This window comes from Festucalex cinctus, chromosome 16, assembly GCF_051991245.1.
Source record: "Festucalex cinctus isolate MCC-2025b chromosome 16, RoL_Fcin_1.0, whole genome shotgun sequence".
Classification (NCBI taxonomy): domain Eukaryota; kingdom Metazoa; phylum Chordata; class Actinopteri; order Syngnathiformes; family Syngnathidae; genus Festucalex; species Festucalex cinctus.
In genome coordinates, this window is record NC_135426.1 from 13567092 (window position 1) to 13844579 (window position 277488).

General features: G+C 42.7%; 27 protein-coding genes, 3 long non-coding RNA genes and 1 other non-coding gene across 56 annotated transcripts in view; 22 read left to right on the forward strand and 9 right to left on the reverse strand.

Moving 5' to 3' along the window:
• Positions 1-1154: 1154 nt before the first annotated feature.
• On the forward strand, positions 1155-6463 carry chrnb1 (cholinergic receptor, nicotinic, beta 1 (muscle)). The gene is made up of 11 exons (XM_077498861.1): positions 1155-1426; positions 2194-2327; positions 2606-2650; positions 2714-2823; positions 2974-3082; positions 3170-3314; positions 4109-4294; positions 4386-4609; positions 4932-5110; positions 5767-5914; positions 6006-6463. Exons 1-11 carry the CDS (start codon positions 1366-1368, stop codon positions 6141-6143), a joined length of 1479 nt encoding a protein of 492 aa, XP_077354987.1. The 5' UTR covers positions 1155-1365; the 3' UTR covers positions 6144-6463.
• A 1281-nt stretch (positions 6464-7744) lies between these two features.
• chrnb1l (cholinergic receptor, nicotinic, beta 1 (muscle) like) lies at positions 7745-12410 on the forward strand. Its single transcript, XM_077499654.1, has 11 exons — positions 7745-7882; positions 8680-8813; positions 8919-8963; positions 9235-9344; positions 9421-9529; positions 9605-9752; positions 9822-10007; positions 10092-10315; positions 10713-10891; positions 11644-11782; positions 12270-12410. The coding sequence occupies exons 1-11, from the start codon at positions 7774-7776 to the stop codon at positions 12408-12410; spliced, it is 1524 nt and encodes a 507-aa protein (XP_077355780.1). The 5' UTR covers positions 7745-7773.
• Positions 12411-12819: 409 nt separating this feature from the next.
• On the reverse strand, positions 12820-17092 carry LOC144003067 (uncharacterized). Its single transcript, XR_013278881.1, has 3 exons — positions 17062-17092; positions 13323-13381; positions 12820-13205 (listed from the first exon to the last, which is right to left on the reverse strand). It is a non-coding gene; the product is annotated as an uncharacterized LOC144003067 (long non-coding RNA).
• On the forward strand, positions 14384-18284 carry cldn7a (claudin 7a). Its single transcript, XM_077498862.1, has 4 exons — positions 14384-14778; positions 16262-16426; positions 17513-17597; positions 17668-18284. The coding sequence occupies exons 1-4, from the start codon at positions 14556-14558 to the stop codon at positions 17834-17836; spliced, it is 642 nt and encodes a 213-aa protein (XP_077354988.1). The 5' UTR covers positions 14384-14555; the 3' UTR covers positions 17837-18284.
• A 101-nt stretch (positions 18285-18385) lies between these two features.
• On the reverse strand, positions 18386-20657 carry LOC144003066 (uncharacterized). 2 transcript variants are annotated; one of them, XR_013278880.1, is made up of 3 exons: positions 20424-20657; positions 19870-20164; positions 18386-19452 (listed from the first exon to the last, which is right to left on the reverse strand). It is a non-coding gene; the product is annotated as an uncharacterized LOC144003066 (long non-coding RNA). The 2 variants fall into 2 exon arrangements; XR_013278879.1 differs by having other exon boundaries at positions 20362-20656.
• A 987-nt stretch (positions 20658-21644) lies between these two features.
• On the forward strand, positions 21645-25754 carry LOC144004007 (cornifelin homolog B-like). 2 transcript variants are annotated; one of them, XM_077500853.1, is made up of 5 exons: positions 21645-21741; positions 22182-22304; positions 22373-22527; positions 24447-24649; positions 25614-25754. In XM_077500853.1, the coding sequence occupies exons 2-4, from the start codon at positions 22202-22204 to the stop codon at positions 24621-24623; spliced, it is 435 nt and encodes a 144-aa protein (XP_077356979.1). In that variant the 5' UTR covers positions 21645-21741; positions 22182-22201; the 3' UTR covers positions 24624-24649; positions 25614-25754. The 2 variants fall into 2 exon arrangements, with proteins under 2 accessions (XP_077356979.1, XP_077356978.1); XM_077500852.1 differs by lacking the exon at positions 25614-25754 and having other exon boundaries at positions 24447-25186.
• LOC144004010 (uncharacterized) lies at positions 21729-40017 on the reverse strand. Its single transcript, XR_013279160.1, has 5 exons — positions 39706-40017; positions 36741-36821; positions 30299-31102; positions 24410-24661; positions 21729-22501 (listed from the first exon to the last, which is right to left on the reverse strand). It is a non-coding gene; the product is annotated as an uncharacterized LOC144004010 (long non-coding RNA).
• ponzr4 (plac8 onzin related protein 4) lies at positions 25621-27484 on the forward strand. Its single transcript, XM_077500854.1, has 4 exons — positions 25621-25754; positions 25956-26075; positions 26291-26445; positions 27033-27484. Exons 2-4 carry the CDS (start codon positions 25967-25969, stop codon positions 27150-27152), a joined length of 384 nt encoding a protein of 127 aa, XP_077356980.1. The 5' UTR covers positions 25621-25754; positions 25956-25966; the 3' UTR covers positions 27153-27484.
• Positions 28773-31640, forward strand: ugt5g1 (UDP glucuronosyltransferase 5 family, polypeptide G1). Of its 2 annotated transcripts, none has more exons than XM_077500841.1 (2): positions 28773-29287; positions 29550-31638. In XM_077500841.1, the coding sequence occupies exon 2, from the start codon at positions 29553-29555 to the stop codon at positions 31137-31139; it is 1587 nt and encodes a 528-aa protein (XP_077356967.1). In that variant the 5' UTR covers positions 28773-29287; positions 29550-29552; the 3' UTR covers positions 31140-31638. The 2 variants fall into 2 exon arrangements, with proteins under 2 accessions (XP_077356967.1, XP_077356968.1); XM_077500842.1 differs by lacking the exon at positions 28773-29287 and having other exon boundaries at positions 29599-29740; positions 29836-31640.
• LOC144004005 (G-protein coupled receptor 4) lies at positions 31821-35007 on the forward strand. Its single transcript, XM_077500850.1, has 2 exons — positions 31821-32693; positions 34376-35007. The coding sequence occupies exons 1-2, from the start codon at positions 32113-32115 to the stop codon at positions 34776-34778; spliced, it is 984 nt and encodes a 327-aa protein (XP_077356976.1). The 5' UTR covers positions 31821-32112; the 3' UTR covers positions 34779-35007.
• Positions 35620-39706, forward strand: LOC144004003 (uncharacterized). 2 transcript variants are annotated; one of them, XM_077500847.1, is made up of 6 exons: positions 35620-36249; positions 36333-36656; positions 38660-38983; positions 39063-39191; positions 39259-39308; positions 39379-39706. In XM_077500847.1, exons 1-6 carry the CDS (start codon positions 36207-36209, stop codon positions 39502-39504), a joined length of 996 nt encoding a protein of 331 aa, XP_077356973.1. In that variant the 5' UTR covers positions 35620-36206; the 3' UTR covers positions 39505-39706. The 2 variants fall into 2 exon arrangements, with proteins under 2 accessions (XP_077356973.1, XP_077356972.1); XM_077500846.1 differs by having other exon boundaries at positions 39259-39706.
• A 742-nt stretch (positions 40018-40759) lies between the features above and the next one.
• LOC144004004 (RNA-binding protein 4.1-like) lies at positions 40760-43792 on the reverse strand. The gene is made up of 4 exons (XM_077500849.1): positions 43659-43792; positions 42712-43130; positions 41984-42632; positions 40760-41712 (listed from the first exon to the last, which is right to left on the reverse strand). Exons 2-3 carry the CDS (start codon positions 43118-43120, stop codon positions 42010-42012), a joined length of 1032 nt encoding a protein of 343 aa, XP_077356975.1. The 5' UTR covers positions 43121-43130; positions 43659-43792; the 3' UTR covers positions 40760-41712; positions 41984-42009.
• Positions 43793-44172: 380 nt separating this feature from the next.
• On the forward strand, positions 44173-45200 carry tifa (TRAF interacting protein with forkhead associated domain). The gene is made up of 2 exons (XM_077500851.1): positions 44173-44340; positions 44407-45200. The coding sequence occupies exon 2, from the start codon at positions 44418-44420 to the stop codon at positions 45033-45035; it is 618 nt and encodes a 205-aa protein (XP_077356977.1). The 5' UTR covers positions 44173-44340; positions 44407-44417; the 3' UTR covers positions 45036-45200.
• A 19-nt stretch (positions 45201-45219) lies between these two features.
• LOC144004001 (RNA-binding protein 4.1-like) lies at positions 45220-49193 on the reverse strand. 5 transcript variants are annotated; one of them, XR_013279159.1, is made up of 5 exons: positions 49048-49193; positions 48107-48535; positions 47153-47830; positions 45826-46900; positions 45220-45687 (listed from the first exon to the last, which is right to left on the reverse strand). XR_013279159.1 is itself a non-coding variant. In XM_077500844.1 (4 exons), the coding sequence occupies exons 1-3, from the start codon at positions 49082-49084 to the stop codon at positions 47160-47162; spliced, it is 1137 nt and encodes a 378-aa protein (XP_077356970.1). In that variant the 5' UTR covers positions 49085-49193; the 3' UTR covers positions 45220-45687; positions 47153-47159. The 5 variants fall into 5 exon arrangements, 3 of the variants coding, with proteins under 3 accessions (XP_077356970.1, XP_077356969.1, XP_077356971.1); XR_013279158.1 differs by having other exon boundaries at positions 45774-46900; XM_077500844.1 differs by lacking the exon at positions 45826-46900.
• Positions 49194-49559: 366 nt separating this feature from the next.
• Positions 49560-60435, reverse strand: fxr2 (FMR1 autosomal homolog 2). 2 transcript variants are annotated; one of them, XM_077500100.1, is made up of 17 exons: positions 59771-60435; positions 58154-58206; positions 57383-57476; positions 57189-57260; positions 56233-56381; positions 56044-56137; positions 55780-55896; positions 55530-55700; positions 55365-55443; positions 55161-55270; positions 54688-54774; positions 53347-53566; positions 53055-53234; positions 52103-52297; positions 51908-52015; positions 51749-51837; positions 49560-51642 (listed from the first exon to the last, which is right to left on the reverse strand). In XM_077500100.1, the coding sequence occupies exons 1-17, from the start codon at positions 59819-59821 to the stop codon at positions 51532-51534; spliced, it is 1980 nt and encodes a 659-aa protein (XP_077356226.1). In that variant the 5' UTR covers positions 59822-60435; the 3' UTR covers positions 49560-51531. The 2 variants fall into 2 exon arrangements, with proteins under 2 accessions (XP_077356226.1, XP_077356224.1); XM_077500098.1 differs by having other exon boundaries at positions 55113-55270; positions 59771-60433.
• A 2216-nt stretch (positions 60436-62651) lies between these two features.
• Positions 62652-64815, forward strand: haus4 (HAUS augmin-like complex, subunit 4). Of its 2 annotated transcripts, none has more exons than XM_077500332.1 (9): positions 62652-62818; positions 62899-63038; positions 63118-63273; positions 63369-63509; positions 63604-63700; positions 63791-63936; positions 64033-64163; positions 64285-64353; positions 64456-64815. In XM_077500332.1, exons 1-9 carry the CDS (start codon positions 62752-62754, stop codon positions 64637-64639), a joined length of 1131 nt encoding a protein of 376 aa, XP_077356458.1. In that variant the 5' UTR covers positions 62652-62751; the 3' UTR covers positions 64640-64815. The 2 variants fall into 2 exon arrangements, with proteins under 2 accessions (XP_077356458.1, XP_077356459.1); XM_077500333.1 differs by having other exon boundaries at positions 63142-63273.
• Positions 64816-65452: 637 nt separating this feature from the next.
• Positions 65453-95544, forward strand: dock11 (dedicator of cytokinesis 11). 2 transcript variants are annotated; one of them, XM_077499680.1, is made up of 54 exons: positions 65453-65637; positions 67548-67664; positions 68621-68710; positions 69113-69195; positions 69277-69343; positions 70999-71094; positions 71163-71297; positions 71608-71791; positions 72862-72941; positions 73043-73126; positions 73213-73353; positions 73430-73690; positions 73798-73920; positions 74533-74615; positions 74689-74811; positions 74928-75004; positions 75592-75776; positions 75860-75925; positions 77521-77613; positions 77899-78022; positions 78108-78220; positions 78307-78390; positions 78850-78927; positions 78994-79115; positions 79204-79273; positions 79836-79961; positions 80083-80154; positions 80227-80373; positions 80446-80529; positions 80597-80708; positions 80993-81031; positions 81670-81851; positions 83110-83211; positions 83295-83370; positions 83495-83583; positions 83909-84029; positions 84101-84167; positions 84723-84770; positions 84859-85004; positions 86574-86689; positions 86764-86901; positions 86975-87157; positions 87229-87342; positions 88353-88568; positions 88640-88697; positions 88801-88907; positions 88993-89115; positions 89193-89306; positions 90675-90821; positions 90891-91101; positions 92535-92725; positions 92794-92891; positions 92987-93125; positions 94744-95544. In XM_077499680.1, the coding sequence occupies exons 1-54, from the start codon at positions 65533-65535 to the stop codon at positions 94831-94833; spliced, it is 6240 nt and encodes a 2079-aa protein (XP_077355806.1). In that variant the 5' UTR covers positions 65453-65532; the 3' UTR covers positions 94834-95544. The 2 variants fall into 2 exon arrangements, with proteins under 2 accessions (XP_077355806.1, XP_077355807.1); XM_077499681.1 differs by lacking the exon at positions 80993-81031.
• An 830-nt stretch (positions 95545-96374) lies between these two features.
• LOC144004214 (interleukin-13 receptor subunit alpha-1-like) lies at positions 96375-100556 on the forward strand. The gene is made up of 10 exons (XM_077501239.1): positions 96375-96630; positions 98029-98156; positions 98243-98393; positions 98574-98673; positions 98782-98948; positions 99013-99143; positions 99221-99362; positions 99514-99610; positions 99700-99784; positions 99862-100556. Exons 1-10 carry the CDS (start codon positions 96546-96548, stop codon positions 99988-99990), a joined length of 1215 nt encoding a protein of 404 aa, XP_077357365.1. The 5' UTR covers positions 96375-96545; the 3' UTR covers positions 99991-100556.
• A 70-nt stretch (positions 100557-100626) lies between these two features.
• Positions 100627-103761, forward strand: LOC144004215 (uncharacterized). Of its 2 annotated transcripts, none has more exons than XM_077501241.1 (10): positions 100627-101201; positions 101637-101782; positions 101962-102085; positions 102155-102253; positions 102376-102519; positions 102604-102737; positions 102810-102933; positions 103008-103104; positions 103181-103253; positions 103347-103761. In XM_077501241.1, exons 5-10 carry the CDS (start codon positions 102453-102455, stop codon positions 103452-103454), a joined length of 603 nt encoding a protein of 200 aa, XP_077357367.1. In that variant the 5' UTR covers positions 100627-101201; positions 101637-101782; positions 101962-102085; positions 102155-102253; positions 102376-102452; the 3' UTR covers positions 103455-103761. The 2 variants fall into 2 exon arrangements, with proteins under 2 accessions (XP_077357367.1, XP_077357366.1); XM_077501240.1 differs by having other exon boundaries at positions 100628-101201; positions 102332-102519.
• Positions 103762-103897: 136 nt separating this feature from the next.
• trnar-ucu (transfer RNA arginine (anticodon UCU)) lies at positions 103898-103971 on the forward strand. The gene has a single exon. It is a non-coding gene; the product is annotated as a tRNA-Arg (tRNA).
• Positions 103972-105215: 1244 nt separating this feature from the next.
• kirrel1a (kirre like nephrin family adhesion molecule 1a) lies at positions 105216-132659 on the forward strand. 2 transcript variants are annotated; one of them, XM_077500593.1, is made up of 15 exons: positions 105216-105519; positions 118751-118900; positions 121332-121481; positions 121601-121758; positions 121840-121990; positions 122131-122236; positions 123588-123736; positions 123815-123942; positions 124017-124143; positions 124230-124330; positions 125669-125885; positions 127703-127810; positions 127998-128125; positions 128280-128393; positions 130546-132659. In XM_077500593.1, exons 1-15 carry the CDS (start codon positions 105471-105473, stop codon positions 131212-131214), a joined length of 2505 nt encoding a protein of 834 aa, XP_077356719.1. In that variant the 5' UTR covers positions 105216-105470; the 3' UTR covers positions 131215-132659. The 2 variants fall into 2 exon arrangements, with proteins under 2 accessions (XP_077356719.1, XP_077356720.1); XM_077500594.1 differs by having other exon boundaries at positions 128316-128393.
• A 172-nt stretch (positions 132660-132831) lies between these two features.
• Positions 132832-136556, forward strand: ndufs2 (NADH:ubiquinone oxidoreductase core subunit S2). Its single transcript, XM_077498954.1, has 14 exons — positions 132832-132999; positions 133301-133404; positions 133477-133667; positions 133744-133864; positions 133934-134046; positions 134115-134189; positions 134473-134550; positions 134621-134706; positions 134778-134897; positions 134972-135101; positions 135174-135269; positions 136051-136134; positions 136318-136375; positions 136448-136556. Exons 1-14 carry the CDS (start codon positions 132884-132886, stop codon positions 136483-136485), a joined length of 1410 nt encoding a protein of 469 aa, XP_077355080.1. The 5' UTR covers positions 132832-132883; the 3' UTR covers positions 136486-136556.
• Positions 136557-136558: 2 nt separating this feature from the next.
• fcer1g (Fc epsilon receptor IgFc epsilon receptor Ig) lies at positions 136559-138339 on the forward strand. Its single transcript, XM_077498962.1, has 5 exons — positions 136559-136864; positions 137361-137452; positions 137633-137680; positions 137759-137782; positions 137858-138339. The coding sequence occupies exons 1-5, from the start codon at positions 136648-136650 to the stop codon at positions 137909-137911; spliced, it is 435 nt and encodes a 144-aa protein (XP_077355088.1). The 5' UTR covers positions 136559-136647; the 3' UTR covers positions 137912-138339.
• A 143-nt stretch (positions 138340-138482) lies between these two features.
• Positions 138483-151272, forward strand: LOC144003109 (nectin-4-like). 6 transcript variants are annotated; one of them, XM_077498949.1, is made up of 12 exons: positions 138483-139277; positions 139802-139909; positions 141849-142037; positions 142116-142283; positions 144372-144653; positions 144737-144854; positions 148050-148204; positions 148424-148583; positions 148643-148718; positions 149000-149050; positions 149273-149407; positions 150046-151272. In XM_077498949.1, exons 3-12 carry the CDS (start codon positions 141947-141949, stop codon positions 150400-150402), a joined length of 1593 nt encoding a protein of 530 aa, XP_077355075.1. In that variant the 5' UTR covers positions 138483-139277; positions 139802-139909; positions 141849-141946; the 3' UTR covers positions 150403-151272. The 6 variants fall into 6 exon arrangements, with proteins under 6 accessions (XP_077355075.1, XP_077355078.1, XP_077355076.1 ...); XM_077498952.1 differs by having other exon boundaries at positions 138483-139265; XM_077498950.1 differs by lacking the exon at positions 139802-139909.
• On the forward strand, positions 151192-153215 carry otub1b (OTU deubiquitinase, ubiquitin aldehyde binding 1b). The gene is made up of 7 exons (XM_077498955.1): positions 151192-151333; positions 151768-151829; positions 151929-152027; positions 152094-152212; positions 152279-152363; positions 152436-152630; positions 152707-153215. Exons 1-7 carry the CDS (start codon positions 151291-151293, stop codon positions 152902-152904), a joined length of 801 nt encoding a protein of 266 aa, XP_077355081.1. The 5' UTR covers positions 151192-151290; the 3' UTR covers positions 152905-153215.
• Positions 153216-153345: 130 nt separating this feature from the next.
• On the forward strand, positions 153346-162135 carry cskmt (citrate synthase lysine methyltransferase). Of its 3 annotated transcripts, XM_077498957.1 has the most exons (3): positions 153346-153654; positions 153969-154600; positions 161795-162135. In XM_077498957.1, exons 1-3 carry the CDS (start codon positions 153534-153536, stop codon positions 161813-161815), a joined length of 774 nt encoding a protein of 257 aa, XP_077355083.1. In that variant the 5' UTR covers positions 153346-153533; the 3' UTR covers positions 161816-162135. The 3 variants fall into 3 exon arrangements, with proteins under 3 accessions (XP_077355083.1, XP_077355082.1, XP_077355084.1); XM_077498956.1 differs by lacking the exon at positions 161795-162135 and having other exon boundaries at positions 153969-154807; XM_077498958.1 differs by lacking the exon at positions 161795-162135 and having other exon boundaries at positions 153346-153612; positions 153969-154807.
• Positions 154707-155985, reverse strand: LOC144003113 (ependymin-like). Of its 2 annotated transcripts, XM_077498961.1 has the most exons (6): positions 155870-155983; positions 155760-155794; positions 155554-155688; positions 155297-155483; positions 155121-155208; positions 154707-155047 (listed from the first exon to the last, which is right to left on the reverse strand). In XM_077498961.1, exons 1-6 carry the CDS (start codon positions 155934-155936, stop codon positions 154930-154932), a joined length of 630 nt encoding a protein of 209 aa, XP_077355087.1. In that variant the 5' UTR covers positions 155937-155983; the 3' UTR covers positions 154707-154929. The 2 variants fall into 2 exon arrangements, with proteins under 2 accessions (XP_077355087.1, XP_077355085.1); XM_077498959.1 differs by having other exon boundaries at positions 154707-155208; positions 155870-155985.
• Positions 156499-161579, reverse strand: alpk1 (alpha-kinase 1). Of its 2 annotated transcripts, XM_077498945.1 has the most exons (13): positions 161407-161579; positions 161182-161336; positions 160867-161065; positions 160743-160802; positions 160582-160668; positions 160430-160506; positions 160265-160360; positions 159582-159686; positions 158092-159505; positions 157867-158014; positions 157639-157801; positions 157339-157525; positions 156499-157274 (listed from the first exon to the last, which is right to left on the reverse strand). In XM_077498945.1, exons 1-13 carry the CDS (start codon positions 161546-161548, stop codon positions 157084-157086), a joined length of 3024 nt encoding a protein of 1007 aa, XP_077355071.1. In that variant the 5' UTR covers positions 161549-161579; the 3' UTR covers positions 156499-157083. The 2 variants fall into 2 exon arrangements, with proteins under 2 accessions (XP_077355071.1, XP_077355070.1); XM_077498944.1 differs by having other exon boundaries at positions 156499-157525.
• Positions 162136-162143: 8 nt separating the features above from the next.
• LOC144003107 (RAS guanyl-releasing protein 2) lies at positions 162144-181658 on the forward strand. Its single transcript, XM_077498946.1, has 17 exons — positions 162144-162239; positions 166495-166592; positions 166681-166783; positions 166850-166906; positions 166973-167104; positions 168456-168606; positions 168702-168875; positions 171414-171530; positions 172549-172830; positions 172914-172988; positions 173459-173581; positions 173659-173774; positions 173854-173995; positions 177714-177750; positions 178171-178329; positions 179542-179603; positions 181011-181658. The coding sequence occupies exons 2-16, from the start codon at positions 166523-166525 to the stop codon at positions 179598-179600; spliced, it is 1797 nt and encodes a 598-aa protein (XP_077355072.1). The 5' UTR covers positions 162144-162239; positions 166495-166522; the 3' UTR covers positions 179601-179603; positions 181011-181658.
• Positions 181659-190452: 8794 nt separating this feature from the next.
• LOC144003105 (neurexin-2-like) overlaps positions 190453-277488 on the forward strand; it is a 392228-nt gene continuing 305192 nt past the window's right edge. For 2 of the 4 annotated variants that reach the window (XM_077498935.1, XM_077498938.1), the window contains exons 1-4: positions 190456-190731; positions 190803-190856; positions 233001-233093; positions 237198-237418. The gene's annotated coding sequence lies outside the window, so the exon portion shown is untranslated. Of the gene's footprint in view, positions 190732-190802; positions 190857-233000; positions 233094-237197; positions 237419-242141; positions 242244-277488 lie in introns of all 4 variants that reach the window. The other 2 variants (XM_077498934.1, XM_077498936.1) reach the window with 2 other exon arrangements.
• The window catches only part of LOC144004213 (uncharacterized), a 2065-nt gene continuing 1897 nt past the window's right edge, over positions 277321-277488 (reverse strand). The window contains exon 2 of the mRNA XM_077501238.1: positions 277321-277488. This exon is cut by the window's right edge and continues 301 nt beyond it. The gene's annotated coding sequence lies outside the window, so the exon portion shown is untranslated.

The following is a 277488-nucleotide window of genomic DNA, read 5'->3' on the forward strand; positions in this document are numbered from 1 at the left end:
TCTATAATAACTTACACAAAGTCAAGGATATAATTGAATAAAACAAACTAATATATTTGTATGATTGTAACACTGGTGGTCAGAGTGCTTTTTTATTCTGATAGAAGTGGAGCAATAATAATAGTTCATCAAAATAAAAGACTGTAATACGGTAACTTCTTAATTGAATTAAGTGTGTCTAGTGCCGTCAAATTGATTTTCCACTGATAACGTCAACACTTGTTGCTGATGCGTATGATCCCGAGAAAACAATCCAATTTAACTCCACCGATAAAATGCGAGTGATCTATCGTTGACGCACTCCTCGCCGGTTCGCTGTTAACGCTTTGCTTCTATGCTAATTAAATTGGCTGTAGACCAAATGGCGGCGGGAGCGGATCATAAATGATGCTGGCATGTTGTTGGTTGCTGCTAAGCACCACATCTCTCATTTGTTTTACTAGGCTGTCAACTTGGAGAAGACCCGAACTGGCGTGACCACGTCCTGGTGTAAAAAAAAATGTGCAGACAATCTTGCTCTAATAGCTTGTGGAATATCTTCATGAACTAGACTAAGTGCAATTTCTGGAGAAATTGCGTGGGAATGCTGAAAGCTGAATGCTAAGCTGAATGTTTATGAAGTAAATTGAAAGATAAATTATGTGAAAATTACTAAGTTTTAATTGAAGTTGAAAGATACATGAATAAGAATGCAATCTGTCTTAGGTGGGACGTAATCATTTCAGAGAAATTATAATCCATTTCCTGAAACGATAATCAGTTGTATGTTGTATGATGATGAGTTGTATGTATGGAAAGTGGGACTTAGAAAAGGTTCAACATTAGTCCCAATGAAAATGAATGGGGAAAGTTTATATTTAATGTTAAATTGTGCTGGTACTGTAAGTAATGTGGAATCAGATGATATATACCCCGGTAGGCGTGAATTTTTGAAGCAAGTTGAAATTTGAACGGTGTAAATCAGAAGTATGTGGGAGTTGTTTCTCGGCAAATAAGTGAGGAGAATACAAATCTGAATAACATGTGGGATGTTTTCAGCATTCCCACAATGAGGGGAAAACTGAAGATGTAAGGGAGAAACCAAATGAGGTACACATGCAAGCAACTATGTGCTGGGAATGGGACACACACACACACACACGCACCCTCACGCACCCTGGCCTCCCCCTTGTCCGACGTAATCGGAGCAGTCAGCAGTTGGCCCGTCCGGCCTGACTGACAGACAACAACAGTCCTCACAGACTAGAAGTCACACTAAAGATCTCCACGGGAGTAAAGAGGACAAAAGAAAGACAACAGATTGGTGGTGGGGGAAAAAACAAACAAACATATGCTTTCATTTGGAGTTTTCTTGTTTTTGTCACGATGAAAAGCCCCGATCTGTTCCTGCTGCTGTGTTGCGTATGCAGCCTGAGTTCACTTGGAGGTAAGCAACAGCAACAGTAGTCACGTGTGTGTTTATAAACTGTACTGCATGTATGAGTTGTAGTATGAAGTCAAATGAACCATGCATGAAGAAAATCTATCGTGTTTGGAATCTCAAGCATGATGGTCACAGTGAAATATTAACAACCTCATCAATTTGCCATGATTCTCTTAATGCATTGCCATAAATTATACAGACATGTCCAGCGCTAGAAATTTCCGTTACTTACTCACTGGTTGGATCCAGACCAGTTGTTGGCACCGTTAGGTTACTCTGATCTAGAACCAACCAGAACTGCACGACTGGTTGACTTCAAGTCGGATGATAGCCCAGACTCATCAAGTAGAGGTCTTTCTCGTCACATAAAGGCATTCCTGTCAAGCAGGTAACAGTGTGGAAGTTAGTTATTGCAGTCAAACATGAAGTTACTCATTATATTTCACTGGGATTTGCTTTGACCTCATACAAGTAACCAAGGATTGCCTCATAAAAGTCAAAAATGAAGATAAGTGTGGTCACGGGATTAGATCGCATGCTGATAGAATCACATTTTAACCTGAACAAATACGAGGCTCACCGATTGGCTGGTGAAATCACATGACAACATTTGATTTATATTCATGGAGATTCCAACCTACAGTATCACTTTGACATGACTGGAAAATAAAACCACCACTTGATGCTATATGTAAAAATGGCAGGATTTGGTTTAAATTGTACATTGCAAACAGCATGTATGACCTATTTGTCAACTTTGAATTATTTAGGAGCAGGGGATGTCGAACAGGCACTAACCAAGCAGGTCTTTGCAAACTATAACCTCAAGGTCCGGCCTGCACGCACCCCCACGGAGCGAGTGGTGGTCCGAGTGGGCATGATCCTCTCCTCATTTGTTGGAATGGTGAGTTCAAGTGAATGTATGCAAAGAAGTGTGACATTGGGTCGGATTTTGCCCCTCTTACGTCGCAAAAGAAGTTTTGCTTTTACAGTAAGCGTTCCCCTGCTCAGTGCCCGTCCCAGCTGTCTGCCTGACATTCCTCACTGGGTTTTAAATAGCCAGTCGGGCTCAGTCGAACAGACACACACATGAATACATGCGTGAATACTCGACTCGTGCATCTTGAATCAAGCTTCGCTATCTAATACATTGACTTCCATTTTGTTTTTCATATTCTTCAGAATATGAAAAATGAAGAAATGAGCACCGTCGTTGTCATGAATTTGGTAAGCACTTGTTCAAAACATTCCTTCCTTCTGGACACTTTTTAAAAGGAACTTTGTAAACAGGAGTGGAGAGATTACAACTTGTCATGGGATCCCAAAGAGCATGATGGGATTGAGGTGTTGCGTATTCCCGCTTCAAAAGTGTGGCTGCCGGACATTTATCTGATCAACAAGTAAGGAGACTGCATCTGTGTTGAAAAAAAAAAATGTAACTCATTCATTGCCACTGACGGCTATCGACGTCAAAGATTAAATTTGACTGAACTGGCAGTGAATGAGTTAAAAACACAACACATATGTTGTCCTTTTGCTCTCTTTTGCAGCAATGATGGCGTGTTTGATGTGGCGCTGCATGTTCATGTACAGGTGTATAGCAATGGCAGGGTGACATGGACCCCACCTGCACTCTACTTGAGCTCCTGTGGCGTTAGGGTGAGTATAATGTTCTTTACCAACAACACACCTTTCTACTTTTACATTCCTCGACTGGACTTCAAAGCTTTCATTTTCCCCACCCAGGTGACATATTTCCCCTTCGACTGGCAGAACTGCAGCATGCAGTTCCGCTCATACACGTACGACTCCACCGAGATCGAGCTGCAGTACGCCCTGGATGCAAACGGCAAAGAGATACGCGAGATCCAACTGGACGAGGCCTTCAGCGGTGAGGGAACGTACAACGCTAAGGGGACACTTCCCTCTCAGAGTATCATGGTTTGGGTTGAGTTTTGTTTTTGCTTTTGTCAGGGTTCTAGTTTTGAGTGTTTTTTTTAAGTTTATCATCATGTTCCTATAAGTTTCTGTTATGATCTATTTTGTCCTGCCCACCTCGTGTCAATCTATCACAACCCTCTGCCACTTGTGTCTTGCCCAGCTGTGTCAATTAGTGTGTGTGTGTATTTAGTCTCTTGTCTCCCCTCTGTTTGTGTCGATTCATTGTCATTTTACTCTCGTCATGCTGCCAGTTCTGTTCCACGTCTTGTCTCGTTTTAACCTGTTGGACTTTGTTGTTTTGGTTTCTTAGTTTGTAGCTCCTTTTTGCCTCCTCGTTTTTGTTTAGTAAACATTCTTTTGACCGCATTCTTTGTCTCCTCGCCCTGCTTCCTTGCATTTGGGTCCATCACCACACCCCTGACGTGACACAGAGCATCTTGTTTGAGACATGAAGACGACATATTAAATACCAATTCTAACTTTATTTTGGAGTCAGCCAGCCCTCCCTTAAATAGCTCTAGTTGGTTTTAACTCATTCACTGCCATTGACGGAAAAAGATGTCAAATGATGTATTTTTTTTTCTGGTCTGGCAATGAATGTGTTAAATATGGAACGACCGCCCAATGTACTGTACATCAGACAAGCTCCTTTGCATTTCTCTGCAGTACTTTAAGTTATTCCTAAAGTGCACTATTAATAAAACTCCGATGAGTTGAATTAACATATTGACCGTGTGTCCCCAGAGAGCGGCGAGTGGCACATCAGACACAAGCCATGCAGGAAGAACATGAACAAAGATCTGTACGAGGACATGAGCTTCTACCTGATCATCGAGAGGAAGCCGCTCTACTACGTAGTGAACATCATCATCCCTTGCATCCTCATCACCATCATCGCCATCTTCAACTTCTACCTGCCACCTGATGCAGGTACAGTCTGACGAGTCCAAATGGCATGTGCCAACATGACCTTGCTGAGTTTAATGGACCAACACCTTCGAGTCGTTTCCCTCAACGTCAGGTGAAAAGATGGGACTTTCCATCAACGTTTTGCTCACCCTTACCGTCTTCCTGCTCCTGTTGGCGGACAAAATTCCCGAGACCTCACTGGGCGTTCCCATCATCGTCAAGTACATCATGTTCACCATGATCCTGGTCACGTGCTCCGTCATTCTCAGCGTGGTCGTGCTCAACCTGCACCACCGCTCGCCCAACACCCACATGATGCCCCTGTGGGTCCGCAGGGTGAGAACATGCCACGTGAACAACTGTGGGGAAGCCATTTTCACAACAGCCCTTAAATTTACATCCAAATTCCTACAAAACTGTCTTTCCCATTCATGTTTTTCCACTACGACATTCATTCTTTAATGAGAAGATCCACTAAAGTGTCAATCAAGGTCACCATGAGCGCTAAATGTCAAGGATCACATTATCCAGTACGCTCGTTCTCATGGGTTCTCTCCCTCCCCATAAATTCAGCATTTTGACAAATGTGTCCAGCCTTAACAGGCGAAAGCCATGAATCCTGGTACAAATGAAATTAAACCCTCCTCCTTGTCCACAGATCTTCATCCACATGCTGCCCCAGTACCTCTGCATACTGCGCCCCAAAGTGGAGGTGCCCCTGGCCCTCAAAATGATGCCTGCCCAACGGGAGAAAAAGGTGTTTGCCATCAACAAAGCAGCCGACGAGTACTTCATCCGCAAGCCCGACTCCTCCATCTTGTTCCCAAAACCCAACAGGTGAGGCCACGCCCATTAGTCATGAGGTCAGCGGCATTTCTGCATACCTCTTCATTATTGAAGAAAAAAAGCATTATAATGAGTGTGAAGAGCGAAAGGTCAACCCGGTAAGGGTCTATAAGAGCAATTTGATGAGGCCGCAGTACGTCCAAGACACACACACACTCACACACACTTAATTGGATTTAGTGCATGTCTTGGCACCACACACTTCCAGTTTTAGTTGAATTAGTCTAATGAATTGCAATTTTCTCCTTGCTGAGGTGCTACTTTGAGCATTGATGGGGGAAACCAAAAGAGAAAAAACATCTCTTCTCTTCCTCTCCCCAACAGAGGAGCCCCCTCATACCCTCTCCTCACAGAGGTCAAAGCCTCTTTGCCAGGACCACCACTGCATTGTAAACTCATCTAGTATTTGAAGTGAATGCCAAGCAGGTTGTTCTATGCTCTCGTAGATCAGGCATGCGGAGCCACACTGTCCTCTGGTGGTCATTTGGCAAAAAGAAGAATCTGAGCATGAACTATTCCACTATGACTACACTTTCTGAAATGTACTTATAAGTACAAAAGTAATTATGTGTACACATATATACGTCTTTTCATTCTCTCAACACTAGAAAATGCTCTCACTGTCAGGACTGTTCATTTGTATGCAGATTCCAAGCAGAGGGCAAACCATCCGACCTAAGGAAATTCATCGACGGGCCCAGCAGCTACCTTTCACTGCCCCCCGAGCTCAAGTCCGCCATTGAGGCGATCACGTACATCGCTGAAGCACTGCAGGCCGAGAAGGACTATGAAGCTGTGAGATTTGCGCCATTCACAATTAATTTATCTTAACGCAAATTGGGGTTCTTAATTGTGCTTGTCTGATTCTGCTTCCCATGCACCCCAGCTGAAGGAGGACTGGCAGTACGTGGCCATGGTGGTGGACCGCATGTTCCTCGTGTTATTTGTCATCTTCACCACCGTTGGCACCTTGGCTATTTTTATTAAGGCCAGCCTCAATCGCGCACCCACTGACCCTTTCTAACCCAATGTTTGAAACTTTCAGCTTTGTTTGTTCTACGAACTTCTGTGGAAATGTGAAAGTTGATATTGATGGGAAAACTGTTGCAGGTGGCCCGTCTACAGAACTTGCAAACATACAAACTCCAATTCCACACACGAAAGCCAGATTGAGACTCAGAACCTCCGAACTGTGAGGCAGACGTGCTAACTACTAGTTCATTTCAGTACTAAAAATATTCATGCATTTTCATCTGCGCCAGCGTGTGGATCCAGCGTGGCATAAATATTCCGAAGTGGTGTCAACAAATAAACACAAGGCACAGCAGATGCCATAATGACCCAGCTGTATGCTTTTCATTTCCATGTGTCACAATGTGCCGCAGTGTGTCACATGCTTTATGGATATTCCTGTGCCTAAACTAATCCTCTTTGTATTTAAAGCACTTATGTGTGTTTGTACAGGGAGGCTATTCTTACGTTGCAGCTGTAAATAGCCTGTGGAATTCCCACTGTATAGGCGACCTTTTAGTAAGTTTTGTTTTTTTTTTGTTCTCTTTCTCTCTTCAACTCAGTTTGGATGTCAATACACACTTGCTTAATGTGTTTGTTTTTTTTCACATTACATTCAATAAAGATCTAAGGTAAGATAATGCATAAAGCGTCATCTGTTTCGAGAATGTTTGCAAGCCACATATGCAAGCACCCACAAGCTAGCACCGGTTCATGGTCTTCCCCGACATTCATGTTTAAATACCTTGCCTGGATGCACAAAAGTGTCATATACTCCATAAGCTACACCAGGAACATTATCTTGCTGATCGCGGCCTCCTAAAACAAAGACTGCTGTGTCATTGAAGCATTTATACAGCGGGCAGCCACAAGGCAAGTCGGTCGAGTTGGAGACGTTTTCCCTTTAGCCACCATCAACCTGGGGCTGATTAATGACCCGTTTAGGTTTTCCCTCCGGAGACTCTGACCGTTGCAAGGTAAACGTGAGACTCTGACCCAAGACACAGTAGCTGAACACTGAATGTATTATTATTCTGTGGAACACATTCTACTGAGGCCTCCCGGAGAGAAAATGCAGTGATGCATTGTAATCATTGCACCAGTAAAGGTTCTGTACTTTTTTTGGCCTTGCAAAAGGCACCTTGAAGTCTGATTCACTACATGAGTGTAGAATGCGCGTTAAGTGAGGTCAGGAAATACGAAGATTTGGTGCACCCAACCCACGTGGACTCATCCCCAAAAATATCTCCATTGTCACAGCACATAACACGCTGCTAGTCCTTTATTGCCATCACACCGCTACCGCCCCTCCACTTCCTCTTTGTTCTCCACCCACTGTCCCCACAGTCCCAACATTCTCAGATTGGTGCGCACCAACAGGTGTCTACTCCAAAGGCTTCCCAGTACAAACACATTCCACACTCTCGTCACTCCCAGCACCAGTACCCAATCAGGCCGTGGTTCCCCGGCGTTGAGGTATGATCCGAAGCAGGGAAAGACAGCAGAAAGGGAGATCTTTGTTGGATGACGAGCTGCCGAGAGGTGCCAAATAGATGAGTGGAAGTATCGACTTTCTGAGCTGGAGATACCGGGGAGCAGCATCCATCGGGGTGAAGGTGCAGAGGGGTGACCTCTGGAGGTTCATGGAGTCTTTGGACTACCACGAGAAGATGAGCGGACCAAATAACATGATGAGCATTCGCCTGAAAGTCAACCAACTCGTTATCATATGCCTTTGTCTCTCTTTTACCGGTAAGCACATAACTGCTTCTTAAATCTTCCTTTAGCGTAATTTAGAACAAATTTGGATGCAAGGACGGCAATATCTCCACTCTAGTCCTTCGCAGAGGAGTTTGACGGAGTGCTTTGACCTTACCCAAACTATTCCCTTAATGTTGGAAGCATAGATCAGCTCATCCACCTCCTAATTGATTGACGAAGCTGTAAATTTCTACTCGTGGTGTATGATTGTAATGAGCAAGAAAGGCTTTGTCATTGACACACTCATTGTCAACGGTCAATAGATGGGTGCATTTGACCCAGAACAAACAGCACTGCACACGCCGCTCTGACGTCTTCTCACCACAAGATTAGAAGAAGCACTGTGGTTCTCCGCAATTTTCAAAATCAGTGTTTTTCGCATTCAAAACAACTTCATACTGTCCTCTCCGGTACATTCAATCAAACATATTAACACATCATTGTTTGATAATCAGAGTCTATTTGGAGCCCAGATGACGCTGGTATCCCAGACATCCCTTTGATCCCGCTCCCCTGCTGCATATCAATTACATTAGCTCAGTCACCTTTGCGACTCGCCGCACACCACCAGCACCTGGCCCGCTGACCGCTCGCTCTGCATGTCCTGGCTGTCCTTCGTTGTCCGCCCCTTGTCGCGTTGCAGTACATATTTGGGAGGAAGGTCCTGTATTGTCGCTTGGTGTGTGGAAAACAGTTGTCAACGGTGTGCGACTAGCACCCAAGTCCCACTTTTGACAATCATCATTAATTCGATCAGCATCAGTAATTGGTTGCGTGTGTTGGCCCAGGAGCATCAGAAACGGAGCGGAAACTCCATCAGAAGATATTTAAGAACTACAACTTGAAGGTGAGACCCGCTCAGTACTGGGAGGAGAAAGTGATGGTGCGGGTGGGAATGACTCTGTCCCAGCTCGTCAGCTTGGTAAGCGCACCCACAGAAGGGTACAGGCATGCACACTTAAACATGCAAATGCAGCCATGAATGACTAATGGATGACCTTGGATGCGTGTGACTACCTGACTACAGAATGAGAAGAATGGCGAGATGACGACCAACGTGTTCATGAATCTGGTATGAGGGTACAAACTCGCATTATCACTCCAGCCAAGTTCACTTGTCACTTTTCATGCGCCACAAATAATTTCCCGCTTCAGTTTTACCTTCATTCTCACTCTGTCTTTTGCTTGGCGGTAATGGGAATTCTAAATTGAAAGCCTTGAATTTTAAAGCAGTACGAATGAAGAATCCTGATTGCAATAATAATGGACCGTGGTAAACGAGAGAGCTATTCCGCGTAGCTTTGAAGCTGTACGATGAAGGTCAAAGTATGATATGTCGGCAGGAGTGGAAAGACTACCGCCTGTCGTGGGACCCAAAGGATTACGACAACATAAATGTTTTGAGGATTCCCGCGAACAAGGTGTGGCGGCCTGACGTCTACCTCATAAACAAGTGAGTGTCCGCTCTACTATTTTCAAATAACTTTCCATATGTTGAGAAAACCTCACGTCTTTTGTCATCTCTTCAGCAACGACGGTCAATTTGACGTAGCTTTATATGTCAACGTCTTGGTGTACAATGACGGGAAAGTCAACTGGCTTCCACCGGCCATCTACCGCAGTTCTTGCTCTATCGAGGTGCAGTCTGATTGCATAGGTCACCGCAGTTCCCGCCTCATTCTCGTTCTTTTCACCCACCAAACTGTTCCACAGGTTGCGTACTTCCCCTTCGACTGGCAAAATTGCAGCATGGTTTTCCGTTCGTACACCTACGACGCCTCGGAAGTAGACCTGCAGTATTATCTGGATGACGACGGAAAGGAGATCCGCGAGATAGTCATAGACGAGAACGCGTTCACTGGTGGGTGACGGACTTGCATGTCCTGAGTAATTGTGCTTATCTTTCTCTCCATTTCCTGTCGTACAACAGAGAACGGTGAGTGGAACATATGCCACAAACCCTCAAGAAAGAACATAAGGGAGGATCTGTATGAGGACATCACCTTCTACCTGATCATTGAGAGGAAGCCTCTGTTCTATATCATCAATATCATTGTTCCCTGCATCCTCACGAGTGTCTTGGCTATTTTCGTCTTCTACCTTCCCCCTGGTGCAGGTATGAGACTGAAGGTGTCTTGTCCTTGTTCATAAATTGTTCGTGTGTCAGAGCAACTTGTCATCCATCATATTTGGTCCCTAGGAGAGAAGATGACCCTCTCCATTTCGGTTCTCATTGCCTTAACCGTCTTCATGCTGCTGCTGGCGGACAAGGTCCCCGAGACTTCACTGGCCATCCCCATTATCGTCAACTATGTGATGTTCACCATGATCCTGGTCACCTTCTCCGTCATCCTGAGCGTGGTGGTCCTCAACTTACACCACCGCACACCCAGCTCGCACATCATGCCCAGCTGGGTTCGCAGTGTGAGTCAGATGCTTATTAACATCGTTTTCATCTTATTCAGAGGTGCCCACAGCAAAACACCCTCTTCCATTTCTCGCTGTCCTCTGCATCTTCTGCTGTAAGTCTTTCCTAACAACATCCATAAACCTCCTCTTTGGTTTTCCTCTTTGCCTCCTACCTATCAGCTCTATTTCCAGCATCCGCCTACATCCACGGTGCTCCCTCTACACAACCAAACCATCTCAATCTGTCCTCTCTAGTTTTGCTTCTAAAGCTAATTACCTATACGATGAAAATCCTGAAGGATTTGGGTTGTAGTTTCCAATTTGGAGTATTTCCAAGCTTGCCACTAGAAATTTACCAGAAACTTTCCACCCTCTGAAAGGCACAATGTGATTTCTGACTTTGGCCTTCCAGATCTTCATAAATTTCCTGCCCAAGTACATCGGCATGACTCGGCCCGAGCAAGAGGAGTGTCTTTTAAATGAGGATTCTTGTGACCAAACACCCGCCACAAGCTTCAACGGACGACAGCCAGGAGGGGAGTACTTCTTCCGCAAGATCAATCCTGATCTTGTCATACCTTGGAGAGGCAGGTAAAGTCATAAAAATAGGAAGGTAACATGCTACTCACAGCCTTATTCAGTACCTACAACAGTCCGTGTCAGTCAAACTAAGCCCCACGGCCCAACCACACCCACCAGCTCCTAAACCGCCATTTTGGTTGGGCATCAGGGTCTAATCCTGCTAAAGACGTGTTAAGATTTGGGCGGCGACGATCTGTCACATTCAAGTCTATTCCTTCGTCCTCTTCATCTCGGAGGGCTGTTTAACTCATTCCAACCCAAAAACGTGTAAATACGTTTTTGGGAGTGAAGGGCAAAGTATTAAAAACGTATTTACACGTTTTTGGGTTGGAATGAGTTAAAGTGAGGTGTCAATCTCTGCACACCATTTATTATTTATTTGTAGTAAGGAGGGCTGCATACTTATTCTGTTGTCTTACAGCACATGTCACAACATTCCTAAGCCACCGCACAACTTCGACTGCATTTGGATGTGAAGGTCAAAGGTTCACAATCGACCTTGTGTTTTAGGAGCGCGCTGCTGCAGTCAACTCAGCACTCAGATGAGTGACGAACATGCATTTGTGCCCTCCACCGGATACAGGGGTCAACAACAACACATATTGAAAATGCGTCAACAGTTGAACATTTGCTCGGTTTTTGCTGCCTTTCAAAGCACAAAATATTTGAATGGGGTTGAGTCAGATTGGTGGCAAAATGCTCTAAAAATTCGCTCATTAAGAGTGTTTAGTCCAAATGATCAGAGCGCAAACACCTTTTAGGTGCGAGACTCCGGTGCGGCTCCAAAGGCTCCCGGAGACGGATGGATTCTGTCTGATCCTTCCTCCCAACCTGAAGTCGGCCATCGCCGCCGTCACGTACATGGCCGAACAGTTGAAGCAGCAAGATACCGACGATTCGGTAAGAAACGTGGTGGCCCATCAGGTGCTATTTACAACCTCAATTTTAATATTTGTTTCATGATTTTGTAAGTCTATTCTCCAAATTTCACCCAGTATTTTCTTGTCATTTACTTTTTTTGTCCAATCAGATTTTAGTCTCTGTCATGCCATGTCAATCTAATCTGTCCAAGGCCTTCAGAATCAGTAGTGCTGGGCGATTTAACTCCAACTATACCGTATTAGAAAGTACATGGCAGAATTGCAAGCTGGTTCAGTACGTTATTAGTATTCAGATTTGGTGGAATCCAGGTCCAGAAAATAAAAATCCTACCACAGATTGGAAATTGCCACAACTGCTTCTACTCCACTGGTAAGTAAACAAGCTCGTCTCCACCTGTTGAGTCGAAGCCAAACTGTTTAAGGGTTTTTACTTTCTGGAGCTGGATGACCCATCCCTGGTAGTATTGTACATAGTTTTGATGGTTCTTATGGTGGTGTGTCCGCAGATGACAGAGGACTGGCAGTTCATTGCCCTGGTGGTGGATCGTCTCTTCCTGTGGCTTTTTGTCATCATCACCACTCTGGGCACTTTGGCGATGTTCTTGGACGCCAGTTTCAACTACACGCCCGACAACCCCTTCCCTTAAGAGGGCAACAAATCGCCCTCGTCAAGCCTCCATACGACCACAGCATCCTGAGTCGATTCATTTCAACTTCCAATGCAACTCGAGTAATAATGTAATATGTGACTTTCTGATGACTAGTTAACAGATTTGGTCAACATTATTTAATTGGCAAACTATGCTATTTGTGTAAAAAAAAAAAAAAAAAAAAAAAAAAAGTCTTTGTTTTACACTGAGTTCTGGTGCACAACAACACACTCCATTGACTCACAGAAAGTTTGTGATGTCAGCGACCTATTTTCAGGCTTACTGGTGTGCAGCGAGAGGTCCGAGGCACACTGCGCAGTGCACACACAAATGCGGCAAACGTGTTATTTTCGCCAGAGACAAAAGAAGGCCCCTTGCTATTTCCAGACGGGGACAATGAGCACACAGGACAACACGACAGTCCACTGGTCACTGCCCTGCTGCTACTCTACTCAAGTTGGGCCCTGTTGCATAAGAAGCTTTCAGAAGCAAAACAACGGGCATGAAGGAAAGGGCACCGTCCCCCTCGTTTTTCAGGGAAAAAGCCATGCGTGGGCGCTTTATTGCTAATGCCCGAACTTCCAGGGACACTTGTGGGACTTCAATCGTTGGATTAGCCCTCCTTCTCGTGCACTTCAGACCAGGAGGAGGCCTCAGAAATGTGAGGGGTGGGGGGGGAAGCCCCGTCCATGTGAGAATGCTGTAAGTGCTTGTCTGTGGGCTGATTTAGCTTTTCTTCTCTTGGCCATTGAGCAACGGCTGAACCAGCAAGTCAAATGTGTCTTTACTGCTCTAATAAAGAAGGGAAACGTAGAGTGCAAGAAGAAGTCAGGGAGGGGGCGGCTTTATAGAGCAGTGCACTGTTTTTTTGTTCTGTGCAAGCCAAGATCATCAAATAAATCAGGTTACCAATGGCGACAACATCGGTAGGCCCCAGACTGTCCACAATCCCTCCTCCTCTTCGTCTTCTGTAACATGGAAAAGATACATCAAATGGGGGAGGTCCAGGGTAACAATAAGGTATTTCTTGTCAGAGGTGAAGAAGAAAGCAAGACAAATAGGTCAGGACAAGTCACTGGAAGGCAAAATAAGATGGTGGCAGTCCTAACTTTGCCAAATTTGAATATACTCTATTTTATATATATATATATACGTTGTCTTATGCCTACACATAACTACACGTTTGAAAGTATATCCGTTTACAACCTCCACTAGGCAACAACGAGGCGCTCTAAATAGCTCTCGCGAGCTCAAGCCACATAATGGCTGTCAAGTCGACTTAAAAAAAAAATTCTTCCTTATCAGCCTTTTTGGTTGTGATATGCGTGTACTCACGTCGAACAATGAGGCACTCTAAAGCATCCATGCTATGACAAAGCAACCCCAATTATTCTTTATTAATTCACATGACAGTCTTTAATTGGTCCCAAATTATTATTACTTTTACAACAAATCATGCATCTCCTTAAACTATCCATCTCGGGAAGATATAACTGGAAGAACAATTAAATGTTCTTCCACTAGATGTCAGAAGAAACAAACTATGTATCCACAACTGTACTAAAGAGGCCCACATTTCATATTGAATAATTTGTCGGTAAATTGGAAACAATTATTTGAGACATATTTGTTTAAAATATGTTGCCTTGGTTCACAAGTGCCTGAAATGTGCATTTTCCTAATTGTCTTTCAACATCCTTTTCGCCAAGTTTTCCAGCCCCTCATTAGAATATCACTGCCGGAGATGTGCTGTAAATCAGCTCCGAGCTGTTTAATTGTCTACGAGGGGGTAGCGGAGCCTCCATCTGGGTCAGTACACATTTTACACACTCAAAGAGGGCAAACTATGCAAAAACAAACCCCCTGAAATGCCTCATGAGCATGAGAACGTCTGTGCGGACAAAAAAAAAAAAAAAAAAAGAATCCATCGGGGCAACCTGTTGCTTTGCTTGGAAGTGGAGGGAACATTTCCCAGCAGCCACTGCACACATGACAACACACACACACCCACATCTTGCATGCCCATCCCTGAGAAGACCCCTCTGAACGCACACACAAACTCCCATACAAGAGCTTGCACACAATAACAAGACTTTTCATACTTTCTGGAAAGGAGGCCTTGTTTCCTTTCGGGAAAGACAAATGGCAAACTCCGGGATTCAACTTTTGGGATTCTTCATGTCGCTAACCGGCATCGTGGGCCTGGTCATCGGGACCATTCTGCCCCAGTGGAAGATGTCCGCCTACATCGGGGACAACATCATCACGGCCGTGGCCATGTATCAGGGATTGTGGATGTCCTGCGCCTTCCAGAGCACAGGACAACTCCAGTGCAAGATCTACGATTCCATCCTGCAGCTTGACAGTAAGTAACTACGCTTCCCAGAATTTGATGTTGTGGGACGTATGCGGGGAAATTAATTGTTTATTATCTTTGCAAAGAGTTCAGAGGTCTGGCAAAGAGGGGGTCTTAAAGCAGGATTTCTATATCACCCCATTATTAAATAAAATTGCCATTAATGTCATGCAATATTTGGGCTATGTTAGTCTTTCTTTAAAATTATCTGCCATTGTTTTGGAGGGATTTTTATGTACTAGTGGTGTCAGTATTTTGTATCGGTATCAGTGACTTCTTTAGTAATCGTACTGGTATCTGTACAAAAAATAAAAAACATCCCGAATATATAGAAGATAGTGGTATTAAACACCCTTGTACGGATCCTAGCACTTTTGATTCATAAAATTTCCCCCAAAAAAGCAAAGATGGATAATTTTAAGAAAGACGGTACACCTATGCATCTCAATATAGCCTAATTCCTTAATATTGCATCCAATTAATAAGTCAAATATTCCGTTCTTCTAATTTCGCATTTCCAGTTTTTGATCGGATGGGTATCAGCCCAATACCGATCCCTGGTATCGGTACTCGCCCATCTCAATTCATGGTTCATTGCAAATATTTTAGCATAAAACTATCCTATAGAATAAAATACACTTTAAATTAAATGTTAAAATTGTGGATAATAAATCTGATATTGTGTCTTGTAATACAGATTAAAATATTGCTTTTGTTAAAAAAAAAAAACACACACATTGGAAGAGGACCTTGAAAATAATTGCACAATCGCAATATTGAGCAGGAAAAAATGCAATTAGATCATTTTTCATAATCGTAGAGCTGACACGCAAATTACTCAACTAGGAAATGCCTGCTGTCAGAATTGTTCTTCAGCTACTCAAGTCACTTATTGTGTATTTGAATTAAACCAAGGGTTGCAATTCTAAACTAGTCATACAATATCAAATGTGAACATTTTCACACATCAATCAACTAGTATAATAAAAATATACTTCAATAAATAGCTGTCTGACAGTGACTTCAGCAGGAAGCTGGTGCAGACACACTATAGCGCTTCCTTACTTCTAGAAGTTTCCACAGGACCTTCTCAAACAATAGAGGTCCCGCAACAGCACTATGGCTCCCCTCGCTGCAGGAGGGTGCTTTTTATGCTGGCCTGGCCGGGTCGGACTGGCACAGACTGGTTCTAGGTGGACAGAGACAAAGGAAGGTTCACCATGTGATGGGTTTATAGGAGGTGGAGTGGGAGGAACGCTGACAGATGAGGAGAGCACCGTCGTATTTCAAAGTGTGGCGCCACAGCGTTGTAACCCAGGGTTTCGCTTCCAGGAAGAGTTGACGCTGGGCGACCCAACTGGCATTGAACCTCAATGAGCACACAGATCATAAATCAAAGCAGCTTTTGAATCCAATCTTTTGTGTAGCGTCTATTCGAGAAGTGTTTTGCATTGAGCGCCTCATCATCATAACAGAATCGGATCCTCTCCAGGTTCCCTTCAGGCCACCCGGGCGCTGATGATCGTGGGCATCATCGTGTCAGTAGCAGGCCTGGGCGTGGCTTGCACGGGCATGAAGTGCACCACATGTGGAGGGAGCGACAAGCTGCGCAAGGCCCGCGTCGCCATGACGGGAGGCATCATCCTGTTAGTGGGAGGTGAGTTGGAAGGCTCCAACCTATGAGAGCCGCAAAAATTGCCAAATACCTACACTCAGGATCATACATAGTACAGTGTAGAATGTCAGGATGGCGAAAATAATATGCAAACCTCACAAGCATATTTTGTATTGGTTGTTAAATAATATTCAGTAAACAAATCATAAAATCCTGCGATTGGCTGGCAACCAGTCCAGGGTGTCCCCCGCCTACTGCCCAGAGCCAGCTGAGATAGGCGCCAGCGCCCCCCGCGACCCTTGTGAGGAATAAGCGGTCAAGAAAATGGATGGATGGATGGAATCATAAAATAAATATATGGGCGCTACTTTCCGGATATGTTCTGGAACGTACAGTACAGTAACAAAGTACAGCAATAATCCCTCCATTGTAGGGTTTACTAACTAATATTTGCAATGTATAAACACCCCATTTAAATACTCCCTAGGCTTGTCTTTCTCACATTTGCTAATTATTTTTTTAACATCTTGAAACACACGTTTAACACTATGTAAACACATGTATTAGGGCCAGAGTAATTGATAACATTCCTGTCCATGTTTACAGCAAACAAATTTACTGATCATCTCACAATATAAATCAATAATCATGCCCAAAGACTATAAAAATGTACGTACTTGTGTAGGCGTAAGAAGCAGAATGGGCTCTTTGCACAAATCCACTACTTCCTGAACTCAACACCAGTCCTTCATTTCCTGTCTTTCACGAGTGGACAAACTGATTAATCCAGGTGTGCCTGATCTCAGTAACTACAACAACACTGGCCAGACACACCTGGATTAATCAGTTTGTCCACTAATGAAAGACAGGAAACAAAGGTGTGGTATTCAGTTCAGGAAGTAGTCGAGCTGTGCAAAGAGCCCATTGAAGATCTTCAGCATAAGAAATACTTGTTTTTTATTCTTCTTCCTTTATATTTTTACCGTCAAACAAAATAGGACTCCATCTTGTGGACGGCGGTCGAATTACACCCAAAATAAACGGGAGGCAGAACCAAATAGTTACAACCTGTAGATAGATAGATAGATAGACCTGTGACTAAAAGCTGTTTTTGTTGCCTCTTTTCAGGGCTGTGTGCCATCGTGGCTTGCTCCTGGTTCGCTCACAACGTGATCCGAGCGTTCTACAACCCCTACACTCCTGTCAACACCAAGTAAGCTACGTTTTGTCGTTTTATTTAAATCACTTTGTCATTTTTTGTACCATTCCGGTTATTGCTGCAGGTTTGAGTTTGGCGCCGCCATCTTCATCGCATGGGGCGGTTCCCTCCTGGATGTCCTGGGCGGGGCCATGTTGGCCGCCTCTTGCCCGAGAAAGAAGCAGGTGTCCAAGTACCCGTCCGTGGCCAGTTCCCGCTCCGGGCCTGCCAGCAGCAATAAGGAATATGTCTGAATGGTTGTCGCTCGTCAGTGTGTACAAAGATATCCAAGTGAAAATTTGTGTGGGCCATCACAGAAACACAAAAGTGGGGCTTTATGCATTTAAAAACTGCTTGATAATGACGCAGCATTGTCTTACCCAGTCCTAGTGTTCGACCTGTGTTTACACAAGTGCTATTCACTATTAGATAAGAAACAGGCGAGCCTACAAGATGTTGCTGCCAAAATAGTGAATTATCCACACTTGCACATGTCAGACCTCGCACCTATTTTACACGTCAGCCAATAGGTTGGTAGCTATTTATTTGGCCAAATGTAGGATGACGTATACATTCCATGTTTGTAGATTTTTGTCATATTTTTGAAAGTTGTTGCTGTTGTTTTTTAAATATATATACACAAAACATAAGTACTGCTGGTACATGTAGCTGATAATGTAGAAATAAAGGCATTGCAACATTTTTGTCCGTCATATTGTCCACTTTCCAAAACAGCAAAACCACAAGCTGGTGCTAAGATTTAAAAAAATAAATAAATAAATAAATAAAAATACATCAACTGATTCCATAACAACCTCTACAAAGATGCCTTTATTTCCCTGGATGCACATTTGAAGTTCACTTTCATGCAAACGGCCAAAATAATGCACATCAAATAAAAATATAGATTTTTTTTTTAACCAAAAACAAGTGTTACAATTTCACAGCCCCATAAAAATAAAAGAAACAAAGTCACATTAAACCAGCATATGCATCTTGGGACCATAACGACAGCAATAATAAAGTCAGTTCTTGTCAGGGTGTGATTGACTCAGCAAATCACAAGCTCATTATGTAAATTGTAACCTCCAGTTTTGTTTTGTTACTCTAACGTGGCAAGACATTCACAACTGTACGGGTTCATCCTGCCACTTCCCCCTCAGCATGCAGGCAACAGCGGTGCAGTGTCAAAGTACAACGACGTAGCCCTTTAAAAAAGGTGGCGTACCAAACTTTGGGATATGCTCTCACAGACTCCATGCAAATAACACGCGTGACGTGCATCCCCACAAAGTGCAAACAACTTCATAGTTGACAAAATAGCAACTGGAAATGATTTGTTCATCACATTTTACAAACAACAAAAATCTGTACTTTTTCTGATGTCATAAATAACAAGCTTTCATCCACTGGATTATAGAGTACAGTAAGCACACTACCAGTATCAGCAGTATGGAGGATAGCCGTTAGACAACAAGATGCCGTTAAGCCATCACAAGAGGGGGAGACCCTCTGGGAAGAAAAAAAAAGAAAAAAAAAAAAAGGTGAGCGAGGGTCTCTTCTCATCAAAACCACAATCTTCTCACCAACACTCCTTCAGAAGCTCAGTCACCAGGTCGGCGTGGACTTCCCGCGACATGCGGACCCATCTAAGGTTTGAAATGAGGTGAAATCAACAGCTTGTATTTTACAATGAAGGCATAGGCTCCCGCCGGCGCCCTCTGTGGGCCACATCATGCCATCGCTTGGACACGAGCACAGGCCGAGGTGGAGACAAAAAGGACGTCCCCGGTTCAGGACATTGGGAGAGACACGGGACATTGGCCGTTGTTGTTCATGATGTCATCCAATACTTCGTCATCCAAGTCCACTAAAATAACAAAAAAAATAAGGAGGAAGGTTTACGTGGTTGTTTGAAACTGACAAAAGTGCAATTCGTCTACAGTGTTCCCTCGTTTTCCGCTGGGGTTAGGTTCCAAAAAATACCCGCAATAAATGAAATCCGCAAAGTAGTTAGCTTTATGTTTTACAACTCTTATAATGTTTTAAGGCTCTAAAATCCCCGACCGCACAATTTATACACTTTTCTCATTGAGGCATTTACATGTTCTCACATTTCTCTCTTGTTCAAACATTGACAATGTTCAAACCTTCATAAATTTTATAAAATGGGTATATTACTGTAAAAAAAATATGCAAAATTGCACTTTAAAAAAATCCGCGATACAGCGAGACCGCGAAAAGTGAACCGCGTTATCGCGAGGGAAGACTGTATTTGGAATCTCACCTTTCTTGGAGCGACCAATCTGTCCCAGCTTAGGGGCCCTCTGGCCGAGCCTCTGTGGGTTATGATCGTTGGGCCCGCTGGCTTGGCCGTGTTGGGCCCCGGGTCCAGGCTGCAGTGGCGGCCCCGCGGGCGGGATCAGCTCGGGGACGCCAGAAGCGCCGTACATGTCTGCGAGGAGGCGCGGTGCCTATGTCGACCGCTAGATGTCACCACAGCCAAGGAAGACGAGCCTCGCTGCTGTTGTTACGCTTCACTTCCGGAATGCCTCTCACGGTTCAATAAAGACAATCGTGGGCTGTGAATTTGAAAAAACACGTTTACATAAATGTAGCAGACACTATCCAGCCTATCGTACTAACGGAACATAAAGTTATGAACGCACAGTTTATCAAACCGAAAGCACTCTAGTGTCGACATTACTCTAAATGCTTAGTTCAAATCTCCATCCACACATTTGTCAGTGTACAAAGGTTCAATGGCGAATATTGTTACCTTTTACTCCTCCTCAGCTGAGGCCGCAATGACGAAACGCAGAAAAAGCAAACGAGCCTCACCACAATCGTGTTGTTGTTTACTGACGCTCTCTCCCTCTCTCTCACTTTCTCGCTCTCTCACTCGACGCGCTCCAAAAGGCGAGTGGATTTTATTTAAAGGAGCCTCTCCGCTATCCGCCGTGGGCTTTTCCTGCCGTTTTATCTCCCACCTGCTCCAAATCGTGCGCGTCACTTCAGCAGCCGATGCGAGCCACGATGCACGCTGACGCCTGCTGTCATTCTCCAAACTTTAACTGGAGGAGGTGGTGCTTACGTCATACAGCACCGAGCGTGACTCAGCCTCAGCCAATGAGTGACACACCTCGATAATCCTCATCCATAAATCATGAGATGCTTTTTTTTTTTTTTTTTTTTTTTTTTTTTTGTCACCTGACCTGCAGCACTTCAAGGCCCACCCAAATAAAGTGCCACTCAATCTGCATTAAAATCCACACGGTGGCTGTAAAGCAAAAAAAAAAAAAAAAAGTTCTACTACAATGATGCATTTCACTTGACAATGAATGTTTAACAGGTGGCATATTAACACAACACACAAACTCATTCTCCCGAATGATCCTTTTTTTTCCCCCCCAGTGTTCCATCCAGCATCATGTGAGCAAAGGTCACATCCGAATGTGTGAATAATTTGGTTGGACATTTGCCCGGACAGTCAAAAACACAGATTCCGTAACAGTAAACATTTTTGACTGGTGAGTACGTTTGAACGTACTCGCAAATAGGTCAAACTGCTATCAATCGTCACCAAAATGTGTGCGGATATCTCGACTTATGCCCACTTGAAACTCTGACATGAGAACGAGTGCCTTATAGTTTTGATTTTATGAATATTAAGCCTCTCATTCGATGGCTTAATGTCAGAAAAACGAGAACAAGCATCACCAAAATTGAATTTTGTATTGGGTATAGGACAGAGATGAATTTTGGTCAAGCTTGATTGCCGTTTTCTGACATTGTGACATTTTTCTAAGGAGAGGAAAACAGTGCAAAAATTGGAGCCAACCATTTTGATATTTTAAGAAGTTCAAGTGGGCATGACTAGAGACTTGCATCTGAATTTTAATAAAGATTGGTCGTATAGTTTTCTGACATTCACCAAAAGCTTTTTTACACTAAGCGTATTTTGCTGACTTTTTATCTTTTTCAATCTCACAACAAGAAAGTAGCGATGAAGTCAGCAGAATCACACGGGAATGTGACGTATTTACACCAAAACAGTGTTAGGTTGTGTTGACACCAAAACACTGCGTTGAAAAGAACCGAGCACAAAGAGTTGAAGTGGTCAAAAAGAACACGGACTTCCAAAGATTTTGCACGTCAGGTACGTTTTTTTATTTTTCCATTAATTAAACATCCACTTGCTATTCTCTTCACCAAAAGATCACTGATTGAAGACTCCTGAGCTAAAGACAGACTAAAGTTAATGAAATACTAACAAAAGGCACCCATGCTTTTATGTTAATGAGTAAACATACAAGTTAGCATGTGCGTGGTGTTTTGCTGAGTCATTGGGGACTGAGTGATAGCATCAATTTGTGGAAAAGTATTACATTGATCACATTGTTGGCATTTTAACTCCAGCAATACAGCCATTATCTTGTGAATGAGTCTTCTTTGTTGGTGTATACATAACTGTATTATACTGCCCCCATTGGACAAGGTGGGCACATCAGAAGGGGCAGCATGAACTGTTTTATAAAGTAGTATATTTCCTTATTAAGAAAACATTACATTTGTATTTATTTTTTTGTGTGCGATTAGGCTGGGCATTATGACTTGAGATGTCTCGTCATGTGATCGGGGCCCAGCCGCAAAGGAGGCGCATCCAGGAGGGGGCTCAATGGAGCACGGGCTTGTGTGCTTGCCATCAAGACGTGGGAGACTGTAGGTGTACCTTGGTTGGGGGTGGGGGGGTCATGATGACATCATATGTGATGGATTTGTTTGTGCAGGTTGCTTTGCCCTGTGCTGCCTCCCAGTGTTCACCTGTAAGGTGGCGAGGAAGGCGGGCGTGTGTCCCCTTCTGCCACTGCTGGACTGTCTTGGATGCGTGCCCCCAGCCTCACTTGCAGTGAGGGCCTCTGTCAGGGAAAGATACGGCATACAGGTACGCACATTAGAACAAATAAAGACCCAGTGAAGTGTTGTTTAAAAAAAAAAAAAAAAAAAAAAAGACTGATTTGATCTGTTCTGGGGTTGGATCCCAAACACGCAGACACAAAAAAGATTTTAACTCTTTATTTGCATAACAGAGAGGTGTAAAACAAACTTGACTAGACCAGAAACAACGAGAATCTATCAAGAATCACGAGACACTGAGCTAACTTGGGCCGTGGGGTTGCACAGAGGAACAGGGGTAATAATCCGACAAAAACTCACCTTTCTCAGACAGGCTTATATAGACAGCAAATCGATCTGATTGGTTGTGGCTAGACATGTGGGTAACAGGACTGACATGGTATTATCTGATTGGCTGTTGACCAGATAAAGAGATGAAAGATTCCTGACATCACATAGCTTCTGACATCACATAGCGTCTTGCCAGTTGAAACTAGATGCTGGTTACATCAGTTCAAAATAGACACTTGACCACACGGTCATGTCCCAAACATAAGCCTTGCATGACCCAAATATAACCTTTGCATGACCCTAGTCATGACAGTAAAATAACCCTTGCATGACCTTAGTCATGATAGTAAATGACCCAAACATAACCCTGTCATGCCCTTGCATGACCCAAACACAACCCCGGCATGACCCAGTCATGACAGATTGCAGATGTGGCTTTGGGCTGTCATAGCCCCTTTAGAGTGCCTCGTTGCTGCTGTGAGTGTGTGCGGACATGGCAGGGAGAAAGACGAGCGAGGAGAGGGGGGATACCTTTCGAAAAAGTCCGACTTGACAGCCACTCATGCGCTTACCTGGCTGTTTTAGAGCGCCTCATTGTCTGTTTTTGTTTTTTTTTTAATCATGATTCAACGTCACAGGATTCTCAACAACACTCAAATTTAGAAGACATGTTTCAGGTACTACCTTTCTAGTGTTAATATTACTCACATGAAGCAATATGGTACCCATACCAGCATGTTCCACCCAAGGCAGCACAAATAAATAAATAGTGATTGAAATCTGTGTCATTAGTAACACTAAATGGGCATGAAGGTGATTGGCAGGACCGCATGTAACTTTTGGAGACTGCATGGGTAAGTATTGAGAAACAAAGCTCCAGGTGGGGGCGGCTGTTCCTGTAGTTGGAACACTGCCATGAAAGAAGGAGGTGGTTGGTAATGTTGGCTCCTCCGGAGGCGGAGTGGGCCGCGAAGCAAGCGCTCGCTCAGACTTTGCAGTACTGAGATTTCAAAACATTTTCCAGTGTGAAATGTGTGCATCTTTAACTCATTTACTCCCAAAGACGTATTTATACGTTTTTTTTTGTTTTTTATGCCATCGCATACAGAAGGCTTTGATGCAGCCTCTGAACTGAAGAGAACGCTTAAATCCAAGGTAGTTATTACAAAAACGGCCAGCAGGTGGCAGCAGAGTATAAGAGATCAACTGGGGCCATGTTGCAAAAAGCTCTTTTCCCCACTGTTTTAAACAGATTTGTGAATAATGATTAAACTTAGCTATATTCCAACGCTAATTGCTGCAAAACGGAAACATAAAAATATACCTTTTTTTTTCTAATGAAATAAGAGCTGCTAAACCTTCCTTTGGTAGGTTCCATGTTTTTATAACAAATAGAACACAATATTCGGTGGGCCTTGCAAAATCAGTCAAAATCCAGTAAAACAGCTGGGAGTGAATGAGTTAGTAATGACGATTCAGGCGGTGACTCCATAGTAGAGTTCCATCAACTTGAAGCATGTTACTCCTTTGCATTATAACTCTTCTGTCATCATTGGAGAATCTTCCAAGCAGATATGTGATGATTTAGAACGCTGGCCTGGCAGCATGGTATGGAGCTGTGAGTGCATGGAAATGTTCACCTTTTGGTTGGAGCCACCCACTCGCGCTCTCTTCCAGGGGAGTGTGTGGGGTGACTGCTTGTACGGATGCTGCTGCTACCCGCTATCTTGGCTCCAGATCTCCAGAGAGCTGAAAAGAAGAGCTGCAGCTCACGCCTCCTCCTCGTCGTCCTCCTCCTCTTCCTCGGACGAATACACAGCATTGACACGCCTGCAGGGGGCGCACTTGGTCTGACCCACAGCGCCTGGCTATGGAGTGAGGTCTTTCCCAACCTATATCGACAAATAAGTACCGTAGTTAGTTCTGTTCTAAATTACGAAAAAAAAAGTAAATATTGAAATTATGATAAACTTGTATCACAGAATATTATTAAGTTGAATGCAAATATCTTCTCTCTCAGCTGGTTGTTGGAAGAAAAACATAAGAGTGGTTTTGTTTCTTCAAATCTAAGCAACTCCGTTGGAGCTGGTTGAATCAAGGCTCAGCAGCTTCTTGTTTTGAGTTGGCATGACAGTTTAAATATATTTTTATATTTCTGCGTACGTTTGGTAAGTTATTAACATGGCTGAATAAAACAGGACCCAGTATTGAGCCCTGTGGTACTCCAGCAGAACTAGTGAAGTACGAAGACAGTGAATTACCTATTTGAACTGCCTGTTTTCTGTCCGACAGTTTGGATTTGCTTTAAAAGGCCAATGAAAATGTTCACATATAGTGCAAAAGTATTGTGCCACCATGAGGTTTGTTGTCAAGGAGTATTGTATTTCTTTATAAATACAATTAAAAACACAAATGTTTCCCTTGTTTAATGTTCAATGGAACTGAACCCAAATTAATGTAGATATGTGTCCAGAAGTTCCTGTTTTACCAAGTCAAAAATAATTGTTGTAGGGAAAAAAATGTTATCCATGGATTTTTTTTAAATGAATTTTTCTACCAAAACTAAATTAAAATGTTTTTTGTTTTTTTTTGTATGTAATATTAGTTATTTACTTTTAAAAATAATGTAATGCTTGATTCATCATCACATAGTCAGCACAGGTCTCATCTGATCCTGAACTAAAATACTATAATAAAAACACTGATGCCAACTAAAAAAAAAAAAAAAAAAAAAAACAGAGAGAGAGAGAGAATGCAGTGCATTAGGCATGTGCATACAACAGGACAGCACTGAATATCCTTTTGACGTTTCAATAATGTTCTGCATCACGATGATCTAATCAGGAGAATCAGTCGCTGTCGAATTTCGTTGTCGCACGCCATTGGACCGGCCCGACCAGTTAGTACGTCTATAAAATAAGAACCATCTGGCTGGTGCATCAGTGATTGTCTCTTCTGACCGGACCACGTACGACTTCCACTCATGTAAGTTGTCCTGTTTTTCATCTTTCTGCCAAGGATGAGTTTGAATGTTTGCATATGCCTTTGATGAATGTACAGTAGAGGTGAATGAAATCTTTAAGGTTGACACTAAAATGGTACACTGACTTGGCTTGTTTATTTGCATGATTGTGGAAATCTGTTTGGCCTTTTTCAACTTTTGACTCCTATATCCCCCCACCCCAGAAACCGCAGCTATGTCTCAACAGTTGAACCAACCCAAGCCCTTCACCTTAACCACCATGACCAGCCTGAACAACCAGTGGACCTCGGACATCTGCGACTGCTTTGACGACCTGCCCCAATGTGAGCAAGCCTTCTCCCATGCAGATGAGTGCAAATGATGGCTAGACATGATTTAGTGTCAGTGAAATGCTGCGATAAGCTTCATATTGCAGATGAGGCGTTGCGCAGAGGGTTCAGGCAGGGTTAGTCCTGCTGCACTTGATGCTTTATGGTGATAAAGTCACAACCTGACGTGCACGATGTGGGTTACGGCATTCAAATATTCCTCTTTCCAGGTTGTTTCGCCTGCTGGTGCCTTCCGTGCTTCACGTGTAAAACGTCGCACGACGCCGGCGAGTGCCTTTGTTTGCCGTTGCTGGACGCCTGTGGGGTCATCCCGCCCATGACCACCGCCCTCAGGGTGTCCGTACGCCAGCGCTATGGCATACAGGTACATAAAATGGAAAAATAGACAATTGGATTGTTCAACCTCACTGATAGAGATATGCAGAGGATTTAGAAAAGAAAAAAAAAAAGTCTACACACCCCTGTTCAAAGTTGACTTGCTATTTTGAACAGTTCGTAATTGTTTTCCCCTTGGTCTAAGGACACAGTTCAAGCTGAAAAGAAAAACAGCTCCAAATATGCCATTTCGAATTATGATTTCAAGGTTCTTTTTTTGTCAGCTAGAATTGGAGCCTTCAACAAAGTGGAGAGAATTATGAACAGTTCAAAATAGCAATCTGATTGGTGCACTTTAAATGGCGGCAGGTGTGTGGTGGCTCCCATTTAACACAAGCTTGAATGTGAGTGTGAACACAGTTATAAGAGGGTGTGAACACTTTTGCAACGTTATTCTGATTATTGATTTTTGCTGTACTGGTTATAGATCACTATAATGTTGGGGAAAGCCTCTAAAATGACGGATTTTTGTTTTCATTTTTTTAAAAACCTAGCATTCAAACAGGGGTGTGTAGACTTTTTAAATCCACATGAACAGACCAATAAATGTCCTTCAATTCGAGTTACTCTCCACAGGGCACCGTTTGTCATGACTGCATCTACGCTTGCTGCTGCGGACCGTGCACCTGGTGCCAAATATCTCGCGAGATCCAAGCCCGAAAAAATCCCATCACATTCGTCAACATGGCGCCCTGAAAAAAAAAAACGCCCGACGTTCTTCATCCTTTTACGTAATTGCTGAAGCTGAGAGCACATTCTGGGACTTTGTGTCTTGTTCAGACGTCAAGGTGCTTGATATCTGATCTGATCCGAGGACGTCGCCACTCTTGGAATGTCACCAAACAGCTGATTAACTGCAACGTTCGTCACATCATGTCGTGAAGGTGGAGACGTCACTAAATAGAAAATGACTTCAAATTTATGATGATATGATAACTAAGTTTGTTAAATAATTCCACCTAAACTGCTCCTGTATTATTATGTCGATAGAATAAAACAGCCAATAAAAAAAATATTAATGAAGGTGAGAGGTTCCAATGAATGCAGTTTTTTTTGGGTTTTTTTCTTACAGTGGGTCTACTGTAAACATTAACGCAACTACAGTTTGAATCTTTTCACAGCATGCGCGGAACTTTCCAAAGCTGTCTCCCTTGGTTTATATGAACGCCTCGCATCGTGTGAATTCCCCGCAAAATGACTACACCATAAAACGCCAGTGAGAAGACAAACAAAAGCGGCTGTCGGAGGAGCACGCTGGGAATCAAATGTGCCACGATCATGAGTTCTGGGGACAATTGCAGGAAGGAAGCCTTCGTGGGCCAGCGAGCGTCCCGAGAGTTTTATCCGCGTTTGACTTCCAGATGGACCTTGAGAAGGTGCAAATAAATGTGATTATTATTATTGTTCTTCCTCTATTCGGGTCTTTCGTTACATCACTGGCGCATGTTTATTCTTGCACGCGTTATTTTCCCTGTGCTATGTGTGACCTTGGCGTTCCCGTCACACTCTCTCCTGGTTTGATTAAAGCCTCAAGGAACTGCAAGAAGTTTTCCAGAAACTCAATCTGTCAAGTCTTGCTTCAGTTTTTTTCAGGCTTTTTCTGATACTTTCAGCTGATGGTTACTGCCAAACACGTTTATTTACAGCCCTCGCATAACCTCTGCTACCTTAATGCTAACATACAATGGGGAAACTCCATTAGGGAGGCTAACAATTAGCATCTATGTGGCAAAATCCAGCAGTGTTTATCAATAGAAGGCGGCCATTTTGCTACTTGCTTTCCAGTTAAAATGACATCACAGTTGCTCAGAGCTCAGGTAACAACCAATCACAGCTCAGCTTTAGAAAACAGGTGAGCTGTGATTGGTCGTTGCTTGAGCCCTGAGAAACTGTGATGTCATCTTCAGTTGACAGTCACAGAAATGTAATATTAATCACAATGGTCATGTTTAGCCCTGTGAGATCACATATGACATATTATTGTCAAGACATGTTTAAGGTTGACTTCTTCTTTAAACAATGGATATCTGAACACAAACAATTACCTGACTACCAGGAAAAAATATATATTATCCAATCATGTTTATTTTGATATTCCCCAATTTTTGTGAATTAACTGGAATATTGCAAAAGAAATAAAAAAATAAAAATAAAAAGTTTTTATTTTTAAGCTATGATGTGTCCACTACAGAGGACTTTTTTTTTTTTTTTTACTTAAATGCTAGGCTAAAAAAAAACAGATAAAATAATTCAAACAATACTTTAATGTGTTCTTAAGAGTCTTTTAGAACACATGCTAACAACATTTAAAGCCTAAATTTGTTCAATAAAAAGTGTTATACACTTACTTTTCCTCTTCCCGAAAAAGTGCTTGCACTGAGGGAAGCCATTTTCTTTTCTGATGCAATCAAAGGTAGCAAGCCCTACACATTTGGTGTCATTGGAAAGCTCTGAGTGTCCTCTATGAAGCACAAAAGGAGTTAATTCAATCGTATGCACTTGGTGGGAGATATTCCAGGTTTAAAAAAGGTCCACTACAGAGGACACATTTGAATTGTTGGTAGTCAGGAGGATATAACAACACTCATGAGCATATATTTTGAAGAATAATACTGCCGTACATCAGCATGAGCGCGACAAAAATTTGTCCGACCATGATTTACATTTCAGTCTGTCCTTCATAATACTTACTGGCTGTCACATTTCGCAACAACATGTCACATGATCATGATCTCAAAGTTGGACTCTGACCAGGCAGCGAGTGAGTTTGGTGTTACAGAGAATCACGGAGTTAGGAGGCAAAGTTGTGGATTTTAAAACAACAAACTGAGGTGAGCTAATGAGCAGTTTGCACTATTTATTTAAATATTAGGAAATAACAAAGGGGAGGGTCAAGTGCTCAAAGCTCCATGTGGCCAATGCATGGAAGTTTGAAATGGCGTGAAGGGAATGTATACATGTTCATACATAATAAATAAGCAAACAGATTATGAAGCACATATGCATAGTAGTTGATTTAATGACTTAAAATAAACATAACGCTCGTTCAGTATTTCTTCATGTCTTACCCATGACGCCGATGGTCTCTCCCAGGAAATGTCCAAGGTCCTGGCAGTGCTCCTTGCCGCATTAGGCTTCCTGTCGCTATGGCCGACTGGATGTCACAGCAGCAGGATCCTGGTGGTGCCGGTGGACGGCAGCCACTGGATCAACATGGCGGTGATCCTGAAAGAGCTGCACTCCCGAGGACACCAACTCACGGTGCTGCACTCCCCCAACAGCTGGTACATCCCGACGAATGCCTCCTTTTACACTTCTATCACCGCCACCATGTTGGAGGACGGCACTAAAAAGGACTATTACAATGAAATCCTCTCAGATGTTATCAAGGTCCGCCAGTCCGCCGGTTTCTTGATGACCTTCTACCAGCAGCGCTTGATCACAAACATGTTGGCAACGGGTCACAAGGTTCTCGCCGAAGCAGCCGCGGCAATGTTTGACGACCCGGTTTTCATGAAGAAGTTACGAGAGGCCAAGTTTGAGCTGATGTTAACCGACCCGGGTTTGACGGTGGGGGTGCTTCTAGGGAATTACCTCAAATTGCCGATGGTTTTCAACGTCCGATGGATGAACAATGGCGAGACCCACTTTTCCATAGCCCCCTCCCCACTCTCCTATGTCCCTGTGTCTGGAAGTGAGCTCCATGATCAGATGGATTTTCAGGGAAGGCTTAAGAACACGCTACATTACATTTATAGTCTCATTGAATTGCACTTTTACATAAACCCAGCGTACGCGGATCTCTTCCAGCGCCACTTTCCTCCCAAAACAGACTTGCTCACCTTGGAGCAAGCGGCGGATATCTGGCTGGTCAGGTCAGACTTTGTCTTCGAGCTCCCTCGGCCGACCATGCCAAACGTGGTCTACATCGGTGGCTTCCAGTGCGAGAAGGCCCAGCCGTTGCCTCCTGATCTGGAATCCTTCGTGCAGAGCTCAGGAGAGCACGGGGTGGTGGTGATGTCTTTGGGAACGCTGGTGTCAGCCCTGCCTCGTGATGTCACTGAGGCCATCGCGGCCGCCTTCGCTCAGCTCCCCCAGAAGGTGATCTGGAGAATCAAGGGAGAAAAGCCTTCGTCCTTGGGCAACAACACTCTGCTGGTGGATTGGTTGCCTCAGAACGACCTCTTGGGACACCCCAAAACTCGCGTATTTGTTGCCCACGGAGGCACCAACGGCATGTATGAGGCCATCTACCACGGTGTTCCAGTTCTCGGTCTGCCGTTGCTCTTTGACCAGTTTGACAATCTACTGCGGTTGAAGGTGCGAGGGGCAGCCCGGGTGGTGGAGGCCAAATCACTCACCAAGGAAGGCTTCCTCGAAGCTCTCAAGGATATTCTGGAGACTCCGACCTACCGCGTTAACATGCGTCGACTCTCTCGTCTCCATCACGATCGGCCGACGCCTCCTTTGGAAAGCGCCATCTTCTGGATCGAGTACGTCACCAGGCAGAAGGGAGCGTCGCATCTGCGCCCAGCGGCTTACGGCCTTCCCTGGTACTCCTACTTTTGCATGGATGTGGTTCTTCTCATCACTGGTGTCGTTGGAGTCGTCGTGTGGGCGTCCGTATTTATTTGTAAGGCCGTCTGCTGTTGGAGGTTCGGGAGAAAGATGAAACGGGAATGAAGCGAATTGAGGGTGCTTTTGTTTGTTGATATTTGTTGCTCATATACATGACCACTGAACTCATAATTAGCGTAGCCCGAGAATCAATGGGTACAAATGGTGACCAGGTCAAGCTCGCCTGTGTGTGGAGGGAGTGTCTCAGGTCGGCTCGTTAAGTCATTATGTTGGATTTTTCTTTTAATCAATAAATCAGTCTGGTGCTATTTTCAAGGGAGCAAAATGAGAGATTGGATACGAATAAGCTTTCCCTTTTAAAAAAAATACTTCCTGAAGCCAATTGTCCCCACGCAGCCATTCTTCCCCAAGACAATTCCAATTGTGTTTTCCTTCCCAGTTGGGCTGGAGTAAAGTACATAACACTTAAACACTAACATGGGATCCCTGCAAAATGATTGACAATCTTGGTCTGATTTCTGTGATATTGTGAATTCTGCACGTGAATGTTCATTTTTCTTGTAAGGTGTTTTTGAGCTGTATGTCCAGATCAGGGTCATGTCTTTTATAGTTTTTACTAATTAAAGACATGGTCTGATAAAGACGTTTTTTTTTTAAACAATCAATAAAATACGTACTAAAAATAACAACAAATAACATGATTGGATAATGTATCACAAAACGTATACAGTAAGTTGTAAAAGGCCAGCAATGGCAGATTTGCAGCGTGACCACCCAGTCTGTATGTTTTTGTTCAAGCCTGAAAGGCGTTCTCCTGTCTCAGGAAGTTGCCCTTAAAACCAAGAAGTTGGCTTCCTGTGGAGGAAACGATCAAAGAATGGACAAAAGTCGGTCCAGACGCCACGTTCTCAGCACTTGTTGTGCGCGGGTCACCCAGCAACAAGGTCGAGATGAAGTAGCAGTGTACGCTTTTGTTCTTTCTCTCGATGCTGCTGGTGTTCCCTGGTGGCAACACAAAACCCTGAGCGTGGCCTTGAATGGCTAGCTGCACATCACGCCAAGGCGTCCGGCGTTCGACATGTCCAATGACAGCTGCGGCCTCCCCCTGGACACGGACGTACCGGGTCTGACTTGCATCTACGGCCTGGTCTTCACTGTGGGCCTGCCCTGTAACCTGCTGTCCCTCTGGGGGTTGTACCACCTGGGCCGTTCCGGTAGCGGTGGCTGTCAGCTGGTCTACATCCTCAACCTTCTTCTGTCCGACCTGCTGCAGCTGCTCACCCTGCCCCTGTGGATCCTGTACCTCCAGGGCGCCCACCGCTGGCCCTACGGTCGGCTCGCCTGCGAGCTGGTGGGCTACGTGTTTTACGTCAACGTCTACGCCAGTGTCATGTTCCTGTGTCTCATAGCGCTGGACCGCTGCCTGGCCATCGTGTTCCCGCTGAGCAGCCGCAGGGTGAGGACGGTCCGGGTGGCAGCCGTGTCAGGCTTGGCGGTGTGGACGCTCACCTTCCTCTTCTGCCTTTTCGGACTCTTGCCGTCCGTTTTTGACTCGGAGCGACTGCTGTGTCTGGAAAAGTATCCTGTTAGCCCCCGATATGCCCACTTCAAGATCACCACTGTGGCTCTGGGCTTCCTGTTGCCGTGCGCCATACTCGGGTAAGTTACACCACTAACAATTCACTCCAAAAACAGTTACATAAAAAATAACCCAGTTACGGGTCAAAAATGGACAGGATAGTTAATTTGACCAAAAATTGGTCATATTGTATAAAACAACCCCAAAAGTTGGGTCAGATGGTCTACTTGGAGTTTCAGTTTGACACAACTTTGGGTCAAAATTGGGTCATTTTCTATCAAATAACCCAGAAAGTAGAGGATCAGACCCAAATTTCAGTTTTTGTTGTGAATCTTGGGGTGGTGGGGAGTCGGGGGTCATTTTGTATAAAACAACCCAGAAAGTTGGCTCAGTTTGATCCAAGTTTGGGTTAAAAATATGGTCATTTTGTGTAAAACAACCCAGAAAGTTGGGTCAGCTCCTCTCCTGGGTCACTTTGACCCTACTTTCTGGGTTGTTTTGCAACAAAAAATAAAAGAAAAGAAAAGAAAAGAACAGGAAATTCTGTATAAAACAACCCATAAAGTTGGGTCAGATCCTCTACTTGGGTCAAATTGACCCAACTTTGGGTCAAAAATTGGATAAGTTTGAATAAAACAACACACAAAGTTGGGTCCAATCCTCTTGGGTCAATTTGACCCAACTTTCTGGGGTGTTTTGGGGGAGAAAAAAAACAAAACAAAACAGGATATTCTATATAAAACAACCCAGAAAGTTGGGTCAGATCCTCTACTTGGGTCGAATTGACCCAACTTTCGGCGTTGTTTCGCAGGAAAAAAAAAAGAAGAAAAAAAAAAAGAAATAAAATAAAAAAGGAAATTTTGTACAAAACTGCATAAAATTGGGTCAGATCCTCTACTTGGGTCAATTTGACCCAAATTTATCTGTTGTTTTGGAAAAAAAAAATAAATAAAAGTAAAAAAGGACATTTATAAAACCACATAAAATAGGGTCAGATCCTCCACTTGGGTTCATTTTACCCAACTTTGGGTCAAAAACTGGGTAATTTTGGATAAACACACAAAATTGGGTCAGATCCTCTACTTGGGTCAATTTGACCCAACTTTCTGTTTTGCACAACAACAACAAAAAAGGAAAAAATTGTATAAAACAACCCAGAAAGTTGGGTCAGCTCCTCTACTGGGCCACTTTGATCCTACTTTCTGGTTTGTTTTGCAACAAAAACAAATAAATAAAAGAAAAGAACAGGAAAGTCTGTATAAAACAACCAATACATTTGGGTAAGATCCTCTACTTGAATCAATTTGACCCAACTTTGGGTTTAAAAACGGGGTCATTACAACCCATAAAAGTTGGGTCATCTTCTCTGCTGGGTCAATTTGACCCAACTTTCTGGGTTGTTTTACACAAAATGGCCATATTTTTAACCCAAACTTGGATCAAACTGAGCCAACTTTCTGGGTTGTTTTATACAAAATGACCCCCGACTCCCCACCACCCCAAGAATCACAACAAAAACTGAAATTTGGGTCTGATCCTCTACTTTCTGGGTTATTTGATAGAAAATGACCCAATTTTGACCCAAAGTTGTGTCAAACTGATCCAAGTAGACCATCTGACCCAACTTTTGGGGTTGTTTTATACAATATGACCAATTTAACACAAAAAATAAAACATAAAATGGGTTAAGATCCTCCGCTTCAGTTAATTGGACCCAATTTACATCCCAAAATCCCATATCATTCCTTTTTCATACTTTCAGCTACACTTCAGCCCACATCTCGGTCACACTGCGACACTCTCCCTCCCTGTCGGCCCACGAGCGTCACAAGATCGTGGGCGTCCTCGTGGTCATCACGGTCAACTTCATCGCTGTGTTCGGACCCTACCACCTCGTGGGCGGATATAGATTCGCGTCCTTGCTGCGGGCGGACGAGCCGTGCGCGCTGGAGCGCTCCATCTTCTTGCTCTACCGCCTGTGCTACGGGCTGACCAGCCTCAACACCTTGCTCGATCCCCTCTTCTACATCTTCCTGTGCGCCGACGCCCGGCTGGAGCTGCGAAGGTCGCTGCCATGCTCCGGTCGAGGCCAAAAGGCTGGCAAAGAGACAGCCGCGAGCGCCAGAGCTCACCCGGATGCAGACAAGGAACGTGGACAAAAATGATTCGAAAGGCTTTGAAACGAGGGGGAAAAAAAAAAAAAAAAAAAGATTCCAACGACGACTTACTTCTTGCATTCTCGAAAAAATAAAACTGTACTCTCAGTGGGGGAAAACATTGTAGTACTGCATGAACAAAGTACGTTGTATACAGTACTAATGCTTTTCGATTTGAGATGTCACATTCATTTCAAGGCTTTTAAAGGTAAGATAGAGACGAGCAATGCATTTTTTTTTTAAAAAAGTCAACCACAAAATGTTCTTTACAAACATATTTTATATGCACCCCCACTACACAGTATTCTGATTAATATTGTATTTGTGGGTGATGAATAAAGCAGCAAAATCCAGCCGTTTTAATCCATTTTAGAGGGCGGCCATTTTGCTACTTGCTGTTGACTGAAAATTACATCACAGTTGCTCAAGGCTCAGGTAACGACTGATCACGGCTCACCTGTGTTTGGCCATAATGTTGTTCTGAGCTAATTACTTGAGCCCTGAGCAACTGTGATGTCATTTCCAGTTGGATTTGAATTGTGTTTAAAGGGATACTTCACTTATTTACCCCATTATAGCAATAAAAAGTTAATATTTTTTCTATAATGAATTTGATACTTTCATTATTTTTCACGAACAATTAGTACCTTTAAAAACACATTTTACAACTTGCTGTCGACTGAAAATGACATCACAAGGGCTCAGGTAACCAATCACAGCTCACCTGTTTTCTAGGTTTGGTCATGTGACATTCACAAGCTGAGCTGCGATTGGCTACCTGAGCACTTGTGATGTCACTTTCAGTCGATACCAAGTTGCAAAATGTGTTTTTAAAGGTACTAATTGGACATGAAAAATAATGAAAATATCAAATTTATTATAGGCAAAATATTAATGTTTGACAGCCAAAAATGGCTAAATAAGTAAAGTATCCCTTTAAACTAGAGGGGCTGCATATTGCATGTTCTTGTAAACAACATTTTTTGGTCGACTTTGACTTTAAATCATAATTTATTGTAAATTATTTTGATCCAGATCCCCAGGTGTCACGACAATTACGTAAATACAATTTTGGGAAAAGTAACAACCATCAACAATGCGAAGAGAGATGAACTTTGTTACAAATGGAAACGGACTGCATATCATTCTATGTGTAGTGAAAAATATTTTCGATGAATAAACGGCCTTTGTGTTGCAAGATAACAGCAACTGAGTGTCATCCGGGTCATCAGCGAGGTGAACGAGAACAACACGACACCAAAAAGCACACGCGAGAGAGAATTTAAAACAAACAAGCACATACGACACAAATCTCTTCCGCCTTTGTGAGGACAAGGTGATTTTTTTTTTTTCCACTGGTGGAGGCGTGTGTTTTTGACCTCAACCAACCTTCTTTGCGGAACCGCCATTAAGGTAGAAGCCTCAACGGAGAACGGGATGTTCAAGCTCTGCGTACTCTTGGTTGCTCTTTTCCGAGCCCGTAAGTTATGTCATTCACAACCTTTTTTTTTTCTGCAGAAAATGAAGCAAAGACATTGTAACGTCCTTTTGTATGCATTTCAGATGGTAGTGTTCTTTTTGCCAGCCTGGGAGACAACGTCAGTCTCCCCTGCTACTTTGACCCCGACGTCAAATATCTGTGCTGGTACAAGCAGGTCGCGGGCGACCGACCCCAAATTGTGTCGTCCTTCTACGTCTACGCGCAAACCTCCCACAGCCGCCGGATAACGAAGGAGTTCAGCAAGCGGATGACGCTTCGCCCCGGAGAAAACTTCTTCCATCTGGAAATTTCCAATGTGCAGCTCTCAGATACGGCCATGTACTACTGTGGCCAGAGCAGCCTCAACGTCATGAGCTTTGACAGTGGCATCTTTTTGCTTGTGAAAGGTATACCGCCTCTTTTGTAGATGTAGATCAGTAGTAGTACTTAACTTCAGTATTTATTGCTGTTAACACGGTCAATAAACTTACTTTTTCCTGGCAAATGTCGCTTTTCTCATCCAGGGAAAAGGGGCTGGGGTCAGAGCGCCACTCGCAGTCTATCTGTTCTATCTGTGGAAATAATGACAAAAATAATCAACCAGTCGGGTCAAATAGGACAGTGCATCGGTGTCCATTTTGAAATACCACAAAGTAGTACTTAAAACGCATACAGGTTTAATAATCAATAGCTCATTTCTTATCTACGGAAGCGCATTGCATTAACTTGGAAAGAAAAAAAAACTTTTTCTGACTAATTTTTTGGGGGAGCTTTGTTTTTTTGAGTTTTTTTTCTGTTTTACTGAATTTTTTTCTGACAAAAAAAATATTTAAAAAAAAAAAGCGGGTGGAAAAATTACTCAAAAATATTGTGTAAAGTTTACACAATGTTTCAATGTATTTGTTAGACATGACTCAAAAGTATATTTGTATTCAAGTTAATTTTGCTAACAATTATCGGCTTACTTATCGGTTATCGACATCAGCACCTTATAAATTATTGGTTTATCGGTATCGGTTGAAAATAGCATTATCGTCCGTCCCTAAAAGAAAATGTAAGAAAAGAAAATTGCCAATAATTTGCTAAAATGCTGTTTTATAGCGCTTGCATTAAAACTATCTGACATTTTTGTATTTGGGAAATTTTATGTATCAAAAGTACCAGTGGTATCAGTACTTGGTATTGGTGACTACTAGATCTGTCAAAATTAATCGATTAACCCTATAAAGCCTGAACCATGAGAGAAAATTCTGATTCTTTGTAAATAGAGTATTTGTTGGTCGTTTTGAACAAACAAAAATGTATTTTAAATCAACTTCCACATATTACTTTTGATTTGTATCTTATTTGATACATTTGGTCACAATGCTTTACATTCGTACAGCTATTATAACTGTAAAAAATGCAATAATAAACAGACATATAAAAAATATTAGTATTTCCAAAAATGTGAAAGAACATTTCCCACTACAGTATTAATAAGTACAGGTGTCTGTCCTTTCTCAATTGGGGCGCTCTTGCAAGGTCGAAGGAAAAGCCATCAACTGGGTGATACTGCCCTCTAAAGGATGATCCCTGCAATGCATGTGTCAGATCATATACGTCAGGGTTTTAATGGGGGGGGGGGAATATTATACTCATGAAATAGAAGGCTCAAAATGTCTTGTATTTAATGATACGTTCGGCTTTATAGGGTTTAATCAACAAGTAATCAATTATCAAATTAATCGACATCTATTTTAATATTTGATTAATCATTTGGAGCCACTTTTTATTTAAAATTGTCCAAATTCTCCAATTTCAGCATATCAACAGTCATAGTTAACTGATTTCTGTATATTCTTTATGATAGAAGATATCTTCTGTGTTTATTTCCAAATGAGACAGATGCGATCATGTTGATCATGATCATCAATGACTGAACCGGTAACATAATGCAACATCAACCCCCCTTTTTTAATCTCTATATGAATACAAAGTAAGAAATAAACACCAATCACTGGTTAATAAACAGTAATCAGGGGGGAAAATGAGTTGATTAATCGATTGAATAATTAATAGATTAATCGATTCTAAAAATATTCGATAGTGACAGCACGACTGATTAAAGAGTTGAGCCCTCATACTGACTGTTATTGGTTTATAAATAATAATAAATTAAAAAATGTAAAAAAAAAAAGAAGTGGTATATCCGGAGTAAAAAAACATTTTTAAATTTACCATTTTATTCTTCACTTTTTGACTTTGACCGAAAGGGTGAGTTGTCAGTTGTTTTTGTAATAAACCACCGTACCAGAGGAAGAACAACCGATCAGAAACAAAATGCATGAGCGACAAGATGTCAAAATCCGCCAGCACTCAAACGACCAAATACGGTTTCCTCGCTGAGTTAATTTCAGTTCTGTTTCAGAATCCAGCCGCCTGTCCGTCATCCAGCATCCAACATCGATCACGGTGCCCCCGGGGGGCTCTGCCACCCTGAACTGCACCATGCACCCCGGAAGCAGCCACGGGGGGCACAATGTCTACTGGTTCCGAAAGGCCTCGGGCGACTCCCACTTGTTGTACGTCCACTCGGAGAGCGGCAGCGGCTGCGCGACGGCGTCGGAGGCGGGTTGCGTTTACATGCTGTCCAAACGGGACGCCGCGCTAACTGACGCCGGGACGTACTACTGCGCCGTGGCCTCCTGTGGGGAGATCGTGTTCGGAAAGGGGTCGAGGATGGACGTAGGAGGTGGGCGCTAATTTCGGCCGAGAAAGTTATTCGGCGAAAGAAAGAAAAATAAACACTTATCTTGTGCGTATTCTCACAGATGCGAGGGAACACGTGTATAAAGTGTTAACGCATTGCCTGCTTGCATCTCTGCTTGTGTCCGTCGTCGTCAACGTCTTTCTTACGCGTCTCCTTTGCAAAAAGAAGCAGAGAGATGACCTCCTTTCAGGTGGGACAGTGTACTTTGTTCTATTTATTTGAACAAGGAGAAGAACACATTTGCTTCTGTTAAACAGGGAAAACGCCGCAGCCAAATTCTCCAGAAGACAATGTGGACGACGACGAGGTTGGTGCACGAATTCCGTTCAACGACAATCCCCGCAGACTTTTCATGTCCGAAATGGCGTTTTCTACAGAGCGAGGACGTCGCCGCTTTGCCGTACGTGGCTCTGGACTTCAAAAAGAGGCCGTCCAACAGCAGGAGGCACAGAGGGCCGGAGGACAGCGTTTACTCTGGATTGCGAATCAAACATATGGAATGATCATCGTCGGCGACGTCAAAACCGATTCATCATAAGTTGCACTGGAAAATGTGTATGCAAACGGTTGAAAAATATTTTGGCCTTTATTCACGCTAACAAGAAAAAAATTAATGAGGACATTTGGGTGCCTGTCGACTTTGGATTTGATGTATTTTTAGAGGAGGCATTTTGTTTTGAAATAAACAGAGGTTAATGTCTTACACTGAACCCGTGTGGTGAAGTCTTGGCCCCCTAACAGGATGCCGATGCGGTTTCTGCTTGCTCCATTTTACACTGTTTGCAACTGTAATGTGTCCGAAAGGAAAAAATGAATAAACCAAACCAAACCAACTTAGGGTCAAACAAATAACAGATGTGGCACATTTTTGGTATACGGCAACATGCCATGCAGCGTGCAGGAAGCACATTCATTTCAAAGCTTGCTCAATTGAAGCAGTGGAAAGTTACAACCCAACCTCTGTGGCCAAAAGTGGCACTAGGGTGGTCAGCTCGCAGCCCTGCCTGACATATATTAAAAACCACTTCACGTAACAATTGCTGATTTTAGGCCATGTTGACACAACGCTGCCCTGTGTGGCCTCACATAACGTACATGCAAGAAACCACCTACACGTCACAAAAGGTTAGGGATATTGGCTGAAATTACAGGACGAACCTAAAACACACTTAACCTTGATGTGACCTTAAACGTTTGCATGTCCCACTCCCACTGTTGAATGTTTCAGTATATGCGCAACTTGCTGACCTGTAACATGGTGGAAGGCAAAATTCGCAACTGAAATATTGAACAGAAACGTTCAAGTTCACCTGTTGAGGTTATAGTATATTTTTACATTTCACCAGATTTAAATTCCAAACTTTTTGAGTCACGTTGAGCCGCCATAAATTTCAGTTTAAAAAAAAAAAAAACAAACAAACAAAAAAAAAACAAAACTTTAAACTCCTGACGTCATTTCAGTGTTTTCCAAATGAGGGCGTGTTCTGCCGCCTTGTGGACATATGGCATCATTGCATCAGTGTAATAAATGCATCAGGTTTCCAAAGAGGCACGTCACGTTTCACACATTCATTAAAAATAATTGCTAACAAGAAAATAGCATCTACAATCAAAGTATTTATGGCACAATATTTTCATTTAAATGTATTAGTACACACTACAGTATGTAAATGAGGAATCTAAACTATGCTGTTCATGCATAAAAATGCATTAATGGTAATTATTTGTGGGACAATGACAAAAGACAAGTATTTAACATATTTTTCGTAAAAAACTTTATTCATGCAGGTCATACTACACAGCATTTTTCCTATGAATGAAACATTTCCTAAATGAAAATGAGTGACTAATCCATTGTAGTTTAAAAGTGAGCCCAAGCAAATTCAAAAATGATTACAACAGATACTTCTTAACTGTCATGTATATCTAAATACTGGGGTCCTCCACTAGAAACAGTATGAAAACAATACAAATACTTGTAATGGTTTGAACTCTCAGAAGATGTGGATCCCCCTTCGACTTACCTGTTGATTTTGGAGGTTTTCATTTTGTCCGTGCCCTCCCCAAACTCAGAGGTCAGTGACTGGGCTGCGCAGGAGCTACAAAGGGAGGTGAGGCCTTGTGTTTGACTATTTTTAGTTTGTTTATGACAACAGAGCTCGTACGGCATTTTTATAAGGACATGGTTCGTCGAGATTAGCACATTTTTAAAGGGCTACAAGTGGTGTTTTTTTCTCCCCCACTGGGTTTAGTTTACAAGACTGCACAAAGAAGTCCTTTCTAGACAGGGTATGTTGATACAAGAGCGCCCCGAGCAGCGGTTTAAGCACGTTCAGTTTTCAGAACTCGCGTCAACAGCGTTGTTTTTCTCGAGCGCATCGTGCTGCTCCGCGTTTAAGAAGACCAAGCTGCGTCGACATTTACACTCACAGGTTTGACTACGACCTGCTGACTATCTAAAAGTCACAAATTAGAAGCTAATTTTAAAAAACGCTTTTGACTGCAGAGATTATAATGACTACATCACAATGAAACAAGGAGGGATTTGTGTAAATACTGGACCAAAAAAACAATAAGAACAAGACGAGGACGTCGACATTTCAGTTCCTTTGCATTGCAGGGGAACATTAACGCGCTCCGCCGCAGACAGGAAGTGGAAAGCGTCACGAGCATCCGATGGTGACGAGAGGCGACGAAGGCGAACGACGATCCTGAAAAAGAGCAAATAAGAGTGAAGGGTGTTGTTGGCACGGAGCCCGAAGCGTCGTGTGCTTTGGCTTCACTTCCGCACATACGATCCGGAAACGTGTGGCTTCGTCGTGACGTTTAAACCGGACACACGGACAAGAGCAACTCATTCCAAGAGTTTAGTTTTGTTTAGTTTAGTTTACGCCCTCCACATGCGGCTCTTTCTGCATCTACATCGCGTGGGGACCAAGTACACGTTTACATTCCGGCTTTTATATTCCCGACTATCCTCACCTTAACTTCAAATGCTGGGGCCTCGCTTAATAAGCGTAGCGTGCAGGCTGCGGCGGTGGAGGTGGCAGTCGCGGTGCATAGGGGTCCCTGGGTCGAGGAATTCCGTACGGCGGGACCCGGGTAACGGGAGCGATACGGGAGCGCTCGTAGGCGTAGCCGTTACCGTTTGGAGGGCCGGCCTCGTTTGGCGCTCTGCGGTGAGGGCTGCGATCACGGGCATAGTACGCCGACGGAGGAGGGGGCGGAGGCGGCCGACGCTCGTACGGGTCGAGCGGCGGGTTCATGAGACGGTCTCGCGCAACGCCGGGTGGGGGAGGAGGCGGCGGAGGTGGCGGCGGCGGCGGACCGCCCGGACCCATGCCGTAAGGACGGGCCCTGTACTTTTCGTAGTAATCGACCACGCCGTAACCGCTTCGATCGCCCTCGTAAGGACGCTCAGGGTACACAGCGCGCCTGGGGGGAGGGGGTGGCAAAGGAGGGGCCGGGTACCCTGGGCCCATGGGGCGACCTCTCATGAAGCCAGGTGGGGGGGGCTCAGGCCTGTTCCCTGGGAAAGGCGGGGGCCAAAAGCCACCGTCTGGGGGAGGAGGGTACTCCTCCTGGTCGTCACGTGGACGACTTTTGGAAATCTGCACGTGGATGCGTTTACCTGGATGCAACAGAGGGAGAAAGTGTTAAACACAGGTTCACGATCACTGTGACACAGACACGCCGTGTGGAGCGCTTACCTTGAAATTCAGTATTGTCGATTCCCTCGATGGCATCCATGGCCTCATCAGAATTAGACATATGCACAAAAGCAAAATTCTTGATAATGGCGCATTCCGTGACCCTGCCGTACTCTTCGAACAATGCACGGAGCTCTTCATCCATTCCCCTTTCCACATTGGCCACATGCAGCTTGACCGCGCCATAGTTCTTCCCGTGGCTGGCCTCAACGTTGATCGCCGAGCCGTGGAGTTTGTGGAGGTGTAGGGCCTTGATGGCTTTCGTCGCAGCCCTGCGGTCGTCCATGTGGACGAAAGCGAAGTTTTTGACGATGGAACATTCCGTGACTGTGCCGTGCTCAGTGAAGAGGGCCTGGATTTCCTCCTCGGTTGCCTCTTGGGGAAGGTTCCCCACAAAAATCTTCACCATGTTAAATGATCTGTTTCAAAATTTAAAACAAATGAAAAAAATCGTGCTATGTATGCAGCTTGTGTGTGCCAGTGGACAACATGAACACTTTTAAGAGGCGTCGGATCATTTTCTATGAATGGCGGTGGTAAATGGTGGTAAATGGGCCCTTTGTCTCCGCAAAATGGCTGCCATTCATTCAACCCGGCGCAATTTTTTACATCAATATCCACACTATATAATGGGAAATTTCTGTCATTCACATCGCGATTGTTTACACAATCTATGCGACTTGTAGTGCAACAGTTGAGTAATTTTTGAATCATTCATGTATTTGTTTTTATTTATTTTAGAAATAGCAAGCCACTCTCACGCTAGCCGAAACTGATAACTTCGGCTAATGTGCAAATTGTGCCGTGTCTTTTAAGAAACAAATCACGTACGACCAACCGGAACACAAACTAAAAGCCCCTTTTGTTTGATTAAAAAAAAAGATAAATGCAAAAACCATTGCAAGCAACGTACTTTTTAAAATATAAGAGTAAGTATCCTCGCCTACCTTTTGTTTGGAGTAGCATCCGACGGCCTCGAAGAATGACAGCCCCACTTCCGCTTCTTGCTGAATTATCCTACTTACACTGCCCCCTATTGTTTGGATGATGGAAATGCGTTACTCAATGTAAACTATTACAATCAATATTTAAGTTTTAAATAGGTTAGTGTCGTTTATCTTGGTCATGTCATGTGTATTTTAAATCAAGGTATCTGATGTAGAAAAAAATGGATGCACGCTTTATCGGTGGATTAATGTAAACTGTTACTTCCTTTCAACATATTTGCGCCATCACGGACTTTCCGTTTTTTTTTTATTCTGGGTTCGCATACCTTTTAATCCTGTTATAAACGGAAGAAGTTAAAATTAAAAGGCCCACTTAAACCTCTTTTCAATTCTACTTTCGAAATATATTACTAACAAAAACCTGGTTGCAGTCACCCTCAGTGTAGGTTTTGCGTGATTTGTTTTTCATCCACAAATCGGCTTGGAATGTTTCGTTTTGAACGCATGACACCCCATACCACCCCCACCCATTCCCCCTCCCGTCTCGTGAGGGTGACGACATGTGGAGGAACTGCAACCTCCCCTTAAAAAGGAGGAACAAAATAAAAGTTTACTGTGTAGCAGATTTCCTGCTTCTCGTCACCACCCTGTAGACACTTCGACACATAAGTACAAACATAAGGTAAGAGAAACACACGCAAAGTAGCCTACACATGTTTTATGATTCTTTGCTTGTCTCTTTCCTCAGATTTCTTCACAATGGATGTGTCCCAGACAATGGAGACAGAAGAGGACCTCCTGACATGTCTCCGCATCAGGTTCTACCACCCACAGCAGAGTTGCAAAGGTCTTTACAGTCTTCTTCCACTGGGCAACAGAATCAAATGTCTGGCAGATGAGTCTCTCCGCTTGGGACGGGACGCCCAGTCTTGTACCTTCGCCCTGGTTGACTCTCGAGTGTCTCGCAAACAGCTGACCCTTCAAGCTTACCGCGTACCCGAGGCCCGCGAGATGCTGTTCAGCATCCAGAACTTGTCTCAGACGGTCAAAGTGTCTGTGAACGGCACAGTGCTGGACTTCTTGGAAAGGGCGGATCTCCCGAGTAAGGCCCTGGTCCGGTTCGGCGAGTACGAGATGTTGATCATCAGGGAGGCCGGTGAGGCCAAGCAGAGCTTTGAGGTGGTGCTGGAGATGCTACCTGTGCCTCCTTCCAGGGAAACGTGCACATGCGAGCCCACTACTTTGCCGGTCATGGACACGGGTGCACATTTGGTATCATGCCAACCAAAAGTTCAGGTCCCTCTGGAGAATGATGAGACGCTCATGTCCACCTCACTTGACAACCCCCCATCTTTTGGAGTTTCTGATATGCCGTAGATTCATTTTTTTTTTTTTTTTTTTTAAATCACTTCATCAGTATTAATTTTTACAAACAAAAAATGCTTTGTATTACTCATGTATGTTCATGTTTTGACAACTCATTACTCGTCTGCCATTCCAATCCTGCATTAAAAAAAAGAAAATAAAAATAAAAAGAAGAAAGAAAAACACACCACCGGCATTGAATTTAATATCTTTATCTACACAGAGGACAAAGAGCAGTCATAAAAAAAAACATCTTATCAAAGCTTAAAATGTGAACATTGTCCATCAACCGCCAAGCGATCCAATAAAATACACGTGTCTAATTTGAAAGATCCAAGTTATTCCAGGATGAATACTACTTCATGGTCAAGTATTTCACCTTGTAGGTAAAGCACAGACACTTGTCTATAAAAAAATAAAGTACATAAAAAAAGTCAAGTGGATATTTCCTCATAAAAAGGGCACATCGCTGTGGCAAAACCTATGAATGAACTTGAAATGTGTAGTGTTGGTGTCCCTGAGTGAAGAACGTCTCACATGACAAAAAAAAAAAATAATTCTCTCTCCATGAGCTTCAATTGCGAGGTCATCGGGTCCCCAGGTTTCTTTCAGTGCACGTCCCTCGAAAAACACAATCTGAATGGGCTCCCGGCAGTAGACAGGCCTGCAGACAAAAAGGAAACGGCCATTTTTCTAACAGCTTACCACCACCAAGAAAATAAAGAGCAAACAGTAGAGTTGGGACTAAACTGAAACTGATCTCTCTCCGCCATGTGTGGCTCATCATTCAAGTAGCACCTACCATGAGCTTGAGGACTCTGGGCGAATCTAACAACCTAAAAAGAGCAAAGACTGACAACACCAGGACACAAATTCATAGACTGCTTCATCGATGAATTACTAAGTAATTGAAAGACCTGACTGGCCATGTGAAGAGGACTACTTAAAATAGGCTAATTGGCTATAAATTTCAGCATATTTAATAGACGCCTAAACGTCATAAAAGAGCCTCTTCTAATCGCATGCTTATTTTATAAAGCGCCAAAGCAGGGAGTTTGGATAGCGTGCGATCAGAATTGAGTTGGAACAAAAATGTCATTTCTCAGCACTGGGGCTGACCACACCTACCCACTGTCGAGCTTCAAAACCGGTGAAGATAGTGAAAGCATCTCCACGCAGCGATTAAGATCTCTGCTTGCGACGAGCAATGACTTGACAGTTAAAACTTGTCACGTTCGTTCATCTGTTTATTAAAAATCCTTCAAACGAGAGGGAAGGGGTGAAAAAAAAAAAGGCAATTAACTAGAACCATACACAACGTTGCTCTATCAGCGAGAGAAAACAAAAACACACGGACAAAGCATAAAGAGAAAACTAAAAATTTTGATTTTACATGCGTACAAGTAATCCACTATTTTATACAACGCCACACAAGCGCATGTGTATAAACACTCCGACGCCTTTTTTTTCTTTTTGGGAAACCAAAATCAGTCTACACAAAAGGCTACAATACTTGTTTACAAAGATTGACTATAACATTTTAGTGAATGCTATTAATGACGTAATTCTAGATAACTGAAAATCAGTGTTGTAATGCGTCACACCGAACTAAGCACTGAAACCCAAACACGAAGAATTTGAAGAGTAACACAGAGCAACAGAAAAGGCATTGAACAACTCATATATACGTGTATGCAACAAGGAATCGCATGATTTTTTTTTTTTTTTTTTATATATAAGAACGTCGCTGTCCGCAATCGAGTATCTTCCTGTAAGTCTCCGGCGAACGCAACGCAATCCACCAAAGACGTGCGGGAGCGGGGGGGGCGTATAGCACCATGCGCATCAGCAGACGGCGTTCTTGACATATTCTAAACCTGGAGAGAGAGAGCATATCAACACGTCAAGGAAGGGGTTTCACGCAAGACGGCTTGTTTTTTTTAATGACAGCATAGTTTTACGCTCGCTAGCACTGAATGGATGGCTCGATTAGATCTGAAGGAGATTTTGACGGCCTAAAGCGCCATTCTACTTCATACGAGTCTTATCTGCTAGTTTGGTTCGGTTGATTCTCACATAAACCCCCATTTTGCTCAGAGGAACTTGTGAAGTCAAGGATCCGTACTCACCTCCGTGTTAAACTCCGTGGGCCTGATAGCCACCGTAGCTGGGCTGCGGCGGCGCAGGAATGGGACCGCTTTGTGCATAGTTGTTCCTGGCGTACGGCGGCGCATACGGCTGAGGTTTCATCTGTGGGGTGAAGCGGGTGCGCTCGTAGGAGTACCCGTTCCCGGCCGCCGGAGTGGGCGGGGGAGGAGGGTGGGGGGCTCTCCGAATGGGACTGCGGTCTCGGGGCATGTAGGGCGCCGGGGGATGGGGGATAGGCCGTCGGTCGTAGCCTTCGTGGGAGCCCATCCCGACGCGTTCTCTTGGCATCGCTGAAGGCAGGGGTGGCGGTGGGGGCGGCGGGATGGCCCCGGGGCGCCTATCTTCGTAACCCGGGGCGCCGTAAGGACGGGCGCGGAATTTCTCATAATAATCCACCACGCCACCGCCGCCGCCGTAGCCTTCGCGCTCGCCGTAGTTGCGCTCAGGATACATTGGTCGCCTGGGAGGAGGCGGCGGCGGAGGTGGAGGCGGGTAAGTGGACATGCGACCCCCGTAGGGAGGCTCGGGGTGGAAGCGGGGAGGATGCGGAGGATGAGGGGGGAAAAAGCCTCCTCGGCCAGGAGGTGGTGGGCCATATTCCTCCTCTCCCGAAGCCCAGGCGGGCTTGCTTTTCGACAGCTGAACATGGATGTTTTGTCCTGGAGGAGAGAAAACGTTAACAGTGAGGCATCCCATTTGGATCGTGAATGGGGTTTCGTGCTGCAATGTTTCACTGTATTAAACTTTAACGTGTTCAAACCTGTTACCATCATGTAAAATCTTTAGCTATAACTGCTACTGACCACTAGGTGTCACCGGCCACGTGGAGTTTGAGTCATTCATTTTCACCCCAGCTTCATCCGGCCCTCTCTTCGAGGGAAAACCTATTTCTATGAATTAAAATACATTTTCGTTGCAGAATCGAATTACCTTACCTTGAAACCTTGTGTTATCCAGACCCTTGATGGCATCCATGGCTTCGTCAGAGTTGATCATGTGAACAAACGCAAAATTCTTAACAATAGCGCACTCTGACACTGTGCCATATTCTTCGAACAGCTCCCTCAGCTCTTTCTCATAGCCCCTTTCCACATTGGCGATATGGATCTTCACCGGGCCTTGGTTGTTCGATCGGCTGGGCTCCACGTTCATAGGCCTGCCGTTTAGTTGAAAGAGATTGAGCTCGCGGATGGCTTTCGTGGCTGCCTTGCGGTCATCCATGTGGACAAAGGCGTAATTTTTGTACTTGGCACATTCTGTGACTGTGCCGTACGGTGTGAACAGAGCTTCGATTTCGTCCCTCCCGGTCTCCTCGGTCAGGTTTCCGATGAACAGCTTCACCATTGTTGCATCGAGGTTTGGCCCTACACGTGGTAAAGACGATAAAGGTGAACCTCGACCTCGAAAAATACACGTTGCATACCAATAGGCAATAGAATAAGCATCTTAAATATCCAAACCGAGCGTTTACATATAACTGCCTGCAAAACAATCCACTTCACACAAAGAGGCTAATATGTCGCCACTTCCTGATTAGCATGCTATCAACGGTTGCTATTAGCCAGCTAACATTAGCATCACGCGACACTGGCGTGATATGTGGCTAAACACTAATTTACTCTACAGGATTTACTCCTGTTAAATTAAGCGGGTTGGGATATTATATACTTTAAACGCAAACGACGTGCAAAACGATTAAAAACAAAACAACCGTACTTTCCAGTCGCCTTCGACAGCCCGCGTTACCACCGAGTCGAAACTGCTGTACGTAACTCAATGGCGCACACCGGCGAAGGAATGAAATTCTTAAATCCTATTGGCAGGTCAAACTGTTGCTTAAAGTTTCTCGTACGCGATTGGTCAAGCAGTTTGTCACCTTGGACTTGCGTCATTTCCGATTTTACAGACAGCATAGCACGTTAGCAATAAATGACAGTTGTACTGCAGCGCTACACATTATTCCGACCCATATAATTTCAAAGATGACTTGCAAAGCCTTAATGTACAAAACTTATACGCCTGCGATAATGTTAAACGCATAATTTCTCATAACGTAATCACAGTTAAGACACGTCTCACGTTTGCACGTCAACGGCCTTGACCCTTTGTTGTTGGACGTCTTTAAATTATTTGCGAACGTCTTAAATGTTCTTTATTAATCTTCAGAGATGACATTCGTAATTACGATTTAGAAAACAATTTCCTAGCAACGCACAAGTGATCATTTGAAAATATAAACACCTATGATTTACAGAAATTAAGCGTTGAAAATTGAAATGTCTTGCCTACACATGCCACACATGATCATTGTCTTTCATGCGGATTAAAATCATTAATTGCTACATTAATTAAAACCCCAGGCCGAGGAAGAAAGGGCGCTTGCCAAAGTTATATAGCAAATAATGAAAAGTCCTTTATTGCCATCAGTACACGAATGTAGAGACAAAAATCTGACAAGAGAAGTGAACTGTACAAACAGCACACGCGCGCACAAAGTGCAGCCAGCAGTCTTTCAACAGGACGTGAGGGTTACAGATACATGAGGGAATACAGTACTCACACAATGAGGTATAAATCTACACGAACTCGCACACATGCAACTGAAACAGTAAGTTACAAGTGCTCTCTCACACTCTTAAAAACAGAACACACAGGTGAGCAGTTATGTCTAACAAGCAGCATTGGAGTCGTCTCGATTCAACCCCGCTCCCGTTCATCTGCCTCTTAAAACCTTTGGTCATGTGGATGCTTGCTTTTTATGCCCAAATGTTGCCCGGCGAATGCTGGACGGGAGACTGTGGAAGTTGCGAGCCAAGGAACCAACAACTGCCCTTCTCTCGCTCTATTCGGACATTCAGTGTGCACATTAGCAGCAATTCTATTGGATGAAACCAATGGCTTTGTAAGTCAGATTTACAACACCCTCTCTCTTCATGCACAGGACAGGCGCCACCTACTAATGGTTAGCCTAAGTGTCATGCAAGTTAGAAAAATAGACTGCAAACCCACAAGACAGAGAAATCAAAAGTTCATCTCCAGATTAGGGGTTCATTTCATTTCCATTTTTTATTTCAGTTTTCTAAGATGTGGAAATAGCAAAAAAAAAAAAAAAAAAAAAAATGCGGTAACCTTGACAACATTAACATGAGCAGAGAGCCGCTGAGGGGTCCCCCCTCTCACTCCACTCGCCAACCCAAAACAGACACCTTGTGTTGCGGCCCTCTGCTTTTGTGCCAGGCGGGAAATCGCCTGTTCTCGCGCCTGGTTTGTTGTGTGTTCGCATATGTGGCTCTCATCACATTTGACGCTGTCCCAATCCCACAGTTCTTAGTCCCCCCCCCCCCAACGGCAGCACATACACCCAAGAAGGTGGTCGCCCCACGTGTGCGCCCAAAGCTACGGGCCGCTGTTTGTCGAGATTGTGGCTGGAAGCTAGCGCTATTTCTCTTTTAGTCTACTGTTGAAGTTTGCAGTTTGTCACGTTTAGAAAGGCGTCCCAGTCACCACTTGGAACGTCAAAACAGGTGATGGGGTGACGCGTCACCTCAAACCCCAGTTGTTGATAATTAAGGATGCCTTACAATGCGAAAAGGTCCAGCTGTGTTACATTTTCAGCCCACCAGTTTCTACGCTCGGAACCGCCATGTTGTCCGTTCTATTTGGAATGAGGAAAGTGCCTTGAAATCATGTCGTTCGGCACCTAACTTGTGCCGCCCCCCCCAGCCACTTCCCCTTGTACTGCATCTTCCTCACTCGTGACTAGCCCTCTGTCAGATCTCTCCTTGCAACCAAATTAAAAAAAAACACAACACCGTCTCTCACGATGAAAAAAAAATAATAATTTTTTTCTTCTTCAAATTCAAGGCACAATGTCTATCAATATTTCAGCCTCCAAGTATGAACACTGCGACGCATTGGACTATCTGCTTGTGTCACTCGCCACAGTTTACATCTCTCACGCCTGAACTTCAACGCTGTTAGAGTCCAAACCAGTGATAAACAATGAAGGAAACCAACGTAAGAGAGACAAGAAAATCTAGTCCTTGTTGTTGTGTCTCAGTGTTTTCCTTAAAACTCAAGTCATATCCACCAGATCTTTTTTTGGCAAGCTTTTTTTTTTTTTTTTTTTTTTTTTTTAAATAAGCACTAAGTACTGATAGATAGGATATAGCATACACCGTGTGTTTTTTTAAGTAGATGCGTCGGTTTTTGTTTTTTTTTCCACTCTCATAGTATGGATTCAGGAATTTTGTCAGGTACTTTTCACTCATCTGTTTAAGGTTTACGTTAATGCAAGCAGGGACATTTTGCCATGGAGTCTTGCTCGAGACTTGGGTTCGCGAGGGGTGAGGCGGACTCATTAGGAGACGCCATTGACCAACGTTACAGTCTCACTGGCTGGTGTCATGCCTTTGCTGGGTGAACGCTTAGAAGGCGTTTGCTCGTCCGTTTTGCTGCTGGTCCCGTTCTCCTGTGTGGAGGAAAAAGAAGAAGAAGGAAAAAAAAAAAAGATACCAGGCTGAGTATGGTTGAATAATCCTTTCATACGCTATTTCATAAAACTCATCTGCCTGTACCTTGGACTCGGGACCAGTGTGGTTTTCCTTCAAGGGAAGGTTCTGTCTGCTCTGGGACTCGGGACGGGATATGTAATCAGCGACGGTCACTAAATCATGAAAATAATAGCTTAGAACAAATTGCGCATGTACTGAAAAAGTGAAAAAACGTTAGCTCACCACTATCAGTTGGCTGCCGTTCACGGCTAACTGAGCCTCCCTCGAGGCGGCTGCCACGGTTGCGACGTCGGCGGCTTCGGTTACGGCGCTGGGGTCGAGCCTCTTCATCTAAACGTCCGACGAGGACATACAAATACATAGTTTTTGGACTTGAAGTCTCTGTGGGCTTGACAGAAGGCTTGTAAAGTTTCTCACCCAGCCCGTTCTCACTGGGCCCGGCCTGGCTGTCGGACTCGGTCGCAGCATCCATCACGCTGGGCTCCTGGTCGTTGCGGCGGCGACGGGAGCGTCTCCGGCGCTCTCCGCCCGTGCCTTCGCTGACGTCCGTGTCGGCCAGCTCTCCTTCACCGTCCAGCAGGGAGTAAGGATTACTGTCGGGGTCCCTCAGCACTGGAGATGCCAAAGCACAGAAGTTGCGTTTATGCACAATCCACATTTGAAACAGACTTTGCAGTCGTGTTAATTTTATTCTCCATTTTTTAAATTTAGTCCAGTTTTTATTAGTACATTTTCATCTCGTCTTCATTAGTTGATGAAAATACAGACTGATTTAGTCCCAGTTATTTATCAACTTATTCAAGCCCCAAAACGCGCAAAAACGTTTAATACTTTGTCATTCACTCCCAAAAATGTGTTTACACGTTTTCTTTTGTGTCAGAGTATACAGAAGGCTTTGATGCAGCTTCTGACATGAAGAGGTGGCTTAAAACAATTGTAGTTATTAAAAACATGGCCAGTAGGTGGCATCAGTGAATCAGAGATCAGCCAGGGACATGCTGCAACAAGCTCTGTTTGTCAGTGTTTTCACCAGGAATGTGAAACTTAGCTATATTCTAATGCTAATGGCTTCAAAATGGAAACAGACACAAATACACTTTTTTTTCCCTGATGAAAGAAGAGACTAATCTTTCTTTTTGTAGGTTCCATGTTTTGATAGCAATAGAACAATATTCTGTAGGCTTTGCAAAATCTGTCAAAAGGGGGTTTCTTCAATGAAAATGGCTGGGATTCAATGAGTTAATGAGGGTTTTAGTCTATTCTAGTCTAGGTTTAGTCCGATGAAAAATGTGTTCACTAAATTATTTTTGTTTAGTTTTTGTTGACATAATTAACACTACTTTGCAGCCAACCGTTGCTCTTGGCTAACCTGAGCTGATTGAGTTGGAGGGTTTGGACCCTGGCCCACCACGTCCTCGTCCGGTGTTGGAGCCCCGACCTCGACCGCCCCGTCTGGAGCTTCGCTCCTCTCCACCGATACCGCGGGGCCGCTGGTCGCGCTCGTTTACATCCTCTGACTCTGAGGCATTGGATAGCTCAGAGTTTGTGCCTGCAGAGAAATAGTGCTGTTTACTTCCGCCTCATGGAGCCAGGGCACCAAAAAAGAAGATTGACTGAAGCCATGCTTTTTTTTTTTTTTTTTTCTCCCCTTCCACCCATACCATATCCAGAGTACATGCTGTTGGAGGCCCTGCGTCCCCTTCCGCGACCCCCATAGGTGCGATTATTGTGGAGAGAGTTGCTGCTCTCGTCGGTCAGGTAGCCTTTCTCTCGTTCTCCTCCAGCAGGCCCGGTTCGATTCTGAGCCGTGCGGTAGCCAACCCCAATCTGGCGGAGCTGCTCGTCAATTTGGAGACGCTCGAGGCGCAGCTGCTCCACTTCCTGGAAATGTGAATCGGTAAAAAGGTCAGTTGAGGTGCCCGTTTGTGAGAAGACAGTATTCTCCCCACTGCTTTGTAGAGATTTTCTAAACAATCTTAATGTCGTGTCATAGACCACATATATAAGCCTTCAAATCTGGGCTTCGTTTCCATGGAGGCGAGCCGTGGTCAAAGGCTGTTTCGGAGCACACTTTTTCAGCATACATTGCGCCACTCTTCTTCTATGCTGACACGTTCGTGAATGCCAAATAGCATGGCAGTACGTTCAGGAAAGTCCCTCTCCCGCCTGACATTGGCCATTCGCAAAGACTCCTGTATATGACAGATTATGCATTTACATTTCCGCTCCTAACGGACACACATGCAGCTGATCTCAATTTAACCGAAGGCCTGTCCAAATTGGCCACCACCGTTTATGTGGTTCCCAGAGGTACATGAGGAGGAGCCTTCGAAGTCTGTGAATGGTCCTTCGGAGGACCTAGCCTATAAATTTAGATACAGTTTAAGAGAGTTGGATAGCTAGCTGGAGCGCTTTTGCCAAACAAGTACCGGAATTGTCAAATTATGGTATTCTGTCATTTTTGATGGCTAAAATTCACGGTATGGTACTGGCACCGGTAAAACAAAAATGTAAACGTTAGTACTATGGATGACAGGACGGTCATGACTGCTGCAATATGGCTGCCACTCCGATTCATTGAAGTAGTGGGCGGACGGAGGCAACGTGGCGTCTGGTATATGTCTACGATGACAGCTGCCTGCCAACGACAGCTGTACCTTCAGAGAGGTGGATGAGGGGGCTGTGAAGGGAATGAGGCACAAAGTGGGGCTTGGGAGTGGGGTCAGCTACTAATTTTGGATGCTGAGGGTCCAGATAGGTGTAATCTAAACTCTCAGCATGCCGGTCACCCAATCCCTGAGAGAAGGGCTATTTATAAAATCACATGAGGTAAGGGCAAAACGTGGCGCACTCAGCAGGTTTGGTGTTTGAGGGGTAGTAAAACCAGTGATACTATATAAAATCACACAGTCCACAAATCCCCCTACCATCCAACTTAAAAAAAAAAAAGCCAACCCCCACAGACTGCAGATTAAAATCACCAGTAGAGGGCAGTCACTCACCTGAAGGTAAGACACGTGGTACTCCAGTAGCGCCTGAGCATTGCTGATGTTCTCCTTTGTACCCACAAACACGAAGGGAACCAAGCCCTGATCGAGAGCAAAAGGGAAGACAAAGAGAAGCACTAAGTGTGTGTCTTTTTCCCGATGATGTAAATAACATAAAAAAAATACACAGGGACATTTGGAACAAAACATGAACAACTGTAAACTGAGGTATTAGTTACAGATCAGTGAGAATCATGAGTAATCTACAAAAATGAGCTCACAGCCAAGTGCCAATAGCCAACATAAATTGAAAACATTGCCAGATTCAAAGCAGAAAGCACATGGAACATCTCTACCCTGTTGCACATAAGACATTTGTTATTTCCAAAGTCGACAGGGGCATGACGGTGACGGGGGAACGAGCGCAACGGTCCATTCACCTCTTTGCTGCCGGCAGTGTCGTCCCTGCCTGCCCCCTGCCTGCCTACCTCCTCCCGGGGAAGCTTTTTGTCGTTGTCTCCCTCGATCCTGACGCGGACCACGCCCGACTTGTCCACGATCTCCTGTATGACTTTACCGTTCTTGCCGATGACTTTGCCTGCGCAAGAGATGAGATCAGGGGTCGTCGGGTGTGGCGATGACGAAGATGCCGCCGGGGATACGAGCTCCTATGGGAATGTGCTCTCACTCACCTACAAGGTTCCTGGGTACCTGAAAGTAGTCTTCTTTAAATTCAAGATACTCCCTTGCCTGCTTTACTGCCTCTGGAGTCTGCCAAAACAACACGAACGTTTTATAAAAAGCCAAACTGCAACTCTGAAAAGCAATATTGACCGTAAAACGAAGCATAAGCGTACCTCTCCATATATCCTGAAGGTACAACTCTCTTCTTCCAGCTCGATAGCTGTGACACCGGGTACTTTGCGGGCCTGCTGGATGTTTGCCCCGTGAGAGCCTATGGCAAGACCCATCAGGTCCTCTCGGACACGAACCTCCTCCTGGTATGCTGACGCTAACTGTTTACTTGTCTGAAAGAGAGAGGTTGGAAGAAATAAACAAAATGGTGGACAACTCGCGCAGAGAGCAAGTCTTCAGGTTATCATTTACCTCCAAATGTTTTGTGGCTTCTTCGTTACGGGACATTAGCATAAGCTTTGTACGGATGCTGCGGAAATGCATGTCGCTGAGAAGGGTGGCGCGCTTTACCGTGGTTTCATTTGTAGACTGCAGACAAAAGGATTACAGATTTTCAAGGTGTGTGCGTTGTATCCACTATATGTGACAATATACAGCTTGGGTTTAAGCTAATTAGAATAGTCACAATGTACAAAGGGCATGAGGCTAACATTAGCACGTGGTCCAAATACTAACCAGTACTATGAGCTCATGTGTTTGGGCACTGAAGAAGATGCAGTTGGCGCCGATAGCTTTTCTAAAGTCTTTATGGATGTTTTCACCTGCGCAGCTGTTGATGACAAAAGAACGAGAGGACTGATAAGACATCAGCAACCCTTCCGGCAAAAAAAAAAAAAAAAAAAAAAAGCAGCGAAAGACACTTACATGTCCCTCAGGTCCTCTGGTACAGGGATGGTAACTTTGTGGAAGGAAGTTCGCGAGGAAGGGCTGTTGGGGTTGAGGGGCCTGATGCGTTCGGCTGTGACAATCTCGTTGTAGGTGGCGTCACATGCCGCATATTCAATCACGTAAAACTAAAAAAATTAATCACATTTTGCATTATTGATGACACTTAAACCAGTAACCAGTTTCAAGTGAAAATTCTACAATAGGGAATCGGGATATGTTAATGAGTTAATCATCTTAAGATGAGGGATGATCGATACCACTTTTCTCCCATATACCAGTATGAGTACGCAACTCGAGTAGTCACCGATAGCACAAGCACTTTTAATGCATAAAATCCCCATCATTTTAATTCCATGAAATTAATGTCCAGTTCCTGATCGTAAAACGGCCACCAGTGGCAACATGAGCGCTGGTACCTTGAAATAAGGCCTGGCATTGGCCCCGATACCTTAAAGTAACGTCTGGTTTCTGCCTGTTATGAATGTCTGGTATGGACAAGCAAGTCACAAGTCAAAATGGCGGTCAACTCTGTGAAAGGAAGCTCTCCGCTCATTGAACAGCATTGGCCTTTGGATCCTTCTAATTTGATTTGTGAGGATTATTTTGATGTCAAAATGTAATAAAATGTCATTTGACTACGATAACAACCTGCCTTTTGTTTACACTCTGTGTAAAGGAAGCATTTGCATTGCATTAAAATTAGAAATGCCCATTGGCCCGGTACCTGGTATAGACCTGACCTGGTATCGTATTTGCCCATCCCTACTTAAGAGATAATTAATAAATAAATAAATAAATAAATAAATAAATAAATAAATAAATAAATAAAACAAAAAGCATAAACATTGTGCAGACATTCAAAATAAGATGAAGATGCTAAAGAATTAGTGGGTTTATATTTTTAATAAAAAGGCAATGTTCGCTTGCTTTACCTCGCCTTTCATCATTCGGACCCGGGCCAGCCACCAGCCACATGGCTCCTGTTCATTAGCTCGGGAGTAAACCTGTGAAGAGTGAAAAATATTAACTAATGACATCACATCCATTTGTGAATGTTTATCAAATGTTGACGACGCAAGAGGAAAAAAACTTGAACGGCACAGACTTGAGGCGGTAGAGGACTTACCTCCACCTCCTCGCCTTCCCCAATTTCCTTGTTGTAGTCGGCTGGAGGTGGCAACCGCACGTCGCTGAAGGGTAACTGTCGCTCTGGCTGCCAGCTTTGGTCAGACAAAAATACAAATAAAACACCAATCCACACATTTTCATCCAGGCTCCATAACAAGTCTTATCAAAAATAAAAAATAAAATAAAAATACTGAGCCAAGTTCAAAGACGTGCAACTACACCGTGAGCAATCTTTACTGGATAATCACTTTTACATGAAATTGGATTGTAAACTGCCTGGCCTTGAAGGAGACTGAGCTATGTCTCATTACTTCAAGGCATAATTCCTGAAGAAATAAGCAACAACTGCCACGTGTTTCATTCAAGCCTGGGCCGCCCTAGCATGCTCTCAGAGAAAGTAAAGGAGGGCTCGACAGAGGGAGGGGTGCGTCCCAAAAACAGCACAGGCCTGCCATGCCCCTCTTGCCAACCCTGCATACCTTGGGCGAGCCACTATTTTTAGGGGCACCCTGCGCTGCGCTGCACTCTGAGCCAAGTAGATAAAAAGGGTCCGGGGTGTGCGCTGGTAGGATGTTGGTGACGCGGGAGGGGCAAAGACTGAAGGCAACCACTAAGGGAACGGGAGGTGGTGGCTTAAGGGCTGTTAGAGATGTGTATGGACAGCTGCATTCCAAGCACAGGTGCCCAAGAGGAACATTTTGTAGTGGGTGCGTAAAGAACCAGTAGTGGTAACTCAATCACAACACACACTCCAGAGATTCAAACTTACTTGTTTTCAAAGACAATGGTGAGCGAGTCATCGTGGACATCCTTGATGTATCCCTAAGAGAGGGAAAAACAGATGGAGTGTATTTTTATTGACATTTGCAAAAAGATATATGGTGATGTTGTCATTCTATGTATAAAACATTTCACTTGTAAGAATAAGAGCAAGGGTGGGCGTTTTGTTTTTTTGTTTTTTTTAGAAAGTCAAGACATAGCAGTGACACAACCTCCCTGGCTGTGATTTCTGTCAGCGTGTAAATGTCACGCGCCAAACAACGAACTCTCTTCGTGGGATTGCACGTCGACACTGGGCACAGAAACTGCCATTGTGACATGAGAGTTACGTTTGTGGTGGAAAAACCTCAGCACACACTCCTGCATGCTGAGCAAGGCGAGACAGAAGCAAAGTGGTAGGTGTGGCTGTGGCGTGCCTCTCATTGTTCCCTAAAAGGGACATAAGCGGCGTCCATGTTGGAAAGTCATGGATTCACCTGCTGGAAAATGCGCGTTGATCACTTCCGGAGACAAATTACTTGCCATTTACTGACAGTCTGGAAAGAGTGACAAGGTTAAAACATATATACATTCATTACCCGACAGGTGTACGTGTCAGATTGACTACTTTCAAGATACACCGGACTCAAAAGGTGGGCTATGCCAGGATGACACCTCGTCCTCCAAGTCAGCGGTCACATGGTCAGTACACGTGGTGATCAAGACTGTAAATCAACAAATGGGACAGCTGCTCGACAGCAATTATGTGGAGGCGTGTTCGTTTATTGTCTGACTTGTAAGAAAATATATCTAGATGACATATTAACAGAAATGTAATTGTGACATCAAAAACTGATTCTTCAGCCACAAACTCTCACCAGGGCCAAGCTGTCACTCGGTAAATGCCAATGACAGGTGAGGCTGCAGAAGGAGAGTAAATTTAGGCTCAGGCCTGCAGAACACCCAACAACGCAGAGGTGCTAGAGAACTGAGAACTCAGTTAAGTCTTCACAGTTATGACTCCACAATCAACACTATTCTTGTCTCCAAAAAGATTCTAAATCACTTAGCAAACATGTTTTAAAAGGACCTCCCGCATGGCATGAAGGTGTCCAATTGTGTTTCCACTCAGAAAGCTTCTGTAGCCAAATCAAAACACGTGACCACAGCCATGTGTATTAATCGTGTGGCAGAATTGAAACTGAAAGCTTGTTTCATTTCGTTAGCTTGAAATGTAGCATCACCTCATACATGCTCCACCATCACCGTTGAAACATATAACATGAAATTCCACTTTTGAAAGACATAGGCACACGTAGTGGGAGGTCGTTGTTGACCAGTTTCGGAAGTGGGCAGAAACCACGTTGAAAAGCATGATGAGAATTGCAACTAGCTCAAGCTAGCTGCGCCTAGCTCATGCTAGCTGCCTACCCCACAATGACCAATCGTGCCGGGACGCCAAAGCATCCTCGTCTGACAAAACCCACTCGGCTCGGGTTAATATCGACCAAGTGATGGCGTGATGGGTTTGCCAGCGTTATGGTTCATCGAACAACATGTTAAGTTATTGGAAAGACTAAAAAGTTTGTTTGTGGCGGAGCAATAAGCTACACCGGAGCCAGGTTACCTTATAGAAGGCCCCATTCGAGCCGCGAACTTCCACCGCCAGCCCGTCCATACTCGTCGGTAGCTCCCCACGGCTGTGCTTGTCTGAAGCCGCTACGACTCCGTGCGCCTCGGGTAACGAGAGCACCCCCAGCTTCGCCGGCAGTTCGCCGCTCCCCGGCCGCTTGTGGATGTCCAGTGTTTCGGGTGGAGGGAGGAGGGGCAGGAGGTGAAGGGGTTGGGGGAGATGGGTGTGATGGTGTCAACTAAATCAACGCAGGCGCCGCTAAATTACGGAGCACCGTGCTCTGGTCTGCTCTCGTCAAGATGCCGCCGGCGGCGCAAAGAGCACGGACGAACGGCTGCGTATGTGTCGACTTGCCGTCAGGAAAGCACGGTGACGACGCTCCGGCAGGACGGTTAATTAGCTGCGAGGCTAGCTACTATCAACACCTTGATCCAGTCGGTAGCGAGCTAGCCACGGATAGCCTCCGTGCCTCAAGTGTGGCGCAGTCGTGGTGCTGAATAACCGAGGGAAAGCCAGTCTTTAGCCTGCCGCGTCACATTCACGGACTTCCCCCACCGAAAGAACCGTCTGCGGTGTACTGAGCTGCGGGCGACAGGAGCTAACAGCAGCCCACTCCAACTCACGCCGATAGAGTGAATCAGTGAGGGTCTGAATGACCTCAAACCCCCAACGAAGCCCCGCCCATTACGGAAGTCTGTTCTGTGATTGGTCGAGAGTCTTTGACTCAAATGATTCAAGGATTCAAAGGCTTTATATTGTATTATTAAAGGTAAACGAGGTATCACCATATTTTCCCGATCTACGCTACCAAAAATAGACCATGGATTTAATTCTGGGACTTTTCTCTGAAATGTAACGCACAAATGTAAAACACATTAAAATAAATTGACGATACTGTGTCTCCTCAGATTTATAATGTCAAGTCAATCTTTTATATATATATATATATATATATATATATATATATATATATATATATATATATATATATATATATATATATATATATATATATATATATATTGGCTGGCAACCAGTCCAGGGTGTCCCCTGCCTACTGCCCAGGGCCAGCTGAGATAGGCGCCAGCGACCCTTGTGAGGAATAAGCGGTCAAGAAAATGGATGGATGGATGGATATATATACACATATATATGTATATATATGTATATGTATATATATATATATATATATATATATATGTATAGCCCAGAATCACAAAGTAAGGCAGCTTTATTTACCTCAAATTCCATACATAATGTGCTTCACAAAAGCAGACACAACACCTAAAAGCATTTACAAACACAGTAGCTATTGACATTCAGTAGCAAAGCAGAGGAAAATAAAAGCACATTTAAACACATTAATAGAAGACTTGAAAATCATTTAAAATTAAAGTAAAGAAATAAAGGTATGTTTCTAAAATTACTAAAAGACGATTAAGAAAAAAAAAAAAGTATGAAAGGGCTTCACAGGCCCACCTTTGACACATATTAACATCCCCTGATAACAAAACCTTGAAAATAATTCACATCTCAAGTAGACTTGAGCCAATGCAAGTTGGGCCGCAAATGATGATGGGTATCCACACATTAGCTTGCCAGTTACAGCACCTCTGCTTTTTATTAAAATATGTACATGCGGAGCTTCTCTTAATCCAGTTGCAACAAAGGTCAGGGTTTGCTGTCTCAGACCACCTGAAACATTTCCGAGACCTAACCCTAACCCTTAGCTAACAACAAACAATTAGCTATGCGGGGGGTATTAATCGCAATGATAATAGTCGTGTTTTGTTATAGAAATGTTCCACATTTGTTCACTGGTTTAAACCATATACTTACAGCACAACTGTATATAATTTGAAGTTCGTGTATTGCACTGTTCTGTGCAGATTGCATGCTCAAAGCTGCATTCAGGTGCTCTACCACCTCCTAAAAATGGGCTAGAAACGCCTATGACTCAATATGTTGTTTAGGCAAGGTATGGTTACACATACAGTAGCACCATAAATGCGGCACCAAGCAGACCAGATATGGAAAGAGACTAATGTAAGGAAGCAGCTGTGACGAAACTCATGCCTGAGGGGCAAGACCTCACTGACACTGAAGAACACATGACAGACATGCAGTGGAAAAGATTTCACTGGCGACGGGCCGAAACCTCATAAGTCACAACTTGGAAAAGTTATTTTTCTTTCTTTCTGAAAGATTGAGGGTAAAAGCATTATTACTTGGTTTGCAAACAAATATACAGCTGTTTGTAATAGTCATGGTCTTTTTATTTTATTAGCGAAATTTCATATCCACAAAGCCAAATTTCTCAAATTTAATGCATGCTTTAAAGTATTTTTGGTTGATATTAGTAATTACATAGAGTCCCTTAAATTTGCAAACAATAAGAGGTGGTCAAACGATTTGAAACTATTTTCTAGTTTGTTTAGTTGAAGTCTGTCATTTTTTTCAGTTTATTTTTTATTTTAAGATTATCTGCAATTGCAGTTATGATGTGACATTGCACTGGAATGTCTGAGTGTTACATTAACAAGATTTTTTTCATTTTTATTTTTATGTTTTTACAGAATTGCCAATTTGTATACTGTCAAAAAATATAAAATAAAATAAACCTTTAAAAAAAAATACAGTACACGAACCAAATACCAAACTTTAAACACTGTACGTGACTTATGTACATACCCTGTGGCATGTATTATATGTGCGATGTTGTATACAAGATTTTTTTTCTGTACTTTACTTCTGAATAAAGAATAATAATTAAAAATTGAAAATAAAAACACTTCACACGTGTCAATGTTGTGTTATCGCGTTTTCTCGCGAGAGGCAAGCAGTTTTCACAAGCGGATTGTACCACGTGTCTCTATTTGGCCAATAACATGGCGTCCCTCACGCGCGCTCCTTGAGTCAGGAAGTTATTTCGCTTCACTTCAGACTGGAAGAACATAAATTAATCTCAGCCAAAAATGACTGCTGAACCCGGGTCCATTGGTGGATTGGTGCTTGGAAACGAAGACAGAGTGTATCAGCAGGGTGAGAAACAAGTCGTAGTTGTAAAATGCGATTGTGACGTTTTTACTAACAAAGATGTATGTCGTTGGACTCCCGCACAGTTTTGGCCTCGTTTCCACTATGTGACATGACGGAAGAGGATCTGAGGCAGAACCCCCAATTCTGTAAACTCTTGACCTGTCTGGCTCATCATGTGGACAAAACTGGACTCACTACCTCACTGAAAACTGAATTAGAGACGGTATAAACAATCACTTATAGAGTAAAATACGTTGCAATATCTTCAGCTCATGAAGTGTTAGTTTATGACCTTCTCGTAGTTTGTGTTGTTTTTTTTCCATCAGTCTGAGCAGAAACTACTGAGCCAGCGGCGCATCTGGCTGCAGTCTGAGAGCCTCCACAGAGCGCTGCAGGAGATGATTCAGGAGCACAGGGTCAGGAAGCATCATGCCGCTGTACCACCTGATGAGAACATGGTACAGACATCCTAGATTTGGACAAACTTCTGTGAGTCAATTCCTGCTGGGTTCTTATGTGCAGTTAATTTGTCCACTTTTTGACATGATCCCAGTTTTACGAAACAATGGAGAAATGCCTTCTTGTGGCCAAGTGCGCAAGAAAGCTGGACCCTAGCAACACCACCAAAAAGGATCAGCCCTCCATTCTGGGTTTGACCCCCCAAGATGTCATGGAGCTCATGCCTTCTGAGAATGTATGTGATCACAACACATTTAGTGAACAGTTTTTTTTTTTTTTTTTTTTTAATGTGTCATTTGCCTTGTGCCATTGTTGCTTGTAATTCACAGAATATACAAAAAATGAAACAGATGTTACCTGGAGTGCTGGAGAAACACCTCAAGAAAAAATGCTTTAGTTTGCTCTCCTACTATCAACCTGAATGGGGTTTGCTTCCTTTTCACACACAAATACATTATGTGTTATCATGTTCTTGTGTAGTTGTTAAGTTTGTTTTTCTTTTTTTTTAATAAATAGAGAATGAGAGTGAATCTCTGAAGAGGTGCAAGTTGTCTCATCTGTCTGCACAACTGGATGAAGACAAAAAAAAGGTTGAAGCTCTGAAGGAAAGCTCACGGGAAAAGAAAGTGCTCCTCCAGAGGCAGACACAGCTGTACCTTTCAGTAAGATGCATACAGTACATGTGTGTTATTTACATATTTTCACTCACTGCATGTAGTTTGAAAAGAGCGCAATTGAACCCCCCCACCCCCCTGCAGGAGATGACAAAGTGTGTCCAGCTCCTTCAGTCTTTCATCCTAGACAACCGCTTGACGATCCAGGCTGATTTGGACAAGAAGAAGTTGGACTACTTTGAAGGCAAATGCGAATTAGTCATGCAAAAAATCAAGTGAGGAGTTTATCTCTTAATACATGTATCTGTGTGTTTTCCTATATATATATATTTTTTTTTAAATATTAGTATTTTTTATTTTTTATTTTTTTAAATATTAGTCTGTTTATTCCTTCAGGGCTGAGATGGTGGCGATAAAGCTGGAAACATATACAACCGACTCAATTTCTACCCACAAAGAAATAAGGTAAGAGGAATTTTGTGATGTTTGAGTTTTGCATACAACAGCCTGCTTTTGAAAAACATTTACTTTTCTTTTTTTTGAAATTTATTATTGTCTGAATTGCAGAAAAAATCTGGAGTCAGAGCTGAGAGCCTGCCAGGCAGAGAAACAGTCTGTGGAGTCAAAGTTGTCCTCCTTTGAGATCTTAGGCAAGGAATTTGAGGCCCTGGCTGAGGAGTATGGCAAATTGCGAGAGGAAATTGAAGTAAAAAAATGGGCTCTGAAGGAATTTACCAATTACAATTCCTAGGGATGATCCTATCTGACCTGGGGTTAACATACATTGATTGATACATGATTAAAATCTTTCAGGATGATGGCTTTTTGAATATATTTGTATTGAATTTGATTGCATTTTTGTTAATGCGTTTATACTGCATAGTTGCCCTTTGTTCTCCTTATGTACTAAATAAACAGTGAGCAAGAGTTGATTGCCTTTAAATTCAATGTATCGTGTTACAATCAGACTGTATGTTTGTGTCCCATGAACGATCATCCATCCACCATATAGAGACACATGAATAAAATTCGCAAGATAGCAGAAAATTCAACATCAGTCATACAATTGAACAATTTTAATTAATAGAGAATGTTCAGATTTCACATAAAATACATTAGTGAGTGAATTTTTTAATTTTAGGTAAACTACATGAGTGATTTTTTATTTTTTATTTTATTTTTTTAATACCGCTAACTTTGTCGGGTAGGACAGAGATGGAATTACTTGCAGTGCACAATAACAACCACTAGAGGGCAGCAAGAGAATATCCATGGAAATATTTATTGTTATTGAAAACCCAACATATTTTCGACGCTTTAGAGTCGTCGCTTAGTAAATCTGTTTGTTCATTGTTTTGTCAATCATCTCTTGTATATCGATAGATTTGGCAGTGACGACCAGAAGTGCGTGTCACGAGACCCGGAAGTGAGCGAGAGCAAAGCATCTCGCTTTGTCACTCCCCTTTGGCCTCCTCTCATCAGCATCACGAGAAGCGTCCGCCCCGCCTCGCGACGTCAAACCGCTGGCGCTGGCTGGCTGGTTGGCTGCCCCCCCCCCCCCCCCCCCCCTCCAAACGCGGCCCACATCTGGCCGCCGGGAACGCGTTGTGGATATATACATCTCGAAGTCTTTTTGGGAACGCTATGTCTGAGGTTCGGAAATTCACCAAGCGGCTGAGCAAACCCGGGACGGCGGCCGAAGTCCGACAGAGCGTGTCGGAGGCGGTGAGGAGCTCAGTGGACTCGGTGGTGAGTAAGGACTCGGAGATTTTTTGTTGTTTTTTTTTCTTGCAAAGCTAATATGCTTTATTATACTAAGAGTAAGAAACATCCTCTCGCAGAACCACATGCACGTGTTTTTGTCTGTTCTTGCTGAGGTTGAAATCAAATTTGCTTTCAAGTACCATCAAAATAGACGGAAAAAGGGACTACAGTATTATGTTTGCATTGCTAAAAGTGCGTTGAAAGCACAATGTCCTCAATCTTCCGCAGCTCCTTTTGTCTGTCAGTTGGACAGGGCATTCTCGCCTCGTCATTTCTGATGGACTCAGCCACATGGTGCAGTGAAGCACAGTGCAACCATGCCCTCATTCATTCATGTGTTTTTTTCATGTGTTAATAGCAGCCATAGCTGCCTGCAGTCATGAGGGGATTAGGCGGTCAGTGGTTTGAGGCAATTGTAGAAGAACCCTGCTGACCCAGCACTGTGGTTGTATGTGTGGATTTAGTTCCACTGTGTCAAAAGCACTTGCATCATTTACTTTGAGAAGTGATCAGCTTGAAATTGCTTAATAGGGTGTCATAAGGTATTGCTTATTGTATTGTTAGATTTGATTTGACATGCTGTTTTGAGGAGATTTTGTGGGAATTCCCTCAAGCGGACTTCCTGTGGGTTCGTCAATGTCCACTTTTGGTGCCTCTCAAGGACTTTTTAGTGGCATGTTGCTATACTCAACTCAACTCAACTCAAGTTTATTTATATAGCGCTTTCAAACAGCCTGAACTGTCACAAAGCGCTTTACAGAACACAAAAAAAAAAACACAACATAAAACATTAACACCAATACAATCACAAAAAAATCAACATTCTTCCATCCCTACATCCGCTTTGATGTTTGAAGCAGTTTTTAGATGAAAGAGGACAGAATCAGTCTCCTTTCAGCAGTTGATCAGAGACGTGATCACAGCATGGATGACGTCACACACGTTCGCTAAGTTTGCTTATAAGCTAGCTCATAAACAAGCAGTCGCTGCATTCGCGATGAGCACCATACACACAAAATGAATGGTCCAATTTCCAGTCCCATCCAGAACTGCACACTTAAACATGCCATTTGTATGTTGTTTGTCTATAAACATACAATGTGGCAAAAATAAGATGGAACATTAACAACAATCATTACATTCATTGGATACACATGTACATAATGTGTGCACAATGAGATTCATTGTATGAAGTGTGTTTGAAATATCTCAGGACTTTGTCGCTGCTGCTATTGGGCACACTATTGGACTTGTCGTTGTGGTGGAGGTCTGTTTGGTGTGCTCATCTGCTTGCTTGCATGAACACAGCATGTTGCCGCCCTCCGGAAACCTCACCAGTATCGTTTTCAAACCCTGTGCAAGGAAGGACTGTGTCCTTTAGAAGACAGTTCTTATATTCCGCTTATTTCAAAATATTCAAGTAAAAGTAGAAAAGTCTTTTTTTTGACCGCCTCGCCCTCCCCCCTGTCCGCTTCTTGTGTGTAACATGATCCGGCCTGCTGGTGCTGCTCAAAGCTGGCCCGTGACTTGTGGCTCTGCGGTTGAGCTCATTGCACATGACAGGAAGGAGAACTGCTGCTTTTGGGCCCAAGCGTGTGCGCCGACCTCAGCAGACTCTTGCTGTAAACGTTGCTTACATGTGGCCGGGCTCACATGTGAAAAGGCGTGGAAGCGTTTGGCTTTTTGAGCATGACTGTCTAAACTTTGCAACCAAATGTATGGTGGAAATGTTTTCAGCTGTTAACTTTCAGCCAAGATGGTTAGACTAGCATGGACAATTGAGCCTCACTTACTTCGGAAACTCAAAAAAGTGGAAGTTATAATATCATGGAACATTGTCTGGACTCCAGATAGCAACACAACTGTCTTGCTTGAATCTTCTTTCCCCATCTCAGGAGCAGCCCAAGTTCATCGAGCCTTTGGACTACGAGGCCGTGGTGTTCCAGAGAAAGGCTCAGATCCACAGCGACCCTCAACGAGACCTGCTGCTCTGCCCTGTCGACGATGTTTCGGTGATGTTATGTTTCTCTGAGATTAGATGAGGTGCAATCTTGTAAATCAGATGAAAATGACTGCAGGGGAGAGGACTGGGAGCTGGTTGGCTGATACAAAAGGGGGATGGCAATTGGCAACCAACCGCCTGACTTTGTAGTGATGCACTCCAAAAACTGTCATGAACTGGATAAATGATCATCCTCTGTATGGAAAGTGCATTTCCATTCATAATAAAGTTTTGGATCCACAGTGCACAATTGTGCAAGTATTGAGTCTACCAATGAAGTTTTTTGCTCCAATGCTAACAACAAAAATACAGTTTCCTTTTTGAGGCAAGATTTTTCCAAACTTTCTCTATAATAAGCACTAGGGGTGTTAAAAAAAATCGATTCGGCGATATATCGCGATACTACATCGCGCGATTCTCGAATCGATTCAATAATCGGCAAAATCGTTTTTTTTTTTTTTGTTTTTTTTTTTTTTTTTTTTTTTTTTTTTTTTTTAGGATTCACACCTTAAGCATGGAAGAATGTTATATGAATGGAACATTAAGCCTTAATATTTTATTTCAATGCTGTTCAAACATGAAACAAATTACAACCTCTGTAAGACTGAAATTTCAGATAAATAAATAATACATTTTCATATAAATCTTACACTCTACAAGCTTACTGATTAGTATTTTCTAAATTTGAATGAAAAAAAATCGCAACAATCGACTTATAAATTCGTATCGGGATTAATCGGTATCGAATCGAATCGTGACCTGTGAATCGTGATACGAATCGAATCGTCAGGTACTAGGCAATTCACACCCCTAATAAGCACCGATGCAAACCCAGCCAGACAGCACATGTGTTTTGATTTATTTAGAGAACTGATTTAACCCTGAGACAATCTTGTGACGTTAGTATGTATTCTACCAGTTTTTTTGGCTTCGCTTCTCACCGTGTGTGCGCGTACTCACATGCAGGAGTCCCAGGTATCCCGACAGAGGCGGACCGTGGTCCCCTTAGTGCCCCAGAATGCAGAGCGGGAAGCCAGGAGCCTGTTTGCCAAAAAGGTACTACAATGCTAACTCGTAAAATGTGTGGTAGTTAAAGGTCAGGAAGTAGAAGAACATTGCTTCAGTTTCAAGAATGGGATTTAAGGCCAACATTCAGCATTAGCGACGGTTTATTAGTCATGTGGGGCAGGATTTTAGGAGGTGTGATTTTTGTTTTAGCAGACTTCTGCCAGTTTCTGCTAAACAGATCCATGTTTCCTTGTCATCTGTTTGACTAAAAGTTATTAAGGCTGCCTTAGGTGAGGTTTCCCAACATGTGCAATGGAGCCCTTTTTCAACAATGTCCCAGATACAACTCAAATTTAGTCCAGGCCCGTGAGTCAGAGTCAGAGGACAGAATTTTCCCGCACTGGCGTGCTCTTGTTATTATGTGTGTGTGTTTGTTTGTGTGCCTGGCAGTGCATCAACATGTACAAGACCGACTGGCATGTCATCAACTACAAATACGAGGCCTATTCTGGCGACTTCCGTATGTTACCGAGGTAACATAGTTTGCAGTCAAGTAGAATGAAAGCAGATAGCTCCTTCTCATAAATCTCCCCCTCTCGTCTATCTTCCCATAGCAAAGGCTTGAAGGCAGACAAGCTAGCGGCTCACGTGTTCGAGGTCGATGAAGACGCCAAAGACGAGGTATGAAGGGGTCACCAAGCTTTCAATCCATCACGCACATATTACAAACACGAGCTTTTTCGCTGATGTGTGGTCTTCGAGTCCAGGAAGCAACGCAATCACACAGGGCCATAAAACCAGAAGCCCTCTCGTTAACGTTCTATAAATAGCTCCTCTTATTGATCCTCCTCCTGTTGTCCTCTGGCCAGATGTGCGTGGATTCAAACGGCGAAGGGGTTTAAATTGGAGAAAATAAATGATGCTCTGTCAAGGGGATGCCAAGGTGGATACGCAGATGGCTCTATAAACTATATACTTAAAGCTAGTTTTAAATTTGATTTTTTTTTAATTCATTTTGAATCATTTTTAGAGCAGATTGTATTAGTTTTTCTAATGCTGCAGTTTGACTTTTTTTTTTATTTTAGAGTTAGCTTTATTTTTTTAATATTAAATATAATTTAAATATTTGTTTGTCAGATAAAAAAAAAAAAAGTCACTTAATTCTCAAATGACTATTTGATCTTCCTTCTTCTATACGGACATACAGCAATGCTGGAATAAATACATTTAAAATGATCCCCATAAGATCATTTATGTTATTGAAATAGATGAAAACGAATGATATTTTCGCTGTAATTATAGTGAGTTACTTTTCTAATAATAGGATGTAGTTTCAGATAATTTTAGTTTTTGTAAAAAACATTTTCATTTTAATTTATTTCATTAATGAAAATTAGAGATGTTTGTTACCACATGTTTTTATACCGATGAGAAGTCACCGGTACCAATACCAATACTGTTTTTGATACATAAAAGTTCCCCAAAATAACAAAGACAGATAATAAAAAAAAAAAAAAAAAAAAAAAAAAAAAGATATCCCAATATAGCATAATTCCTTAAAATTGCATGAAATTACTAGCAATTTTCTGATATTCTAATTTCTAGTCTCTAGTTCAGGGGTGTAAAACTCATATTAGCTCAGGGGCCTGCTGGTGGAAAATATATTACTAAGTGGGCCGAATAACTTAAAAACAATTGCCGTCAATTATACGCAGATTTTTGAGATTTTTGCGCCAGCCCTAAATTACGGAGCTCAACTGTAATCTATTGTTTAAAAAAATACCACAAATGCAAATGAAATGCAGCAACACTTTGCCTGTATGAGTTCCGGACGTGTTAAATCTACCTGTTTTGCATATATATAGCTCCCAGAATGCATTGTGTGGCACAGCTATAAAGACATTAATCCCTGTCATATGTATTTGTGTTACCAGTAATCAAATTTGTCGTATTTAACACGTTTATGTTGGTCTATGATTTAAGAAAAAAAATTTTTTTTTGAAACAAACCATAACTTTAAGTTGTGTGTAAAATAATGACTTCCAGGGCGATTCTATGTACAAGTTACATTGCTCATCTGAGGACTACTTGTGAAATTACAAATTTATATATTTGATTGTGGCTGGCTGATTAATTGGTCCGACATTACAATTTATTTTTATTTTTTTTAACTTTACAAGTTGTCTCACGGGCCGGATTAAACCCCTTTGTGGGCCTGATCCGGCCCGCGGGCCGTATGTTTGACACCCTTGCTCTAGCTCCTGATCGTATAAGAAAAACAATATTGAAATTCAACATCAAAGTGTAATGAATGATCGTATGTTTGTTTGCTTCAGGACACATCGTCTCTGTGCTCCCAGAGGGGCGGCATCATGAAGCAGGGCTGGCTTCAGAAAGCCAACATTAACAGCAGCCTGTCTGTCTCCATGAAGGTGAGTCACCGCCACCATTCGCACACAAGATGATAACAGACCTTCCCATGCAATCGTCGTCATTGCAGGTGTTCAAGAGGAGGTACTTCTACCTGTCCCAGCTCCCGGACGGTTCCTACATCCTCAACTCGTACAAGGATGAGAAACACTGCAAGGAAACCAAAGGCTCCATCTATCTGGACTCATGCATTGATGTCATTCAGGTAGATGGAGCATTAAATGAGTCATTGAGATTTAAGACTGCAGTATATGGTAAATTTTCTATTTTAAAACAAGGGCCGTTCAGTTTGCTTCTCATCATGCCACACGTGTTGCCTGCTGCCAGAAAGCTTTTTGTGAGATGAGGCTACTCACAAGATGAATGGGAGGAGACTCATTCCGGCTAATGGCTCTGATGTGAAAGCTTGTAATTTATTCCCACACACGTGGATTAAAACCCCCATCTTTCGTTTTAGCTGTTCATCGATAATATGAGCTTGTGAAAGTCTATAAATCTCTCCCCCCAATCTTCAGAGCCCTAAAATGCGGCGGAACGGTTTTGAGCTGAAGATGCAGGACCGCTACAGCCACTTTCTGGCGGCCGACAGCGAATCAGAGATGGAGGAGTGGGTGGCCACTCTCAAACAGGCCCTGCAGAACAGCACCGAGGCTTGCCAGGAGAGGAGGAACGGAGGGGAGTCCTTGGACGGCTCTTTGGGTGAGACGAATAAAACACAAAAATATTAGTGCTGAGCAGTCTTGAAGCCAATTTATTTTATCTAATTCATTTAAAGTTGTTAAAAGAGGTGTCAACCCAAACAATTTCTTTACAGTAATATGTTCTATGCAGCTCCTCGAGTCTAAACATGGTATTATGATTATTATTGTCTTAATGGAATATGAATAAAGTAGCTATAGCCACCCGTTTTAGCCATCTGATGTGGCGGCCATTTTGACAGCAAGTGGACAAAATGGCTGTCCCCACAGATGGATGAAAAATGGTGGATTTTGCTAGATTATTCATATTCCATAAATGCAATATTTATCAGAATGTCGAGTTTAGACTAGTGGGGGCACATACAACAGACTGTAGGAAAAGCAGTCAATACAACAACTTCACAAAATTTTACCAAACAAGTATCATATCCTCCTGACTACCAGGGAAAAAAATATTGTCCTATCATGTTCATTTTGATATTCCCAAATCTTTGTGAAGTAATTGGAATACTGCAAAAGAACATTTTTGAAAAAAAAAAAACAGTTTTTATTTTTAAGCTATGATGTGTCCACTACAGAGGACATATTTTAAAACGTAAATGCTAGGCTCAAATACAGTTAAAATAATTCCAAAATGACTTTAATGTGTTCTTAAGAGTCTTATAGAAAACATGCTAACAACATTTAAAGCCTAAATTTGTTCAATAAAAAGTGTTATACACTTACTTTTCCTCTTCCCTAAAAAGTTCTTGCACTGAGGGAAGACATTTTCTTTTATGATGCAATCAAAGGTAGCAAAGCCCCACCCCTACACATTTGGTATTATTGGAAAGCTCTGGATGTTTCTATAGAGCACAAAATGAGTTAATTCAATCGTATGCACTGGGTGGGAGATGTTCAGGTTTAAAAAGGTCCACAACAGAGGACAAATTTGGATTGCTGGTAGTCAGGAGGATAGGTCAGATTACAAAAATAATGCAAACAAGCCTTATCAAGGCACTTTTCATGTTTCATGAAATAATGAAATGTTATGTAATCTATGTCATTAATGATTCTGTACTATCCAATCAGATGATGACACAACCAACCAAGGTAAAAGAGAGAGCCAGCCAGAAGGTCTGAGCAGGAACCTACAACCTGAACTCACAAAGGTACAGATATTGTGCTGCTTTAAATGAAACAGATCCCAGAGCTGCTCCATTTTGTTTTACGGCATAAGTAAAGAATAACACCTCTCAACCTTTGTGTGTAGTATGCAAGGGAAACAGACCAACTCAATAAGATGAACCGCAACGAAGGCAGGCAGAAGCTTTTCTCTCTGGACCCTGAGACCCAGGTCGCGAGAATGCTTGTGCCATTTTGTATTCATTTATTCATGTATTGATCGTATGACCATGTGATCTTTTCTCATCCACTCCACAGAGGCTTGACTTCTCCGGCATCGAACCGGACGTGAAGCCATTTGAGGAGCGCTTCGGCCGCCGTATCGTGGTTGGCTGCCACGATCTCACCTTCAGTCTCCAGGGCTGCGTCAGTGAAAAGGGCGACGGCGTCCTTACCAACGTACGCCATCACTCTTATGTTACTAGGCCCCTCATTATAAATGTGTGAATTCATTACGAATTATTATTATTCGCAGGTGGAGCCCTTCTTCATAAGCCTGGCGCTTTTTGACATTTCCAAAAATTGTAAGATCTCTGCCGACTTCCCCGTGGATCTCAACCCGCCCTGCGTGAAGGAGATGCTGACCGACACGGCGGGCCAGCTCTCGCCTTGCTCAGACTCCGAGGGAGGTAGCGGAGGAGGAGGCAGGTCTTTAATGAGCGGCGACTCCGGAAAGGGGGACTGCCTGCCTGTTCTTCAGAGAGTGTCCGAGGCTCTGCTGCATTCCCCTACACAGGTACATACATGCCTGTAATCTTTTATCAGTGACAGTAGTTCAAGATGAACCTGAAACTCGTAACAGTCCACCTCAGATTTCCCATTCAGTCTTCTTTTCTACGGCAGGCAATTTTTTCCGTAACCAACCCCCATGCTGATATCTTTCTGGTGGCCCGCGTGGAGAAGGTGTTGCAAAATGGTATCACCAATTGTGCCGAACCATACATGAAGACTTCTGATATGAACAAGGTCTTTGTACATTTAATTTTATATATGTATACTAGGGATGTAACGATAAGGGCAATATCGTGATATTGTGATATTAAAACTGCCACACTATCGTCGTCGTAGTCATGTTCACAATATTTAAAAGGAACACATTTGTTCAAAAAGTCATGTTTATTTCCATTTGGGCAGTTCTAGCACCCTCTAGTGGGTAGTTTATTAGTGCAATTTAATTTTCATTAGGGATGTTTTGGCCTTCTATGTTTAAAATCTATGCTAATTGTCACATGAAGGGGAACCTAATTTGCTTGTGAAGTGATCAATGTGTGCTTGCATTAGCAAGTAAGTGCCTCAATATTGTTATTAGAGATTGTAGGTGGTTTATATATATATATATATATATATATATATATATATATATATATATATATATATATATATATATATATATATATATATATTTTACAATATAGTGATATATTTTAAATATCACCAACCACCCCCACCCCCACCCCACCACAATATCGTGATAATTATCGTATTGTGATATCGTATTGTTGTGTTTGGATATCGATACATCCCTAACATATACTCACCACTGATTGGCTTGTATGGTTGACCTCCATGTCATCCCAGACCGCTCAGAAGGTCCTCAAGGCGGCTAAACAGACGTGTCAACGTCTGGGCCAGTACAGGATGCCATTTGCTTGGGCTGCTAAGTAAGACCGCAACAAATTCCCAAATTCCAAGAACATGAGGCCCGTCAATGACTTTCACGTGTCACCTCACCAGGCAGGTGTTCAAGGATGCTCAAGGCAGCCTGGATATGGATGGCAAGTTTTCTCCCCTTTACCGCCAAGATAGTGGAAAAATCTCCACGGATGACATCATCAAGCTGCTGGCTGACACCAGGAAGTGAGTCACGGACACTCCCGAACTGTTTTAACTTTTATGCCTCTGAAATTCTTTTTTCCCCCACCATGCATTTGTGTTCTTTTCTTCATTTATTTGAATGCTCATCTTGGTTTCAGACCTGAGAAAAGCAAGATTCAGACCATCCCTGGGCAACTAAATGTCACCATTGAGTGTGTCCCACCTGACTTTTCAAGTATGTTTTGCTTTCTCACATAAATGCTGCATATCTCAGTTTTCTATCCAAGGAACAGGCTTATCGAAAGGTTACGCAGATAAGAGCGTATTGAAGTCAGTAGTGGTTATTGTCACACCCTTGCCCGGAATGGTGCAACACTATCTAAGAATCACACGTTGGGGCACCAGTGCACTGCTGTTGTGTTATTTTCTCTCTTACACAGCAACATTGTGCAATCGCTTGTCTTGAGAGGGAAGTTGTTTAAATTGTTTTCATTATTTAGAATGCATTTTTATTCAACCCTGCTTTGTTTTTTTGAGCCTCAGAACGTGGTTAAATTGGAATGTCTGAACCAAAAAATGTGTCCATCCGTCATGTTGTGGACGACAGTCATGCTAACCAGTAATTATGCGCCGATCTCTTAATGCATTCACACTGAGCTGATCTCATCTGGTAGAGAATATGCGCCAATCTTTGAGATTTAAAAATAGTGACACGTGCCAAGAGTACACGATTCCCGTCGTTGGTATGCAAACAAAAACATATGAGAGATGGAAGAAAGGTTGCTGTAAACTCACAAAACATGTTGTATACGCCCCGACCAGACACGGTGACGTCCGCTTACATTCCTGTGAAGCCCTTCGAAGAAAGCTGCGAGCGTGTATCCGTGGAAGTGGAGGAGTTCCTGCCCGAGGAGGCCAAGTACAACTACCCCTTCACCACCTACAAGAACCAACTCTACGTCTACCCTCTGCAACTCAAATATGACAACCAGAAAAGCTTCACCAAGGTGTTTGCATCTCACAAAGAACATTCCCAGTGAGGATGTATTTGTGTATGTGTTGATGCATGTGAATGCTTTACATCTGCTAGGCTAGGAACATTGCAGTCTGCATACAGTTCCGGGATTCCGATGAAGAAGGTGCAACCCCTTTAAAGGTGAGAGGCACGAAAAACAACTTTGCTGGCTTTGTTGTTGGATTATTAAAGGGGAAGACAAAACAAAAACGTATGTCATATGCACGCCTCCTAATCTAAATACGGCACAATGCATTTGTGGAATATTAATTAAGCAGCAAAATCCACCTGCTTTTAACATATCTCGGGAGGCGGCCATTTTGACACTTGTTGTTATGACTAGATCATGCAGGGGTCATGTTTGGGTCATGACCGTGAGGTCAAGTGTCGGTTTTGAACTGTTGTAATCGGCATCTAGTTTCAACTGTTTTTAAGCTATGTGATGTCAGGAGCTATGTGATGTCAAGAATCTTTCATCTCTTTACTGGGTCAACAGCCAACCAGATAATTCCATGTCAGTACTGTTACCCACATGTCTAGCCACAACCAATGAGATTGATTCACTGTCTATTGAAGCCAAACTGAGAAGTGTGTGTTTTTGTTGGATTATTACCTCTTTTCCTCTGTGCATCTCCACAGTCCAAAGGGAGGGAGCTTGGCGTCTTGTGATTCTCGATACATTCTCTTGTTTTTCGTGTAGTCAAGTTGTGTGAATAAAGAGTTAAATCTTATTTGTGTCTGCGTTTTGGGATCCAACCACAGCACATAACAGTCGTCCACTGAAAATAACATCACAGTTGCTCAGGTCTCACGTAGTGACCAATCACGGGTCATCTTGCTAATGTCACATGATCCAATGCCGAAAAACAGGTGATCTGTGATTGGTTGTTACCCGAGAAACTGTCATTTGTCATTTTCAGCAAGTTTTAAAATGGCCACCCCCTGACATGGATAAAAACGGGTGGATTTTGCTGCTTGGTTTATATTCCACAAATGCAATAGTGGGGCTACATACAACATATGACAAAAAAAATCTTTGGTGTTGAAAAAGGTAAGAATGATACACAATGCCAATCACACTGGGGAACAGTTTTTGTTGAGTTCGGTCTGACAGCTGTTTTTAACGAAGGTTTGGGTACGTAATCCAAAACCAATAGCGTCAAGTTTTTTTTTTTTTTTTTTTTTTTTTTAAGCTATAAGATCCCATTTTCTTAAAAAAAATAATGTATACATGTAAATAAAACACTTAAGACAGGATAGTTACAAGCTTTGAAAAAAAACAACAACAAAAAAAAAAAACAGGTTGTTGTTTGTACTCGTCCCGTCTAGACATTCCTAGATGCTTTTGATCAAGGCCCTCGGGTGGAATGTGTGCGGTGCTCTGACAGAAGACACTGTACTTCCTGTCTTTATCAATCATGGACAATCCGTTTTTCAATGTGCACCTTTTACAAGTTCAAATTTGACCATTGACATCTAATGTTCAAGTTGTTTTTGACCTCATGTTGCACCATGATGGTATGAAAACACTGGCACATAAGATATAAGCCAGCACCTGGAGCCACGCCCCCGCCCTCATACTCAAGCAGGTAATCTGGCCTCCCATCAGACCCCTTATCACCACTCCAGTCTTGCAGTTTTTCTATGATTGTACAAGGCAGCATGTAAGAGTTACATTTTTGTAAATGTAGTTATTTAGTTGTAAGTTCCCTTTCCTATGTATTTCTGTGCTTCAGTGCATTTACGGAAAGCCAGGAGACTCACTCTTCACCAGCAGCGCTTATGCAGCTGTCTTGCACCACAACCAAAGCCCAGAATTCTATGATGAGGTGAGATACTGTTTTATGAATAATTAATAAGGATTTTTGAGCCTCAAATTCCCTTTGGGACTGCCATGCTATCGCTGAGATTATCCAACAAATCTGTTTTAGTGTGAACACGCACGCACGTGCACAGAGTGAAAGAGCTAGTCAGGATAAGGCAGAAGGCCCCCCATATGGCCTAAAAATTAAGTAGATTAGGAATTTAAGACCCAGTACTCACACACCCTGCACCTACTTACACTGATTTATATGTTGTTTTGCTAATTTGCTGCCCCCTTGTGGACCGTACAGGTTAAGATGGAGTTACCTGTCCACTTGCACGAGAGACACCACATCCTCTTCACCTTTTACCATATCAGCTGTGAATCTAGCAGCAAAACCAGCAGTAAGAAGAGAGAGGCTGTGGAGTCTCTGGGTATGTTTTTTTTTTTTAATACATTATTTTGCAGTCAATGCCTATAGTCATTGTTCTTCATTTTTTTTGCTCGGTTTGTTGTCAGTTGGTTACTCCTGGTTGCCTCTGCTGAAAGACGGCAGGATGCACTCAACAGAACTCCAGCTACCTGTCGCTGCAACCCTGCCTTCTGGATATCTGGGCCAGGACACCAAAAAGGTTTGTGGGAAAAAAAATACACCACAATCACCACATTTGGCCTCTTGTTAATTCCTTGTTGCTTAAAAATGTCAACATCTACACAGTCCCAGCCAGATATCAAGTGGGTGGAAAATGCAAAGCCGCTATTCAAAATGAGAAGCCGCGTTGTATCAACGATATATGCTCAGGTGAAAGACTTGCTTCTTCTTCATGCACTCTAAAAACAATTGGGTTGTTTTTGTTGGCTTACTTTTCTGAGAGTAACTCAATTGTTGGGGCAAATTAACCATTTATTGGATAGTATGGCTCAAACGTTAACCCTATTCCTGTATTGTTTACAATAAGTCATTATTTGAGACAAATTTTTATGAGAGTAACCAAATTGTTGGATTTAGTTAACCCATGGTTGAGTAATAGTTATGTGCAGATCTGATAAACTTGTATAATAGGGGGACATAGAAGCCATTGACATGATACATGCCGCACCGTTTGGGTGTTGGGTTACATGAATAACCCAAATATTTGGGTCAGTTTGTACCTTTTTAACCCACTAATTGTGTTAAAATAAACCCAAACTGTTATTTTTTCACCCAACTCTTTTTAGGGTATATTTGATGGTTTACTGTAGTTCGCCGTTTCATCCACAGGACCTTCATCTCCATAAGTTCTTCCTGCACTGCCAACTAATGAGGGACAACCGGGCAGAGTTGATCAGATACCTGAAGGTCAGACTCCGGATAAACATGTTGTGAAACGTGCTCTGGGTTCTATTTTCATCCCTCCATACTCAGTGCCTACACGCCATGGAGACGCACGTCATAGTCCACTTCCTGCCCACTGTGCTCATGCAGCTGTTTGACGTTCTCTCGACAGCCACCAAGGAAGGCCAGGAGATTGCTGTCAACTCGCTCCGGTCAGCTAATCGGTTATTTGGGGGAAATGTGTCTGTCCGTTATTTGCATTTGAATATCATGAGTCGATGCCTTTCTGTGTCCCTGCAGTGTTATCATACATATAGTATCTCGGTGTCATGAGGAAGGGCTAGAAAACTACCTGCGCTCTTTTGTAAAGGTATGGCTGCTATGTGGCTTTTTACACGCTAAAACAGTTGGGTCCACAATAACCCAATTTGGGTCAAAAAGGGACCGACCCAAATGCTTGGGTTAATCATTTAAATCAAAACATTGGGTCAAATGAATAACATACAACACAACCCCAAAAAATGGGTTTTGGGTTCTTCTTTAGACCCAATTTTTTGGTTTACCAACTTGTTTACAAAGGAAATTAATCGCCCAAAACATTGGGTCAATCCCCACAGTTTGGTGGGTTATTTATTTGACCCAACTTTTTGATTTAAAAAGTAAACCAAAACGTTGGTTCTGTCCCTTTTTGACCCGATTTGGGTTATTTTTTACTCAATTTTTTGTTTTTCATGCACAACCTAAAATGTTGGGTCAGTCCCCTCCAAAATTTAGTTGTTTTTTTTTTTTTTTAAAAAAGGGTTGTTTGGTAGGTTTTAACCAACTTGAATCAACAATTATTGGCTCTTTTTGACCCAATTTGGGTTATTTTTGACCCAACCGTTTAGAGTCTGTATGCCACAAAATGTTTATGTTTTCTCCCTTCTTCACAGTATGTGTTTGTATCCAAAAACCCTGCGTCCGGGAACGCGGCAAATACCCACGACGTGCTGGCCACGGCGGTCACAGCCATTTTAAAGCAGACGGCGGATTTTAACACCAGCAATAAACTGCTCAAGGTGCTAGTTGTTGTCGCAACACTGAACAGCAGGTGGCACACTTGCCAATAGAATCACTTTGAAGACGGCCATGAGGAATTCCTTTGTCATATTTAAATCATTTTATCATTTTTATCTGCAGTATTCTTGGTTCTTCTTTGAAACAATGGCCAAATCAATGGCCCAGTACCTGCAAGAGGATCACCGCATGAAGGTTGGTACTTTGTTAATCCCATAAATGATAAATCAACAATCTGATGTAATATATACGACAACGTGCTTTCAGATGCCACGGGCCCAGCGCTTTCCAGACACTTTCCACCAGGCGCTTCAGTCCCTGGTGCTGTCCATCATGCCTCACATCACCATTCGCCACACGGAGATCCCCGAGGAAGCCCGCTGCATCAACCTGAGCTTGGCCGGTTTTATCAAGGTGTGCACGCTAATTCCAACCTTATCCAGAGCGCAGTTTCACATCATGCTCTTGCGCCTGCTTTTCCTGCAGAGGTGTCTGACCTTCATGAACCGGGGATTTACTTTTGGTTTGATCAATCACTACATGTGCCACTTCAGTTTCAAAGATCCCAAGGTACACAGGCACACAATCTGTCGCGGCGAATGCGCGGAGCACTCATGTGCATGCGTGTCTCCTGCAGATCCTGACTGAAATGAAGTTTGACTTTCTGATGGCTGTGTGCAACCACGAGCACTTCATTCCACTCAACCTGCCCATGGCGTTTGGGCGCACCAAGCTGCAGCGAGTGCAAGGTGAGCGAGCCGCACATTCCAATTTAGGGCCACAGGTCTGCTATGTCCCTTTTCTCACCTGCATCCCCACAATCATCCGCTATTAACAGTTTGACTCTCTCTGGACACTTCTTTAAGAACACATGTTTAATATAATGCAAAAAAAAGTGTTAAATTACATCTGATTGGACCACATATTAATGCATTTTATGTAAACGCTGCATGGATTGTGACTAGCTTCCCCGATTTCTTTATTTGTACCCAACACCCTTCCCGTCTGTTTTTTTTTTCTTGCTTGTCGTCAGATTTTATTCCGTATGCGACGGAGCTTTTTGGCCCTGTAGGTAGGTGAAGCTCACCGCGCCGTCCTTGACCTCTGCCCCCCGCCTCGCGCGAACACCGGCACTTCCTCCAGCTTTCTGCACTCTCGCTTCCATTAACCCTCACTCGCCAAGTGCACGGTGCCGATGAGCTTTGCTTCTGCGGGAATCCACTCACACTCTATGAATATATTTCTCTATACATGTTCAACAAGCAGGATATTTGTTGTTAAGTTGAGGTTTTCTCTCTAGCTCTGTCACTATCGTTAGTGCTAATTATATCCACTGGGTATAAACTCAGTTTTTCCGGGATACACTGCTTGTTATGATATTAACACAGCATTATGGCCTTGCACATGATTGCTTTCTTTCTTTTAGATATCTGCTTATCTATGCTGTTTGTGCAGCGCAAACATATGGAATTATACATTTCCTGCATCAGGAAATATATAATCAAGCTGAATTTTTCTTGTTGAATTGTTCATTTTGTGTGAGGATAAAATGTGTACTACATTATGACCACTTGCACTTGGTGATTTATGTAATATTTAGCCTTTTCAAATGTCATAATGTTTTATACTTTTCACCTTGTTTTTCTATTCATTTATTACCAGTTGTGACCTACCACTGACCTACCGCTTGCTCTCTTGGACTAACCACAGAGCAAAGTCTGGAATTCAGTCTGACCGAGGATTACTGCCGCAATCACTTCCTGGTGGGCCTGCTCCTCCGAGATGTGGCCGCGGCCCTGCAGAAGGGGCCCGAGGTACGGCAACTAGCCGTGAGCACGCTCAAGAACCTTCTGATCAAACATGCCATGGACGATCGCTACACGACATTTAAGGTGAGGGTGACAATGTGAAGTAAACGACTGGCAAATATGTTTGAACGTCCAATACAAGCTAAAAGTTTAAACGCACCTTCTCATGCAATGCATTTTCTTTATTGTCATGACTATTTATATTGTAGATTCTCACTTGAAGGCATCAAAACTATGAATGAAGGCATGTGCAGTTATGTACTTAAAAAAAAAAGGTGAAATAATTGAAAGCATGTTTTATATTCTTGCTTCTTCAAAATAGTCACTCTTTTCTCTTTTTTTTTTTTTGTGCACACTCTTGGCATTCCAAGATGACCTTCTAGAGTAGTCACCTGAAATGGTTTTCCAACAGTATTGAAGGAGTTCCCAGAGGTGAGAATGCTAAAAGTGTGCAAAGCAGTCACCAGAGCAAAGGGTGGCTATTTTGAAGAACCTAGAATATAAAACATGTTTTCAGTTATTTCACCTTTTTTTTTTTTTTTTAAATGATATAACTCCACATTGTGTTGATTCTTAGTTTTGATGCCTTCAGTGAGAATCTATAGGACTGTCTCAGAAAATTAGATTATTGTGATAAAGTCCATTATTTTCTGTAATGCAATTGCAATGTAATTGCTGATTATGGCTTACAGCTTAAGAAAACTCAAATATCCTATCTCAAAATATTAGAATATTTCATCAGACCAAGTAAAATAAATAAATAAATAAATAAATAAATAAATAAATAAATAAATAAATAAATAAAAATAATTAGCAATATTAAAACAATAAAAGGCTTGCAATATTTAAGTTGATTTGTAATGAATCCAGAATGTATGGCATTTTTGCTTATTTAACTGAATTACAGAAAATAATGGACTTTACCACAATATTCGAATTTTCTGAGACAGTCCTATACAATGTAAATTGTCATGAGAATAAAGCAATTGACACATTGAATGAGATGTGTGTCCAAACGTTTGGCCTGTACTTGTAGGCTAAAAGCTAAAAAATTTTGCATTTTCTCCCATAATGCATAAGATGTTTGAAAAGTTTCCATTGTTTATTGGTAATTTTTATGATTTATTATTATTTCCGTAAGGCTGGATTTCCGTTTAGCATTTTTTCCCCATAAATGCGGAGGTTGTTCAAACCTCCAAATATGAACATACTTAAATACATTTAAATATATTTGTTTGAATCTATTTGCCAGTCAAAAATGTGTACTCCACAATGGCAGTTCCACACTTTTGTAGTTTTTTTGCACCACTGTGATTGATTTTTTTTCTATTTGTTATTTCAGAACCAGCAAGCCAGGATCTGTTTGCTCTACCTGCCACTGTTTGAGTTGCTTTTCCAGAACTTGAAGCAACTATCTGCCCAGCCATACATTTCCAATCTCATGGTGAGCCCCCTCCAAATGGACCCCTCGCTGTAAATCTGAACCTTTTTTATCTTACATATACACAGTGGACTTGTTGCTTGCAGGGCTCGAGAGACGACCTCGTGTCATGCAGTTCTACAGACAGCAAAAGAATAAGCACAGCAATAGAGAAAGATCACAGTGAGTCGTGTGCCCCAAGACACCTTCAAATTATTCCAGGGAAACCAGTAGAAGGCATACAAGTCAGTCTGTTTTGAGAAGGTGTAGTTTATTATGGTGGTGATAGATGTTTTGTTTTTATCAGGCCTGCCTGCCCTTAATGGCCATGTCGTGAGGAGGGAAGACTCCAGAGGATCTCTTTTTATGGATTCTGGGACACCAGATAGCATTGACGTGAGATTTGTTTAATAGCTGCTGTATATGGCGTTCCCCTGGCAACATCTTACCGAGATTAACTAGTTAATCATCAATGAAACACACATACACACAGTGTTTTGAATATCGTTGTATTTTCATTTGCATCTTAGCTTCTGTTTTGAGCACAGCTTAATGATTTACTTATACAATGTCAAGTTGTGTTCACCTTTCACATTGCAAAGATGCTGGTAGAAATGTAATGTAACATCAACAAGTTTGTCATCTAATGATGGAATATAGGAATAAATTATTATTTATACAAATAAAATAAATTATGCTTGTTGTTTTTGTGCATGTGCAGCTGCAGAGGCGTGGCTCCACCATGAGCAGCAGTCCCGGGCCCCCCAAGAGCAGACTGGGCCCTTACGAGATCAGGGGCCTTCTGCTCACCTTCTTACATGTAGCCAAGACATTGTCAGAGGGTCGGTGACGAGTGACACACAAATGACACACTGAAAATGATCACTAAACTTTTTTTTTTTTTTGGCCACAGACACTCTCATGGCGTACTGGAACAAACTTAATCCTCAAGACGTTAGGAATTTTCTCAGTTTGCTTGAGTAAGTAGCTTTTAAGTGTGTAGATGTCACCACTGGAAACAGAATGAAATTACAATGTTAACTCATTTCATTTTCACTGAAGCAACCACCTTCGCTCCTAGCTGTTTTACTGGGTTATGACTGATTTTGCAACCCCCACAGAATGTAAAACATGGAACCTACCAAAAGAAAGATTAGAGTCTCTCCTTTCATCTTGGAAAAAAATAGTATATTTCTATCTGTTTCCGTTTTGCAGCAATTAGCATTAGAATATAGCTTAGTTTCATCATTGTTCACAAATCTGTTTAAAACTTTGAGGAAATCAGCCTGTTTTAACATGGCCTGGTTGAGCTCTTATACTCTGCTGCCACCTGCTGGCCGTTTTTGTAGTAACTACCATTGCTTCAACCATTCTCTTGGGTTCAGAGACTGCATCAAAACCTTCTGCATGCTCTAGCATGATTTTTTTTAAAAAAGGTATAAATATGTGTTTGGGACACTGGTAATATTTAAAATAGAACGTATTTATACGTTTTTGGGAGCAAATAAGTTGAGCTGCATGCATTTGATTCACAGGACCTGTCTGGTTCAGTTTCGCTACATCGGGAAAAGGAACATCGGCAGGTGAGATGTCCTTGCAGCATTTATCCTCAAAACCAGTTTGTAACTTTGCTGATGTTTTTGGTTTCCCTTTCTTGTGCGTGCTGACAAGAAATCAGGAGGTGTGCGCTTCCAAGTTGTTCTCCCCGGACAGGAAGTCTCAGACAATGCCGGCCATGCGCTGCAACCGAGCCAGCACCATCCAGACCAAAATCAACCAGTTCGGCACCATGGAGGCTTCGCTCACTCTCAACATAGGTAGATTACACAATGTGTCGACTTTTGCTGGATAATTCATGAAGTTACATCTGCACGCTCGACTAAGGTCTGCTACAAAGTACACGCTGACTCATGTTTATCATCCATTCCATGCTCATGACTAATAGTTGCTTCACCCTTATCAGATATGCGTGGCATTTGTGTGGAAGTAAAATGAAATCTGTTACTAAAGCTTTTTAAAACCTTTTAAGTCTGGTTGAAAGATTAAGAAAAATAACCTAAATGTGATTTTTAATTTTATTTTATTGATTAAATCTGTATTAAAATTAGCGGGCGGCACGGTGATTGAGTGGTTAGCACGTCCGCCTCCCAGTACTGAGGACTCGGGTTCGAGTCCAGCATCCGGCCTTCCTGGGTGGAGTTTGCATGTTCTCCCTGTGCCTGCGTGGGTCTTCTCCGGGTACTCCGGTCTCCTCCCACATTCCAAAGACATGCATGGCAGGTTAATTGGGCGCTCCGAATTGTCCCTAGGTGTGCTTGTGAGTGTGGTTGGTTGTTCGTCTCTGTGTGCCCTGCGATTGGCTGGCAACCAGTTCAGGGTGTACCCCGCCTACTGCCCATAGCCAGCTGGGATAGGCTCCAGCACCCCCCGCGACCCTTGTGGGGAGCAAGCGGTTGAGAAAATGGAATGGAATGTATTACAATTACCGATACCAGGAATCAGTATCGGTCCGATACGAGACCTTATTTCAAGGTATAAGTAAAAATAAATACATTAATAAAAAATGAGATTCAGAAAATAAAAATACATGCGCAAATAAATCCAAAAATAAATATATAAATTGAAAAATGAACGCACTTTGCTCTCATATTTATTTATTTCATGTTGCAGACGATGTCAGCAGGAAATACATCATGGAATGTTATTCAAATGAAGGGGCGGTCCTAAGTGTGTCATATCTCTTTTTATTTTCACTTTTATTCATTTATTATATGCAATTAGCTGGCAACCAGTTCTGGGTGTACCCCGCCTACTGTCCGGTGCTGCTGGGATAGGCTCCAGCACCCCCGCAACCTTTGTGAGAAGTAACCAGTGAAGAAAATGGATAGATGGATTATTTATTTTATTTTGGTATTTTTGGTCCTCCATACTCTGCAACCCTCATGTGCTTATTTTACAAGCAGGAACTAGAAATTAGAAAGATAGAAAACTGGCATTCATTTCACGCAATTTTACGTGAAAATGCGATGTTGTGATATAGAGATCTTTCTTTAAAATTAAATTTGGAAATTTTATGTGTCTAAAGCACAAATGGTATCGATATCTGTATCGGTGACTACTCAAGAATCCGAAAAAAAGTGGTATCAAACATCCTTACAATAGACAATCTCCGATTTATTATATACAGTATACATTTGTTCTTATTACTTTGTAGTTAGGCTTACACTTAAACAAAGGCAAATGAACCATGCATTAATATGAAAGATGGTTGATTTGTCTATGTGGATTAATGATTAATATAATGAACACTTTGACTCCCAGCCTTGGGAGTTCCAGTGTTTTAAGCGTGTGTACGTGTGCATGTGCGTGTCTGGTGGGGGGTTCAGGGATGGGGGCATCCGAAGCAGAAATCCATCACCAGGCTCTGCTCGAGGGCAACATTTCCACCGAGGTCTGCTTAAGTGTCCTGGATGTCCTTTCACTTTTCATCCAGTGTTTTAAGGTGAGCACACGCAGTCATATTAATTCACATCATATTGGGAGCTGTTTCTAATATTCCAGTTGTGTTGTTGTCAGACCCAGCTGACGGACAGCGACGGTCACAACCCGCTGATGAGGAAAGTGTTTGACGTTTACCTGACCTTCCTCAAAGTGAGCCAATCGGAAGCCGCCCTCAGGCACGTGTTTGCTGCGCTGCGAGCGTTCATGAGCAAGGTCGGTGCAGCTGCAGAAAAAATAAAAAAATAAAAGCAAAAAAAAATAATAAGACCAAAGCGTTCTCTCTTAGTTCCCATCAGTGCTCTTCAAAGGTCGCGTGACCCTTTGCGAGCTTCTGTGCTGCGAAGTGCTCAAGTGCTGCGTGTCCAAGATGGCCTCCCTGAGGGCCGAAGCATCGGGGCTGCTCTACCTGCTCATGAGGAACAACTACGAGTACACCAAGAGGAAGACCTTCCTGCGCACGCACCTGCAGGTAAATTCCAAGCCCATTTTTTTTTCCTTTTGGCACAGCGATGGTTCCCCTCCTTTCGTCTTTCTCGCCAGATCATCATCGCGGTGAGCCAGCTGATCTCCGACGTGGCACTCAGTGGAAGCTCGCGCTTCCAGGAGTCACTCTCCATTATCAACAATTTTGCAAACAGCGACAAGGCTATGAAGGTATTGTCAAGATAACTCTTTCACTTTTTCACTGAAGCAACCCCCTTCGCTCCCAGCTGTTTTACTGGATTTTGACTGATTTTACAAGGCCCACAGAATATTGTCTTCTAGTGCTATAAAAACATGGAACCTACCAAAAGAAAAATTTGAGTCTCTTCTTTCATCAGGAAAAAAAATCAGTTTCCGTTTTGCAGCAATTAGCATTAGATTATGACCAAGTTTCATCATTAGTCACGAATCTGTTTTAAACTGTAGAAATCAGCTTGTTTGCAACATGGCCCTGGTTGATCTCTTATACTCGGCTGCCACCTGCTGGCCGTTTTTGTAATTACTACCATTTTTTTCCACCCACTCTCTGCAGTTGTGAGGCTACATCAAAGCCTTCTGTATGCTCTAGCATTAAAAAAAACAAACAAAAACTTATAAATACGCCTTTGGGACGCACAATACATTTAAATTAGATTTATATGTTTTGTGGAGCAAATGAGTTAAAGAGAAAAAAAAGTACATTATAAATATATAAATAATAATTTATAAAATATTCCATGCCAATATTATGAGTTAAATGTCAGGCTTTAACAAATATATATTTAAGTGCAGCCAAGAAATACTAAAGCAAGTATCCCATTTCTTTTAAATGTTCATTTTTTTTTTTTTTTTTTTTTTTTTTTTAATTTGCAATTAAAATTAAAGTTTATTCAATAACATTGTTAAAAATGCACTTCCAATTTGGCAAAAACGGGTGTTAAATTTATGGTAAGCTAGCTTGGTAGCATCTGTTGAATGTAACTTATAAGGTAACTTGTAATGTAACTTATTTACTGATTACATGATGTGAAAAACAACGTTACAGATTACTTGATTTTAAAAAGTAACTAGTTAAAAGTTACTTTTAAAGTCAAGTAATCAGTAAAATAAGTAATAAAAAGAATAGGTTACTTTTGAAGGTAACCGTGGCAACACTGATTCATGTCAGCTTCAATTAAAAAAAAAACATCTTTGGTCTCTAGTCAACAGGATTCCCTTCCGAAGTTAAGGGTCTAACCAAGCGCATCCGTACGGTGCTGATGGCCACGGCCCAGATGAGGGAGCATGAGAAAGACCCGGAAATGTTGCTGGACTTGCAGTACAGCCTGGCCCGGTCCTACGCCAGCACTCCCGAGCTGAGGCGGACCTGGCTCGACAGCATGGCTCGCGCGCACCTCAAGAATAACGATCTCTCCGAGGTAGAATTCGGTTTCTGCGAGTGACTGTAGCGTTTTCATTCCTGCTCATGTGATTGTGATTGTCTCCACAGGCAGCCATGTGTCACGTTCATGTGGCTGCGCTGGTTGCTGAGTACCTGCACAGGAAAAGTACGTTGAAAATATCCAAGATACTGTATTTTCAAAACATATCAAATGTGGCATAATGACAACTTTTTTTTTCTAACTTTTACCTTTGCTTCCTAACGGACAGAGTTGTTCCCAAGCGGGCTCGCCGCATTTAAGAAGGTCACGTTTAATATCGAGGAGGAAGCTGCCATGAAGGAAGACACGGGGATGCAAGACGTCTATTACACCGAGGTTTTTTTTGTTTTGTTTTTTAAAGAGTTGGCACAAGTGTTGACTGTCATGAAATCTATCGTTTTGATTTCCCGCTTCTCGTCAGGAGGTCCTGGTGGAGCACCTGGAGGTTTGCGTAGAGGCTCTGTGGAAAGCCGAGCGCTACGAGCTCATCACGCACATCGCCAAACTGGTGATCCCGTGCTACGAGAAGCGCCACGAGTACGAGGTAGCCGAACAGCAACGTGATCGCACGTGGCCACGTACTACTTGTACTCTCCGTACAATGAAATCGCATCTTTGCAGAAACTGAGTCGACTGTACAGCACGCTGCACAGAGCCTACAACAAAGTCATGGAGGTGATCCAATCAGGTCGCAGGCTGCTCGGGACCTACTTCAGAGTCGCCTTCTATGGACAGGTGTGTGTAGAGACTGGGGCTGCTTGATTATGAAGAAAATATTAACTCATTTGCTCCCAAAAACGTATAAATAAGTTCTATTTTAAATATTACCATGCTCCCAAAAACGTATTTATATGTTTTTTATGTTTTTAATGCTAGAGCATACAGAAGGCTATGATGCAGCCTCTGAACTGAAGAGAATGATTGAAGCAATGGTAGTTATTGCAAAAACGGCCAGCAGGTGGCAGCAGAGTATACGAGATCAATTAGGGCCATGTTGCAAAAGGCTCTTTCCACACTGATTTTAAAAAGATTTGTGAATAATGATTAAACTTAGCTATAATCTAATGCCAATTGCTGTAAAACGGAAACAGGTACAAATATAATGTTTTACCTGATGAAAGAAGAGACTTTAATCTTTCTTTTGGTAGGTTCCATGTTTTTATAGCAATAGAACACAATATTATGTGGGCCTTGCACCAAAATCATTCAAAATCCAGTAAAACAGCCGGGAGAGAAGGGGGTTGCTTCAGTGAAAATGGCTGGGAGTGAATGAGTTAATCACGATTATTTTGATAATAATTGAAATCATGATTAGGACGATCATGTATATTTTTTTTGGTACAAAACAAGAAAATCTTTAAACTTAAAAAAATATTAAGACAAATGAAATTCTTTGAAACACTATATTATAATTATGCAAGTTCCTTTTCAATGAACCAAAATGTATTCAATTGGTTATTTTAAAATCTAAAAAAAAGGTGCAAATGTATAAATTTAATCAACTCAAAAATTTGTATTAATTATCTTTTCTTTTTTTTCTTTTTTTTACGTTCATTTTGTAATTGTGGAGTATAATTGAAATTGTCATTGAATTTAGGGACTGGACTGGCTCACGAAGAGTGAACAACACATTTAATTAACGGCAATTGAAAAAAAATTAACCCCAAAAAATCTTCAAAAACAGTAAATATATAACATGTAATGTCTTATTTCGCTGAGCCGATCAATGACGTCATTGATCGACCAGGCAAATTAAGACATTACAGCCTTTACAGTCTATCACCAATTTCGCAATAAAATGCAAAATATCAGATCCTGATCTAGCCAGATCGGTGTGAAGTCTAATATGTATGTAAATACGATCCTCGCAAAAAGTTAGGGGAATTTATTTTAACTTCCTCAAAACTGTCTATGCTGTTGAATGTTTAACCACATTTTACACAACTTCCTGTTCTCTAACAAGAAGCTGGACAGTACAATTTCTTCACATCAACTATTGTGTGTAACAGTGCGGGATATCTTTGTAAAAGTATTTATTTTCTCTTCATTGTCAAGCGCCATTTGATTTCATCACATCTTCAAGTAAGCGTATGTTTTGCGCAGGGTTTCTTCGAGGAGGAGGATGGAAAGGAGTACATCTACAAAGAGCCCAAACTCACCGGCCTTTCCGAAATCTCCCAGCGCCTGCTGTCGCTCTACGGGGAAAAGTTTGGACCCGAAAACGTCAAGATTATTCAAGATTCCAACAAGGTGCGTTCTAGTTTGCCACCAATTCAGTCACGCCCAAAACAAGCCGTACTGAGCTTGCGTCCCCCGCAGGTGAACCCCAAAGATCTGGACCCCAAGTTCGCCTACGTGCAGGTGACCTTCGTCAAGCCCTACTTTGAGGAGAAGGAGGCGCCAGAGAAGAAGACGGATTTTGAAAAGTGCCACAACATTAACCGCTTCGTGTTTGAGACGCCGTACACGCTGTCGGGCAAGAAGCACGGCGGCGTGGAGGAGCAGTGCAAAAGGAAGACTGTGCTCACAAGTAAGAGTACCAACATTCACTTGGAGCATCGACAATCAAAGGATGACCACGCAGAATGCATTTCAGGGCGTATCTGTTTCATTCAAATGCACAAATGGCTGGCCATTAGTCTGTAATTTCAATCTAATTAGCTTTTTCTCAGAGAGACTTCCTGTCTGCCCGTTGAAACAGCATTCAACTATGCCAGGGTTCCTTAAGTACCTCTCCCGTGGCTTCCTGTGGTTCTCTTAAAAAAAAAAAGAAGAGGAGTAGAAATTAATATATTTGTACGTATTTATTTTTATTTTTTTGTAGATAAAGTAATTATTCAAATTAATTAATGATTTAGATTAAAAAAAAAAAAAAAGAATTAAATATTCAAAAAATGTCCAAAATTGATGTAAAAAAAAAAAGGCAGAAAAGAAAATATACAAAACACAAATATAAAATTTCCAAAAACAAAATAAGAAATCCTGAAAATTACCATAAAATGTACACAAAATTTCCCCAAAACTAAGAAATTTTATTTAAAAAGAAAAGGCAGGAAAAAGGTTTAAAACTAACTATAAAATGTCCAAAATCAAAAGAAGAAATCCTGAAAATTACCATACAATTTACACAAAATTGGCCAAAAAGTCAGAAATTGTATTTTTTTTTAAAGGCAGGAAAAAAGTTGTAAAATTAACTACAAAATGTCCGAAAATCAAAAGAAAAAATCCTGAAAATTATCACAGAATTTACACAAAATTGCCAAAAAAAAGTCAGAAAATTGATTTAAGAAAAGGCAAGGAAAAAAATGCCTAAGAAGTAACCATAAAATGTCAAAAAAAAGAAATATCGAAAATCACCATAAAATTTCCACAAAATTGTCTGAAAATTGACAGCAAAAAATGTAGAAAAAAGACAAAAAAATAGCCATAAAATGTCCAAAAAAGGAAGAGAGGCAGAAAATGACCATATGTCCATAAAATTGCCAAAAATGTCAGCAAATTGGCTAAAAGGCAGAAAAGTCTAAAAATGTATGAAAATTAGGAAGAAAAAAATATATATCCAGAAACGGAAGGTGTGAGGTAGAAGAAAATGAATCTCAAAGTATTGGATGCTTTATGTTTTTTGTTATTGTGCAGCTCTAATTCGTTCTTGGGCCCTCAGTACATTAGACTTAACACTAACACACAGTTTCATTCATCAAAATGTTCAAATGTTTTGCGACTGTAGACAGATTTTTTGTTATTTATTTGTCCTAAAATGGCTAGTAGTAAAGGTTGCTGACCCCTGAACTATGCTGTTGTAATCAAGCCTAATAAAGCCATCAGTCCATTTTCTAAATCGCTTATCCTCACGAGGGTCTTGGGCATGCTGGAGCCTATCTCAGCTGACAATGGGTGGGGTGACACCCTGAGCTGGTCGCAGATGTGATATATTGACTCAGAATTTCTCTCGACTTCCCACAGCGGCCAACACCTTCCCCTACGTAAAAAAGCGCGTGGAGGTGGTCGGGGAGAAGCAGGTGGACCTGCGGCCGGTTGACGTGGCCATCGACGAGATGAGGTCCCGCACGGCCGAGCTGCACAAGCTGTGCTCCAGTGCGGAAGTGGACATGATCCAGCTGCAGCTCAAACTTCAGGGCTGCGTCTCCGTGCAGGTCAGACGCCTCCCGATGTCACGTCAAGGCGGCTCGTTTTGAGTTACCGCATGTCGTTGTTGTTACAGGTGAACGCCGGGCCCATGGCCTACGCTCGCGCCTTCCTGGATGATAGCAAGTCCAACCAGTCTGGCAAGAAATTGAAAGAGCTTAAAGAGATTTTCAGGCAAGCTCGAAATGAACTTATTCATTGACGAATATAACCGTCTATGGCAGTGAATGTGTTAAGTGCGGTAAGTTAAATGTTACATCTTCCGGTAGACGTTTTGTGGAGGCGTGCAGCATGGCTTTGGATATCAACGAGCGTCTGATCAAAGAAGACCAGTTTGAGTACCACGAGGGCCTCAAGGCCAATTTCAAAGACATGGTGAAGGAGCTCTCTGACATCATCCATGAGCAGGTAACGGCTGGACCTTGTGTTTTCATTCCAAGCATCACTTAGCCCTAAGCTAAAGTTTGTGGAAGTGGCACTGCTGCTGTTACATAAGTGAAAGATATTTGGCAACAGTGCAGAAGAAACTCAACAGACCATTTCTTTTTTTCCAAACTGGGTTCCCGAAAATGTATCGCAATGTCACAAAAGTCAGACTTGGCAACTTTGCCTGCGCCACTGACCTGAATATATGACTGGATAGCCCAAAAACGCCCGTGCAAGCCGTTGAAGTCACAGGGCGGCCATCTTGTTCCTCCCATCTCGCAAGCAGACTACTGTATAAACGATATGGTGTACATACAGATGAGACATATACAGCTCATAGGCACTTAGTATAAGGCGGGGGGCGGGGTGGGTGGTTTGTGCCAGGATGGTCACTATTTTTTAACAAGTAACAAATAAATAACGTGGACGGTATGTGCTGCTTTGAAGACCCCCTTTTTCCTTTTATCGCTCAGTTCCTTAGACCCCAATATTAGATTTGGCAGAGGCATCTTTTGTTGAATTACAGTTATAATTCTTTAATTTAAAAAAATATACAAGTTTCATCCTGTAAACCTCATTAAGCATATAATTTATACATGTATTTTAAAGGCAAGTTGTAAAATGTCTTAATTCCTCTTGTTTATTTTTAATAAATTTAAAACATCATAAATCATGCTGTTTCTACGAAGTACTGTCTTAAATGTTCTTCAATTTTGATGGTGTAAATGTATAGGATCGTATGCCGAAAAACGTTTCTTGGGAGGAGGAGCAAGATGGCGGCCTTGTGACTTCAAAAGTCTTGGCCTATCGGCTATATTATGCTGCATTCGAGGATGGTCGGAAGTCGGATATATCCGAGTTGTTTTTTCCCAGTACCGATCTGAAAGTGTTTGAGGCGAAAGTAAACAACCAAAATGGCGGATAGTGGTAAATCTTTTTTTATTTTGGTCCTCAAAACTCATTTTGAGCTCCAGCAAACTTACCTGCTCGCAATTTTGCTTCATTTATTGTTTTATCTTATTTCATAAGCATTCCATACAGTTCAGTAGTTCACCGTATAACTTCATGCAGGTGGATAGTGGCATACTGTCACATACGTTATGTTACGTGAAGTTATGTCGAATATTTATGAATGAAAAACGCTGTCTAGTTTTATACTCGAGTAAATTGTGCTTTGCCATTCAGAGTGACGTCACATTGTTGTCCGTCGGTGAAGTCGGAGTCCTTTTTTCTGACTTAATAAGTGGAATTTCCGAGTTCAAGGGGGCGTTCCCGTACACACTACCTGGTTTGAACTCGGAAAAGTCCGACTTCCGACCATCCTCAAATGCAGCATTAGTCAGTGTGTGATTGTGACATCATTGCATCCTCTCTTGCGTTCCGTCTAACTCGACTTTTTCTTTTTCCAACTGTGCTGGCCCTCAGCTTTAAGGAAATCAGGTAATAATAATAATAATAAAAATAGTTCAGCAAAACATTGAATTCATCCTACAGTTGTACAAATTTTTAACTGGAGCTAGCCATACAGTTGACAGATATACACATTGGCAGTGGGTTTTACTCCGTACAGTATCCACATTGTCTTTCTCTTTCGCTGCAGATCTACCAGGAGGGCATGATGCGCTCGCTTCTGCAAAACTCCCTCAACGTGTTCCGCGCCATCAGCGGGACCTGGGCTGACCTCGGCTGACGCTCCTAATAAGAGGGGCACCTCTCTTAGCCCCTGCAAGACAAGAGAAGGACGCCAGGTTGCATCTCGACCGGATGTGAACGTTTGGGGGGTGTAACGGGCGAGTGTCAAGTCGTAAACTAAAGAATGTAAAGCAGCACGTCGGGTTGGAGTCATGCTCAGATGCACTGCTTGTTTTTTTTGGTCTTCGTTTCAAATGACGACACATTGCGGGACTGACTTGTGTTCGCCATTCTGATCTATGCAGCGTACTATTTTATTTCACGGTGACAAAGCTGCAAACACGCCTGATGGCTATTAAAAAGACTCCACCGGTTTGAATTTACCAGCCGGGAACGTAAACACACGGGTCGTGTTTAGAGTGTCAGGTTGCTTCAAATGTCAACAAGAATTCATGCAAGACTAGGCCGGAGGTGCAGCTGTAAAGTTACAGAAGTGCTTGTATTTTTCGCTATTCTTATACAGTATTTCACAAGTGCTACACTGAATTAATTGCCAAGCTGATGTACATATTGGTCATCACTATATGTGTTTTTCATGTGTTCATGCTTGTAAGTACTGGGTTTATTTATATTTGTCACATGTTGGACTTTGGAAGCAGAATGTGTGGTAGTTGACTTTTTTCTTTTCTTTTTTTAAATAATGCATTGCATACAGTAGTTGCTTGTACAGGTTCCTCCCACCCCATTAAAAGCAAGTCATTTTTTTTCAGTTTTTAAAGTGTATCTCAGAAGGCAATTTCACAAGCAAACACCCCATACAAACCAATAATACTAATAAAATCGAAAATGAAATACATTTAAAAGCTAAGGAAACAATGTTGCAGTACATCCACAATCACATATTGTTAGTGTTCGTCGACGCTATCGATTAGCCACTTTTTTTTTTTAACATGACCCTGCTTGCTCGATTTCATAACTGAAAAAAAAAAGACAAATTAAAAACCAAAGTGGTTATATTCTTTTATTCCTCTTCTGAACGGTTCCCTTGACAATAGTTGTCTAATAAAACAATTGTGTTCCAACCACCACAAGAAAAACAAAACAAAACAAAGCCAACATTAATTTAAGACTGGGGGCATCAAAAAATAACTGCACTTAAACAGCCAAAACCACAAAGAATCAGGAATCTCTTCTGTTGCCATCAATTCTCAAGACCCTAAAGACAATACTAATACTGCAGACTAAACGTAAATTATAACAATAAAGACTTGATAGGAATGTAATGGGGTCAAAAGTAAAACGTTCGTCTTTAAAACCTGTAGAATTAAAATAGTTTCTTTATAATGCTGCAAGAATCTTAAGTTGTTTTCAATGTTGTATCATGTTTTTACGAACACGCACTATCGCGCAGGCATTTTGTTGTGTAGTTGCTGTAGTTAGCGACCCAAGAGTGCCGACCTTCTGCGCATGCGCGTCACCGATCGTGCAGGGGTCACCGATAGCGTCTTGACAGTGTTGACAACAAAGTGTGAGTGTGTTTTGTACGTGTGCAGAGTGGGCGGTGATTGTGTGTGCTGGGAATCCGTCACTTTCCACGCCTTCTCCACCCACTTTACTTCCCGGCACACAGTTGGACACAGAGTCCGCACTTTTGTGTACTCCTTTCCCCCACCCCCGGTTGTCCCATGCGCTTTTCCCTCACGTTTTCTTGCTATTGTCCCTCGACAATTTAAAACCGGACAACAGGACCGAAGACGTCGACGCGCAAATATGCGGAAACAAGAGGAGAGTATTTGTTTAATTTTGGTTGTTTTCTTCCACTCGTCCCTGCCGTTTGCACTCCGCGGCGAAGACGGTAAGACCGAATGTGTTATTTGTGTCATGCAAACGCTTTAAAGTTATTATTATTATTATTTTGCTTTTTTTGGTCACTTAATTTTGAAAGAGAGAAACGCAACGGGTTTATGGCACCAACGTACAAACAGACGCCTTACTGACTGCGCACTTGGTCACTGCCCGAAAACAATTTCTCGATCGTTGGCTATCACTGCTATAAAACTATTATATTTTCAATGCATCTGCCAAATGACATTTGAAAGTAGTGCAACACAATCACATTATATATGTTTTCGTGCCGCCGCTGATTCCTAAATAATATTTTGAAGGAACCCACACAAGTTGATCCCACACTACTTCTCGCCATCCCAAATGCATCTTGGATCATACAGCAACATGTCATGTAATTTGGCATTTAACAGTCGACACTTTTTTTTTATTTTAATTTTTATTTATTTATTTTTTTAACAAAGGAACACTTTTGGATAGAAAATCAACAATTAAGTGACGTCACTGTATGACAATGCACGATAAAATCGCCAATACACTTTGCGCTCTGCTGCCAATGATTAGCGGTGGAAAGTCTTAGTCAGCTTCATTTTTGCGAAATCTGCGAAACAGGCAACTAAACACGCTAGATTTTTATCTAGTTTGGTTTGATAATACTGTAAATGCTGCAGGATGGTATGGTGTTCCACAGGGTTCAATTCTGACCCCTCAGTTGTTTTCATTGTATCCGCTCCACCAGGGTTCCATCTTCGACAACAACGGTGGTTATTTTAAAGTGCTCTTAAAATATAGAGTTGAGTTGGAATTTGTGTGTCCTTACTGTATGATTTGCAATGCCAAGTTGAACAATTGTAGTCCAACACAACTAAATGTTATAGTTAAAGTAAACTTCCTTAAGCTGCATGGAGATAGAGAATACAGGTGAAGGGAGCCAGATTTGATGAAAAGGCTACTCGCCCTGTTCATTTTGTTTACCACTAAACCCTATACGTACAGTAGGCTATGTCTTCTTAATTAGAAAAAAACAACACATTTTATTTGTTTATTTTGAAAGGGTTTGGTTAATGCACGTTGGATAATGAGGTTCACTACCTCCAACAAGTTTAAGAACCACTGGAACTACTACCTACAATAATAACAACATATATTGAAAGCATATAAATTGATATAGGCTAAGAAGTGATTGGCTTACTGTAACACATATTTGAGTAGCTCAAAATGCCTTAAGAATCTGACACTTCTTTGCCAAGAACAACATCGGTATAAATCTCCATAAGCCACCCGACCTCATGCCATTTCCTTTCTCTTTCCCAACCATGTTGTTCATCATGAGTCATGTGGTCACAAACGCGGCACTATTGGTCGTTAACAGGTTTCTCTTTTTTTTTTTAATGTTCTTGCCCAAAAGATCGTCTTCCTCCACCGACGGAGCTATCGTACGAGTGGCTCGACCCGTTTACGGTGAACGTGTCTTGGCGGAGGCCCAACGAGCTGCCGGACCGCTGCGCCGTAAAGTACAGATATGGGCCACAGAATGTAGGAGACGCAAACAGATACGGTTAAGACACCTGTGGTTTTTAATGACTCAAATGTAGCTTCTTTTTTTTGTCTTATCATGGCAGTCGAGCACAGTGTGGACAAACTTCATAGAGACTCTTCTGACGGATGACTCATCTGGCTGGACAGTCAAAGTCCGAACCGCGGGACTGCAGAATTGCGGAACGGGCGAGAGTGCGTCTGCTTCCATCGTCATCGACCCCCAGCACCCTCCAGGTACAAGACGCCAGGGCGGTTGTAATTTCAAATTACATTTGAAAGACAAAAGAACAAATGAAACTGAATATTTATTTTCCAAATTCATAGAAGAAGGGTGAAAGACAAGATTTTTTATATTGATGATGTCATTGATATTTTCATTCCTTCCACTCACTGGTCGTTTTTTGGACTTGACAGCTCAGCTGATGACGGACTTCAAATGTTTTCTCCGAGCAAAGAGGATGGAATGTTCCTGGATCCCGAGCGACCGCTCTGTTAACTTGACTCTCTCTTACAGGTGAGGGGAAAAAGACAACATGTAGCCTATGTTAGCTGAGTAAACATGAAGTAAACATTGTATGTGGATCATGTATGCATGCCTGATGCCTTTTTCTGCTCAGCGCAGGATTTGTGACAGCACTGCACAAATCAATCAAAGTTTGGAAGAGTGCGACGAGCCTTTTCGCCACGGGGTCAGGGACGGCTGCCACCTGAGCGCTAATTTTCTCTTCGAAAACATCTGCATGCTCATGAGAAGCAACGCTTCGACGAGAACGTTTCGCCCTGAGAAAGGTCTGTTCTAATGTCAAATGCACACAATGGAAATGTACTGAACTCATGTGCTGTTCTTCCTCAGCGGTTGACCCCCCAAAATTGCATGTTAATGAGGAAGGTGACAAGCTAAACCTGAGATGGACGCCCCCAGAGGTGGCACCAGCCTGCAGGTGGACGTACAAGTTGTGCTACAGCAAATGCAACGATAACGAGGTAGCCTACATTAAAAATAAATAAATCTGCAGGGACGAAATTTATGAGTGAATTTTCTCATCTTGTTGATTTCCTAGACATGCCAGCTCTTCGTTCCACGCGGAGAGCCGATACAGATTGCCTATGATAAAAGTTGCCGTTATGTGTTCCGTTCCCGGGTCACAAGTGGCCGCTACTGCAGTAAAGTAGAGAGTGACTTCAGTGCAGTTGTAGCTTATGGTAAGGAAACGACTGTCAGATTTACAAATTTATCAGCCAAACAGACAACACAAATTTGCCATCAAATGAACAGATATTGAAAATGGTGCTCAGTCCGTGTATTTTTCCACGCATAGAGATTATTATATAGATTGCCTTCTTTCTGCCACAGGAGTTAATGAGGCCAGAGTACCACTGACAGCGGTTGCTGTCGCCGTCGCCATCATCATGTCCGTCGGCATCCTTTTGGCCTGCTATTGCTTCACCAGGTGGGTTGTTTAAGTGTGTGTGCCAAGACCAGTCACCACCACTGCTTCGAGGTCATGTCTAAAACTGTCATGTTGTGGTGTCTTTGTAGTCACAGTGCCGTTCTTTTCCCTGACATACCTGATCCATCAGCAATATTAAAGGACATGATGATGAGTGGAAGCACGGAAATTAAAGTAAATAAAATGATTTGAGTCCATTATTCTCTGATGAACCAAAGCATTAACTTTTTTTTTTTTTTTTTTTTTTTAAGGCCTCCACCAATTTTTACACGCCTGTGCCAGAAACTATACAACCCTGCAAAATTATGGGAGCTCATGAAGTCATCACGCCTGCTGAGCCAACAATAAAACACAACTCACAGGATGAACTACCATGTTGATAAGCAGCTCAAATGGTTCAGTTAGGACAAGGAAATGGACCTTATCATCCACAAAGACTACTGCCAGCCAGGGCATTGAACGATGGCTTTTTTTTTTTTTTTTTTTTTTTCTTCATTCTCCTGCAAGTGGATTTGTTGGCAGCTGCCAGCAATCATTTGTGACTGCTCGAGTAGAAAGAATCAAAAAGCTGCTGGAAGAGTTTACATGGATGAAACAAACAAGATTTTTTTTCCCTGCATCTGTCCAATGTGCACTTTGACTTGACTTGTTCACCTCAGGAAAGCCTTTATCGTCATTACAAACTCTACGTCATTCAAAGCGAACACAGCTGTAGCAAACCTGTTGCCTTTATTATTTACTATACACTACGCGATCAGCTGTTATAGAGGTTCAGAAGTTGAACAATAAAGGAAACATTGTTTAAAGATAGCATTTGAAAACACATATTTTCTTGCATTACTACAGGTGCTTTGGCGTGTAAAGTGCCTTTCAGAGCACCTTATGAAGAAGCTTGTGATCAATAAGACAACCGCAACTGTGAACTAGAAATAAACTTTCATCGGAATATTTTTATTTTTTTTTAATGGGGCTTGTTTTTCAAATTTTCTGTGTTAATAGCACATTCTTTAATGTTTCCCCCCCAAAAAAAATCGGTTGAGAAATGAGCAATTAGCTATGATTTATTTTCAATGTACGCGCATTTCCTTTATGGAACGTTGCCCCCACCAACGTGGCCGCTTCCTTATTTTCCACCAATCACAGCACGCTCGAGTACAAGTTGACTTCAATGACACTCGTAATTCAGAAATATCAACCTTATTATTCCAATGCCGTTAACTCTACATTTACGCACATTGTGATTGTATTTCCTAAACCATTTACTTATCTTTAATGGTAACACGTGATAAATGGTCACCACTGTGCTGAGGGGGTGGGGGTCGGCTTAAACAACAAAAACTCCGCCCATTCTCCTGTACCGATCGCCCTTTCCTTTCTTCGGAAGCCCAAATGGATACATCGGGCGAGTAGCGACATGACAACTCGTTTATTAAAGTTTCATTGTCAACGCGGATAGATAACTGTGTTAAAAAAAAGAAAAAATCAGTGTTGTGAGACTTTAAAAGATAGTTTTTTGTCATGTTTTTGAAAAGTTTGCTTTTATCCGTAGCAGTTTTTTTCTTGGTTGAAGTTGAGCCTCAAACACAAATAGGTAAGAAAGTAAATTTGTACTTTAATATAATAATATATTTCTGTATGCGTGTGTGTACGTACGTGCGTGCGTATAATTATTTTTGCTGACAGCCTTGGTTGCCGTCACTCCAGGTTACCTGAACAGCAGCATGGTTCAACTGTATTTTTGTTTGTTTGTTTGTTTGTTTGTTTGTTTGGTGTTTTTCGTGTCCACATATCGACGCAAACGAGCGCCAACTACCAAGGAAAGGGGGAGAGGAAGTTTCAAAACTATAAAAACTTCTTGGCGGCTCATAGTTTTGCAATTTTGCAATCAGTCACATCCAAAATAAGTTCTTTCAAAGAAGAAAGCAATCAATCCCATTTTCATCCACATCACACCTTCAGTTTGACGCCGGGGAACGGTTTATTTATTTTTGTATTTTATTTCCTTGACCCTGTCCTCTCCTTTTAGGCAAAGCTTTGCCACCACACAACTTAACCCTTCGATGGCTGAGCGACTTTGAGCCCCAACTTTGGTGGGGCCACGAGCATTTGCCTCCAAACTGTAAATATACAGTGGTGAAGAGAACCGCAAAGCCGAACAGTGAGGAATGGAGTGTAAGTAAATGAAAGTCTTGAGTCGGCAGTTTGTTGTTCACAAGCCAAAATGGAGGACAACACTCAAATCTCCTGTTGGAAGTCCTTTTGTATAAATGCAAAATGACTTCCTGTGACTCCCCTGGAGTTGTAAGCTGATGACTCATACATTGATTTGTTTGTTGTTGTTTTTGTTTCAGACTCATCAAACACCTCCTTCATACTACAACCTTGCAATGGAGGGCGGGTCCCTTTTCTTCTCTGTTCAGACTACCTGTAACCACAAAAGTAGCACTTCCACCTTCCTCAGTATTACATATCCAGGTAGAGTGAAAGCCTTCGAGAGACATTTTGGACTTATTATTATTTTATAATTTATTTCCTTATACTCAGAGCTGGTGAGTAATGTGTGCAGTGCGCCATCATCTCATCCGTGCTGACTCGTTGCTCCTGGGTTCCGCTCAGCTCTCCGGATTTTGCTTTCTATTATCGGTATGACTTCTTTTTTTTTTCCTCTACTGTGTAAGCATGCTGTGATTATAGTAACAGTTCAGTCATTTGTCATCTAAGGTTATTCAATGAGGTGAAAGATGTGCGTGACGGTGCTTTGTCAGAGTGTCGGCGGTACACGCTCACCAAAGGCGTGAGGACGGGCTGCCATCTGCAGTCCAAAGCCCACGAGTCCATCCACATGTTGTTTAACGCCACCCTGAACGGGGACCTCGTCAGGAACACCTTTGAGGAGAACCTTGTGCAAGGTGGAGACACGGTCACACATCCCTTCCAAACGAATCATATGTAACGCGCAGATACTTGACCCTTTGTTGACCTTCCCCGCTCAGTGACGCCGTATCCTTTGCAATGGAACGTTAGCAAAATTGCAGGCAAATTCAACCTGAGCTGGATCCCTCCTGATGTCTTACGTCTGTCTCAGTGGAAGTTCGTCATCAATTACACTGAGTGCGATTATGAAAAGGTAAGCACAGGTGCGTGCAGAAATGTTACATTTGCGACTACTTTCTGTTATTTTATCTAATCTCTTTCTTAGACTAAAATGGTCCAGGGAGCGACGTGGAAACTAATTGACCGGGTGCCTCACTGTCAGTACTGTATGACTTTGAAAGCACGCGGCAATCGCGGGGAGACAGAATGGAGTGACGTCACGTGTCTTGGTACGTCGTAAGGCAAACGGGGAGCGTTTTGGGGAAATATCGTCCGCGTTGGTTTACATGCGCGTCATTCGCAGAGGCAGACCGAGATGTAAACGCCATGTTGTACGCTATTATCATCATCCCTCTGCTGTGTTCTATCCTCGCATCCCTGATGTGTGTGTGCTGCACAAGGTGACGGATGGCATCATTTTTATTTGCGACTTTAACACCGACATACTGTTTGTTCATCATTGCGCTCTCCGTGCAGGAATTGGGAACACATCTTTAACTCTGGCCCAAAACCTCGGGACCTCATCAGCGATATTTGTCACACCAACATGGTAATTGTAAAATGCGAACAGCACAATGAAACAGCACTTTATAATTTGATGACATTATTAAATAGAATTTCATTTTCTGTGTGTCTATTTTAGAATGAGAAACTTTACAACATGGAAAAGGAGGAAGTGGAGTGCCAAATCAGTGTGGCGACAGATCAACAGCAACAGCAATACGGCACACGTTTGAATAATCTATATTGAATTTTGCTGCATTTCATTTTTTTTTATGGCTCTATTTTTGCCTATACCTTTTTTGTATAGAGAGAAATTTGTGTCTTTATTTTCAATCAAAAAAAAAAAGGATTTGCAATTAAAAAAAAAAATTCAATCAAACAAAAAGGGGATTTGCAACCTCAAATACATTTCAATCCCTTTGTTTGATTGAAAATAAAAACACAAATTTCTCTCCATATTTTTGTAGTTGTTTTAAATCGACTTCCACTTACAAAAAAATAAACAAACTGCATTTCAAGGAGGTTTCAACGGTTGTGGGCGCAACAGTGCCCTCAAGTGGCTATTTGCTGTACTACAAAAAAATGGCGGCTCAGAATGGTCCTGATGCTGCACGGGTATAGAACGGGAGCCGGTGATGCTTCCGATGCGCTTGCGTACAAATTGCGACTACACGGCGTCGTTTTGACGCAGTCTCTGTGGCGCAATGGAATAGCGCGCTGGACTTCTAATCCAGAGGCTCCGGGTTCGAGTCCCGGCAGAGATGAGTCGCTGGGAACCACCTTAATTGTGGTATGGCGGTTATTTTGTTTGGGATGCAATTTTTGGTGCTTTGGCAGGGAGGCAACATGATTGGAAATGTTAGTCGGCCGTGATGGACGTGACTGAAGCCACACCTATTATTTTTTTTTTTAACATTAGACAACATATATCTTAATCTACACATAAAAGCAATTAAGAAGAAGAGATAATAGATTCAAAGATTAAAACGTTAATCAAATGATCATTGGTCGTTTGTTCCCACGTAGAATGAGCATTAAAATGTATACAGGTGTCTTAATTAAATATACATTAATTATCTCAATAAATGACAAGATTAGAGCAGTCATTTTTTTTTAGTTTTCGAAAACCAATAAAACACAACAAATTCAACAAAAAAAAAGTGCTGTCTTCGTATGAGCAACAAGACGACGGCAGGGGGCACCCCAGCATCACGTTTTACGGTCAGCTGACTGTACCAAATCGTGCAAGTAACCTTTTTGATGTGAGCACAATAACCCAAATTGTGCATATTTGTTTTGAAGTTTCATCTGGTAATTCTGAGATTCCCCTAAATTTCGACATCAATTTCAGACCAAGTTCTGATGACGTCACTGGGACAGAAAGCAAGGGGGGGGGGGGTGATTTTGAAATAAACTTTATTAGTCATTCTTTTCAGTTCTAAAAGTAATTGAATAATACAAATTTATATATGTATAATAAAACACATTACAAAAGGTCATTTGCATATGTTGCAATGACAACACAAACTATCCAGATCTTTTTTTTAGAGCTCGCCTGCTAAATTATGTTAACTACTAGAATCAATCAATAATCAGGACTTGTTCAGATTTTTGCATAAAGTGACAGACATCTAGAAGCGAGAGGGTGGACACAGACAGACGACAAAGAGTGAGACAGAAAAACAGAGGAAGAGAAAGAACAGAGAGAGCGAGAGGAATGCGCCTCTAATGTGGATATGACGTTAAGTTAGGCAAACTGCAGTGATTGCAAAACAGGAAGTGGCTGCTCGTAATACAAGAATAAGACATCAATTAACGACCCTTTTTATCTCTTTTCTTTTATTTTTTTTTACAATGACAATAGGTCCATATTATAGTTAAGGAATGTTTACATTACGACTAACACGTTTATTTCAATTCTCTTCACATTCCGTGTTTATGGTTGTTGGTGTATTTTGAAGACTGTCACCGGAAACTAAGCCTTAACTTGACGTTTACTTGACGTCTATCCGCGCGTAGCAGAAAGCCGACTGCCGTTACAGAGGAAAGAGGAGAGGGGGCAGAGGTGGAGGCAAAGAAGAAAAAAAAATCAGTGGAATGGTGTAAAAGCCGAGTGAGAGCAGGCAAACAGCGAGGACGGGCGACTGCTGCTCTTCTTCGTCTTTTTCTTTCTCTCAATGTCCCGTCCAGCCCTGCCTTTTTGATGCCGTCCTCACGGAGTTTTGGGCCAATATTGGACTTATTATTACTGGTGGGCTGAACCATGCAGAGGCTGCTGCTGCTCCTCACTTTGCTGCTGACTTTACAAACTGGTAAGGATGCATTTTGGGCCGTGTCGAATGGAAATGAGGACAAATGTGCACACACGGATGAGGCTCTGTTGGTATTCAGTGTGACGTAGGTCGGGAGCGAGTGGGGGGTAATTTGCGGGGAAAGGAAAAAGGACACTCGTTTCCTTTTCTCTTTTTTTCCCTTTCTTTCTTTCTTTTTTTTTTTAATCGTACATGCCGATGCCCTCACGTTGCATAAATGACCTTTGCAGATGTGTGAGTGATGCAAGCCCACCTCCTCAGATGCCGGGACTGACCGTGAACGTGACGGGAATGAGTGTGATTGATCGGCTGTGCTTTGCTGGTCACTGTCTTCTCCTCTCCTTCCCCGTGTCCTTACCTGCGTGCACCTCTGAACGCGCCCCGCCGACAGCGTCAGCATCCACCGGGAAGCCATCCGAGCCAGTCCCTTGCCCCCTTTTTTTTTTTCGTACCTGGTGGTAGCAGGTATTTGACAGTCACAGTTGCTAGGAGACAAAGGCTGCGAGGATGATGAGCATGTAAATGCAACCTGTTTGATGGAGGGACCAATTGTGTGTGTCCATTGTCTACTGTTAGAGAGAGGACGACTGGGGTGGGCGGGGGTCTGTTCTGGTAAGGGATGATGTCACTGTGTCTGCCACCTGAATTGTAGAGGGTGGGTTAGGTGCAGCAACCACCCATGCCATTGAATCCACATTTGGACACGATCCTTTTCAACAGTGCCACACACGCGCCTCTTTGTTCACGTCACATGTTTTTTTTTCCGCCCTTATGTCCACATGACAATCACAACACACACATTGTCTGCAAGCGTGTCATCCATTATCACTCTCCAAACACACACGTTTGCCCTCCTGCGATAGCCGAATGTTGCGGGGTCGACGTCGTGCCTTTTCTGCCTTCAAATAAACAATATTTCATTGTCTGCGATTTGAACACACAAGCAAAAAAAAGAAAAAGAAAAAAAAGGCTGCCTGGGGCTTATTAATGATAGCGTGGTTATTAGAGGAGCAGCTCATTATTTTGAAGTTGTTACGATGCGATGATACAGCCGTGATTGATTCGGCATCGCCGGCCTTGAAACGACATACAAGGTGAGGAGCCATTAATGCGTTACTGCATAATCAATCAGGGCAAACACACTTCTGTAGAACACTTTTAAGCACTAGGTAGAGGTTTGACCCGCGGCACTGAAATGCTGACAAAGGTTCGAAAGTGCAGGTGTGCTTTTTGTTTGCCTCACGTGTTCTTGTTTCTGATTATAGTTTAGCGAGGATGTAATTAAGAAGACCAATACAGGTTATAATGTGGCGGAAGCCGAGAAAAGAAGAGCGTTGTATTTGGTTTTTCGTTAAAAGGTGAAGCAGGCTTCCAGGGGGCAGGAAGATCCTTGGTGGTGGGAAAGCATACAATCAATGAAGTTAGCTAAGAAGAAGTGGAAAACAGGACTGAGAAGAGGAGGCAAGAACACGGAGATGAGATTTAAGGTGAAGGTTGAGGTGGCAAAGGCCAAACAAAATACATATAAGCAGTTTGAACATCAGTAAATTTTGCCAGGCCGCTCGTTCGACATCGCCAGGCCATCATTGTTATTTTAACCACGCTTCTGTCAATGCTAAATTAAGAGTTCGTCACCACTGTTTTACGACCATCAGCCAGTCCATCAGTACGTCATCGTTGTTTTAAACCACCCTTCCGTCATCGCGTCTTCTTCGCCAAAGTAATAACACAACCACTGGTTTCTTTTTCTGTCGCAGGACAAAGAGCCTCTACGACACGGGTTGCGTCGTGATATTTCACGGTCAGACTATAGGGCTGGGGAAAAAAAGTCGACCAAGTCGGTTTTTAAAAATGGGTCGACTGAAAATGTCAACCTTGAAGCTCCACTGGAACCATCTTTGCGCCGACATCCATGTTTCTACACGGGCCTTTTTTGAAGACGCACGCAGTGGAAGTTATTGAGCTAATTTGAGCTATAATACAGGCAGCGCTAGAGGTTTATTCGTGGCCTATTGTTGAAGCATCATTTGTGAGTGACTTTTAAGACACTATTACATGTGTAATGTAGATATGATGTACTGTATGTGTGATGGTAGTTATTGTTTGTTTACCTTAAATGGTCATCGCTAGCGTGCTAATGCTAATCGCGATTGCTAACAGTTTGGCAAAGGCTAAATTTGTTGGTGTTTAATAACGCTCATGCGCAGAAAATAATAATTAGTAGTTATATCCATTCAATTCAACTCATGCAGATATAATGATACATGTGCGAGCTAAATGGTGGTTACTGTTTTGTGTTTGTTTGTTTGCTTGTTTGTTTGTTTTTTGTTTTTTTACCTTAAATAGTAATTACTAGCGGCGAATGCTATTTGCGATTGCTAACTGTTTGGCAAAGGCTAATTTTGTTGGTGTTTCAAAATGCTCATGCACAGAAGATAAAGAAAATAGTTATATTCACTTAGTGGATTAACAAAACAAAAAAAGTGGATTACCAACAACAACAAATTCATACAAAAAATAATCAAATTAAAATCAGTATTGCCAGAATGTCCACCTCTGGTCATTTGCATATTCCATCCCAATGGATGGGAATCATGCCCGCTTACCTAAATCTGTCTCTGAACTAACTGTGACGCTAACTTGTGACGATTCAGCAGAAAACTCCCGACTTCATTAGATAACCGATTATCAAATATGTGGTCAAGGGTAAACCAAAAGCTCCAAGGCCCTTGGGTTTTAAAGCCCCAATAATGTGATCGTGTTTGACAGGCCGCAGGCTATCGGAGTTATAAAAAGAAAGAGGCGAAGAGAAACAACACATCCCCTTAAAAAGGTTTCTTTATGCAGAGTCCCCCAAGCAGAGAGGCGCACTTAATCACATCTGACTGAACCTATCGGCCTTGTTTCCCCCCCAAGTACAAAGCCAGGTTCTGGAGAGAGATCCCCATTTTGGGAGGAGGTTGATTATTGATGGGCAGGTGGGTGAAGCCTGATTGAGAGCGAGTAGACAGAGGTGGATGAGGTTTAGTGGAGGGCCATTGGAAGGGGGTGGAAGAGCAAAGAGTTTTGTGTGTCTGTAAAGAGAAAGGGACCATTACTCGAGCTCGACTGCCCCCTCAGCGAGGCTGCTCATTCACATAGAACATGTTGCGATTGCTGCTTCAAACGCGGCTTTGCGCTGTGATCGCCAAGATGGGCCCTGGCCCGATTTGCACAAGTTGTAACATTCCCGTTTTTTCACTTTGGCTTCTTTCTTTTCCCTACGCCCCCACTACTCTTTCCATCTACCCCTTCCTCTCTTTGGTTCTCTAATACGTTCCAGATGTGTTTCTTGCATTCCTCTGGTCGGTGGAGAGGGGAAAGAGGAGAAGGGAGGGGGGGAGGCAGTGGGGTTATGAGATGGGGTGGGGGATTGGTGAGTCCGGAGACGAAGCATATGAATTAAATCTGGGAGCACATGATGAGAAAGAGCTTTGTGCTACTCGAGTGTGTGTTGTGTGGTGGAGTGAAGGGTTCGAGTATGGATGGAAGTGTGTGTTAACAGAGAACAGGGGATTGGGTGGAGGGGGTAATGGTCCTGTAACCTCAAAAGTTGTTCTCTCCCTCACCCTGGTCTCCTCCTCTCTCTTCACCCCCTCCCTCCGCAGGAATGCGGTTGTCACTGATGATGTCACTTCATTTCGGCGCTCTCCCACTTTCTGCTGCTCACCAGGGACGAGGGGAGGGGGAGAGGTTGGAGGGTAGAGAGCGGGAGGGAGTCATGGATTTGTCTCGCTCCATCCATCTTCCCTTGACGATAACATTAGGGTCAGCCGTCCACCCAAATCAGTTCCACACTCGGCCGCCGCGTATCAAAACAGCCCACGGGGGGGTTCGATGATTGCGCAACTAATAACGAGCGAGCGCTCCCATCATCGGCGGTCATTAAAACGATGGCGTGCACATGCTTTATTATTTTTCCCGTCAGATGCGGCCCTCGCCGACCTAATCATGCCCTGGAGGTCGCGCTTACCTTGACTCTAACTTCCTGATTAATCTACTCTTACGTGCTTTGCAAGTCAACTTCATTTTGTTGAGAAGACCACATGCCATCGGAAGCACGTTGACCTCACGGAGGCCTTCCAGATGCCGCTGGCTACGGGGAATCAGACTTAAGATAAAATTCAACTCCAGATCATCTCAAAAGGTGCTGGATGTGGTTAGGAATCGAGGGGACCCATTTCTGGATGAGGATGGGAAACAGGAAGTGGCCTCCCCCATACTTTTGGTCATTCCTAGAGTGTCACATTACAGGATTATCACCAGGCCCATAACACGCAAACTGTTTGTGTTCCTATAACTGATCCCGTTCTAAGTCTTCATTTTCATCCCTTGTTCTTGATCATGTATGTCCTGGCCACAAAAATCTTCTCGGGACAGATTCTTGCTGCTATAATTTAAGTTTGTGTCACTAATTTAATTCCTGGGGCGTCACAAGACGTGGAGAGTGGAGGCGTGCACAATCTTTGACTTTGTGCCCGCTTCCATCAGCAAAGAGGCGCTCACCTTGAAGAAAGCTTGTGCTGCGATGTTGGCAAGACTCTCCATACAAACACTATTGCTCCGCTCCAAAGGGTGGAGAGGTCGAGGCCCGGGGCTTTTATTGGCTGCCCCATGACGGATGACATTGCAACAAGCGACAGTACATACCAATGAAATTAGATTGCACTGGATTCAATTAAAGAGGACCTTGGAAGAGATCATTTATTGACGGGATGTCGCTTGTAAAATAGTCACACTGTAATCCATGTCATGTCAGTCAGAGATGTTTACACTGACTACGTTTACATGCAATCAATAGCCATTTCATAACCATAATATTGCAAATATTTGAGTTTTGAAAGGCCATATAAACATGAAAAACCTGATTATGTTCATATTCGGGTTTTGAAAAAACGTTCTTAGGGTTACCCCTTTTCTAGCCCAAAATAGTTGGTCACATAAACCCAATTGGAATACCTTATTTGAAAGGATCACTCGTTTGTGTTCTGCCAATGCTCTATCCACAAGGAATCTTGTCTTTTGAGTATAGGAAGTACTGCGGCATCTTGTGTGTTACCCACTGGAAAACACAAGCAGAGATAAACATGGTGAAACTTGGACGCATTGTGGTGAGTGGCATGAAAATGTCTTATCGACGGTAGAAAATGAAGCGTAAATGATGTCTATCTGCGTCATGATGTCCGTTTGTCGCGGTTTAGATGGGCATCGATCATATTAGCATGTATACGGGATTAACGTTGTTTACTCACACATGTACGTAAACAGGTTATTCACAACCGGAAACCTCTAAATGGGAGCGGGATATAAAAACATAAACAATGCATATCGGTTACTTTTTCTCTCACGATGTCCTCCCACGTGTGAATGAAACCCTACGGCTTTTTGCACAGTATCGTATATAAAAGTATATCCTACCTGCTACTTGTATATCCAGTCACGTCCCCATGTCATGCCATACCTTTGTCGGCAAACCTTTTAACGCTAATATCATACAATGCCGGTCTCTCTTGAACTAAAGAGACTAAGTCATCTTCCCGATCTTCTGTCCAGACAGACATTGTACGTTCAAATGCGGAGGGTACAGCAGGGTGACGACGTATTCCGACTCGATGCGACTTTACGACAGTAATTTATACACTTATCAGAGGCGCATGCTGTCGGCCCAACGCTGTCCGTCTCACAACGTCGGATTGGTGTATCTCGGCCTTAAGATAGAAAACACAAATTGTAATATCCATCCATCCATCCATCCATCCATCCATCCATCTTCTGCCGCTTATCCGAGGTCGGGTCACGTGGGAAGTAGATTTAGCAGGGAAACCCAGACTTCCCTCTCCCCAGCCACTTCAACCAGCTCCACCGCCAGGATCCCAAGGCGTTACCAGGCCAGCCGAGAGACATAGTCTCTCCAGCGTGTCCTGGGTCGTCCCTGGGGCCTCCCGCCGGTGGGACTTGCTCGGAACACCTCTGCAGGGAGGTATCCAGGAGGCATCCGAACCAGATGCCAAATTGTAATATACAACACTTCATTTCTTATGAAAAATCAGCATGTTTCTATCACCGGTGAGGTAATCTTAGAACAAGCCTACGTGGCGGGCGAGGCTACTACAAGTTGAGCCGGGCCGTCTACAAGTTGGCAAGGCGACTTCAAATCGTCTTCCAATCAGCCAATTTACAAAGGACTTCCGAAGCGGTATGAATCGTCCACGACTAGCGGCGATTGGAATAGCCAAAGCTAGCTAGGCTAACTGCTGCTGTCCTCCACAACCAGCTTATTTCCGTCCTATTGAATGGGTTCAGGCGTATAGACAATGACCTTCATCAGATTATAGTCAATTACAAAAAAAAAATTCAATCATTCAACCTCTCCGGGCTCCTTGTGGGTACTGTTTTCCTGCCCCCTGCTCTGGAGTGACTTTAGCGACGGGTCGCTGCCCAAAATCAATTGGGAACCACCGCTGCAAGCTATCGATTCATGATGTCATCAACTGTGGCTGCTGAATTTGGCGGGTTACGAGGCACGGCGCTTGGTGGTGCCTGTCTCGTTTAAGCGTGTCCAGAGAAGGGCCATTGTTACTTAAGGTTGCCCTTGGTTACCGCAGAGTCGTCTTTGTCAGCCGCCAGCCACGCTGGCTGCGAAGCGCGCGTGGATTACCAGCGGCTGGCCGGCTTTTTTCCTGAGATCCGGCATATTCATGCGGCCGTAATGTGTCAGATGCATCGTCGCCAAATTATCATATTATCCTCCAGTGATCCTGGCGTTGCCATGGCCACACTTTCTATCATTGTGTCAGTGGTCCTTATGGGCTGAAGCCATGGCAACGACAGCGGCTACAGAGGTTTGCCACGCACACGTACTGTAGCGCTCTTCAGATGCACGTATGAGAGGAGCCCTAAAGAATGGGTGGGAGCCACACATGCCGTCATGATATTAAAACGAACGATCTCAGAAACCATTTTGCAACAACGGTGGAAAGGTAGTGAAAACAGAAAGTGAGTTGGAGGACAAAAAGGAATGAAAAGGGAATGAAGTAGTTGACAAAAGACAGAAAGCGAGAGAGGTCGCTGACTGTTTGTAAAGGGGAGGGCTGTGAGGTAAGATGACAGAGGAAAGGAGCGAGCAGGCGGACAATGCGGCAAACAAAAGACGTCGTCTTTGTCCAAAACTACCCCCCCCCCCAAAAAAAAAATTCCACACACACGCACATACACACCCCAAGAGTCACCTTTGTGTTTTGAGCGTGAGTGTGCTCAGTAGGTCGCCTCCTTTCACTGTCCCCCCCACTCCACATCATAGGCTCCCCCATTATTGTGTACCCATATAGCATCACCATGGCGATGAGTTATTAGGGGCCATCCGGGCGGGCGGCCATATTGTTGTGGTAGAGTTTCCGTAGCTGGATTAGGCAGAAAGTGCATGTTTTGTGTATCCTTCTAAGTCCAAAACATTAGCTTTACAACAAAAAATGTGTTCTCATTTGACTATTTCTGAAATTAACTAGAACATTTCTTCAAAAAAGAGGCTTCAACATGTTGAATGCCACTCCCAGTTGGAGTTGTCTGTCAAATTATTCAACAACAAACAAAACCTTTTGCTAGCTTAATACGAATATACTGTATAATGGAAAACATCATAGATGTGCTAACAATTAGCATACAGTTGTGGCTTTTAGAGCAGCAAATTGTGACAGTTTATTATTGTGCTATATTCTTTCTAAAGTACAATATTATAGCTTGCTATTCTTAATGATAATAAGAATAATTGTTTGTTCTTTTGGGGAGGATGGAACAGATTAATGGCATTTCCATTCATTGCAATGGGGAATGATGGTTTCAGGACAAAACTCTTATCTCAAGGCACCACTTTGTATGGACTTACATAATAATGGATAGGCCTATATTCATGGTACTTTCTGCAAGTAATGAAAGAGCATTTTAGGGCCCGAACAATATGGATTTCTTGAGGCAGATTCCAATATTTGGCTGAATAAGAGTCCAATAACTGGTTAGCCATCCAGTTAATTAAAAATAAAAATCTAATGAATAAAATTATACCATTTTTTTTTTTTGGTCCCTTAATGCTTACAATTAATCAGTCGAGCTGACGAGCATTTAATCATTTGACCTGACCACAATGCATGGATTTTCTGAAGTCATTTCTGACCCCAAAACAAGTGGGTTTGTTTATGTATTTGTGCACGTGGGCCATGTGACGATTCCCGATGGCTCCAGGGCCGTCAATCGACTTGTCATCCTGACATGTGGTGCTTTCAATCAACACGTACACAGCGAGGGGTGACTCAGAGACGCCCGACGATGAGGAATGCAACTTTGTCCTGAAACAATGATGTCATCCTCCTCCACGGCTCCGTCTGCGGACCTCCGCGTCTCTTTGTTCTCCGTTTTCCACAGTGCCGCCGCTACTCGGAATTGGGAAGATCACAGAATCGGTTTGGAGTGTATTGACGGGCTGAGAGTCTGACTTAGTTGGATATTCTTCCAGACACATTTGGCAGGGGTTCACCAGACCACCAGATGCGCTTGTGAACACACCGGTGCGCAAAACTTTTTTTGGCCGGCTAATTACCAACGTCATCTGTTGCTATGGTGACCCGAGCCTGTAATTCAGCCAAGGCGCGGGATTGGATGGGGAGGTGCAAGTGAGAGACAGGCAGGGGGACATTGTTGGACGGTAGCAGGGAGGCGGCCAGAGACAAAGACGATGCGACGGATGCGTAGGAATCCGCGCGAGCGGCGTTTTGACTCTTAAGACTGAACAAGTTCATGGAGAGAGAGGTGACGCAAGCCTGGAGAGAAACGCTGAAATTAAGCGAGCGTTGACATTTGCAGCATAGCGTCGGCCGGGGTATGCGGGGGCAAATCGGCAGCACGCTCGCTATAAATAGCTCCAGATGTCTTTGCATGCATCTGCTGTACCCTCTTGTTAGTTTTCAGGCACAAACGGACGCGCTGTTATCTCGCTGTTGGAGCACCACTGTGTGGTGCGAGAGACCCTCGGAGGCCAAACCGCCCGTGGCGTCTCACTAATGTGAGTCACCTGGTGATGGCGTGCTGGCGTTGGGTCGGGTTGATTTGACCAGCTGTGGCTGGTGTCAAAAATGATGCAGAAATTTGATTTGATGAAACGGCCAACGCATGAGTGTCAAACGTGTGACCCGCAGGCCAAAACCGGCCCATCAGGTGGTCCAATCTGGCCCGTGAGGACAACACAAACTGCAGTTTTTCGCGAAAGTTAACTGTTGTTGGGCGCACTGACAACTACTTAACTCTTTCACAATCATTACATATGACGTATGGATACATCATAAGCATCATAGTTGCCGCGTACATGACATATCTATACATCAGAAGCTTACAGGAGGGTCTGGCGCGAAACGACCAGCAGGTAGCAGCAAGTGTAAGATCAGCCACTGTCATTCCAGGATCTTGTTGCAGAAGAAGAAAAGCAGGAAGTAGAGATTGGGACTGGAGTGTCGTCTGTCACGACTAGCTTGGTTTAGAGCAGGGAGTGGAAAATAAGAACAAAACAGTTCACGGCTCGTTTCGCCAGTTACGTTGACCCCTGAACAACTGGATACAGATCAGCAGTCAGACCAGCCAATTGTTTATTTTATGTGCAATAAACTGTTATTTTGTTATCAAAAGCACTTTTTGGAATGTTGTTTTATTGCATGAAAACAATATTTAGATATTTGAACTGTCACAGAAGAAAAAAATAGTAGTGTTTAAGTCCAAGTTGTGCTTGAAACGTTTGTTTTACGAAAAACTCTTTCCCTATGTTTTTTTTTTCCCCTCAGGAATTGGAATTTCGACAAAACTTAGCTATGTTCTAAGTTAACGCTGATAACTAAAGAACTGAAAAGGATAGAAATACACCGATCTTTAAAAAGTCTGACTTTAAAATCTCGCTTTTTGCCAATTCCAGTTTTTATCATAAGCAACAGTATACATCTTGTCTTGCTTTTTTTTTGTTTTAGCTAATGCTAAATGCTAGGGGTGTGAATTGCCTAGTACCTGACGATTCGATTCGTATCACGATTCACAGGTCACGATTCGATTCGATACCGATTAATCCCGGTACGAATTTATAAGTCGATTGTTGCGATTTTTTTTCATTCAAATTTAGAAAATACTAATCAGTAAGCTTGTAGAGTGTAAGATTTATATGAATATGTATTATTTATTTATCTGAAATTTCAGTCTTATAGAGGTTGTAATTTGTTTCGTGTTTGAACAGCATTGAAATAAAATATTAAGGCTGAATGTTCCGTTCATATAACAATCTTCCATGCTCAAGGTGTGAATCCTAAAAAAATAAATAAATAAATCGATTCAGCCGATTATTGAATCGATTCGAGAATCGCGCGATGTAGTATCGCGATATATCGCCGAATCGATTTTTTTTTAACACCCCTACTAAATGCTATCTTCGTTGTCAGTTCGACAGTGTTTAACAAGTTAGTGCACTGCTGGCTGTGTAGTTCATCTCGCATTGGTCCCACATTGGAGCTCAACTTGCGTTGACTCTGACCTCCGCGATCTCACCAGGAGGACTACATTTCCCATGATTCTTTAGACACGGATGGGAGCAGGAAGTAGTGCTAGTTCTGGTCCAACAAAAACACGCCTTCTACTGATTAGACACGAATACGAATGAGAATGCAAACATCAATTTGGAAGTCATAGGAAGGACTAACAGTTAAATTCCCTTTTAATGCGGTTATCGTATATACGCAATGTGAATTTAAGAAATAGAAAACTGTTGATTCTTGTTCATGTCATGTTTTTATTGTTTAAAGATAAACCTCTGTATGTGTTTGTATTTTCCTGATAACAAACCAAACATGTTGTCAGCCTCCGTCATTTTGTACTGAAATGCCCGCATTTCATGGAAGTAAGGAGCAGCAAACCGCCTCAACGTGTCGATTATACGTTTGGGCTGGAGTGCGGTGGTGTTTGCGTGTGTCCACAGGAAGTGGCTCGCCAGCTAGCGGCGACGGCGGCGTGTGTTTTGTGTACGCGCGGTCACGGTCGTAGTTGTGCGCGACCTCTTTGCGTGGACGGGGAGCTCCGGTGGTATCTTGGGGACGAGTGACTCAAGGAAATCAGGACACACTCTATATTTGTCACTGCAGCATAACCCACATAATGAAAGAATACAAGTTAGTTGGCTCCCGCGCATACACTTTGCACTGCTCTCTGTGCTTCCATTTTTTGTCTTTAACACCTTTAATCACACACAAACAGATACTCACTCTGTGGTGTTGACAAGTGTTAAATGGATAATATGGAAATCAGAAGGCGAGGAGCACATGTTTAAATGAGTCAGTATTTTTCTCTGCAGATTGTTCATCCTCTGCCGGGGCGCATTCAGTTTGGATTACATTTGTGGTTTACTGTTGAGGGAATACCTCCAACTGGCCTCGCCGAGGTAGCTGAAGGGAGGATTAGCTTGGCCTCGGGCCGCCGTCGACTTTGCGGCTTCGTTAAAAAACGAAGGGAAAAAAAACAGCCCCAGCTTGTATAAAACCAGCTTTCTGCGCTTCTTTTTGTTTTGTTTTGTTAAAGAAGCCACCCTACATGTGCTGTTAATTAGCATCAGATTATGACGCATTCTTGCATGACATTGTACATTGTGTCTCTCATTTCTTGAATGGCTCTTATTGGGTTTTTATTTCTGTTCTCCTTTTTCGGCTCAGTGTTGAATTATTCTAGGTATGCATGCCGCAGAGCTCCATCTGCATCTGATTCCCTTCTCTCCGTTCTCCGTGTAGCCTCGCACATCTTCTTTATCTTCGGAATATTAATGTGCGGCACTGTCAGAAGCTATTGTTGTGATTGGTGCGGGATTCTTTTTTTTTTTTTTTTTTTTTTGCACGACTGCCTTCTTTCGCATTAGTGGGCATAATGTACCTCGGCAAATCACGCCCAGTCCGCTCGAATATGCAAGAAGAGAGCGGACGAGAGGAATAAGGACCGAGGGTCATGACTGCAGTCGGGCGAGGCATATGGCAGTTGGTTAAAAAATAGTCAAAAGTGAGAGGGATGGGAGCCTTCAGAAAAGCGCTGGAGGCCTTGGAGGGAGAAGTGTAAGGGAATGGGCCGGAGAGAAGGAGAGAACAAGGGTGGGGGGGGGGATTTGGTTGGGGCGTTGAAATAAAGTGAAACAGCAACAGTGGGAGGCGACGAAAACGACTGAAGGAGGGAGAGAGAAAGTGCCGGAGGGCTGATATTTAATGTGATGAACGAATTGTGACAGTGCGCCTCGAACCCCCTTCCAACCAGCAAGGAGGAGGAACACAGAAATAGAAGGCGTGATGACTAAAAAATGTCATATATGGCACTATACAGTATATATATTAAAAACAAATGACGAATCATAATTTTTGGAATCAAGTGGGAGTGAATCATAGTGTCACAGGAATGTTTGAATGGAAAATGAGGTTACCAAAAGAGTCCATGAGAACAGAATAAAGCCAGAATTTTAACATGGAATTAGATTCTGTATGGAATATGATCATGATGAGTCAATAATAACGATATGTGCATCCTCCACGCTTTGCGGGAGTCCTGCCTCGGAGGGACAACTAATTACAACTTGTCATTATAAAGAGAGACACACAATGGCGTCTCTTTCCTTTTTCTTTTTTTTTTTCTTCATTTGCTCCATCTTCCACATGAGGCGCTCACCGCTAAGCAGCAGCACACTGGTTCATCTGCCGGGGCATAATAGTGGGGTCCAGGCGCGCACACAATGATGGCCACTGTAGCTTGGGAAGCCTGCGAGATGACTCACAGGGAGGAATGAGCAAGAGGGAGCGAGGTCGGGGGATGGAGGCGCATGAGGGGGGCGGGCTTCCGAGACTTTGGAAGAATTAAGGAAAAGGGGGATGAGAGTTAGACCCAAGGCTGAAATTGCCTTTTGATATCCTCTCGACTGAGTCAGCATGAGACGCTTCGTCCTACTTCTCCTGACTGATTTCCTCTCAAAATGGCCGAAAGCCAGCCTGCGATCAAAGATGGCAATCACGACATTCCATAGCAATGCAGTCAATTAGCCCGAAATAAAACCACAGGCGAAATATGCATTTCCTTGAGGGAGGGAGTTTTTACTGCTCGTTTGTCCTCATTGACGACTCACTCTTGTTTTTTTTCTCCCCTCTTCAAGTGTGGACCGCGAGGTTCTCCCAGGAGCCGGCAGACCAGTCGGTGGTGCGAGGCCAGAGGGTGATCCTGTCCTGTGTCGTCTTCAACTACTCGGGCATTGTTCAGTGGACCAAAGATGGCCTGGCGTTGGGCATCGGCGAGGACCTGCGGGGTGAGACGTCACGTCTAGCGTGCTGTGCATGTAAATGAGAAGTCTCTCACAAGAAATCGTTTGGAAACCGGGATGCTCCCGGGACCTTTGTGGCAGTCAATCAATTTGATTGCGAAGACATAAACCCCGCACACTTAAAAAGTCCACGAGAAGTGTTGCATCTGGCCCAAACCCATTTTTATGTACTTCTCAAAGTCACCCTTGTCAGCTCACGCTTCTTCATTTTTCCCATCAAATTTCCAGGACATGAAAAACACATCTTGTAAATTTGGCACACCACACAGTGGAGTGTTGTTAACAACGCTGCTAAATATGAATGATTGGAAAAAAATCGGCAAGTACATAAAAAGGAGGCTTAAAATCATGAAAAATCGAGCTGTTCTCTGTTGAAGGTGCTTAAGCCCCGCCCCACTTAACTGTCAACTGTCAATCAAATACCACATATCTTTCTTCCGCCAACACAACTCCCAGTGGCTCTACCTCGTCGCGGGCCTTTCCCACGCCACGACGAGGCGCTCTAAAGAAGCGACAGGCCGAGGCCCCGGTTCACACGCTAGCTGTCAAGTCAAACTTGAAAAAAGAACTTAAAAACCAAACAAAAAAAAAAAAAAACACTCCTCCCTCTACCGCCTTTGTCTTAGTGACGTGCGTGCACTCACAGCAAACAGCAAGGCGCTCTAATGCTGCCTACCGGCATGAAGCCCCTGCCTGCTTGTTAGCTGTCACATTAAATTTCAGGAAAAAAAATGCTTTCGCCTTCTCTCCAAGACATGCGCACACTCATGGCAACAATGAGGCACTCTAAAGGAGGCTTGAAATCGTGAAAAATCAAAATGGTCTCTGCTGAATGTATTGAAGCCTGGCCCCAGTCAAATACCACACATCTGTCCAAACCCACCAGTAGCTCCACCTGGACGATGTGGGGCATTTCCACGCCACAATGAGGCACTCTAAAGTGGACACACTAATCCGAAGCCCTGGTTCACATGCTAGCTGTCAAGTCAAACTAAAAAAAATGATAATAATTTTAAAAAATCCTCCAGTCCACCCTCTTCCGCATTTGTCTGTGTGAGGTGCATGCACTCACAGCGGACAACAAGGCACTCTATATCTGCCACGTGGGCTGTCACATCAGACTGAAGGAAAAAAAAAATCCACTTGCCCTTTTATTTTCTCTCCATGTCATGCGCACACTCATGGGTGACAATGAGGCACAAAAGCGGCCACACCAACCATGTTTAATGCATTTAGAAACAATCTTTAAATGTCAAAAATGTGTTCACATTTATGACAGTATTTTAGGCCCCGAAATTGTGTCCAAAATAAAATACATAGCTATTTTACAGAAAATAATCAAAGAGGCAAAGCTGTGTATCCAGGTAGCATCCAGAATATTAGTTGTATGTGCTATTAAAGTTTAACACACAAGCACCATTGTGTTTTTTTTCGTGCATAAAACAGACTTGTGTTTGTGTAGTTGCGTGTATGTGTGGCTCCTCTGTGCTTTTCATACGCTTTCTTGCCCTCCACATTACACATGCAAATGCATGTATAAACAAGGCGCACATGCACGTGCAAGCACAAGCAAGGACACGCAAGGTTAGGAGGCGAGCAGCCGAACAGCGAGGCCCAACTCTCGCGCCGTCTCACGCGCCGCCTCCGTCTGAGCAGCAAATTGTGTGCACCACGCCGTGGACTCAATTTGAGTGCTCCAAAAACAGTAAATAAATACGCGTACATTACCGCCTGGTGACTGAGCGCGCGAATGCCACCTCTTGGTGAGAATGTGCAGCAGTGGCACAGCTGGCGGATACGAGGAGGGGTGGGGGTAGTGGATTTTGTGCAGAGGGGGTTGCACATGAGGGTGTGGAGGCGCAATGTGTGGATGTGAGTGCATCACACTGCAAAAAGAGATCTAAAAAAAAAAGCAAGAAACAAGTAATGAAATTAGGGTTATATTTAGTTGTTTGTTTTGTTATAGTCATTTTTTCTAATCAGACACATTATTGCAGGTTACATCGATCACATCAACAACATTGACATCCAAAAGAAGGGCTTAAGTTAACTTAAAGGCCCTGTAAAGTGACTAGTCTTGATTTAGAGTGCCTTGTTGTCCGCCATGAGTGCATGTACGCCAAGGTAAGAAGGTGTGAGAGTGAGAAAGGGGTGGGACTGGTCCGACTTGGCATCCGGCGTGTGGTGTCGACCAAGGCTTCAGACTAGTGTTACCACTTTAGAGCGCCTCGTTGTTACGGTGTGGAAATACATCTCTGCAGACAAAGGATGAGAATATTTTGATTGATTTTAAATATTTCACCTTAGACTATGCATAGTGTGGCCAAGCATCTCCTTCCCTTTGCTGTGAAATGATTTGCATTTGAAACGAATGCTGTGAAATCTCAAAACTGCTTACTCTGTGTGTTTTTCCCAGCCTGGCCTAGGTACCGAGTATTGCGGGTCCAGGAGCTGGGCCAGTACAACCTCGAGATCCTGTCGGCTGACCTGTCTGATGACTCCTTGTACGAGTGCCAGGCCCCTGATGCCGCCTTGAGGTCCAGGAGGGCCAAGCTCACCGTCCTCAGTACTTTAATATTCTCATTATAATTTATTATGTTGTCATTGGTTTCCTTCCACAGATTTACCAAATGTTTTTTTTTTCACATTATCTCTAACTTGCATTTTTTTCAACCCTCCTTTTAGTCCCCCCAGATGACCCCGTGATCGACGGCGGTCCAGAGGTTCTGCTCAACGCGGGGGAGTCCTACAACCTCAGCTGTGTGTCTCGAGGTGCTAAACCGCCTTCCATGATCGAGTGGCTAAAAGATGGACTGCCGATAGACGGGGCCGTCAGCGCCACTGTGAGTCCCAATTTTAAAAAAAAAAACAACCACACACACATGCATGAATGTGTCTTTTGACCCGCTCTGTGATGACCCCAGGAGGTTCTTCCAGACCGTAAGAGGGTGACCACGCGCAGCTTCCTTCCCATCCACCCCATCGACACGGACACAGGGAGGAACTACAGCTGCGTGGCTTCCAACCTGGCGGCCCCCGCGGGCAAGAGCACCACAGTTACCCTCAATGTGCATCGTAAGCACGCTAACAGTCCTTTTCAGCAAAAAACAAAAACTCGACAAAGCAAAACAAAAATAAACTGTTTGGTGTAGCTTATTTCAAGCCAAGCAGCAAATATGAATTCTAGATCTTATTTTGCCATCTGTATCTCACAGATCCGCCAACAGTGACTTTGTCCATTGAACCTCGCTCTGTCCTGGAGGGCGACAGGGTCACCTTCACTTGCCAGGCCCATGCCAATCCTCCTATTATGGGCTACAGGTGAGTCCCTTTTGCACATATAAGTTGCCAAGTTGGTCAAAAATATCTTTACAATGCACTCTAAAATCAGTTGGGTCAAAATAACACTTTTATGGGTCAAAAATGGACAGTGGACAGATCCTCTACTTGGGTCAATTTGACCCAAATTTGGGTCAAAAATTGGGTCATATTGGAGAGCACAACCCAAACATTTGGGTCTGATCTTCCATGGGTCAGTTTGACACACTTTTGGGTCAAAAATTGTCATTTTCTATGAAACAACCCAGAAAGCTGTGTTATATCTTCTACGTGGGTCAATTTGACCCAACTTTGGGTCAAAAATTGGGTCATATTGTATAGAACAACCCAAAAAGTAGGGTCTGAGTCTATGGGTCAGTTTGACCCACTTTTGGTCAAAAATGGTCATTTTCTATAAAACAACCCAGAAAGTTGGGTTAGATCCTCTACTCGGGTCAATATGACCCAAATTTGGGTCAAACATTGGGTCATATTGTATAGAACAACCCAAAAAGTTGGGTCTGATCGTCTCTGGGTCAGTTTGACCCACTTTTGGGTAAAAAAATTATCATTTTCTATGAAAACAACCCAGAAAGTTGTGTTAGATCTTCTACTCGGGTCAATATGACCCAAATTTGGGTCAAACATTGGGTCATATTGTATAGAACAACCCAAAAAGTTGGGTCTGATCGTCTCTGGGTCAGTTTGACCCACTTTTGGGTAAAAAAATTATCATTTTCTATGAAAACAACCCAGAAAGTTGTGTTAGATCTTCTACTCGGGTCAACTTTGAGTCAATTTTTTATTATTTTTTTTAAACAACTCAGAATGTTGGGTCAGATCTTCTACTTGGATCAATTTCACCCAACTTTGTATATAACAACCCATAATGTTGGATCAGATACTCAGATTAATTTGATCCAGTTTTAGGTCAAAAATTGGGTCATTAAAACAGCCCATAAAGTTGGGCCAAATTGAACCATAAAGCGCATCGGTCCATTTATCCATAATTGGGTTACGTACTTTTGATCCAACTGTTTTTAGAGTGTAGCCTTTTTATTTGACCACTTATGACTGAAACATCTTATTAGTATATTAACACCTTAGCTGTTCACGATGGCTACTCCTGCTAGCCTATGGCGAATAGTTTTCAGACAGAATTCGGGTTTGAATTTACCGCCCTCTGTTGTTCTATGTGAAGAAGAGAAGATGCAGTTTCATTTTTGGCAGGTGGCAGTAGCAATTAGAAAATCAATGTTCTGTGTCCAGTAGCTCTATGTATGGATACTGTTTCAAAAAATGTCGAAGTGTGATGATGAATGTTATCAAACTGGTCCTTCCCTCTCTCCCATAGGTGGGCCAAGGGTGGCGTGGTGCTGCAAGGTGCCAGGGAGAGCGTGTTCACCACCAAAGCGGACCACTCCTTCTTCACCGAGCCGGTCTCATGCTTGGTCTTCAACGCCGTGGGAAAGACCAACGTCAGCATCCTCGTCGACGTTCACTGTGAGTATCTCAACGTGGTCCCCTTAAACTTGTTTCCGTTGTGCCCGCCGCCCACGACCTCCCTTTTCCCCTTTCCAGTTGGCCCAATTCTCTTGGTGGAGCCTCAGCCCAAAACGGTGGACGTCGACTCTGACGTCACCCTCAACTGCAAATGGGCCGGGAACCCTCCGCTCACTCTCACCTGGTTCAAAAAAGGTTCCAACATGGTAAGAAGAAGAAATGTTCAACTCGTGAACTGAATACTCGCAGGATCGACTTGTAACGGAGGAATCGCACACAGGTTCTGAGTAACGGCAACCAACTGTACCTGAAATCGGTGAGCCAGGCCGACGCAGGCCAGTACGTATGCAAGGCCATCGTGCCGCGGATCGGCGTCGGAGAGACCGAGGTCACCCTCACTGTCAACGGTCAGCAAATGACAAAAGCATTTTCAAAGCCAAATCAACCTTTTTTTGTGGATTTAATCTTTGACCTTTTTCCTTTCTTCGCACAGGCCCACCCATCATCTCCAGCGACGCCATCCAGTATGCGGTGCGAGGGGAGCGGGGCGAGGTGAAATGCTACATTGCGAGCACACCTCCTCCAGATAAGATTGTGAGTAGCGCCAAAACTTACCTTACAAATTTGATTGAAAGTCTAGTCCTAAGAAAACACAATAGCCTTGAGATCTCACAATTTCAACCCCATCCTCAAATTTTCCATTTAACTTCATACTCGATGTGTTATTCTTTATAATGCATATTGGTCACTTTTAATAAGACCTACACTGTCAAATGAGTCACGTAAGGGTGCATATTGGTTCCCTTTGTAGGCACAGATGTGCAACATTGATCAGTTTTAAGTTGTAATAGCATCATCCACCACTAGATGACAGACATCACTTAGTAGCACTTCTACGTCTTTATCTCCATTTGCAAAAAAGCATAGAAATGCTGCCATTTTAGAGTCACTCACCTTAATGGAAATCACAGAGACGAAACTAACCGGAATGTTAGTTCTGTATATCATACGTGTATCATGTTAACAACATGCAATTTAGATTTCACAGCAGTTCATTAAGACATCCATTCAATTAACTGCGTGTAATGTAAACACACATGAACGATAATGAATGATGACGGAAAAAGTTCAGCATTTTATGCCACAATGTGTCCTCAGAACCAAAGCGAACCATTGACAGTTCGTTAAAAGGACATCAAGTGCATTATGTTTACCATTCTTGGTCTAGATGACGACACCTAACCAAAGCGTGCACAAAAAAGCCATATGCAGGGGATGAAAGTGAACAATTCGGTGCTGATCCAAATCCAGATTTTTTGACCTCAGGGGGATGTCTGTGCCCTACAAAGTGCCATCTCGTACCATTACACACTCCTGCTTTTAGGCACTGTCCCTTCTTCTGTGGAAAAAAAAAAACATTCCTCCTCCATCCCATATATCAACAAACCAACTCTAAGCCGGTCCACTTTTAGCTCGTGCGTCAGAAAAGCGTCCCGGATGCTTTCTCTGCTCAGCTGCATCACACGGGCGTCGCGGTTCCTTGACGGATGCGTCCTGACTGGCGGTGCGCTCCCCTAATGCGGCCGCCGCAGCTTGGGACATGAAAAGATTTATAAAATATAAAAGGGCGGCGGGAGGAACAGTTGTCCCAGTAAACGCCACTGCCGGGAGAATCTCCTTCGACGGAACAAGTGGGCACATTATGGGAACATGTGGGCTTATGCATAATTAACTGGCCTCGATACAGTATATGCTGAATAATACAGCTGCTTTTAGTGGCTTTAAAGATGGAGGATGTGCACAAGTCATCCCTGCGTGCCATATTTGTGACATGTGCATGCATGTCATTAGATAAGGAGGTTACGGTCACTCCAGCATAGTGGGTGAGATTTTGCTTCCCTGCAACCCCGACACATATGCGATGGCGTGCAGGTGTGGGCGTGGAAGGAGAACGTGTGGGAGGAGGAGAAGGGCACGCTTCTGGAGCGCTACACGGTGGAGCAAAGCAGAACGTCGGCCGAGGGCGGCGGCGTCCTCTCCACCCTCACCATCAACAACGTGATGGAGTCCGACTTCCTGACCTCGTACAACTGCACGGCCTCCAACGCCTTCGGGCCCGGCACCATGATCATCACCCTGGAGGAGACGGGTGCGTTGAAGGAGAAATCTGTTACTGTTTGGTGTAGTGTTCATTTCATCCGCCATTTTTAAATTTTGTCTCACTTTTAGTCCAGTTTCAATCCCACTTGTTAGTTTTTATCATAGTTAGTCAACCTCATCCCGTTTTTATTTAGTCGACTATAAATCAAGCATTTTAGTCTTCATTTTAGTCCAAGAAAACATAATTTTATTTGTCTAGTTTTAGTCAACAAAAACTGTCAACATTTTAGTGTAGTTTTAGTCAGGACGGTCATTTTATCCTTTATATTTCACATACAATTTTCTCTCATCTTTTTGAAGAAAAACAACTTAGCCAACATTAGTTAACGGTCGGATTAACATTATTGTTGGAACTTTATAGTAGTTGGATTAATATTACGTTATAACTATATATATTTTTTGTTTTTTTAGCCTTTCACCGTGAATCCACCTCCTGTCTGTCCCTTGTGTTTGTGCATGTTGCACTTGCGAGCTGTAAATTTTAAAAGGGGTGTCACATGACAGTGTCACAGTGACAGATTAGCAGAGATAAGATGTTACAAAAATCACAATTTTTGTCTCGTTTTTGTTCATTAACTAAAATTTCCATAGATTTTACTCCAGTTTTTATTAAGTAATGTACCTTTTCATCTCGTCTTCACAATTAACACAAGTTTGGTGAAAACTAGTGTTAACTGTCAACGAAAGGTAAACAGAAATAATTTCGTCAACTAAAACGAGACTAAAGCCCTCATTAATAAACAATAACTGGGACTAAATCAGTATACATTTTCGTCGGCAAATGTGGACGAGACGGAAATGTAGAAACTATTAAGGACTATTAACGTTCCAACAATGTTAATTCGACTGCTAAATAATGCTAGCTAACTTACTAGCTTAGCATGGAGCCATAATAGCCACTTGTTGATATACTGTAATTATGTTATGTGTCAAGTTGTTTTTCATCAAAAAGATTTGAGAAAACTTTATGTGAAATAGTTTTAGATCTGAAATGTTCAACATAATCTGCTTACAAAAAATATACAGGGTTAAAATGATTGTCATACTAGACTAAACGGTTACAGTTTTTGTTGACTCAAACTCGACGGATAAAATTGAGACTAAAATGTTAGATTTATAGTCAAACAAAAATGGATGAAATAAAACTTGTGATGAGTTGACTATGATGAAAACTAACAAGCGTGATTGAAACGGAACTAAAACTGGGACTAAATTTAACTCATTGACTCTCAGCCATTTTCACTGAAGTAACCCCCTTTCGTTCCCGGCTGTTTTACTGGATTTTGACTGATTTTGCAAGGACCACAGAATACTGAGTTATATTGTTATAAAAACATAGAACCTACAAAAAGAAAGATTAGTCTCTTATTTCATCAGAAAAAATAAGTATATTTGTATCTGTTTCCGTTTTGCAGCAATTAGCATTAGAATATAGCTACGTTTCATCATTATTCACAAATCTGTTTGAAACACTGGAGAAAAGAGCTTTTTGCAACATGGCCCTGGTTGATCTCTTATACTCTGCTGCCACCTCCTGGCCGTTTTTGTAATAATTACCATTGCTTTAAGCGGTCTCTTCAGTTCAGAGGCTGCATTAAAGCCTTCTGCTCTTGCATAAAAAAAAAAAAAAAAAAAAAAACGTATAAATACATTTTTGGGATCATGGCAATATTTAAAACAGAACGTTTTTTATCCATTTTTGGGAGCCAATGAGTTAAAAATGGCTGATAAAATTAAGACAAGTGAAAACATGAATTTATTGCTTGTTTGTAAAATTATCTTAATGTTTGCTGTCATGTTTTTCAGAGGAGGTCCCAGTGGGGATCATAGCTGGTGGGACAGTGGGCTCCACCATCCTCGTGTTCATCCTCTTCCTGATCTTCGTACTCATCTTCTACCGCCAACGCAAAGGCAGTGAGTCACACCTTCGACTTGAAACTCCAAATTCAAACAGAAACGGTCAAAGTCCACACCAGTGATAGTTTTCCATACAGTACAAATAAACTCCTTTGGATGGACGGAGGCCCCCGCTGAATTGCGCTTGTCAAAACACTCAGCACGAGACGTTTGTGTGTGACCTTTTTGCATGTTGTGCTTCCAGGTCGGCGAGGGGTCACGCTGGGAAAGCCGGACATTAAGGTGGAAACGATAAACAAGGAGAGCCACAGCTTGGAGGAGGACTCGGGGAGCGTGTCCACGGCCTCGCGCATGGTGAAGGCCATGTACTCGGTGAGCTGTGTGTGTGTAACCTCGCCTCCCTGTCAGTTTCTCCTTGATTAACACCTTGAATTCCATTTTCTTTCTTTTGTGTCACATTTCGTTGCATCCTTTCCTCCATTTCCTTGTCTCCTTTTTGGTTTGGTTCTCCTCTTTGACTGTTTAGTTTCTCCCTTCTGTGTCCTTCTCTCCCTCCAATCAGCCCTTTAAGGACGACATCGAGCTCAAGTCGGACCTCCGCAGCGACACCCTGGACACCCGCCAGGAGTACGACCTGAAGGTGAGAGCTCCCCATTCGTTTTACACCCACGCGGAGAGCAAACAAACGAGACCAGATATAAAGACAAGTCAAGCCGACATGCATATTTTCTGCATTTTGAGCCTTGTGGGGTTGGACCGAGGTAATGAATCTACTTGATTTTCATGGAGCTGTCAAAATGTTGCCGCGCGCCCTGCCAAGCCTCCAGTCTGAGGACGAGTCAGATCATTTTAAAGGAACGCAGACATGAATCCACCCTGGGAGGTGGTTAGATGACCCCCAGCCACCACCCCACCCCCACCCTTCCCACCCGCTGCCTAAAGCACCAGCGCTGTTAAACAATGGCCGAGCGAGGCGTCTGGTTACGTGAGAGATGATGGGATGGAAGATTCATGTCAGGAATAGTCAGTTTTCCTGCACCCAGTTTGTTGGCGAAATTCCACTCTGATTCATGCACTTGAACCTTAGCAAGGCTCAGAGCCAGGGGCAGTTCTAGGACCATAGGTTTAAGGGTGCTCAGCCCCAAGCAGGGGAAGATAAAAGTCACTGTTTTGTACTTTTTAACACAATTACTATGAGGGAGGAGCATAACACTTTTTGGGAATGTCTCAGACTACACCATTAAATCTGATAAAGGTTATTTAAATGTGAATTTATTTGTAAAACATAAAACAAACTGTTAAGCTCTAGAATTGGATCCCAAAAATGCAAACACAAATAAGGATTTAACTCCTTATTTGCAAAACGTAGAGAGGCGTGGAACTGACTTGACTAGACCAGAAACAACGAGAATGTATCAAGAATCAAAGAGACGCTAAGCTAATTTAGGCTGTAGAGGTGCTCAGGGGAACAGAGGAAATAATCCAACAAAAACACACACATCTCAGTCAGGCTTATATAGACAGCGAATCGATCTGATTGGCTGTTGACCAGATAAAGAGATAAAATATTCCTGACATCACATAGCTTCTGACATCACATAGTGTCTTACCAGTTGAAACTTCATGCTGGTTGCATCAGTTCAAAACAGACTCTTGACCTCAGTTCAAAACAGACACTTGACCACATGGTCATGACCCAAACATAACCCTTGCATGACCCAGTCATGACACAAACATATTCCTATCTTAATTTTAGGGGGAAAAAACTCAGTTTGATACAGCAGCACCTCTTCATAAACATTAAGAGTATGCATTAATTTATTGATTGATTTATCTAGTAAGCTAGCCCCTATAGTTAGTACAAAAAAATATATACCAAAAATAAACCTATACTTGAAATAATCATATGTAAAATCCTCTCCTTTTTCCCCCCGTATAGGCAAGGGCTGAGGTTTTAAAATAACTTTCGATAACTAATAATACTGGCTATCACACGAGTTCTTCATCTCATTTTTTGAGGGGATGTCTAAGCAGGGTACAATGATTGGCTGTTGGGTAAACAAACAACCTCTTTGAAGTTAATTGCTTCAAATTCGCTTTTTCCCCCATTGAAAACACTGATGTATATTGCACTAATTAATATGCGTTGTTTTAAAAAATATGCCAGTGGGTGCTAGTTAGGCCCAAGGGCAACATGAGTAGCCCTCTGGTCTGTTCTAAAAATAGCTCATCAGTGATGGGACATTGTTAACCTGGCAATAGCCAGATAAATATGCTTCGCAATATCCATCTAGTACCGCTCCACAGTAATTTCGTCATTCTGTACAATAATTCGATGCGACATTCTACGCATTTGTTTTAACCAATCAAAATGTCATCTCCGTTCATGTCCAAGGGGGGAAAAGCACAAACATCTTACCAGCTAGAAATGCACGAAGCGCCCCTCGCTGTGCAACATTCAAACGGTGACTCATTCTGCGAGAACAGAATTAATTGCAGTGTCCATTCGTTCATGTTAGGTTTGTTTGTTTGTTAGCTCCGGCATCGGCGCTGGCCTCCTGGTTTCGTCACAGTTATAGCACATCCCGCCCCCAAACACAATGTCGCTCTGTGATTGGTCCGAACCACCAGTGGTTCGGGAACGGCAGCTATCTGCGGGACCGGTACAAGATGTATTCTCCAGTTTGTGAACTCACAAATACCATGAGAATTCATCTTATGAGAGCAAGGTTAGGACACTGTGACTTCCTGAGAAAAATTAACATGTATTTTTATTTATTGTGTTTTCCAAGGATCCCACTAACGGCTACTACAATGTACGAGCGTCCACGCTAGACGAGGGCCGTCCCGCCTCCCGCTCCACCATGCACTACTCCGACTACCGTTCCCCCACCGGTACGCCAGGCGGGGCCGCATCCATTAGCGGCAGCAGCGCAGGTGGTTCGGGGGCCACGGCCAGCGGCGGGGGCCCTGGCCCGCCTGGCCCTCTCACCTCCCCGGGTCGCCCCCAGGCCTGCTACGACCCTCGCCCACCTTCCAGACTCTCCCACATCAGCTACGCGCAGTTCAACACGTTCACCCGCGGGGGCCAGAGCCAGCAAGCGCCGAGCAACCCCGCCGCCCCCGCCGCCGGCGACTTCCCGGGTGACTGCAGCCTGCTGGACTCCACCTCCCAGCTAGCGTACGACAACTACGGATACCCGTCGCACTACCAGACCTACCGGATGGGCTTCGCGCCATCCAGCCTCGCCCCGCTGGAGGCAGGACCCTCGTATGAGATGTACGGGGTGGGATCCGGGGTGGCCGGGCCGGGGGTCGGCGTGGGTCCCGGGGGCGCCGCGCCCTCGGGCTCGGACACGGGACTCGGGAAGTACGGCAGCTCCACTCGCTTTTCCTACACGTCGCAACACTCCGACTATTCCCACAGCCGACACACACAGCGGATGCAGACTCACGTGTGAAACCGACCGGACAACACGAGGAGTGTCTTAGACATAGCATTGCAGCTAAAACCAACACACACATATTTACACGCACACACCAATGAAGAGGTACGGCACATGCACAGTTATAGAGGAGCGCGCCCGTGAGATCGGGCAGGAAAAGTGTGGGCACGCTGCACACTGTTTGGAAACGGGAGCTCGGAGAGAGCAGACGACGCAAGTCACAATCACGACGAGGACGACGCCAGACGAGCCACGTTTCCACGAAGCAGCACACCTAAAAGTCAAGACAAACTGCGGTCATTTGATTGGCAGTCAGAGTGAACACCAAGAAAAAAAGAACCGGGCCGCGTTATGAACCCTGGTGGCTGCCATTTTTAATTCCAACTTTTCCCATCATGCTTTTTTAGCCAAGGGAAAATGGTTGTTAGTATGAAGGTCATCATCCTTTTGCACTGCATCAACAGTATTCATGCTTGGAAGTCTCTCATCTATATCTGTCGTCTTTTTAATTTGCACACCTGACTAGAGCTTTGTATTCTATTTTTTAACATTACAGAATTATTTTTGTCAATGTCAAACATGAAATGATGTGTATGTATTGGACCAAAAGTTGGAGGTTGGAGGGGTCGTGCCATCAAAAAGGGTATACCAGTGTATAAAAAGAAACCTAGTGCCAAGTGTTCATATTGTTCTTCAGCGTAGACCATGTACAGTAGATGCAGTAGAAGCTCCTTCTATTGGCGACTGTTGCTTTACAAACCAGGTGAGGGACCTACCTTGATTCAGACTTTTTCCTCAGCTTGGGCCTTCCCCCAAACCCGAGCTCTAAACTAAAAGACTGGTGCGGACGGTGAGAAAAACACAGACGTGGGGTTTAGAACTGAGTGGCCTTATCGGGAGAACATTATTGTTTCTCATCGTCTGCCTGCCAAAAGGGCCGGAAGAGAATGTGTATGGATAGACTCCATGAAGGCTGTCTCCAATATTGACATGTAGTAGTGAGTGTGCGTGTGCGCGCATGTGTGTTTGTGTGTGAGCGAGAGAAGTCAAGATGGAGTCGGTGTGTGGGCATTGGCACGCACACCAATTTGTACAGCGTGTTTGTATAGATGCGTGAATGGATACATGCATACTCCAAACGTGCCGCGTCTGACTCATGTGTGCGTGGGACTGTTGTATGCATGTCCATATGTATACAATACGTGTGTATGTGAGTGTGTGTTTCAATATACGTCTGTATCATTTCTCTCACGATCTAGTACTTTTATACCTCTGGTAGGACTGTATCCTGTATTATTGTGTCTTTGAATTTAGAAAACCACAATGTTTATGTTATTGTACTGTTCCGTAGCAGGAAAAAAACTGTTTAAAATATGTTATCAAACTTTTTTTTTTTTATTTCTCTACCTTCAATATTTTTTAAAAATGTATGTAATTATTTTTCCACAGTATTACATAAATAAAAGCACTGTTTTTTTAATTAAAAAATATATAAAGTAATGTGTCTTTCCTTATTAGTCTATCATATTACTGTAACGTACTACTTTTACTTGAAATTCTATATTGTACTAATGGACATTACCAGTTGGCGGCATTCGTGTGCTTTATTTCGCTCATATGACCTGCGAAGAAGAATACTCAATGACGTCACTCGCGCGAGCTGTGGGCCGGCTTGACAACCAAGATGGCGGCCACAATGTTGAGGTCGCTTACCAAACTGGGACGCCCTTCAACAAAATTAATCTTAAATCCAATAAATAATCATATAGGGAGCCCTTGCTGTGCTGTCTTGCAAAGCAGGTAAGTCAGTTTAAGGTTTAAATGTTACATCGAATTCGGTTTCGTACTGTCTGTCGCGTTAGCTTGAGCTGCAAAACTGGATGCACACACAAAAGCTAATCATAACAGAATGCCAAATTATGCAGCATTTGACCTGTAATCCGTAAAATATCATTAGGTTCTTTAAGAACCTAATAAGAACCGTTCTTATGACATTATGATACGCAAGTAGCCTCAATGGAAGTCGTTTGTTACAACCACATTATTAGAGAAAGAGTAGGTGTTCACTTTACTGCAAGGTGGTGACTATTCTGTTTATTAGGAAGAAGCAGTGGCAGCCAGATGTGGAGTGGACTGAGCAATTTGCCGGCGCAGTGATGTACCCCACTGCTCTTAATAAGAACTGGAAGCCACCCCCATGGAATGGTAGCATTTTGACTGTCTGAAATACTAAATTTATTCACTGCATATTTGTAAGCGTTCCATTTGTTTGGCCAGACAAAGATCCCCCGGCCGTGAAAGACGTGTCCAACCTGACCCTCAACTTTGGGCCGCAGCATCCCGCCGCTCACGGGGTGCTGCGTCTGGTGATGGAGCTCAGCGGCGAGTCTGTTAAAAAATGTGACCCTCACATTGGCTTGCTTCACCGTGGCACGGAGAAACTAATCGAGTACAAGACTTACTTGCAGGTACGATGAAAGAATGTAAAATAAATGTAATTACAGTAAAAACACCTGACTGACCTGACACCTCCTTGTACCAAAGGCTCTACCCTACTTTGACCGCTTGGACTACGTTTCCATGATGTGTAATGAGCAGGCCTACTCGCTGGCTGTTGAAAGGCTGCTCAACATCAGGGCGCCACCCCGGGCTGAGTGGATCAGAGGTAACATATTACAAAACAACCCCGTGCAGAATTTGCAACTCACTAACTCCCCTAATTGCGAAATGCTAGTTCTGTACGGAGAAATGACCCGCATCCTCAACCACGTCATGGCTGTCACCACTCACGCTCTTGACATCGGCGCCATGACCCCATTCTTCTGGATGTTCGAGGAGAGAGAGAAGGTGGCGGCTGAAAAACGCACTCTGGTTGACACTCCGACAGACTTGACATTCCGTCTTTTCTTTCGTAGATGTTTGAGTTCTACGAGCGAGTGTCCGGAGCCAGAATGCACGCCGCCTACGTCCGACCCGGCGGCGTTCATCAGGTAATTAAGAGTTGTCTTGTTTTTATTACGTGGGTTTATGTGCTGAGTTTTTTTTTTTTCCATATTCATACTGTGCCCCCCTTTAAAGAGGCAGAGCTTGAACCTTGTTTCTTCTCTTCCTTGCTTATGGTTTTTTGTTTTTTTTTGGTCAAGTCAGGCTTCTCGTTTTGTCTCCCCCTGTTGGTCATTGTTGTTTTCATGCTTCTCGTGACTGGGGGAATTGCCCTGATGGGATCAACGTGAGTGTGAGTGCTGATTGGCCAACTCTTCCGCCTTGTCACAGGATCTTCCCTTAGGCCTGATGGACGACATCTATGAGTGGTGCAAGAACTTCTCCATTCGCATCGACGAGGTTGAAGAGGTGCGTCCTTGCGTCGGTGACGTGATGAGACATCAGCGACAATCAGCCGTTTTCTGTCCCCATTTTACAGATGTTGACTAATAACCGCATCTGGAAGAATCGCACTGTGGACATCGGTGTGGTGACTGCAGAGGAAGCCCTCAACTATGGTTTCAGGTTAGGTCTGAACAAATTATTATTATTATTTTTTTTTCCATATATTTGCATGCCCGTTTTCCTCCCCCCAGCGGTGTGATGCTGAGAGGTTCCGGCATCAAGTGGGACCTGCGCAAGTCCCAGCCGTACGACAAGTACGACGAAGTGGACTTTGACGTGCCGATCGGAAGCAACGGCGACTGCTACGACCGGTGCGTAACGACGGGGCGCTCTACTTCTCCCTCTCACCCTCCTCGGCTCAACCTGGCCTCGTGACCTCGCGCAGGTACCTGTGTCGGGTGGAGGAGATGCGGCAGTCGCTGCTGATCATGCACCAGGCCCTTAACAAGATGCCGGAAGGCGAGATCAAGGTGGACGACGCCAAGGTGGCTCCGCCTAAGAGGTCTGAGATGAAGGTGAGGCCAACGCAAAGCACGGCGGAGATGGACGTGACGCTGACACTTTTTTTTTTTTTTTTTTTTTGCCAGATGTCCATGGAGTCATTGATCCACCACTTTAAGTTGTACACCGAGGGCTACCAGGTCCCTCCAGGGGCCACATACACTGCAGTGGAGGCCCCTAAGGTGAGGACGTAAAAATGACAAAAATTATTGTCTTGCTATGTTCGGAAATTTTGAAAATAAAAATCTAAAATTGACAATTATGGTTCGGAAAATCCGATTTCACTTTTTTAAAGTAAAAGAAATGAAAGGTAACAGAAAGAAGTAAAACTTATGTCTGCCCCCTAATCAACACGCACAAAAAAAAAAAAAACACAAAATGAATGACATCAAGCAGTCAAGACGCTTTCAGTGTACCAAATACCAATACAACAAAATAATTCAAAAATAATTCAACTGCATGTCCTTGTGCTATATATATTTTTGCAGTAATTGTGCTTTTATACATTTTTTGAAAATACAAAAGATTTTGTTTTACAATCCAAATTGTTCCACAAACTGACACCTTGAGTTGAAATGCATCGTTCTTTTTGTTTTGTTCTGTATTTAGGTTTGGAAAAAATGTCTGTTCCTCTTAATTTATAATCACTTTTCCTTTTTATATATTTGGTTTGAATATTAACTGGCAAAATTTCATGATGGGCTTTATACATTATTTTAAAGCAGTTAAACTCCATCAATTCATTAAATGTTAAAGTTTTTAGTTGAATAAAAAATGGATTAGTGTGGTCTCTGTATCCACAAACAAAAATGACACAGATAGCACATTTCTGTCCAAGAAGAATGGGTTCGGTGTAGGTTTTTGTCAGCACACCCCCACACCAGTTGATGAAGAAAAACATTTAGGGCGTTGTGAAGCGAAATGCTTACTGGCATTTCTTTGCGTGTTTTCTTTTGCCTCCAGGGAGAGTTTGGTGTTTACTTGGTGTCGGATGGTTCCAGCAGACCCTACCGCTGCAAGATCAAAGCGCCCGGATTCGCCCACCTGGTACGACACTAAAATATTAAAAACGCAGCCACGCGTCGCATCCTCGAGGCTACTCTGACTTCATAAAGCACCGACGGTGCTGTTTTTATTTATACGTTGTCCTCTTCCTTCCTGGATTGTTTGAATTGAGTTGTTCAAAAGTTGCTTATGATGTGATAACTGGAGTTGTTTTCACTCTTCTAGGCTGGCTTGGACAAAATGTCCCAAGGACACATGCTAGCAGACGTAGTGGCTATCATTGGTGAGTGACATCATCAAAATGGCCGTCCTAATCTCCGCTGTTACGGTCACATTTTGTTTTTTCTTCCGATAGGCACGCAGGACATTGTGTTTGGGGAGGTGGACCGCTAAGCACGACCCGGCTCGCTTGATATTCTGTGATGTATTATTCCAAATAAATATTTTATGGTCCCACTCAAAAAGAGTGTCATTTCTCGTGTGCGTGAGAAACAAGGCGACTTGGCTGTGGTTTGGTCTTCAAAAGAGGGAGTGGCCTGAGCAGATCTGAGGCAGATGGACCTCGAGCTCAGACCACAACTTCCCCCTCTCAGCTGTGACTTTTTTTTTGCTGCTTTTTCTTTCTTTTTTTTTGTTTGCACTTCGTCATTCTTTAGAGTACAGAAAAGCAGTTTGGTCATCCCGTGTTGTGGACCCGGCAGAACCATGGCCTTGTGGCGCAGGAGCCCGTTACTGGTGGCACTTCCTCTGTGGATGAGTTTCGGTCGAGCCGGTGAGTTGTGGGGGGTAACTGAACGTGACTTTTTTTATTTTTTATTTTTTATTTTTTTAAAGAAACGTCCGTTCGCTAAGCGTGTTCAAGTTTCCATTTGTCCTATTTTCTCGCCTGTGAAAAGAGAAGCTGACTTTCTTAGGCGTTGTCTGTCGTGAGCGCCGCTGATGCTGCGTTAGAAAAAAAAAAAACACGAGCTGAAATGAAAGTTGGTGCTTGTCTCCTGTTCATCAATCTGACTGATTGATTTTCGAGCCACCCACCAACCAAACTGGTCAAGCTGTTCCAACGGTATTTCCAAATCCAAGACAAATGTCACTGCCGTCATGTGATCCGTCCTCTCACGAGTGATTCATTTCCTTTCAATTTGAACACGAGTGACTGGACGCTTCATTAGGTACCCCTGTATCATAACGGAGTCCAGCGAAATACTCATAATGAATTCATGTGTTACATTTTGAAGATACTCCAATTCCATTTTATCTTCTTCCTGTAGCCGCTCTCTCCGAACCTGAGATTTGTTACGTGCTGGATGGTATTCTGATTTTGTATGGCATCATCCTGACCGCTCTCTACTGCAGACTCAAGGTTGGCATCTCTTTCCCATCTCGTTTGACAAAATATGAATCCCTTAATAGAGTACGCGTCACTTGAATGCAGTGTGTAAGTGGATGTGGCTTCACTTCCTGTGTGATTGTGAAAGAAGCTTGAAGAAAAACAAGTGTCAGTAAAATAGAAATAGTAACTACCAATATTCGCCACCAACAGATTCGCAGTGCTAAAAAGTGCGCAGAAGGGAAAACAAATGGCCAGAAGGTAAAATACAGTGCACATCTTTGATTCTTAACATTTTGAACAACTACTCCCCCCCCCCCCCCCCCCCACCTCTGATAGGGTACTCAAGAAGGTATCTACACAGTAAGTCTTTGACACACTTTTATTGACTGGCGCCCACCAAAATGTCTGACCCTGTGATGCTTATTGTCTTCTCAGGGTTTGACTCCTCACGCCCAGGACACGTATGCAATAATTGACACCAAGAAGTGACACGGGAGGAGAATACAAGCACTGTTTTATTATTTTCTACGCATATTCTCGCCAGCTTTGAGTGCAATGTAAATTTGTGACAACAAAGGCAAAATATTTGCCTGTTTTACTTTACAGCAGAAAGAAAAAAAAATCCACTGTCCTATGGTGTTCCACAGGGTTCAGTTTTGGAGCCCCTGCTGTTTTCATTTTATTTGCTGCTCCTGGGAAAATCAAGGTCTGGATATAATTTCTAACTTGTTTTTTTAAATTGAACAGTAATTTTCAATTGGATGGCCATGGAAAGGGAACAAAAGAGCTGTTTTTTTTTTTGTTTTTTTTTTTAATGCTACGCTTATTCCAGCCAGAATAATGTTTCCAACATTTGGTCTTGATTGTTGTATTGAGCAGTTGCAAATAAAAAGGAAAGAATGAATATAGAATCTTAACAGTTTTTGCTCCATTTTAATTAACACGGGCTCCTTCTGGTGTGCACATTTCGGCCACTTGGGGGCAGTATAAACCGCCATAAAGGTTAACATTGTACAGTAAAGTAACAAGAGTATAAAGAATAAAGTGTTTTTACATTTTTGTGATTGAATTGTTCCAAATGCCACACAGATTCTATAGTATTTAATACGATTTATTCATTTAAATATTATTGACAATTCCGTCACAAGTCAAAATGGCCGCCTTTCTCGGTGAAATGACCATGACCCTGGACTTTGGATCGTTGTACCGGTGTCGGTACTAGATGTGATCGGGCTGCCAGATCGTATCGAGGTCGCCTAACCGAACCGAACGTGTCCCGCTACAGGATTGGCTGGAAATCCAGTTGACGTCAAACATTGGAAAGAAAATATTAAAGATGTCATTTAAATAACAAAATGTACCAACTAAAATTGTAAAAACATAAATAAACCTAAGAATTTAAACGCAAAATATATTGAATAAATAATAAAATAAGATTGACTAAATGATGAATACACAAAATAATTGTCTCAGACGTGGCAAATATTGTCAGTTTAGATTGTTAATGCGTTCCTATTATCATTAAGACTGTTTTTTTGTTATTGTGGTTGATTTGTGACCAGCTAAAGAAGAAACCAAACACAAGCTAACTTCTTTAGCGCTGCTGTACATCACAGGCAAACTCGAAGGAGCTTCAATCTTTTTTTTTTTTTTAACTCTTAAAGTACCGGATCATGCTTTTACATTTTTAAGTTTATTTACGTTTTTACAATTTTAGTCCATAATCTTTTGTTATTTTCAACAATTGTAAACGGACTATTTCCCGACAGTCCTGTAGCGTGACGTCATCCGCAGGCGACCTGATCCAAGCTGGCAGCCCGATCACATCTGGTACCGGATACCGGTAATTTCATTTGTGAGGATTATTGTTTATTTCAAAATGTGATTAAATGTCTTGACTACTACAACAACCTGCCTAATTTGTATGCTAGCCACGGGCAAAGGCAATAAAATATGCCGTTTGGCCTTGTTTAGAATTGGGTGAGGAGCTATTTGAAGAGAAGGCCGTTCGCAACGATGCTTTGACATACTGTACAAGAATGCTTGGATATCATGTGAGGCGTCCCACAAGGGTCATTGCTAGGACCAATGTTAATTTATTTAACATGTATACAGTAGATGACGTTTGCAATGTTTGAAAATCCTTGAAATGCATCCATTTTATTTATTTATTTATTTATTTATTGTTTTTAAAAAGAGTGGATAAACTGCGAGCAAACTGTTCGGTTGAAAGTTAAATACATTGGAAATTAAATCAGCAGGTGCCGAACAGCGCACTAGTTATAACTGAACAAAACACTTAACAAAAGGTGGTAGATTTGGTAGTTTTTCTGGCAGTCAGTTTTTTTTGCGTGCCTGAGGGATTTTCCTTGTCTGCAGCCACAGGCAGGAGCAAGTAAAGACAAGAGCAGAAAAAACAGTCAACCGGCCTCCGCCAAACCGGAAAGTTAACTTGTGTGGAAAGGGAGGTGGAAACAAGTGTACAAGGTAACGCAAACAGGTGTATCACTGACAGGTGAGCCTTTTTGCTCGCACCATGCGTGTGATTAAACACCACAGAAAAAGGACTGAATATTAGGATTTTGGCTTTATACAGATATCCCAGTATGTTAAACAGCTTAGGCTGATGATTTGTAGGCGCAAGTGGTGCAGTAAACTATTGGGAGGATGTTATCCTGGCTCAGAGGATTCTTGTCATGTCTCTTGGTCCCATGGATCTCTGGTAAGAAATACTTTTATGCTTTGTCATGGCTATTGAACATACACGTTTAATAGGGTTATACGCACACCAAGTTGAGTATGTCAACAAAAACTCATTTCCCCTGATCATCAAAGATTCGCAATAAAGTACAACATTCTGGAAGTCCGGAAGAAATCAGCCTTTCAAAATAGGCGGAGAAAAAACAACAGTGGCGTGCGACTGCCTGACGTATCAGGAAAAACAGGTTGCTGTTGATCAATTATTATTTATTTTTTTAAGACGCAATATCTCACTAATCAGTCACATCATGTAGGCTACATACTCTGTGTTTATATATGCATTTTCTTTTCTTTATTTCTTAGGAACACGATCAAAATCAAGCTTATGTCTAGGAAGGTGTGCATTGCTTGCCCCAAAAAAAAATAAATAAAAAAAAATGTCAAAAAGACTGCAAATAGTGTGATATGTTTTGACGTCAAAGTGTTCAGGAAATGAGTAGATATTTCACGAAATCCAATGTCATTTCAATACGGGGAAGAAGCCTGTTAAACTTGCTTAGGGTGACTGTAAAACCGCGATTAATAAAGTATTCTGAATCTGAATAATGAGCTTACCCAGTTTGCGCGTGCTAGTTCTTATTTTGTAGTATGAATGGCATCGTGGGCTGTCACGATATGTCGCTGGCATAGATGGATGAGCAAAGATATGTTGTTGCTAAATTTTACGTATTTTTTTTTTATTTTTTATTATTAATAGGGCCTGACAACTGATATGGATTTACTTAGGTTGTTTCCCTATTTATTAATTGGCAGTTTAAAAACGTATTTTTTGGTCCCATAACACAACTCAAAATATATGAATTACAAGCAAAACATTTGATTGTTTTATTTTGTCCTTTTGCATTTGTTTCACTTCACAATAGGCGAAAGATTTTATCTGATTTTTTTTTTTTTAATGTTTGAATGTCCCACTCTGCTCCACTGTCGTATGGCGCTCCACAGGGATCCATTTCGGAGCCCCTGCTTGTTTTCATTGTATTCTATGCCCCTGGTTCCATCTTAATGCAGTATGTTATTTCGATACGTTTAGATTCACTGGGGGCGAGCTGGTGCTCATGGGAAATCCATGAATCACTTTGACGCATGCAGTCCCGTTCGTTCACACCGCACAGTGAATCATTGTGAATCATTGACTTTGCTTGTGTGACGAAACAACTGCATTTGTAGTTGCGATGTGAAAAGATGATACCAATGTGATACTAAGTAAATAAAAGGTCAGTATCATCCATATGGATACTTTTGCGTAATCAAGGTGGATTCTTATTTTTCTTCCTCACTCTATGATAAATGTAACAGGATGTATGTTTGCGGTGTGAGGGTCCATGTGACTGCTTATCTGTACAGCAAAGCCATATGTCAACAGGCCGCACACACGACACAACTGTGACTGTCATTTACTGCGCGCCTGTCGTTAATTCCTGCCGTGTCCAGACACGAGGCGCTATGACAGGTCGTCTGGCGTAACTCGTCAAGCGACATATCTTCTCTTGCGCTGGTCTCTGCCAGGCCGTTCAACACAGCTCCTCTTGTTCCGAATGGACAAAAATATCGGGACGCCTAGTGGGAAGCAGAAGCACTGACCTACATTTTACATTGTCAGCATTTCATAGCATTTTTTTCCCTCAAAAGTCGAACTTGCAGGCTAACAGCCGCTGTTTCGTCGCAGTGACTCGAGGAGGATTTGTCGAGCGGCCCCCGAATGACTCCATCTGCTCCCTGGCTGAAAAGGAGACGGTCCTGCCCTGCCGCTTCCAGCCGAAGGAAATGGAGTTGGTGGTGCAGGTCACATGGTACAAGGAGACCTCGGAGGACTGGGAGCAGATCATCACAGCTCACCACAATGACGGACAGACTGGTAGTTACATGTGCAGATCATGTCAATAATGTTATGTTTTTTCCCACAATTAAATCAAATGTGACGTATTGTTGACAGCGTTCGGGGCGTGGTCTGGCCGCGTGCGATTCAACAGCAGCATCCCCACTCAGGACTCGTCTTTGGTGCTTTTCAGCACAGACGTGTCACACGAGGGGCGCTACAAGTGTCACGTCAACTCCTACCCTACGGGCAACTTTGACCAAATAGTGACTCTCATGGTCTGGAGTGAGTTTCTCATCTTTTTGCAAAGCACAGAATCAAATAAACAGCGGCTAACGAGTAGCAGCTGAGAGGAATGATGGCACAGGTGAAGCCTGTCAGTTGGTTGATGAGGTGGAAAGAAAAACAGCGATTTTCTCACAAATCGACAGTAAAAATGTTATTTCAGCCACACTATTATTCCCACCAATATCAATATTAATTTTTTTTTTAAACTTATTGGAATATAGGCAGGAGAGGTCGAAGGCTTATTAGGGCGCCGTATCATTTTTTTTTAGGGGGGTGGGAGTAAAATTCCAAGAAATAATTCACAAATTTGTGAGAAAAAAAAAGTCATATATTTGCAACATTATAAAGTGGAAAAATTGCAACAACAAAACTGACAAATTTACAAGAAAAATGTGCAGATTTGTGACATACAGTAACGTGAGGAAAAAAAATAATCACAAATTCACTCTCAGATTTGCAAGAAAAAGGTCAGAAAGTGTTAAAGAGTGTTCCATTTATCACCAACAAATCATCACGTGGTCCTGGTGGACAAAAACCAGCACCTCGTCCAGACTATAGCTACGCTATATGTATTTCTTGCAAGTTCCTGAGTTGTTTTTTTTTCTCGGCAGACTACGAGTTTATTTCCCGTAAATTTGTGCGTTTTTCTCCTTGCAAATTTGCCACTTTATATTAGTGTCACAAACCTGCAAGTTTTTTTCGTGTAAATTGGTGAGTTTTCTAATGTTGCAAATATATGATTTTTTTTTCTCGTAAATTTGTGAATTTTTTTTCGCGCAAATTTGCAACTTTACAATGTCACAAATATACAAGCTTTTTCTCATGAATTTGTTTTGTTTTTTTCCTCACACATTTGCCACTTGTATTAATGTCTCAAATCTGCACGTTTTTTTCTTGTAAATTAGTGAGGTTTTTTTCCCACTCAAAATTGCCACTTTATAATGTCACAAATATACAATTTTTTTCTCGTAAATTTGTGAGTTTTTTTTTTTTTTTTTTTTTTTTTTTCGCAAATTTGCCACTTTCTAATGTCGCAAATTTGTCACTTTCTAATGTCGCAAATATGATTTTTTTTCTCGTAAATTTGTGATTTTTTTTCGAGCAAATTTGCAACTTTATAATGTCACAAATATACAAGCTTTTTCTCATGAATTTGTGTTTTTTTTGCCTCACAAATTTGCCAGTTTATGTCAGAAATATAAGATTTTTTTTCTCGTAAATTTGTGAATTTTTTTTCGCGCAAATTTGCAACTTTACAATGTCACAAATATACAAGCTTTTTCTCATGAATTTGTTTTGTTTTTTTCCTCACACATTTGCCACTTGTATTAATGTCTCAAATCTGCACGTTTTTTTCTTGTAAATTAGTGAGGTTTTTTTCCCACTCAAAATTGCCACTTTATAATGTCACAAATATAAAAAAAAATTCTCGTAAATTTGTGAGTTGTTTTTTTTTTTTTTTCCGCAAATTTGCCACTTTCTAATGTCGCAAATTTGTCACTTTCTAATGTCGCAAATATGATTTTTTTTCTCGTAAATTTGTGAGGTTTTTTTTCGAGCAAATTTGCAACTTTATAATGTCACAAATATACAAGCTTTTTCTCATGAATTTGTGTTTTTTTTTGCCTCACAAATTTGCCAGTTTATGTCAGAAATATAAGATTTTTTTTCTCGTAAATTTGTGACTTTTTCGCGCAAATTTGCCACTTTATATTAATGGCACAAATCTGCAAGTTTTTGGGGCACTAATACGTCGTAATAATTTTGGTAAAAATACCAAATAAACAATAAAATTTGGTTAATGAACTGTAATCAAAAAAATAATAATTTTGCTTGTATGCTAAATACATCTGTATCAGATTCTGTGATTAATTGATGAAACAGTTGATTCTAGTGACAGGCATGCACAATGAGCATGTTTATATTTTAAACAACTGTTGTTTGTGACTTGACAACCATCACTGACTGATTTGTCACATTCGTGTCCCAAATGTCCAGTTAGATTGAAATATTGATTTTATTAGGATCCCGACTGTGACTGCTGCACAACTTCCGAGATATTTGACATCATGTTTCTCCTTGCAGCCATCCCGATCTCGTCCGTGGATCCCGTGATTCTGGTGGAGGGACAGTCATATCGGCTGGCGGCGTCGTGCCGCTCTTTGGCCCGCCCGCCGCCGCAGCTGTCGTGGGACACGGAGCTGCACGGTCAGTCCATCAACCGCTCATGGGCCAACGGGGCCGTCACCACCCAATTCTCCTTGCACCCGCTGAGGAAAATGAACGGCAAGAAGCTGGATTGCCTGGTGTGGCATCCGACGCTCACGGCGGGCCCGCGTCGGCATCAAAACAAGCTGGTTGTACACTGTGAGTGGGATCCAAATTGGATGAGCAAATCAGGTTCCAAACATTGCCTCCGTGCTTAACTGGCTTGTGTGTTTCCCTCCCAGTTCCTCCCGATTCCGAGGTGTCGGGCTACAACGGGGACTGGTATGTGGGATTGGAGCATGCGGCCCTGACGTGTGTGAGTGGAGGAAACCCCAAACCGCAGATTTTCACCTGGGCCAGGTACAGTTAGACCTGCCAAATTAATGGCTGTCTGATGACTAAACGTCTGGTTACTGTTACTTTTCCCGTAACTCCGAGTGTGATTACACCTTGACATCAACATTGGCATATAGCCTTGTGATTGCTCAATTTGGGGGATTAAAATCCGTCATCAGGGTGTGGCAGATGGTGTTAGAAGAAAAACATGATAAGTCAACGGTGTCAACTTATTTTTGATACGGGCAACTTCGTAATCATCGTTACATTGCTTGGGGTGCAATCATGGTTTTGTGAGTATCTTGAGTTTTATCGTTCACATCGGGACAATAAATGAATGAAAAAAAACACGTTGCTTTTCATTATAGTTATTGTTTTGTGATTTATTATTAAATTCAGTTAATTTTCGCAAGTTTTTAGAGCTAGTTAGTTTTTATTAAGTTTTTTAATGCTTCGTTTTAAGTTAGTTGCATTAATTTTAGTGTTAGTTTTAGTTTTTTTTTTTTTTTTTTTAATTGAATATTTGTCGAGTGCAAGACAAAAAAAAGAAAACATCCCTAAAAGCTAAAAAAAAATAAACCGTTGCTTTTCATTAGTTATTATTTCGTGATTTCTTTTTAAATTCAGTTAATTTTACTTAGTTTTTAGAGCTAGTTTTATTAGTTTTTTAATGCTTCATTTTAAGTTAGTTGCATTAGTTTTAGTGATAGTCTTAGGTTGTTTTTTTGTCGAGTGTAAGACAAAAAAAAATCCCTAAAAGCTAAAAAAAACAAAACATTGCTTTTCATTATAGTTATTTTGTGATTTCTTTTTAAATTCAGTTAATTTTTATTCGTTTTTAGAGCTAGTTTGTTCATGTTTATTAGTTTTTTCATGCTTTGTTTTAATTTTAGTGATAGTTTTAGTGTTTTTTTTAAATTATTTTTAAATAAATGGTATATTTGTCGAATGCAAGAAAAAAAAACATCCCTAAAACCTCATGTCGTCACCCTCTTAAAATGATTGATGATTTATTTTTTTTGCCAAAATTATCTTCTCATTATGCAAATGGTTCAATTTTTTGTTGCCTGAAAAATCTAAAAAAATAAAAAATACAAAAAAAAATTACTTGGGCAATTATTTTAATCAGGCATCCGATGTATAATATTAATTGAGAGACAAAATCAAAGGACAGTTTTGCTATATTTATAGTATAAACGTAAGATGTAGCATCAGTTAGTTTTCATTTTTTTAAAAGCATTTTCCTTGTTTTTTTTTTAAATCTCATTTCATTCACAAAAATTTATTTTCAGTTTTAGTTGTAGCTACGTCGTTAGTTGTCCTTAGCTTGGTTAGCTTACCTTACCTTTGGCGCCGATAGGACTGTGCAATTATACGATCCGGAAGTTTCAGGTTGATCACAGTGATCATCTGTGAGCAGATTGACTTGATCAAACATAGCGTGTGTGACAAGTCAATCAGCCAAATTTTAGTTTGTGTAGCAGAAAGGATTTGTCTCAGTTGTCTCTTAGTTTGTTTTTATCTGCTACAGTAATTCTTATGTCATATCAATTAAATATATATGGCTTGAACTTACAGTCTAACCCAAGTGTTTTGTTTTTTAATGTTGATTGTAACATCAACACACCTTGCATAAAAACTCGCAAAACAACACCATCACGTAGAAACACGTGGCGGGCCAAACCTGTTGGTGTTGTCAATAACAGGCGACTGGGTGAAGCAATCGTTGGTGGCGCGCCGTCGTGTTTGTGCTTGCGCAAATGTAAGTCGGAGCAAAAGGGGAAGGTAGCCAAGATTACAGACAGAACTGAAAGAGTTTGGGCGAGAGGGCCCATGAGGAAGAGGAACAGAATGGATGAAGTTATTCAATGTTTGGCCGCCTCAAAATGGCGGAAATACTCACTTGAAAACTAAATGTTGCATACAAAGTCACCAAAAAATTTACCCGCTGTTTGACAACCCATTAATTATATATCTATTTTTTTATTTAGACTGTTGTCATTATCCGTGTTTTAATTTGTTTAGATTTGTTTTTAAGTTTTGTTTCATATCATTTCACCTTGTTGTCTTGTTAATGTCGTCTGCTCTCCACCTGTTCTCATCAACCAATCAGCTGCCTCCAGCTTGTCCAGGTGTGCCTCATTGTCTCGTCAATTTGCTTGTATTTAATTCACCGGTTTCTTTTGGTTCATGTCTCGTCATTGTTGTTGCCTGCATGTCATTGTAGCTTTTGTCATGTTTGCTGTCACAGTGTGTTTTGTTTGCATGTGTTTCTTTGCTACTTTGAATCTTGATTTAATGGGGCTTTGTTGTTCTTTTTATTTTGAATTCAAACTTTTTTGGAGATCACGCCTTCTCTCTTGTCTTGTTTCCCTGTGTTTAGTAGGTCCAGTTTGCTTTTATGCCATGAAATTATCTTGAATTTAATATCATTTTCTTCAATTTAACGGTTTATACTTTTATTTATAAATGCATAAATAAAATCTAAATTTTAGTCAATGAACGAGTACATTTTTTAGGGGGTGGGGTGGGGCCAGGAGCTGTGTATAAGTGGATATAAAAAGTCTACACACCCCTGCTCAAGTGGGGTTGGTAATGAAGTTAGACGAAGAAAAAACATTTTTCTCGTTTTAATATGACTCATAACCCGTGCAATTCAATTGAAGCTGTCCTGGAAGGTTATTATTATTTTGTTTGGCTTCATAGATGTGTAATCGTGTAAGTTTGAGTGTGATTGGTCAACTCTAAAGGTGCACTTTCCAGTTTTAAGAGGATGTGAGCACTTTTGAAATCACATTATTTAAGATTCTTGACTGCTTACGTCCTCCTGAAAATATTCACATTTCTTTATTGTTTGAGCAGTTAAGATCCTAAGTCAGGGGTGGGCAATCTCGGTCCTCGAGGGCCAGAGTCGTGCAGGTTTTGGAGGTTTCCCTCTTCCAACACAAGCCGATTCCAATCAACAGGGTCGTTATCAGGCTTATGCAGAGCTTGCTGTTGAGCTGATCATATAGCAGCTGTGTTGGAGAACGGAAACATCCAAAACCTGCAGGACTCTGGCCCTCGAGGACCGAGTTTGCCCAGCCCTGTGACCTAAGTCATATTAATGGTGGAAAATGTTTGAAATAGTTTTGCTTTAAATAAATGAGTTTTGTGGCAGGGGAAGAAGCACAATGCTTGTTTTTATGACTTATTATTTTGTGTCATGCTATATTGCAGAAACGGAGACGATTTGCCCGAGGGTTTGATTCCTCACCCCAACGGAACCCTGGAGTTTGGGCGGCCTCTCAGCCTATCAGACAGCGGCACCTACCAATGCGTGGCGAGGAATGAGGTTGGCGTGGGCGCGGCGGAGGTGGAGATTACCGTGTCAGGTATAGACGTCAAAAGTTGAGCCTTTGACACCCCTCTTCTCATACATTCAGATCCAGATTTGACTTTATTGATCTCTAATAGTTCAAGAAACATGAAAACAATTAAGGCCCAAGCTCTGCCCCTTTAAAGGGGGGCACAGTACAAACCTGGATAAACCGTCAGCACATAAAGCAACATAATACCACAGTTCCAAGCCCTTCCTGCTTTCCCTGCTGCAGAGTTTCCCGAGAGACAAATGATGACGGAGAATATGACGATGGTCATCGTGGGGGTGATAGCTGTGGGGCTGCTCCTCTTCATGTTGGCCATCATCATCACTGTCACCTGTCACCATAAGAAGAAGAACAAGAGGCTGAAGAGGGAACTGAGCGAGAAGAAGTATGAAATAATAATTCAATTATCCAGAGCCGTCGATCTCATCTTTTATTTTTGCACAGGGAGGAAATCAGCACTCTGTCCTGGCAAGCTTCTTTGAGGAGGATCAACTCGGTCAGCACCGATGCAAGAGGAGCGGTACTGAATGATTCTCTCTCTCTCTCACAACACAGAACAAACATATGATCCCGTTTTCTCATCCGTCTGCGCGACCCAGTTCTGCCGAAGAGACAAAACCATCCGATTTAGTCAGTGATTCTTTGTCAGACATGAAATGAAGACATAATGAAGCACTCGGGATGAGACGGGAAAGGGAGGCATCGTTTTGTCTCTCTGGAGGGAACTGGAAAGTTTGACGTGAGAAGTTCTGGTAAGTTTGTACGCGAGTATGAAAGTCTGTCTGTTTCCTGTCATTGCAGACGGAGGAGAGCATCCCGCTGAGGGTGGAGGGAACCTTGTCCTCCCTTGGGGTCAGTCTGCTCACCACAATGATCAAACTTGGCGCTCGTTTTATTCCTTTCTCTGACTGTGAGAGTTGCATGACAGAGTTCCTGCTTCAGTTCCCTTTCTGCGGCGCCCTTGAATAAAACACAAATCGTCAAGTCACTCGGCTTGGTGCAAAAGAGGAACTTCTCACCATGCCGGCGAATAATCAGCCTCGTGTGATCTGCGTCTGTTTCCTGTGCTGATAGGAACTGGCTCCCAGCCGCGAGAGCCACTCGACTATCTATGGGAGGTCGGGAGGAGGGGAAGCGTACGACTATCAGGGTCGACCGGTCCTACTCAACTCACAAAAGGGCAGAGAAAGCCTCTTAGACCGCGATGAGGTACAATTTGTTTTCATTCAGTTTTGCAGTTGTACCTACATTAACACTTCACTGCCAGCCCAGTAAAAATTTATCTTTGACGTGTATAGCCGTCAATGGCACTGAATGAGTTAATCACGTCTTAGAATTTCGATTAATCACCTAATCAAAAAGGCTTTTTCAACATTTTTTTTGAAAAAAAACCTGTTGTGTGTTAATTCTTTTTACATTTATTATAGAAAGCACATCTTGGAATATTTTTTTGATCCACTGCACACTCACTCATCCTCCTCTTATTTTAATCAGTTAATTACTTTAAAAATTTGATTTTTTTTTAAATACATTTCCTCCATAAAACATTAACAGATCATTTTAAATGAGAACATATATCCCTATATAGTATTTTACCTTAAAATTGCATGAAGTTAATTGCAATTTTCTGCTTCTAATTTATATTTCCTGTAAAACGGCCACAAGAGTAAGAGTACGTATACTTTGATTTTTTTTTTCTTTCACAATAAATTAGAGCTGTCAAGTGATTATTTTTTATAACCATTAACTCATTCACTGCCAGCCCAGTAAAAATAGATCTTTGACGTGTATAGCCGTCAATGGCACTGAATGAGTTAAATAACTGTGTGTTTTGTGTACGTCTGGAGCAGGGAACTGTCCTTCCTTGCCACGGCCCGTCACCATTGCCTATCAAGCCCATCGTGCCGCGAAATGAGGAATGGTCAAGGCCAGGGAGCTCCATCAGATCTCTTCGCCACCCCTCCTTGAGCTGCAGCACTCCGTCCGTGACCGACAACGACGACGAGGTGGATGAAGGCCTCGGGGGTCCCGCCAGCCGGGAACAGCCTGATGAGCGGGATAGCCAGAGCAGTCGCTCCCAAGTGTCTGAGGTGCACAGTCCGGGCAACCAGCTCACAAATGGCACCAAGAGGTTCAAACAGGAGACGAGCCACGCAGTGGTTAGCCCTCATGCCTCCCTGGTGCACAAGGCCCAGATTGTGTAGCAGCAAGCTGCTCACGCCACGGAAACAAGTTTACTCTTAAAAACTGCAATGATGCAAAGTGTTGAAAAGACATATCGACAGCAAACTTTGGATTGTTTGGTGTGCTCCTTCTGTTACAAATATGTGCCATAACAAGGACTCCAAATATGGCAAATATGAAGTATTATTCTGTCTCACATTAACATATGTACTTTAGTCTCACTAACATTAGGATGTTATACACTCAACACTAAGAATATCTTTGAATGCAATTTGACTAAAAACATTTTGGGGAGGATATTTCCACATGGCACTTTTTTACTTTGGTACGCTACTTTTCTTACAAATAATTATTGCATATAGCAATAATCCGAAATTTGGCAAATCTGATGTATTGTAATTTATTTCAACTTCTCCAACCTTCTGATTTTTTTTCCACCACTTTGAAAATCATTACAATATTTTTTTGGGCATCCCCGCAGTGGAAAGCAATTTGCAGAATGTGTATTCGTTGTCTTCAGCGTCCTTTAGTGGCGATGTTGGAAAGTGCAGAAAGTGTGACACTAGAAATCAACTGGAAGACCCTTCTCCGAAAAATACATACAGGTATATTATTTAGCGCTTACAAACGCTTACATAAATATTGAATACGCACATTTAACACGTTTGGGTTGCCGTTTAACAACTGTGTTATAAGCCTCGAGAATGTGTCTTTGTTTTGACCCACTTAAATTGCACTTTTATGTGTGATTAGGGTAAATATTTTGTAAACATATTTAAAGTTATGTACGATACGTTTTATTTTCTGTATACTTTTTCTTGTACCACGGTGTACGTCACTGTTTTTGTACGTTTGTCAATGAGCAATAAAGTTATGGAAAAAACAGGAAACGAGTCTGGACAGCTAAGATGGCGGAGGAGCAGCAAGAAGCATCACAGGGGGAGATGGAGGGTGAGAATAACAAAGTGGAAACACAACACAGCAACACGCAGCGAGGCCACTCGGTTACGGAGGTTCAGGTCACTCCGAACCAGAGTGGTTTCGTCGGTTTTGGACCGGTGTCCTTACGTGAGACGAAGCGGTTGACACGCAGCGCCAAAATAGAGAAAGGGGCCATAGCTTGTTGGCTAATGCTAACATTGCTGCACAAAGAAAACGCTTGTTTGATCACTTTACCGGGCGACTTACAGTCGTGGGATTTTTGACATTAAATGAATGTTAAAGCGAAATAGTAGACGTTAAACGTAAATGACGTTGAGAGTGTTTTGTTTTCGAACTCGCAGACGTAAATACAATCCACGCCACGTCATTCTCATTTGACCGGTTTTACTAATTTGAGCATTCACCCAGAAGTTCTGTACATACATGACTGCCCTCTTTAATAGGAGTGAATTGCCTGGCGTACGATGAGGCCATAATTGCACAGCAGGACAGAATTCAACAGGAGGTGAGAATTTTACCTCAAGGAGCTGCCCTCGTTTTGAAGTTAGGATTCTAATTAACTGATTTTTTTTCCCCCTCTACTTGCCCGTGGGTGGCTATGTAGATAGCCAACAGTAACCCGTTAGTGTCGGAAAGAAAGGAACTGTCAGTGCTGCAGAGGGAGTACTCCGAGGAAGACACAGTTTATCAGCTCAAGATCAAGGTAAGTGAAACCATCAATGTGTCCTGCTTTACATGCATAGCAATGTTTTTTGCTGCTTTGTCACAGGATTTGTACAAAAAATATTCATACATCCGCAAGACAAGACCAGACGGCAACTGTTTCTACAGAGCCTTTGGCTTTGCGCATCTCGAGTCTCTACTTGATGACAGCAAAGAGCTGCAGAAGTGAGTGCTAGTTGTTACTGAGCTCCAGCAGTGTAGACGTGCACGCATTGTTGACTCTTTGCTCAGGTTCAAAGCGGTTGCAGCGAAAAGCAAGCTCGACCTTGTGAATGAGGGATTCACTGAGTTCACCATAGAGGACTTCCATCACACTGTGAGTTTGACAAAATATTACATTTGTCTTCCGTTCTGGAATTCCTCCGTCACTTCTCGACTGTCTCGCTAGTTCATGGGCCTGATCGAGCTGTGCGAGAAGCAGCCGAGCTTGAAGGAGCTGCTGAGATCCTTCAACGACCAGAACGTGTCGGACTATGTGGTGGTGTATTTGCGGCTGCTCACCTCTGGTTACCTGCAGCGGGAGCACGGTTTCTTCCAGCACTTCATCGAGGGAGGACGCTCGGTCAAGGAGTTTTGCCAGCAGGTACCTTTTGAACTTCGGCTTGAGAGAATCTTTCTATAAAATTGCATCTCATTTGACTGTGCGTTCTTTTTCTAAGGAGGTGGAGCCCATGTCGAAAGAAAGCGACCACATTCACATCATCGCCTTAGCCCAGGCCCTGAACTTATCCATCCTTGTGGAATACATGGATAGAGGCGAGGGCGGGACGGTCAATCATCACGTCTTCCCCGAAGGCGGCGACCCGCGCATCTTCCTCCTCTACAGACCAGGCCATTATGACATCCTGTATAAATAGGCTCCCCCCCCTCCATCGCCCTCACTCCCCACCAGCCAAGCGGATGAAGCAGAATGTCAGTCGGCATGTGAGATGACACTCATGCGTCGTAAACAAAAAGTTCCAAGTCCAGTTCATGGTACCCTCCACCAACCTCCCCAGTTATCACCAAATATCTAAAGTCATGTTTGAGAAAATAGAAGTGACTCCAGACATTTAGAGTTGTACAGGTTTCTTTTGTGGTTGTAAATGTTATCTACTTGCTTTGTTGGATTCTTTTCCTTTGTTACACTGCGTTTCATTTGAGTTTTATTAAAGGGATTTACATCTTATTTATTGTGCTGTGTGTGCCTGTGCATTTTGGTCCAAAACAGAAATGAGCAAATGGCAAAAGAAAAAAAAAAAAAAGTTGCTGTAGGTGCAATTTAATTTGTTTGTTGTGCAAATGCATCCTATATTTGGACCGGAGAGACATAAAAGAGTCATAAAAGGAGAGAGAGGGGGGAAAAAATCGTCACAAGTGAGCGTAACCATGATCGTCTATTCATTGCCCAAAATGAAAATGGCGTATTTTTGTAGTCAATGGTGTTTTGAAGATCCGAGTGAGCGCTCCTGTCGCAGCAGCTCTGCCGCTCAGCCTACAAATAGCAATGGCTCCGCTGTCAAAGTCATTATTGACAAGGGCGAAGATATTTCGAGCATGGTTACGACTTCACTCTTCCCTTAGCTGTACGTTTCGTGACAGATTGGTGTTAATTTGGTTCATTTGCGGTGGGTTGTGTCGCTTTTGATGCTGTCACGACAGCTCGGGCTAGTGCTATGCTACTTTAGCTCGAATGCTAACTAGCTTGTTGACGGAAGTGCAGCACAGTTTTACTAAATGCGTATGTACATTTAACAATTTGTATACACTATAGGCCTACACTTTTTGGGACTGTTCAGTAGAATCGTTTTAAATAAGTTAATAGTGAGTGTAAGAAAGTATTATTATTCAGGTATATGATTGCTTGTGAATATATATAAACTGAATGCCTATTCAGGTGTTATGGTGCAGAGGCTAACCTGTGTCCTGTGTGTCTGTCTAGCTGAAATGATTGAAAACATGGACAAAAAAGCCACTTGGGACCAATTCTATTCTAAAAGCAGCAACAAGACATTTAAGAACTTTGAGTGGTTCTTTGGATTTGAAGCAGTGCAAAACTTCATCATGCCCGTATTACAGACCAAGGTGAGCCCTAATGCCAGGCTTGAAGTCCTGGATATGGGCTGCGGAACTTCCGCTTTGGGTCCGTCTATTTATCAACGCTGTCCCGTCCCGGTTCGGGTCACGTGTGGGGACATTTCTCCTGTGGCCGTAAGGCTCATGCAGGAGCACGTGCGGGCAAGAGCTGTCCAACCTGGCAACCGTTCTTCACAGCTGGACTTTGTGGAGCTGGACTGTACGCAGCTGCATAAACACTTTGCTCCCACCAGCGTGGACCTCATCGTGGACAAAGGCACCACGGACGCCCTGTTGAAGTCCAAGGAAGGAAAGAAGAGTGCCGGCCTGGTGCTGAAGCAGTGTTTAACGGTACTGTGTCACTCGGGGTCTCTGCTCCAGTTTTCGGACGAGGATCCGGATGCTAGGCTGCTGTGGCTGGAGACGGAAGCACGGGCTGCATATGTTGCTGTGCAGGAAGTGGGGGAATTGAGGGGAGTCTCTTACTACTGCTATCAAGTGAGTCCTGTCCCAAATGTGCAACATTGACTATGTGAATATTTCTATGCGACTTTGTCTGATTTTAAAGGTATATATTTTTAGATGGATTATTGATGGCAATTCATTCTTTTGACATTATTTTATTTAGTTAGCACAAGCAAACAGCAGACAAATAATTGTTTATCACAAATCAGAATAATAAAAAAAAAGGGCTCAGATCAACAAGTGTCAAAACACAAAACCACTATATTCAAGTCAGCTGCTTCCATCTGGGAGACTAAATTAGCATCACAGTGCAAAATGAAATTATTACAGATAAGGCGAGTGGTTCACTTGTGTATGTATATTCATTTCATATGGAACAAGCTGAAGAAGTCGACCGGCTCCTCGTCCAGCGCGTCTTGGCAGAAGGCGGGAGGGTTTAGCTGATTGGGGTCGGAAATGCCAATGACATTGTTGAAGAAGCTGTTGGACCAAAATAAACCACAATAGCAATCCTATCGTCAAAACAAACCATATAATATAAATAATGACTTGCCTGGTCACCATCCATCCAAACGACCGAGTTTTGTAGGTTGTGGACACAGGAATGCAACCAAATTCAGTGACAGTAACCAAGTATGGTGCTGCAAGGTAAAGATGAGATAGAATGACCACATGTGGGGTTATTGAAGATTATTTTTGAAGTGCTTTCATCCCCTTTCCTCCACTCACCGTCACTGCTAGGAAGCTTGCCCACCCACGTGTTGACGAGAAGACCCTGACCCGGGCCTGAGGAGCTCCCTACAACGGCCTGGCCCAAAAGTGTGGCGTTTCTCGGAACTGCTATCGGGTGGAAGTCGACCCGCAGGGCTCTTTTCCTGCACGTGTGATCTTGTTGGTTAATCTCGTACATCACGGCCTGGTGGACACAAGACATGCCAACTGTCTCAGTTTTCAGATCTTGGATTCGGGGATACTACGTGGCTCACCTCTCTGTAGAGAAGAAGAGCATCATAAGTGAAAGATTTATTCTGGTAAAATCCCATTTCCTGGAGTCTGATCCGGTGTCCCAATGCATCGTAGAGGTAGCGGGCGAAAGCCAAAAGCTGCTCGTTCTGTGTGGACTGCACACAAAGATAAGATCTCAGTGAGTGTTCAGTGGCTCCATGACAACTGAGAAGGGGGGGGGACATACCAAAGAGAATTGGCCACTCAGAAGAGCAGGACTCTCTGTTTGGAAGAAGAAATGACAAGAAGTAAATAAGAGACAAAAGGAATCAATCAGAGGAATGGCTGCGTACTTACGACACGGGTGAGGCTTTTGGGCCACGCATGCTGCCAGAAAGCACACGAACACAACTAAAAGTTTCATGACTGCACACCACCACTGCTCACAGGCAACAATCAGTGAGTGAGGTGGAGTCACTTCCTTATAAGCACACACAAACTGGGATAAGGTTCATCCTCTTGACGCCGTTTAATGACCCACTGCCTTGTAAAAACATAGTCCAATGAGTCCAATATTGTGTATTGGGCTTAAATTGAGATACGAAAGCACATAATGGTACATATTTAACTTCACAGCTAACATTAAGCTAAGTAACCTAAATATTTTGAAGCCGAGTGGCTAAGTGGGTCATGGGAAGCTAATAAGGACATCACAGTAATATGTTGTTGAGGTGTAACATTGTTTTTACCTAGCTAGCTAGCTTGTTGCTCTGGTAGCTAAAGTATCAACAAGTAAAAAGTATTTTATCCCCCGACAATTCTTTGATTACAAATTTAGTAGGCGACAAGTAAAGACACAACACTCTCACGCAGCACTTAGTATCGGCTCCGAGGTATCACAACACACGCATGCTAAACACATTTTGGAACCACCGCCAATACACAACAGTTTAAACTACATACACGTAAGGACCCATTGTGTTAAATAGATTGTCTGCACCTGATTTATTCTGAAATACAACAGATCCGAAGTTAACACATACAATAGGGGAACTTGGATTTTTCTTTCACAATACCACTTGTGTTGTTTTTCCAGATGCAAAACAGTAACATGAAGTCAGAGTCTACATTTATTAGTTGGATATCACATGACTCGCAGGCAGCTTGACACAATTAAAATAAGGTCAATCATCACTGATAAAGAAATCACCTGACTACTCGTGTGTGTTATGTAGTACAATGAACATGTATTCAGGTCACATTCAGGTGATTTTTTTTTTGTCAGCCAAGAGATTCCTGCAGGCTCAAACCAGTCAGACCACAACTCACTCATATATTTGTAAGGCTAACATAACACTGTGATTCTTAACCTTGATGGAGGTACGACCAGTTTCCTGTGTGTGTCTTGAGCTCTACTGAACCCCTGAGAGTGACTCACGGAACCCCTGGGGTTCAACTTAACCCAAGTTAAAGAAACACTAGGCTCGCGCATAGAGTATTACAAGTATACCACCATAAACACAATTGTAGTATATTCTGCCTGGCAACCAACACAAATTACTGATGCATCATTATGACTGTTTGGGCACTGGCGGCAGGTTGAGTAGCCGGCAAACGCTGTTGCACTCCGGTCCGTGTTGCTCCCGCAGGAAGGAGGCAATACCGCTGTGGGCGAGGTTGGACGGGCCGCGGGGGGTTCTGGTGGAGTGTATCTGGGGGTCGGTGAGGTAAGTCAGCCCTTTGCCATTGGCCGTCACCCACCCTGTGAGGACAGCAAACGTATTTAGCATTTCTTAATTTCACATGTCCTGCTTTCGGACACGCACCTTGCAAGTCCACGACGACGTCCTGGCAGTTGGAGTGCAGATAGGTGAAATGTCCGAAGGCGATGCCGTATTCGGTGGCAGGGAGAGTGTTGTTTTTCTTTTTAATGTTGTTGGTGAGTTTGACAAATTGGCCTAGCATGTAGGGCTCCACAGTGATGCAGCCCGTGATTATATCTCCATCTAAAATCTTCAATGGCACAGACGAGAATACATCTTGTTTGGTGTTAAGTGGCAAATCCAGTTCCAGAAAATACAAACTTTCTGGACCTGGATTTGCCACCACACCTCACTTCGGCTTACCAAGAGTGCCTCCGAGGGCAGGAAGAACATCTGGGCCATGACCTCTTTGTCGTAGAGGCTCTTGTTGAATTCTGTCACATAATACTGGGCCGTCATTTGCCTCTCCACATCTCTCAGGTGAAACTGGATCTGCGTCGGTTTCCGGTAGTCCTTCCCGACGTAACTGTGGATTGGCGCAAAGTCAGAAACCATTGCTGAGATTCCCGGTGTTTTATTGTCTCTGTGTACCTGCTCAGCCTTTCTTCCTGGTGTAAGAACTGGACCCAGATGGCAGTTCTGTGGGTGCCGTGTAAGCCCATTGACTCGCCGATATAGGCGCAGGTCTCCCTCGCGGTCCACAGTCCCGAGGCTTTGGAGAACTTTAAATGTAGAGCGTCTGGCAGAGGTGATAGAGTTGCCATCAGTGGTGTGGCATGAACTGAGAAACATATGACGTGTGGACTTGAAGCTTACTGTGGACTGTCTGATACTTGTCAAGTTTGAACTTGTCTTTGTCGCTGCTCAGTCTCTTCAGCAGACATTCGTGGCAAACCCCGGCCAGAAGGCTGCGGTAGTCGTCCTGGGACAACGAGTACTGCCTCGCTGGACCAGCATGAGTCAGGGTGTTGCCCTTGAGGCAGCTGTTGCACCAAGGGTTCGACGTTTGAGGACCAAGCATCAACTCCTCTGGTGTGCCATGAGAATTTTCCGTAGAGGGTTCGGTGGTGTTACAACTCCCAGCACCTACTTTAGGGTTCTCTGGTGGCTTGGGCAGATCTAAGATCTCCCAACCAGAAGCGGGGTCATACTCTGGATCGCTCACGTCGCAATCTTGCGTTCTCATGAGAAAGAAGCTCCCGCTCGACTCGGATGATTTGCTGTTCTGACGTCTTCCCACAGACCTGGATGATCTCGTGCCTGAAATGTTTTCCCACGACGACTTGGAGCCAAAACTGTTGCTGAGAGAGCTTGATCCGAGAATCAGCTGGGATAAAGATTGTGGTAGACCATCTGCTGATGGTCCATGGTCATCATTGGGGGCATCAGAACCTGCTGTTGGTATATCAGCTTCAACTAATTCAAACTTGTCAAACCTTTGGCTGGCACCTTGCGGTGTGAGGATCGTATGACTGTCAACGGCGCACCTCCCTGACCCAGAACTCGTCAAGGAGAGCTTCTTCCAGGAAGAACCAAGGCTGCTTGCACTTGAGACACTGCTGCGCAGTTCAGGCAGTCGAGAAACATTAGAGGGTTCCTCGCTTGAAGGTTTACAGGCCTTTGTGCTGCATTCAGTGTTGAGAACATCCACTGTGGTCCCGAATGCTGTAATACACAACCATGCTCCATCTACGTCCTCCTTCCCGACCTTACACTTGGCGTCCGTCGTCTTACATAGCGACATGTGATACTTCTGAAATCTCTCCAGCTCCCTGGAGAACCCATCCAAAGTGAAGCCAACCAATGCGTCATTCATATTTCTGAAGCTATCAGGGATAAAAGAGCGGCTGTCGGAATTGACAAACGGCTCCACGCGCAACGCCAGCTTGACCCGAGCCATCAGTTGCATGACCTCAGCGCAAAAGCAGCCCCTCTCGTCGATGTCCGCGTGGCAGTATTCGTAAAAACGAGCCAAAGCCTCTTGGCAAGCCTCCGTCACCCGCGTCACGGCTTCAGAGGGTCCGTCCAGCCATTTGTGAGTGACAGCGAGCGAATATGCCGCCTTGATGAAGGTGTGCAGCTCCTGCTTGCTAGTGACCACCTCGCCCTCCGCTTTGCTGAGGAGACCCACTTCAAATGCCTCCTTGGCCTGTAACAGGAAGAAGGTCCTCTTTGCGCGGGGACACGCCGCTGAGAAACTGTAGGACAACAAGCAGGTCCCTTGGGCTGTCTACAAAAGAACGAGGAGTAACACTCACCGGCCACATCATTAGACACACCTGCACCATCATGTCCCCAAAACATACCACATTGGTCAGAACATAAAGCGATGTGTACTGGCTGTATACCACCGCCATTTTGGCTGCCTTGGCTGCAGACAGAAGACGATGGGTTGTGTCACCAAGCAAAGACTGCACACAAAATATAAATAAATATAAATGGTACAGTTTCTTTAAAGGGGATTCAACCTTAAACATTTCTTGACAATAATAATATGTTATATGTGACCTTACTAGTCTAAACATGACATTTTTTTTTTAATCCATCTCTGAGGCAGCCATTTTGCCACTGAAGTTGCTCAGGGCTCAGGCAACGACCAATCACAGCACACCTGTTTTCTGAAGCTGAGCTGTGATTGGTTGTTACCTGAGCAACTGTGATGTCATTTTCACTCGACAGCAAGTGACAAAATGGCCGCTTTCCAAGTTCTGATATTGATCAAAACTGCTGAATTTTGCTGCGTAACTCATATTACTAAGGCAATATTAACTAGAATACCGTATTTAGACTGGTGGGGCTGCATAGAACATATTATTTTCAAGATTTTTTAAAATTATTTTTATTATTTTTTTTTTATTGAGAGGGTTTGACTTCCCATTTAAGCCATAGTTCTGTGACCCGTTTTGGGCTTTTTGATGGTTCTGACCAAGCCATTTCAAAATAAAATACTGCCTACGTGTTAAGATTAGCAATCAGGAGTTCCACTCACTAAATCAATGTCTGGGGTGGTCCTAAAAGCATGGAAGTCCTCATCATTCATGGACAGAAGTATGTTAGCTAGGATGCCAAGCGATGTCCCGATACCCTGGTGAGGTCAAGTGCAGGGGTTAATTATGGTGGCTTCTAAAAACCAACAAAAAAGAGCCACTGTCACCTTTTTATCTGGCTGAGGCAGCGCGTAGTAACCAACCAGAGAAGCCCAGATGAGCTGCGCGGCCTCCAGCCACAAGCCTGCGAGCGCATTTGCATTACAGACGTGTCAAAATGATGCGAGCGGCTTCACAAAACAGGGAAAAAGAATCGGACCTAATTTTTGTAAAACCATTCCACGCACTTGCAGGCTAACAGCCTGTACAAGAGCACGCTCGCTTTCCGAATGGTACGCCCAACATCCTGTCAAAAGATAAGAAATGTGATTTATTCATTTTACAAGACGCTATGTTATAAGACGTTCAATGTGTGTTCACCTGTGGCCCCGCTATTGATAATAAGATGGCTCAGTATGTACTCAGCTTTCTGCAGTTTGCCTACAAGAGAGATGGTGATTGATTCCAACGTATTTGTTTGCTTGTACAGCCAAGTCTCAATCACCCGAATTCAGGTACACGCGGGCCTGTCGTATAACCAGCTGAGGGGCTACAGGGGCGCCTGGGTAGCGCTTATGAAGCAGCTTGCTGATCTTCAACAACTGCCCGGACTCGTCGGTCCAGTACAGAAAGCGGTCCACCAAGAAAATCACAGCGAGCGCCACGTGCGCTTCCTGGGCCACGATGGCGGCCTCAAGGAGAATCTGGCGATACAACACATGCGAAAAGTAAAGGGCATGTCTCCAAAATGCTTGATTTTTTTTTTCTGTGACTTTTTCCAAGTCTCCAGAGGCATTGTGTGACAATGAGCGCCCATCACCAGGAGCTGAGGTAGATGTTGGCCGATGAGCTCGCTCAAGTTGCTCTTGTCATCAGAGCTGATGGCCTGCTTGTACTGCCACTTTTCGGGCACAAAAGGCCACCTCATTTCCACGGCCTCCTGCAGAAGCGAAGCCAACTCCACGCACAGGGAATCTGCAACATGAGGACAAGCATGGAATCATGAGTGTCGGTCCTGTTACAATAGCGCTCTCTTGTGTCAGACCTCTGACACTGCAGTAGTTGTGCAATACGGCCTCAGTGAGTTGCGTGGAGGTTTTTACTGCTGCTGCCGTGAGGCACTTCTCCAGCAAACCTCCCACTTCCTGGCTGGTCATTCTGGTTACAATCAATAAACACAAAGCCATTATATTGTAGTTTCACTGCTCATGTGGTCAAAGCAATCTTGGGTCGCTTTAACTCCAGAAGATAATGGAACACCTACCTTTCAAGCCTTCTTTCACTTTCTGGTTAAGGGCGGGCTTTGGCATGCTACGTTCATGGAAATAGGAAATATTAGCACGCATCACTTGGAGCGTTTGAAAAACAAGTCGACCTGAATTTCAGCTTAAAGGTGCTTCTTTGCTGGATATACACTTTTTTTGTGTGTATAGGATTCATCTTTTACGACTTGATGAGCATGACGGTGTCACGTGACGCACACAAGCACGCAGTGGCCGCTCGAGCTTGGGGTGTTACCGTGACGCCACCAAGAGGCGGGACCGAGGAGCTGCAGTGCGAGCCGCACACAGCTGGAGGAGGAGGAAAGGACCTGGCATGCTGACCAGATGAATGCAACGGCCGACACGCATCCTCGTGATAACTCGCTGCTTTTTGCACCTCGGCGCAGCATGCAGTAAAATGGAACAGCATCTGCTTAGGCAACTGAAAAACACGCGCTGCTTGGACTTCAGATAAGTTCTCATTTCAAGACATTTTTTTTTGAGTGGGGGCTTTTTTTGGGGGGGTAGGGGGGGAGCAAATGTTCCTGCTCACTCCACTGTTGGTATCAGTGTTCCAGCTGCGTACGAAGGGCATGGGAACCGTCCTCCTCTAAAGGTAAGACAAAATGAGGCTTCTCTCCCCCTCTCTTACTTATAAAGTCACTTTCGGAAATTTACTATATTTAAGCTACATTCTATTTAATTGGCACCTGCGCCTAATAAAACAGTCTTGCTACATTTAACACAACAACCCGAGTGGCGTGTTGCCATTGCTGCACAGAAGCACAGCCGGTGATAAACACATTCCACATATACTCGAGAGCATGGAGGAATGCCCAGTCCGAAAATAGACGTCATGTGTAAAAGTGACTTGCATATGTTTGGGAAGCGCCTTGTAACTTACTTTGCATGCACCCTCATGACCGCTGTGTGAAACAGGCTGCAGGTGTTTTGACTCAGTGGTGATTTTCAAGCATATTTGGGTGCCAGACCTGATTATTACTTCCCTTGCAACATCTTTAGTACTCAACAAATATTTGCACATGTGTTTCTTGGAGGCAGAGCAGTCGGATTTAGGCACTAATCTGAAGTCTTAAAGTCTTAGCAGCTGTCAGGAAGCAAACAAAAAAAAAAAAAAGGGGGTAAAAAAACCTTTTGCATTTTTATTAATAGGATGCTCCTATTTCTGAACTTTGCAATGATCAAAATGAGGCCAGATGTCATTGTATGTGATCTGACAAAGATGAATAAACCAATCCCAAATCGATTTAATTAAGCATTTCCATCGCTGCAATCTCAATATAATGGAAGCGGTGCCATCTCCACTTTTCTTCTTCCTTCCATCGTGTGCTGCAGTGCAATTACTTCAGGCCACCCTTGATATTAATATCGCCTCTGGCTCACCTCCTCCGCCTTCACCGGCACTCGGGCCCTAATTGGCTCCATTGTTGAAGGGTGGCTGCTTGATGCCAGAAAATATTAGAGGAGGATAGAAGGCAGACATACGACACAATCAGTTCGTTTCTTGACCTTATGGAAACTTTCCATTTCATTTTATCAAAAAGGGCACAGGCTGTGGAATTGGTTAATCAACGCCTCACCGTCAACAAGGCGAGGGAAACGAGGAGGGTGGGAACTTGAGGAGCCGCAAAATCAAGCCATGGTCAAGAAAGATTTGCCTGATTGCTGGATGGATAGAATGCCACAATCTGAGTTCAGTGAACTAAAAAAAAAATAGTCTCACTTCTGCTGATGTGAAAGTATGATGGCAGGCAATTCTCGGGTTTGTGGTCTCCTCAGTTTATAAGATTAGAAAACATAAACAGGAACTATAGCTGGCGCTGAAACGACCTTTCAGGCTGTGAGCAGGTGAAATGAAACTGAGAATTCAGACAAAACAAAATAACTAACCCGGAATGACATGTTGAAAACCGACTGCAGGAGGAAATGAAGCGCAGATAAACGTAAAACTGTAGCAGAAGATGTGCACGCCATATTAACACATTCATTGCCAGACCAGATAAAAAAAAAATGCATTATTTGACGTCTTTTTCCGTCAATGGCAGTGAATGAGTTAAACATGGTAAAAATCAATGAAGCAATTATAAATTGTTGATATAATGTACAGCAGGGGTGTCCAAACTTTTTCCTCTGAGGGCCACATACAGAAAAATAGAAAGCTGTAAAGGCCACTTTGATTTTTTTTTTAGTTATTTATTAACACATTCATTGCCAGACCAGAAAAAAATGCATCATTTGACGTCTTTTTCCGTCAATGGCAGTGAATGAGTTAAAAACAACACTTCCCAGTTCATTCAGAGTAGTGGTTCAAAAGCTGGGTTCGAGCAGGGATTCGGTGGGTCGGTCTCTTTCTGTGTGATGACAACAAGAGCATATACAAGCATAATTCGTTGAGGAAACAGGAAGCAAGATAAGCAAAACAACCACTGGCCTGCTTTAGGATTCACCAGAGATCCATAACTCTTAATGGCTGTCAAAAAAAAAAAAAAAAAAAGGCAATGCTGAACATTTCCACTCACATCTGTATGTGGAATTTGTGGATGCCAGCATAAACAGGAAGTGACTTTTATGGCTTCAACATTGCAGAGCAAGCAGAAGATGAGTGAAATCTTGAACAGAGTAAAAAAAAAAAAAAAAAAAAGAAACGTTTGAAATGTTTGTTCTTATACACAACTTCCAGCGTAGTCAGGGTTTCACAAAGGAAGTTGTGTGATCAAAAAGAGGAAGTGAGAACGCAAGCCTTTACATTGCATCCATTCCAAGTGTGTCAACACACACCCGGACACGCCGGCACACCTTTCCTGCGTTTGTTGTGGGGCGAACGGTCACATCTGGTTCAAGGACAGAAGTGTGAACAGGAAACGGAAAGCAAAAGTCTGACACAGTGATCCATTGTAGCAGCACATTGTTACAGGCTTCACACTTCGGATTTGTGGGCGTGAGCTCCGTTTTGTGATGTATTTTCTCAGAAAAAAACATCAGGTGCGAACTGAATATAGCCTGGCTTGGATAGAGGCATTGCGATTGGCTGGCAACCAGTTCAGGGTGTGCCCCGCCTACTGCCCGAAGACAGCTGGAATAGGCTCCAGCACCCCCGCGACCTTTGTGAGGAAGAAGCGGTTACGATAATGGATGGATAGATGGATGGATAGAGGCAATTGCTTTATTGAACAAAATAAAAATACAAATAAATAAAAATAAATAAAATAATAATAATAATAATGGTTTGGATAGAGGTAGGATGGTTCTATTTCAATTGCTTTATTGAGCAAAAAATACAATAAATACAATAATAATAATAATAATAATAATAATAATAATAATAATAATACTTTAATGGTTTGGATAGAGGTAGGATGGTTCTATTTCAATTGCTTTATTGAGCAAAAAATACAATAAATACAATAATAATAATAATAATAATAATAATAATAATGGTTTGGATAGAGGTAGGATAGTTCTCTTTCAATTGCTTTATTGAGCAAAAAATAAATAAAATAAAATAAGGTAATACTACTACTACTAATAATAATTCTGATAATAATAATAATAATAATGATAACTAATAATAATAACAATAATAATTTAATATTTGGATAGAGGTAGGATAGTGCTCTTTCAATTGCTTTATTGAGCAAAAAATACAAATAAATATAATAATGATAATAAATAATCAAAAATGAATGAATAAATAAATAGATAAATAAATAAATAAAGCATTTTCTTGCCGACGGCCTCAACAGCGGCTAATGCTAAACCCAGTAGACAATCTGCCCTTTCTCTGTCATTTGCTGCCATTTCAAGCCAGGTACACACTGAACGTCTTTCTCATCCAATACCTTGTGAGAAGACCAACATCTGAATTTGAGGGGGTGGCTCAGAGGGCGTTGAGGCAAATCAGTCACCACACAAATGAGCATGGGCTCAAGGTATTTACTAGCATGGCTGATCAATAGCAGTGTCATCAATCAACGCTAGTTCGGATGTGTCTCGTGGAGCTAGTTTGCCAAAACGATCCATTTGTATTCTCTCCCCAAAAGAGAACAACAAATGGGGTAAAAGCAGCAATCCAGAGATGAAGTGACATTTTCCAGCCACGTCGCAGATGGCGCACAGTCAGAACTGACCTGTCAAGCTCCCTTTCCTCCCCGTCCCGCCGCTCTCTATAATCTACCGGATCGAAGGGCTTGACTTGCCATCACCAGGCAACCACGCATGACACAAAAGCCCCCTCAGTGGAGGAAAGAGGAAAAGGGGCTTGTTGAGTGCGCTCATTTTTAGGACTGTTTGTTCTGTTGAACTGTTGACAAATTACAGCTTCCATTTTCGGACCTGAAATTGATCACATACCTCTAGAATGGCCACTTGGGAACATACCTGTATGCAAGTGAAAAAGGTGTGCAGTTTCATCTTCTGGCCACAAGTGGCAGTAGCGATTCAAACTTCAATTTTCTGCATTAAGCAGCTTTAAAAAGGTACCTTATTCTTTCTTTTCGGAGAAAAGGCTCCTTCTTTTATCGATTTCCCCGCAGAGGCGTGTGCCCGCGTGTGTGTATGCGCGAGGCCGGGAGCCGGTGAAGCTTGTAATTGAGTGTGTCCGCGGAGATGGCACAGTGGAAGCCTTCATTGCGCCACAGCCACACATATGTGGCGTCGTTGTTGTGACGCCTCACGAAAGCAAAGAATATACATTGATGAGTGACACTGTGGTTGCCACGGTTACCTCCCCGTGTACTCGTAAGACATATTTGTACATGTTTCCCCAACAATCTGTTGCAAATGTTTGCTAATATGACGTAGAGGAGGCAAATCCAGGTCCAGGAAGTAATTAAAACTGTTTTTGTGTATAGTGTGACAGTACGGAAAGCGGGGACGGTTATGGAGCCCACCACGTGTGAGCAGTCAACTACAGTGGACGACTTGGTGGAGGCGTGCATACGAGCGTTCGGTTTGTCATTTTAGCCATTTTTTTTTTTATTTTTTTTTTAAACTGACTTTCTAATGCTAATCATTCTTCTCGTATTTTATTTTTTTAGATGAGAAGGGGGTATTGGGGGACCCTTCCCTGGTGCGTATGTTCCTCATGATGCACCCTTGGTACATCCCATCGACTGACATGGCTGCCAAGTTGGTGCACAAGTATCCTTCATTTTGATTGAAGTGGCGTTTTAAGGGTGGAAGGTTTCTCCTTGATTCTTTTGTTAGATCTCAAGAGGATGGCTGCACGGCAGAGCGTCGAAGCAGAATATGCCACCTTGTCAAGTAAAACAGTCTGATCCACACCAATCACGTTTTGCCAAAGAGTCACACGACGTTTACGCTCGACAGGTATTGGATCTCCGAATTTCCCGCCGAGTTCGATTTGAACCCGGAGCTGGCCGAGCAGATGAAGGGCTTTAAAGACCTCCTAAGCACGGAGGGCAACGAGCGCCAGAGCCAGCTGATTGACATCGAGAGCGTGTAAGCCAACCAAAAGTTCTCCCAGTCTGTTTCTTTGATCATCCTTGGCTCGTAAACGCTCGTAAATTTTTTTGGCGAGACCTCAGCAGGCCTTTAATGGCCCTAAAGGATGAGCTTGGAGCAGATGTTGCAGATTATAGCTATTATATGCCGTATCTCTATCATCTGTGTCTATGTTTAGGGGAGACCGGGGCTAGTTGTATCACTTGTTATACTTTTATATATTGCTTGGAATCAATACATCATATATAAACAAAACGTATACCAGAGGAAAGACCAAATTCTTGGATACATTTTTTGTATTCATGTAATTTTCGTACTTTGTGTCAGTGCAGTTATAAGCCATCAAATAGAGGGAGTGAACATGTGACATGTTGCCCCACCAATGGGTAAGTTGTCACATTATATGGGGTAAGATGTCACATTGGATTTTGCAACTAATAAAACAAGGACAAAATTACCCTTGTTCTCCAGGTTTTTGTTTTTGTTTTTTTTGTTTGCTTTTCCAGCCAGAGAAATTGTTCATCATCGATCTTGAAAATTTACCATAGTCATTGAGCAAACTAACATAAAATATTATAAAATACATTAAAGTCCTTAGAAACTGCTGGCATATAGGTCATAACTCTCAGCCTCAAATACCTGATTTGCTTCCCTTCTACTGGAAATTTGAGATTAAATTTAATTTCCAAAAATAAAGCAATGGATGGCTGGATGGTTGATTCTGAAACTTAAACCAGTCCTGACATATGAGCATACTGTAGTTATAACAACTGGAAAATCCATTTTTAAACAATGAAACAAAACCTAGCAAACTAAATTCCTCACAAGAACAATTCTGGCAGAAGTAAAAAGAGTTGCCAGAGGTGCATTTTTCATTGGCCCATTCTTTGCATATGTGACAACAAACCCCCAAATGACTGAGACAAGTTGCCCCAAACTACCAAGTTGGCTTATACTTGCTCTAGTTTAAAGTTAGCTTAAAACAGAGCAGTGACTGAGACATGACAAGATGCCCAAATCTCTCCTCTAATGAGTCCACATGATTTGCTGCTAGAATTTGTCGATGTACAACCCCTGTTTCAAAATATGTGAAGGTGAAAAAATATACTCTGGGCTGTGCAAAACAAATAACTGGCACTCGTGTCAGCTCACAATGTGCTCGTCTCTTCTCAGACAGTACACAACCCCTGACCATTTATACGAAGAAAACTAGTATTCCACTTTTTCTTTGCGCCCTCTGGTGGAGAAGAAAATTACAACGTGACAACTTACCCGTGATACAACTAGCCAGGGTCTCCCCTACGTATCATCTTTCGTCTTTGCACTGAATCCTTGTCATTGCGCTTAGGCCGTCTTACGAATGGAAGCGTCAGGTGACTCAGCGTGTCCCGTCCGTCTCCAAAAAGAGAAAAATGTCTTTGCTCTTTGACCACCTTGACTCCTGTGAACTGGCTGAGCACCTGACCTACCTGGAGTACAAATCCTTCTGCAAGATTTTGGTCAGTAGCGCCGCCGTCGTGAGGTCGAACTCGGCAACGAACCTCGGATTGATTTCAACGCCGTGCGGCCGTGTTTTTTTAAATTTTTTTTTTAGTTTCAGGATTACCACAGCTTTGTGATGCACGGCTGCACGGTGGACAACCCCGTGCTGGAGCGCTTCATCACGCTTTTCAACAGCGTCTCCCAGTGGATCCAGCTCATGGTGCTCAGTAAGCCCACGGCGCCTCAGAGAGCCTCGGTCATCTCGCACTTTATCAGGGTCGCACAGGTCTGTCTATGTCTTCTTTAACTCATTTACTCCCAAAAACGTATAAATACGTTCTATTTTAAATATTACCATGCTCCCAAAGATGTATTTATACGTTTTGGCTTTGATGCAGCCTCTGAACTGAAGAGAATGCTTGAAGCAATGGTAGTTATTACAAAAGTGGCCAGCAGATGGCAGCAGAGTATAAGAGATCAAAAAGCTCTTTCCCCCCTAGTTTTAAACAGATTTGTAAATAATGATGAAACTTAACCATATTTTAATGCTAATTGATGCAAAATGGGAAAAGATAGAAACATACGTTTTTTTTCCTGATGAAAGAAGAGGCTCTAATCTTTCTTTAGGTAGATTTCATGTTTTTATAGCAATAAGACACAATATTCTATGGGCCTTGCAAAATCAGTCAAAATCCAGTAAAACAGCGAGAATGTCCTGGGAGTGAATGAGTTAATTACCAGCACTCCTTTTGTACATCTTAAATCACGAGTTATGTTCTAGCCAAGACGCCTGCTATTACCGTTCCCATTTCCTACATTCCTATACTCCTATTTGCTGCCTTAAATGGTGCTCGTTATCCTTTCAGCTTTGCTGTAATTGACATTGCGCCAGCTGATGCTATCGCTTTGTTCTATTCGTAAACACGACATGTCTCGTTCATGTTGTAAGCCAAAGAGATAACACGAGCACAGGACGGCCATCTTGGAACAGGGCTGCTCGATCACTCATAACATTACGGTCAATGGAGCACAGACTTTAAAATAACTGTACGGTAAATCCGCCAAATTCTCAACTGATTTTCATTTTTGTGGCTAGATATGACATGAGAGATGTCATAAACAACTATTCGGCAGTAAAAAACATACTAATAAATTCAAAAATTCAGCCATGTTAATAAGGTTTGTAATAGGGATGTAACGATAAGCACAATATCGTGATATCGTGATATTAACACTGCCACAATATAATCATCGTCATGTTCACGATATTTAAATGCAACACATCTGTTCAAAAAGTCAGGTTGATTTCCATTTGTGGCAGTTGTAGCAACCTCTGGTGGCCAGATTTTTAGTGCAGTTTAATTTCCATTAGGGATGTTTTGGCCCTTCTGTTTAAAATCTACCTTAATTGTCAGATGAAGGGGAACATATGTCTGTGAAGTAAGTCAGTATGTGGAGAAACTCAATGTGTGCGTGCATTAAATATCGCCAACTCCCCACAATATCGTGATAGTTATCGTATCGTGAGCTTCATGTCGTATCGTGACATTTGGATATCGTTGCATCCCTAGTTTGTAATGAACCAATTCTTTTTTAAATCCGTCAAGAATTTTCAGAGAGTTATGAGTATTTAAGTGAGTAATTCATCCAACTTGACACCGACGACACAGCGAACCAGAGAAGTCCCCCCCCGTCCCAAGATGGCCGACCAATGGTGATGCTGCTGATTACGTTGTGAGACATTTAGTGTTTATATCTATGGTGCTATTCATGTTGTTTGGTTTAGTTGTGTTTTGTCATGTTGTCTCCCTTTGTCAATGTAATGTCAAATTTGATCATGTCCATCTTTGCTTGTCATCCCGGTCCCTCGTGTCATCCACTCAGGTCCTTCAGCCACGTGTCTTGTCCAGGTGTCTCTCGTTGTCTTGTTAGTGTGTATTTAATTCCCTGCTTTCTTTGTCGGCTTATTGTCTTTCTTTTGTTTTGTCCTTTGTGCAATCTTACGTCTTGTTTTTTTTTGGACACCTAATATTTTTGTTATTAAATTCATTTGCTTTTTTTGAATATCTTTGCCTCCATGCCTCATTCACCAACGTTAATCCTCGCAAGTCATCTCATTTGGCCATCTGCTCTTCTTCCGTTATGTCTTCCTCTTCATCTGCCGTTAATGATGCTCCTGAACTGCAATACGTAATACCATGAGGTATCCCACAATTTGTTAATATCCTCCCAGTTGAAATGGCCTACCACGTTTGGTGGAGCTTATGCTGGGGCAAAAATGATGCTGGAGGTGATTTCGTTTGAACAGGAGGCAGCACAGAGGGCAACGATGACAGCCTGAACATTTCTCTCAGCTTCCCCCAGGGTGCAATTGTTGCGTTGCATATGAAGGGCATGCGACAACTCTTTCAATTTGGTGCAGGCAGCTCGGAACACGTGCTCCAATCGGGAGTTTATTTTGCAATCGGTATTGACGGCAAACACCTAAAATGGAACATTTTGTCGGTCGTAGTTGCTCAGCAAACACCAGACTGCTTCCACTTTGCTTCAGCGGTTGATTTTAAACGGGCGACCTGAATGAGTTGATCCCCCTCAGGCGGCCCTCCCACACAGCTGCGACCAGATCGATTTTTGCAGGGTGACGCCACGCAGGCTGAAGGGCATCACGGGTCCCTGCGGAGGGCCATTCACAATTTGGTACAACTTTGATGTCATCCGGTTAAAGCACTAACTGTGCATAACCTTTTTATTTGTGGACCTCACCTTACCTTAGTCCTTTAATTCCAAAATTGAAGAACAGTTGTTTACTTTTGCTCTTCAACAGAAACTCCTGCAGCTGCAGAACTTCAACACACTGATGGCGGTGGTGGGCGGCCTTAGCAACAGCTCCATTTCACGACTCAAAGACACGCAAGCGCACGTCAGTGCTGAAACTAACAAGGTGACCATTTGCCGGTTGTTTGATAGGTATTACTGGATTGGGTATTCTGTTAAGTAAATTTTACTCTAAACATAGTATCATGGGTTCCACTCGAAGCAGAGTGAAATTTACACTTGGAAGATTAAAAACAATAAGTCACTCAAGGGTTGAGGAATAAACCCTCAACTTGAGGTTATTGTCTGAGTCATGCACCGTGTGTTAATATATCATTTGTGTCAGCTGGAATCTACAGAACTGCATTCATTTGAAAACAAACAAACAAACATCACTACTTTGTTTTTCTTTTTTTGGGGGGTGGGACCTTTGTTTTTATGTGTATTTTGAAAATTTTTCTGTTTTCCTAATTTTTTGTTTTTCCGTTTTGCTGAATTATTTGTTTTCTGTCATAAAAAAAAATCAGACAAATGGGGGAATAATATTCAGAAAAACGTGAGGAAAAAAATATTCAGAAAAACAGAAAAAAAATCAGACAATTGGGGGAATAATATTCAGAAAAACGTGAGGAAAAAAATAGTCAGCAAAACAGAAAAAAAAATCAGAAAACAGGGAATAAAATATTTTTTAAAAATTACCCCCCCCCCCCCCCCCCCAAAAAAAAAAAAAAAACAAAAACAAAAAAACAAAGCACCCCCCCTAAAAAAAAACAACAACATTGTCAGACACCCCCAAATAAGTGAATGAAATATGCTTCTGTAGGAGTCCTTGTAACTCCAAGATGGTTTTTGGTCTCCTTTTGGATATAAGCAAACAGTAGGAGTGGCATAGCTCAGGTGGTAAAGTGACAGTGTCCCAAGCTGAAGGTCGTGAGTTTGTTCTTCAACCTGAGTGTACCTTTAAAAATAAATAAACAAGTAAAATTTAGTCAAAATCTCTCCTTGCAAAATTTACTTAAAATTTCAATAGTCTCTGTTTAGAGTGAAATTTACTCAACACAGAATTTACTGTGTACCTTTTCCCCAAATGTATGTGGATGTCATCGATAATGGCACCACTTTCAATCGCCATCCGACCTTTTCAGGTTTTTAACAGTCTCATCGAGCTTGTGACGTCATGCGGCAACTACACGCAGTACCGAAAACGCTTCTCTGAAAGCTCCGGCTTTCGATTTCCCATCCTGGGCGTGCACCTGAAAGATCTGATCGCCGTGCACGTGGCGCTGCCGGACTGGACTGACAAGGAGAAGACGCGGGTCAACTTGGCCAAAACCCAACAGCTGTACGTCATCCTGCAGGAGCTGGCAATGATACAGAACACGCCGCCCAACGTGGACGCCAACACGGACCTCCTGAACCTCTTGACAGTGGGTGCTGGGGATGCTGGATAAAAACAAAAAACAAAACACCATTTGTCTTAATCGGGTGTAATAAGCAGAAATGTGCACAGGTATCTCTGGACCAGTATCATACAGAGGAGGAGATCTACCAGATGTCTTTGCAGAGGGAACCTCGCAAGTCGGCGGTAAGCAACAGCGTGAAACGACAGTTCCAGAGTGTGGATGTCATGTGCTGGAGGTTGGATCCCAAAGCGCAGACACAAATAAGGATTTAACTATTTATTCATATCGAGAGGCGTAAAACAAACTTGACTAGACGAGAAACAAAGAGAGTTGCACAGAGGGACAGAAAGCAATAATCCGGCAAAACACACGATTCTCAGACTGCGCCTACAGACAGTGAATCGATCTGATTGGTTGTAGCAAGTAAAGGATTAAAGAACGACATCACATAGGTCCTGACATCACCTAAAGGACATCACATAGCCAAAAACTAGTTGAAACTAGATGGTGGTTATATGATGGTTACATCAGTTCAAAACAGACACTTGACCTCACGGTCATGAACCCAACTTAACAGGTCACGAACTCAAACTTAACCCTGGCGTGACCCCACACATGACAATGGAAAAGTGACCGCAATGTTTGTTTGCAGCAGAACTCCAACCCCGCTCCAGCTCCGGACCCAAAGTCTACCGTGATCGATGAGTGGGCTGTGTCGGTGAAGCCCAACGCTGACCCAACAGTCATTAAGACGCACATTGAGAAGATGGTGGAGGTAACCAAAAATCACGGATAATTGATCTTCTTGGCTCGTTTCATCAAGTCTTCTTCCAATCCCGTTGCCCCACGCAGTCCGTCTTCAAGAACTTCGACACGGATGGCGACGGCCACATATCCAGGGATGAATTTGAGGCCATCAGGAACAACTTTCCTTACCTCAGCAAGTTCGGAGAACTGGACAAGAACCAGTGAGGGCCATTCATCAGTTCGCAGGCGGTAGACGGAAACGGAGGTGCACTAATCCGCGTCCCGTCCCTCCACCCGCAGAGATGGCAAAATCAGCCGAGAGGAGATGATCGACTACTTCATGAGGGCCAGCTCGCTTCTCAACTGCAAGATGGGCTTCATCCACACCTTCGCCGAGGCCACCTACGTCAAGCCCACCTTCTGCGAGCACTGCGCCGGCTTTGTAAGCTATTCTTGAATATTATCTTTGTTAGCTTCTGTGCTTTTAATTTACTTGTTCCCCTTTCAGAAAAGAATCCTTTAGCTCAGGGGTGTCCAAACTTTTTCCTCTGAGGGCCACATACAGAAAAATAGAAAGCTGCAAGGGCCACTTTGATTTTTTTTAAAAGTTATTTATTAACATATTCATTGCCAGACCAGCAAAAAAATGCATCATTTGACGTCTTTTTCCGTCAATGGCAGTGAATGAGTTAAACATGGTAAAAATCAATGAAGCAATTATAAATTTTTGATATAATGTACAGTTACTTATTGAAAACTGCTAACAGTCACAAGGCAAATGGTGACCCTGTGTGCCACTATAATAGATACGCCTCTCCACTGAGTAGCAGCAGAATCCTAACTTGACATTCTGAACCACAACAAGAACAATCGGTCGTAAACTGACCACACTTAAGAACCATTAATTTAATGTGATGTTTTCACAAATTGGATCTTGACACTAAGCAACAAGTGGATGAAACTATTTTTATTTCTGAAACTGAATTAGCTGCAAAGTTGTGTCTTTGTGTAGCTAGAAATGTTTAATCCACCCTCTTCTTTTTCTTTTTTTTTTTTTTTTTTTTTTTAACAGCATTGAAAAATTATATTTAGTATTTGCCGCGAGCCGCCCAAAAATGTATGGCGGGCCGCAAATGGCCCCCGGGCCGTAGTTTGGACACCACTGCTTTAGCTCATACTGCAGAGCTTGCAAAGAGCTTGTGCTCATCTGCTGCCAGGTCAGCTCAGGGCCAGTTATTCTAATCCACAACCACAACCTGGGAGAGAAAGATAATTGTGTGTGCGTGTGTGTGGGGAGCCCTTGACATTTCCCGTAGATGTGAGTGGGCTATAACAAGCATTGTATTATAAAAGGGCATATTTTGGATTTGGCATGCAAACGCCAGAAGGAGAATGCGGTTCTCAAAACAGAAGCCGGGCGAGATAAGGACTCAAGCACATGTCAGCGGCACATCCTCCTCTGCATACTTTCCTTTTGTCCAAACAACGCTAATTATTGGATGTCTGGATGCACATCACATCGTGTGCATCCACTTTCACTTTAGGTCGACGTCATGTAATGTGGCAGTGCAATTCTACACCCCTAAAAATACACGCATATGAAATTAGAAGCACAGCTGGTGAGCGGAAGCTCGCTTATCATCTGCATTTTGCAACAAACAGTTCAGGAAGCATCAACAAAATGACACTTCATTGTTGTCCCTGGGAGGGGAAGATAATTTTTATTTTTATTTATTTTTTTAGCACAAGCACTGTGAGGAGTTTTTATAATGTAATATTAATAACAAAATATATATATATTTTTATATTTTTATTATTTGTTTTTAAATTGCTTATTATTTTTAACATATTTATTTATTTTTTATTTTACTCACTGTATTTTAGTATTTTGATTGGGTTTTTAGTAGAGCTGTCAAACGATTAAATTTTTTCATCAGATTAATCACATCTTAGAATTTTGATTAATCGCGATTAATCGCTTAATTAAAAAGGCTTTTTATCAACACTTTTTGCCCGCCAAATTTAAAATGCACCTGTTATGTGTTAATTTTTTCGGGATTTAATGTTAAGAAGGACGTCATCAGAATTGTTTTGATCCACTGCACATGCTCATCCTCCTCTTTTTCTAATCAGTTAATTACTTGCATAATTTAAAGTGGGGAAAAAAAATGACCCCAATTGTTTGACATGAACAAATATTCTGAATGTCACACTCAAACATTTATTAAATGGTTCACTTTAATGCATATGTTTAACGTAGCCATCCGCTATCAAAATAAAGGATCATCCGCAGTCAAAATTAAAAGTGTGATTAATCTGCGTTAATACATGATTAATGCGATAGTTTTTTATGATTAATTAATTACTTAGCGCTTTAACTTTGACAGCACTAGTTTTTAGTTTTATAGTTGGTTTTACTAGAATTTATGTGTATGATAGTGTGCGGATGTGCAATGTGTAGCACTTTGGAAACGCTTGTTTATAAAATCCATCCATCCATTTTCTTCGCCACTTACTCCTCACAAGGGGTGCTGGAGCCTATCCCAGCCGGCTATGGACAGTAGGCAGGGTACACCCTGAACCGGTTGCTAGCCAATCGCAGGGCATGTTTATAAAATGTGCTCTCGAAATCAAGTGGATTGGATAGAAAAATTGGATTGTATTTTCTCATGGTGTGCAAAGACACTAAAGGTCAGTGAGTGTAGGCAGAGCTAACCCTCCTCACTTTGTTGCCCACTGTGTGTGCATGTGTGTGCGTGCGCGAAGAGGTCAGGATATTTTCTGCCTCCTCAGATGTTGGCGGTGCCGTGTGTGATCTCTCTTTCATGTCATTGTTCCCCCCGTCGTGTGCACCAACACACACCTTCCCTCCGGCATCCCTCTTGATGTCGTCCGCCTCCGTCCTCCGACTGTCCCGCCGAGCTCCAATCTCATGTCGCGCTTCGCGTTTTGCGCGGTTATGTTTTTGCCCTCTTTTCCTGCTATGGTTTTGCACACTTGGGATCAATTTAGAGCGTTCCTAACACTTCAACCCAGTACATCAACTGCTTGAATGTTGTTTTATCTTTACCGATTTACCGCTCCCCCATGCGGGGGTGCTGGAGCCTATCCCAGCTGGCTTCGGGCAGTAGGCGGGGTACACCCTGAACTGGCCGCCAGCCAATCGCAATGGACTATCTGTGCTACAGGGATTTTGATGCACTCAGTAGTTGACTTGTTACTCTTGTGATGGTACGTTGTGTGATTTCTTTCTTTTTTTATTCCTTTCATACTATGCTGGGGAAAAAAACTTGAAAAAAATCAAGTGGATATGTGCAATATGACTTCACATGTATAACAGAACATAAGGTGTTCCACAGGGTTCAATTCTGGGGAGTCTGCTGTTTTAAAGTCCTCCATAAGTATAGAGTTGAGTGATGGGAGTCAGTGTCTTCTAGTCCAGTACAAGTACCTGTCTAGCAAATTCGATGAAAAGGCTAATCTCCCTGTACTTTTTGTTCACCTCTAAACCCCGATAAGTGTCGTCAATTTTGTGGGGGGGGGAAATTCAATAAAGAGTTCAGTGAATGCGAATCGGAAGCTAGTGAGGTTCAGTACCTCCAACAAGGTTAAGAACAACTGTTTTAGGTTTCCATCCTCCAACACATCTAATTCATATGATCAGCTCATCAGCAAGCTTTGCAGAAACATAACGATCCTGATCATTTGATTCAAGTGTATTGGAGGAGGGAATCCTCTCAAACATGCAGGACTGTGGCCCTTGAGGACCGGAGTTTGAAAACGACTATGCCTACACTCTCTCACTTTAGATACTCCACTGCCGCTTTCGAGTGCCCCATTGTTCTTCGTGAGTGTGCGCATGTCGTGGAGACACGAAAAATATCCCAGTGGGAGATACACTTGCACAGAGGCTTTAAACAAATATTTTTACAGCTCAAAATATGCTATATGATTTTTTTCAGGCCTGTAGTGGTTTTTGATTGACAGTTGAGCAGGGCATGGTTTGGTTTTCAAAATTTCAATATTTGTCGATTTCAAAAGCCACATATCACATCCCAAAGCCAAAAAAGATCCAATACAAGTAGTGAAAATTCCGTCTGTGCAATGATAGTGTGAGAGGTTGTAAGCTCTAATCAATCTCTTTATCTTCTTCTTTGAAGATCTGGGGCTTCTACAAGCAGGGCTACAAGTGTAAAGGTAAGCCAAGAGCTGAGACTGACAAATATACACATAACATGTTGCGACATTAAAGCCTCTCTCGTTACATCCAGAAATGTAAACAAATAAGGAAAATAATGATTTTCAATTAACAATGAAGGTCATGTTCAAATCCCCGTCATTCAGACTCCCCCTGGTTTGCAGAATTGTTGTCGGGCCCAGTTGGCCTCGCCGTGTGCTTGTGCGAGTGCTCTTGTGTCTGCATGGCGTGTAGCAGCAACTTCCTAGCTTCGGCGCCCGTCCCTCTGTCTGACCCTCTCTCTCCACCCCGCCCCTCGTCTTTCCGCCGCCCTCCGACTCGCCGCCGCCGCCTCTCCCTGCCTCTCCTCCGAACGGCCCGTCCGGCGCTGCTGTTCCGAAACCTCTCCCTGCCGCCGTCCCTTCCCTCGGTGGACTCAGCCTGCGGGGTCAACTGCCACAAGGCCTGCCGGAGCCGCCTGGCCGTCGAGTGCCGGAAGAGAACCAAGAGCATCAGCCACGAGACGCCGCCGGCTCTGCAGGCCAGATCTTACAGCTTCCCGCCACCTGCCAACCCTCCACCTAACCTCCAGAACACGGGTAAGACCTCCACGACTGCCGGTTCATGAGAAAGCCTATTCCGAAGGATTTAGGGTCAAAGGGTCACATGCACTCCATTTACCATTTTGATCAAATTAAGAGTTTTCATTTTTATGGACTATAAAGTGTTTTTCGTGAAATGTAAAATAAGTAACCAATTTGAGTGATCTGTCAACAAGTCCTCCACGAAGTACCGTATTTTCCGCACTATAAAGCACACCTTCAATGAATGACATATTTGAAAACTTTTTCCATATATAAGGAGCACCACATTATAAGGCGCACCTTCAATGAATGACATATTTTAAAACTTTTTCCATATATGAGGTGCTACAGTAGAGACTGGGGTTACGTTATGCATCCATTAGATGGTGCCGCGCTAAAGGGAATGTCAACAAAACAGTCAGATAGGTCAGTCAAACTTTATTAGTAGATTACAAACCAGCTTTCTGACAACTCCATTCACTCCCAAAATGAATAAACAGCTGTTTTATTATTTTCTCTGAGGTAAACTATTAGTATTAGCTAGCGATCCAAGATGGCGGGCGGGATCTTCTGCTCATGTGCGTCACCGATCGTGCAGGCTCACTGATAGCGTCTTAACAGCGAGACCTCAATATTGATCCATATATAAGGCGCACTGGATTATAAGGCGCATGGTCAGCTTTTGAAAAAATTAAAGGCTTTTAGGTGCACCTTATAGTGCGGAAAATACGGTAATTACCGACGATGAAACACGACAACGTCAGCAAATGCTTTCAGGGCGCCTTATTCAAACGAAGTCGCCACCTTTTATGGAAAGATCTCGCGGAGCTTAAGTGGAATTGTCATCGCGCCAACATCCTCCCGTAGCGCTTTAGTCTCCCTCTCAGCATATGGTGCGTTTGGAAGATATAGTCTTAAAAACAATAGAGATTCATTTGCAATGGAAATGTAATTGGCCCACTGCGGTGATGCCACCAACACACAGATGCAACATTTTTTGTTTTTTTTGTTTTTTTCATCCGATGCCAGCAAAGTGTTGCGCTGCCTCTGGCATCCGCCAGCTGGAGGCTTTTATGTCGACGGGTTAAGCGCCGCTGCCGGGCCACCACAACAAAGTGACAAGATAAACACACAAAAGCTCCACAATTCATTGCCTTTTTTTTTTTTACCCAAATCTGATAGACCAATCAACCTCATGTTTTTGTTGTCTTCTTTGTTTTTTTCCAGTAATCGCTGAGGAGGATTTAGAGGTCGTGGAAGAAGGCATATTTGATGTTCACCTATAACAGGTGAGGAGATGATTGTTTGATTGAATATGACAAACTGTCAAACACAGATAGATACAATAGAAATACTGACAAGCAACAAAAGACAAATTGACAATTCAGTAACAAATCTTGTGGATGTAACAATAACAATAAGAACCAACATAAAAAAAATAAATAAAAATATATATATATATATATATATATATATATATATACAAGCACTCAGACATTCCAGATTAATATCACAGCATCATAAGAACAATTATGAATTTATATGCTCTTCTTGTTTACAAATTTAAGAGACTCAATGTAATGACTAATATCAACCAAAAATACTTTAAAGCATGGATTAAATTTAAGGAATTTTGCTTTGCGAATATGAAATTTCTCTAACAAAATGAAACCACCAACAGTATTGCAAATATCTGTATATTTGTATGCAAACCAAGTCATATTTTTACCCTCAATCTTTATAGCATGGTCAGTCTTTTGAAAAATACATTTTTCTACATCATTCCAGACACACACTGTTAGTCAAACGACAATCATAAAAAGACGATAACGTTTTTTCCCCCCCTTTAATTGCTTTATTGAACAAATTGTAGTAAAAAGTCAAACATGGCAAATATAAAACAAACAATCATCATCACACAACAATCTCAAAATAATAGTAAAGGAAAAGGAAAGAAGAAAAAAATAAATAAAATACACATAAAAAAAATAAAATAAAAATTGCCAGGGGTCTTAAACTAACAAATATTAAAAACACCAAAATCAGAACACAAAATCAAGGTCTTGACAGCCTTCTTATTTTTGGAAGTAGAGATGGACTGTAAATACACATCAATCTCTTTCAAAAACAGAAAAAAAAAAATCGGTTTCGACTTTACACATTTATGAATATAAAACTTAGCAAGTTAAATTAACAGATTAATCAAAAATTATTTTTCAAATGAACTGTCATAGTTGAAAAATCCAAACAAAACATTCGGTAAAGAAAGCTCAAAATTACAATAGATATTGTCCAAAATAAATGTGCAAAAATCTTGCCATAGCTTGCGAGCATAAGTACATTTCCAGAATAGATGCACAAGAGTCTCTGATTTGGAGTCACAGAAGGAGTTCAGATCCATATCACAAACAAATTTAACAAAAAAGGATTTCACAGGATAACAACAAAGACGATAAAGCTCAACTAACCCAAATTCGGGGGTACTGACGTCACTCACTAGGCCACACCCCTTTAAAAGCACACACGACTCACCCAGTATATTTCTTTGATATGATAAAACATGAAAACAATGCAATTTTTCTTAATTTAAACACGTTTTTTTGGTTCAGAAATAAGCATTAATATATATTATGTTTCACATTTGATAACGTTCTTTAATTTTGTAATCTTGAAGTTAGCGTCTTATTCCTTTCCAGGCATTTTGAAATTCGGAGTTTACAGCTGCCTAAAAACGCAGAGACAAAATTCACTGCTGCCACACAGTGGTGGCACACGGTTCCTGCAACATTTGCAACAGCACATTCACTTGGCCACCCGAGACATGCGTAAGATAAGTGCAAAAAGTGTGTGGCCCATGAACAATGTTATATTTGAGTCATGTTGTTGTGCTTGTAGCGGTGCGGTGATTCACTTCCTTGCAGAAAAACAAAACAAAAAAAAACGTTTTCTGGAGAACCACTTTTGATGCAACTTGTATGTTGCTGTGTCTTTGTTGTTGCACGCCAAATGATCATTTTCAGTGGGAAGCACAAAAAAAAAAAAAAAAAAAAAAAATCAGCAAAGAAGCGTGTTTCGTTTTCCCGCAGAGACGCTTTCAGCCGGCGAGTGCCATATTGTGAACATCTGGCATGCTGTTTCCTGTGTGAATAGCTTAAAAAGCTGCCGCTGCCTTGATGAGAAATGTTTGTAATGAGTATTTCTTTTCATTTATCTTCCATTGCAAGCTCCTCGGTCAAATTATTATTATTTTTTTTATTTGGTGTTCCTTTCCTTGTCTGTGCAACACTGTTTGTCAACTGCCTGTTAGATGAATAAAAAGGATGCTGATGTCATAATAATCTGAAGCACATTGTTTTCTCTCTGTCTCTCACTTGTAAGTGTGCGGCCACCTCCGACTGTAGCATCCATCCAGCATCTCTTTTAGCTCATTGATTGATAGCCCCCCCATTCAGCTGCATCAAGGCCCTCCTCGCGCCACTGCCGTTCACAGCCTGCAGTGATATTGATCCAAGAAAAAAAAAAAAAAAGATTCTGAAATGAGGGGAATTGAATAGCGTGGCAGCTAATTATGCCCTGATGACAGCAGGATGGAAATAACCTCACATTGTTAGCTGCCTCTCGCTGAGACCTTGATTGCGAGGAAAGGAAAGATTTAGGCCCTGATAGCGCAAATGCACTTTAGCAAAGATGCCGTTTGCCCGCTGAACAGATGGTGGTGGAATATTACAAGTAAATTTGCCATTTTTTTGCTGCATATACTGACAATTAAAAATATATGGGAACAGGTGAATAGTGTGATAGTTCATATTGATCAACAAATGTTTGACAGGAGAGTCTTCGTGGAGCTGTACCTCAGGTGAAAAACCGGTAATTACTAAGGCTGACCACTTGGTGGCAATGTTGAGCTGTGATAGTCAACTACAAGAGGACCAGTAAGTGTTCACATCACAGCAAACGTGCACACACACATGCTGCACAGATCATATTCATACGTGCTTTCTGTAAAATGACATGCTTATTATTATTATTTTTTGAATGATGTTCAATTACAAACTGGACAAAAGGCATTCACACAAGACCTGTGAGGATCAGCAGCTGGCGCACATGCGTATAGCATCTTCGCAAAAATTCGCATCGCCAACTAACAGCCAGCATGCACATCCGTGATTTGGGACATTTTGACAACATCATCTGTATTCGCATACAAAAGAAACCCAATAGAAGAGTTCTGCGCTCATCTGCATAACCCACCTTGACAGCGGCAGCCACAGGCATGCAATGGAACTAATAGATGCCTCATAATGGCTCAATTTCAAGGCGGGCACACTCAGGAGTTATCCAAAAGGTCCTTTTCCTCTTCTCCGATCAAACATAATCACACATGATGAGTGGCAGGAAAAAGAGAAAAAGGGAGACAGAAAGTCGGGCTCGGTGATAAGCCTACTCGGGGGTGAAACACACTCCATTGATAGTTGCCTATATCATTGTGGTCAGAGGAGGACATTGGTGTTTTTACAAGCTCATAAGCCAGGATTACTCACCAACCTCTATCAGGTTTTTATGAGAAAACGTCTGAAAGGCATGTAAGACCTACCTTTATTAAGGCCTCTTAAGCCGCCTTTATACCCAACAGCAATTGCTGCTTTATGTAAGCATAACCTTGCTTCGTGATGGCTTATAAAGAAAATACCGAAAACTGTGGAGTGTAGGAAATGATGTTAATAATGGTTGAGGAGTAGATCCAAACTTGACGAGCAGGCGGAGAACTGTATTTATTGTATTTATTGATGATGTGACTGCAGTTCGATCGAACCCCATCGGTTCGGTGGAGGTCAACAAACACATTTGACTCATATGATCCTTGACGAATTGCCACGCTTGGCCATCGTTGGCTGCAAGTGATCATGCTGGGAATTGGGTGTGCTCAGTAGTCGACCTGTGGATGTTGTGATGGTATGTCAGCCATTTTGCTGGTGTTCTACTGGATTCTGACTGATTTTGCAAGGCCTACAGAATATTGTGTTATCCATCCATCCATCCATCCATTTTCTGAACCGCTTGCTCCCCGCAAGGGTTGCGGAGGTTGCTGGAGCCTATCTCAGCTGGCTATAGGCAGTAGGCGGGGTATACCCTGGACTGGCCGCCAGCCAATCGCAGGGCACACAGAGAGGAACAACCATCCACACTCACAAGTAGTGTTGTTCCGATACCGTTTTTTGGCCCGCGATACCGATTCCGATACCCAGCTTTGCAGTATCGGCCAATACCAATACCATACTGATACCTAAGGTTTTTTTTCCTCAACATGAAAAAGCTGTCCTGCTATTGGTTCGGAGCATTCAAGGGCCAATAGGATGTCTTACTTCACATGCAGTGAACATGTCACATATCAGTGACTGTCGTGCATGAACAAGACACAAAATGCTGCCTTCAAAATCCTATATTAGCTCTGGAATTAATGGCATCGGCATGTTACTTGTGAGTAGTCACCGATACCGATACCACTGTTTTAATGCAGTATCGGCGCCTCTGCCGATACCAGTATCGGTATCGGAACAACACTACTCACAAGCACACCAAGGGACAATTCGGAGCGCCGAATGAATCTGCCATGCATGTCTTTGGAATGTGGGAGGAGACCGGAGTACCCGGAGAAGACCCACGCAGGCACGGGGAGAACATGCAAACTCCACCCAGGAAGGCTGGACTCGAACCCGAGTCCTCAGTACTGGGAGGCGGACATGCTAACCAGTCAGCACCGTGCCAGATATTGTGTTATGTTGCTATAAAAACATGGAACCTACCAAAAGAAATTCTCTTCTTTCATCAGGAAAAAAGTATATTTATATCTGTTTCTGTTTATATCGTTTCATCATTATTCACAAACCTGTTGAAAAACATGGGTAAAAAGAGCTTGGTGCAACATGGCACTGCCTGATCTCTTATACTCTGCTGCCACCTGCTGGCCATTTTTTATTTTCATTTTTTATTTTTTTGTGATAACTAACTTTGCTTTAAGCGACCTCTTCAGGTCAGAAGCTGCATCAAAGCCTTCTGTAAAAAACACACAAAAAATTGATTAAATAAGTTTTTTGGGAGTGAAGGTTTTAAAGTGCTCTATAAATATAGAGTTGAGTAACGGGAGTCCTAACTGCGTGTTTTGCAATGCCAAGTTGAGCAGTCATGAAAAAGTGACAATCCTGACAAAAACAACTGGACAGGGAAAGAGTCCACCTGAGTGATCACTTCTCTTCAACTCGGACATTTACGCTTCAAGCCTCCTGAGATGTGTTAGCTTATCCTCGGGCTTTCTTGGGCCTTTAATAAAGCAAGACTGGACCTCGGGTCTTGTGTCTCTTTCACTAGCCGCCTCCCTCTGCTCGCAGCCTTGCTTTTAATTGCTTTGAAGCGCAGCGCCCACCTCGGGGAGCTCAACAAGATGTTTTACAGAGCTTTGGGGAGCCTGACTATTAATAAATAATACCTCCCTTGTCTTCTTCCCACACATTCCTCATGACAAACTGTGACAGCTGAGAATCTGTGTTGGCTGAAAGGGTACAAAAGGTTTTCGGTCACTTGCGATACACTTCAGTCGCACAGCGGTGACAGGTGTGGTAAAACTGACATGAAACGCACGTACTAATATTCTAATTAACTTCTGCAGACAATCATGATGCAAAAGACAACACCCTGCAAAGTGTAAACTACAGTACTGTTTTTTTTTAATGTGTCATCACTTAACATTAAAAGGTGAAAGTTGAACTCAAATAGGCTTGATTAAACACTCATCAGAACACCAATTAGCGCTCCAAAGTAGCCTAGCAACATGGTTTCACATCGTACTTTAATTCTACTCTGGAAACATTTTAACACAAAACTTTTGTTTGGTAACTTCAATCCATGCTTTTAATTTTAGGAGTCAACATTCAGGTGTATTGTGTTTCCAAAGCTTTCATAGTTCCGCTGACCTTATCACAGCGAGGGAAAAACATTGGCTCATTGTCTTGCCCGTCCACACTACAACACACTCAAAAATAGAAAAAAAAGAAGAAGAAAAAAGCAGCAGTTTCAAGATTAAAAATCATGAAAAACAAGCTAAAAGCTAATATTGAAAATAACATTCTTACTTTGGAAAGGTGAAACAAGATAGGTCTTTGTGCAAAGTACTTTTGAGCTAAAAAGATACGGCAAGGATTGAGGCAAGCATACATTTAGGGTTGAAACCAACAAATCCTTTTCCCAGGTTTGCTTTTCTGCCAAAAAGAAGAGTTACTGTGAAGTACGCTTTGTGCTCCGAAGCTGCCTATGGCTAGCGGCGTAGCTTGCTAACTGACTTTATGGGATTTGTTCCTTTAATGAAAACCTTCCCTGAACAATTGCCAGGCAATGTGACCAATTAGATGTTGTAACACACAAAAAAAATGGAGGGTAAGACTGATCCAGTCCTGGATGAGTGATAGAGGAATTGATCATGGCTGCATGTGGCAGTAGAACAACTGTGGTAACTGCCTAATGAGGACGGATAACTGGATGGAAATAGCAGATATGCAGCAATCACTCAGACTGGTTTAAAAAACATTTTTTTTTTTTTGGATGGATGCACAGATTAACAGTCTTCCTGGTTTGGTTGCCATAGCTACAAAGCCCAGCATACAGAGATCTTCGAACAACCTGACTTGGTTATTAGCAAAATTCTTGAAGAGCCCTTATATTTCCACAAGGGGGCGCAAATTACAGAGAATAATACTCACACAATAGTGTGGAAGAAGAATGGAACTACAAATGTGGAGTAAACATTTTTGACTGGTGAGTACGTTTGAACATATTTGCAAGTACCTTCAAACATATTAAAATACTTCAGACATACTCGCAAGTAAGTTTAAATGTAGGCTATTCGCAATAACATACAAACATACTTGGCGGCTAAATGCTACAAACCTAGCATATTTTTTCCATAATGCCACAGGGAATAACTTGTGCATGCGCCATTGGGGGAAAAAAAAAAACTACAACTGCCCAAGTAATTTTTAACTTCCTGTCAGAATAGCGCTAAAAACATGCTAACATGCTAGCTGAAACGTGCATTTTTTAATGTCTGTGTAGATTCACCATCAATCAGGTCAGGGTAATCCGCAATGACGGAATTTGTTGTGTCCCCCCCCCTTGTCTTCTTAATAAAAAAATAAATAAATAAATAAACAAACATAGGCAATTATGCTGTTAGGCTAACAACACTGAATAATAGTGTTCCTAAAATAAACTTCTTTTAATAGGTTTCTTGATCTCCACTGGTGGCATCGTTTGTTTTAACGTTGTAAAGTGTGTTCTTCCCATCTCCCCTCGCTTTGTTTACGAGGGTCTTGCTTTAGTGCTGTAATAGGCTCGAATGATTGCATATCATGGACACCGGCGTTCACTACACTGCGTTATTTTGCACAGGAGGCCATTTGGATAGGAGCATTTGCCCTGCACGCACCATGTTAATGAGATTGATGTATCACACACACACACACACACACACACGCACGCACACGCAGGGAAAAACAAAATCAATGGTCTTTTGTTAGCATTTATATGGCTTTTGCTTGGCTATAGCCAAGAGAGTGCCTGCAAAGCCTAATAAAAGCACAGAGGGTGTTAGCTTGTAACAGCTGATAGCGATGAAGCCGACGAAGCAATGTTGTCCACTTAGCAAAGGCCATTAAACATCATTCCGCCGCTAAATGGCCTCTTGCATTAACACACATTCACAACAATCATAAATGGTTTATCGCCACCTCCGGCCGATCGCAAGAAGATCCTATCGCCGGATTCCCGAGCAAACACGCAGACACTCAGTCGTTTCGGAGCCATAATCAGTCGTAACGCGCGATGATGTTTACGTCAACTGAAGTGTTTCGTTTGCAAATGCGAATCCTTCTAATAGGCCTGAGAAACACAAAAGCGGTTGCAAGCCGAATTTAGATTCCAGGTAGATTTGACTGAGCGCCATGTGCCTCTTATCTGCATCTCCCGTGTGAAACTGTGACTTCTTAACATCCTGATGTGGAGGAAGCGAGAGTGACTGAGCATGAAAGTCAAACATAATCCATATCTCTTGCTGCTAATCTCCTTGATTTGGGCGAATTTCCTCGCACAGCCGAATCAAAAAGGTCTATATCTGTGTTTTTTTTTATTATTATTATTATTAAAGGTTTTCATTTGCACACTTTGTCGGATTAGCTCAATTCAAAGCGGCTGCCCGAAATGGAAGAGATGTCGATCGCAGACATTCCTTCATTCATCTCACCTCATCCAAATTCACGCACGGAAGGTTGTCGCCTTTCATGCCGGATCCCCTCGTGCTAAATTATATTTGGACGGATTAGCTTTCTGTTCAATTGGATATGCTAATCTGGCAGTGCTCTTCCCTCGCCAGCCTCTAAAGGAGGTAAATGCGGAAATGGGAAGACGAGACGTCATTCTGTCTTTTTTTTTTTTTTTATCCTCGCCACTTGATTAAGTTGAATACCTGCACATTTTAATCCTTTTAAATCGCCAGTCGCGCAACATTTGGGTGCAACATTTCGGCTGCAACATTGTCATGTTTGGCGCCGCTCGGGCAAGGTTGCAGAGCGAGGAGGCTGAAAAGCAATTAACATTCACAAATGGCGTCACGGAAACTATCCGCCGAGGTTACGCAGTCACTGAATGTCACCTACTGCCTGAGCTTGCTTCCTTCATTAAACCTTCCCACAAGGGCAGACACACTTAAATACATATTTGCATACAAATGCCGCCTTTAACCCTCCCAATGCCGACGCAGCATTCCCAGCTTGTCCGTCACGAGGGGAAAATGGGCCAATTTAGCGATGCTTTATTGACACGGCTGATTGTTCAGTCAATTCTTTTGGTCTTTTTATGGATTGTTGAAACATGGCGCCTCAAGTTAAATGAGCCTGGTGTAGTTTAAGTACAAATAAAAAATATAGAGCCCGTCCAATTTAAGCAGTCAGCCAAGAACCTCCCGCAGTAATAGGAAATTCATGAAGTAACAAATTAAATACTATATATTTGTCTTATTGTTATCTATATATTTTTTAAAGCTTTATGACCCAACACACATATACATACACTCTTGTATGGGGCTGTCGAATATTATTAGAATAGATTATTCTTCATTATAGTATCTGTGACTTTGAATGTGTGTGGCTTTAAAAGGCGGAGCCAAGTCTGGTGAGTGATATGGGAGTCAATGAATGAATGATATGTGTGTGTGTGTGTATATATATATATATATATATATATATATATATATATATATATATATATATTTTTTTTTTACATATCAGGGGTGGGGACCTCTGGCGACCTCACGATACGAAACAATATGCGATACAAGGCTCACGATAACGATTCTCTCACGATTATCGATATATTGCTCAGGTAATAAGTCCACGATAATCTACGCTAAAACTAATCATATAATAATATTATTAATAATAATAATAATAATAATACATAAATAAATAAAAATAAAATAATAATACAATAAATTAATATCAATAAAAAATAAAAAATAAAAAATAAAAATAATAATATAATATAATACATAATATAACATGTACATATCTATTAGATACAATATAATACTAATAATAATAATAATAATAATAATAATAATAATAATAATAATAATAATAATAATAATAATCTTCTTCGCCTGGACTCACGTCCATTTCCCCGCCTGTCTTATGATGCTCTCCCCCTAGTGGCCCACCAAGTAATTGCTCAATAAGTCATGAACAATGGAGCCGTTATAGTGGCTGGTTATTAACTACAACTATCGCGATACTTGCATAGACTTTTAGATTCATATCGGGATTAATCGTATCGAATCGCCAGGTTCACACCCCTAACATGTATATATATTGCTAAGCTAATAAGGTTACAGTTTGTTGCTATTGCAATATGTTTGTTACTTTCCAATAATCCCACTCTTGCAGGTAGTTTGAGTGATGGAATGTAGACTTTTCAGCGATTGCTCTCCTCCTCCTGCCGCTATCTCCTCCCGCATCTCCCACCGCTGCTCGTTGGCAGCACACACAGCCGTGAGCGGAGCTAATTAAATGCTTCTAAGTGAGTCGCCTCGCCTGCCATCGCAGCCTCGGCAAAAGGTCATCCGACTCACAGGCACGAGGCAGACATTTCTCATGACTGTTTTCCTTTTGAGAAATTTAGCAGATTGTTAATTATCAGATTACAAGTTTGCCTTTCCAAAGGCCAGCACACTCCCCCCTCGCTCCGCTCCCCCACCCCAAGTCAGGGGAGGCAGAGAGAGAGTGTGTACCGAATGAAGACAGCTTACAGCTTTCAGGCTTCTTCCCTCCTTTCGCTTGAGTTGAACTATGATTTGCTATCAGAGAGGAAAAGCGAGATAAGCAGAGGAGAGGCGCTCTTTCTGTCTGACGCTGACCTCCATGCTTCTGTCAGCTGGCATCAGCCCCCGAGCATGCACACCTTCCACCTCTATGTCAATTCGTTGGATCAACATCTTGGACAAACAGTACAGTTCAGATTATATTATACTGTAGATGCAGTGCAGCAAAAACAAACAAAAAAACTAAAAAAAAAAACTACACATTTTTAGATTTGTCACTTGTGTACCTAATGATATGGCCGTTTGAGTGGAGGCATTTACTGTTAATGATGCCCATTTAATTAGCTGATCACATTCAAATTTGCAACGGGAGAAGGAGTGCAGTGATGACACATTGCAGCTGTAGGGCTTGTTACTGTTTTTTTTTTTTTTTAAATTTATTTTTTTATTGCAATCGTCAATGTCACTCTATCGTTGCAAATGAGCTGCAGGGCGCTTGAAATCTATTTTGAGTTGACCCCACATGCAGCTCCCCTTCATGTCCGTCTATCAATAAATTGATTTAAAGGTCCATTAATGGCGCTATGAATCCTATGTGTCCGCGGCTACTGACAAGGAAAAATGATATTGATTGCTTCAGTTTGCTGTTTAAATTGTAAATGAATTAATAAGCTACTTTCTCTAAATTGAGAGCCGGTCTCTTGTGGTGGAATGGAGGGAAAATAATCATTAAATAACACTGCATCAGTCCTAAAAGACGCAGGTCCACTGGGCATGGTGAGCACAGCAACAGGTTGCTGAATCGCTGATGCAACAGGAAATGGGCGGGGCCTGATAGCACCAGGTGAAATTGATAGTGTGGGCACTATCAAACAAATAACAAAAAAGAAAAGTTAATATATAAAGTTCTCCTCCTTTGAAGGGGGATATTCACCAAAAATGAATATTGGACATTATTTATTTTGCACCTCCTGAGTTGCAACAACTAGCGAGCTCACACTATGCAACACTGAGTACGAAAGCGGATGTATTTTGTCTGTGAATAATAAACATCTCCGGTGAGTATCCTGTATTTTATTTGAAGTTTTTGTCATGTTGTCAGACAAATATTGATTGTGCACTGCTGCAGGCAGAGGAAAGGATTCAGAAGTGGCATGAAATCGGCAACATTTCTACTTGACAGGTATGTTTGTCACCTTTTTTTGGGATTTTTCATTGACTGTATGCTCCCCCCAAAAATATTCAGGCTGATAGCATTCAGTGCATGGTAAAACCACATTGCAAATAATTCATGCGAGTAAAAGCCATGACTAACAATGGCTTGTTTACAGTGTGCTAGCACTGCTATTTTTCCCAAAGCTGCATATGCACTGTGACAATTGACCAATGCACGCTTTAATAATGCCCATGTCCATGTTTGCCTAATGAATGTTTTAACACTGTAGTGTAAACTATTGGACAACTGATTTATTTCCTGTTCTCTGACCTCACCTTTAGTAATTTGAAACATTTAGTGCTATAATAACACAACCTTGACCAAAACGTAGTATACTTTCAGTACATAATAAAATGCAAGTTTATTTTTCGAGTGTACTTATTCTTATACTAAAAGTAAACTCAATGGGACTAAATTGGCTCATTTTGCTTCACATAAAAAATATACTTAAGTATATTATAAAGTATATTAATAAGTACAATTGGACATACTTTCAAGTATACTTTGTAATATATTTAATTAAGTACACTATTAGGTATAGCCTACTTTAAATAAACTTGAAAGTATACTTTGTGGTATCATTATGTCCACAGTTTAGTTTACAGCAGAGCAGTGATGAAATGACAGGAATTGAACCAGCAAACTCTGGTACCAAAGGTAGCCACCTTTAGGCTATCCAGCCCCAGCCATGTTGTGTTTGGAACTTTATAAATAAATTTAACCTGTAATTTTGGTCTCACAGTGCCTTTATGCAAACTTTTAGTACATATTTCTGTATACTTAGACGTTCACTTAACATTTGCTTGTTGGAGTATACTTCCAATATGTACAAGAAAAGTAAACTGGAATTATACTCTCCTATTTTTGTGTACTTGAAACATACTTAAATATACTTCTTTTTGGTAAGGGACACTAGCATTAGTGACCAGAATTGGCTTGTTTGCAGCGCTAATGTTAGCTTAGCTTTGCTAGCACTGCTATTTTCTTGAAGATGGATATGTGTTTTCTTTTATAATTCAACGCTCCACACTTTCATAATGCCCTCATGAATGTTGAGAATGACGAACTGGACTAGCAAAGTCCCAATGCTAACAGTTTAACTCATTCACTGCCAATGACAACTATAGACGTCAAAAATCCAAGCAAACAGCCAATGTTAATTTTGAAAAAAAAATATAATAATAATAAAATTAAATTAAATTACATTTTTAATTAAAAAAAAAGAAATTTCAATTTAGTTTTAGTTATAGTCTTCTGACTAAATATAATTAAAGCCTTAGTCATAACTTAGTCACCTGATTGTATTTGTGTTTTAATCCAACTTTAGTCGACAAAAATAAGGAGCAATTTTAGTCGACTAAATAGACTTCTGGAGTTCGAGACCCAGTTTGTGGTCTCAGTAAGACCAAGACCGACCACTATGCACAATGGTAGCACTGAGCAATGAAATTGTTGTCATTGTTATTATTAATAACAATGGGGATGAATAAATATGAATGAAAACAATGAATAACTAAAACTAAATACAAATTTCTTGTCAAAATTTGCACTGGCTGTTTGCTTGGATTTTTGACGTCTATAGTCGTCATTGGCAGTGAATGAGTTAAGCACGGTATATTCCTGTTCTTTGATCTTGGCCCTCATTGGTGATTTGTAACATTTAGTGTTATGGTAACACCACATTATAAGTTGCGCTAACAATTTTGCAACAGTGACTAACGTTTGCTTGTTTACAGTATTGATGCTAGGTCAGTATTGTTATCACTGCTAATTTGTTGAAATTGAAAATGTGTTTTCTGCGACATTTTATCAATGCACACTTTCATAATGCTGTTTTGAATGGCCATTTTTGACAATGGTGAAAAAAAGAGAGATACATTCAAATGTTGCTCACAGTTTTAAAACTGTAGACTCTCCATTTATTGTCCTGCTGATTTAGTTGCTGTTCTCTGACCTCGCCCCGCATTGGTGATTTGTAGCTAATGTGCATAAGAAGTTATTTGTGCGCCTGCCAGAGGCAACGCTCTCTGTCCAAACAACCCGCTGCAAGGCCAAATAAGTCAATTAACGGGACGGGAGCAACAAATGGACAAAGAGATGGATGCGCTCCTCTGTGGGACACGCACGCAGGCCTAATTTGAGGTAATAAAAGACCACGTCAAGCGTGACCCCTGCTGCGGAATGGAGGGTCGATGGATTGCCCGACTGGTCCGTGCACGACTTGACGCTTAATGTTCATCTTTCAACCTTTTTGTGCTTAGTGGAACATCTTCATTTACTCAAATATTAACTTGCAACCGCTTTTGTGCGTCTGTTGCTCCCTCTCGTCCCTGATTTGTGGAACAGGGGATTATGGGTAATGGCCGGAGCACTCCCAGCGTCGCTTGTGTGATCTGATTCGTGGCAGAGGGCAGCCAATTATAAGCATCACGTCACTTTGTTCAAGACTGCGGCTGCCTGCAGGAGGGAAAGGATGAGGAGGAAACTTAAATCCATTCAAGGCCATCCACGGCAATACGAGTCACTCTCAGCTACTTTGATGCCAGGACAATAGCGTCCCTGTCGTTGCCATGGCGACCCAGCATCACCTACACTTGAGATCTAGCAAATCTTATTTGAGAAATGATGATGTAAACTTTGAGGAGGAAGACAAATAATGTTGACGCCGCTCTTTGACCGCTCTGCCATAAATCTGTGCCCATTTTCTCATTTCCTGCGACAAAGCTAATTTCCTCTGCATGCTTCCTTCATTAGCGCCCATAAGCTCCGGCGAATAAGATAATTGAGGGCTTCTTAAGATTTTCTAGGTGACATTGAGAGGGAGATTGGCTTCACTGTGTGGGTATAAGCTTTGCATAATATTTAATGACCACTCATGCTCCACGCTCAACACACACACACAGCACTGGCTGTGGTGTCAGTATTAATTAATTCCCACTTTGGAGGAGCCGCATATGCACTTGTGTGTCTGAGTGGAGGTTTAACTTGACTGTAAGGATCAGGGGGTGTCTTGTCTGCTACGTTCCGGCCATGCGTGCGAGCCGTGTGCACGCAGGCATCTCCGAGTCGCGACCGGACAGATTGATTAGCCGGCCGTCCTGACGGAGCTGTCCTTGAATAACCTTTTGGTGCACCTTCGTATTCTCTTGTTTGCATCAGTGCGGATGGTGGACATTACAGGGTGTCTTGTTGAAAAATTCTCATTCTCAAGCATATTTTTTTTTTAAGCAAATCCTCATGTCTGTAGAGTGATGGATCATCTGCTATATTAACTCATTCACTCCCAACCGTTTTCACTTCAGTGTTTTCCTGGATTTTGATTGATTTTGCAAGGCCCGCAAAATATTATGTTCTATTGCTAAAGATATGGAACCTACCAAAAGAGAGATTAGAGTCTCTTCTTTTATCAGGAAAAAAAGTATATTCCTATCTGTTTCTGCTTTGCAGCAATTAACAATAGAACATAGCTAAGTTTCATCATTATTCACAAATCTGCTTAGAACTGTGGGGGAAATCAGCTTGTTTTAACATGGCCTGGTTGATCTCTTATACTCTGCTGCCACTTTTCTGCAGTAGAGGGACTGCATCAAAGACTTCTCTATGCTCTGGCATAAAAAAAAACAAAAACAAAAAAACGTATAAATACGTCTTTGGGACACGTAAAACATTTAAAATATGACGTATTTATACGTTTTTGGGAGCTAATGAGTTAAAAACTACTGCTACTACTGACAGCTGCTTGCTATTCCACATGTCATCTTTTCCAGTCGCTCCCGATTAGCACCTGAACATATCTTCTGGCTAGAAAATTAAGTATTGATCTATTTTCCTCTCTTGGTTCCAACCTGCCATCCTGTCCTAACAGTTTCTGGTTTTTGATGCCACAAGCTGATGGAATTTCAAATAGGAGTTAGAGAGAAGTTAACCGTGAGGAGAAAATGTATAACAATGACAGCCTTTAATGCATCGGCCCCAAGGTGTCATCTGACATCTGACACAAACGGTGTCAGAGAAGTTCCAGGACTGGTGTCACAAAAGATATACAGTGGTGTCTTGCATAAAGCTTGCTAGCATGTAATGGAAAAAAAAGGCATTGGTATGCTAACATTAGCTAACAATATTTGAGATTGTAGAAGAACGAGTATTTGAACACAAATGATGGAGTAACACATGTAGACAGAAAATACCACAATACACAAGTGAGTTTATTCTTTATTATCTTAAAAGAAAAAGACCGATGTCATTTGTGGATATTGTTTGTGTCAGCATGACTGTATTATACTGTGTCAGGGTTACCTGTTTGACATCTATTAAACGCGACACAAAAAGGAGAGAAGACACTCAGTTCAGGGCTCGCGAGGAGAGAGGAGAGGAACTGACTGATACAATTCACTCCTGCACTTTCTGAAGATTCCTCTCCTCACCCTCTCTATTTATTTGGTTTTCCACACCCTTTCCACACTAGTTACATGGGTGTTCCAACCCTAAAAATGCAAATGTAAGGCATAGTTGGAAGTTGAACACAGTGTACTTGTTTGTCTATGTGTTGTGCATGTGAGTGGAAGATTGCTGAGTACGTGTGGTCAAGTTTGCAATCATTTCTTAACAGAAAACAGGCGACCTCAGCAGACTGGCTCGAACCATTCTGCTCCGTTAGATGTTGTGGTTCTTCAGCTTTTTGAGTCATCTTCAAATAGCCAGGCTATGTGAATGTGAGTGGGAACAGAGCAAAGGCATTCTTCATTGCAAGCAGAAGCAGTTCTTCATTGCAGCAAATGTATGATAACTTATTAAAAATTATTCCTACATTCTGCCTCCCAGTGGCCAAAGTGGGCATTTTTTTTATTATTTTATTTTATATTTTTAAACAGTGAGCTCCTGCTGTATTTAAATATTGTGTAGGTACAGTACGGTATGCATTTCTTCATACATGCACGACCCTTTTAAAAAAAATAAACAAATACAACTCATTTACATTTGAATCACATCTGCCCCCCTCCTCCTCCACTCCGGTTTCTTTTTGGCGAGAACCTACTTTGGGTTGCGACGGCCTCAGCGCAGAGTGTTTGTGACGGGCCACGATGGCGTCGGCTCGCTGCTGTCACGGAGAATTACTCGACATTGTGGCGAATGAAAGGGCTGCCTGCTTCCTGCCTTGCGTGAGTAAGGCCGTTGTGAACCTCCCACAAGAAGTAAACGACACCCTGATGATGGTGATTTTTCTAAGAAATGTGATTGATTGTTATTCAAATGTTTGAGGGCCCAAAACAGATTCTAATCGGACATTTTCTGTTCTCTGCTCACCGGCGTAACTGTTGAGTAGACCAGGTTGATGCGCAATGCCATCAATCCTTTTTTTTTGCGAGAGCAGTAGCAGCTAAATAAGTGTTGCACTGCACCAGGCGGCTATCATGACTTATCGTGCCTGACAAGATAAAGCAACAATTTGACCTTTGTTTTTATCCATCATTCTCACTAGGAAAAAAAAACGGAGCCTTTTGTTTCAGCTACTACCTTTTGTCCATAAAATCCATCTGAACTTTCACACACCATAAACGGCCACAATGGGGACAGTGCCATTTTGTAAGCTTGAAGAAAAGACGCACATTAAAAGACGGCGGCAGAACAGATGGGATGTTGTGCTCTGTTGACAAAGCCCGGACTGGGTCCATTTATGCAGTCCGGCAAGGATCCTGTAGGAGGGAGAACAAGCGAATGGCGACTGGATGAGATGCTACCATCCAATTATTCAGTGTCAGGAAAAGCCTCTCCTCCACCAAGGCTGACTCTATTTGAAGAATTTCAACAGAGTAACCAGCAAATGTGCTTTCATTTGCAGTGGCAGCAAGGAGCCATGATTGAATGCCATTTTAATGAGCTTTCCCAATGAGGTGCCACCTGTTTTATCCAGATAATTGGATGATTGGCCACCCTTAAACGACCCAAGCTTGGCGACGGACTCCTTTCCTTCCCTTCTTCCAGTCACATTACAATCTATGTATACTGAAAATGGCTCTGCCACTGTAAATTATTCTGCTATCCACAAACATCCACTCAGGTGAGGCTCGTGGTTGCCATGGTTGCAGTGCACACGCGCTCGGCTGCTAACTCCACTTCATTTTGCCATAATAGGTCTCAATCAGAGCAAATTAAGAAAGTCATCACTTGCTGATGATACTTTCCCACCGTTATAATGTGCCAGAGATCACACTGACAGTGAACTCCCGACTGCACCAATTTATATGATTGCGTTCATTTCACTGTCCCGCGAGTGGGTGTAGAATAGGACGACTTGGAAGGAAAATATAGCATTGTAGAATTAATATTGACAAACAGGAGGGACTCAAAACTATAAAATTCCACACCAAAATCAGGACAGGTTACAGTAGAGAAGTGGATCACTCTCCAAAAACTTCACACAAATAATTTAAATAAAATAGTTTCCGCTCCTGACTATCATCTTTGAACCTGAACAGTGTGGTTATAGATTAATGGAATAAATGAGCTCTTAATCCCATCAAAGACACCTCCGGAAGACCCCCCCCCCCCCCCCCCCCCCCATCCCCCTTAATCTGTCTATAATTACACACACCCAACACACAAAAAGCGCAAAGTTGACCTCATGCAAATCAAACGCATCCGCTGCCTTCTTGAGCCTTGATGCAGTTCATCTTGAGGTGAATAATCTATTCCATCATCTAAGATGCAGTATTATTGTATCCTATATATATATATATATATATATATATATATATATATATATATATATTTAACACATTTACTGCCATTGACGGAGGAAGACGTCAAATGATGCTTTTTTTTTTTTTTTTTTGCTGGGCTGGCAGTGGATGTGTTAAAAGGCATCAAAGTGTACCAAATTGAGTGGAAAATTTATATTTGGGGACACAATGGAATGATCAGTATCAGTAGAAAGCCAAGCATTCAATGCACTTTTATGACTGGTGTGATGTATTGTAGCACTCACACATGTTTGATCGACCTCATAAATGTCTCTAACAGGATGGCTGTTGAACATAAATCCTAAACGGCACAGGTAAGCTGAGGAGAAGGAGAAGGAGGTGGAGGAGGTGTTTTGTCCTGCTAAAGGGGCAAACACCATGGCTAGTAAATAATATAGTAAATACTGACGCTTTTATTCCCCAACACTCCCATCTGTCTGGCCTAGGGAGGAGAAATAAATACTGTTGGAGTGGAGGAGCGAGGGATGGAGGGAGGCAGGGAGGTGGCGATGGATCATCCGGCGGGGCCTACAGCAGATGAAAAATGCAGATTTGAGACAAGAGGAACATCAGTTTGAATTGCGAGGCCTCCTGGGAGCGTCTGGCATTAGCAAAACAACCTCTCTGTATGCAACAAACCCCTCTCGCTGCTACGGGCGGATGTTTGCGATGGGCGCGCCACTCCAAGTGGTGTAAAAATAAAATAAGTAAATTCATATTTCTTTTAGTTCCTCAAAGCAGCACGGACACATCCATCCATGTTAGTTTCCTCAGTTGCTGTCCATTAATAGTATGGTAGCATACGTCCACTTGACGAGCGGGCGATTAGCCTTGGCGGAAGTTTCTGCGTTCTCCACGCTGCCTTTTTTTTGACTTGTTAAGTCTGCGCTTGATCTGGAGTGCGCCACCGTTCGTAATGAAGCGAGGCAACGGGCGATCTGCTTAGAGGCATGTGGAAGGAAATTTCGCAGCCTATTCCCCCTTTGAATTGGAAATGCTTTGAATATAACTCAGTGCGGCTGAATGTATTAGTCCAGGCTGAAAACCTACCGTGCTGATATTTTTTTTCTGACCTGCACTCTGTGAGGCTAAAAACGCGCGTTGTGATGATAAAGTCCAAAGAGTGGAATTGCATACGATTGGATACAAACTTGGAAACAACAGGAGTCCATAGAACAGGGATGTCCAAACTTTTTCATTTGAGGGCCACATACAGAAAATCAGGAGGATGCAAGGGCCACATAATGTTATGAAGAGAAATTGTGTTTCGTCCTAAAAATTGTACAAATAATTTATTTGTGCTTTTGCATATTTAGAACACTGCTACAGTATATAAACCAATTTATTTGTAAAATGGCAGTAGGGTTATTATAGTTTTGGAATTTTTCATTTTAGTTAGTTTTTATTAGTTTACTTCTATAAAATAAAATGCTTAGTTTTAGTTCAGTTTGTTAGTTTCAGTATTAGTATTAGTTTTGTTTTTTCTTGTAATTGGCTATTGGCTGCTGCTTGTGTGTGTCATACTTTCAAATGTCATTATTCCGGTTTATAGCAAAAATAAATTAGACAAAACGATTACATTTTTTAATCAGATTAATCACATCTTAGAATTTTGATTAATCATGATTAATTACTGACTTAAAAAGGATTTTTTCCCCAACATACTTTGCCCGCTAAATTTGAAGCGCACCTGTTATGTTTTAATTTTTTCGACGTTTAATGTTATGAGGACATCTTCAAAAATTTATATCCACTGCACACGCTCATCCTGCTTTTTCTAATCAATTAATTATTTGCACAATTTAAAATTGTAACCATTTATTAAATGCTTTACTTTAATGCATGTAGTTGTGTTTATTGCTCAAAATCGAATGGCTTTAACGTAACCATCCGCTGTCGGCTAAAAAGGATCATCTGCGGTCAAAATTAATAGTGTGATTAATCAGTGGTAATACAATGATTAATTCGATAAATTTTTGTGATTAATTAATTAGTTAACGCTTTAACTTTGACAGCACTAAAATAAATCTACTAAAAATCAAATCATATTTCAAATCATCCCCAAAGGCTCTCATGCCTTAAATTAATTACCAAAGACTAAAACGAAGGACATATTTGCTATAATTATAGTTAGTTTTAGTTAGTTTTGTAAACATAAAATGTAGTTTCAGTTAGGTTTCGTTTTTTTAAAAAGCATTTTTGGTTTTATTTTATTTCGGTAACAATATTGTTTTTTGAATTTTAGTTTGAGTTTTTTCATTAGTTTTAGTTAACTAAAATAACCTTTAATGGCAGCTGTTTTTCGATATCTTCTCTTCTTACTTTGACCATCTCCAAACATTTTTGTTTTATTTTATTTGAACTGAGACAAATGCCATTTTTAGCATATGTCTGAAAAATGGACGGTGGGCCACAAATGGCCCCTGGGCTGTAGTTTTGACACCACTTCCATACAAGGAAGGAGAAGCCCACAGTGGCAACTTAAATAATTTATGTCCATTGTGGGACATGGAGAATCATTGCTTTTGTTTTGGGGCTGCTTTGCTACATCTCGCGCGGGATACTAAAATGAAGATCCGCCGATTTCATTTGGTTTCTTTGTCCACTACAAAGCTCTCCATTTGATACTCAACAATGTGTTCTTAAAGGTTAAGAAAAGGTAGAACTCTTGCTATTGTGCTGTGACTTTTCATCAAAACTTTGCTCCCTGGCAACCTTGTCGCCAGGCAACGCGTGTAAGTTTCACCAAGGGGAGAGTGCTTGTTCTCAAAAGTCTCCTGTTACCATCCACTTTGTTAAATCCATTGCAAGCCTAAATGCAGCAAAAGCGAGCGATAGTTTGCGTTCGATCGGGCTACATGACGAGAGGTCACGCCACCAGAACGTCTCGTTCGTTTCATATAGGTTAGTTAGAGGACTTGAAGTGTCTTGGTTTTAGAGCTCCGACAATGCAGAGCTGCAATTACGCATTGATACCTGCTTACTGCCGGGCAATCAACACTCCATTAGCCTGATGTGCATATGACATACACACACACAGACAAGGATAAGCACAAGCTCCCCTCCCTTCTCTCCCGGCAAGCACAATTCTGGAGGGAACACAAATCACGACTGACTGCTGCAGCAGCTTCTTCTTCTTTTTTTTGGTTTTTTTTTTGTATCCTCCTCCTTTTCTCTATCTCTTCAGAGTCCTTAAATTCATACCACATCTTAACTTCCCGAAGGGTAATTTTACCATATTTTTTTTTATTATCGTATTCCAGCACAGGAAAATGATCATGTAATACTCCGCCTGAGGTTGCGAGTGAATATGTTATTCGTGGCCAAAGGCGTTTTCTATCATGTTAAGTGGAAAATCTGCCACAGATAGGTGGCTGTCAGAAATGAGCACACGCCTGAAACATGCTAATGAGCAAACAGTCACAAACATGACGATGAATGAGCAAGTTCTGCTTTAAAAAGCAACATTGAGCATTCCAGCTTGCAGCTTTACATATTGTGACATCTCCTTTCAGTTTGCAGGCATTTCCACTTGCTTTCTAGGAAAATGCGGACCCTCGTCTCCAAGTGGGCCGTGATTCATGCTGATGAGTAACAAAAGACTCAAACTGAATGTGTATAACCTTTACGTTGCCCCTCTTCTATTCAACCACAAAAAGTAGTTTCAATTTTGGAAAGAATCTGCTGCACAAATTCCTGACTGGATTTTTTTTTTGGTCAGTGTTTTACAGAATAAGCTAACATGGAGGGTCTGCCAAGGTTATTTATTTTGCTACTTTTCTGGAGTTGTATCCAAGGCAGGGGTTCAATCGGACCCGGGGGTTCGGTGACTCCGTCTTAGGGGTTTGGCCGAGGTCAAGACACTCACCTGACTCAAATGATTCCTGATGACACGCCCCGCTTGACCATAATTGGCTACAGATATGCATACTACATATTGCCTAGTACCTGACGATTCGATCCGTATCACGATTCATAGGTCACGATTCGATTCAATACCGATTAATCCCGATATGAATTTACAAGTGCGATTTTTTTTTATTTATTTTTTTTATTTTTTATTTTTTTTTATTTTTTTTTTTTTACTCAAATTTCGAAAATACCATTCAGTAAACTTATCCATGTACACTGTAAGATTTGTATGAAAATGCATTATTTATTGATCTGAAACTTCAGTTTTATAACTGTGAGCCACTGTATTAATGTAAGATTTTTCATGTTAGAACAGCATTGAAATAAAATATTAAGGCTTAATGTTCCATTAATATAACATTCTTCCATACTTAAGGTGTGAAAGTTAGACGTTTTGTTGAATATTTTTCCATCAAAAATGGATGTTAAAAAATCGATTCGGCTGCCTATTGAATCGATTCGAGAATTGTGTGCTGTAGTATCGCGATATATTGCCGAATCGATTTTTTTTTAACACCCCTACATACTACATTGTTTGACATATCATTGACTGCAGGGAATTTGGTGCGCTCAGTCCTCGTTTTGTAACTGTTGTGATGGTTCGTCGTGTGATTTCGATTTGCGATGCTAAGTTTAGCAATTTAAGTGTGGCATAACTAGCTAGCTAGCAAAACTAAAGGAACGCTTCCATAAGCGCCAGTGATGGTATTAAAAAGACAGAGCTGGAAACTCCACGGCTCTCTCACCGATTGGTTGAGAGGAGCAAACGTCCCGGTCAAAACCAAAAACAAAGAAACGGTTGACTCCAACATGCCGCTGTGGGAGCTGCCACTCCAATTACGTTGACGGTTTGACCCACTGACACACAACGGCGACACACTTCCCAACAATCTCCACGACAAGGACCGCGCGCGCACGCGTGCATAAGATCCACTTGCTGAGACTTCCACAGCCAACATGTGCAGCGGCAGGGGGTGTGAATTGCTTCCCGGCTCATCAAGACTCGCAAGATTCCACATCGCCACATGCGGCGCGACACTTCAAAGTGGCTGATGCGACTGGCACCCCGCGAGCCCCAAAAGCTGCCAAATATCCAAATGCCACAACAAACTCTTTGCAAATGCATCCTAACCCTTCCTGTCTATTCCTGGAACACAATTCCTTTGTTACATCTTTGGTTTGTTTTTTTTCCCCTCAAGACCACCGAACATTTATGTCCACAGCAGTAAATACAGCTTAGTCTCAGAACATGAAAACTTTTTTTTTTTTTCCACAAAAAAATAGAAACTTATCAGATTCCTGATTTGAAATCTACACATCTTTTGAGTGGAATATTAAGACGAGGCGGTAGATTTTTATCTTGTCACATCAATTATGAGGGAGAGAAATACTCCATGGTGGGCATTCCGTCAATCATGACAGACGTCCATTTTGTTAACTACTGATGGAAAACTTAAAAATTGACAGACTAATTATTGATGGAAATGGGTGTTTGTCCATCAATGTTATCTTCAAAAACCGGGTACTGACAGACCGACTCCCGTTTCATATTTATTGGTGCAACCGCACGACTGCGGCATTTTCCCCGTAAAGACAGAAATCGTGAGTGGCAATGTAAGATGGCCGCCGGTGGCTTCACTTCACAATATGGCAGGACAGTCCAGGTTATTACATCCGTCAACGGTCCATCTGGAAAAACAACAGTGTTTTGTAATTCATGTAATGTTTTCATATAAATGTACAGTATGTAAACTATTCACCCCAAACTGTTCTTGTCAATAGTTTATTGGAAAACATAAAACAGAAGAACTCTTGCACAACAGCGAAATGTAAGCAAATCTCATTTTTACTTTCAATCTGGTGAGTCAGTATATTTGTTTATTTTATTAGCACACCAGTCCCCATATGTAAATGCACTTTAAAAACAAATATATCTAATTATATAATTGCAAATGATTCTGCACATGCTTCATGGACCCTGGTTTCAGAACCAGTCTCCTAGTGCATGTAGTGTGTCTAAGAGCTGACAAGAAACAATGGTGCGATGTTTTTAAATGATCCCAAATTCAGCACTTGTGTTGTCATCGCACAAAAAGCTCCTGTCACAGAAACAACAATTCACGAGTCCACTTGGCTTTGCCAGCGCGGCTTTCTTTTGACATTTAAAGACGCCATCGTGTGCTTTAACGGGCTGCAAATCTCCCCACCAGAGCGCCACCGTTCGCACGCTTAATGTGACGTATGATAATGACTTTTTTGTGCACTCTTCCCTCACTTGACATATGTCTCTGTCACGCGGCGATAAATACAGAAGCTCTCTCGGACAGATTGATTTGTTTTATTCAGTGATTTCTCGGTTGAGGAGAACAGCTAAAAAGTATCTGGGGGGCTTCAAGTGTGTTTTTCTTTTGTTTAACAACAAGAACAAGCAGTTAATTTTCAACAATGTTGCCATTAATGATTGTCTTTGATTTGAACCACAATTTTATTTTTAGGGACTTTTAAATTTGGATATAGAATCAAGGAAGGCCGTATTGCGAATATGTTTGAACATATTTGTAATTGCCTACTTTTGAATGTAATCGTAAAGTTTACCATGTGGCATTACGGGAAAATTTGCTTTGTAGCATTTAGCCTACAACAGTGCTTCTCAATTATTTTCTGTCACCGAGCGAATGCTCCCTGCCATAATGGGAGCGCCACTGCCCCCTAATGTAGTGGAGGTGCAATTGCACTTTAGTCTTGGACAATAAAAAAAATCAAAACAAAAAAAATAAAAAAGTATGTTCCCCGAGGTCAAACGCGCCCCCCTTGATGGAGCATCCCCATTTATTTTTTAGCAACATATCACAATATGTGACTGAAAAAGCTATTAAAAAGGAAAATGTCTAAATATGCATTTATTTAATGCCAAAACTTTGTACAATGTACAAGTGCCTCACTGCCTCTGAGCCTTTTAACTGTAAACATTGTAAAGTGAGACAAATTAAAGTGCATAAACATAACACTGCACAACTGGACACATTATATCGATATCTACCATCAGTGTATTGATAATTTATTGCAACAGAGAGCGCAACAATATATTGCAATATTGATTTTTTTTCTCCCACCCCTAGTTGGAACATACTTGCAAATTTTTACCACATGGCATTATGGGAAAATTTGCTATTGTAGCATTTAGCCTACAAGAATGTTCAAACTTACTCGCCAGTATGTTCAAATGTATTTGCGAGTACGTTTGGACGTATTTAAAAGTATGTTCGAACGTAATTAAATATGTTTGAAAGTACTATCAAATTTTACCCTGTGGTATTAATGGAAAATATGCTATGTTTGTAGCATTTAGTCTCCAAGACCGTTAAAACGTATACTATATGTTGTAACAATCTGTAGTGTGGCTCCGCACCACATGATGGCACCTCATCGTATTTATTGTGCCTATGCAGCACTTTTTCGTTTGGGCCATCAATGTATTTGATGCCGTGGATGTCTACGCTTACCGTGATGTGTGGTAGCGCCGAGAAGCCCACTGTTTTTGTTTCCTTTTAATAAAGTAAGCCTGTGGACTTCCAGTTCCTTAGTTGCGCTTCAGTTTTTGCAATCGAGCTGCATCGTCCATAGCTGATCAGCCGCTGTGCGTTACAATGTGTTCAATCAGGCTGGGTATTGCCGCCAACCTCGCGATACGATACGTATCACGCTACAGGGGTCACGATACGATACGTATCACGATATAGGGGTCACGATACGATGCGTATCGCGATACATGGGTCACGATACGATGCGTATCGCGATACATGGGTCACGATACGATGCGTATCGCGATACAGGGGTCACGATACGATGCGTATCGCGATACAGGGGTCACGATACGATGCGTATCGCGATACAGGGGTCACGATACGATGCGTATCGCGATACAGGGGTCACGATACGATGCGTATCGCGATACAGGGGTCACGATACGATGCGTATCGCGATACAAAGGTCTCGATACGATACGTATCGCGATACAAAGGTCTCGATACGATACGTATCGTGATACAGGGGTCACGATACGATACGTATCACGATACAGGGGTCACGATACGATACGTATCACGATACAGGGGTCTCGATGCGATACATATCACGATACAGGGGTCACGATACGATACGTATCGCAATAAATATGTAGCCCAATACATGATCTTCAAGGCGATACGTCTCCCGATATTTTCCATTAATTTACTTGCATTTTATAATAACAGTCATATGTATACCTAAAGGATATGTTTATTATGCTGGATGACAAAAATGTCTTTGTTAGTAGCTCTTCTGGTTTACCACCAAGCGGCATGCCTGGTCTAAATGTGTACGCACTGCAGAAAGGAGCAGCTTTCACAGACTTATTAATAGGCATGAGCCGATATGAGCAAAAATATCAAAGTATTAAAATGACAGCTCTAAAATGTGCTTATTTGAAATATTTGGGGAAATAACAGCATTTTTTCATGTAAAACATTTCATTTTTTTAAATAAAATATAGGAAAATTGGTACATTGAGACATGTGCCACGTTAAGTTTATAAGTAAATAAATGTTGATATTCTTCCTCTGCTTTAATTTTTCTTAGCAAGACACAGTGTCCAATCACTGGTGAGCTATTTTTGCATTAATTGAAGGCAATTAACTTCAAAGACGCTGCTAGTTTTTATTTTTTAGGTACAAACTGCCCATTTAAAGTTAACGAGCAATATCGATTCTGACGCCTGCGTATCGATACGTGTATTGTAATGAGGCCCGCAATGATATATTGCCGTATCGATTTTTTTAACACACCCTTAAACGTATTTCCGAGTGTTGAACAAATTTGCGAGTATTTTTGAACATATTTGCGAGTAAATTTGAACATACTCGCCAGTCAAAAATGTTTACTCCACATTCACGCGTCCATATTAGCACTACTACTCTTGCTCTTTAACAAATTGATGTAATGTCTTGTAATTATAACTTCTAACCAGATAGAATGAGACACCTTACCACAGGGCTCCCTTATTCTCTTTTTCTTGCTAAATACTGCGCCAAACAGGCCATCCTGGCTCTTTACTCATCACGCTCCCACGCAGAATTTGTCAAAAATGAGCGCTAATTGTGCTTGTTGTAACGTGCCCCAAATGACGGATGAGATAAAACCCCAGCGCTCGTCATTTATACACCGAGCAGAGATACGGGAGCTGTGTTTGATGCCTGCGCTGCCTTTCATTTTCCCCTCCTTTTTTTTTTTTTTCCTGGAGGGGGGCTTTCATGTGCAAACAGTCGCTGGTGCGTCTGAGTGCCAAGCTGGCAAAGTAAAGTCAGTTTAGATACGTGAGCGTGGCAGCGAACATCAGAAACAGACGCTTGGAGTGCTTTTGGTGTCTCCTTAAGTGGTTTGTTTTCAACACAAAAAAGTGTTGTAATGATGACGCCGGGCCCAGTGTGGCCTCCCTGCATTGCACCATTTCCCCACATTCTTTCTTTTTTGCCTTATTTTCCAGCAACAAAATAGGACAAACCCTGTGTTTGTGTTTTTTCAGCAAGACGTGTATTTATCACATGAGAGTCATAAACACACAAGGCTTCTAGTTGTCCCTTTAACATGCACATGTGCGCGCACACAGAGGGCAGCGTGTAAATAAATGGTCAAATAAAGCAAAGGACGGACTGATGGACTGTCTTCATTATGTTCCAGTCAGTCTGGAGACCACTGGGAGGCAACATGGTGGTTTTAAATAAGTGTCATCCATTCTCAGTGCAGCTGCAAAGTCCTTTCACTTCCATTTTTTTATTGTATTTCTCTCTTTGTGGAGACTGCTTGTAGAGCGCTATAGTAAATGTCTCTATTTAAGTCCATATAGTATGCGTGCGCATTCAACTGCTATGCATTATTCCGGAGTAGCGGTAAAAGGAATCCTGTGCAGGTGCACCACTTTGACGAGATTACCTCCGCACGCAATTGACTTAGTGGCAGACTCGAGTCAGCGCTCAACCTTTCGGGAGCGGCGTAATCGCCGCAGATGGCTTCGCTGCCGGGATGTGCACGGAAGCCTGCGCGGGGAAATGAAAAGTCAACTATTTCTTCCATGCATACAGTAAAAAAAAATGAAATCCAGGATAGTTTAGCATTACAACTGAAGGGCTAGCGATATAAGGCGTGCTATGATGCGCCTTGTAAAATGGATTCAAAAAGAGAACCTGCACTTTGTAAGAGGAGTGAGGCAGCAGTTTTCCAAATGTGTGATCAAAGCAACTCTACCTCACCGTGCACGGATCATAGAACTATTTAGTCCCTCCGAAGATGTCCTTGGGCCCTCTGCTCCTTTCGCCGCATTTAAATTCTGTCACATAACTGATTTGCCTCCCTTGAGTCGCCCTCAACTTACTCCCAAATGTGCCCGCTTGACTGCATCCTCATAAGTTGGAGACACTGATGTATTTGTCTGCAGTTGATAGCCGCTTGACGGCTGATTATCAATACCGTTGACAGTTTACAACTTCATATTGTAATTAAGCATGCCATTAAGTTGAAACTTCTCAGAGAGTGTCAATCAGAACTTTTTAAAGGCAGACTAGAAGAATTCAAAACATTTTTTTTTTCCACATTAAGAAGCAAATTGGCACATAGTTAACACAACTTAAAAAAACAAGATTCAAGATGTGGATTGCCACTCCACTGTCAGCTGAAACATAAAACAAAAAGAATGAACTCTTGTGTACTTAAAACTAGGGATGTTCGATACCACTTTTTTCAGACCGATACCGATACGCAGACCCTCAGTACTCACCGATACCGATACCAACTGCCGATACCAGTCGTACATTTTGACAAATAAAAAAAATCACTAAAAATATTTTTAAACAAATATATTTCCTTTGATTTTGACACAAAAAAAACCCAGCACAGTCACTCTTCAATAGTCTTAACGCTCAAAATAAAACACAAAAATGCTCTTTTAGTTTAAGATTCACAATTTTGGAGTATTTCCAAACCGGTGAAATTTTGGTGAAATACTGCTGCAAGCTCGCGCCAGTTACAGGCAAGGAGGACTCACTTAACGTCTACCCCCTCTGCCATCGGTCGCTTGTACTCGTCTGCGTCACGAGTACTCGAGTACTTGAAAAAAGGCTGGTATCGGCCCGATACCGATACCTGGTATCGGTACTCGCCCATCCCTACTTAAAACATCCACATAACGTAGCCTTCAGTCCCCTAGCCAAATGCTAATGCTAAATAGAATCTATGGTGCAACATCCAACGTCATATTCTTGATCCTCTACGAAGAATGACTAATGCTGTACTGATGAGCAGTATATCCATCAACTCAATTCTTGCCTAAATTCTGCAGGACGGCTTTTACATTTGCAATCGCCAATTGTTGCATTTGGGCCTTTTTCCATCCTTTAAGTGGCGGTAGTATATTTTCAGGCCGGCATCCTCAGTTTCTCCACCGGGCATTGTGGACATAGAGAGAAGTGCGGGGAGGAAATCGATGCCACTGCCGCGTCCTTCGTCCAAGGGTCGGCCATCGAATGGCAGAGGGCACTGAGGCAATTCACAACATCCCTTTCGGGCGGTGCTTTAATCAGCTTGTTCCTCATTAAGCCCTTCCCTGAGGAAGGCTGTGTCCGCACTCAGGCGGTTTGTTGAGTGAAGGATTTGTGTTAAGAAAATAAGAAAACAGAAAATATTTCAATGCTGGCCTTTTTATTGGCTAAATATTCAACGTGTTAAACCAGAAGTAAACATATCCTGAATTGTAACGCATACTTTCAAAAATGAATTTCATTTTCTGTGGATGTGCCCTACGGGTGCATTGGAAGGAACTGCACACTCCTATGCGACACATGCACTTGCCAGATATGAAATATGATTTCAATTGAAAGTGCCTCAGGTCTTAATACTGGGTATGATGGGGTTTGGAGAGCATGAAAGGTTCATCAACAGTGCAGCAGGTTCAGCCTTGGGTGAAGCCAACACTATGTAGAACAGGCAGTCACTTGCTGCTCTTTCCTTAATCATCGTGTCTTGCGCGGCTTTAATAATCCATTTGGAAATGTGAGGAAACCGCAGGTGTCTCTGCCTAGGAGTAAAACACCACTTAGGGTGCATTTGCAGCCTCGGCTGGGGCCAGTTGAAATTGTGTAACGGGGGGAAATTGCCGCGCACTTTGTGGCATCAGCAATTCAATGAGATCAAATGACGGGAACAGAACGCCATTTAAAACCTTCCAAATTCAAAAGTAAAACCTATCATCTAGTTTCACTTATTAACAAGTAGTACATCTTGCCACATGCTATTGAGAGAGTTTTACAGAACCTTGCTCAGTACAATATAATAATAAGTAATTGCGAGCACATGCTTTTAAATTTTTGGGGCTAACACATCGATGCAGTGATTTTAATGTGAAGCCAGAGGTGCTTGAGCCATATAACCAATGAGCATTACAACCTCCAAGGACCTTCTGACTGTGTGGATGAATTTTCATCATTCACTTCAGCCTGAATGAATGTCTTTGTAGACGCACACTTATCCAGGTCATGCTAATCCACAAAGGTTGAATAAAGGCAAATTCTTGTTCCTTGAAGAAGTTTCATTTTTAATCCGAAAGGTTTCTTCAGCTCTGTATTAGAAGTTTGGTGTTCGTCTATTTATGCATTATTGCTTGTTTTCTCTGGGGGCGGTCAACAATAGTTGTTGTTGTTGTTGTTGGCTAATAAAGCGACCGTTCTGCACATCAATCAGTCATCTGACAAAACAAGGAGTGTAAAGACCTCTACATTGGGAAAAAGCAACTCCTGCACAGCACTGGCGGTTTGCATCCTCCAGTAGAGGACAGGGTTTCCGCAGGTTATCACGAAACATTAAAAGTCATGCAATGGATTTTTTCAAAAATTACGGCCTAAAAGTGGCATTAAAGAGTATTAAAACTGATTCCACAAGCATTCATTTTATCTAAATTAGAGGAGACCACTGACTAGATTTGGAAAGAACAATGCACTGTTCGTATCACCAACATCCAACATGGAACACTAATGCCACCTAGAGGCAGAAAAAAATACTGCAACACCAAAACGACTGTTTTACACACCTTTTAACGTTATAGTACAGTACACCTTTTTTAATTTATTTATTTATTTTATTTTATTTTTTATTTTTTATTTTTATTTTTTAAGAGAGAGCTCAGAATTGTTCTTTCGGTAGTCTTACCGATTGAACATCTTATCATCATTGCTCTCACTTTTTTTTTTTTTTTTTTTTTTTTTTTTTTTTAACGTGTGTGCAAATACGTGTAAATTTATACTCCATTAATTCACCTAAAACCTAATAAAAATCCCATTACCCTTCACCTTAACCAGATACTTCAGAGTCTCGCCAGAGTCGTGAGGTTCAAATGGTCAGGAGACCAGAGAAAAGGTCAGAAAAGATAAAAAGAAAAGAAAGATAAATCAAAGTAAAATCCAGCACCAACCAAACACTTCCTGCCTTCCCCATGGTTACAAAATCAAAGTCTTACCCCATTAGCCTCTAAATTCCAACAAATTAAAGAGATCTCAAGAGACCAGAGGAAAAACTAAAGAGAGGAAAGAGGGAAGGATAGATGAGGCAGAGTGAGATCCACAGAAACCAGTCCATCCAGTCCATCCAAGTGAAATTCAGCACCAACCAAACACCTCTTTACAGTATACTTTTTTAACTTCCAATTATTTTATAAATTACTATAAATTACTGTATCAATTGAGTTACACTTGTAAACTTATTTGTCAGAATTTCTTAATTAACAGAAAAAATATTGTATTGTACATAGAACAGATATAGAACAAGCAATTAATTTGTGACTAATCACCAGTTAACTGTGGAAATCACGATTAATTCTGATTTTAAAAAAATGTAAGAGACTGACAGCCATACACAATATATTTATGTATATCATATTATATATTTAGTCAAACTGAAAAAAAAAAATGTTTGAGACATCACACATCGTCTGCCAAAATTGTCCTGACATCTCTCCCCACAAGAGTCACCTTTAACAGGAAGAGTGATCCTAACGAGACGGATAAATGACCGATTGGTCGTTTCACTCACCACGATAGACAACAACGACACCCTATTTTTTACCACCCCCACCCATGAGGCATAAATGGAGGAACTCCACAACAGAGGATGAATTGTTGCATCATTAACACATTCACTGCCATAGACGGCTTTAGACGTCAAAGATTCTTTTTTTTTTTTTTTTTCTGGACTGGCAGTGAATGAGTTAAGAAATGAACTAATTGTGTAACTGTGCCCCCTGCAGCACATTTTACAAGGTATCCCTGCTAGAATGGCTCGAGTGTTTCGGGTTTGTCCAGCTTCAGGGCATTCCGCAGAAGGATCAAGTCTGTGTGAGCTGCACACCATTCACTTCCATTTACTCCAGCATGGGCTCTGTGTTTATACCCCCGCTGTCAAAAGGAATAAGATGAGACAAGGCGCAGTGCGGCGGCGTGGGCGTGTAGCGGTCACAATAGTGGTGGGCGTGGGCGGCAGTAGGGGGGGGGCTGCCCGAAAGGCACAGGCCAAGACAAAATAGGAGGGGAGACACGGGGAATAAACCACTTAGGGATAACAAAGCGTATGTGTGTTTGACCATGTGTGAGTAAGCACGCGCATATGTTGGAGAGGGCTGACGTGCCTCGACCAGTGCTGAGGGCAGCCTGATTTTTGGCAGGGGCTGCGTTTTTCATGGCTGCCGGCAAAAGTGGCGAGAGAGTCCGAACCACGGGGACGAGCAAGAGCGTTTAGGCCAGGTGGCGATGTCAGGCTAACATCAGGCCCGGTTTGATTGAAGTTGACCTTCGGACCTTGCTGTCTTAAACCGACTCGATTTCCATCATCATCATCGTCAGCGGCAGCGTCCCCAAGACGTTGACAATGTTTTCCTGGGAGTGGCTTCACCCGGTAAACAAACTTAAAAAAACAAAAGTTGAAAGAAGAGGTTAAAAAAGAAGCTAAGCGGAGATTATGATGACAGGCAGCTGACTGAAGACCTAACAGACACAGATGACACTAACGATGGGTAAAAAGACATGCACCTGAGCTTCAACTCCTTTAATGACGCCTGCAAACATTTCCTTTTGTGTCTAAATATAGAAAGGCCGTTAAAAAGAATAGAATAATTTGTGAGGAATAGAGGAGAAACATCTCACACTGGCACGTTGTCATCTGTTTTTTCTCCTTTCCACACGTTAAATAGCACCCAGTGTGGCAAACGTCAGTTTTTTTTCTTTTTTATCACAATATTAAAAATAAAAAACACATTATAGATGCCTAAAAAAAAAAATCTTTTTTTTTTTTTTTTTTTTAAACACATCTGTCAGCATTGTCTTTTCCCGTTTGCTGATGGTGACACGAGCATTTATCTATTAATTTGAAAGCCGTAATGACTGTCAAAATATATAATGTTCACCCAGTTGTGATAAGCTACCTTGCTATAATCTCATCCACAATGTTTCAATGGAGGACTTTTAATTCTATCACTAAATCGTTCAATGGATAAATGATGAGTATTTCATGATTATAACAATTGGAATTTAGTTTCTGGAAAAAAATGTACAGTTGATTCGGACTCCCATTTACAAATACTTTTGTGGTTAGGCTGTTTGACTGAATGTATAAAAAAGTGCCCACCCCAGTCTTCGTGGACCACTCAAACATTGGTTCTCGATTGGTCTAGTGTAGCTCTAGATTGGTCTAGATCAATACTGCTTGATTGCTTCTTCATCAGACACTTCCGACTTCTCTACTGTGGCAGCGTGAGCCTTTTGCCATGCCTGGATCAGTGGTGGCGAAAGGGGAGGGTTAGGCAATTGGGAGCCATACTAGCCGTCGTCCCCCGCTTGATGGATGTGGGACATTATGGCTCTTGGGGACAGGTGCCACCGACGATTAAAGGCCGCAGCCAGTGGCTCGGAAAGTGGAACGAGGAGATGGAAAGCAAAGCGAAACTGTTGCCGCAGAACAAGTCAACACAAATGCTGCGGGGGGGCGGGAGCAGGTGTGGTGGGGGCGACGGTCTTTCTTCATGCTGCAATCTAAAGCGCGATAGTCTGTGGAGGCAACGGGTCATCGAATCCCGACGCTTTGTCACCGTCATCTGCTACTTTTTGATGATCGGATTCTTATGAAAGATCCTTTAGAGAAGCCGTCTGTTCTACACATTCAGTGGTGGGTTTGAGAAAACAACCCAGACCATGGCAACATGCAAACATTCCCCACCAGAACGGATTTTAGCCAAGGAGACAGCAGCAGTCTCGAAGCAATAGGCTTATCTTTGTTGAAGTACAACAGACTGATTGTGGAATTGAATCTTTTGATGGGACGGAGGCGAGCAATAATGGGCCCTGCCTGAGAGCAAGGAGCTATACTTTTTTAGTTTCAAACTGCAGAGCAGAGTGGAGCGGCAAAATAAAAGGACCAGTGTCTATCTCTGTAACACGGGTGATTATCTGGAAATTGCCTTGACATTGGGCTGTAATTTGGTAGGTAATGACCGCCAGGCGCGGGTCTTCTGCCATGGCTACGTTATCAAAAACTGGTGTGAAAAAAAGGTTTGAACATCTGCAAGCAGCGGGGGGGGAACTGATTTTTCAAAGCCAGCACCTTTTCAGTTTTCTCTCTGAATAGCTACTTTCTTTGCCTTCATTGTTTACTGTTATAATATTTTAATGTTTGCTCATCTGCTTACCCATAATCCCTCTGCACACAGTCCCTCGCCTCCTTGGCCTCCATATTAAGGCTCTGTCGTCACCGGCGGATTAGCTTCTCCGATTCGGAGTGAGCACACTGCTGGCTGCCATATCCACTAACGTGGTCTACTGGGGGAGTGTGAAATGTTGTGTGTGCATACACGGTTGTTGACTACACAAGAAGATCTAAGAAGCTCTGATCTGTCCTTTGAACTAAAACCCAATGAGCTCTGTCATTTCAATTGTTAAGGTTCTCAGCAGCCATTTATGTCACGAAATGTGGAGTATGGATAGACCCAGTGGAGGAGAAACAAGGCAGGGAGACAGACAGGAAGGGTAACGTGAGGAACTTTATTTACAACAAAGATGGTGACGGACAGGATGGGACGCAACGTGAGAGGACTGGTCGCCATGACTGGACTGAATTTGGGGCGGCTTGGCTGGGATGTGCGAAACCTGGCTGGGACGTGCGAGACTTGGCTGGGATGTGGGGAAACTCGGCTTGGACGTGGGGAAACTCGGCTTGGACGTGGGGAAACTCGGTTTGGACGTGGGGAAACTCGGCTTGGTCGTGGGGAAACTGCTTGGACGTGGGGAAACACGGCTTGGATGTGGGGAAACTCAGCTTGGACGTGGGGAAACTCGGCTTGGACGTGGGGAAACTCTGCTTGGTCGTGGGGAAACTCGGCTTGGTCGTGGGGAAACTCGGCTTGGACGTGGGGAAACTCGGCTTGGACGTGGGGAAACTCGGCTTGGACGTGGGGAAACACGGCTTGGATGTGGGGAAACTCGGATTGGACGTGGGGAAACTCGGCTGGGACATGGGGAAACTCTGTTTGGTCGTGGGGAAACTCGGCTTGGACGTGGGGAAACTGGGCTTGGACGTGGGGAAACTCTGTTTGGACGTGGGGAAACTCTGCTTGGTCGTGGGGAAACTCGGCTTGGTCGTGGGGAAACTCGGCCTGGACGTGGGGAAACTCGGCATGGACGTGGGGAAACTCGGCTTGGACGTGGGGAAACTCGGCTTGGTCGTGGGGAAACTCGGCTTGGTCGTGGGGAAACTCGGCCTGGACGTGGGGAAACTCGGCATGGACGTGGGGAAACTCGGCATGGACGTGGGGAAACTCGGCTTGGACGTGGGGAAACTCGGCTTGGACGTGGGGAAACTCGGCTTGGACGTGGGGAAACTCGACTTGATGTGGGGAAAGTCAACTTGCCGGCAATTAACACCAACACAGCCCGACGCAACAGGACAAGACAAAACAATGCTTCCACAACGCGTGAACCGAAACCACTGACTAAAGACACGCAGGTGGACAAGGTTAACGATGATGAGACACGGGGAGAAGTCGGGACAAAACACTACAAACACCTAAAACCAAACAAAACCTAACCACACGGAACCAAAACATGACAATTTAACGTGAACTTCAACAAAGAATTGCAATTCCCTTGGAAATTACTGATGAATATAACCTTTATTTTCGAAAATAGCAATTCCATATTTTATAAACAGCCCTGAGCATTGTTGAATGCTCGGATTGTATTTTCGAAGAACCCTAACCCTAGTTGGAATATTTTACTTTCTCAGCATTGACACAATGGCCAACCCCTCCAAATGAATGCATCTAATTATAATGTAAGTAGAGTTGCAATGTCTGACTTGCTGTCATGTTGGTTTCCTCTTCCACCTGAAAATGTCCCTTTATCAGCAAATCCACACCGACGCAGCTCACAGCGTCTTGCCAGCTTATCTCTGTCGGACCGTTAATTAGCACAAAGTGCAGCAATTACACTCGAAAAATCCGAAGCAACAAAGACACAAAAGCTGTCCACCCAGCCTCACCCTGGTCTTAAAACTGGACCGGCTCCCACAAATGAGGGCAATGGCAGACGGCCGATTGGAAGGAAAATGAGGGACCGAGATAATAGAGCAACAAAAAAAATTACTCAGTGCTCAAGATAAGACTTAGCTGCCAGTATTAATTGGTTTGTCTCTCCTGAGAGGAGCCCTGGATCTGGAAGGTTTGTGATTATGAGCCTCTTGCTGTTTGAGTCTGTTCACAAGTAAGTGGGCATTATGCCTGCAACTACTTACATTGGTATCAGTGTCGGTCTGTACTAGACCTATTTAGTTTTTAAAGAGGATTCCAGCTTGGACTGGAGTTTGGTTTGATCTTTGTAAAGACAGCATTAGCATTGGATCTCATTTGTGTGTACAGCAGGTGTACATAATGAAATAGCTGGTGATCCATTGGAAGCTAACTGTATGCACTACACTCTGCTGCCTTTGACAGTGTCTGAAAGGGCCCGAGGGGCTCGCGTGAGCCCTCCGCACTTGTATATCGGGCTGCTGTTTGAACAGCTGAGTAGGAACTGGCAACCATCTGGCGCCGCCGGGGATCCAGATTCCCTCCGTAGCATTCAACCAGAAGTGCAGGACTCCAGCGAGGAAAGTACAGAAGCACAAATTAGGTTGTAGGACAGAATCCTAAAGATCCTCGCTTCGAGTTCAAAGGTATTTTAATTATGATAAATGATAACGATTTGCATTAAACCACCAGTATGAGACCATGCTGACTGCAAAACTGTCAGCATTGCTCAGTTTGGTGTTTCCTGACGAGTGTTAGTACTTTTAACACTACTTGCAGATTTACTCTTCCACTGGAAGGCAGGGCCTTGGGCAATTCCAAGGTTTCCACACGTAGCATCGAATCACCTACGGCCCATTTTCCATTTGCACAGTCAAAAGTTGTCTACATTCACTTTGATCATTTGTCTGTTGGGTTCATCCTAAATCGAACCAAGCACAATCGTGAAAGATGGAACGAGAAACACTTTTCTATGTTTTTCATGTGTTTTTCTTTTCTGAATCCTTTTTTAAAAAAGTGTATCCTCCATCCTATTTTCCCATCATGATCTTTTTTTTTCTTGAACATCCAACTGTCGTACTGAAAATCGCACCATTGTTCCCCCGCTGTTGTGATTCAAGCAACATTCTGTAATGCCTTCGGAGGAGAAATCCTCACACTGGAGGCCAGACCCAGATATCAAACGACAAAAGGTAAAGCACATGTCTCTTTGACTGCGGCGGCGGCAGCAGATTTAAAATAGATCTTAACCCACAGTGTGAGCTCTATTTTGAGTGTTTCAACTTGGGAAGGCTCACAAGGAAAAATGGTCTGAAGAAAAAAAAAGCTAGGAGTGGCACATCCATTTGTAAGTACGGCTGCAATGTCAGGAGGCTGGCAGGAACAGAGAACAGTGAGGCTGATGGATGAGTGTCACCACTCCCTCATGCTTGAAGATTCCTCCTTGAACGCTGTTTTCATGCAGTCAGTAACCCTTTCACAACCTGAATATTGGCAATATTTGGTTTTTGAAAAGCCAAGTAAACATGCGCAAAACACGAGTTTTTAAAAACATGAAAAAGTCACTCCTTTTTGTAAGCCGAATTCTTGTTCATGTGAACACATTCAGAATAGCTTGACTGAAAAGACGTTGGATTGTCTTCTGCACATACTCTTTGTTAGATGAACAGGACAGGATAGGACCTGACTGATCATTTTCTTCATTGTTTTTCTCTCTTAAGACATCAGTTCAGGTTATTCTTTGTCCCTTCCTCCTACGTGACCAATGAAAGATGCCCCGACTTGTCACTCTTATCATAATAGACCTACAATAAGCTTGGCGAGAAGAGATGAATATAGTCAATGTATGTGACCGCTGGTCGACTTGAAGGTGATGGAATAGCATTAAACACAACTCAAGTCCTCAGTGCTGATAAGCGGGGTCACGATTCTCACTTTTGGCAGAAATTGAGTTCTTGGAGAAAATAAATGAATGGACGCAATGGATTTTCAAGGACTTTTAATGACATTTCTATCCAAGAAGCAGACGCGAACAATCTGTCGCGTGAGTTGAGTCTTTATCAGAGCATTATTGAGTCCATCCAATTTGGGACTGACAAAAAAAAAAAAGAGAACAAACAAGTTTGTTTACATCAATAAGTCTGATCCCTTGGCCATGCCAAATTGTAAGCCATTGTGACAGAGTGAATAACAAGCATGCCTATTAGTGAGAAAAACACGTCTAACATAATTTGTTCTCCCTCCAATGAGAGCACTGCGCTGGATTCCGCCTTAATTATTCATGTGCTGCAAATCAGCCTGTTTGTGAGTTGATGCCATTTCAAGGAGTTCATCTGGACCTCCAGTGAAACGAGTCAAAAGCATTATTAAATTAAAACAAGTAAAAGCTTTACTTTGCACAGAAAGTAAATGTCGAAATAGGTCATTAAGCTGTCTAAAGATGTTATTTTCTGAATGAGTGCACCTGTCAAGATACCAGCGGAGTGCATTAGAGAATTTTCCATAATGATGTTTTGGTGCATTTAAAAAAAATAAAATATTCTGCAGATTTACTGAAAATAGCAAGAAGCAGCCTCGTGGGAGTGTTCATTTGCGTGCGATTGCGGATTTTGAGATTTGACGTTTTTGACAGACATTTCTAGACCACTTGAATTGAATAGTTTGAGTATTAACGTTAGCCAAGAGAACTGCATACGAGACGAGCGCTTCTCTCACACCGAAACAGTCTGCGATTGATTTTTGTTGGCCCCTGCAGATCTCTTAACAGATCCCTCCGAACTGTAACAGTAAGGAATTTCATTAAACACGGCTGGAGCAAACAGGGAGATGGCGAAATGGGCGGATGATGATGGGGGGGGGGGTGGGGGGGGTTGGGGGGAGTAGGCCCGGTTGTCAGTCAGGTTCTATCCGTCAATTGCGGCGGAGCTCGGCGCTGGCAGGCGATCGAAATAAGAGGCAGTCGCTGAGCAATTACGCCGGCTGCGCTTCCCCATCCCAGTGCACGCCATATTGTCATATACTGTACATGTATATAACGATACACAAGCTTCCACTCTACTTTCCTCACAATCATGGTGGAACCTGGGTGCCCCGTAACCATGGTGACCAAATAACGGCTTGCAGCCATGTTTGATTCCAGGCCACAGTGAGTCAGCATGCTTGATTGGGTGACTCATTGCCTCCTTGGGGCGAGGAAAGGCCTTTCACCGCTATCTCTATCCTCTTGCTCTTCCCATCTCGTGTTTCCTCCAACGCAGATTCTTCTCTTGCACCTCGACCAAGCTAGTAAATTCATTTTTAAAAAACTCGATAATAATTTGATTAAAAACAGTCATAGTTCAACTTGTGTATACACAATGAATCGGATGGGAACAAGCCTCTTTTTTTATTTTTATTTTTTTATTTTTTTATTTTTTTAAATTGAAGCTTTTGGCTGACACTTGTCTTGAAATATTTCTACAGTAGCAGAACTACATTCTTCATAATGCAAAGATGGAACAGCATTTTATGTGAAGGAGGCTTACTTTGCTCTCATCTTTTAGCCCTCACAAGTGCATCAATGTCAGGTGTTAAATCCTGAGTCGCAGCCAATTTCTGAATGTCATTTAAGTGGTACATGGTTTTCACAGCACCCTCCGGTGGACCAAATTAACAACATTTGCTTTCATAGAAAAATAGAAGTTAATGTGTTTGGATTGGACCTCCTGATGTGCCGACTGTGGTCATTTTGGTATGTTTAGTAGAAAACAAAGCTGATATTAGCGTTGTAGTCAAGACACAATAGCCAAGATCAAGACTAGAGAGTATCAAGGCCTAGACTTTTGGAGGTCAACACCGAGACAAGACCAAGACTTTTGGGCGTCGAGACTGAGATGAGACCAAGACTCTTGGAGGTTGAGATCGAGACAAGACCAAGACAGTTGAGATCGAGACAAGACCAAAACTGTTGGCGGTCGAGACCAAGACGAGACCAAGACTTTTGGGGGTCAAGGCCGAGACAAGACCAAGACCGTTCGGGGTAGAGATCGAGACAAGAGCACGACTGTTGGAAGTCGAGACGAAGACAAGACCAAGACTTTTGGGAGTCGAGACTGAGATGAGACCAAGACTTTTGGAGGTTGAGATCGAGACAAGACCAAGACTTTTGGGGATCAAGGCCAAGACAAGACCAATACTTTTGGAGGTCAAGGCCGAGACAAACTCAAGACTTTTGGGGTTCGAGGCAGAGACAAGACCAAGACTTTTGGGGGTCAAGGCCGAGACAAGATCAAGACTGTTTGGGGGTAGAGATCGAGACAAGATCACGACTGTTGGAAGTCGAGACGAAGACAAGACCAAGACTTTTGTGGGGCGAGACTGAGATGAGACCAAGACTTTTGGAGGTTGAGATCGAGACAAGACCAAGACAGTTGATATCGAGACAAGACCCAAGACTGTTGGACGTCGAGACCTAGACAAGACCAATACTTTTGGGGGTCAAGGCCGAGACAAGATCAAGACTGTTGGGGGTAGAGATCGAGACAAGATCACGACTGTTGGAGGTCGAGACGAAAACAAGACCAAGACTTTTGGAGGTCGAGGCAGAGACAAGACCAAGACTTTTGGAGGTCGAGACCAAGACTTCTTTGAGGGTCGAGATTGAGACGACCAAGACATTTGGAGGTTGAGATCGAGACAAGGCCAAGATTTTTGGGGGTTGAAACAAGACCAATACTGTACAACAAAACTCAAAGCTTCACTAGACTCTTTTATGATTAAGGGCTATAAACATAAATTTGACTTGACTTGATTTTGACACTAGGTTCTTCTCGACTATCATGAAATCATATTTATTATAACGAATTGTCTGAAAAGTCAGAAATAATGCGACAATTAAATGAAATGAATGTTTCTCACAGTAGTTCAGGGCTGGTCTCACCTGATCTTGATCAAAATTCCTGAGTCCAATCCTGAGATTAGACCAAGACCCTTAAAAAAAGTGGTCTCAAGACCAAGACCGATCTCAAACTACAACACTACTTCGGTTTATACAACAAAAACAATTTGAATAGCCAATAGAGTAACTATCACTCTCCATTAAAAGTCTGTGGGAGTTTTATGTTGGTCATTGGCTCATGCTGACTTCTGAACCACAACAAATCCCACTATCTCTTTCTCCCTGACTTTGTCCGCCTGTTTTTAGTTCATCTACTTACTGTTGCCCTTATCTCGCGTTCTCACAGTTTCACTCTAATCCCATTTTCTCTGGACCGCTTTCAAGTTCTATTCTTGCTCTCTTCTTTTTGTAGCCAGGCCTTTACTTCCCAATTTTCCTCTCGCCACCTCATCCGCCATCTCGCCTTTCGGTCCACTAGTCCACCCTGCGGCCTAGCCGGCAATCTCCCTCCATTATACTTTCATCTCTGCCCATCTACCAAATACACGGTTCATACTTTCACCTGGCGCAAAGATTGATATATTTCCAGAAAAAACTTTGGCCATGGGATTCCTTCTTAGATGACATTGCATCTGTCCGTCTGGTTGGCATTTCAACATTTGTGCTGTTTTGGATAAGGTCATTGGTCATGATGAATTTGCTATCATAAGAAATCCCTTTTTCTTTTGGGGGAGAAAATATGGATTTGATATGATAGTTCTCACTGCTCTGATGCATTATTTATAATTAAGTTGATTAATCCTGCTTTTGTTTACACCATGTAACCTTGAGCCACAATGATGTAGCATTGAGCAACGCTTGCCTCGTGCAAGTGAAATTGTCTTGCTTACCAATTTCGTGGGCTTTGTTGGGCACGTTTTTTTTTGTTTCTTTTTTTGTTAACTGTTGCGCATATGATGTTGGTTATGCAAATGGGGAAGCAACTGAAGGGCGTTTTATTCAAGCGTTTATATATCTCTACTGCCTTTGTGTGGGTAATAATACTGACACAGCGGCACAGTTTGACCTAATGTTGAGTGGCTACTTGTTTTATTATTCATCATTCTGGGCCAGCAGCGATTAAACAGCCAAACTCGCATTCAAAGCCACAATCCAGACTCAAATAATTACTAAAACTGTATTTTAATTTAGATCTTTGAAAGGACTTTGAGCACATTATTTTCCTAATATCAGAGCCAGTCTCTGTAAAGAAATAATGAGCAATACATTTCTTCTCTCCTTTCCTCCGCTATCACTCATACATTTAACCGTGCCACTGATGATTGTTCGAAGCCGCCTGTTGTTTTTGAAAGATGGATCAAAAATACGGAGTGTTAAAGCCCCTTTTGATCGCTCCTAAATGGAATTCACGCTTAGGCGACACTCAAGTAATGACACGGCAAGCCGGCTTTTTCATCGCAGCTTCAGCGCCTGTGCTAAATTTAAAGCGATGGCAGATAGGACTTTAACGGAGAATGTGCCCCGTGAATGCAGAGAAGATGGATTCTGGCCTGGTCTCGGCCACGCAAGATGAAAAGAATACAGGACATGCTTGAAGTCATGAAGCGGCTTCATATCATGCATGAGAACACAGAGGGAAAAGCGAGAGCGAGAAAGTGCGGGTACGTTATCGCACCCGCTACTCGCTCAGGTTACTACCTTCTCGCGTTGCATTCTCACTCATTTCCTAATGAGCCTAATGGACTGAGAGGAGAGTCTCACCTCTTTAAACCCGATTAGGTCGAGCAGAAAATTGATCTGCATGGTGAGCTAATAGGAGCTTGGGTGTAATGAGACAGACACTGCACGTTTCTTTCCTGTGCCATTTGAATTATATGAAGACAAAAAAAAAAGGTTACTGTGGGATCCCAGTACATCTTGTTTGAAAAAGAAATTAACTCATTCACTCCCAAAAACGTGTAAAAACGTTTTTAATACTTTCTCATTCACTCCCAAAAACATGTTTACACTTTTTTTTTGTTTTTTTTTGTTTTTTTAAATGAAAGAGGTTTATGTCAGCATCTGACATGGAGAGGTGGCTTAAAGTAAAGCAATTGTAGTAAACACAGCCATCAGGTGGCAGCACAGTATAGGAGATCAACCAGCTCTGTCAGTGTTTTCACCAGGAATGTGAATATTGATGAAATTTAGCTATATTCTAATGCTAATGGCTGCAAAATGGAAACAGATGAAAGAAGCGACTCTAATCTAACTTTTTGTAGGTTCCATGTTTTTTTTTTTATAGCAATAGAGAGCAATGTTCTGTGGGCCTTGCAAAATCTGTCAAAAGGGAGTTTCTTCAATGCAAATGGCTGGGAGTCAATGAGTAAATAAGAAATTATACCAAAATTTTGGTGTTTATGTTTCTACCTGTAATATTTTCCAGCAACTCTTGTGTGAAAGATTTGATCACATGGCTGAATATTTCAACAAAGTGAATATTATGGATATTTAAAATCTGTGGTTCTTAGTAGGGATGTCACGATAAGGGCAATATCGTGATATCGCAATATTAAAACTGACGCAATATCGTCGTCGTCATGTTCACAATATTTAAAAGGAACACATTTGTTAAAAGAAAGTCATGTTGATTTCCATTTGTGCAGTTCTAGCACCCTCTAGTGGCTATTTTATTAGTGCAATTTAATTCTCATTAGGGATGTTTTGGCCTTCTATGTTTAAAATCTATGCTAATTGTCAAATGAAGGAGGAAATAATTTGCTTGTGAAGCGATCAATGTGTGCTTGCATTAGCAAATAAGTTCATCAATATTGTTATTAGAGATTGCAGGTGGTTGATGTGCATTGCTGTTATGTACAAAAGCACAATATTGTGCTTTTTTTTTTTTTTTTTTTTTTTTTTTTTTAGTATGAGCGCTCTTTTTTTACAATATTGTGATCTTTTTTTAAGTATCACCACACCCCCACAATATTGTGATAATTATCGTATCGTGACCTTCATATCATGATAATATCATATCGTGATATTTGGATATCGTTACATCCCTGTGTGCTCAGTAATCGACTTGTGATGGTACATCGTGTAATTTCTTTAGTTTTAATTCCTTCATATAGATAAATGCACATAGGAAACCGGCGGGGTTCAGCATCACCATCTTCATGCCACATTTGAGTCCATGCTTGCGAAATGGCAATGTTGTATCTCTATTAGCTCGCAATTGAACCCTCCACTTCATAAAATCATAGTTTTTTCAAAAGGTCACCGCTTGAGTGCACCAAGTGAAAGCGTCAACTCGTCTTCAAATTAACACTCACTATTCCTGCATACGAAGCATTTCATTTACCAATCTCGAGGTGGCCTTGAAGCACACAAGTACTTGAGGGCGCTCGATCAAAGAAATGGCAAGTGACAGTATTGCTATCTCGAGGCAACACCAACTGGCGGTTCAGCTCACTTGGAAAAAAAGAATCTAATCAAATAGTGATCCTCACCAAGGTGGCTTTGAATATGTTTTGCAAACACACCACTGGAAAGATGTGAGCCGTCCCCATGAGCTGTCCGCGGTTGCGGGGGTCCGGCATGATCAGAGTCTCTACTTGGTCTCTGAGGGTCCGATTCATGTGTACAAAAGAAAAACTTGGGCTTCAACATCTTCTATGAGATGAAAAAAAAAAGTCAGCTTGACATGATACTGCACTGTAATAAGGATTTGGGTAGTGAAAAACAAACAAACAAAATAATAAACATGATCCAAGAGTGTGATGTGAGCCCAAAATTGAACTTAAACATGACGATTGCTTTAAATTAAACCTTCATGGAGTGTAATATGAGTAAATAAAGAAAGATCACTCAGCTATTTATTCTCAGATTGATTGTCATCACGGAATAAACAATGTTGTTTTTTTTAAATAAAACAACAACAACAAAATAATAATAATATATTTTTTAAACATTTATATATAGAATTATAGTGTGAAACAATGTAACTTCTGGTTTTACTTTCCAAGTTGGCCTCGTGGACACAAAATGAAACAGCCTTAACGTTTTTCTGCCGATGTATTGTCACATTATGGATAGCGTGGAACGCCATTAATTGGAATTATTTTATTCTGCCAGTTTATCTGTAACTACTAGTTCTTCATTTTAGTGGTAATTACTTGGGGATGTCAGCACGACGACTGTTATTCACTGCACGATATAACCTATGCATTATGATGCAATATTGTACACAGTCGAATCCTGTGATTGATTTTAAAGGGGGAAAACTTTTACTCTTGAATTGGGTCACCATCCACACTACCCATATACATTTACTAACTGTAATTAATTATAGTATAGCTAGACCTTCATTGTATTGTACGGTCATACTGTAGAATTAGTATTATTAGTTCTTCTCAGAGGATTAAAAATATATGCCTGTATGGACTGTTTTAACTGTTTTCATATTTCGTAATTCTGTTTGTTTTATGATTAGTTTGACACAAACTTCAACTGAGAGCAGCAATATTTAACTTGAAGCCAATTTTTAGAAGAATTGTTAATTATCTACTGTCTCATGAAAAACTCGAAAGTTGGAGACTCACTCACAACTGAATGGGCTCTTTTCACAAATCCGCTACTTCCTGAACTCAACACCAGTCCTTCATTTCCTGTCTTTCATGAGTGGACAAGCCGATTAATCCAGGTGTGGCTGATCTCAGTAACTGCAACATTTGCCAGACACACCTGGATTAATCAGTTTGTCCACTCATGAAAGACAGGAAACAAAAACGTGGCATTCAGTTCAGGAAGTAGTCGAGCTGTGCAAAGAGCCCATTAGCATTCAAAATTAGCCTAAATAATAGGAACAAAAATCCTATCGCCATACTTTTACTGTCAATAATAGCCTGAAATATCGATCCCAACATCCTGTTTCTCCCTTTTTTCTATAGGTTCAACCTTTGTCAACATTTCAACTATATTCATGAGCTGTCAGAATATTTAAAGCCACCCCTCGCTTTTGTCTCCTCGTGAGAAGCGGGCGACAAAACCGCCGGTTAAAGGAGCATACTCAATCTTATTTCAAGCTGTCAATACAGAGGGGAGGAGTGAGACCTGAACTATAGGAAGACATCGCCGCAATTTCAGTCAGAATTTCGAGTCTGGGCAATGGAAGCCCTGCAGTGATGCCTAATGAGAAAATGCGGCGGCTGACGTGAAGTGTGTCATGACACAAGAGGTGTTGACATTTAAAATAGACACAGAGGCTGCGAGCCTGTCAATCACGCACATGGCAGCCAGTCTCGGCAAGACTCCTTTTGTTTCTTATGTTGTTGGGTCTCCCTGCTGTTTTGATTGAAGCGTCCAGTCCCCGGAGACCGACCAGACGGAGAAATTCAATGCATATAGCAAGTGTGATTGCATTGGATAGTAATGCGTTGTCTGTAGTCTACTGCTTGCATTCTCAATTTCCCTCGGGAAGTAGTAGACATTTCACATTGTGCTTCTTTCTCTTTTTAGCACTCCATAAATGTATTGCATAGAATATCGTCGTCAGCCCTCTGCAGACCAATCCTAACATAAATATCCAGTGTAAATTATTCAACAATGTAGAACTCACTGAGGGATAATCGTGCATCTGTTGCGTTCTTGCCTGGGTTCCTCAATCAGTTTTATATGAGACCATGACAGTTGGTATCTACAGTATGTCTGTTGTGATATTTATGATTGTATTTTTCTTTTCTGTTCTTTCAAATCTCTTTGTAAACGTGTTTTTAAAGGCACTACATAAATAAAGTTAATATGTCACGGCTATAAGACGCCAACTAGAGTAAACTGCATGGCGTTATGTCCTTGTGAGTGTCCGAGTTTGTTTTTAGGTCTGTGTCAAGTCACCCACGGGGGCCGTGATTGACAGCAGGGAGGGGGTAGTCGTGTGTACGTGTGCGTGTCAGACACAAAATGTTGAGTCAGAGGTGACGTGTGTGTTCGTGTGTGGAAGGGCAATTTGAGAGTAACAGTCTCGGTCACATAGAAATAATGCAAAGAGACGGCTCGTGTCAGAACAAAGGTGCCGCAGGTTCGCCAAAGTCCGCCGAGACGCGTGTCGGCGTCCGCCGGATCTGCTCATCATGGTGGCGTTTGCGCCAAAATGAGCACTCGCCCTGACACAGGTAATCACGCGTCGTCCGAGGATGTAAAAAAAGGAAGCGGATGCACCCTGAGACCAATGTCACCCTTGTTGTCCAAACAACAGTATGACGTGCTTAGCTGAGCATCGACGGTTGTCTCTCGGAAACGACACTGGCCTGTGGCTGACTTTAACTTTAGTGCCATTAAAAGAAAGGATTTGTGTGTGTGATAGTCAAATGGGGCGGTGTCATTAAATGTGATGTTAGGAGGTCACTTTGGAGCGTGATAACAAGCTGTGTAACTAAAGACTTCCTATTAACTCATTCACTCCCAACCATTTTCACTGAAGTGTTTTCCTGGATTTTGACTGATTTTACAAGGCCCGCGAAATATTATGTTCTATTGCTATAAAAATATGAAACCTACCAAAAGAGAAATTAGAGACTCTTCTTTTATCAGGAAAAAAAAAGTATATTCCTATCTGTTTCCGCTGTGCAGCAATTAGCAATAGAACATAGCTAAGTTTCATCATTATTCACAATTCTGCTTAGAACTGTGGGGAAATCGGCTTGTTTTAACATGGCCTGGTTGATCTCTTATACTCTGCTGCCACTCAACCATTTTCTACAGTAGATAGACTGCATCAAAGCCTTTTCTATGCTCTGGCATAAAAAAAAAAACAAAAACGTATAAATACGTCTTTGGGACACTTAAAACATTTAAAATATGACGTATTTATACGTTTTTGGGAGCTAATGAGTTAAAGGGCACATGCTTTCTCTTCTGGTTGTGGTTGTGAACCCTGACCTGGCCTGTGGGGGCTCCTGCTCTCCTTTTGCGTCTTGCTCCCAGTCGCAGTCTTGGCGGGATTTCTGGACTGGGTGACCGTTCCCGGTCCAAGTCGGATCATGTGATGATGTGAGTGGATGCTTTTGTCATGACTTGAGTCATGCAGAAGGTGTGTTTGGGCCTTGTCTCATGTCTGGGGTCACGCCTGGGTTAGGTTTGAGTTCATGACCTGGTAAGTTGAGGTCAAGTGTCCGTTTTGTACTGATGTAACAATCATCTAGTTTCAACTAGTTTAAGACTATGTGATGTCAACGAACTTTATTGCTATATGATGCTATCTGGAACTATCTGTCAGAACTTTGTGATGTCAGGAATCTTTAATCGCGTTGTTGGGTCAACAGCCAATCAGAGAATTCCATGTCAGTACTGGTACTCGCATGTCTCGCCACAACCAATGAGATTGATTGACTGTCTATATAAGGGTCTGAGAAATGTTTGTGGTCGCCGGATTATTGCTCACTGTCCTCTGTGCTTCTCCGCAGCCCAACGGGGTTTGGCGTCTCGTGATTCTCGATGCATTCTCGTTGTTTTTCATTTAGTCAAATTATGTGAGTAAATAGTTAAAACCGTATTTGTGTCTGTGCTTTGGGATCCAACCATTCAGCACACAACAGCTTTGGTTGACATTAGTTGTTGCTTGGAAGACATGGATTGAGTTCTTTGTCTTGACCAGTTGTTCCAAACCATTTTTTGTCTATCTTTGCTAGTAGCATAGGTTTTCTTTCATCCTCATTTTATCAATGACCTTTAGCATCCTCTCTCACCTCTCCTGTTACCATCGCTATTACCCAGCAGCCAGTGGGCCAGGTGAGACAGACAACAATCTCTCAAGGGGCCCCCAGGGGTCTTTACAGGACATTGATTCCTCCGACCTCTCCGTGACTGCTCTTCTTCCTCCACTGACTGAGATCCCCCTGTGCTTCTTCTTCAACATGCTTGGTTGCACAGCTAATTTCCCAAGGCTCGGTACTGCCGACTATTAACACTCGGGCTAAACATTGGCTGCCACAGACCGTTGCCTTGGCAAGATCTGTGAACATGCAGGATGAAGAGTGTCCGCAGACTATTGGTGAATGCCTGATGCACCAACAGCGACGAATCATCTCTAATCCCAATACAGTATATTTGAACCAATGTGTTGATTGTCTAAGCCAGGGGTGTCCAAATTTTTTCATTTGAGGGCCACGCACAGAAAATCAGAAGGACGCAAGGGCCACATAATGTTATGAAGACAAATTGTGTTTAGTCCTAAAAATTGTACAAATAATTTATTTGTGCTTTTGCATACTTAGAAAAATGCTACAGTATATAAACCAATTTATTTGTAATATGGCAGTAGGGTTATTTTGGTTTTGGGATTTTTCATTTTAGTTTTTTTTTTTTTTATATTAGTTTTCAGGGTAGTTCTGTTAGTTTTTATTAGTTCTTTAAAAATGCTTAGTTTTAGTTTAGTTTGTTAGTTTCAGTATTAGTATTAGTTTTTTTTTTTTACATGTGTATTACTTGTGCACAATATTTAAAAAACACCATGGGAGCAACGTCATCTTTTGGTGCTTTTCTATTAGCTGCTGCTAGGTGACGTCACTTCTGTGTGACATACTTTCAAACGTCATTTTTCCGGTTTATATCAAAATAAATCGACTAAAAATCACACTTAAAATCATCCCCAAAGGCTCATGCATTAAATTACCAAAGACTAAAACGAAGTAGATGTTTGCTATAATATTAGTTATAGTTAGTTTTGTAAACATAAAATGTACTTTCAGTTAGTTTTCGGTTTTTAAAAATCATTTTTGGTTTTATTTTTGTAACAATATTGTTTTTTTTATTTTAATTTGTTTTTTCATTAGTATCCATCCATCCATCTTGCATATATCCTCACTTGGGCTTTCCTTTTTTTCCCCCTGAAGTCAGAATTAAAGATTGTTGCATTCAAAGTTGTGCTACTACTACTGTCGCTGCACACAGATAGGCTCAGTCCCATTAGCTTCTGTCCACCCCTTGACCCAAGTCAAGGCATCAGAATCCCCCGGGGGCTGAGTTGGTGAACAACTCTTCCTTAGCTAATCCCCCAGGAAAAGGTGACCAGACTCAGTGGGGGGTGCAAACGCAACGTGTGGTTCCCGGAAGCTTTGAAGGTCTTTGGCTGGCCTTCAACACTCAGTCCAATCCTCAGTGATCCTCCTGGATGAAGCGAGACAAAGCCGCACCGAGAAGGTGTCCGGGCCAAAGCGAGGCGGCGGTAAACAAGCTTGCCCGTCGGCTGTGAACATCAGAGCTCTCACAAAGACACACAAGAGAGTAGTGGGGGGGAGGTGGTGGTTAAAATAAATTGAGCTCACACAAACGCACCCCTGCTTTGCCGTTTGGAACTGGTGAGTCAGTTCCCAGACGCCACCAGCAGGCCCACCCCGCCAGGCGAGCAGCCAAGGCAAGTGCAGTTCTTCTCTTTCACAGTAGTAGTTGCTGACGTCGGATCAGCTTTCACACATGTGGTTTCCAGAAGAGTAGATCGGCTTGCATTCTGCCCATTTTTGCCTCGATTCTGGTCACCGAGCACCGCTGGTTGCTAGCACGTTGTAGTTCTCCTGATGCCTCCTGAGCGCCTATCTCACCCAGCAGAGAGGCCCACGCCAGCCGCATTCCAGGAACCAGACCACCAACCTCCATTTTGCGTATTGACAGCAGTTTCATTGTAGCCACAATACAGCCTTATCATGTAGCCTTGACTGTTACAACAAATGTCCAAACGGAATTAGAGTCAGACAATATTTAGATTCAAAATGTGAGATTGACACAGTGAGATTGACATGACAATATCAGAATTGTGTAGGATCTTTCCAGATAATTGGACAGACAGTCCCAAAAAACTGTTGCTGTCAATAATATAGCAGAAAAACGCACAACTCTTCTGGTGTGGGAACATTTGTTGTTGCAAATTGGACCATGAAACACCTCTCAAACGGCAACAAGATACAAGTCCTGTTCCTTTGAACTATTTGTACCATACAATGTGTCAGTGGTGTGGAAATGTTATAGTTTAGTTCTCAACGGTCTTTAATTAGTGATTAACTTTGTTTCCAGCTTCAAGTTTGTGACAAATTGTTTTCTTCCAACACAATTTGCATGCAAGAAATGAAGAAAGTAATGAATCGATTGGAATAGTAGTTGCAACAGTTGAGCGAGTAATCCGTAATCTCGCAGAAATGCTTGAAGTACAATATATAATGCTATATTGAGATACAAAATTAGACGTACGTAATTGTCATACATGTTGCGTTTTTCTATTACAAGTAAACATGCTGCTGCATCCAATTATAAGGACGTGATTTTCACTAACAATCTCACATAAACATCTTCTCATTTCCTCCACAGCTGGTGGATAGAAAGTGAAATGGTATTTGGGTAATAATGGACAAATTAAATGATATTTGGAAATAGCAAGACTTGGCACACAAATTGCCCGCAGTGACACGTTCTAGTTCAATATAGCAATTTAATTGATTAAATGTGCACAGCCAGATATACGGAAAGCAGGGAAATGAGAGCACAAAGATGAAAATGCATACAGTATAATCTGTATATGAGATAAGTAACCAGGATGCACAATATATCAATATCAATCCACAGTCGATTGCTGTTAAATGTACAAAAACAATAAATAGATCTCTAAAAATGTGTGTTTGGGGTCCGAGCTTCTCCCTCTTATGAGCCGTTCTTGAAATTGATAGTGTATATAGCTTATTAAATAAGTTGTGCCGCACTTTGTGAGTCATTGCAAAGCTCTTCCATGCATCCATTTTCACACACACAGAATGTGGGAGGTTTTATCATCCACTTTAAATTGATTTTTTTCTTTCACAGGCTGTGGGAAGTCTTTCATTCCTTGGACATAATTAAGACTTAGCTACTACTGTACGCAGAATTTTAATGCATATTTTGGAATATTTTGCTTCCTTTTGCCATTAATAATGTTTATATTTTCTGGAGGTTTTTCAAGAGGAAATGAGTGGAAGCTACACAGTGTATTTAAAGCAACCACCCAGCTTTGTCCTATTAAAGTTCATTTAACCGAATGACAAACAAATAATGCCATAAATGGGCGGCCATTTTGTCATTGTTAGATTAGGGCTCTTCATGACTAGATTGATGACTTGAGCGAGGCCGTTGTGTCGCTGTTATTTGTCCTTGCTTCGCGCCTTTCTATCTGTCTGCATTCTGACATACGTATCCAGTAAAAACCAGTTAAGGCCATCAGGCCACACATTCTCACATGGGGAGGCTGAGCCGTTCGTCCATGTGGGCGGGCGGCCTAGACAGTATAAGTGCAGGGACGATTCTGAATAGATCAGTTCCTCTTCTGCATACTAATAGAAGAGCGCTCCGCAGCTGTGTACTCGATCTTTCTGGCATCCAGTAAACTGTTCAACTGAGAAAATGCAGCCGTCTGGTTATTACTGTTAGTATAATATTGTGAGCATGAAGATACAAGAACCAGTGAAAGTTCCCACCCAGAACTTTACATCACTTACGTCGACTGAAAATGACATCACAGTTGCTCAGGGCTTAGGTGACTACAGATCACGGCTCAGCTGTTTTCTGAATTTGGTCATGTGATGTTTGCAACTGAGCCCTGATTGGTCATTTTCAGTCAACAGCAAACGGCAAAATGGCCGCCGGCTGAGATGGATTAAAATGGGCAGATTTTGCTGTTTGATTCATATTCCACAAATGCAAGACATTTTTTTTGGTAGACTTTCCGTTTAATGGTGTAAAATTAAAAGTTGACCAATTTGGTTTCAATGGATTCCAGTACTATTGTAGACAGTGGAGTCATTTAGGGTGCCAGCAAAAAAGGACAGTCATTTCCCTCCAAGAAAGTCACACGGCACATTGAACACTGCCTTATTTAATGCTCCAATGGTGATACCTTCTCCCCCCCGCTGTTTGAGAGCTTTGTTTCCCCCCGGGGATTGAAGCATCCCTTTCCCTTGCAGATGCCTGGCTGACATGTGCACACTTCCATGTGGCAACCAGCCAGTCTAATGGGAGTGAATTGCGGAAGGTGCTGGGAGAGAAAGCGACGTGAGGTGAGAGGCTGAGCAGTTTAAGAAACATGCAATGGAGCATGGCTCCTTCTTCACTTTTACTGTCTATTTGCCATCCATTTGCAAAACACACTCCTTGGTGAGTTCATGCGTTAAGTTGTTGTTAGTAATAAAAAGTTAATGGTGTTACATGAGATATTTTGGATAGGGTGACCAGGTGTCCTGCTATAAATGGGACAATCTCAGTTTTGAGCCAAATAGTTTTCATCCCACTACACAAGTCCAGTCCCCCGTTGTTTGGGCCACGTTTATACCAATCAAACAGTTGTCATACAGCCATTCATATGATAAAGCAATTAAAACGTGATTTAACTTTTAAATCACTAACAGGTGTGTTTAGCAAACCAGAATGAAAACTACTTCCTGCTTCCGTGTCTAACATTCATGGGAAATGTAGTCCTGTTAGCATAATGCTGCGGTCGCCGGGAAGACCCAACGCAAGATGAGTTTTTGTGGCGGCATATTTTCAATATTGTAATGCGGGACCAGCGCAAGGTGAATGGCACAGACGGATTCCAATAGCTCTCGGGACTGAGCAAAAAAGGTTGGATAATGGTTTTTGCATGGACTTATTTACAGAATTTTGAACCAAAAATAACATTTAGCTTAAGTAATAACGCAACCAAGTTGCCTATAACATTTATTATAAATAGTTACTCACGATAATTAATTTTATATTTGATTTTCAGTGAAACTGTAGAGTCCTGGTTTTTAATTCTAATAATCTGGTTACTCTAGTTTTAGACATTTTAGCCTTTAGTCAGCTATCTTAATGCTAATACGGAAATGTGAATCAGAATTAGTTAGTTTTTATTAGTTTTGACCTTTGTATTGTTCAAATTCATTTTTAGAGCCTGTTAGTTTTTATTTTTTCAAAAATTATTTATTTAGTTTAGCTGTTATTTTTAGTTTTGTGATATTCATGTGGAATATTTGTTGAGTACAAGATAACAAAATGTTGGAATAGTATTATGTAATAAACTACAGTTCCCAAGACCTTTCTTCTTCTATACGACCGAACAGTAATACAGAAATAAATGCATTAAAAATAAACCCTGAAGGGTCATGTATGAAACTGACAAAAATGAAAATAGACATTTTCGCTATAATTATAGCTGTAGTTAAATTTATGAATGCAATATGTAGTTTCAGTGAGTTTGAATTTTTTTTTTTAAATTGATTTAACGATTTTTTTTATTTTTTTTTATTTTTTTTTATTGCCAATTAATTTTTGTTATTCCGGTAGCTTTTATTACCTGGAATGACCCTGATTTGAACAGAAACTTGCAACACATGTATAATGCAGTGATGCATTCTTTATCCTCTGCAAAGAGTTGAGACGTCTGTACTGGGTTTTGATGGTAAAAATGAGTTCATAAGCTATAGCTACAGTATATTTATTTATTTGAATATGTCGTCAAGGTGAGTGAGCTTGTTCGCGCTACTGTGAGTGCTCCTTTCATCTCGGGGGGAGTTGAGGGAGAGGGGGAATAATTGCTTACCCTCACACCCCGCGATAAGTGTCTCCTAACAGCCAGCTGCTGCGATGATGGCGATAACAACACTCTTTGCTCAAGAATGCTCTTCTCACACCACAAGGCGCACCGATGGGACTACCTGGTGGCATGAAACACGTTCAAAAAAAGAACCCAAACATGGAGGATTGGCATTAAATGTTATTTGCTCTCACCCGCCATGAACTGATGCAAATAAACGGAAGTGCGTCACACAACCAAACAATCCCACAGCGTTTTGCTTTCCGCTCCTGTGCAAAAATGTGCTGATGTTTGCACTGCTACAATGCACGTCTAAAAGGCTCTGTAGGGTAAATATGTTGGGAGCCATCATCCCGGATCATCTAATCATGACGACTCCTTCGGGGTGGGAGATCTTTTATTTCCCCCCACTTCACCTCACAGTGCAGTTACACACTTGCTTGCACCACATCTGCAACACAACAGATTCGAACGCTGTGAGAATAAAGCGCCTTTTTCCTGACACATTATCGCTTCATCTCGTTTGTTTGTTTGATGCGTGGGTTTTCTTTGCTGCTGTTGTTCCTCCTGCCACATGATATCAGACGAGATGTTTCTTCAACAGTGCGCACGTCGCGCTGGTGTCATCGTACATTTTGGAAGAAGCTCCTCACGCTGCCTGTCGACGGGGTTTCGTACAGAAACGTAAACAGTAGGGGTGTGAATTGCCTAGTACCTGACGATTCGATTCGTATCACGATTCACAGGTCACGATTCGATTCGATACCGATTAATCCCGATACGAATTTTTCCATTAAAAATGGAAGTTTAAAAATCGATTCACACACACACACAAAAAAAAAGAAAAGGCAATGATGATAAGACGTTGAATCGGTAAGACTACCGAATGAACAATTCTGAGCTCTTTAAAAAAAAAAAAAAAAAAAAAAAACAAAAAAAAAAACAATTTTTTTGTATTGAATCGATTCGAGAATCGCGCGATGTAGTATCGCGATATATCGCCGAATCGATATTTTTTTTAACACCCCTAGTAAACAGTATGCCTTGATTCTCCGAGGGGAAACGTAGCTTTAACGCTGTATTGATTATACTATATTTCAGTTCGAAAAAGCAACACTTCCTTGCCACCATACTATAATTGATGAAGGCCCCCTCCACATGTTCATTGAGCACTGTCGCCTTCATGCTTGCTCTGCAATGTAAAGGCTCTCCAAAGGCTCGCTATTGACTAATGTATCAATAGTGGAGGCGTGTTCAATGGCTTCAGATTGATCTCCCACTTCAAGTGTAAAGCAGCCTTTTATGTAGTTGATTTTGAAAGTTTAAAAATGCCACAAAGGGCCACGTGACTTTACACAGTGTACTAACCTGTCTGGCTGTGCCCATCACAGTTACATTTTTTAGAAAAAAAAGATGTCAAGGGAAAAAGGTTAATGCAGAAATGTGTGCCTATTTCTTCTTAGACTAGGTCATATTTACACATGAATAGGCAGTATATCATCTGCTTCATTCAACTGCCTCTCCTCCTACCACACCAAACTACAAATATTTTGCCTTATCTCACTTCAAAGTACTAATACAATATCAAAGCGAGAGACAGAAACAAGGTCTACTTTCTTATCCTGGCACTAAGACATTAGGTTTTAAAATTAACATAGAATACATTTAAGAGTGCAAAGGCATAGTTTTTTTTGTTTTTTTTCCCCTCAGTGCACTGCGAGCAAGATTTAAAATTGATTTACATATTATAGGACCACAAAAAAATAAAAAAATACGCAGGATCCAATCGTTTTCTGTTGTGCTTTGTAGCACCCTGAAAATACAGTAACACCTGAAAATGTCATACAAATTGAACTTAATTGATAAAAAATGTAAATAATAATAATAATAATAATAAATAATAATTAAAAAAAACCTGACTGATAGTTATTACATTTTCAGGTGTTTTTTTTTCTTTTTTTTTTTCCTTAAAAAACTAAATACATTCACAGCAAAAAAAAAAAAAAAGTGTTAAAATACCTATGTTAAAAATTTCAGACTTTATTTCAATACTCAATTTTAATACTTCCTCATTTAAATGGAGGTCATTGTTGGCGTTATTTGACAGAGTTGATTTATTTAATGTTAAACCAATTGAGAGAGTTAAAGTAAGCTCTGCACACTTGATTAGAGCTACTCTGCCGCAAAGACTTCTGGGAATGTTAAGTGTTACAGTTAAATCTACCTTTTCTTTTATAATAATGTTATGTTCATGTTTTACTATTAAACAATCAAAGCTGGTTTGTTTTATTACGTCATTGGTTACATTATTACATTATTTGGTTTTATTACTTTTTTTTTAATCAAGTTCACATTTTCAGATAATAATAATAATAATACATTCTTTGGGTGGAAAAAGAAGCACTCGCAGTACCCTCAACCAGCCTGCAAGGGGCGTACCTGTGCACGGCCACTTGGCAGAAAGTGTATCAACAGCACGACAGCACGATAACGCAATAAAATCCAGCAGGAGCGCCAACAGTTGGCAATCTTTTATTTTGAAGCCAAATCTCATCTTGCATCCGTTCTTCACATCCGGTTCTCTCTGCAGGTGGAGTGCGTCGTCCGTCCAGGAGCGTTCACATCTGTCTTGAAGGACAGACGCTGTGCTGCTCGGTGATGGTGGGGGGCTGTGGAAATCCGCTGTGGATAAAGAGACACGCGTGACACACATCCACGCTGGGAATTTGTTTTTGGTTTTTTTGGTTGTTTTTTTTTTTTTTTTACACCCTCAAAATCTGGACAATATAACGCGAGGACTGCAGCAGAAACGTAAGTAAGGACTTTTCTGTTTCTATTCCTTGCTGTGGTTTAATGTGTTTGCTGTGGTTTAATGTTTAAAGTGTCCCCGCGGGAGGCAGACAATGCAATAATACGCAAACAGGTGCACGACAATGACATTTAGGCTGGTTGCTATTTACGCAAACGATGCGTAATTGGTCTTCAGTGGCTGCTTGATTGGACGGGCTGTGACGTTTTCTGCACCTGACGAAAAGCTCGGATGTGGTTTCGTCCACGCCGTTATATGTTTAAATAGCCACGTACGATATTTCTAGGGGCACATTGACGGCAAAAAGTGTCTTTTTGTCTCCTGTGTTTGTGTTTTTACGCATGTCAGCCTCGCGTATATTCTAACAGGTTACATATTGTTTGCTTCCAGTTACGCACGCGTTACGTGCAACTTTTATGCACGCCTCTCACGCACACGCCACAAAATCGTTTTTGCATGTATGCTTTACTAAAACACACCAATCGAATGAACGCAAATATAATCAAACTGTGTCATAGCATTTAGCTGTTCCTAATAATTTGAGCAGAACAATACACTCCAGTGTATTCAGAAGACACCTGGTCACCTTCTCCAACTTTTCCATTAGATTAAAAAAAAAAAAAGAACTTCAGTGTTGTGTTGCCACGGGTAGAAGTTGCAGCCTGGGCCTGATGGAGGCATCGTCTCTCATCTTTTCATCAGCCACGTCGACGGAGAGTGTGAAAATTGGAGGGAATGGAGAATGGGAATTGGGTAATCTTCCTGTAATCCCTGGCATGGCGGGCCGAGAGACATGCAGTCTGCCTCATTAACTCCCTCCTCTGCCGCTCCCTGCCTGGCCCTCATCCATCTTCCACCGCTCATCCGTCCAGCATGCGAGCGAGGAGAGAGGTTAAAGGAGCTTAAGGGAGTCATAAAGGCAGACACTTGCATAAAAAGGAGAGGATATACACAATAGGAAAATGAAGAACCCCCCCCCTCATACTCCACTCGCTTTTCCGTTTGGGCGTTGAAGCACGCGGTGATGGAAGACGTACCCGCCCTGCTCTTCCAGCCGCACTTGTATCACTTTTCCGTTTTGATGAAGCGGCGAGGAAGGCCCATCATGCACACTGAAGGACCTCTCGTTGTTTCTGAATGATTGCATGCATGGATCTGGGAGAGAGGACGGAGGGCCGAGGGGGAAGAAAGCGAGGGTGAGGATTCAGTGGTGACTTATTGATCCGATCAGGTTTCCTATCCTCAGGGTTGCCATGGCGGCAAGATCCAGACTCAGGTCAAATGTTTTAATTTTAATAATGGATGATTTTGCTATCCTTGTTGGTATTTTGTTCACATGTAAAGCAGATTGACCAGATTTTTTAATTATGTGATGGGGCACTGGAATGTTGCACCCCACCTTGGCTTGCTCCTATCTTTTACTTGAAGAGGAGCTACTGCCCAGGTCAAACTTTTAATGAGAGTGGAGTAAAGATTTGTGACTCCAGACTGGAAATTAGCGGTGTTAAAAAAATTGATTTGGCAATATGTCACGATGTTACAGCGCACACTTATCGAATCAATTCGTCCATTTTTGATGGAAAAGTATTCAAAACGTCTTACTTAGGGTTAGGGTTCACGCCTCAAGCATGGAAGAATGTAATAATGGAACATTAAGCCTAAATATTTTATTTCAATGTTGTTTAAACATGTTTGTGGCTCACAGTTATGACTGAAGTTTCAAATAAATAATACATTTTCATACAAATCTTATAGTGTACATGTACAAGTTTACTGAGTAGTATTTTCTAAAAAAAAAATCACAACAATTGACTTATAAATTTGTGTGTGATTAATTGGTATCAAATCTGTCATGACTAGGGTCATGCAAGGGTTATGTTTGGGGTCATGACCGTGAGGTCAAGTGTCTGTCTTGAACTGATAAAATCGGCATCTGGTTTCAGCTTGTGGTGCGCTATGTGATGTCAGAAGCTATGTGATGTCAGGAATCTTTCATCTCTTTAGCTAGTCAACAGCCAATCAGATAATTCCATGTCAGTCCCGTTACCCACATGTCTAGCCACAGCCAATCAGATCGATTCACTGTCTATATAAGCTGTCTGAGAAGTGAGTGTTTTTGTCAGATTATTACATCTGTTCCTCTGTGCAACCTCACGGCCCAAGTTAGCTTAGCATTCTCATGATTCTTGATACATTCTCGTTGTTTCTCGTCTAGTCAAGTTTGTTCTACGCCTCTCGATGTTATGCGAATAAAGAGTTAAAATCTTATTTGTGTCTGTGGGTTTGGGATCCAACCCCAGAACGCAACAGAATCGTGACCTATAAATCGTGATACGAATCGAATCGTCAGATCCTAGGCAATTCACACACCAACTGGAAATAGTGGCATTTTGAAAAAAATCTTGTCATTCATATTAATTGTGAATGTTTTGTGATAGATATCTTGCATTTTGTGCAAAATTAGTAATCGACTGTAATCAAATCATTTGCGCGATCGATCAATGACGTCATTGATCCCTTGGTTGACATTATTTAAATTGTCATCGCTGCATCTCGTATCATTGATAGGTTATTGTGGTGGCAAACAACTTCTGGGTTGCGTTCAATATTTTGAGAAACCTCATTCAGAATCTCGATATGAGTAACCCTGCGTCTCTCCCGGATTCCGATTTCTGCTTGGCTAAAACCGCCTCGCAGTTTGCGCTTGTAGCACCACCTGTTGCTTTGGCAGCAAATGCCCTTTTGAGTTCTCATTTTTCCTCGCCATCGTGGGCCGCAGAGGAAATCTCGCAAAATTGTTGTGTGATGGCGCCGCTTGAGTTCAAAGCGCGGCGCCGCGTTTAATAATGTGCCTTTGGTCTTCCTAATTGAGGAACCGTTGAGGGACTCGCCGGGAGAATCCTGGCTTCTGCATCCGAGCGTATTCCACCAAGATTGGGTCATGAATTAATTCAGCATGGGGAGCAAGTACATCTGAATGTTTGATGAGTTTTTTTTTTATTCCCCTTTCAAATATGTAATCCCAGACCAAATTTTTTATTTTTTTTCCATTTCTGAGTAACCCCGCAAAAAGCAGGCCCGCCAATGAATTAATGAAGATGCTCTTTGTAGCCTCGAGCAATCGCCTGATATGGAATATTTGCTGTATATTGCTTAACTTTAGGGATGGAAATTCTTGGAAGTACACTTAGTCCGACCATCTTCAAATAACATACTGAACTCCTACATTCTGTGCGTCCAGTATTTTGCAACCGTTTTGGGGAAGGCCCTTTTTCCATGCACACCTCGTGCTCAGGTCCAACATGAGTAAAGACGTTTGGAAGCTGCGATTGGCTCCGTGATTTCTCACTGCAAAGTGGAGCGGGTTGCGTAACGGCTATATGGGACACGCATAAGAGTTTTACGCTCATAATTGACGAGTGGGTGTTTGTAACTAATCCGTGTGTGCTGTGGGATATCACTCATCCGCACAATTTCCAGTTTTGCATAATCATACAGTTTGTTTGCATAACACTAGCATGACTCTCGCCTGAACCAAATTGAACCATAAAATCCAAAATGCACTTTCATACGTGTCACAAGTATAATTGTACTCTAATTGCTTGTCATTACTTCTGTTAAACTCATTCACTGCCTTTGACAAGTATACTTGTCAATTGTATTTTTTAGAGCGGTGCGAAATGGGGGCGAATCTGATTATGCTCCACTGTAAATATCAAACTTGGAAACAACTTTACTGATGCCCAACCACCGGTAGATGACATCACTGCCCCATTTTATATGAAATAAACACAGTTTCAGAGTCCATGGGAGAAATGGCTGTATTTTGGCAAACCTACATTTTTCTACTGTCAATTATAAAAGAACGGGACGGGGCAAAAAGTGGGAGTCTATTCTGTCATTTGGTAGATTCGGTTTATATATAATTATTGAATGAAATATCACGTGAGTATTTAAAATTTTAAAATTTTCTAAAATGGGTGGCATTGAATGAGTTTTTAATTGGCACTTGACATTTTCTTTACATCTTGTACACTTTAGGTCTGAATGTGTGGCTTTGGGCTATAATTAGAGTGCCTCATGGTTGCACACGAGTGCGCGCATGTTCATGGAGATAGAAGTGGAAAAGTAAGGGGAAAAAAACCAAAAGTGTAATGTGACAGGATCTTCAGTCTGTTTTAGAGTGCCTCATTGTTAGCCACGAGTGTTCGCACATCATGTTTGAAATTTGTTCATTTTTGGCTAAATATGGCGCACATTAACACCCCAGTATGACCATGTGCACATTTCTTGTAAAACAAATCGCTGACAAAAACCCAATATCTCCACGGTGTCTTTATTGATGCGCCGTCCCCGTTTGTCAGGGACAAACGAGCCACATTTGTGTTGAGTCACCAACTTCACGGAAATGTGGAGAGCGTCTGTCCTCATCAGCGCCATTCAGCATGGACTCGTATTATTATCTGGTTCAAAAAGTGCAACACAAAGCTAATTTTGGAGTCAGCGTGTTTTATTCTGTTAATCAGTGGCCTAAAATCAATGGAGCGATAATGTTACAAGATCATGCTTTTCAATTCACGGCTGGGAAATTAAATGAGCTCAAATTGTGTTGGGCTCAGAGCCACTCTCCCAATCAATGCTACTAATTGTTGGGCTTTAGCACGTAGCAGGTTTCCAAGCTCACACCCACCCTTCTCTTTTTATGCCCCCGCCCCTTTCCAAAAGGGAGCAGTCCAAGATTTCTCTTCCAAGCCGCCGTGACGCACCGTTTGGCCAGAGAGATTTGCGATTGGCACGTATGGGTGACACGCACCTCCCGTTCTCCCGGTGAGTTCCTGGAATAATTCAGCGATTTGACACGGCGCCTGGTGTACGGCAAGCTGTGGAGCATGTGTGCGTGCGCGCGTCACGCAGATGGTGTCGGCGGCAGATACGCTCTGGCCCATTCTGACAGAATGGATCCCTGGGAATGTATCAGCCATTGACAGCATATGAAATTGGCCTGTCACACAAATTCATATTTGACAATTGAGCTTGGACAAAATTAGCAACATACCGTAGTCGTTTATTTTTGACTGAAAAGGGTCCAACAAGTATTTTTGCCCGGTTCCTTCATAATAACTACGTTGAAGAAAAAAAAGAAAATGGTCGGATGAATCACATTAACTCATTCAAACCCAAAAATGTGTAAATACATTTTTTAATAATTTGTCCTGCACTACCAAAAACGTATTTATATATATATATATATATATATATATATATATATATATATATATATATTTTTTTTAAATGCTAACGCATACAGAATGCTTTGATGCATCTTCTAACATGGAGGTGGCTGAGAGCAATGGTAGTTATTACAACAAATCTCCAGCATATAGCAGCAGAGTATAAGAGATCAACCAGGGCCATGTTGCAACAAACTCTTTTCCCCACTGTTTTAAACAGATTTGTGAATAATGATGAAACTTAGCTATATTCTAATGCTAATTGCTGCAAAACGGAAACGGAAACATACTTTTTTTTTTTTTTTTTTCCTAATGGAAGAAGAGACTATTTTTTATTTTTGTAGGTTCCATGTTTTTAAAGAAATAGAACACAATATTCTGTGGGCCTTGCAAAATCAGTCAAAATCCAGTAAAGCAGCCAGGAGCGAGGGGCTTGCTTCAGTGAAAATAGCTGGGAGTGAATAAGTTTATAATGGGACATATGGTGTTCCACAAGGTTCAATTCAGGGCCCTCTGCTGTTTTCATTGCATCTACCTCCCCTGAGTTCTTGACATTGTATTTGTATGTTTTTAACTGTTGTTGTTGTAAGGCCGTGTTTCTCAATTCCGGTCCTCAGGCCCCCCTAGCCAGCCTGTTTTCCATGTCTCCCAATTCCCAATGCAGCTGATTCCAATGACAGCTAATCAGCCAGCTCTGGAGAAGCCTGATAACGATCCTCACCTACGTTGCAATTGGGAGACATGGAAAACAGGCTGGCTCGGGGGGCCTGAGGACCGGAATTGAGAAACACTGTTGTAAGGTGACCTTGCATTATTTCTTGTTCTTGTTCTTGTTCTTGTTCTTGTTCTTCTTCTTCTTGTTCTTCTTGTTCTTGTTCTTCTGGTTCTTCTTGTTCTTCTTCTTGTTCTTCTTCTTGTTCTTCTTCTTGTTGTTCTTGTTCTTCTTCTTGTTCTTCTTCTTGTTCTTCTTCTTGTTCTTCTTCTTGTTCTTGTTCTTGTTCTTCTTCTTGTTCTTCTTCTTGTTCTTCTTCTTGTTCTTCTTTTTGTTCTTCTTCTTGTTCTTCTTCTTCTTCTTCTTCTTCTTCTTCTTCTTCTTCTTCTTCTTCTTCTTCTTCTTCTTCTTCTTCTTCTTCTTCTTCTTCTTCTTCTTCTTCTTCTTCTTCTTCTTCTTCTTCTTCTTCTTCTTCTTCTTCTTCTTCTTCTTCTTCTTCTTCTTCTTCTTCTTCTTCTTCTTCTTCTTCTTCTGTCGTCGTTTAAAAAAAAATCACTAAAGAAGGATTTGGTGAATGCACATAGAAATCTGGTGGGGTTCAGTACCTCCAGCAAAGTTAAGAACTACTGAGTATGAGATTTCAGGACCATGGACAGAACCATGATGCGATTATGTGGAGCTGTTGTTCAGCACCCGACTGTCCAACAAACTTTTCACTCTTTCCACTTTTCTTTGTGTGTGTCTTTCGTGCGAGCCGCAGCTACTATTTTTTTCATCTGTTTTTTTTTTTTTATTGACTCTCGTGAAGCCGGTGGGAAGATCTTACAGCCCATGTGGGACAAGTCTACGATGATTATATCTGATTTACAGCACTCAGCCCTCCTTGTGACGAGCCCACACAGATATACACACACGCCGTCTTTCTCACACTCGTCTCCCTTTCCTTAGTCCCAGCTCGCTTTCCTCTCTTATTCTTTTGATATCAAGCGGTAGACGTGAGCGCCGAATAATTTAGGCTGGAAGCAAAAAATGTGCTGACTGGAGCCGTTTGATGTTTTGGTTGCTACTCTTACCGCCGGGTCAGGGTGTGTGTGTGTGCCGGAGAGCTCAGAAACTGTTCAATAAATAAACTGTTTTGACATACCTGTACATCAAAAGCTATTGCACAATGGCAACAGTGTTCAATATGCAATGTTAGGATCAGGTTAGGAAATGTTCCATTGCAACAGTGGAGATAAATCTACTTTCAAGAATGAGTGCAATATGCATGCATCGAGGGCCCGGCACACGTCCCCGGGGCCGCACCTGTCAGGCAAAGCAGGGTGAAGTCTGTTTGCTGATGCAGCAGCTGAGGTGTCACCTTTGCTGCGCAGATGGTCCTGATAGGCCACGGCACAGAGCAGAGACAGCTGCTACGCGCACAGGGAAAAAAAAAAAAGACGAGAGAGGTGGTGGGGGTGAAGGGGTTTGGATGGTAAACATACTGTAGGTGCTCTTTGTGATAGGATATGCAACTTTTTAACATCAGATCTTCACTGCAGTTTTGCAGTACGAATAATTCTGCAAAAAGAGAATTTTACACATAACTCTGTCTTGGGAATTCCAATGGTAGCTTAATGCTAACACAGTGCAAAACTCCATTGATGGGCTAATGGATTGCATCTATGTTGTGGTGTTATTGCCCTTTAAGAAACAGATCTGATCTCATATATTCTTTATCCTCTGCGTAGAATGACTGATCTTAGTGTCGTACTGAGCAGTTGGGAGGAACTGAAGTCTCATAGATGACAGAGGTACACTAGAAGCAATACAGTTTTACAAATAAAATATTGAGTGTTATTTTTCTTATTTAAAAAAAAATCCAGTTTCTTTTATTTTTTTATTTATTTTTGGTTGAGGGGAGGCTATAATTGTAATTTCCATTCATTTAGCTTAGGAAAGATCATTGGAGATATCACTTTGGTTACAGAACAAATTAAACTTGTATGATCTAAAGGCACCACTGTACAAGAAACCAATGCGCCTGAGGTAAAACCAATCAGAGACAGAAGTCGTGATTTACGAAGCCAAAATAGCTTCTTAGGTAGGCTTTTGAAGATATTTTGAACATCATTCATATTTGATTCCAAAATCTGCCACAGTTTTTGTAGTACTGACTCGAGCCAACCAATCAGGGTGAAAGAGAATCGAATTCAGCAGCGTGTGTTGCTTCCAATCTGTTAGCTCAGACCCAAAAGAAGAAGTGAGTAATGTTTAAGAAGTGAGCAAAATGATTACAATGGGGGAAAAAAAAAACTTGTTCCACCTCTTGACTCCAATCGAGAGAGAGAAAGTTGAGCAAAAAAAGCGTTTTGACATTGACTCACCTTGAGTGCTCATCCTTTTTTTTTTTTTTTGTCCCCTCGCTACTTAATAACTTTATTGGCCTCCAGGGCACGCTAATGCTATTGCGGGTGTTTGTGCACAAGCTGCTAGCTAATAGCATTCACCTCTAGGTGTTATTTCCTGGTGCTCGCTGCAGCTCACGTGGCTTGACATTGCGTGTATGCAAATGAGCGGCGCCCTAATGTATTTTGGGAGCGCGTTTCCTCGCATGGGCACACCAGGTAATCAATGAATTAATCAACGGCGGGTTCAGTGAGACACCTTCATCCCTCATCTTTCCGAATGGTGAATGATGACGTCCTGATACTTTTGTTAGTGAAGGTGTTAAACTCAATAAGTGTTAAAGGCCGCGCTTGTCTGTTGTGGGACAAGGTATGAAGCAGCGAGGACACTGCAGCTATCATCCATTCCGATTAGAGGGAGAGAAGAGAGGTAGCAAAACGCATGCGGGGGAGGGGAGGACACTCCCCCGTGAGCAGGGACAGATGACAAAAGCGAGAAGAGAACCAGGGAGCCAAGTTGCAGTGTCGTGTTAAACGCTAACCAAAATGCTGTTTTACTGCAGAGACTCTCAGCGCCATTTTCAGTCACGAGAGGTGGGCGGAGCTAGATGGAGACTGAACAGGTGCTTGTAATGCTTCCTGCTTGATTTTTCTGAAGATTTTTGTAATTATGGAAGCGTGGAACTCCCAATGTGGAATAAACATTTTTGTTGTTCATTTTTGAGCATGTTCGTACTTGTGGGTGCGTTCGTACGCATGAAACATGTTCAACGTACTTGTAAATACTTTCAAACATACTCAAGAGTACATTTGAGCATACTTGTGAGTGCGTTGTAACGTACTTGTACGCTAAATACTACAAACTTAGCATTTTTCTCATAATTTCAATGGGTATTACTTGCGTATGTGCAAGTAAAAAAAAACAAAACTTGCCCACATTATACCAATGCATTTGAAAATTGAAATAATGTTTATTTGTAATTTGTATGTTATATTATTATGTCTTCAGTGCATGATTTAGGTTCGTCTTTTTTTTTTTTTGCCCCCAAAATACAACGTGCTATGGTTGTAGCATTTGGCCTACAAGTATGTTCGAACTCACTCGTGATTTTAAACATGTGTGCAAGGATGTTCGAATGTACTCACAAGTTTGTTTGAACGTACTTACGAGTCTGTTATGAACATATTTGTTAGCACATTTGGACGTAAATAAATACATTTGAACGTATTCGCAAATACGTTCGGACACAGTTGCCGGTCAAAAATGTTTACTTAACATTGGCAGTTCCATTCTGTCTGTCTCTCTCTGTCTGTCTCTCACTTTGTAGCTCTCTATCTATCGCTCTCTATCTCTATATACGTATCTCTATATACCTATATCTAGAGAAATAGTACAACACAACAGCGCTTTTTCATGAGAATGGGGGAAAAGCATTGAATATTCTTGGCCCACTGACCACATAAAAGGTCGCTTGCATTCTGGCAGGAAAAATGGAGACCATGTGAGAACAGAGAGTCCCCCGGGCTTCTGCTGTGTCTCGGTGCTGTCGACAAAGAGTCCCAATTCCAAGACGGATTATATTCCATGGCGGATGATTGTCCTATACTCTCCTTCGTTTCCTTTCATGGACAGTTTGAGGTCTTTCTGTTCTCCAAATGTGTGCTAGCTATTGGATTCATTCTCCCAGTTGCGGCCATGAGGGAGTAATCATGGATCCCGGTCTTTAACGACACCCTGTCCATGTAAACAAGGCAAGATTATGTTTCCGGACCCGCAGTCTAAGCTGCCTTGTGTACAGCCTCTGCCCAGTGGTATGTGAAGGTTTCATAATTGAATTAACCCAGGGCTTATGGCCTGATGTTTAGTTTAAACGCGACACTGTTTTGTGCTCATTATTGGGGAATTGAGGTCAAGGAAATGCAACTGTGTAAAAGATGTGCCCCCACCCTCAACAAGATCGGAATGTGTCCAATCTGCATTATCTCGCTTGATTTAGATCACATCCTGGGAAGCGGCGATGATTGCCTCCTCATCACGGGCCGTGTAAATCTCGAGAAAGTTGAACAGCTGTCAGACGCATCCATCAACCGGGGCCCTCGGAGCACTTAGAGAGCTGGAAATAAATGCTGTCATTTATCCGGCGGAGCGGAGCTTGGATGCACTTTTGCACGAGGCAAGTAGCCTATGTGCTTTAGCGTCGTTGCGTTCAGTCAGCGGCAATACTAACGTAATAGTGAATGGAGCTTGTAACATGAGGTGCGGAAAAAAAGGACCCAAACGCAGACGAGACGCCAGTGGACAGTCTTATCAGTCACTGACGGGTGCCCGTTTTCTGACAGTCATCATCACAAGGGACATAGTAACTGCATAGCAACTGACATCATCATCATCATAAGGGACATAGAAACTGCATTGCAACTGAAAAATTCATCATCACAAGTGACATAGCAACTGAACTTTTAATCATCACAAGGGACATAGCAACTGAAAACATAATTCCAAGGGACATAGCAACTACATAGCAACTGAAAATTACATGATCCCACACAAGGGACATAATTGCATAGCAATTGACATCGTTGCCATCATAAGAAACATAGCATTGCAACTAAAAAAATTAATCATCCCAAGGGACATAGCAACTGACAACATCATCCCAAGGGACATAGCAACTGCATAGCAACTGAAAATTACATGATCACACACAAGGGACATAATTGCATAGCAATTGACATCGTTGTCATTATAAGAAACACAGCATTGCAACTAAAAAAATTAATCATCACAAGGGACATAGCAACTGACAACATCATCCCAAGGGACATAGCAACTGCATAGCAACTGAAAATTACATGATCACACACAAGGGACATAATTGCATAGCAATTGACATCGTTGTCATTATAAGAAACACAGCATTGCAACTGAAAAATTCATCATCACAAGGGACATAGCAACTGACAACATCATCCCAAGGGACATAGCAACTGCATAGCAACTGAAAATTACATGATCCCACACAAGGGACATAATTGCATAGCAATTGACATCGTTGCCATCATAAGAAACATAGCATTGCAACTAAAAAAATTAATCATCCCAAGGGACATAGCAACTGACAACATCATCCCAAGGGACATAGCAACTGCAAAGCAACTGAAAATTACATGATCACACACAAGGGACATAATTGCATAGCAATTGACATCGTTGTCATTATAAGAAACACAGCATTGCAACTAAAAAAATTAATCATCCCAAGGGACATAGCAACTGACAACATCATCCCAAGGGACATAGCAACTGCATAGCAACTGAAAATTACATGATCACACACAAGGGACATAATTGCATAGCAATTGACATCGTTGTCATTATAAGAAACACAGCATTGCAACTGAAAAATTCATCATCACAAGGGACATAGCAACTGACAACATCATCCCAAGGGACATAGCAACTGCATAGCAACTGAAAATTACATGATCCCACACAAGGGACATAATTGCATAGCAATTGACATCGTTGCCATCATAAGAAACATAGCATTGCAACTAAAAAAATTAATCATCCCAAGGGACATAGCAACTGACAACATCATCCCAAGGGACATAGCAACTGCATAGCAACTGAAAATTACATGATCACACACAAGGGACATAATTGCATAGCAATTGACATCGTTGTCATTATAAGAAACACAGCATTGCAACTAAAAAAATTAATCATCCCAAGGGACATAGCAACTGACAACATCATCCCAAGGGACATAGCAACTGCATAGCAACTGAAAATTACATGATCACACACAAGGGACATAATTGCATAGCAATTGACATCGTTGTCATTATAAGAAACACAGCATTGCAACTGAAAAATTAATCATCACAAGGGACATATACACTGCATTGCAACTGACATCATCATCATAAAGGACATCGCAACTGCATTGCAACTGAAAAATTCATCATCACAGGGGACAGCAACTGCATAGCAACTGAAAATGTCAGCAACATAAGGGACATAGCAACTGCATAGCTACTGACATCATCACAAGGAGCAACTGCATAGCAACTGAAAATTTCATTATCACAAGGGTACATAGCAACTGACATCATCATCATCATCATCATCATCATCATTATAAGGGACATACATGCGTTACAAATAAAAAAATCATCATCACAAAGGACATAGCAGCTGCCTAACAACTGACGACTTCATCATTAGAAGGGGAATATATAGGACTATAACAATTCAATGACCCAACCCAAAGCCCAAGATTTTCCCATTAAATTTAGATGGGAATTCAAACAATAATGACTTTGATGAAAGTCAATCAAATCAAAATTTAAAAACATGAATCATTAAAACGTCCTGTGTAGCAAGCTGTGTATTTGGCAGCGGTACATCCCAGGTGAAATGATCACATGCTTCATTCTCAATCCAATCTCATTTTATCATCTTGCAATTTGTAGTAACTGACTACATTTAGTTCCCTTGGATCCAAAAGAACTTCTGGATCTGGATGAAACCGGCCTCTCAGAGCTCCAGTTTAGCGTTCTCTGTAATCCCGAGTGTAGAAAAATGGCGCACATTCTCTTCGATCTCATTTCTGTGCAAAACATCTTCTGCCATTTTCCTTTGCCGCATTCCAGCTGAGTGATGCATCACACAAAATATGCTTAAAAGAAATTCCCCTGCTCGCACAATGCCGACGTGATAAACGTGCTCATTGGCTAATCGGTTTTGGTAGGCTGTGGTTCGCTACGGTGGTTCTGCACAGGCGTGTATAATGAGGATTAAACCATGAGGTACGGTTGGAGCAGTGGCTGAGTGCACTGCTACAGTGTAATTTATTTCACAGGCAAGGTGTCCAAGGCTGTATGCCGTAGAAACACACGTGGCAAGATGAACTAACCCGAAACTTAACCCAGACCATAACTTTAAACCATTTGATCTATTTATCACAATACTGTTTGGCAGTCTTTAAAAGCTTCCAAATGTGCCTCTGGCATTATTTCAACAGACATCCTCCATCTTCCCTCATCTTTTCTGTCGCCTGTCCCCCATGATCCCCCCCCTGCCGCGCATGTTTTTTACACTCCCGCTCCCAGTCGACTGCAGCTTGAGGGCTGTTTTGACTCCTGCGGGCAGAGGCTGTGTTTAATTTTGTCGCATCCCAACCACAGCTTAACTTCGGTCTCACACTAGTGGGGGGAAAAAAATGGCTTCTTCCGGATGCGTTTTGGGCTGACTGCTTGCCGTTTGGGTCTGTTTGGTTTGGTCAACGAGCGGTACGTTTATTGTCTCTGCGACGAGTCATTATGGCCGCCCGCCGCTTGGCAGCAAGCCCCTCCCTTCACGTCATCCCCGGGCACGTTCATCATATTCCTAATGACCAAAATCAGAAAGCGGCCGGCACTCGCCTGTAGGCTGCCTGGTTTGCGTGTGCAGATGGACGCTTAATTGGATTCTTATTGGTCCCTGGTTCTGCTGGCGTTGGCCTCGCACTCGAACTAATTTGTGTTGTTTCGAGAAGACAATTTTTGTGCATGCAGTGTTTAAAATGTGTATTATCTGGGCTTATTATAGTCTGTTTGTAAGTAGATGAAGAAACATCAGTATCACTATAACATGCCTTTGGTGTCTTCATCATGAAAATGTAGCAGAATAATGAAACTGCGTTCTTATTTTAGATGACACAACAATGATAAATGTCATTATTTCATTATTCCTTTCATTTGATGTATGCTGATTTGGGGAACTGCTGTCATGACTCGAGTCATTTGTTTTGGTATTGATGTAACAGCATCCAGTTTCAACTAGTTTTAGGCTATATGATGTTTGTTGATGTCAGGAACTATCTGTAGTTCCGGAGTCAACAGACAATCAGAGAATTCCATGTCAGTACTAGTACTCACATGTCTAGCCGCAACCAATGAGAAATGTGTGTGTTCGCCGGATTATTTCTCACTGTTTCGCTGTGCTTCCACGCTGCCCAAAGGGGTCTCGGCGTGTCGTGATTCTTGATGCATTCTCGTTGTTTTTAGTTTAGTCAAGTTATGTGAATAAATCGTTAAAACCTTATTTGTGTCTGCGTTTTGGGATCCAACCCTTCAGCACACAACAACTGCTAACTACAGTATTTGTATCACGTTGCTAAATGATACAAACTCAAATTTGCATTTATCCAAGTTATTTGATAAAACCCTAGTCATTTAATCATGTAAATAATATAATTCCTATGACGTTCAATTGAATTTTTTTTTCTTGAAATGTTGGCGTCTCAAATGAACTGACTGTATATTTCACTAGAAAATTCTGCATGATTGATTTTCAAGGTATCCTTAAAATTTAATGATTGGCCAATTGTGAATTATTGGAAATTAGCTACTTTTATAGCGTATGTTGAGCTGGTCGTGAGAGAAACTTGAAACAAGGACTTCAGAGTCGCTCCCTCATCCTCAAATAGCAGACAAATGGTCGTCGGCTTGAAGAAAGTTGCCGACGCCATCATTTGCTGGCTGGCGTCTGAAGACACGAGAGAAGAAATAGAAAGTTGCTTTCCCATTAAAAGTCAAAACAAGAACCATTGGAGCGCTACTGCTGTGACTGCACTGCATCAGCATTTGCAGTCAATGAATTGATCAGTCAGTGTTGGAAAGACATTTAGCTTGGTTAACATTTCAATTACTTTAATTTATGCGCCTCACACTGTTGCGTTAGATGGCAATCCATCTGTGATGCACAATGATTTACCTGAATATTATTTCGCGTTTGCAGCCTCGTCGGTCTAATGTGACCTTTAATCAAGCTTCCGCTAAATAACTGATGTGGAAACAACTCCCGCTTTTACTCCCAATGTCACTGCATATGGAAAAACCCCAGACGGCCACCGAAAAATCACCCAGTCAGACGAAAATGAACATTTTTGTGTTTTTCCAGCTGCAAAATTCATCAAATAATGTGCGGGATACTATTTTGCTTTTAACTCATTCACTGCCAAGGACAACTATACACGTCAAAAATCCAAGCAAACAGCCAGTGTTAATTTTGAAAAAAATAAAATAAAATTAAATTGCAATTTTTATTAAAAAAAAAAAATTCAATTTAGTTTTAGTTATAGTCTTCTGACTAAATATAATGAAAGCCTTAGTCATAACTTAGTCACCTGATTGTATTTGAGTTTTAATCCAACTTTAGTCGACAAAAATAAGGAGCAATTTTAGTCGACTAAATTGACTTCTGGAGGTCGAGACCCAGTTTGTGGTCTCAGTAAGACCAAGACCGATCACTATGCACGAAATTGTTGTCATTGTTGTTATTAATAACAATGGGGATTAATAACTATGAATGAAAACAATGAATAACTAAAACTAAATTAAAATTTCTTGTCAAAATTTGCACTGGCTGTTTGCTTGGATTTTTGACGTCTATAGTCGTCGTTGGCAGTGAATGAGTTAAATTGCTCTTTAGGGAGGTGAGTGGGAGGCCAATTTGCCTATAAGTTACTCCATATTGCGGAATGTTTTCTCATTGGCTTTCTTGGGCGCCTAATGGAGAAGCCCCTCCCCCTTTCCATGACCCACTCAGTCTCCAGAACACAACAGCCGGAGTCAAAATGTAAGCTCACCTGCATGTAGTGAAAGCCATTTTTCCTTTTGGAATCGTGTTTGGACCGGGAGAGGGTGTGAGCCGCTGTTGTCAGAGCACGTTAAGTCTCAAATAGCACTCTGGGGTCTCATTCAATCAGACATGCTCGCTGTGGCTCAGCGTGGCGCGCATCAGCGGCGCTTTGGAGCATCCGACGAGCCTCCTTCCGTTCCCGCTCTCTCCCGCTGCGACTCGCCAAAATGTGCGTGGCCTCGCCCGAGAGGGAGCCACCGTCCAACTGTGGCGAGAAAAGGCTTGCGCTCACATTTGGAGGTTTGAAGCCTGAGAGACTGCTAGCAACAAAACATGGAGTAGAGCAGGGGTGTCCAAACTACGGCTCGGGGGCCATTTGCGGCCCGCCGTCCATTTTTCAGTGGCCCGCGACATATGCTAAAAAAGGCATTTGACTCATTTCAAATAAAATACACAAAAGAAAAATGTTTGGAGATGGGCAAAGTAAGAAGGGAGGGTATCGAAAAACTGGTGCCATTAAAGGTTATTTTAGATAACTAAAACTAATGAAAAAACTAAAACTCAAAAAGAAATATTGTTACCGAAATAAAATAAAAACGAAAATGTTTTTTAAAAAACGAAAACTGAAACTACATTTTATGTTTACAAAACTAACTAAAACTAACGATAGCAAAAATGTCCTTCGTTTTAGTCTTTGGTAATTAATTTAATGCATGAGCCTTTGGGCATGATTTTAAATGTGATTTTTAGTAGATTTATTTTGATATAAACCGAAATAATGACGTTTGAAAGTATGTCACACAGAAGTGACGTTATCTAGCAGCAGCCAATAGAAAAGCACCTTCAGATGACTTTGCGTCCATGTTTTATAAATATTGCGCACAATACACATTTTTTTTAAAACTAATACTGAAACTAACAAACTAAACAAAAAACTAACAGAACCACCTTGAAAACTAAAAAAAACTAACTAAAATGAAAAATTCCAAAACTATAATAACCGTTACTGCCATATTACAAATAAATTGGTTTATAAACTGTAGCATTTTCCTAAATATGCAAAAGCACAAATAAATTATTTGTACACTTTTTAGGACTAAACACAATTTCTCTTCATAACATTATGTGGCCCTTGCGTCCTTCTGATTTTCTGTATGTGGCCCTCAAATGAAAAAGTTTGGACACCCCTGGAGTAGAGTGATACCACTAATTTTGATAGATAAGATTTCACACCAGAACCATTTACAAAACGCATATTTTGTATTGAACACACAATAGAATAAATTTTAATAAGTAAATTCGTAATGGGTAATTGTCACACATGTGCCTTAAGTTCCTGATCATAAAACAGCTACAAGAGGGCATTATCTGCCACCGACGTGAAATAAGGCCGGGTATCGGCCCAAGTACATACTTACTTTCTAGTCTGCTTAAATATTTATTCCTTTGTGAATTTTTTTGGTTCGGTGCATGTTGCGTGAGAAAGTGAGAAAGAGGGATTAGAGCGAGATGCGTTCATGTCGGGAAAAGTTCTCATTCTGCCGTGTTTGTTTTGCAGCAAGGAAGACGGAAGAAAACTTCCAAACTAAAACCTCACTGCAACCCGCCATTCCACAGCCTTCGATGGCAAGCGAAAACAATTTTTAGACAGTGATTTTTAAACTTGCTGAAGGAAATAGGTATAGGGTATATTAGTGAACAAAATGAATACTGTTTTCTGAATTAAAATGGATTCAAGGGGCAGCGGATATGAATGGAATGAAAACAGCAGAGGCCCCAGAATTGAACCCTGTGGAACACCATACGTTCTGTTTTCTTGTGAATTCAACTTGCACATATTCATCTGACTCGACCTTTGACTCTATCTCTAATACAAGTATTAGTTTTATTAGTGTGTGTCGTAGCAGCTAGCTAGCATATGTATGTTTTTTTGTATAGAACACATTGTAGACACTTGTTTTGGCTGTTTTCAAATAGATGTTTGTAACACACCGATATGAATCAGGCTCGGGAATAATCGGAGGGAACGTGTTGACACGCTACAGCTCCCTTGGCCCCGCTGTGATGATATCGTTAAAAATCAAGAGGTTTGCTGTTTGAAGAGCGGACAATGAGCATCCCCCAGCATGCCAACATCAAATTTAGCATGCCGTGAAGCCCGCGCCGACCGAATAAAAGCGGAGTGTCGATTGCCTCCCGGGGCCTCAGAAAATGTGTCGGAATCCTGCAGAAATCTGCGCACCTTTTCATCTGCATTCAGCGCTCCTTGAGGAGAGTTTGGCTGGGATAAAAAGATGGATAGATAACAGCAGTCGACATTCACGCAGGCTCTTTTACAAAAGGCAGCACCAGAGAACGTGTAACGTGGCAGATCAGTGCTTTGGATTTGCACTGGATTGGTTTTAATTTTAAGACAAGAGTGAAAGGGGGGTTAACTCGACCACGGGATGGAGATGCTGGATCAGGCATCTCCATAATTCATTCCTAGCCGAGGGTAGAAAAATCCTTCATTCCACTTGAAATAATACATGAGTCGTCCGCCACAGACACACCCTTGTTAAATTTTCATGACCGTCTGCTTTCAAGGGACTATTTCAAATCAATCACCCCCCCCCCAAAAAAAAACACTCCTTTTCATCGCCGTGCCCCATTTCATTCAGTTATTAACAGACTGCAAAGCAGTGAGGGGCTTGTCTCAAATGGTTCCGGGGGTCCGCTTTGAAGGCGCTGGCATTTGCCCAAAAGAATCTCTTGTTGAAATATGCAACCCTTGAGTGTCTTCTCCCGTCCCGTACATGAAATGGGCGAGCACTCTGCTTTCAAGTTGTGTGCCACTTGTAATTCTCTTCCCTCTCCAATTGGTGTATTAATATACCTGCACTCCAGAATTAGTAGCACTTAAAGTATCCCGTTCAGGACTTGGGCGGGCTTGTGAGGGTCTACATTTCGATATAAAATACATCGTTATGCCTTCATAATATTAGCTTCGATTTGCACTTGTCTTCTGCTGAAGCATTTCAAGGTCCTTGATTGTGCTTCTGCTTGAGTATGTTTCGGGGATAAATGACTTGTACGGTGAGCTGTGCATATTTGACAAGGCTGCCGGCACCGTCCCTGACAAGTGTCGTCCACCTCCGCTGGCACGCACGCACCTCGCGCCCAAGTGTCGTGACAAAGTCCAATTTGCTTTTTGTCCCTTCCTCCCGCTACAGTAAGTTTTCGCTGCGAGTGCCAAGGTGCTGTTATAGATCCAATATGACATGTTCTTTCCCCCCCCTTCCCGACTCACAACGGCATGAGGGCGGAGACTTGAAGTCATGCTTTAGTGACTTCACGGTTAAATCAATTATGCTGAGTCATAATGGCCTCCCTCCTCGGAGTCTGACATCCCTGCTTATGGATAATTGCTTCATGATCGCGGCATCTTATCGAGCGCATCGCGCCACGCAATTTGGCCCCGACGCTGACATGCATTTTTAATCCCGGACGTATATCTTGTGTCTCGTGATACAACAGCACGTCATCTGCAAGGTCGTCTGTACGAGAGCCGGTTAAGCGTCCGGTGCTGTGTAAATAAAAGCTTTTATATACATCACGGGTTATCAAATGTATATGAAGAGGTCAAACGAAGTGTTGAGAGTGTTAGAGGTGTTTCTCTGATACACAGCTTACACCTCAGGCCAACCTGATTAGACCACCTCTGTCTTGCTTGCATCCACTTCCTATTTATTAGCTAATAGGCTTAGCGCTCTCTAGGGAGAGGTCGTCGGGCTGACCTCGCGCCTCTCCGTCTTCTGTCTTTCGGCCTGTTAGCCGTCATAATCCCATTTCGCTTTTCCCTCCGTCCCTGCTCCGAGCTTCCCCTTCGAACGCCGGCGGGAGCCATCTTGTTTTCAACGCGGCCACAAACAACGCAAGACGATCCTGCACGTTATATTCACTCAATTTAAAGTGAATGAATTATTCAGGCTGTTGCTGCGCTGCATTTAGGGACCCATCTCCTTCGTGCACTTTGTGTTTCTGTTCCCCCCCCCACGCTTCCCCCCGCGGGGTAGAAAGACACTCGGAAAAAAGAAGGGCAGGTTTTATTACTGCTTTGCTACTACTGCTGGGCGTGGAGTCATAAAAACCGACAGCATCACCCCTGACTTATCACTAGCAATATAAACATAATAACTCCACTGCGATGCTGCATTACACTGTAATTGACCCTTTCTCATCTGCAAAATGTAGACCATCATTTGCCGTTCATGTGTGGCCAAACCTTTGTGTGGATGATGAAGTCAATTAATACAAGCCGCTCTGACTTCATAAATGCCACAAGGAAGTTCATTGTTGTTGTAGTTTGTACTGTAACGTTATTACAGTGTTCTCCTGCATTGCAACATCAACTTGGGAAAATGTCTTGGCTATAGTCTAATAATGGTTTGGTGTGCTATTTTGTTGGTCTCACTTGTAGGTTGCTGTTGGTTATTCATGATTGCATAATACAGTTTCGTGAAAAACAAATTTAACCTACACTATGTCGAATAAATGCAAATTATAGTGAGCAAATCATTGTTACAAAATCATGCCCCTTCTGGCCATAAGATCAATGAAGATCATGTTGGATAAATGGATGGTTCATGGTTTTCCAGTTCAGTTGTTATGTTCTGAGGTTGGATCCCAAAAACGACACAAATAAAATTTTAACTCTTTATTCGCATATCACCGAGAGGCATAGAACAAACTTGACTAGACGAGAAACAACAAGACTGTATCGAGAATCACGAGATCCTAAGCTAACTTGGGCTGTGGAGGTGCACAGAGCAACAGAGGTAATAGTCCAACAAAAACACACTTCTCAGACAGCATATATAGACGGTGAATCGATCTGATTGGTTGTGGCTAGACATGTGGGTAATAGGACTGACATGGAATTATCTGATTGGCTGTTGACTAGATAAAGAGGTTAAAGATTCTTGACATCACATAGCTCCTGACATCACATAGCGTATTACCAGTTGAAACTAGATGCCGATTACATCAGTTCAAAACAGACACTTGACCTACAGGTCATGACCCAAACATAACCCTTGCATGACCCTAGTCATGACAGTAAACATAACCCTTACATGACTATAGTCACAGTAAGCATAACCCTTGCGAGACCCAAACATAACCCTGGCATGACCCAGTCATGACATCAGTGCTCTATTTTTGTGAGCGGCGTAAATCCTGCACGGGCCAACGGAACTGCAAGAGGGGGCTACACTGCTGTGGGAGTGGCTTCTAATTGTGGCCAATCATAGCAGACTTCCATTTCCTTTTAGTCGTGCATCGAGTCATGGTGAAAACACATCTGCACCATGGGCAATTTGAGGCCCCCTACCAGCCCCGATTGTGTCCGCCATAGCTGAGCTGCCCAGTGAGATGATGGAAAAAAGAAAAAAAAAAATGAATATTTATGAATAATATATGGAGAGCAATGCCTTGGAATACTTTTATTTTGAAGTTGTTCCCGGCAGTGTGTCGTGGCGTAACAGCTGACTTGATTAGTTTTACAGATTACACATCACACAGATTACACATTAGTCTTGCCATTCCTACTAATCACTTCAACAAAAGTTTACTCTGCATATTTTCACAACCCAAAGTTGGCAAGTATGTACATGTGGTCTGACGAGACGTACAGTTTGGATCAACATTCTTTCACCAAATTGTCACTCTGCCAGACGTGATTCCCAGACTCGTAGAACTTCCCTCTGCTGCACCGGCGCTGATAGGAAGATCAGGATCCACCGACATTGACACCATGGCACAGATGCACTGTCTATGAAAAACAGAGCCCTCCGAATCCATCTACAGGATATATGCAAGACCTGTTAGAGCCTTTCAAGCCCGGTGTTGGTCCTTGTTGAGCTTCTTGGGAGCTTGAAAAGTTCTTCTGTGTTTACATAAAAAAAGGTAGTTGCTGCTTTGTGTTGGAGGACAAAGGCAAACGTAGCTTTGACTCAAAGCGACGTATGGATCGAGGTAAAAGGCTGTGGGTGAGTGAGTGTCAGGAGAGCTGCGGTGGAGCGTGTCTCAGGCAAACTCTGATCATAGAGTGCGTGGCTGTTGTGGGATCAAAGGCTTTGTCAGTCAAAGCCCCTTAACTCTGCCTCAGCTACTCAGGGAGGCCTGGACGCGGGAATAATTCATGACCAGAGACGCTCGCTCGTACTCGGCCCGGGATGAGACGGCACATCTGGGGTCAGCGGGTCCCGGGGCCTCTCCTTATCAATCTCCCGCCTCCCGGCATGGCGATGAGAGGAGCCGCAGGGGGGCTGGCTTCTCATGCGCTGCCGTATTATCTGCCTGAACATTCTCACTGTTGAGTTTCACGCCACTGTGCGCCTTTTGGCACAGGTGCCATGTTTTTCATGTTATGGGAGGGCAGGTGGGTGGACTTCTGGCAAGTGTTGTGTTGCTTCTCCTCGCCAGCGTGTTTGTATTTTTAGCTAACTAATCCTTCGGTGGTGCAAACGGTTAAATCACACTCATCTCCCAGATTCCAAGTTTCAAGTAGCATATGGTCGGAAGCTCGCCGCGAGTCCGCATGAATATTGTTCAATCTTCCTCCGGCAGTTGTGTGACACAAAGATGAGGAGCCTCCAAAGCTAACAGCCTTGCTTGGAATACAAATGAACTCTAATATTTGCTTCGTTTTCAGTGTCATTGTGAAACAATGCTGCTGAGTTTGTGAGATTTTAAAACCGTATGTAGAAATACTTTCTTTAATAATTTCACATGAAAAATGTAATAGAAAAACTATAGCTTCCCTCAAAAATACGGAAAAAATAAGAAAACGAAACGGAATGTATGGTGTTCCACAGGGTTCAATTCTGGGGCCTCTGCTGTTTTCATTGTATCTGTTGCTGCTTAATTATTATTTTCTTCCATCTTTACCCCAAGAGACTGGCTTACAATTTAGATTAGTGTTGTTCCGATACCGTTTTTTGGCTCCCGATACCGATACCCAGCTTTGCAGTATCGGCCGATACCATACCGATACTTAAGGTTTTTTTTCCTCAACATGAAAAAGCTGTCCTGCCATTGGTTTAGAGCATTCAAGGGCCAATAGGATATCTTAGATCGGCATGTAGTGAACATGTCACATACCAGTGAATGTCGTGCACCAGCAAGACACAAGATGCTGCATCCAAAATCCTATATTAGCGTTGGAATTAATGGTATCGGCATGTTACTTGTGAGTAGTCACCGATACCGATACCACTGTTTTAATGCAGTATCGGCACCTCTGCCGATACCAGTATCGGTATCGGAACAACACTAATTTAGATGCCATATAATGATTAGATTCCATATAATGATGCTAACAAACATTCATGCTTCAAATGCGAAAAATAAGTACAGAGCAAAAAAGTCAAATAGTGTAGTGACAACTTCTTCAAACCAAGTCCAACTTTGAATGTGTCTTTGTTTTGTCCTGAACAAGTCGTCCAAAATAACATTTCATTTATTGACATGCGTCTTATGCTTGTATTGTGCCAACCTGCCGCAATTAAAGGTTGAGACGCATGTGAAAACGTTTTCATTATCCTCAGAAGCCCGTGTGGCATCAAAGCCAAACACAAACCCCTTTTGTTAGCCGGGCAATTACATTGATTCTTCACTTATGCTGCTTTTTCGTGCTTTGTCTGGCATCCATTTCCTGGAACGGACCTGCATCAATGAGCCTTAGATATGACCAGAAAATGGAATACATGAGAAGCCGGGAGATGGCAAAGCAGCCGAGTGAAAGAGAAGCGAGTCAGGCAGCGTGGCAAAAAAGGAAGGGGAAAAAAGGATTATTGAAAATTGTGCTATTGTTAGTCGAGGACGTCAGAGTGCTTGTGTGCGTAATCCAGTAGGGGCGGCAAGGGACTCACAAAGCCATGCCAACTGTTACTGACAGCCTGCTGCAGGATTATTGCTGCACCTATTCACTCCCTGCTTTTTTTTATTGCCCACTCACCTCTCATAAATAAATAACCTCACGTTCAAGGAAACACTCTTTCAGACCATGTGAGGCTTGCCCAAGTCTCAACTTCCACCCTATGGACCAACATCTGTTCTATTTTAGCGGGTGGATCTTCATTATCCGCTCAGATGGCCCCTTTATTAGCGACACCTGCAGAATATATTTCAATCCAACACGAGCTGAATAAAATGTATTCAGCATTTCCAATATTTTGGTTGGCTTAATGAGATGCATGGGCAAGTCAAACACATTTGAAACAGCTCTCAGTACGCCACAATGCAGCCATTACACCGCAACACACTTCCAGGAACAACTTCAAAATAAAAGCATGCGATGGCATTGATGTCCATATACGATTTGGTGAGGAAAGGCTTATTTTGAAGAGATTGCTTGGCTAGCATACACGTAAATAAGCGGATATCCGAGGCAGAAAATATGTCTTGAGCATTTTTTTTTAACCAAAGTACTGATCATCAATTTAATATGAATTTAATGTCCTTTAAATTGAAGGGAAAACTTCAAAAAAAAATTCTTCATCCTTCACACTCTATGATGTTTAAAGTACAATGAGTGTGATTGAACGTATCAATTGCATTTTCATTCATTTCAATGGGGAAGATGATTTGAGATGTGTTTATATGGGGTAGGCTATATGCATTCTAGGGCTGCTCAATTATATAGAAAATATTAATCAATTATATTGGTAATACATGTAATTGAAATCACGATTAAGACGTTCATTTATTTTTTGGTACAAATATAAATATTAAGACAAATAAAATTCTTTGAAACACTAATTATTGAAGTTATTTTTAGATTAAACATAAGCTATTAAATTAGTTATTTTAGGTGCAAAAATGTATACATTTAACAAATCAAAAATTAGTACGTTTTTTTTACAATTATGCTGATTTTTGTAATTGTTAAGTCTTTCGATTAATTTCACAGCCCTAATGCATCTTATCTCAAGGCATCATTTTTTAAAATAATGGACCTTATGGAGTGGTAAGTGAGTGCATAATGAATTGTTCTCCGTGAGGACAAAGGTTAATGAAACGTTTGCAGGTACAAGCGCTGACCCCGACGTTTTCCACCGTGCCAGCCCGTGACCAAAAGTGCACACCGTTCATTTTAGTCGCCATTACTCCCGCCGCTGGCATGCTGCCCGCGTGTAGCCTTCTGGCCCCCGCTCTCCTCCACTCTCACTCAGTTTACCTTGTTGAAATATCCTGTTGAATAATGAATGGAGCCCATCAACTTGAAACAGTAATGGTCAAACCTTACCGAGCGTCTGCCCTACATCACTAATCGTTCCCTCGCAGTGCTTTGAATGGACCACGAACGCTAACGTCATATACGTTGTAGACGTGCTGAATAAAATCAAGCTCTTATAGTGATGTTGTCTTAGATCTCCACTTTTTTTTTCTTTTTTTTTTCTTCTTCTTCTTCTTCAAAAAAAAAGATCTCCACCTTAAGACTTCAGCTAATGCCTTCAGCGTCACAACCAATGACGTCTGCGGGCCTCTTCCATTCAAATTAGCGGTGGGTATTGCCAACAACCTCACGATACATTGAGTATCACGATACAGGGGTCATGATACATTACTTGACATGCATCTTTATGAAAGCAGTCAAATTATCTTTTTATTATGCTTCATGGCAAAAACTTTTCTTCTTCTAATGTTAGCAGCGCTTTCGGTTTACCGCCTGTTCGAAATGCGTGCACATCACATAGCAAGGAGACGCATGCCGGGAAACTTTATGAATATCGATACCTGCATTCCTCTCATGGAAGAAATCAAGGTGCTGAATAGTGACCCGTTCCCATCCCTGTCCCCCCTCTGTTTGGTGTCGTGTTTTTCCATGTTTCTTTGACAGCTGAAACTGTAAAATGAATTCCGTTGCTCTGCACTTGTGACATGTACAATGACAATAAAATAGATTTTTCATTTCCATCTTCTCGCAGCACCTCAAAGTCCCTCTTGCTACGTCTTCAGTCCAATCCTCTACGACACTTATTTTTTTACATTGAGTGTGAGGTTAGTGGAGGGCTGCTAAACGCACTTTGGGAGCCATAGCAAATGCAGTATTGTTCCCCTTTCACCTCGTCTCGAAATAAATCCAACACACATTATGTATGTATGTGGGAGAAGTGCCAAAAAAGCCTTTTAAGAACAGCTTCCCTGTGTCTGAATATCAATCATCGTGCAGTCTCAGATTTGGTGGAAAACATCTCACGGGGAGACATTAATGACATAATTAACAAATTAGGAATGCCTCCACTCATTACGTAGCACACAGTATGTTGATATGCAGAAAGTCATTTAGATGGCACACTGATAATTGTATAACACGGAAGAGATGATTCCTCTCGATGCTATCGTTGCTTTGCATAATGAGTCAACATGAATCCTGACTGCAAAGGCCTATATGGAATATTCACAGGAGTACTCCTTGGCTTGCGTGTCCTTTTCGGTTCTGCATTTCTTGATGTCTTCACTTCACTCCCGAGGTTCCGAATCAGGAGCGGCCACGCTTGGCACGGAGCGGCAAACTCCGCACGGAAAAGTGGGAGTCTTTTGTGTGCGCGCAAGACGGGAACAAATATGAAAAGGAGCCATGTGTTGGAGTCGAAGGCACTAACACGCATCAACTTCTGCTTGGCTGAACTCTGCCTCACCTCGCCGAAATCAGCATAGCCTTTGGCACACGGCGTCAGGAAGTGTGGAGCGGTGAAATATCAACGTTGTGGATCTATAACGTCTCTCTGACACTTCTCTCCTCAAACATGCCATTGCACAGTCCAGAAAGCTGTTGGGAAGCATGCGTCATAATGTGCCTTGTGTTTTTAGGATAGTGTTGTTGTGGAAGTACAAAACTTCACTTGAGATAGAGGCACTGTTTGTCTCCAAGTGACCCTTCACATGACGCTGCTTAAGTCATTTTCACTGACGCAGCCACCTTCGCTCTTGGCTATTTTACTGGATTTTGACTGATTTTGAAAGGCCCACACAATATTGTATTCTATTGCTATAAAAACATGGAACCTACCAAAATAAAGATGAAAGTCTCTTCTTTCATCAGAAAAAAGTATGTTTGTATCTGTTTCCGTTTTGCAGTAATTAGCATTAGAAAAAAGCTAAGTTTCATCATTCCTGGTGAAAACACTGTCAAAAAGAGCTTGTTGCAACTTGGCCCTGGCTGATCTCTTATACTCTGCTGCCACCTAATGGCCGTTTTCTATTAACTACCATTGCTTTAGGTGACCTCTTCATGTCAGAAACTTCTTTCTGTATGCTCTTGCATAAAAAACAAAAACAAAAAAATATATATACATACATTTTTGGGAGTGAAGGACAAAGTATTAAAAAAACAAAAACGTATTTACACATTTTTGGGTTTGAATGGGTTAACATAACAAACACTTGGAGAAAATGTGTCTTAAACTTCAGGATGGCCATCCATCTTTTTTCCATACCGTGTCCTCAAGTTTGTAGATACTAGTGTTGTAGTTCTCGATTGGTCTTGGGACCACTTCTTAAGGGTCTGGTTTCAGAATCGAAGATATTTTTACTTGGTCTTGTCTCAGACAGGGTGGGCTCAGAATTTTTGCGACAGTCTTGGTCTCGACTTCCAAAAGTCTTGGAGTCATACTCCTTAGTCCTGATGTTTTTGTCTCATTTGGTGTCAATACTAATAATTAGCATTTGCCAAGAAGGTGAGCTGACTCTGCACCTCTTTTTCTCAGTTTTTCTCAAGAAAACCACCCTCATTGTCCCCTTTTTCCCTTCTTCCCCATCTTGGTACCTGCGGACGAGGTCGTATGTCCTTGGAGAGTTCTCCAATTATTTGTCAGCTCTATAACAAAGTGCTAGCATACGCTCCAAACTGCTTACATTTTGGGCCCCGCCCTCATCTTCGCCCTCCTTTGAATTTCCCAGAGGTGACAGGCGAGGAATGAGGACACTCATTGTTGGGCCACCGAGAGCGAGGCTATACATTTTTAACCAGCTCTGACACTCTCGTCCTCTCCCTACTTGTCCCCAGCCGCCCCGCCGGCCACGACTTGCTTGAGTCAAACCCAGTGGGGAGCCACTTCACCTGGGACCGCCAAAGTCAGCACTAGCCCCCCTCCTCCCTCCTTTCCACCTTGCTGCATTCATGTGTGTACGAACAGCCATTGTCAGTGACCTTCTGCTGTTTGAAAGAAAGGATTTACTCGCTGATATTCTCTGTTCAGTTGAACGGGAGTCTTTTCACAGGTACTTTTATTGTTGACTGGAAGCTGTTAAAAGAGTGCTAATGGAAAAATAAATGCACCTGCTTTGTTGATGATGGAAATATATACAGATCCGTAATTGTGACCATCATAATCACATCTAAAATCGGAGTCCTCCATATAATATCGTAAAGTAACTCTTGTGCAATCCTGCTGACTAGCAAACAATATGTAACAAGAACATCACCCTTCTTGGCGGTAGAAAAAAAAAAAAAGTCTCCCATAAAAATGCAATTACACCTGAAATAGCAACCACAGCGGCGGAATCAATCTCCCCGGACAAGGTCTCGATAAAAGCAACCACATCATCAATCAGCGACAACGAGCTTCATGAAATATTCACGTGTGATGTACACGAGGAGATGGATGTAAACTATTAGCTAAGAGATCATGCACAGTGTGTTTGTCCACCAACAAGGCTATTTTGAGGGCCACTCACTCACCAGCCAGCCAATCATTTTTCATGGTGTTATTGATCAGCCATTTGGTTTTACTTGAAACCATCATGTAGTTTTGCTATAAACCCCTCCTGTTGGGCCACACAAATGATAAAAGACTCAATTTTGCCTTTGGGAGCCATTTCTCGTTCAGCATTGTTCCTCTTTTTCTGTATTGTGAAATAAACCAAACGTAGTGATGCCAAATAACCATGTCAAGAAAGAACCTTGGCGATTAAATAAAACTCCTTTAAGGCAATATTTATCAGTAGCCAGCCAGGGATTTTAGCCTAGCGGTTAGTGCTACGCACCTCTCAAGCAGCACAGCGTAGAAACACATTGTCCATTGCTTGATGACATCACAACCGGAGGTCAATTCTCTGCTGCTCTGTGCTCCATTGTAATAGAAAATGTTCTTGATGGAGCTACTGGTATTGAACAGCCCCCTTCAGCCCCTAACTGCCTTTGGGTCTATTCCTTCAGTTATCCCTCCCCGAGCTGCTTGCTCGAAGACCATGAATTAGTCTCAGCCTTCACCTGGGACGCGTCTGTAATGAAAGCCTTTGTGTTTGTTCTCTGAGCCGGCGCCGCTTCAAAATTGAACGGGATGTCGCAGCCCCGCTCGGTTTCTCTTGGCCTTCCCGCGCTCCATTATGTGCACCGGTCCTCGCCACCATGCTTGCCAATGCGTGATCCACCATGCGCTGGGTGTGTTCAAACACACGATTGCACGTCTGCTCCAAACATGTTTTGCTCCAGCACGTTGCTCTCCCTTAATTGTTGTTCACTGCTTTCGCTCATTTGTGCAACTTACCTTGTTGTTGTCCTCCTAGTGAGTGCTCCCGTTTCAACCAAAGGCACTCAGCTGCGCAGATCAAGACAGACAAAGCTGCACTTCATTTCATCCACACTTTTAAGCATCAAAAATGGTTCTAGATTGGTTATAGAGCACTTTAAAACAACCACGTTTTTCTTAAGATCGAAGGAACTAGTGTTGTTCTGATACCGATACTGGTATCGGCAGAGGTGCCGATACTGCATAAAAACAGTGGTATTGGTATCGGTGACTACTCACAAGTAACATGCCGATACTATTAAATCCAACGCTAATATAGGATTTTGGATGCAGCATCTTGTGTCTTGCTGGTGCACGACATTCACTGATATGTGACATGTTCACTGCATGCCATCCATCCATCCATCCATCTTCTTCCGCTTATCCGGGGTCGGGTCGCGGGGGCAGCAGCTTCAGGAGGGAAACCCAGACTTCCCTCTCCCCAGCCACTTCAACCAGCTCCTCCGGTGGGATCCCAAGGCGTTCCCAGGCCAGCCGAGAGACATAGTCTCTCCAGCGTGTCCTGGGTCGTCCCCGGGGCCTCCCACCGGTGGGACATGCCCGGAACACCTCCCCAGGGAGGCGTCCAGGAGGCATCCGAACCAGATGCCCGAGCCACCTCAGCTGGCTCCTCTCAACGCGGAGGAGCAGCGGCTCGACTCTGAGTCCCTCCCGGATGACCGAGCTTCTCACCCTATCTCTAAGGGAGAGCCCGGACACCCTGCGGAGGAAGCTCATTTCGGCCGCTTGTATCCGGGATCTCGTTCTTTCGGTCACGACCCACAGCTCGTGACCATAGGTGAGGGTTGGAACGTAGATCGACCGGTAAATCGAGAGCTTTGCCTTTTGGCTCAGCTCTTTCTTCACCACGACGGACCGATACAGAGTCCGCATCACTGCAGACGCTGCACCGATCCGCCTGTCGATCTCCCGCTCCATCCCACCCTCACTCGTGAACAAGACCCCAAGATACTTGAACTCCTCCACTTGGGGCAGGATCTCATCCCCGACCTGAAGACGACACTCCACCCTTTTCCGACTGAGGACCATGGTCTCGGATTTGGAGGTGCTGATCCTCATCCCAGCCGCTTCACACTCGGCTGCGAACCGCTCCAGTGAGAGCTGAAGGTCCCGGCCTGATGAAGCCAACAGCACCACATCATCTGCAAAGAGCAGAGATGCAATGCTGAGGCCACCAAACCGGAACCCCTCCACTCCTCGGCTGCGCCTAGAAATTCTGTCCATAAAAGTTATGAACAGAATCGGTGACAAAGGGCAACCTTGGCGGAGTCCAACCCTCACCGGAAACGAATCCGACTTACTGCCGGCAATGCGGACCAAACTCTGGCAACGGTCGTACAGGGACCGAACAGCCCGTAACAAGGGGCCCGGCACCCCGTACTCCCGAAGCACCCCCCACAGAACTCCCCGAGGGACACGGTCGAACGCCTTCTCCAGATCCACAAAACACATGTGGACTGGTTGAGCGAACTCCCACGCACCCTCGAGGATCCTGCGGAGGGTGTAGAGCTGGTCCACTGTTCCACGGCCAGGACGAAAACCACACTGCTCCTCCTGGATCCGAGATTCGACCTCCCGACGGACCCTCCTCTCCAGCACCCCTGAATAGACCTTACCAGGGAGGCTGAGGAGTGTGATCCCTCTGTAGTTGGAACACACCCTCCGGTCCCCCTTCTTAAAAAGGGGGACCACCACCCCGGTCTGCCAATCCAGAGGCACTGTCCCCGATGTCCACGCGATGTTGTAGAGGCGTGTCAACCACGACAGCCCCACAACATCCAGAGTCTTTAGGAACTCCGGGCGGATCTCATCCACCCCCGGGGCCCTGCCACCGAGGAGCTTTCCAACCACCTCAGTGACTTCGACCCCAGAGATAGGAGAGCCCACCCCAGAGTCCCCAGACTCTGCTTCCTCAAAAGGAGACGTGTTGGTGGAATTGAGGAGGTCTTCGAAGTATTCCCCCCACCGCTTCACGACGTCCCGAGTCGAGGTCAGCAGCACCCCATCGCCACTATACACAGTGTTAATGGTGCACTGCTTTCCTCTCCTGAGACGCCGGATGGTGGACCAGAATTTCCTCGAAGCCGTCCGGAAGTCGTTTTCCATGGCCTCACCGAACTCCTCCCATGTCCGAGTTTTTGCCTCAGCAACCGCCGAAGCCGCGTTCCGCTTGGCCATCCGGTACCTGTCAGCTGCCTCCGGAGTCCGACAGGCCAAAAAGGCCCGATAGGACTCCTTCTTCAGCTTGACGGCATCCCTTACCGCTGGTGTCCACCAGCGGGTTCGAAGATTGCCGCCGCGACAGGCACCGACCACCTTACGGCCACAGCTCCGATCGGCCGCTTCAACAATGGAGGCGCGGAACATGGTCCATTCGGACTCAATGTCCCCCACCTCCCCCGAGACAAGGGAGAAGCTCTGCCGGAGGTGGGCATTGAAACTCTTTCTGACAGGGGATTCCGCCAGACGTTCCCAGCAAACCCTCACAATACGTTTGGGTCTGCCAGGTCGGACCGGCATCTTCCCCCACCATCGGAGCCAACACACCACCAGGTGGTGATCAGTTGACAGCTCCGCCCCTCTCTTCACCCGAGTGTCCAAAACATGCGGCCGCAAATCCGATGACACGACTACAAAGTCGATCATCGAACTGCGGCCTAGGGTGTCCTGGTGCCAAGTGCACATATGGACACCCTTATGCTTGAACATGGTGTTCGTTATGGACAAACCGTGACGAGCACAGAAGTCCAATAACAGAACACCGCTCGGGTTCCGATCAGGGGGGCCGTTCCTCCCAATCACGCCCCTCCAGGTCTCACTGTCATTCCCCACGTGAGCGTTGAAGTCCCCCAGCAGGACGAGGGAGTCCCCAGAGGGAGCGCTCTCCAGCACACCCTCCACGGACTCCAAGAAGGGTGGGTACTCTGAGCTGCTGTTTGGTGCATATGCACAAACAACAGTCAGGACCCGTCCCCCCACCCGAAGGCGGAGGGAGGCTACCCTCTCGTCCACCGGGGTAAACCCCAACGTACAGGCGCCGAGCCGGGGGGCAATAAGTATGCCCACACCTGCTCTGCGCCTCACACCGTGGGCAACTCCAGAGTGGAAGAGAGTCCAACCCCTCTCAAGAGGACTGGTACCAGAGCCCAAGCCGTGTGTGGAGGCGAGTCCGACTATGTCTAGTCGGAACTTCTCGGCCTCGCACACCAGCTCGGGCTCCTTCCCTGCCAGAGAGGTGACATTCCATGTCCCAAGAGCCAGCTTCTGTAGCCGGGGGTCGGTCCGCCAAGGTCTCCTCCCTTGGCCGCCACCCAGCCCACACTGCACCCGACCCCTTTGGCCCCTCCCACCGGTGGTGAGCCCGTGGGAAGAGGGACCCACGTTGCCCCTTCGGGCTGTGCCCGGCCGGGCCCCATGGGTGCAGGCCCGGCCACCAGGCGCTCGCCAGCGAGCCCCGCCTCCAGGCCTGGCTCCAGAGGGGGGCCCCGGTGACCCGCGTCCGGGCGAGGGAAACGCGTCTCCAAAATTTTTTATCATCATAGGGGTCTTCTGAGCCGTTCTTAGTCTGGCCCCTCACCTAGGACCTGTTTGCCATGGGTGACCCTGCCAGGGGCATAAAGCCCCAGACAACATAGCTCCTAGGATCATTGCGACACGCAAACCCCTCCACCACGTTAAGGTGCCGGCTCACGGAGGGGTCACTGCATGCCGATCTAAGATATCCTATTGGCCCTTGAATGCTTTGACCCAATGGCAGGACAGCTTTTTCATGTTGAGGAAAAAAAAAACTTAAGTATCGGTATGGTATCGGTATCGGCCGATACTGCTAAGCTGTGTATCGATATCAATATCGGTAGCCAAAAAACAGTATCGGAACAACACTGGAAGGAACACAGGGGCAGAAAATACAATGAAAACGGCAGAGGCCCCAGAATTCAACCCTGTGGAACACCATACCTTCCTTTTATACCTGTGAACTGATATCGCACATAGTATGTAGCAATACAATCGTAAAGAAATCACACAGCACACCATCACAAAAGCTACAAGTCAACTCCTGAGTGCACCAAATTCCCTGTAGCACAGATCTGGCCAAGTAATGTAGCGGGATCACCTCCAGCCAATGATGGCCAAGCAGGGCGTATCATCATGTCTTTGCCGAACCCCTGAGACGGACTCATCGAACCCCTGACGTTCGATCGAACCCAGGTTGAGAACCACTCGGACGGAAGCTTTAATCTTTGGTCGAGATGCTGTGATAAACAAACGTTACAATACGATATGAACGTCACAATATGATAATTATCACATTATCGTGAGGAGGTTGGCAATATAAAAAATGCTGTATCAAACCTCATGATATAAATACATTAAAGCTCATATTGGGGGGGAAAAAAAGGCACAATAGTATAATGGCCTATGCAGTTCATCTGGCGATTAGCGTGGATCTTAAACGCGGGTAGCCAAACATGTCTAATTAAAATTAAACCAGAGTGTGCTGGGACTGCATAAATGGAAAATAATCTGGTCTTTTGAAAAGATGTACTGCTTTTAATATCGTTACATGACAATATCATGGCAATTTTATTATTACAATATTGCCGTTATCCTGACATCCCTAATTTTGGGACATCAGGTGTACAGTAGAACACGAACAGATGTCGTTGAGTGACAGCCTCGCTCCATTGCTCTTTCTTTTTTTTTTATTTTTTTTTTATAGCTGCCTCTAATCCTGTCTGTTCTGACACATTGCAACTTGAAATCCATCAGCGTTCATCTTCTTTAAGTCACTTTGACAGTGACACTTTTTGTTGGACTAAAGACAAAAACATGCAAACGTGACATTTCGCCTCTCTGACATCGCAGAAAAATCTAGCGGGGTTAGCATTGTGCTACAAAGAATTTGGGCATCTTTCAGTCAACACAATGACATAATTATTTGTCTCAAATGTACTTTTTCCAGGTCAAAAATGAATATCTCCAAGCCCCAGCTATAAATAGAGAACAAAATCAGAACCCTTGAGGGTACCTTAACTCTGACAACATACTGTACTTCTACATTCTTTGCCTATTCAGCTTTTTTTCATTTTCAGCATCCCCAAAGAGGAAGCGGTTTGTTCAGGTTGGATGCTCAAAGAATTCCTCCTGCATTACCTTTTTCTGATCCTGAAAGAGTGAGCATTGCTTGTATAATCTATTTCTTTATTCTCAAACGACGTCTGCCCGGCGGCTTGTAAATATGTACACATTATGCACACGCATTGTGTTTTTCATCGTTCCCCATTTGTGTCTCGCTGTCCATATGTGTATGCGCGTACACAAAGCTGCGTGTCACCTCGCATCTTCTCAAGCCCCATTCGTGCTACTTCCCTCTTGTGAGTCACAAAGCGGCACCGCCATGGCCGTGCATGTTCCCGCTCACTCGGATTAAGAGCCTGCGCCCGCCAAAGGAGAGCCGAATCAATGTTTTTTTTTTCGGGGAGGGGAGACATCGCTTGTGTGTTTCATCACGTCCCCCCTCGCTTGTGGTCTCCTCGCGGGAGCAGACCATGCGGCAGAGGCGATACCGAGTGTTGCATGCAAGACCTGAAGACCGACGGGGAGGTTTTGCCTTGGAGCGGATCAATATACCACCGTTTGAAGGATACTAAGTGAATTGAGAGGCCCGTAATGAGCTTGGTGTCTTCCGGGGGGTGTGACATTAAACACATTGCTCACGGAGTGCACATAGCAGGGTGCATTGTCTCGTATCCATGCACAAATCTGAATGGAAACTGTGAAGCTGCACCGTTGAAATCAACATTAAGGCCCTGAGTCATTGCTCCTTGCAGGCCTGCAGTGTTTGCTCTCATTCTTTCTTTGCGATGCGACTCGCTGACGATGCAAAGTGTCACAAATCCTCCAATGTGGTGATTTTTTTTTTTTTTTTTTTTGCAAATGGATGCTTGCCCTCCCGTGGCCTCCGGGGCCGAAAAGGGACCAGAGAGATAAAGCGAATTTGCGTTCATGGATAGATGTTGCTTTAAATGCATCTGAGACTGTTGATGCTAATTGTTAGCCTCTCTATGACATTTTCATTATGTATTAGCTAAGGATGTCACGATGAGGGCAATATCATGATATCGTGATATTAAAACTGCCACAATATTGTCGTAGTCATGCTCACAATATTTAAAAGGAACACATCTGTTAAAAAAAAGTCAGGTTGTTATCCATTTGTGCAGTTGTAGCACCCTCTAGTGGCTATTTTATTAGTGCAATTTAATTTTCATGAGGGATGTTTTGGCCTTCTATGTTTAAAATCTATGCTAATTGTCAGATGGAGGACCTAATTTGCTTGTGAAGCGATCAATGTGTGCTTGCATTAGCAATCAAGTCCCTCAAAATTGTTATTAGAGATTGTAGGTGGTTTATATGCATTGCTGGTATGTACAAAAGCACAATATTGTGCTTGCTTTTTTTTTTTTAGTATGAGCTTTTTTTTTTTCTTTTTTTTTTTTTTACAATATTGTGATCTTTTTTTAAATATCGCCAACACCTCCACAATATCGTGATAATTATCGTATCGTGACCTTCCTATCGTATCGTGATATTTCGATATCGTTACATCTCTAGTATTAGCATTACGCTAGCGGAGGCATTCCGTAGGCAAAATTTGGTTGTTATGACACATTAGGAGTGTGTTCAAAAAAATATATCGTTGCGGGCCTCATTACAATACACGTATCGATACGCAGGCATCAGAATCAATATTTCTCGTTAACTTTAAATGGGCAGTTAACGATGCGTTAACAGCCTCTTTGAAGTTGCGCAGGAGATGTGGGAGCAGAGGAGACACGGGTGCCTTTGCAGCTTGCATTGTACCTTAAAAAAAAAAAAAAAAAAAAAGCAGCATCTTTGAAATTAATTGCCTTCAATTAGTGCACGTGCAGGAGGAGCGTGAGGGAGTCGTTGAGGGAGGAAACAGACAGGAGTGCCTTACTTTGCATTTTACTTATTTACAAAAAAAAATGTGTACATATGAAGTGACAAGGCGGGGTCAGGTAGGACTCAGACGCAGGCGTAAGGTAGGCCACCAAGGCAGCAGGTTTATTTCCGGCCAACAGTGGTCTCCTCTCAAACTGAGAGGAGAACAGGGAGGGGAAAAAATGGAGAACAAAAGGCGCTCCACTAGGGAGGAAAAAACAGGCAAAGGGTACTGGGGACAACAGAAAGCGCTCCGCTAGGGAGGAAAAAGGGCACAAGGCAAAAGGGGTAACTAAAGGCGCTCCAAAAGAGAGGAAAAGGCACAAAAACAAGGCAACAACGCTAGGCAACAGGAACAAGGACATGAGGACTGTGGACGCTTCCATGCACTGACGGTGACACTTCGGCAACGGAGGGGAGAATGCAGGTGGCTTTTATTGTGTGGGTTGATTGGTGGCAGGTGGTGATAATCATGGGCGGGGACCGGTAATGAGTGAGCGGCAGGAAGGGCAAGTGACCTGGGGTGAGAGGAGAGTTAGATTTTCAGGATAAGACAGGAAACATGGATACCAAAATAAAAGCATGGCCGTCACACCGGTGGCGGCGTGACAGTACCCCCCCCTCAACGGCCGGCTCTTGACGGCCCAGGAATGTCAGGGTGCTCAGCGTAAAAGTCGTCAATGAGGGAGGGATCAACGATGAACCGGGAGGGGACCCATTGTCTTTCCTCCGGGCCGTACCCCTCCCAGTCGACAAGGTACTGCCTCCCGCGGCCCCGATTACGAACATCTAAAAGTTTTCTGACCTTGTAAACGGGGCCGCCTTCAATCATCTCTGGGGGGGGCGGGTTGGGTTCGGAGGGCACCAGTGGGCTTTCGTGGACAGGCTTGACTTGGCTGACGTGGAATGTAGGATGGACTCTGAGGGATCGTGGCAGACGGAGTCGAACGGCGGCAGGCCCTATGGACTTGGTTACTGGGAAAGGCCCCACAAATCGCGGGGCCAGCTTCGGACATGGTACCTTGAGTCTGAGGTGTTTTGCTGATAGCCAAACTCGCTGGCCTGGGCGGTATTCAGGTGCCGGTCTTCTTTTCCGGTCGGCGGCCCTCTTCACCCGGTCTCCCTGGCGTTGAAGCGCCGTCCGGGCCGCCGACCAGACCTTGTGGCACCGACGGATCATGGCTTTGACCGAGGGGACCGTTACCTCCTCTTCCAGTTCGGCGAAGAATGGGGGATCGTAGCCATGGACACACTTGAACGGGGTGAGACCTGTGGCAGAAGTGGGTAAAGAGTTATGTGCGAGCTCAACCCAAACCAGGTAAGTGCTCCAGGTAGTCGGGTTCTGGGAGACGAGGCATCGGAGGCCCGTTTCGAGTTGCTGGTTTAATCTTTCCGCCTGTCCATTGGCCTCCGGGTGGTAACCTGACGTCAGGTTGGCCTTGGCTCCTAGGGCTTTGCAGAATTGCGTCCAGAAACGGGAGATGAACTGTGGTCCACGGTCAGAGACGATGTGTAGCGGGAATCCATAAAACCGGAATATGTGGTGGATCATGATGTCTGCGGTGGTTTTGGCGGATGGGAGCTTGGATAGTGGAATGAAGCGAACCATCTTGGAGAATCTGTCAACAACTGTGAGGATTGTGGTTTTACCATGGGATGGGGGCAGTCCAGTCACAAAGTCCAATGATATTTCTGCCCATGGTCTGGATGGGATCGGTAACGGTTGGAGAAGGCCCATCCGAGACTGATTTGAAGTTTTATTGCGGGCACAAGTCGGACAGGCAGTGACGTATTCCTTTATCGTGGTCTCCATTGCCGGCCACCAGAATCTCCGGGCAACAGCATACATGGTCCTGCGGACACCAGGATGACAAAATAGCCGTGATGTGTGAGCCCAGTGTATTACCTGGGACCTTAGCTCTTCCGGCACGAAGAGTCGACGTGGTGGACATGACGTGGGGGGAGTGATGTTACGCAGCGCCTCTTTGACATCGTCCTCGATTTGCCATCTCATGGCCCCGACTATGCAGTCCCGGGGCAGAATGGTCTCAGGCTTGGCTTCCAATGGCTCGGACTCGTGAACTCTTGACAAGGCGTCAGCCTTAACGTTTTTGCTGCCTGGTCTGTACGTGAGAGAGAATACGAAGCGGTTAAAAAACAGAGACCATCTGGCCTGTCGAGGGTTGAGTCTTTTAGCTTGACGTAAGTATTCTAGGTTTCGGTGGTCGGTCCAGATCACGAAAGGAAGTTCGGCGCCCTCCAACCAGTGTCTCCACTCTTCAAGAGCTACTTTTACCGCGAGAAGCTCCCGATCTCCTACCGAGTAATTGCGTTCTGCCTTGGATAGTTTCCGTGAGAGGAATGCGCAGGGATGTGTTTTTCCGTCCTCCTGGCAGCGCTGGGACAATACTGCCCCAATCCCTATGCTCGAGGCGTCCACCTCGACCACGAACTGGCGTTTGGGGTCAGGAACTTTGAGGATTGGGGCGTTGGTGAAGCGAAGTTTCAAGTCTTTGAATGCCTTTTCGGCTTCCGGGGTCCAAAAGAAACGAACTTGTGGGGAGGTCAAGGCGTGTAGGGGAGCGGCAATGGTGCTGAAGTTTCTAATGAATCGACGGTAAAAATTGGCGAATCCGAGGAATTGCTGGACTTTTTTCCGTGAATCCGGCGTGGGCCAATCTCGCACGGCGCTGACCTTGTCTGCCTCCATCTCTACTTTTCCCGGTGACACGACGAATCCCAGGAAGGAGATAGTGTTGACGTGAAACAGGCTTTTTTCCGCTTTCACGTACAATTGATGATCCAGGAGGCGCTGCAGAACTCGGCTTACATGGTCTCGATGGCTCGTTAGGTCAGGAGAGTATATTAGTATGTCGTCCAAGTAAACGTATACGAAGTGATCAATAAAGTCCTTTAGTACCTCATTAATCATGGCCTGAAAAACTGCTGGGGCATTGGTGAGTCCGAAAGGCATGACGAGGTACTCGTAATGTCCCCGGGGCGTGTTAAAACCAGTCTTCCATTCATCTCCCTCGCGGATCCGGATGAGGTGATAGGCGTTGCGGAGATCGAGCTTTGTGAAGATTCTAGCTTGTTGCAACTGGTCAAACACAGAGGACATCAATGGCAATGGGTACCGGTTCTTGACCGTGATGTCATTCAAGGGGCTGTAGTCAATGCATGGGCGTAGGGATCCATCCTTCTTGCTCACAAAGAAGAAGCCTGCTCCTGCAGGCGAGGAAGACGGTCGGATGAGGCCGGCTTTCAAGGATTCGTCAATGTAACTGTTCATGGCTTGGCGTTCGGGTCCAGAGACCGAGTACAGTCTCCCCTTGGGAATGGTTGAGCCGGGAATCAGATCGATCGGGCAATCATATGGGCGGTGTAGAGGGAGAGTCATGGCTTTGGTCTTGCTGAAGACCTCCCGCAGAGGGTGGTAGCAGGAGGGAACAGTGTGCAAGTTCGGGTACTCTTCTTGAGCCGGTGGGACGAGAGTCACCTGGTGAACCTGGGCTGTGGAGTTTCGGGGTGCGGGTTGTTCCAACCTGTGAGAGCTGCAGTCTTTTCCC

Excerpts from the sequence above, each read along its gene's own strand:
- otub1b (XM_077498955.1), top strand. The coding sequence starts at position 151,291 with ATGGCGGAGGAGCAGCAAGAAGCATCACAGGGGGAGATGGAGG. Across the intron at positions 152,028-152,093 it reads TTTATCAGCTCAAGATCAAG|GATTTGTACAAAAAATATTC; the intron begins GTAAGTGAAACC and ends GCTTTGTCACAG. Across the intron at positions 152,631-152,706 it reads TCAAGGAGTTTTGCCAGCAG|GAGGTGGAGCCCATGTCGAA; the intron begins GTACCTTTTGAA and ends TCTTTTTCTAAG.
- kirrel1a (XM_077500593.1), top strand. The coding sequence starts at position 105,471 with ATGCAGAGGCTGCTGCTGCTCCTCACTTTGCTGCTGACTTTACAAACT. Across the intron at positions 121,991-122,130 it reads AGTTACCCTCAATGTGCATC|ATCCGCCAACAGTGACTTTG; the intron begins GTAAGCACGCTA and ends TGTATCTCACAG. Across the intron at positions 125,886-127,702 it reads CATCACCCTGGAGGAGACGG|AGGAGGTCCCAGTGGGGATC; the intron begins GTGCGTTGAAGG and ends CATGTTTTTCAG.
- LOC144003113 (XM_077498959.1), bottom strand. The coding sequence starts at position 155,936 with ATGAAACTTTTAGTTGTGTTCGTGTGCTTTCTGGCAGCATGCGTGGCC. Across the intron at positions 155,795-155,869 it reads CCAAAAGCCTCACCCGTGTC|AGAGTCCTGCTCTTCTGAGT; the intron begins GTAAGTACGCAG and ends TCTTCCAAACAG. Across the intron at positions 155,209-155,296 it reads CAAGCTTCCTAGCAGTGACG|CACCATACTTGGTTACTGTC; the intron begins GTGAGTGGAGGA and ends TTTACCTTGCAG.
- ponzr4 (XM_077500854.1), top strand. The coding sequence starts at position 25,967 with ATGTCTCAACAGTTGAACCAACCCAAGCCCTTCACCTTAACCACCATG. Across the intron at positions 26,076-26,290 it reads CTTTGACGACCTGCCCCAAT|GTTGTTTCGCCTGCTGGTGC; the intron begins GTGAGCAAGCCT and ends TCCTCTTTCCAG. Across the intron at positions 26,446-27,032 it reads GCCAGCGCTATGGCATACAG|GGCACCGTTTGTCATGACTG; the intron begins GTACATAAAATG and ends TACTCTCCACAG.
- LOC144004004 (XM_077500849.1), bottom strand. The coding sequence starts at position 43,120 with ATGGTGAAGATTTTTGTGGGGAACCTTCCCCAAGAGGCAACCGAGGAG. Across the intron at positions 42,633-42,711 it reads CGACAATACTGAATTTCAAG|GTAAACGCATCCACGTGCAG; the intron begins GTAAGCGCTCCA and ends TGTTGCATCCAG.
- LOC144004214 (XM_077501239.1), top strand. The coding sequence starts at position 96,546 with ATGCGGAAACAAGAGGAGAGTATTTGTTTAATTTTGGTTGTTTTCTTC. Across the intron at positions 96,631-98,028 it reads TGCACTCCGCGGCGAAGACG|ATCGTCTTCCTCCACCGACG; the intron begins GTAAGACCGAAT and ends CTTGCCCAAAAG. Across the intron at positions 99,611-99,699 it reads GCCTGCTATTGCTTCACCAG|TCACAGTGCCGTTCTTTTCC; the intron begins GTGGGTTGTTTA and ends GTGTCTTTGTAG.
- ugt5g1 (XM_077500841.1), top strand. The coding sequence starts at position 29,553 with ATGTCCAAGGTCCTGGCAGTGCTCCTTGCCGCATTAGGCTTCCTGTCG.
- LOC144003109 (XM_077498947.1), top strand. The coding sequence starts at position 140,090 with ATGTTATCCTGGCTCAGAGGATTCTTGTCATGTCTCTTGGTCCCATGG. Across the intron at positions 148,205-148,423 it reads GGTGGAGATTACCGTGTCAG|AGTTTCCCGAGAGACAAATG; the intron begins GTATAGACGTCA and ends TCCCTGCTGCAG. Across the intron at positions 148,719-148,999 it reads GCACCGATGCAAGAGGAGCG|ACGGAGGAGAGCATCCCGCT; the intron begins GTACTGAATGAT and ends CTGTCATTGCAG.
- LOC144004001 (XM_077500844.1), bottom strand. The coding sequence starts at position 49,084 with ATGCTGTCTGTAAAATCGGAAATGACGCAAGTCCAAG. Across the intron at positions 48,536-49,047 it reads GGAAATGACGCAAGTCCAAG|GGCCAAACCTCGATGCAACA; the intron begins GTGACAAACTGC and ends TACCACGTGTAG. Across the intron at positions 47,831-48,106 it reads GGATAACACAAGGTTTCAAG|GACAAAACATCCATGTTCAG; the intron begins GTAAGGTAATTC and ends TCTCTCCTCCAG.
- LOC144003107 (XM_077498946.1), top strand. The coding sequence starts at position 166,523 with ATGGAGCCCACCACGTGTGAGCAGTCAACTACAGTGGACGACTTGGTG. Across the intron at positions 166,907-166,972 it reads AGAATATGCCACCTTGTCAA|GTATTGGATCTCCGAATTTC; the intron begins GTAAAACAGTCT and ends TACGCTCGACAG. Across the intron at positions 177,751-178,170 it reads GCAGGGCTACAAGTGTAAAG|CCTGCGGGGTCAACTGCCAC; the intron begins GTAAGCCAAGAG and ends CGGTGGACTCAG.
- alpk1 (XM_077498944.1), bottom strand. The coding sequence starts at position 161,548 with ATGGCTTTGTGTTTATTGATTGTAACCAGAATGACCAGCCAGGAAGTG. Across the intron at positions 161,066-161,181 it reads AACATCTACCTCAGCTCCTG|ATTCTCCTTGAGGCCGCCAT; the intron begins GTGATGGGCGCT and ends TTGTATCGCCAG. Across the intron at positions 159,506-159,581 it reads TTTATGTTCTGACCAATGTG|ACAGCCCAAGGGACCTGCTT; the intron begins GTATGTTTTGGG and ends GTTCTTTTGTAG.
- tifa (XM_077500851.1), top strand. The coding sequence starts at position 44,418 with ATGGATGTGTCCCAGACAATGGAGACAGAAGAGGACCTCCTGACATGT.
- LOC144004005 (XM_077500850.1), top strand. The coding sequence starts at position 32,113 with ATGTCCAATGACAGCTGCGGCCTCCCCCTGGACACGGACGTACCGGGT. Across the intron at positions 32,694-34,375 it reads TTGCCGTGCGCCATACTCGG|CTACACTTCAGCCCACATCT; the intron begins GTAAGTTACACC and ends TCATACTTTCAG.
- fcer1g (XM_077498962.1), top strand. The coding sequence starts at position 136,648 with ATGGACCTCGAGCTCAGACCACAACTTCCCCCTCTCAGCTGTGACTTT. Across the intron at positions 137,681-137,758 it reads GGAAAACAAATGGCCAGAAG|GGTACTCAAGAAGGTATCTA; the intron begins GTAAAATACAGT and ends CACCTCTGATAG. Across the intron at positions 137,783-137,857 it reads CTCAAGAAGGTATCTACACA|GGTTTGACTCCTCACGCCCA; the intron begins GTAAGTCTTTGA and ends TTGTCTTCTCAG.
- LOC144004215 (XM_077501241.1), top strand. The coding sequence starts at position 102,453 with ATGTTGTTTAACGCCACCCTGAACGGGGACCTCGTCAGGAACACCTTT. Across the intron at positions 102,738-102,809 it reads CTGAGTGCGATTATGAAAAG|ACTAAAATGGTCCAGGGAGC; the intron begins GTAAGCACAGGT and ends TCTCTTTCTTAG. Across the intron at positions 103,254-103,346 it reads ATATTTGTCACACCAACATG|AATGAGAAACTTTACAACAT; the intron begins GTAATTGTAAAA and ends TGTCTATTTTAG.
- LOC144004003 (XM_077500846.1), top strand. The coding sequence starts at position 36,207 with ATGTTCAAGCTCTGCGTACTCTTGGTTGCTCTTTTCCGAGCCC. Across the intron at positions 36,250-36,332 it reads GGTTGCTCTTTTCCGAGCCC|ATGGTAGTGTTCTTTTTGCC; the intron begins GTAAGTTATGTC and ends TATGCATTTCAG. Across the intron at positions 39,192-39,258 it reads GAGAGATGACCTCCTTTCAG|GGAAAACGCCGCAGCCAAAT; the intron begins GTGGGACAGTGT and ends TCTGTTAAACAG.
- chrnb1l (XM_077499654.1), top strand. The coding sequence starts at position 7,774 with ATGGAGTCTTTGGACTACCACGAGAAGATGAGCGGACCAAATAACATG. Across the intron at positions 7,883-8,679 it reads CCTTTGTCTCTCTTTTACCG|GAGCATCAGAAACGGAGCGG; the intron begins GTAAGCACATAA and ends GTGTTGGCCCAG. Across the intron at positions 10,892-11,643 it reads GTCATACCTTGGAGAGGCAG|GTGCGAGACTCCGGTGCGGC; the intron begins GTAAAGTCATAA and ends AACACCTTTTAG.
- cskmt (XM_077498956.1), top strand. The coding sequence starts at position 153,534 with ATGGCTCCGCTGTCAAAGTCATTATTGACAAGGGCGAAGATATTTCGA. Across the intron at positions 153,655-153,968 it reads GTTAATTTGGTTCATTTGCG|CTGAAATGATTGAAAACATG; the intron begins GTGGGTTGTGTC and ends GTGTCTGTCTAG.
- cldn7a (XM_077498862.1), top strand. The coding sequence starts at position 14,556 with ATGGCAAACTCCGGGATTCAACTTTTGGGATTCTTCATGTCGCTAACC. Across the intron at positions 16,427-17,512 it reads CATCATCCTGTTAGTGGGAG|GGCTGTGTGCCATCGTGGCT; the intron begins GTGAGTTGGAAG and ends GCCTCTTTTCAG. Across the intron at positions 17,598-17,667 it reads TACACTCCTGTCAACACCAA|GTTTGAGTTTGGCGCCGCCA; the intron begins GTAAGCTACGTT and ends TTATTGCTGCAG.
- haus4 (XM_077500332.1), top strand. The coding sequence starts at position 62,752 with ATGACTGCTGAACCCGGGTCCATTGGTGGATTGGTGCTTGGAAACGAA. Across the intron at positions 62,819-62,898 it reads AGACAGAGTGTATCAGCAGG|TTTTGGCCTCGTTTCCACTA; the intron begins GTGAGAAACAAG and ends ACTCCCGCACAG. Across the intron at positions 63,039-63,117 it reads TGAAAACTGAATTAGAGACG|TTTGTGTTGTTTTTTTTCCA; the intron begins GTATAAACAATC and ends ACCTTCTCGTAG.
- dock11 (XM_077499680.1), top strand. The coding sequence starts at position 65,533 with ATGTCTGAGGTTCGGAAATTCACCAAGCGGCTGAGCAAACCCGGGACG. Across the intron at positions 78,221-78,306 it reads TGGGCCAGGACACCAAAAAG|TCCCAGCCAGATATCAAGTG; the intron begins GTTTGTGGGAAA and ends ACATCTACACAG. Across the intron at positions 93,126-94,743 it reads CTGACATCATCCATGAGCAG|ATCTACCAGGAGGGCATGAT; the intron begins GTAACGGCTGGA and ends CTTTCGCTGCAG.
- LOC144004007 (XM_077500853.1), top strand. The coding sequence starts at position 22,202 with ATGTCTCGTCATGTGATCGGGGCCCAGCCGCAAAGGAGGCGCATCCAG. Across the intron at positions 22,305-22,372 it reads CCATCAAGACGTGGGAGACT|GTTGCTTTGCCCTGTGCTGC; the intron begins GTAGGTGTACCT and ends TTGTTTGTGCAG. Across the intron at positions 22,528-24,446 it reads GGGAAAGATACGGCATACAG|GGGAGTGTGTGGGGTGACTG; the intron begins GTACGCACATTA and ends GCTCTCTTCCAG.
- ndufs2 (XM_077498954.1), top strand. The coding sequence starts at position 132,884 with ATGGCGGCCACAATGTTGAGGTCGCTTACCAAACTGGGACGCCCTTCA. Across the intron at positions 134,047-134,114 it reads TGTTCGAGGAGAGAGAGAAG|ATGTTTGAGTTCTACGAGCG; the intron begins GTGGCGGCTGAA and ends TTTCTTTCGTAG. Across the intron at positions 134,190-134,472 it reads GACCCGGCGGCGTTCATCAG|GATCTTCCCTTAGGCCTGAT; the intron begins GTAATTAAGAGT and ends GCCTTGTCACAG.
- fxr2 (XM_077500098.1), bottom strand. The coding sequence starts at position 59,821 with ATGGACGGGCTGGCGGTGGAAGTTCGCGGCTCGAATGGGGCCTTCTAT. Across the intron at positions 55,444-55,529 it reads CCTTCAGGATATATGGAGAG|ACTCCAGAGGCAGTAAAGCA; the intron begins GTACGCTTATGC and ends TTGTTTTGGCAG. Across the intron at positions 55,271-55,364 it reads GGTACCCAGGAACCTTGTAG|GCAAAGTCATCGGCAAGAAC; the intron begins GTGAGTGAGAGC and ends TCTCTTGCGCAG.
- chrnb1 (XM_077498861.1), top strand. The coding sequence starts at position 1,366 with ATGAAAAGCCCCGATCTGTTCCTGCTGCTGTGTTGCGTATGCAGCCTG. Across the intron at positions 1,427-2,193 it reads CAGCCTGAGTTCACTTGGAG|GAGCAGGGGATGTCGAACAG; the intron begins GTAAGCAACAGC and ends TGAATTATTTAG. Across the intron at positions 2,651-2,713 it reads CCGTCGTTGTCATGAATTTG|GAGTGGAGAGATTACAACTT; the intron begins GTAAGCACTTGT and ends CTTTGTAAACAG.